Here is a 288,358-nt window from a genome sequence, read left to right as displayed (position 1 = left end):
ACCACAGTCCGTCGGTCATCCGGTGTTTCCTTAAAGAACCTCCAGACTTCTGAAAATCTAGCCCTCGCCGCAGGAGCCCTCGCCACGGGAGCTTCACTAGTTGACACATTTGGCGCTGATGCACCAGCTCTGGCCCTGCCTCTCCGTCTGGCCCCACCACTGCCTCTTCCAACCTGTTCTGGTCGAGGACTCTCCTCCGTCTCAGAAGCACTGTGTTCACCCGGCCTCTCAACCCAGCTTGGGTCTGTCACCTCATCATCCTCCGATCCCTCAGTCTGCTCCCCCCTCGGACTTCCTGCCCTGACAACAACTTCCCCACTGTCTGACAACCGTGTCTCCTCATCGTCGGACACCTCTTTACACACTTCTTCCACTACGTCAACAAGGTCATCATCACCCACAGACTGCGACTGGTGGAAAACCTGGGCATCAGAAAATTGCTCATCAGCAACCGGACAAGTGGTTTGTGACTGTGGGAAGGGTCCAGAAAACAGTTCCTCAGAGTATGCCGGTTCAAATGGCAAATTTTGCTGGGAGGGGGCAGACTGGGGGGGAGGAGGCTGAGGTGCAGGAGCTGGAGGAGTGCCGATTTCGGTGACATGGGTGGACTGCGTGGAAGACTGACTGGTGGACAAATTGCTCGAAGCATTGTCGGCAATCCACGACATCACCTGTTCGCACTGTTCTGGCCTCAACAGTGCTCTACCACGAGTCCCAGTAACTTCAGACATGAACCTAGGGAGTGTAGCTCTGCGGCGTTCCCCTGCTCCCTCCTAAGCAGGTGGTGTCTCACCCCGCCCAGGACCACGGCCTCTGACCCCTGCAGTAGTTGGACGCCCACGTCCCCGCCCTCGTCCTCTACCCTAGCCCTCGGGTTAAACATTTTGAAAATGAAAGTTATAACTTTAATTTTTTTTTAACTTTTTTTTGTTGTTTTGTGGGGTTTTTTTTTTTTTGTGTTTTTTAGTTTTTAAAACCAAACGATGCTATCCTATTGCTATGGCTATTTTCTAGCCAAGTATTACAGCACACTACTATGCCAGATGAGATGACGCTGAGTTATGAAAAAAATAAACGTAAAATAAAAAAGGAAATGGCAGACTGTGCCTAGTTGAAATACAACCCCGGGCCCTAATAAATTTTCCCACTTCGGTCTTTGCGATGGATATGTGCGTCACTAAAACACAGTGGTCGCAAGTCTGACTCCAAATTGCTCCCAATTTGATAGTAGATGCACTGCAGCAAGTACAGCCACCAGCAGATCAACCAGAAATCAAATATATATAACGCTACTGTAGGCGTAATTAAGACGTTTGTATTCTCCTATGGCTATTTTCTAGCCAAGTATTACAGCACACTACTATGCCAGATGAGATGACGCTGAGTTATGAAAAAAATAAACGTAAAATAAAAAAGGAAATGGCAGACTGTGCCTAGTTGAAATACAACCCCGGGCCCTAATAAATTTTCCCACTTCGGTCTTTGCGATGGATATGTGCGTCACTAAAACACAGTGGTCGCAAGTCTGACTCCAAATTGCTCCCAATTTGATAGTAGATGCACTGCAGCAAGTACAGCCACCAGCAGATCAACCAGAAATCAAATATATATAACACTACTGTAGGCGTAATTAAGACGTTTGTATTCTCCTATGGCTATTTTCTAGCCAAGTATTACAGCACACTACTATGCCAGATGAGATGACGCTGAGTTATGAAAAAAATAAACGTAAAATAAAAAGAAACTGGCAGACTGTGCCTAATTGAAATACAACCCCGGGCCCTAATAAAATTTCCCACTTCGGTCTTTGCGATGGATATGTGCGTCACTAAAACACAGTGGTCGCAAGTCTGACTCCAAATTGCTCCCAATTTGATAGTAGATGCACTGCAGCAAGTACAGCCACCAGCAGATCAACCAGAAATCAAATATATATAACGCTACTGCAGGCGTAATTAAGACGTTTGTATTCTCCTATGGCTATTTTCTAGCCAAGTATTACAGCACACTACTATGCCAGATGAGATGACGCTGAGTTATGAAAAAAATAAACGTAAAATAAAAAAGGAAATGGCAGACTGTGCCTAGTTGAAATACAACCCCGGGCCCTAATAAATTTTCCCACTTCGGTCTTTGCGATGGATATGTGCGTCACTAAAACACAGTGGTCGCAAGTCTGACTCCAAATTGCTCCCAATTTGATAGTAGATGCACTGCAGCAAGTACAGCCACCAGCAGATCAACCAGAAATCAAATATATATAACGCTACTGTAGGCGTAATTAAGACGTTTGTATTCTCCTATGGCTATTTTCTAGCCAAGTATTACAGCACACTACTATGCCAGATGAGATGACGCTGAGTTATGAAAAAAATAAACGTAAAATAAAAAGAAACTGGCAGACTGTGCCTAATTGAAATACAACCCCGGGCCCTAATAAAATTTCCCACTTCGGTCTTTGCGATGGATATGTGCGTCACTAAAACACAGTGGTCGCAAGTCTGACTCCAAATTGCTCCCAATTTGATAGTAGATGCACTGCAGCAAGTACAGCCACCAGCAGATCAACCAGAAATCAAATATATATAACGCTACTGCAGGCGTAATTAAGACGTTTGTATTCTCCTATGGCTATTTTCTAGCCAAGTATTACAGCACACTACTATGCCAGATGAGATGACGCTGAGTTATGAAAAAAATAAACGTAAAATAAAAAGAAACTGGCAGACTGTGCCTAATTCTACTCAAACCCCTAATAAATTTTCCCACTTTGGTGTTTGAGGTGGATATGTGTGTCACTAAGAGCTAAACACAACGGTAGCAAGTCCCCCTGCTAATTCCTCACAATATGGTACTAGCTGCAAATAAAAAAAAAAAAAAATTATAACGTTATTGTAGCCCTAAGAAGGGCTGTTGGGTTCTTTAAGAATCACTCCTGCCTAACAGTAAGCTAATAGAACACCCTAACGCTTTCCCTGAGCAGCAGCAGCTCTCTCCCTAGCGGCATCCAGACAGAGAATGATCCGAGCAGCGCGGGCAGCGGCTAGTCTATCCCAGGGTCACCTGATCTGGCCAGCCAACCACTGCTATCTACGTGTAAGGGTACCACGTCATGCTGGGTGGAGTGCAGAGTCTCCTGGCTTGTGATTGGCTCTGTTTCTGGCCGCCAAAAAGCAAAACGGCGGGAGCTGCCATTTTCTCGAGCGGGCGAAATACTCGTCCGAGCAACGAGCAGTTACGAGTACGCTAATGCTCGATCGAGCATCAAGCTCGGACGAGTATGTTCGCTCATCTCTAATAAATATGCCATCTTGGCTAGTAGTCCGGAATTTATGTTGTAAATTGAAAGGGTCCCTAGTGTAAGTGTAACCCCATCATGTGATGTGATGCTGCAATACAGTTGTACTGTGGTATATTGTATGGGAAATGAGACCCTGAAGTTCAAGCACTCTTTGGGGTCTAAAAATATTATTTATTAAGTAAAAAAAAAGTTAATATCACCCCATTTTCCTAAAAATAAACATCTTAGGTTTCTCTGGGTCCCAAAATGTATAATATATCAAATTATAAAAATTATCTTCCCCTGTAATAAACCCAGCAATGGAAAATAGTGATTAAAAGGTTGCATATTTCACAAAAAAATTACAGCTCAGTATATCAAAGTATAGAAAATATGAGTTTTAGAATGTGACAATACATACTGTATACCAGTGGTGGCAAACCTATGGCATGGGTGCCAGAGGCGGCACTCAAAGCCCTGTCTGTGGGCACCCGGGCCATCGCCCCAGAATGAAGTTCACCAGACAGGATTCAAAGAATGTTCCTACAATGATAGTCGAATTTGCCCTCCTCCTTTCACCTGTGTTGGTGTCCTTAGGAGGCTGAGCGATTGAAAGTCGCCAAAGAACTCAGGCTCTAGAAGGTTCGCCATCACTGCTGTATACTATATTCTTATGGCATGTGGAAGGAGAGAAGCAAAATACAAAAATGCTTGTAGTCTTTCTGCTACCCTCAATAATCCTTTCACCAATTTCTCTATAATCGTTCGGTTTGTGCATTTATTTTATCAACCCTAATTTTTCCAATAAATTTAATGCAGTTGTAAGTTTTCTCGAAGGATAATATATGGTTCATGCACTCTAGATAAATTGTGCATTTATTTTATCAACCCTATTTTTTCCAATAAATTTAATGCAGTTGTAAGTTTTCTCAAAGGATAATACATGGTTCATGCACTCAAGATAAATCTGCCAATCAACACTTTGTAATCAAATGCCCCTTTATCTATCCATTTCATAAAGATAGTGACATATCCTGTATATTGAGTTACTTACCACTTTACATACTTCCGGAGCGTTCCGGAGGCATCATTGTAGTTTACTGTCAATGGAAATTACATTTGAAGGCCATTTGGTTTTTAAAGCAAAAGATTGATTATGGTAATTGTGAAATAGTTCAGGTATATTCACAAATATCTTTCTAAATGAAATCAATATGGTCCTAGAAAAATTCCACCTTGAAGCAATTGTATGTTTTATGAAAGAGATTTATGTTTTCTGGGAAATTGTAAAATAGGATTTATTTTGTACAGACTGAAGAAAATAAAGATATCCCTGGCCCTATTGTTTTAGTCTCCTATTGCATGGGAACATTTAACAACTGTTTTAAAAATGTCACACAATTTTATAATAACAGATTTACTGCCATCTACTGTATATTTATGGTGGATGGTCATGGTTTCCAAGGCCTGTGCCATAGCATGTTTAGTGTTCAGGGATGACCCATTTCCAGGGACCCTGAGGAGAAGATTCTGCCTCTATTCATTCCAGTGGTCACATGATGAAGCACATGATCGCTGAGATGTTAGTGTTATTGGGCTCCATCCACACCTATGTAGACCCAGCACAGCCTAGACATGGTAGAACTGTGTAAGTTTTACCTGTAACTATAGCTGCAGATCAGAGCAGCCGAAGGTACAGTGAAAAGTAACATGAAACAAAAACGTAGGAAAAAATCTCCCCAGAGGTTTTTTCTGACCTCAAAGGAAGAAAAAATTAAAAATATGCCACAAAAACATAACTACATTAAATATAAAATACGTTAAAAATAACCTACCCCAAAAATTTGTGTTCACCACAAATTAATGATGTAACCCAGCATGACACCCAGTTACACTAAAACAGACATTTAAAATACCAAAACTTGTGGTATATCATATTAAACACAAATAAAATGTCTGAAAAAATAGCTAATTTTTTAAGAAAACATTTTTCACTTTTTATCAGCTTTATGAGCTTAAAAATAATTCAATAAAATGTTCTCTGTTTTTCTGAAAAAAATAAAACTGCAAAAATTACTTCACCAAAAAATTAAACAGGTTGAGTCATTAAATGAGCACAAGTGAAAATGGACTAATGGATGCAAGTCACTATTAAGCCTCCTGCACTTGTAATTTTTACAGCCGGAAAAAAATGTCTCTGTTGGCTGTTTTTTAGAACCGCATATCAACAATATTTCCTCGGTGCCTCTGCTGTGTGTCCACAAAGTAGGCACGTGTGTATTCTGTGTGTCATTTTTGTAGACCGTATAAAAAAAACGGGATGTTGGTACCTAGTAACCCACCGCAAATACAGGGTTTTTTTTCAAAGCTGCATTGAGTTCTATGGGAGGTTAGAGTTGCAAACATGACCATGAATATGACCTTCTCTGAGCTTTTTCTCTGGCGCATTAGGCTGATACATGGGGTGAAGAAGCTGAAACTGTGTATATGAGCCCATAGAACTATATGGGGCATTCAGACAGCCTCAACTGAGGAATCGCCTGCTCTAAACTAGTTAATGGAAATCTACCATTTTAAAAAAGTTAAAAACATCTACAAATACTTACCTATGCTCCTCTTCATCTTGATCTCAGCACTTGTCTTCGCTTGACACAACAGGATTGTCTAAAAAAGAGAGTTAGATAGATTTTGCTGGAAGCATTCCTCAGAGATTTTGGTCCATATTGACATGATGGCATCACACAGTTGCCGCAGATTTTGTCGGCTGCACATCCATGATGCGAATCTCCCATTCCACCACATCCCAAAGATGCTCTATTGGATTGAGATCTGGTGACTGTGGAGGCCATTTGAGTACAGTGAACTCATTGTCATGTTCAACAAACCAGTCTGAGATGATTCCAGCTTTATGACATGGCGCATTATCCTGCTGAAAGTAGCCATCAGATGTTGGGTACATTGTGGTCATAAAGGGATGGACATGGTCAGCAACAATACTCAGGTAGGCTGTGGCGTTGCAACGATGCTCAATTGGTACCAAGGGGCCCAAAGAGTGCCAAGAAAGTATTCCCCACACCATGACACCACCACCACCAGCCTGAACCGTTGATACAAGGCAGGATGGATCCGTGCTTTCATGTTGTTGACGCCAAATTCTGACCCTACCATCCGAATGTCGCAGCAGAAATCGAGACTCATCAGACCAGGCAACGTTTTTCCAATCTTCTACTGTCCAATTTCGATGAGCTTGTGCAAATTGTAGCCTCAGTTTCCTGTTCTTAGCTGAAGGAGTGGCACCCGGTGTGGTCTTCTGCTGCTGTAGCCCATTTGCCTCAAAGTTTGACGTACTGTGCGTTTAGAGATGCTCTTCTGCCTACCTTGGTTGTAACGGGTGGCGATTTGAGTCACTGTTGCCTTTCTATCAGCTCGAACCAGTCTGCCCATTCTCCTCTGGCATCAACAAGGCATTTCCGCCCACAGAACTACCGCTCACTGGATGTTTTTTCTTTTTCGGACCATTCCCTGTAAACCCTAGAGATGGTTGTGCGTGAAAATCCCAGTAGATCAGCAGTTTCTGAAATACTACAACCATGCCACGTTCAAAGGCACTCAAATCACCTTTCTTCCCCATACTGATGCTCGGTTTGAACTGCAGGAGATTGTCTTGACCATTTCTACATGCCTAGTTGCCGCCATGTGATTGGCTGATTAGAAATTAAGTGTTAACGAGAAGTTGGACAGGTGTACCTAATAAAGTGGCCGGTGAGTGTATAACTACTATGGGGGGCTGTGTATATATTACTAATATGGGGCTGTATCTCTCTCTCCCTCTCTCTCTATACATATATCACTATGGGGGATGTGTATATATTAATATATGGGGCAAAAAGTGACAAGTGAAGCAGCACTCCGTATGGATAAAGTGAAAAAATGTTTATTCCACCATTCCATGGCATTTTTTCACTTTATCCATATGGAGTGCTGCTTCACTTGTCACTTTTTGCTACGACTAACGGGGTTTGTCGGACCCCCGACGAAGACCTGCACCCTCCCAGCTTGCACGGTGCCGCTCCACACTCTTCTTTTTCCTTAATATATGGGGTATATATCCCATAATACTAAAACTCTGGAGGTTGTTTGTCATTAAACCATGGCAAGCTGTATAATAATTAAAATACAGGGGCTATTTCTACCTAAACAGTGGGGGGCTGTACATTAGCTGTGTATAATGGAACTGTATATACTTAAACTATGGGGACTGGATAGTAATTGTTGTCAGGCTTGCGGGATGTGGATCCGCTGGACCACTGCAGACGATGACTCAAGCCACTACCTGGGACCGGAGTCTAAGTGGTACCCGGTTTTCACCAGAGCCCGCCGCAAAGCGGGTTAGACAAGCTGCGGCGTGGTACCACCAGGTCGTTCCTTAGGCGTGACTTGTCTGCAGTGGCGGCCAAGGTTGAAGTACAGAAACAGCAGTCAAGCTCGGGGTCACAGTCCAGGCACAGGGTCAGGGCAGGCGGCAGAGATACAACGTCAGAATCCAAACCGAGGTCAGCAACAGGAGGTCCAAGCAGAAGGGTACGGGAACACAGAACTACGACAGCAATACGGAGAGACACTGGAACACGGGAACACAGAGGTAGTCAGGCAACGCAGGAACACAGAGGGAGTCAGGCACGCAGGAGACACTAGAACGCAGGAAACACTGGAACGCAGGCAAATCGCAACAGAGCTTTCTCTAAGGCTGTGGGGCACAAAGATCCGGCAGGGCTTGCAGGAAGAGGCAGGCTTAAATAGATCTGGGCAATGTGGCCAGCGCCAATAAATGGCGCGATGGCCCTTTAAATTTCCTAGAAGTGTCGCGCGCGCGCCCTGAGGCGCGGGACCGCGCGCACACGGAGCGAGGCCGGGACTCAGGAGCGGGGGAAGGTGAGAAGCGCTGACGCGGCGCCTGCGGGGGGCGAGAGGCACGGGTGAGCCCGCGACCCGCGATGTGGGTCGCGGGTCCACCCGTGACAGTACCCCCCCCCTTCGGCCTCCCTCTCTTCTTGGGTTGAAGAAATCTCTGCAGAAGATCACGGTCCAGAATATTGTCCTCCGGCTCCCAAGACCTCTCTTCTGGACCGAAACCCTTCCAGTCGACTAAGAAGAACCGCTTCCCCCTTACTGTCTTCATATCGAAGATGTCTTTTACCTCATAGGTGTCGGTGGAGTCAGCCACAGGGGTAGGAGGAGGTACTTGCCGGGAGAAGCGGTTCAGGATGACAGGTTTAAGCAGGGAGACATGGAAGGAGTTCGGGATGCGCATGGTGGGAGGAAGGCGCAACTTGTAGGATACAGGATTGATACGGGTCAGGACCTCGAAAGGACCCAAGAAACGAGGACCGAGCTTGTAACCAGGTATCTTCAGCCGGATGTACCTGGAAGATAACCAGACCTTGTCCCCGGGAGAGAAGACGGGAGGAGGTCTGCGTTTCTTGTCGGCCTGGATTTTAGTGCGAGCAGACGCCCGAAGTAGAGAAAGACGAGTCTGTCTCCATACGGAGCTGAGGTCCTGCACCAATTCTTCCACCGCTGGAACATCCGAGGGAACTGAGAGAGGGAGTGGAGGGCGTGGAATTCTTCCATAGACAACAAAGAATGGAGCAGCACCAGCAGACTCAGAATCCAGAGAGTTGTAGGAGAACTCTGCCCAGGGCAACAAAGTAGACAAATCGTCCTGACGAGCAGAGACAAAATGGCGCAGATAGCAGCCCAAACTCTGGTTGACTCTCTCCACTTGACCATTGGACTGAGGGTGGTAGGCTGAAGAAAAGTCCAACTTCACCTGCAATTGGCCGCAGAGTGAGCGCCAGAAGCGGGAGAAGAATAGAGACCAACGGGCTTGTCTAGGATTAAGACGTTGGGCAGTCTGGAGGTACGAAAGGTTCTTATGATCCGTATAAACACAGACTGGATAGCGAGCACCCTCCAAAAGATAACGCCATTCTTCCAGGGCAAGTTTGATTGCCAAAAGTTCCTTGTCACCAATAGAGTAGTTCTTCTCTGCAGGAGAAAAAGTTTTAGAAAAGAAACCGCACGTAAGAGTTCGGCCCCTGGGTCCTTTCTGGGTAAGGACAGCCCCTGCACCGACAGAAGATGCGTCCACCTCCAAGATAAAAGGCTTCTCAGTATCAGGTCTAGAAAGGATCGGAGCTTTAGCAAAGGCGGACTTTAACTTTGCAAAGGCCTCTTCAGCCGCTGGAGGCCAAAGGCATGGATTAGCGCCCTTCCTGGTGAGTGCCACGATGGGGGCAACAAGAGAAGAGAAATGAGGAATGAACTGACGATAGTAGTTTGCGAAGCCCAGGAATCTCTGAATGGCGCGAAGACCCTCTGGACGAGGCCACTGAAGAACGGCAGACAGCTTGGTAGGATCCATCTGGAGACCTCTGTCGGAAATGATGTAACCAAGAAAAGGTAGACTCCGTTGATGGAAGAGACATTTCTCGAGCTTAGCGTAGAGACAATTGGCTCGAAGGCGGCCTAGGACTTGCTGTACGTGAGATTGATGAGTCTTGAGATCTGGAGAGAACACCAAGATGTCATCCAGGTAGACCACTACACACGTATACAGAAGGTCCCTGAAGATGTCATTGACAAACTCTTGGAAGACAGCTGGAGCATTGCATAATCCAAAAGGCATCACAAGGTATTCGAAGTGGCCATCTCGGGTGTTAAATGCTGTCTTCCATTCATCGCCCTTGCGGATACGAATAAGGTTGTAGGCCCCGCGAAGATCCAACTTAGAGAAAATCTTGGAACCGCGCAGGCGATCAAACAGTTCAGTGATGAGTGGCAGAGGGTAGCGGTTTTTAACCGTGATCTTATTAAGTCCACGATAATCAATACAAGGATGCAAGGAGCCGTCCTTCTTAGTAACAAAGAAGAATCCTGCACCCGCAGGAGAGGAGGACTTCCGTATGAAACCTCTTTGCAAGTTCTCCTGGATATACTCTGACATAGCTGTGGTTTCAGGAACGGAAAGTGGATACACTCGACCTCTGGGAGGAGAAGTGCCTGGCAGTAACTCAATAGGGCAATCGTAGGGTCGATGCGGTGGCAAAGTCTCAGCCTGCTTTTTAGAGAAGACGTCAGAGAAGTCCTGGTAACACGTGGGTAAACCCTCCAAAGGCTTCTTAGACAGAGAGGAGGCCAATACAGGTACAGGCAGGGAAGCTCCCATACAGCGGGACCGGCACTCAGGACCCCAATGCAGTATCTCCCCAGTCATCCAATTGAGAACTGGAGCATGGAGCTGCAGCCACGGAAGACCCAACAGGATAGAGGACGTGGAGCGAGGTAGCACGTAAAAGGACAGTTTCTCTTTGTGTAACACTCCGACTTGCAAGGACAGAGGCTTGGTGCGGTACAAGACCGGGTCAGAGAGGATCTGGCCACTTACGGATGAGATGACCAACGGCTTCTCAAGGCGAACCACTGGGATGTGATGCCGGGAGACCAGAGCGGCATCCACGAAATTCCCTGCAGAGCCGGAGTCCAGGAATGCAGAGACTTGGATCTGGGGACTGGCGCCAACGCTGAGAAGCACCGGAATCAACAGACGTGGAGAAGCTTGGCAGACACCTAGGGACGCTTCTCCCAAGAACCCTAGGTGCTGGCGTTTCCCGGACGCTGAGGACGGATAGGACAGGACCCGATGAAGTGCTCCGGGCTAGCACAATAAAGACAAAGGTTACCCTGGCGCCTTCTGATGCGTTCCTGGGAGGAGAGTCTAGCTCTGTCCACCTCCATGGGCTCCTCTGCGGATGGTAAGACCTGAGGCTGGAGTGGTCTTTGGAAGACCGGGGCCAGGCGGGGAAGGCGTCGTGGACGGACTTGAGGTTGCTCGAAGCGTGATTCCTCCGCACGCTCTCTAAATCGCACGTCTATCCGAGTGGCCAAGGTGATGAGACCACTCAGAGTAGACGGAAGACCACGAGCGGCCAGAGCGTCTTTCACATGAGAGGCGAGACCCTTCTTGAAAGCGGCTGACAAGGCAGCATCATTCCAGGCAAGTTCAGACGCCAAAGTTCGGAACTGGACCGCATACTCTCCCACGGAGGAGTTCCCCTGGTGCAAGTTCAATAAGGCAGACTCGGCGGAGGAGGCCCGAGCTGGTTCCTCAAACACGGCCCTAAATTCGGACACAAAGGCTGAGAGAGAGGCCGTAACCGGGTCGCTTCTGTCCCACAGGGGTGTAGCCCAGGCCAGGGCTTTCCCGGAGAGAAGGCTGATTAAAAACGCCACCTTAGATCGTTCCGAAAAAAACTGGGACGGCATAAGTTCAATATGCAGGGAGCACTGAGTTAAAAAACTTCTTCACATCTTAGGATCTCCATCATATTTACTGGGCATAGACAAGCGCATCCTGGGTTCAACAGCAGGGAGAGGAGTCGTAGAAGTCGCTTGAGCAGCTTCCTGAACCTGTTGCGGTTGTTGGTTGGCCAATAGTTGCTGCAACATGGCAGTGACCTGCTCCAGCTGATCACGCTGCGCAGCAATCTGCCGGGATTGGTGGATCACAATAGTAGCGAGGTCAGGCTTGCTAGGAGACGGAACCTCGGCGGGATCCATGGCCGGATCTTACTGTCAGGCTTGCGGGATGTGGATCCGCTGGACCACTGCAGACAATGACTCAAGCCACTACCTGGGACCGGAGTCTAAGTGGTACCCGGTTTTCACCAGAGCCCGCCGCAAAGCGGGTTAGACAAGCTGCGGCGTGGTACCACCAGGTCGTTCCTCAGGCGTGACTTGTCTGCAGTGGCGGCCAAGGTTGAAGTACAGAAACAGCAGTATAGCTCGGGGTCACAGTCCAGGCACAGGGTCAGGGCAGGCGGCAGAGATGCAACGTCAGAATCCAAACCGAGGTCAGCAACAGGAGGTCCAAGCAGAAGGGTACGGGAACACAGAACTACGACAGCAATACGGAGAGACACTGGAACACGGGAACACGGAGGTAGTCAGGCAACGCAGGAACACAGAGGGAGTCAGGCACGCAGGAGACACTAGAACGCAGGAAACAATGGAACGCAGGCAAATCGCAACAGAGCTTTCTCTAAGGCTGTGGGGCACAAAGATCCGGCAGGGCTTGCAGGAAGAGGCAGGCTTAAATAGATTTGGGCAATGTGGCCAGCGCCAATAAATGGCGCGCTGGCCCTTTAAATTTCCTAGAAGTGTCGCGCGCGCGCCCTGAGGCGCGGGACCGCGCGCACACGGAGCGAGGCCGGGACTCGGGAGCGGGGGAAGGTGAGAAGCGCTGGCGCGGCTCCTGCGGGGGGCGAGAGGCACGGGTGAGCCCGCGACCCGCGATGTGGGTCGCGGGTCCACCCGTGACAATTGTATTGTGGGGGTTTTATACAGGGTACTGTATATCATTTTGGGGGAATATATTAATGTTGTTAAATAAATTAGGGGGAGCAATATATAAATAAATTAGAGGGGGCTGTATATATATATTAGGGGAACCGTATATAAAATATAAATATATTTATAAATGGTGTAAAATATTTAGAGGACACAAGGACACAATATATTGATGAGGCTGCTCACATGATGATAGTATACTGTAAATGTGTTATTTTTACAGGGGCAGTGAGGAGATGTTCTGATGGAGCTGAAGACATGGTCAGGAGAAGTGATAATGAAGTTCTCTTCCTGATAGAGCTGATCGTCACCTATAAGGTACTAGATGCCACTCATATCTGTGTCACTGACTGACTACTACTGTGGGAGATAGCATCAGCCTGTGTAGTATGAGCATGTTCTGATAAGTTTGTGGATGTTTTTCAGTCTAAATTCAGTGCGCTGAATATAGCAGGATATCAGGGCATAGAGCACTGGAGGGGGGCAGCAAAAAAGCTAGAATTGAACCTGTGTTCAGGATCCATGTCTATTTATGGGAAAAACCACTGAGCTGCTTGATTGACTGCTGAAACAGCCAACCCAGCAGCTTGCAGCCGCTTAGCTAACTGCAGGCCTGTGATTGGCCAGTCTGGACAGGTGACTCTGCAGTATAAGGTCACATGTCTAGACACCATTACATATAGGAAACATACTTCTCAAAGGGACTTCTCAAAAAACACTTACTGCCTTTTTTGCAGGTGTATAGAGGAACTGCTGTTATTTGGGCACTATAAAGATCTGCATTAGGTTCCTTATAGGCTTCTATAATGCAGGGATATTCTTACTGATTATAGAGGATTATTCATAAGTAGTTGCAAAGACCAGCCAGAAATATTAGAATCTCCTGCATCATCCTGCAAGATAATAATAATCTTTATTTATATAGAGCCAACATATTCTGTAGTGCTTTAAAAATCATCAAGAACATATACAAATAAAATAAAACTTGATGCAGCACAAACAGTCATATGGAAGAAAAGGAGTGAGGTCCCTGCTTGCAAGAGCTTACAGTCTATGAGGAAGAATGGGGCGACACAAGAGGTGAAAAGCTTAAATAATGGTCCAAGCATTCCTCAGAAGGGAATATAACAAAATATAATATATTAAACAGAGGTGCTGCTGCTTAAGCCACTCTACAACCGTCATCTTATAAACACCTCTACCTCACTCCTCTTCAAACTAGCAAAGCCTTTTTTTGCCACCAGTCCATAAAGCATGCCCAAAGCCTTAAAAATCTAAGCACTGCATGGATGACTAGGCATCTGCAAAGTAAACATGAGCTGCAGTGGTTGAAATACCAAAAAAAATGGAAAATGTTAGGCCTTCCCTGCTGCTTCATTTGCCCACTGTTCCATTGCCTCCCAGGTCACAGGGCCACCTGTCTACCCACAAAGCGAGGAGGTGATGCCACCACCGCTACCACCAAAGGTAGCACCACCATCTACAAACCTGTGGGTAACACCCAGAGCAGCTCATGGGAGTCACTGTTGCATGACCGAGGATAGCCTGTCCTTTCCTCTGGGCAGCCTAGCCCACATGAGCAACCATATGTTCCAGTGCACTGATGCTTAAGTTGTCCAAATACTCAACATACTGGGTGGTCACCCTGCTGGATCCACACTACAAGGATAGCGTAGCACGCTTTATTCCAATACTAGAGCATCAGACAATTAGATGACGATTAGAATGATCTCACTTTCTACCCTTAATGATCGGGAGTTATAACGTTCTCCCATTTCAAGTATGGACACTCATTTCCACGTTGCCATAATTCTAAACGCAATGAGAAGAAGGGTGTCTGGTTTTTGAATTGCCACTTAAATGCACAAGTTCTTGACTTCTAGGTCCAATAAGAGACTGGATGAAGGACAGGAAGGGGATTACAATTGGCACAAAAAAAATTGACATTACATTTGACCGAGGGAATCGTCCTGTAGCCACACCGAATAAACAGGTGGTCGTTCATTTATGCTACTGTCCATTTAACTCTATGGGAGAGACGAAAAATAGTGCAAACAGGCCTCACTATTTAGGTAACTCTTTTATGAGTTTCTATTTCAATCATACTCTGTATTTGTAGATTTGAGCAATTGCTGCTGGATTCAAAATGACCTCATTATGGAAAGTTTAATAAGCTGAAGTCCCTGTAGTTAGCAGAATGTCATTTGCCAAGAGGATAATTCTACATCTGACACCCAACTTATCCAAGTGACATTTGTTTAAAAGAAATAAGAGCCATTTCCTTGACATGGTAATTATGTCATGAGGTACCTACATGTCTGAGCTGTCATATGAGGTCATATGTTCAGATGCTACAAAGTACCTAATTACTGAAAACTTATAATTTTCTATTCAGACATGAAATTTTGCCAAAACTACAATGTTATGTATTGTCACTGCATAGCATAGTAGTGTTAAACTAAAAAAATAGAGGAGTGCAAAACTTTCTTCCTGTTTTCAACATCTAATATTATTAAAAAGATCAACTGAAGGTCACCACAATCTATTTTTCTAAACTAAATATTAATGAAAAAGAGATATTGTAGAAAGATAATGATCAGGTATTACTCGGATTGCCCAGATGTGGGATAATTCTGCTATGTGTTTTCTGTGTACTACTGTACAAAACAATATTCCATGAATGATCCTACCAGACATTTGTTTATGGGAGAAGTTGCCTAAAGTGGGCAAATTCCCAGGGCTCCCTGAGCTGCCTATGTAAAGGTGAGAGCCTACCTGTTCTCTGCTGCATTATGCATGCAGGGAGAAGCAGGAGCTGGTATCTGTCCTGCAGAAGAGTGATGTGTGCAAGTAACGCAGCCAGAGAAACAAGAGCAGAGGAGGGGAAGGCAGAAGTATGTCTCTTCCGCAGGAGTAAGGTCAGATCAGTTGACATAATTTCCATGATACATCTCCTTTATAGAGTATGTGGGGCTGCATGCTGGAGATCAGAAAGAACCTGAATGGTCAGGAATTGTGGGAGAGGTTGAAAGCTCTGAACCCAGCAGGTCACTAAGGTCAGAATAAAGTGCTGCCAGATGCCGCAGAGCAGGGTGCAGTTTATACTTTCTTCTTGCTGGTGCAGCACATTTCCACCCTTCATTGCCATCCTCTGTATACAGATGCTCAATAGTGACCTGAAATCCATAGTTTACGCACCCACTTCAGCCTAATAAAGGCCACCAACAGCGGCTGTGAGGTGCAGCTGTGAACATTACATCACCACTGAGTCTCTGTAGAGGAGCAGAGAGCTTGTGTCAGATAAAGGTGAGTGTAACCTGCCTGTTAATTTCATAACCTCCTCTGCTCTATTAGAAAATGTTTCCAGGCAACCCCTTTAATTGATAAGTTTTATGTAACACAAAAATTATGCAATCAAACACTACAATTTGTGCCACAAAAAACATGACCTTGTATAATGATATTGACTGAAATAAAATTTAAAAAATCGGGGTAAGCAATAACTAAAAGAATGATGAGGCAGGGCTAAGCCAGCCAGTCTCCAGCACCATGCGACCATAGAATAGCTGATTTATCAGTAGTGCAGTGAGCTCTATGGGCAGTCTCTCCTCTGAAGGCTGCGGCAGATTATTGTAGGTGCACTGCTTTTTTTTGGTGCACCTTTACCATAGACATTGGTGTCACAAATCGGACTAAGCATTAACAGCCTCAGTATGTGCACATTTTTCTGTCTTATCAGATACAGTACAGCCGCAGCACACAACTGGTGTAGACACTTTATAAATATATCCAAAGATGTGATAGCAAGCAGGTTATTCAGATAAAAATAACTCCACATTCAAGTGCCAGTGATAATGCATAATATAAATCCAACTCAATACAGGAGCTCAAATTGCCCAAAATCACGAACACTGACACAAAAAAGGCATGGTAATTGCTTACTGACTTGCCAGTGGGAGTAGTGTGGGACTGAAGTGCCCCACGCGTATCGCCACAACCGTGGCTTCCTCAGGGGTGCTGTGGTGTTGCAATTGTGAGTCATATATATAGGGCCAGTAATTAGCGATTAGTCCATAGCGTGTGATGTGCATACCTTGAGTTGTGTTCATTGCCAGGGCCGCCGCGAACCTCTCGCGATGTCGGCACGATCCCGCGCATGCGCAGACGCTCCCGAACCTCCACCTCCTCTTTGGGGGGGCCGCGCACGCGCAGGCCGTGCCTCCACCACGGGAGTTGTGCCGCGGCTGCCGCTCAACGAGCGACAGATAGTACCGGTACATAGGTTATGTATGCATAGTCTAGATAATTGTGGATGGCGCTGTGGGATCTGGATTGTCCTCTTGATTTAAAATGTCATGAGGGGTACATACTATTAAAAAGTCAATATATTAAGGATACTTAAGGGTATAACATAGTGGCTTGAATAATGCATTGTCATTAATATAATAATAAATTAAACATTAAAACATATAGATATACTATATTATTAAAGTGACTAGTGCTAGAAATTTGTGTTAAACATGCTGACTTCTTTGTTCTTCTATTTTGTTATGATGGTGATGTAAATACCGATGATCCTCTAGGAAAGAAAAGTGCCAATGTGCTGTGTTATCCACCAAGTGTTACGATGTCTGAAACAAAACAACAAAATATTCAAACCTGTTTTAGGAGGCAAAAATACACCCAAACCTAAGTAAATAAAATAGAGTGACATCTAACATGATGTGAATATGTTTTTATTAGTGTTAAGTTCCTTTATATATTTTATGCATATTAGTTAGCATATCAATGCATCATAAGCCAAAATGTGCTTAGTTATATGCAAGATGATACACTATGAGCCCCATTATCTATTTTTTGTAAAACCCTGCGAAAAGGAATTCTTCATTCAGACCGGCGGCGGCCGCGGCAATTAACACAACTCAAGGTATGCACGTCACACGCCATGGACTAATCGCTAATTACTGGCCCTATATATATGACTCACAATTGCAACACCACAGCACCCCTGAGGAAGCCACGGTTGTGGCGATACGCGTCCCACACTACTCCCACTGGCAAGTCAGTAAGCAATTACCATGCCTTTTTTGTGTCAGTGTTCATGATTTTGGGCAATTTGAGCTCCTGTATTGAGTTGGACTTATATTATGCATTTTCACTGGCATTTGAATATGGAGTTATTTCAATCTGAATAATCTGCTTGCTATCACATCTTGAATGGGGAGAGTGTGGAAGGGCTATATATTTTGGTTGTATTGTAACCATACCCTGATCCTACATGTTTATGTGTACGTGTTTTTAAGTGTTTTTATGGTGTTTTTGTCTAATAAAAATTGATTATTTACTATGACATGTAGTTTATTATATGAACCATGTTAAACACCACTCAGGTCTTTTTGATACATGTTGTATTTATGGTGTGGGTTCCATTTTATATGGATCAAATGATGGTACTTGCCATCCTGTAGACCCACCACACAATAGACATGCTGTGGATTCTAAATCTGTTCCAATGCCCTACTGATTAGTTATGCAGCATGAGGATGTGATGTGTATAAATCGCTGTACAGATTTTCGGCATTAGCATACTGTCTGTCTATAATACTATATATGTAAAAAAATGTCAAGATCTGCAAGGCAAATTTTTAATATTATGTATAAAGAAAAGATATGTAACACTCTTCCTTGTGACATCTTTCACACTTGCTATTTATTTTTGAGTTCAGTTTAGGGTCTTTATATTGTTTTGCTACCGGTATCTCAGCAGCAAACACTGTTGTCCTTTGAGGAGGCTTGATATTCATTTAGGCTGGACAAAGAAGAAATGGAACTGTAATCAAAGACATCACCTTTGCGGTGTTTTTTATTTAAAACCTTGGGGGTGGTATAAGAATATAAAATTGAGTATGTTTACCCTGTTGTGGCTTCCCATCTATGTGTTGTGGCTTCTTGGGCATGCTGGAAATCAGAAGGGTCCTCGAGCCACTGATTGGTGGCAGTGCCTGCTGATACTTCCAGCCCAGATGTGGGTGTTAATGAAATAAAGGATGCTACAGTGCTGGATTTGGGTACAGAGCAGGGTAAGTATACTGTTTTAAAGGGGTATTCCATTAATTTATTTAAACCCCAAGATTGTGCTGATACAGACCTAAGAAAGTAAATATTATGGGGCAGATTTTCTTACCCGGTCCATTCGCGATCCAGCGGTGCGTTCTCTGAGGTGGATTCGGGTCTTCCGGCGATTCACTAAGGCAGTTCTTCCGACGTCCACCAGGTGTCGCTGCTGCGCTGAAGTCCACCTAGGCCCGCCAGAGTCCACGATCCTATACTTGGTGAAGGTAATCGCGTGTCCCACGACACTTTTTTTTTTTAAATGCGGCGGTTTTTCCGAATCCATCGGGTTTTTGTTCGGCCACGCCCCCCGATTTCCATCGCCACAATCCAATTGCGTGTGCCAAAAACCCGGGGTAATTCAGGGAAAATCATCGCAAAGAAGAAATATTCGGGTAACGCGCCGGGAAAATGCGAATCGGGCCCTTAGTAAATGACCCCCTATGTCTTTTCTTTATCACAGTATCGCCGTGTCTGCACAGTGATGATTCTGTTTATTTCCTCTGTGAAACTGGTCACTGATCAACATGTGGTCAGTGTATTGTTATCATTACAGTATATTGTTTATGACTGGCTTGATGTACAGAATTTACATAATTTTAAAATGTAGGGCCCCCACTGGTAATTTTGCCCAGGGCCCCAACTTGTCTAAAACCATCCCTGCAGAGCATGGAACTTTAACACAATCTGAGAATGTATCATTAATGCCAACAAATTGCTTACTCAAATACATAAATTTCAATAGTCCCAGTCATCTTATTTTATGTACCAACCTATTAGATGGCACAGTGTCTTGGTAAAGTCAAGATGTTCAACATCCACTGGTTTTCCAAAGTCCAGAACTTACCTCCTAATAGGAGCTGATCAGATTAGTTTGACAATACCTTCTGTAAAATTTATATGGTGATATAGACTATGGTTTAAGTGAGATCACGTGACCCAACGGAAGAGAAAGATTTATGTAGAAAGGAATAACTGATGAACCCTTTCGTTCCCTGGCCCTTTTCCAGTTTTGTTTCCGATTTTTCCTCCCTTCTTTCCACAAGCCATTTTTTTTTCCAGTTACAGAGACATAGTAGGGATTATAATCTGCAGGACAAATTGTGCTTTCTAGTGGTGCAATTTTATATTTTCTTCAGTGTACAAGTAAGCTGGAGAAAATTCCAAATTCCAATGTAGAATTGCCAAAAAAAGTTGTGCCTTGTTCCTACATTTTTTTTTTTTACATCTTTTCCTCTGGCAGACTATAAGAAAAATATAGAGCTATAAAAGCCTCTGATGATTTCACGGGGAAGCCAACCTACAGTTAAAGATTGTGGCCCCCACTAATGGACTTGTTACATGCTGTGGTAAAGTTTGACCATGGCACCTAACAGGTTTACTGCCGCAAACTGATTAAGAACCAACCATGGCAGTTATCATCAGAGGTGTGAGTCCACTTCATACAGCCCTTACTGCTGTACAACTTATATAGTCATACATCATTAAGGAAGTGATTCATGTAATAAGGTTGAATAAATATATAAAGGTTACAATACAGACAAATATCGCAGTATTTCTACTTGGAAAAAGCCCTGTAACCCGTGGCATGAAAATCTAGCTGCAAATGAACATATATGAGAGGGCAGGTAATTGAGAATGTGTGACAAGGAGACTTTAAAAACTTTGACAGAACTTTGTTTAATGTGTTTCAGTGACATATTCAACCTGGACCTTTTCACCATGATTTTTGAACAGCTGAAGTAACATAATTTACAATAAATCTTTCTAAAACTTTGCTGCGCTTTTCCCAGAAATATATTTATAGATACACACTTTCATGCCTATTTGCCTATTTCAAAAATAGCTTTCTCCTTTTTCAGATTAGTTGACACTCTTCACATAAGCAATTCAAATAATAAATCTCAGACCATCAGAGGGTAATGGCCTTAAGGACCGGGCCCTTTCCAGTTTTTTCATGTCCATTTTTCACTCCCCACCTTCAAAAATCTATAACTTTTATATTTTTACACGTAAAGAGCTGTGTGATGGCTTGTTTTCTGCGTAACAAATTGCACTTCATAGTGATGGTATTAAATATTCCATGCCATGTACTCGGAGGCGGGAAAAAAATTCCAAATGCAGTGAAAATGGTGAAAAAACGCATTTGCGCCATTTTCTTGTGGGCTTGGATATTACGTCTTTCACTGAGCGCCACAAATGACATGTCTACTTTATTCTTTGGGTCGGTACGATTAAGGGGATACCAAATTTGTATAGGTTTTATAATGTTTTCATACATTTACAAAAATTAAAACCTCCTGTACAAAAATAATTTTTTTTATTTTGCCAACTTCTGGCGCTAATAACTTTTTTATACTTTGGTGTACGGAGCTGTTTGTGGTGTCATTTTTTGTGAAATTTGATAATATTTTCAATGATATCATTTTTAGGACTGTATGACTTTTTGATCACTTTTTATAGATTTTTTAATATTTTTCAAAATGGCAAAAAAGTGCAATTTTCGACTTTGGGCGCTATTTTCTGTTACGGGTTTAAACGCATTGAAAAACCGTAATCAAATTTTGATAGATCGGGCATTTTCGGACGCGTCGATACCTAATGTGTTTATGATTTTTACTGTTTATTTATATTTATGTCAGTTCTAGGGAAAGGGGGGTGATTTGAAATTTTAGTTTTTTTTATTATAATTTTTTTTTAAACTTTTTTTTATTTTTATTTTTACTATTTTTTCAGACTCCCTAGGGTACTTTAACCCTAGATTGCCTGATTGATCCTATCATATACTGCCATACTACAGTATGGCAGTATATGGGGATTTTCCTCCTCATTCATTACAATGTGCTATCAGCAGATTGTAATGAAGGGGTTAAAACGATGACGTCACGGGGAGCGGCGATCCCAGGTAAGATGATGCCGCTATCTTTTTGAGGCTGCCGGCAAGCCATCGCAGTGATAACACCCACGATCGGTGCTAGCACCGATTGTGGGTGTTACCGGTAAGCCTTTGCTGCAATATGCAGCAAAGACTTACTGGCTATAGAAAGGGCTGCAGCGTGAACTGGTTAAGGAATATGTTATAGGCTTCTTATGAAATACTGTATTTAGAAAATTGTAAGGGAGGAACACTAATAATTCTCACCAGAGAACTAAAGTCTTCTACCAAATGAAAATTCCCAAAAGCCATAGTTAACCCCTTAGTTAATCCTTGGCTGCAGGTATTCGGAGAATGCTCACTGGCTTGTGCACTGTGAGCTGTGAGGTTTTATGTAGACACGTGTGTGCCTTTTCTAATCAAGTTAAATTAAACATAGCTGTACTCCAATGAAGGAGTAGAACCATCTCAAGGGTGATCATAAGAGTTAAAGTGTGAGTTAAATATCACAGAAAAGGGTCTGAATTATGGCATTGTGATATTTCATTTTTTATTTATTTAGTAAATTAGCAAAAATATTTACAATGTTTTTTACTGTGATGGGAAAAAAACTATTTTGATCTAACCAATTGGTTTTAATGAAACAGAGTGAAAAATTTAAAGGGGTTTGAATATTTTGTATATGTGGGTATTATTCAGTATAACTTATCCCGTGGGAGTTTCTCTGTACACAGTGTTTGACATACAGTATATGTAGAGAAAATATAGAGAAAATTGTCAGCCATCAGTAGGACAAAAACCTAAGCACCAGATAACAAGAAGTAGCAGAAGAAGCAGTATGCCATTATATTTATCAACATAGAAAATTTTTATAAAAAGGGATCACAAGGTTGAACTGTCCCCAAAATAGTGCAAAATATGGTGCAAATGCATTGTTTTGCATCATTCCAGCTTCCCAGTACAAGGCATGGACTACTTAATAATGAGAGTAGGAAGTACAGTTTGTTATGGAGAAATCAAGCATGTACATAAAGTTATCAATTTTTGATTGTAGGGAGTGAAAATGGAGACACAAAAACTAAAAAAGGCTGTGACATTAAAGGGGTTTGACCATGAAACTATCAAATTTTAATCCCCTAGTGGTGTTTACACAATAAAACTAATTTTTTAACCCCCATACTTTACTATTTTACTGAGTTTTATTGATGTCTTAGCTCCTATAATTCAGTGATGATCATTGCGAAATTCTAGAATGTGGGAAGGAACTCTCTAAGCAGAAACTCCATGATCCCACTGTGCTAGGACATGCTGTGTGCTGACAATGTGCTTAGATTATCAGGGTGCAGGTTCATATATACTTTCATTGAGCTATCTGACACAAAGAAAAAGAGAGATGATACAGATCAGAGATGAGAGATTGAGATCCATGAAATGGATACAACACACAGTAACACACTTCAGCTGTGCTACATCTCAGCTATAACACACACAGAGTGCCTCTACCCACTTATCTTATCTGTAGCTTGTAAAGTATACTCTGCACACAGCTTGCTGACAGGAAGTGTCTGTGTGTGAGCTCATCTTGTAATGGAGAGGCTGAATGCAGAGAGCACATCAACGTGGAGACAAGAGAAGCTATTCATGAGAAGAATCTGCCATGCCCGACCATAGTCAGAAGATTTACGGTTGGATCCCGGGGCAACCATAATTGCATGTACCAGGACTGATAGAGACAGGTTGGGATTATATCTGTGGAATGCTGTATATTTGTTATTTAAAATAACATTGAATTGAAAACATTGAAAATTTGTTATTTTGCTATCCTGAGTATATTTAAGAATCTTGTTTTTGTGGGAATATCACTTTAAGGATACAATCAATTTCAGTATCTGATTTTTCCTGTGGTATAAATTCTGTTTGAAAACATGAAGCATTAGAAATTCTACAAGGGATGAAGGAGGTATGCTTGTCCTATCCTTCATTCCTGAAATCGTATCTTCAGATCTACTGTATAGAGTGGAATCTCCACCTTGATTTTGTACTATACACAGTCACACAGTAGAAGTATATTTGAAGTGTAGCGTACTTAGCAATCAACATGCCATATCATAAGCATTCAATTGCACTTTTTGGCTTGAATCTGTTTCAGCCGCATGTTTTTTTCTCATGGAATTGCTCAACTTACTATGAAATATAAGTGTTTGAGTCTCTCTGAATTAGACATTTAGCTGACTATACATCACAGAGATTGTGTAGATCAGTCACGAGCTGTCTAGATAACAGCAGGAACTCGAACTAGTGAAGATGGAAATATTTGCAAAGGTGAAAATAATGACAAGGAATAGTGAAGGCAGCATGAATTACCTGTAATAACTATGCAAAAAGCTGCCTGATGTAAAGTTACCAAAGCTCTGTTTACTTCAGCACAGAGAAATCTTAATGCTTTTCATTTTTCAGTCACTCCATGTCAATACATACCATTTATTTACCATCAGTTCTACATTTAAGGCTCTGTATAAATGTCATCACATTAGCACATTGATCAGGGCTGCCATGGAACATGGGGTTCATTAATGTGAGAATATATTTACCCCATACAAATATCCTCTGGTTTCTTGCCATTTTACCTCACAAGAAAAATTAAGCTAAAGAGGTGAAAGATTCATCCAATCAAGAAAATGGTACCATTATACTGAACCATATAATAATGAATATATTCATTGGGTTTACTGCATAGTAAATGTGAAGAAAACCCTTAAGAAAATAGCAACTCAGGCGCTTTCAAAGGGTTAATATGTAATTAATAATACAGTTATACCTCTCAAAAGGCCTCTCATACTTACATTCTTTAGAGATTTTGTTTACTGAAAAAAATGTGAAGGTCACAAATGTACAAGTGTTCCTTTTTGGCATCTATGGGTCTCATTTTCTGCTTTTAGTAATAGGTTTTCAAGGCACTACGTGTTTCAGCATCACAATTCTTGGCAGCTTCTGAGTAATATGCTTAAGAGTCCTGGCATATTTTAAACAAAGGAAAAAATCTTTGCTGACTTCTCAACCATATGTTACTTAATGGATGCCATTTAACCAAATAACCATCCATATAATCATTTAAATGCAAAGGTGTTCATAAATCATGGATAGAAATAATAATTACCATATTACAGGCGGTCCCTTACTTAAGAACACCTGACTTACATACGACCCCTAGTTACAAACGGACCTCTGGATTTTGGTAATTTACTGTACTTTAGTCCTAGACTACAATAAACAGCTATAACAGTTATCAATGGTGCCTGTAATTAAGATGTATTGTTTATCCCTGTTCTTATGACAATCCAACATTTTTAAAATCCAATTGTCACAGAGACCAAAAAAATTTTGACTGGGGTTACAATAATAAAGTATACGGTTCCGACTTACATACAAACTCAACTTAAGAACAAACCTACAGAACCTATCTTGTATGTAACCCGGGGACTGCCTGTATAAGATCATGTTATCGGGGCAGGTGCTGAGGTATTTGAGATCATTCTTAGTATTGTGGGTGATGGAGTGTTGTGAACATTTTTCAAATATACTGATTAAGAAATTCTGCTTTGCTTGAAACAGGCTGCAATACTTTCTCCCATAGAGTTCAGTATTCAAACCTGTGTAGTGTGTGTCTATGGGGCTGACTATGAGCTTAAATCTAATTTCCCTCTATTTGATTACATAGCTCTGAGCAGTGAGGATTAAACCCTTCACTTTCAAATTGACATTTGAAAATAGAGCTCATAGCATACTACAGCCAGGGAGAAATCTGAAAGGGTTAACATAAATGGTTAAACAAACAGGAGAAAAGAGAGAGACCTGACGTCAATCTGATAGACAGATTGCCCTTGACAACAGAGAAGTGAAGACGTTACTAAGGAGCACTTTGCATCCTGTTTCTTTACAAGCTAAGCAGAATTTCTCAATGGATAATATTGTAAAATTGTTCACAACATTCCCCCCTCACACAATATCTAAATTTACCTAAAATTGAAAATTAAAATGTTCCCATTCACTTCTATGAGGTCATGCACAAGGCCATGGATTCCACAATGCTGTGGAATGAGACAGCTGTCTGAGATACAAAAGACGAGGGGGTCCAATTTACGCTCTAGTCTGGGTAGACTTTGGCACGTGAGGATGCAAACAACGGCCAACCGATATGTGAGATAAGTTTACTTTCTATTTGTTAACTGGTTAAATGCGGATTTCCTAATAACATTATAGATACATGATTAATCCTGTGACTTCCAGTGTCAGGAATTGGATTGGGTTCAGGAATTGAGCCTTTTCATTGCTCATGCCTGCAATATCATAAAGCAGATACCTGCCACTAACATCCCTAGTAGGGATTGTTGACAGATAGGATTGGGAGCCTCTAGGAGGCTCTTGGCTGCTTTGGCCACTGATCACTCTCCTGATGACATCCATAGGACAGTTATCACAGAGGCCATAGCACCAATCACAGATACAGCAGCACCTTGACAGCTGGGAGCCCTTCAGATGCATAAAGCAAGCAACCTTCCCTAATACTAGGTATAACTATAACAGGACAGTATGATAGAATCAATATATTGCAAAAATAAAGTAGAGCAGTTTGTTGTGTAAGCTCTTGTGTTCAACCATTGTAGAACAAATTTCAAAATACATAGAAAGTGCTTATTAAAATATAAGAAAATATTATATATTATATACATACGGTGACGCTGTAATTAAAGAAAAGGCAAGAAATACTTAACATTAAAAATTTTTGAAAAGTATTTAAACATAGCAGTAGAACCATTTAATATGCTGTGCCATGTACTGGCAAGCTGAAAAAAAATTGAAATGTGGTAGAATTGGCAAAAAAACCCACAGTTGCTCCATATTCTGGGTTTTATTTTACAGCTTTCGATGTGAGGTCAGGATTACCTAAGGTCAGGATGATATCCCTTCTTTATTCTTTGGATCAGTACAATCACAGACATACCAAATTTATACAGTTTAGTTAGTTTAGCCATGATTGGTGACAACAACAACTACGGCAGTTACCGACAGATTTCATATGAAGGTGGGTCCCTGAGCCCTATCCATACCTCTATACATCCCTTCACAACCGGCAATGTATATTGATGTTGACTGGTCGTGAATAAGTTAAATATACTCTATTATTTAACTAACCAAAATCAAGCTATTTGTGGATATTGTGATATAATGACTTTATTTTATAATCCAATACTTTTATAGCTGTATTATTAATATTGATTTCACCTTATACTTGACTAATGGATGTATAATTACAATATTTTATGACTGTCGTGTAAATTACAACCTTGATATTAAACGCTTATTGCACCTATATTGAAGAAGCCTGGCTCATCATCTGTTAAATAGTTTATGACAATATAACTTCATCTCAACCTACAGATGCTCACCAAAGGCCTTTAGGATGACAGAGAATTTTAAGTCCATGATGCCTCTTCACAGTTTCCTGAATGACCAATGATTTGTGAAGAGTCTGTGGGAGATTTGTGTAGAATCCTGACCTTGCATTTGGCAAGTGCTTGCCTGCTGGAGTTTAATCCATTGCTGTATGTGAGATGCCCAGAACAAGTACACTCAGCTCCCCTGCCTCATAAAGCATAATGTGGAAATATATTAAGATGTCTTATGGTTTACTGCACTCTAGTGGTTGATGTCAAAAATCATCCAAGTTCTTCCCCAAAAGAAAAATAAGGCAGAAAAGGTTTTCATAAAAGCTGACACCTTCCTGGATGCCTGTCCTTACATTTATAGGTCTATTTCTGGAATAATTCAATCCATTTGTATTGTTTTTCGGCCACTTCTATCTAAACTGTGCTCAGTATAATGATTCTCTTCTACTTTTCTCAGCAACTTGTATTGTAGTCATTGTACACATTAAGCGATAAAATCTTCCAAGATTTATTGCAACAACATTTTATATTCTAGGTTATAATACACATATTTATAGACTTGCATATATTACTGTTTTTGTCAATGCTCAACAAGTTCAAGGAATGAATGAAAGAATGACTGCTGTCCGCATTTTAGAGTTAATAATTCTTGCTGAAAGTATACAGGAAGTCGCCAGGCTACGTACTGGATAAGTTCTGTTAAGTTCTGTTTGTTCTTAAGTTGAATTTGTATGTAAGTCGGAACTGTATACTTTATAATTGTAGCTCCAGACAAAAATGTTTTGGTCTCTGTTTCAATTGGATTTTAAAAATGTTGGATTGTCATAAGAACCAGGATTAATAAAAAAGCTTAATTGCAGACACCTTTAATAACTGTTATAGAGGTTTATTGTAGCCTAAGGATAAAGTACGGTAAATTACCAATTACCAGAGGTCCGTTTGTAACTAGGGGTCGTATGTAAGTCGGTTGTTCTTAAGTAGGGAACCGCCTGTAGAGGTTTGCTCATGATATATCAAAAGTCTGAAACACAGATGCGTCCTTCCTTACATGTCTTCTTGGCTGCACATGTCCAGCTATGTGTGACCCTATAACCAGATTTCCAAATCATCATAATTTTAAGCAATAAACAACAGGAAGGGAAAATCTCTTCACACGATCCAGCTTTCAAGGAGACACCAGGTAATAAAATCTTCAAGGCTTTATTTGTAGGTAAAAAAGACACATAGTAGCCACGAGATACACATGTCACAGCAAAGCAGTCTACGCGTTTCGGATATCACATATCCTTATTCATGACTAAGGATATGTGATATCCGAAAAACGAAGACGCGTAGATTAACAGCACTTAATGGTTACAATAAAATACACAAAGTATTGCCATCTCAATCAAAAACGGGAACAAGACCACATGATTAGGAAGGCACACAGCTTAGTGGTCATAGTTTCTTGAAGGCACACAGCTTAGTGGTCATAGTTTCTTGAAGGCACACAGCTTAGTGGTCATTGTTAGGGACGAGCAGGCCTTGACAAACATTGAAAAAAGATTTAATTCGGACACCTGAACCTGAACTGATTGCATGTAACCCTTTAAACAGTTGATTTAAATGCCCCCGGCATGTGTGAGCTAACATTTAAATGCCACTGGTCCATGCGGTGCCAGCACTAATAGGGAGTGAACATGAGCGCTGTACCTGAACTTCTGGCTGCAGTTCAGATCCTGGTGAGACAGAAAACTGGTGCAAACACTTTAATACATGTGTGATAATGGATCTTCCATAGAGAAAGCTTTCCAAGCTTTTTCTAACTGTTTATAAGGCTATCTTAACATTTACGTTGGAGGCAGCTATGCAGATTGTCCAAAAAAGGGATTACCCAGATTACCCAGAGATTTTTCATTTGGTAAAATATTGAACACTGTAACAGATTATCAGGGCAGTTTCTAGGTAATTTATTATACGGGGCAAAACTCAAAAAATCAACCCTGATTTTAGAATAAACAGCCCCCTACATAATAAAAATATTACAAACATGCATTTATGTATTGATTAGAGTGTATGCAGCACTATCCCACCAAAATAGGTTACACATTGCTAACCACCAATTAATTCTAATATATACAGTGTAATAGCAATTTACATATACATCTTAAAAGCACAAAGCTTAGTACATAAATACATAAATAAATTTACACCTTACCAGTACGAAGCTTAGTACATAAATACATAAATAAATAAGCACTATTACCTAAATTCGTACAGAGGCACAGCACCAGGGCCAATTCCCATTCTATTTTATGTATATGTAAGTAGATAGGTATCTCCAGCACCTGGCCCCAGTACATAGATAGGTGCTCCCAGCACACACCCCCAGTATATAGAAAGGCAGTCCCAGCACACGTCCGCAGTATGTAGATAAGTAGCCCCAGCACACGACCCAGTATATAGATAGGTAGCCCCAGTACATGCCCCCAGTATATAGAAAGGTAGTTCCAGCACGTACTCCCAGTATATAGATAGATAACCCCAGCACATTCCCCTAGTATATATATAAGTAACCCCAGCACATGCCCCAAATATATAGATAGGTAGCCCCAGTACATGCCTCCAGTATATAGAACGGTAGTCCTTAACAAACTCCCCTCCAATATACAGGTTGCCCCAGCACACTTCCATTAAAAAAATGAACTCATTACTCACCTACCAGGTGCTCCTCTTCTCCCCTCTTCTTTCGCAGCAGTGCTGGCAGAGCCAACTCTTTGCGTTCACTATGACGTCATGAGGTGGTGACCCACCCTATCACAGTGTGCGGCACCTCTGCAAAAGAAGAGGGTGGAAGAGGAACCACTGGGAGTGCCTGTAAGGTGGGTAATGAGTTTATTGTTTTTACATGCAATAAACCGCTAAATGGGGTCTTTTGAGGCCAATTGCTATCTATTATTAAAGGGGTTTCTGTTTTATTAAATGTAAGCAGGACAACTGACTGCCCAGTGCTTATCCTTAAAGAGAACCTGTCAGAATAACACCTTCCAGATCATGGTGGCTTCTTCCAGAAAATCAACTTTGAAGTGAGATGTAAATGGATTTCATAAAGTCAAGGAGACAGAGAGTTCAGCCCGGAAGTCAAGCTCTCCGGCCTCAGAATTACACCTGACTTCAAGATCACTGGTCAGTAATATCCCATGATGCAAGGCCATCAGTGACAGTTAAGGGGACATCCTGAGGTAGGGAGAGCTTGACTTCAGGGCTGAACTATCCAGCCACGGGGTGTTTATTCAATCATTTTAAGTCTTCTTACCGACGAGCCACAACTGGCTGATCCCTCTCCATAGCCAGTAAGTCTTTGGTGCATATTGCTAGCACCGATCGCAGGTGCTATGTCGTCGATCGACTCCGGCAACATGGTGACTTCATCGGGGAGCGGCGATCCATCGCCATGACAGCCTCAGGTCTTCTGAAGACTCGAGGCTGTCTCGTTTTAACCCTTTCATTACAGTGTGCTAACAGCACATTGTAATGAATGAGGAGGAAAATCCCCATATACTATCGTATGGCAGTATATGATAGGATCGATCAGACAACCTAGGGTTAAAGTACCTTAGGGAGGCAGAAAAATGGTAAAAATAAAAAAAAAATTATAATAAAAAAAACTAAAAATTAAAATCAACCCCCTTTCTTTCAAACTAAAATAAATATAAATAAACAGTAAAAATCCTAAGCACATTAGGTAGAGCTGCGTCTATCAAAATATAATAACAGTTTTTCACTGGGTTTAACCCCGTAACAGAAAATAGCGGCCAAAGTCGAATGCCACTTTTTTGCCATTCTAAAAATAATAAAAAATTGTATAAAAAGTGATCGAAAGGTCGTACAGTCCTAAAAATGGCAACATTGAAAACACCATCAAAAGGCGCAAAAAATGACACCAACATTTTTGTACAGGAGGTTTTAATTTTTGTAAATGTGTAAAACATTATAAAACCTATACAAATTTGGTATCCCCGTGATTGCACAACCCAAAGAATAAGGTTGACATGTCATTTGGGGTGCACAGTGAAAGCTGTAAAATCCAAGCCCATTTTCACCATTTTCACCGTATTTGGAATTTTTTTGCCGCTTCCCAGTACACGACATGGAAACTTAAATACCATCACTATGAAGTGCAATTTGTTACGCAGAAAACAAGCCATCACACAGCTCTTGGAAAAATTTAAAAGTTAGATTTTTGAAGCTGGGGAGTGAAAAATGGAAGTGAAAAAACTAAAAAGGGCCAGATCATTAAGGGGTTAAAAATTGAAGAAACATCTTCAACAAACCAGTAGTGATTTCTTTTCTTCAATTTATGCTTAAATTAATTGTTAATTTAACTTATCCTTAACTGCATAAAAAGATGAATCTTTTCTTTTATTGATTTAGAATTTCTTTTTATTTCTTTCCTATGTCTGCATCATTGTCATTTGTTTCAGTTTGACAACTATTATAAATATAGTTGATTTCAACCAACCTAAGCTTACAGTACATTCCTCTCTTACTAGTACATTGCTGTCACTTCAATTCATGATTAGCTGGTACCATTCTCATTCAGAACATTTGACAGCTCTCAGTTAAATTCAACCTCTATATAACATTTTTCTTCTAAAGTTTAGTGTGAAATTGCCTTATTGTAAAAATAACCTTTCTGTCTCAGTAACGGTTTTAAAATCAATATCTACCCACCAGTAAGCTCGCAAAAGTTGAATGTAAGAAAGGTTACATTTTTTTAGAAACTGAATCATTATATTTTCCGCTTATCCTTCCCTCCTATAGATATATGAATTATTAAATTTGATATTCCAATTATTTTTCAAGTATGTGCAGTGGTTTATGCTTCCTCTGGTGTTTACTATAGACAAATGAACTTACAATTACATATAATGCAATGATGAAGTTTACATCTTTCCTCTTATTCTCTATGTGAAAACTTTCATGCTTTTCTAGGTTTTGCTTACAGAGCTCTGTTTGGGTTTTTTGTGCTTCTCATCTTTAAAGTTATCATTCTCCTTTTTGCAATTACAGTAATCCTAGACACATTCAAAGATGTTGAAGTCAGCATAAGAATAATGTATACATTTTAGACTTAAAAGGTATTTTCACAGAGGTGCAGATTCCTTTATTTCTAATCCTCAGCAAAATCTTCACCATTGACTTTCTTACAAGTTGACTACTAAGCTTTCAGGCTCTAAGTCAGTGTTTTGTCCCTGTGCCATCTATTGGTTCATGCGATAGTATATGGATATATTCCTTTCTATGGGCTCATACACAGGACAATAGTTTCCACAACCCCTTGTGCGAGCCAACTGCACGAGCCACAAAGCTCAGAGCATGTCCTATACCTGGCCAAGTTTGCAGCTTAGGCAATCTTTTCTACTATCATCGCCTTGTGAACATACCTCACAGACCAATGGTATACAAGCTGCAAGCAACAAATCAAGGATCCTTACCCATGTAGGGTAGGGGTCAAAAGATTCACAAACAAGTCAGACTCTGATATCCAGAGCTCATTTTTTACATTGTACAATAAAAGATTCTTATTGAAGAACATGCAGGACATTGGGGCACATTTACTTACCCGTCCAATCTCGATCCCTGCCGTGCGTTGTCCGACGAGGATTTGGGTCTGCCGCGATTCACTAAGATCGTGCGTCCAATTTTCTGCATCTTTCGCTTCCCCCACTGAGGTACGCCAGAGTTCACCTTCTTCTTCCCGATGCATATAAGTGCTGATCTTGCGACACAATTTGCTTTTTAAATTCCGTGGTACGTCCGAATCAGTCAAGTTGTCCAACGTCCACGCCCCCCCATTGGTGTTGCATGTAAGCCGGCACCATCCAATTGCGTGCGACAAAAAACCTGGGGCAATTCAGCGCAAAACGGAAAAAATCACGAAAACTGACGAAAATTCAGTGTTCGGACCATTAGTAAATGTGCCCCATTGTCTTCATGAAAATCTATGCAAAAAATATGCTGCATTTATAGACCATGAGCAGATGCCCTAAGGCAGTGATGGTGAACCTTTTAGAGACTGAGTGCCCAAACTACGACCAAAAGTCACTCATTTATTGCAAGGTACCAACATTTTCAGCAATTTCGGCAGTAACTTCTTGCTCCCTCCGCTCTCATAGCTTTCAATCGTATCAGTATCCCAAGAGCACCAATATCGTAGAAAGAGAGTGTGACAAATTCAGGCTACCCTGAATAGGAATAATTTTCAGGCCTGGAGCTGAAGCTACTGTCGCTTTAAGATAGTACTGAGCGCAGAGAGTCCTGGGCTGTCAGGGAATCCATGAAGATAGATTGCATCCTCTTTGGTGATGGCCTGGGTGCCCACAGAGAGGGCTCTCAGTGCCACCTCTGGCACCCCTGCCATAGGTTCACCACCACTGGCCTATGGGTAAGGCCACACAGAAATATTTTTTTCTGCAGACTTTCACCTGACTTTTTTGTAAAGATTCCACATGGAATATAGGTCTTGTCCTTGCATTGACTTCATCAAATGAAAATATGTGAACAATCTATATGGTATATATGGTCAAGTTAAAATTGTGCAAGGCAATAAAAAACTGTTTTCAAGGCTAATTATTAGTGGATTATTTTTGGCTTGTCTTGTTAGTTGTTAAAATTTTTTATAAAAATTCATTCTTATATAATATGTGCATTACAAAGGTATCTTAAAGGGGTATTTCCAGTAAGACAAGATTCTTAAATATACTCAGGATAACAAAATAACACATTCTCTAATTCACTGTTATTAACAAAACTACTGCATTTCACAGATATAATTCCAACCTGTCTCTTTCCGTCCTGGTGTATACAATTTTTGGTTGCCAACCATAAATCAGAAGTCTAGGGTTGTACATGGGAGATTGTTCTCCTGTCTGACGCTGCACTCAGCTCCTCCCCCTGCACTCCAAGATGAGCTCACACACACAAACAGAGACTTCCGCCCGGCAAACAGCAGGTTTGTATCCAAGGGAGGGATAGGGGAGAGCAGGGCTGACAGTGTATGTTATGGCTGAGATGTAGCATAGCTGAGAATATCATTATTATTATTTACAGATACACTTACACATATAGTATACACACAACATATACATATAGGGGGATATTTATCATGTGCCGGTGTTTGTGCGGGGAGCTGATTGCGACGGGGTGCTGTGCAGACTTTATTTCTACGCCAGGCCCTGTCTGGCATAGAAATAAACGCCTCTGGCGACTTATCGCATGTGAAAAGTCGCCAGCTGCAGCGAGTGCACAGGCATGGGAAGAGTAAGTGGAGTGAAGTTGCCTGGGGAAAATTGTCGCAAGTGCTAGCAGTTATCTAGCATGTGCGATTATTTCAGGGCTTCTACGCCACTGACATAGCGCAGAGGCCCTGATAAATATCCCCATATAATGCATATATATATACGTATAACATATAAACACATAGATAAACTTTATAGACATAAACTTTTTTTTTTTTTTATTCCTTTATTGAAAGCCAAATAATGTACATACTTGAGATCAAAGCAAAGTTAGCATACAGTAAAGTATTCGCTTTATGCGAAAGTGGCTTGTATCTGTATAAGTAGAAGACGCAACATCTGTAGATAGGGTACATTTTAGCAGGTGTCGTCATAACAATAGCTCCAATCATATAACAAAACAAATATGAATGGAACAGAATCAAACTCAAATTCGGGTATGGGGAGGGTAAGAGGGGTGGGAAAAATGGGGAGGGAAGATTTGGGCCAAAGGGTCTTAATCTGCAAGTGTGGTATAGGTCGGGGAACGCATAAAGTCCATCCAGGGCCCCCATGTCTGAATATGAGTTTCTCCAGATCTGTGTAGTTCCGCAGATAGACATAAACTTTTATAACATATACACATACACACATATACTAACACATACAGTATATACAGCATACACACATATACAACATATGTACACACACATACAGTATGTGTGGTTGGATCACCATTATCACATACTGATAAACCCTATACATATAATAGGTGACCGGTATCAAAAAGTGATGAAAAAAACCTTTTTAATATTGTCTGACGTACATGTATGTAAGTATATATATATATATATATATATATATATATATATAATTTTTTTTTTTTAATTAAGAATGTTGTAGTTACCTTGACGATAAATTAGATGTTGTTATACCTTCTTCATAATTACATTTATTGCTATTGTCCTTTATATTTAGTGTTTAATTGTAAACCAAACAAACAGTCTCAGCAACATTTCAAAAAAACAGAAAGTGAACTAAAAATATATCTAGGCCTTATTACAATCTCAATTTTCATACTATTTTTTTTTTTGTTAGTAATTTTCTGTGGCATAATAGAACACTTAACGTGAAATATCGCTCCATAAAGCAGGAAAAATGAGACTTGAGCACCCCCTTGTGGCTAAACCAGTGATAAATAACAAATTAAGATACCGATGTTGATATAGGATCATTCCTGGAACACTCATCAGTCGTTTTCTCGCTGCTTTATTTTTTAATTAAATTAACAATTACTGATTTTGTTGTCTCTGAAGAAATATGCAAGACATGTGTTGTAAACTGTTAAGAAAATTACATTCATAATTAAACAACCTGCTCCAGAGAACCAGTGCGACTCATTTTCTATACTATAAATGCACATGCTAATGTAAGCCGTAATTACAGCCGCAGGCTATAAAAACTCAACTTTATATTTATATTTTTCCAAGTTTAACAAGTACTCTTACACCATGCATTGTCTTCAATATCGAGTGTAATCGCTATGCTAATATATGTAAAAGTGTGTAATCATGTTCCTTTTCGCTATTAAAAGCTGGCATTAACCCTTTGAGAACAAGCTGTAAGCTGCACAATCAATCTAGATTGCTAAAATCTGCTTTGCTGACCAAGATATTGCATTACAAAAGAGGTTAAGTTCCGCCAGTGGGGTTTTTTTCATTACTGTGCGGTATTATTAACATTCAGATTATAGCGCTGCCTCTAATTTATCATTTTTAAATAATTCTAAGGATCCCTTTAGGGTAATTTATTTCTAGCGCTTATTAATCACAGGATACACGGAGAGTAACCTTGCCCTGAGGTTCTAATGTATTTTCTCTGAAATAAAACAGGGGGTGCTGAGTGTCAGAGAAATGGAACATTAAACACAAGGCAGGAGTTTTACCATTATTCTTTATTAGTATATAAAAGTAATTTCAATGTGATAGATGATATAGAAGTATGCCAAACTTTAACCTGACACTGATAATTTGCTATTGAAGCCATTGTTAAGTTAATGTCCTGTGTCACAGTGTTGTAAACATGTTAAAGGTGTTGTCCAGAGGTTGGAAAAAAATGTCTGCTTTCTTCCAAAAACAGCGACACACCATGGTTTGTGCGGTTATTACTGCTCAGCTGTATAGAAATATTACACACTAGCCATGTCCAGGAAAGGCACAGTCTTTGGATGAAAGCAACTGTTTTTTATTCCCTCCAGACAACCCCTTTAAGTGTCAGTTAAAGGTGCTGTCCTACAATCAAAACGTATCCTGTATCCACTGGAATACATTGAATATGACTTGGGACCCCAATGATCAGAAGAATGGGAACTAAAAGCCTGCTTTTAAATACTAGTGCCCATGGATGTATAACACACCATTGGCAAATGTTATCAGTACATATCCTACTGTGACATAAAAGGAAGGGACGCTCTTTGAGGGATAGCCACTTTATACTACAACAGGATGCATTCAGATCTCACATACTGAGGTCTTGATGAACGAGCCACTGCTTGTCTTCGCACCCCCAAATTTGCTGTATGTCTACGGACAGTCACAATTCAGTGTATCCCCTGATTATTGCACCTCATTGGTAGGGATTCTTTTAGTATTTTTGTGATACATTCTGGTATATCTATCAGCTCTATCCTTAATATCCTCTCAGCTTCTCCTGAAGTGGGGGGCTTCCTAGTTGTGACATCAGCTAACGGCAGTGAGGCCAGCGTACTCTGGGCATTCACATGAACATGCACAATCAGGCCTGCCAATCAGGACACAGATACCAAATATGTGGTGTTTGTGTTTTAATATTTACTTTATTAGTTTATATTTGATTTTTAGAATGGATAGGCCATTTAGGGACTTTTATTTATTTTTTAAGTATTTTTTTATTTGTAAATTTATTTTCTTACTTTTTTCATATTTCTTTCTCTCTTCTGATCTTTAGTTCGGATTGCTAAGCTGCAATACTGATGTATTGCAAAAATAGACACTGCGGGGCTTATTAACTAAGGGTCGCAGATCACACTTTTGAAGGACTGTTTGCCATTTTCGGGATTTCCTCAGCTTTGACAGGTATTGAAAAGGGGTTTCTGCTGGGATTGTGTCACACGCGATTGGATTGTGGTGCAGCTGCTTTGGCTTTCATGTGACATAAATGGGGGGGCATGCCAACTGATTTGGTCTGAGTGAGGGATTTAACTATCAAATTGTGTTGCAAGACAATGCACTTACAAGCACTAGGAAGAAGAAGGTGAACTCCGGCAGACCTGAGAGAGGAAGCGACACATGCAGGATATCGGGCGCACAATCTTAGTGAATCGTGGCAGAGTGCATTATCATCGGACAATGAACTTTAGGATACACCAAGTTACTGATGACCATTCTGAGGAGGAATCATTTACCACAACTCAGACAGATTTCAATCTACCGTTTTTTTTTACTTTAAAACGCACTTTTTAGCAAGAAAAAATCCTACTAAAAAGTGCCTGTGTCTTATAGAGCGAAGGTCTGGAGGATCCAACACTGCCAGAGCCTCCTGACCGCTGCAATGGAGATCGGATGATGCCCTGATATAGAGCTGCACCTGATCTCCCAGATAGGAGAGCCTCCGCACTGCTCTCTCCCTCTGACTACAGATACAGGACCTGCAGTGATGTCAGAATCATGTGACTGATAACACATAACCACATGTTGCTGAGAATGGGGACATGCTGCGCTAGGACAGGGTAAGCAGAAGATGGGAAGGGGTTCTGAGCGTGTATAGTAGAGCTGTGTGTGTCTTTATGTGTATAGTAGGGCTGTGTGTGTCTTTATGTGTATAGTAGAGCTGTGTGTGTCTTCATGTATATAATAGAGCTGTGTGTGTCTTTATGTGTATAGTAGAGCTGTGTGTGCTTTCATGTGTATAGTAGAGCTGTGTGTGTCTTTATGTGTATAGTAGGGCTGTGTGTGTGTCTTTATGTGTATAGTAGGGCTGTGTGTGTCTTTATGTGTATAGTAGAGTGAGTGTGTCTTTATGTATATAATAGAGCTGTGTGTGTCTTTATGTGTATAGTAGGGCTGTGTGTGTCTTTATGTGTATAGTAGAGCTGAGTGTGTCTTTATGTGTAAAGTAGGGCTGTGTGTGTCTTTATGTGTATAGTAGAGCTGAGTGTGTCTTTATGTATATAATAGAGCTGTGTGTGTCTTTATGTGTATAGTAGTGCTGTGTGTGCTTTCATGTGTATAGTAGAGCTGTGTGTGTCTTTATGTGTATAGTAGAGCTGTGTGCCTTTATGTGTATAGTAGAGCTGTGTGTGTCTTCATGTGTATAGTAGAGCTGTGTGTGTTCTGTTCCATCACCATCATTAAAAAATACAGGCTGCGAATGGATGTCATCAGTTTTTTTTGCAGATCCATTGACCAATGTTATAGTCTGATCTGCAAACCTGAACAAAATAGGACTGGCAAAAATGGGGCAGATTTATCAAGCTGTCTGAAAGTCAGAATATTTCTAGTTGCCCACAGCTCCCCTTTAAAATATTCATGAGCAATGGTAAAATCAAAGCTGAGTTGTGATTGGTTGCCATGGGCAACTAGAAATATTCTGACTTTCAGACAGCTTGATAAATCTGCCCCAATGTGTTTAATAGGCCAATAATCACTTAAAAAGGTGAAAGATTCAGCACACCATCAGTAAATATAATAGATAGCATACTAAGAAAGAAAGCTACATAGACAGCTATTTATGATGTCCATATGCTATCCATTTTTTGCATACAACATATGAACCCATTGATTTCTATGGGTCTGTTCACTTGTCCGTGTTCTTTTCACAGATGTACGACTGTGAAAATAAAATTGCAGGATGCACAATTTTTTTTTCACATAAGGACAATGGATCTCCATAGAAGTTAATGGATCCACAAAAAAATTGGATGGCATATGGATGACATCTGTACGCGGTCTTTATTTTATTTTTTTTAATGTTGCTAGTCAACCAGCTGGGCAGGGCAGGAAGTAGATTAGATACGCATCCTTTTTGTTTTGCAGAAGTAAAAAAAAACAGATGATGAAATACAGCTGTGAAAATCGTATGAAGACCCAATGGGGGACATTTATTAATGGCTTTCCAGAAGTTTTTTGGCATTTATTTTTTCTTTCTGCATCTTGTGCTGGCGCCACAATATTGCTCCTTTTTTTCCGCCACTCACACCTTTTTTTGTTGGTAACTCAATTTAGGCGCGGCCTGGTAAAAGCAACACCTTTCTTGAACGTCTAGGTCCCATCACTTTTTGGGCAAATTTTTGGCACACACATAGAAAAGCTAAAAGTTATGGAAAGTTCTGAACTTTTTCAGTCATGCGCTGATTCATTAAGTCCTTGTGCCAAAATAAAAAAATCACAGTTTATGAGCCATAAAAACAGGCACTGATAAATTGATAAATGCCCAAAATGCAGACTGCACACACAAATCACGTGTCCACATTTTTTGCAGACAGGCAATAGATACTCCCGTATGATTGAGCCATCAGGCATATGTTGTTGGCCACAAGTATGGTAACTATCTGTAGTAATTATGTTTCACAAAAGAACATGAAAGGTTCTTATTTGTGCAGCTGAATAGGTATCATCTCATATAAGTAACCATTAATGTATCGAATACATGTCATTAAGCCCAGAATCATTTCACCATTCTAAAACCACAGATCAAATCAAATTAAGGGGCTTTGTCTTGCTGAATGACACGGCACACTCTACACGTTCATAGTGAAAGAACAATTAAAGAAACAATTGAAAAGTAATTAAGAATAATGATTACATTAATTGCAGAACTCTTTACATAGCACAGTCCAAATGAGCTTAGTAACATTGTAATGCACAGTCAGAGCCAGGCGCAGGCATTGAACAAAGCTGTTAGATGTGTTGCTAGAAATGAAGGCAGTTAGCAAACAACCACATAGTGCTCCTGATCTGCAGATCATTGTAGTGCAGAAAAGCCCTCACTGCTGATTTAATTATAATCTATCGATTTTATCAGCACTGTTACCTGCCAAGCTACTTCTGCCTACCGCAATAGCGCTTAAAGGGAACCTGTCACCAGTGACATTTTAGGCTGCATTCACTTGATACGGATGAGTTTTGAGTTGCGTTTTTTGTCATTTTTAAACGTAACGCAACCACATTGGCAGACAATTATTAATTTGTGCACAAGGTATGCTATTAATTTTCAGAGGGATATAAGTTTGTGGGGCAAGGGATTCGCACAAACAGAAAGATTAAGAACTTTCTCCCCATTTTTGAAGGTGAAATAGAACTCCCTAAACCAGTTTTTAGCTGCGCTATTTGGGTGCCCAAAATTGCCCTGCCAAACGAGTTGGAAAAAAAGAAGCGCCGGAAAAGTGTTGGATTCACAAGCAGTGCCATAATTTGGCACCGAAAAAAAGAAGTCATGAATGTCAGAAAAGCACCAATATTGTGGCGCTCACACTTCATAAATAAGGCACAAAGCACAGCAAGGGAAAAGAAAATGTCTGCCAGTTTCATGTTTGAAAGTCGATAATAAATGTTTGAACACAGCCTAAAGCCATGTTCACAAATTTCAAGTGAATTGCGCTTGGTAAGTAGCAATATGTGTTTTGCCATGTTAAAAAAACACTTGCTACCATTTACTAGAGGCAAACATTTGGAGAGGAGATACTCCAAATGCACATAAGGGGGTATTCCCATGAAGACAAGTTTCTTAAATATACTCAGGATAACAAAATAACACATTCTCTAAATCACTGTTATTAACAAAAATACAGCATTTCAGAGATCCAACCTGTCTCTATCAGTCCTGGTGTACACAATTTCAGTTGCCCCTCACTTTAGGTCCGGGAAGCCATCTTGCTCTCCTGTCTGATACCATAGAGCTGTTCCCTGCCTCTGGCCCCCACCCTTTCATTCCACAAAGAGCTCATAGACACTGATTTCCTGTGCCATCACAGCACAGAAAATCGTGAGGATATGAGAGCTGCAAGCTACAGGCAGATAAGTTCTTTATCCTGGGGAAGGGGAGGCAGATATGTAGCAGAGCTGAGTGCCATTGTGTCTAATATGCATGTCATGGATCTCATCATCTCATCTATGATTTGTCTCATCTCTCTTTTTATGTGTTAGATACTAGTGCATTGTTTAGAAGGTAAATAAAAGTGTATGTAAACCCTGGACCCTGATAATCTAACCATATTTTCAGCACACGGCCTACAGGGGTCATGAAGTTTCTTCTTAGATAGCCCACACACACACACACACTCTGGAATCTTACACTGACCATGACTGAATGATAGGAGCTAAAACAGCAATAAAACTGAGTACAATTGTAAAGTAAGGAATTAAAATAATGTTTATTGTGTAAACATCACTAGTGGGTTGAGATTTGAGAATTTTCTTTCATGGGGAAACCCCTTTAAAGTGCAAAATACCAAAGTTTCAAAATTCAAGCGTGTTGTGTGAACGTTTGTCCAGCCGCTGAAGTAAAATTTCTACTTTTTCACTATCCATAGGATATCTTATTTATCCTAGGGTCCCAGTGGGTGTACCCTAAAAAATAATGGTCACAGGGGCTCATTGCACACCCATTGTACCCCAAATGAACAGAGCAGTCAGTTGCACACAAGCCTAAACCCTAACTGACAGCCAAACTTTTCAGTTTTCACTGACCATGTATGCCGTTTCAAAGTGACTAAAACCATCTGTCAGCATGTTATCTGGATGAAGGTCAAAGGGGATACCATATTGGCCATAGCAAGAAAAGTTGGTCATTCCAAGTCTGTGATTTCTAGAATATTACATCTTTACAACATCAAACTCGTTCAACTCCTCCAAGAAGGCTGCTCATCCTTGAAAGATAAATGCAATAGAGGACTTGATAATGCAGATAATGCACCCCATGCTTATCTCATTTCTCATTTTTGAATGTAAAATGGAAATCATTTTCTTGAATTAAAGAAGATTACATCGCATTTGAGTGCCAAGTACTTAATTATTAAATACGATTAGGGATCATTCCCTAACTTGTGCACCAACTTGAACCATATACTACTAGGAGTGACTTGTATTCAACCACTATTTCATTTAGTAATGTGAATCTGAGCCACTGGATGTACACAGCAAACGGGACATAAGAGGAAGTACTGAAAGCGGCTGGCAACAGGTCACATGACCTACTGCTCCAGGAATGAGGGTAAAGTAAACCAGGTTACATATAATATGGGTGACCCTATTAGGGGATTCTACTTACCCTGCTAACATGTAACAGAGATGTGAACTGAGCCTAAAGTCACATGCACATGGATATGCAGTGTTTCACTTCAGTTGGTGAATAAATCCAATTCGCCAAAATAATTGTGCATACACTATGTTTTGCAGACCATGTACCACTGACAGATGAAAACTTCCCCTGTGCATGAGGCCTAAGTTGGTTAGAAATGACATTTTAATAATCCTGAAAAATGTAATGTAGTGAGAGAGGTTTGTGAGTGAGTTACCTATGCATTTTTACAGCTAAATACACACTGTTCTTATTTATTGCTAATTTATTCTTAAATTAATGTCTTCCATCACATTTCATTACACGTTCCAGGCTGATTTAATTCATTGGGTCAATTCATCGTAATAGGGGTCATTTATCTTTTCTCTGTGTTGTGTTGCTAGTTTTTGCCTGGCTTTTTCACCTCTGAGACTCATTTATTAATTTGTCTATTAGCTCGTGTTAAATTTAGTTAGGTTTTTTGCAACTTTTTTTTAGAACTGTCGCTAAAATGTTGCACAAAAGTCACTTCTTTCCATTGTCTAAGTTTTTTTTAGCTGGAGTTTTTTGAGCCAAAAAATGTCGACATTTAGCACATCTGGAATAGAAGATAAATGCTTCTTACTGACGATAAATTAATGTCCGGCGGACTTCAGTGCACATTTCAAAAAGTACCAAAAAATGGAAGAAAAAAGAGGTAAATGACCCCCATTGATACTCAATGGCATCTCTAAGCAGTTTCCTTTTCATAAACCATGTGAGATTCTAAATTGTATCGATTAAAGGTTGACTTCTTAAAATGATAAGATGAGATGAGAAATACTTCTGCACTCAGATCTGCTCTATTTTCACAAAGGCATTTAGTGCTTTAATGATTGGGCATTTTTAGCAAATTTGCATATGTGATGGTTTAACCACACACCACAAACCGACGTTATAGTACGTCTGCGTGTAGCAAGCGGTGTATGGAGAGGGCTTATGGGTTAAACCCTCTCTACACAGACAGAGAGTTTGCTGCATATGGCAACAAACACCTATTGTTAACACTATTACTGCTAGCACCAATCACAGGTGTTAACCCTTAGAGCCAGGGCCGGATTAAGGTCGGTGGGGGCCCCTGGGCGCAAAATCTGGTGGAGGCCCCCACTGATTGTAGCCTGCATACACGTCCTCCTGCTCACTTTCCACTATCCCAGCTGTAACACAGATACATACAACCTCCTCACTGCCAGTAATACAGCTACATACAGCCGCCTCATCCCCAGTAACACAGCTACATACAGCCGCCTCATCCCCAGTAACACAGCTACATACAGCCGCCTCTCCAGTAACACAGCTACATACAGCCGCCTCGCCCCCAGTAACACAGCTACATACAGCCGCCTCGCCCCCAGTAACACAGCTACATACAGCCGCCTCATCCCCAGTAACACAGCTACATACAGCCGCCTCACCCCCAGTAATACAGCTACATACAGCTGCCTCGACCCCTGTAACACAGCTACATACAACCGCCTTGCACCCAGTAATACAGCTACATACAGCCACCTCACTGCCAGTAATACAGCTACATACAGCCGCCTCTCCAGTAACACAGCTACATACAGCCGCCTCACTGCCAGTAATACAGCTACATACAGCCGCCTCTCCAGTAACACAGCTACATACAGCCACCTCACCCCCAGTAACACAGCTACATACAGCCGCCTCGCCCCCCAGTAACACAGCTACATACAGCCGCTTCATCCCCAGTAACACATCTTTATATTTACCTTCACCCCTACCAGATATGCAGTCCCATGTAACATACACCTCAGCCTGCACAGCCACACACACATTCACTGTATAGAGCATATACATACATACCATATACACAGCATATACAAAAACACACATCATATATATACATATATTTAAAGGTGCACATATATATGCTGATATACATTTATGCGGGTATAAATACAATATATGCATTGTATATATCCACAGCATATACATATATACACAGTAGATTTATAAATACACATATACACAGTATATATATATATATATATATATATATATATATATATATATATACACACATAAATACACAGTAGATGCATATATACACAGTATATACATATATATACATAAATACACAGTATATACACAGTAGATGCATAAAAACACATATATACATATATTTATACACAGTATATACACAGCAGATGCATAAAAACACATATATATACACAGTAGATTCATATATACACATAAATACACAGTATATATACAGTAGATGCATATATACACAGTATATACATATATACACATACATACACAGTATATACACAGTAGATGCATATATACACATATATACACAGTATATACACAGTAGATTCATATATACACATATAAATACAGTATATACACAGTAGATGCATATATACACATATATACAGAGTATATACATATTTAGGGCTCATTTACAAATTTGCGACCACATATATGTCCCCATAGAGGGCAATGGCGGCCGGCAGTGGTACGGTGCCGATCTGCACCATACAACGCAAAAAGATAGAGCATGCTGTATCTTTTTGCGAGTGTGTGGCCGTACGCCGCTGTTTCCTATGGAAGAAGGAGGGATCACCTCCTCCTCCTCTACAGCACACGGCGGTATGCCCGCATGTCCGGCATACCGCGTGTGAATGTACCCATACACAGTTTATGCACATATACACAATATATACACTTTAGATGCACATATACACAGTATATACACTGTAGATGCACATATACACAGTATATACACTGTAGATGCACATATACACAGTATATACACTGTAGATGCACATATACACAGTATATACACTGTAGATGCACATATACACAGTATATACACTGTAGATGCACATATACACAGTATATACACTGTAAATGCACATATACACAGTATATACACTGTAGATGCACATATACGCAGTATATACACTGTAGATGCACATATACGCAGTATATACACTGTAGATGCACATATACACAGTATATACACTGTAGATGCACATATACACAGTATATACACTGTAGATGCACATATACTAAGTATATATACACTGTAGATGGACATATACCCATTATATACACTGTAGATGCACATATACACAGTATATACACAGTATATACACAGTATATACACTGTAGATGCACATATTCACAGTATATACACTGTAGATTCACATATTCACAGTATATACACTGTAGATGCACATATACACAGTATATACACAGTATATACACAGCATATACACTGTAGATGCACATATACACAGTATATACACTGTAGATGCACATATACACAGTATATACACTGTAGATGCACGTATATACACAGTATATACACAGTATATACACTGTATATACACTGTATATACACTGTATATACACTGTAGATGCACATATCCACAGTATATACACTGTAGATGCACATATACACAGTATATACACTGTAGATGCACAAATACACAGTATATACACTGTAGATGCACATATACACAGTATATACACTGTAGATGCACATATACACAGTATATACACAGTATATACACAGTATATACACTGTAGATGCACATATTCACAGTATATACACTGTAGATGCACATATACACAGTATATACACAGTATATACACAGCATATACACTGTAGATGCACATATACACAGTATATACACTGTAGATGCACGTATATACACAGTATATACACTGTAGATGCACGTATATACACAGTATATACACAGTATATACACTGTATATACACTGTATATACACTGTAGATGCACATATCCACAGTATATACACTGTAGATGCACATATACACAGTATATACACTGTAGATGCACAAATACACAGTATATACACTGTAGATGCACATATACACAGTATATACACTGTAGATGCACATATACACAGTATATACACAGTATATACACAGTATATACACTGTAGATGCACATATACACAGTATATACACTGTAGATGCACATATACACAGTATATACACTGTAGATGCACATATACACAATATATACACTGTAGATGCACATATACACAGTATATACACTGTAGATGCACATATACACAGTATATACACTGTAGATGCACATATACATAGTATATACACTGTATATACACATATATACACACACAAATACATATTTATATACTTACATTTCATGGTGACCGGCCGTGGCATCAGGCGGGTGTTCGAGCGCTTGGGGGGTCTTGCAGGTGCTTGTGCGATCGAGGGGGGGGGGGCGACGGTCGGACTGTTGGTTGTTCGGCCGCGGGGGGGGGGGGGGGATCGCTTGTTTGGCGGGGGAGGAGGGGGGGGGACACCGTCAGCGTGTGTGTGCATTTTCCGGCGGGGGAGTTGTGGGGGCGGTGCTTTTTTGGGCAGGGGCGGCGGGAGTACGAGTGGGATTACTTGTTCAGCCGGGGGGCGGTGTTGAGCCGGGTGCTTTTTCCGGCAGGATGGGGGAGTTGCGGAGGGCGGGTGCTGATGGCTCGTCCATGCGGGGTGTGGGCGGCCGTGGAGGCGGTCAACTTTGCCGGGGGGCGTGTGGCTCGGCCTTGCATGAGAATAGGCGGAGGGCGGGCGCAGGGTGATAGGCTCCAGATGAGCGGGTGGGAAGGCTGTCACCTGTGTCGGTGGGCAGGCAGGTGGCAGTCTCGCGTGCGGGGGGGCGGCCGGGCTTCAGCGAGATGTCGGCTCAAGAGGGGAGCCGCGGGGGGTGCGATCTGTTGGGGGCCCCCTGGGGGTGCGATCTGGTGGGGGCCCCGGGCTCGAGCCCCGGGAGCCCCGCCTATAATCCGGCCCTGCTTAGAGCTACCATATCGCCCATACAAGACCCCTGGGGGGCATTTTCACAGGTTTTTGCATTCCATTTGCATTTAAAAGAGCCCCAGTTATTGGGGGAAATGAACCATTCTGGAGGCAGATGTCTGATCATGGCTGTGCTGGGCCTGATAAGACCCAGCATCTCTAGTTAACTGTTTCAGAACCAGCAATCAAGTTACATCCAGGTATATAGAGTTACCAGTCTCTATTTACTCCATAGTGCTAAACAGCTTCTACCTTCTCCCTATGGTCTCTGGATATCACTGACAGCCTGAAACCCATCCTGCTTCTGCAATCTGTGCAGGAGCAGGAGACCGTCTTATGTGACAATTGAATGAACATTCGGGGACAGGGCATAATAAACACAGTGATGTCACAGAATAGGCAAATCAACACAGTGATGTCAAAGAACAGTCATAAACGCATTGATGTCATGGTATAAAGGTAATAAATACGTCGATTCTAGGGATAATATACAAAGTGACGTCACACATTTCAATTCATTGTGAATTTATTTCAATAACTAGATGTAGATGCAATATTTCATTTCCTCTTTAGTAACATTTTCATTGTCAATTCAGTGAGACATTTGTGAAAAATAAGCAATGATATTCCATTTATTGTTTTTGACATTTGCGAAATGAACACCAATATTAATTTAGCTCCCTCTGTGTTCCCAACCTTTCAACAAACTGAATAAATCAGTTACACAGTATGTGGAAATGAGGAATAACACTATTTTTGTGATTTATATTATAAATGAATTTATGGCTGTTTTCTTCTCTGCAATCTATATCTGTAATTTGCTGCTAAAAGGGTGAAAACCTAGCTGCTATGACTCACCCCTCCCCTCTGAATAGACTTATATGTTATTTACCCAAAATACAAAATTGAAGTCTTATATATTCAGATTTTTTTTCCATTTGTGAGAACTATATTTTGAGAAGTCTTTAGCAACATCAAAGAACAGGGAAGAACTGTAGGAATATTTACGTACCATATATACTCGTGTATAAGCCTCGTTTTTCAGCACAAAAAATGTGCTGAAAACCCAAACTTGGCTTATACTCGAGTAAAAAAATATAGGTTTTACAAGGTTTTTGTGGTAAAAATAGGGACCACGGCTTATACTTGGGTCAGCTTATACTTGAGTATATACGGTAATTAAAATTGTAATAATGGAGTTTTCCTTTGCTTTTTTATACCACTTTATACAGGGCAGTGGTGCAATAATTCAGAATCTATTAATGTACGCAGTACACCTTCAGATTTGTATTCATTGTAAAGGGTATCATTACTGTTATGCAGTCTTTATCCTTTTACATTTTACATTATGTGTGTATTTTCGTGCATAATACATATGTCAAAATAATATAATAGTAACTTTAACATGAACCACAGCACATTTCCATATCTGAAAAAAGTGAACAGCAAGGAACATTGCATCAATCTTTAATGGCGTCTATTGCTGGGATGCATTACTCCCACTGACTCACTTTTTCCTACCTGCCTGAGGCTGATTATTAACCCATTCCTAGCTCTCAGCCTAAAATGTATACATTTGCTAAGACATAAGCCTTAGCTATTGAGGCAAAGTTTGCATTTATTATTTTTTTTTAAATAACTGTAGTTTTCCAGTGATATTTATTACAGACCTCAAATCAAGACATCTCTGCAGATTGTTCTGATATCAATACATATTTACTTTTGCACGAGAGATATTCTTTGTAGGAGGTTATAAAATATTGAAAAGTACCGATACATCCAAATACTCCCTTAATGCCACCAAATTTATTAAATGGGTCTCCATGGAATAACATTGGTGGCCAATCTGCAGGATCAGCTGTTTGGACTGATGTAAACACAGAACATGGTGCCAGAAGCAGATGTGTAAGTGTAAAGATGTGTAAGATGGAAGCGGTCACTGCAGCCGTAGCTCCCATTGAAAGTGAAAATTAAAGGAAAACTACCACTTGGGTAGTCATGATTCAACCTATATATATCATGGCTCGGACATTATTTCCCAATAATGGAAATAGTTTTCATTAGGCTTTAAATGCAGGAAACCCGGATAAAATCGATGTTTAAAAATATGCTAATTTGTGCCAGGCGCTCCTGTGCAAGTAACACGGGCTGCCTGGGGGCTTCTTCATCTCCTAATTATGCATTTAAACTTTCATATATAGGTTAAATCATGACTATCCAAGTGGTAGTTTTCCTGTAAACTGAACCATGCAGGTAATGCAAGAAGGACGTGGAGCCAACTAATTCCAGGGCATCTGAATAGCAAATCAATGTGCTGGTCAGATGTTGTGAACTCCCTTCCTATGTTGACCTATCATGTATATAGGTATCAATACCCTGTTTCCCCAAAAACAAGACCTACCACGAAAAGAAGGTCTACCATAATATTCAAGGATTTTAAGAGTAGACTTCAAATATAATACTTTCTTTAAAAATAAGACCTAGTTACAGTTCATTCAAAAAGAGTGTTCAGGTAGTCACTCTCAAAAGAATTGCATTCAAAAGACCCACACACAGTTCGGGCAGTCCCATCGGATCACTGCACTCTGAACCCGAGGTTTGCAAGTTCTTCACATCACCAGAGGAAGCCAACTGTTACACAGTGGAACACAGCTGGAATGGCACCGATCTGTACGAGAGGGCCCATCCACCATCCGCACTTGCAAACTCGAATTCTTTTGGGTTGATGAGTGTGCCTGCCTATCCTGGTGAATAGACATGATTATATTTGAATAAATCTGAATAAATGTTTTTTTTTGTTCAAGAATAAATATAGATTGTTGTTTATGGGGAAAAAAGACATCCCCAGATAATAACCGTTACCCATCTTTCAAAACATTAACATAAAACCCAGTCATATTTTGGAGGAGACATGGTAGTAATTCCTGGTAATCCCAATTACATTTTTACTATATTGTTAAGCTCAATATAGAACGTTTGGATGATGCCAAGGCTCATGTTTGCTGTGGGTGAAATTGCCAATGTGTAGGGCGATTGCTTCCATGATTCATTACCATAATGTTAGATAGTTCTAGGTGTAAGATGTTTATATACAAGCGCTGCGTGTGAACGTGGCCTCGTGGTTTCACAGAGAACATAGCCAGAAGAATGGCTCCCTTCCCTTTGTTCTGGACAAAGTGTGTTACTGCAGCATGGCAGCCATTCACGTGTGGTGGGAACTTTGAAAGGAGAATAATTGGCTAGAGACTTTAAAGGGGTGTTCCCATTTTGGAAAATTAATGTTATTGTTTGTATAATGAAAAATGATACAATTTTCCAATATACCTGCTATTCCTCATTGTTTTCTAGATCTCAGCTTGCTGTCATTCTATAGAAAGCTTCTATGATTACTTCCAGTGGACAGAAATCTGACCATGGTTACACATAGAGAGTAATCGGAGCTGTGTGTTATAACCATGTGTGACCATGGTCAGATTTCTGTCCACTGGAAATGAACAATGAAGCTTTCTATAGAATGACGGCAAGAAAAAATTCCGAAAACCATGAAGGAATTGATAGATAAGGTATATTGGAAGATTTTATAATTTTTCATCATACAAATAATAACATTAATTTGCCAAAACGGGAACACCCCTTTAAATATATATATTTATATTGCATAATTCATCAATCTGAGTTTCTACTCTGTGCATGTTATAATCAAAATGTTGCACTTTTCTTATACAACTTTATAAAAAAATAAAGAAAGGAAGGATGTGTATAAAAGACTTTTGCAATGGATAAATGCCCAAAGGACCTGAGAAGGTAATTCTTCATGTCAGCTTCCGGATCAAAGGAAAGTCAGACATTTTCACAACCGTGTCTGTGTAAATCACACGGACTCAGATGGAATAAGACATGAAGAAGTGTTATTTACTGCCTCATAAGTGTAACCCCCAGGTGGTCAGCCAGGTGCTGGAGGAGCAGTGAATAACTTTTAGTTAACCTAAAAACCGTAACATTTTAATGCTTAGAGCCTTCCTTAGAAAATGTAAAAGCAGCAGGATGCAAAGAATACATAAAAATTTTCATGCACCCTAAATAGCAGATATGAGAGAAGGTTTATGTATTTGCTTCTCCTGGAGCTCTGTCAATGTACACTCAATTGTGGGATAACATTTCATAGAGATTTTGAGTAGATGAGACCTTGATGTAGGAGAATACACCATTTAGTGTAAAGAGCGTTTCCACCTAAAGCCCGAGGAAGACCGGACATTCAGGCAAAAAATATAAATAGGCTATCCTAAGGCCTATTAATATTGAGGGGAGGAGCATTCATTAATTTTGGCACCCAATTTTAGAACTGTGTTTTGCACTGTGATTATATATTGTGCAACTAGAAAGCTCCCAAACAGCCACAGAGCCCCAGTAGACACATCACCCCTTAGTTGTCACACTGCTCTCCAGTAGTCATACTGCCCCCGTAGTGACAGTGCCCCCTTAGCAGTCAGTGCCCACAGTAGCCACTGCCCCTAAGTAGCCATAGGGCCCCCATTTTCCACATTGCCCCGCAGCAGCCACAGTGCCCCCCCAGCAGCCACAGTCCCCCCAGCAGGCACAGATCCTCCCAGCAGGCACAGTGCCCCCCAGTAGTCAATGCCCCCAGCAGTCACAGCGCCCCCCAGTAGCGACTGCCTCCCCAACAGTCACCATGCCCCCAGTAGCCACTGCCCGCCATCAGTCACAGTGTCCTCAATAGCCACACCACCCCTGAGTAATCACAGTGCACCCTGTAGCCATTGCCACTTCAGTCACAGTGCCTCCAGTAGCAAATGACCTTCACCAGCAGCCACAGTGCCCTTAGTAGCCACACTGCCCCCAATAGCCAATGCCCCATCAGTTACAGTGCCCCCAATAGCTAATGCCCCCTCAACAGTCACAGTGCCCTCAGTAGCCATAATACCAAACAGTTTTTAGCTCTGTTTTAGACAACTCCGCAAGTGCAGGCATTATCACAATTAATACCAACCAGGCTGCACGATAAGCTAAGGACCAAGGATCCCAAACAAACAGAAAGATCCAGCTCTCATGCTTCAAGAATGATTGGTCTTTATTTATATTGCATCAGGGAAATCACCCTCCGGTGTCCTTTATCATGGTTTGGGATTGTCATGTCTATGCAAGGAGGTTTGGTCCAGTGCTTCCAGTGACAACAAGTTTGGTGAGCTGGAACTACACTTTGAAGCTATTCATAAGGACAAAGTATGCCCATGCCACCACAGCACCCTGACTCGCATTTCGCCATCACTTCCTCAAGCCCCTCCCCAATGTATTTCAGTTATATATAAAAATGCAATTGGAACGCAAAGTGTGAACATGGCCTCAGGGTTCAACACATGATCAGGACATGTATGACATGTCCAGCATATATGTTGCATTTCAGTTGCATTTGGAAACTCAATTCAAAAGCAACAGGAGGGACATGGTCACAACGCAAATGTGTTTCCACTGAAACACTTGGCACCATCTTTGATCAGTTGTTCGCAGCAGATAACAATGGAGCAGGACAATTCGATACTCTGCATAATGGCTGAAGCGAGTTGCTGCAGCTTAACTCCCGCTCAGGAGAATGGGAACTAAACTGCAGTAACCTGGTCTGACTACTCCACAGAGAATGGAACTGTCTATTCCTGCTCTAATTTCAGTATTTGATGTGCTATCAAGAGCCGATCGTTGAAGGTGCACCCATATTTGGTGCTCATAGTAAGAGGCTAGGAGGCTTCAGGGGTTGAAACCCTGAGATCTGCCGGCTATTTCCCTCAATTCTTTGTACTTCTATGTATTCTTCTTGTTGTGACTTTGGTATGGATTTGGAAACTCTCTTAATATACAATCCTGGTACTTACTTCGGCTTCACCAATGCTCCCTCTTTATAGCAGTTGAACCTAGTGGCATTCTGGTGTGCATTCGCACCACGCACCACATTTATGTTGGCAAGTCCATCATAATTGTGTTGCACGTCTGTTAAACTAAGTGCACCAGAAAAAAACTGGTGCACTCAGTTTATGTGCACATGCCGGGTGAGCCAGGTTAATGAAGACTGTGCGCTGGTGTTCATTAATCTGACGCATACTACACATTAGTGAGGGAATCTGCACATAGTTCAGTTTGCCTTACTAATAATAAATGTGGGCCATTGTGGTCAACGACACCCCAGTGGTGAGTCCCCCAGCCATCAGTTATCATAAATCCTGTGTACATTTTTTAGCAAACAGTATTGCAATGCTAGAAAAGTTGGGTTTTCAAAGATACTTTCAAATATTACAGAATATACTTTATTCAAAAAAGGTAGTAGATTCCCTCACTGATTTCGCACATTCCCTGGCAAATAAAAATTTTGCGTTTTTTCATTGCTAGATTTTTTTTCACCAAATCAAGGCTGTGTGAACAAAGCCATATGGGAGAAATAGTAAGGAAAAAGAAATTGAGTTAAGAACCGTAGCAGGGTCTCTGTAAAAGTCATTCATTATTTCCTGAGAGAGAACACTGCTTGGTAAATCTCATTCGAGTAAATCTTCCAAAGGAAGAAGATAATTCAAAGAAAAAGAAAAAAAAAGCCTCCAATTACACTGGCAATAGAAATTCCTCTGATCTATCCTTACAATACTATAGTGTGTCCTGATAATAATCTGTTTGAGTCATTTCTATGACCTACTGAGAACAGACCAACCTATTTCTTGCTTGCAATGCTCCTGCCAGCAATCCTCGCCTGTGTTTTCTTACTCTTTGTGACAAGCCGATGAGAATGAGATCATGGTTACTGCTCTTGCGCTAATCCCCTTTTACCACAATACAGACACGAAAAGATTTACAGCGGCTACAGTAATATCCTTAACTTTATACACAATATGCAAGAATTTTACTGATCTCAAGAATGTTGTTAAATCCAAGCCTGAACAATCATATCAAGGAATGGCACCAATTTCACCTCCTAATGTGCTGTGCATGCTAAGAAGCTATCAGAAAATGCTTAAAGGGGTTGTCTGGTATAAAAAATACATTCCCAAATACCTATCAGTGATTCTGAGTTAATCTAATGCATAACTAATTCAAACCCTTATCTACTAGACATTAGAAAAAGCAGCTACACAAAGTCCTTGATAGGCACAGGTTTTCTGACAAATGTGCTGCAGTGGAAAAGAACATTAGCTCCTCTGGTCCCCGAGAGGAAACAGCTAATCGACATCAGGATACACTACGATCATAATAGTTCCAAGTGTAAAGGTACCCATTGATGGACTAAATAAATATATTCTATACATAGAGGTAGTTTTATTGTCCCAAAGAGCCCCGACAGAGTCCCACTGTATAAGGAATATTCCATTGTAACTGGGGCATCTATAATAGCAGATATCTTGGGTAGAGCAGTACTGGGTCTTATCAGATTATTTTCTGACCCGGTGGCACTGCAGTCTTGCCACTATGGGGGGCATTCATTATTTATCCTGCACCAGAAAATGACAGATTTGCACCCACCAAAAACTGTCTAAAATGGCTTTATGAAGGCTTTTAGACCATTTTTGTACCTTTTCCGACACATCCGACTATGGGGGTCGTGATTTCAGTGAAAGGGTGTTTGGTCATATTAAAATTAGTCCATGCACCAAAAAATTAAGGAGGGTACACCAAATTGCGGTGCACAGTATAGAGTGAAAAAATTAGAACCCGACAATCTTACATTGCCACAGATTCCTCATCACAAAGATGATGGTGGTGTGCAGTAGTGCACTGTCGGAGCCCGAGACACATTCATAAGTTCCCACCTATATACAGTATCTCTATTTAAGCGCTTTGTAGTGAGGAAAGGAGACAATAATATGCAGCTTCATACTTCTCTCCAGGGTCTCTGCCTGCTTTGACAGACAAGTTCCTGCTCCTGCTATCTGTGCAGAAACAGGAGAAACTGCAGCACTGAGGACTTGAGACCTGCACCACCCGACGTCCAGTCAGTGGGTGGTCAGGAAATATGTTATACAGGCGGTCCCCTACTTAAGGACACCCGACTTACAGATGACCCATAGTTAAAGATGGACCCCTCTGCCCACTGTGACCTCTGGTGAAGCTCTCTGGAAGCTTTACTTTAGTCCCAGGCTGCAATGATCAGCTGTAAGGTGTCTGTAATGAAGATTTATTGATAATCCTTGGTCTAATTACAGCAAACAATTTTGAAACCACAATTGACACTGTAGAAAAAAATAAATTTTGTCTGGATCTACAATTACAAAATATACAGTTTCAACTTAAAACAAACTCAACTCAAAATCAACTTAAGAACAAACCTATGGACCCTATTGTGTACATAACCCTGGGACTACCTGTATACACCTGAGGGGATATTTTTATTCTTATTATTCATCTTCTATGGTATAGAATTATCATTGTTTATTCACAATGTTTAATGTTCAATTATTTTCACAATAACTCCAGGAAACTTTTCTGCTTGTGTATCACTTTTTTATGTTCCCTTAAATGCTTGCAAACGCTCATTTAAGTTGAATAATAACCAGTCTGAAAGTGTTTTCTATCCACTTAGGAAAACCTGGAGAAGAGATCTGAAATGAGCTGTCAGGTCACATTCATATGCTGCGTTTTGCAATTCAGCGGCAGGGAGGATCATGTTCCGATCACCTTTATGTTTACAATGTTTACAACAGAAACATGGACCGCTTGTCTTGTATTATTTAAATGTAAAACATGTGGTCATCCATTCCCGTTCATCTATGGAAATCTCGGGTCTGAAAATTTTGTACATGCTTTAATATCGGGTCTGTGAAAGAAATGTGGATAGCCTCACTGAAAATAAATCATCAGTATACTATCCGTGAAAATCATAGATAGCATATGGTTGCATACGGTCTGCATGAGCCCTTACATTGTGCATTCAGTGGTAATGGTGCAAGACTGTGTAGGGACACGCCCTTTTGACATGGTGAATGACAAGTGCGGAATGGCAAATTTATAAGAAAGGCTTTTCCAAAATTGTTATTTTACATTGTAAAACAGACATATAAGAATTTAAATGACACATTTGGAATATAATAATATTTAGGTGGCTCAGTGGTTAGCACTACAGCCTTGAAGTGCTTGGGTCCTAGATTTAAGTCCCATCCAGGTCAACATCTGCAAAGAGTTTGTATGTTCTCTCTGTGTTTGCGTGGGTTTCCTCCAAACATACTGGAAGGTTGATGAGATTGTGAGCTTAATTGGAAACAGGGACCGATCTGTCAGGCTCTGTGCAGCGCTATGGAATCTGTGTGCGTTATATATAAATAAAGGATTTATTAATATTTAAAGGAAACCTACCACTTCCGATGGTGCTTCTAAGCAGCAAATGCCGTGCACCAGCTCAGGGTGAGCTGGTGCCAGCGCTTATCTTCGTTATGTTCTTAAGCGGTTTTAAAGCATTTAAACACTTTATTAATCTTTATATCCGAAGTAGCTTCACCGCACTGTGGTACGCGCTCGGTGTACCATGCGCGCGACCATGTGTGCGCTTGAATAGGAAGTGGTCGCGCGCATGGTGCGCCGTGCGCGGACCACGATGCGGTGAAACTACTTCGGATATAAAGATTCATAAAGTGTTTAAATGCTTTAAAACAGCTTAAGAACATAACGAAGATATAACGAATTTTGCTGCTTAGAAGCACCATCGGAAGTGGTAGGTTTCCTTTAAGGCAAATTAAATAATGTTAGGAATCTTGTTTTTTTCATTTCCATACGTGTGCCTATTTTGATTACCCACTCACCTTCTGCACTATATTGCAGATTCATGTGTGTGAGAGATAGTAACAAAGACTCCAGATTCCAGCAGGTTTATGTTTTTGTTCTCTGCACTTTTTATGTGCCTTGTTCTCCAGACTTGGCACAGCGAACATAACAGGTGTGAATGAAATGTAGATTACAGTACACAGCATTCACTTCTCCTGGATTTCCCCTGCTGTGAATTATTGTTCATTGAATTGATTTGATGAGTAGGATGTTAAAATCACATTTGAATTATGATTTTTAAGTATATTGGTTTTATTGCCTTTGACAAAATAGAGAAAAACTAGCATAGAGCACACTTACCTTCCAAATGTAATTCTCTGCTTGGATTTAGTATGGATGTGACAGGCACATAATGCTGTATATATTTTAAAGAAATCATCCATTTTCTGTTATGTCTCTAAGCCAATAGCATTATTCATATATAAGTGACTGATGAATGAGAAATTTGTTAGTGAATAAAGGAGGGATTTATCATGGCGTGAAAACCTTAATAGCAGTGCACAAGCCAGGAGATAAATGTCATTCCTGCCATAGAGCAGGGAATTGTGACAACATCCTCCTCCATGGAGGAAGGGGCAGTGCAAGGGCATGGAGTGGGCAGACACAGAGAGGGATGCCCTGCCCCTGCACACAAGTTATAGCCTGCATCGGGTACAAGCAGGATTTGCCACAGAACTGTGCAAGCACCCACTTTGTTCCAACCTATTCATATATCCGTGATGGCCGAGCGGCATGGCCAACATCAATCTCTTGCTCACAGCACTCGATAAATGTGCCCCATAGTAAAGTGGAGTAAACGCAGTTTTTTTTCAACTATAACAGCACATACAGCACTGACCATAGCAGTGTTATAACTCACCTTCCAGTGCTCTCGCACAGCTTCTCTTCTGCCAAGATTATTAGTAGTAGAGCGGGCAGAGCCAGATCAGTGCCTTCTGCCCGCACACACACTCGGGACACATTTACTAAGAACAGTGCAAACTGCACTACGTGGATTTCTGGCACAATTTCTGCAGGAAATGCAACACAATTCTGTGGGACTTTGCAAAGTTAATTGGCGCATGGTCCGGCTGAGCAACGGAACGCCACCTTCAGTGCAGAAATTTGTGTTACATGAAGCATAGTGTAGCTGCGCCACAAAATGGTCATGTGGCACACAAATGTGGGGCAAGCACTTCTTAAATACCCGTGCAAATAGTTTGCACCTAAAAGAATGTGCAAAGTCCGACAGAAAACTGGTACATGGCCCTTAGTAGATGTGCCCTACTATGACACAACAAGACATCATATTGTGTGTGTGGCCAGAGAGCACAGAGATAGCTCTGCTCATTCTACTTCTGATAAGAGAAGCCCACTCTACTATGGGCAGAAGGGGACGTGCATGGGAGCGCCAGAGGATTTGATTTTTTATGTTCTTGGGCAGATTGTGCTGGCTAACTAGCTACAGGAGGAGGGCAGTGTGTGCTGGGCTACCTGTGTACTAGGGGGGCAATTTGTAACAGCTACCTATCTACTTGGGGGGCAATGTGTGCTGGCTACCCATCTACTGATGGGCCAGTGAGTGCTGGCCTACCTATCTAATTTGGGGCAGTGTGTTCTGGCCTACCTATCCACTTAAGGACAGTGTGTACTGTGCTAAATATCTAGGGGGGGGCAGTGTGTGCCAACTACCTATCTACTCAAGGGGGGCAGTGTGTGCTGGGCTGCCTATCTACTGGGGGCCGTGTGCTGGATACGTATTTACTGGGAGGCAATGTGTGCTGGACTACCTATCTACTGGGGGGGAAGAGTGTGCCAACTACCGATCTACTTGAGGGGGCAGTGTGTGCTGCCTACCTATCTATCAGTAGGGCAGTGTGTGCTGGTCTACATATCTACTGGCGGACAGTGTGTGCTGGACTACCTACCCACTAAGGGGGGCATTGTGTGCTGAGATACCTATCTATTTGGGTGGCAGTGTGTGCTGGGCTATATATAGGAGATTACATTTATGAAGTATTGATATGCACCTTTGTATATAAGTATAACATGGGAAGTGTGGAGGGAGACCCGAAAAATTCCCAGTGGTGGCCGTGTCAATAGGGTGCAGTCCGATCAGACATGTATCAGACAGATAAATGCTGCAAGAAGGTAACAAATTTTTATTCTGGGACAACCCATTAAATGTTAACACAATGTTAGTATAGAGTAAACTGCTCTAAAATCAGGATTAGGATTTTTGCATTAAAGAGACTGCACCAACTTAGATTGCTATCTCCTATCCATAGTCTAGGAAATAACAATATGATCGGTTGGAGGCCGACAGCTGGAAACCTTAATGGTTTCAAAGCTAACAATAATGAGGGTCCCATTTTCAGTAAATAAAATGTCAGGTCAAGCATGCTTCTTGCCGCTCCATTCATTAATAATGTAGTGCTGCAAATTGCATAGCACAGCACGACTACCTCCAGCATCCCCATTTACTGTGCTTGACAATATCTGCCACTACCATAGTAGCAAGTTGGGCGGCAGGGTGCTTTCTTGACCAGCAGCTTCATTCAAATACCAAAAACGGGATTCTTGAACTAAGCTCTCAATATTACTAGTGGTCCCAGTAGGGGGATCACCACTGATTAGACTGTTATCCTCTGTCCTGTGGAGAAAAATTCTAAATAGGCATCAGTATGAGGAGAGACTGGTTTGTCTCAATCTCTAGTCAAGCCACAAGACTTCTTGAAAACTACTTTCCAAAAGGCTAAAGGAGCCATGATTTTCCTTGTTACATCAAAAGAAGTTTATTTCTTTCCCCAAAATTCTTAGTAAAGTATGTATTCCTTTAAAAATCTGCACACCTGCAACGGTGGCCTGTACATGCAGGAGACATACCCCCCCCCCTCCAGACTATAGAATTGCTGAATATAAAATGATAACGCAGGTGCATGGTAGTAACTGTAACATTCTCATAGTAATCACTTTATAATCCTCACTTCATCAATTTAAGCTTCTGAATTTTAGAGCTACTGTATATGTACTAAATTTAAATAAAAAGAGTCTGACTAGATTGCGAGTTTTAGAGACAAAACCACGACCACAAAACCCACAAGATGTTGTCAACCCCCTTCCAACAAATGAAACAATGGTTTCCAAACCTGAACTTTATATTGTTCAACCAAATTTAAACTAATTTCTGGAAACTAAGGAATAAAGGCTCTTTTTGGGTTACTGACACTACCACATGGCACTACCACATTACTGAAATTTTTATCAAAAATATATAAAAGGCTGGTTTCCACTGATTCTCTCTCACCTCTCCCATAGATCACAACATAGGAAAAAGAACTGGAGATCACTCTGTCTTCATCTGAAATTGGGCAAATACACAAGTCTTTATTTAATCTGCCTCTTCTAGCCAATAAAATCTTTTCCCCAAACTTTATGTCCCCTTACTTAGTTGGCCCCGCCCACCACTGCTTGGGCTACCTACCAGGGTGCGTTAAATGGTGCAGTTTTCCACACAGTGCTAACTGTTAAATACACCATGCAAGTGAGAGGGACAGAATTCTGGTAAGGACAGGAAGTGGACAGGGAAAGGACTTCCTATCTGCTTAGGTTGAGATTTGAAGAGACACTGGGGCAAATTTACTTACCCGGCCCATTCGCGATCCAGCGGCGCGTTCTCTGCTCTGGATTCGGGTCCGGCCGGGATTTAAGAAGGTAGTTCCTCCGCCGTCCACCAGGTGGCGCTGCTGCGCTGAAAGTCATCTCATCGCGCCGGAATGCACCACCTCGGACCAGGTGAAGGTAAGCGCTCCCCAAGCGACACTTTTTCGGTTTTTAAATGCGGCGGTTTTTCCGAATACGTCGGGTTTTCGTTCGGCCACGCCCCCCGATTTCTGTCGCGCGCATGCCGGCGCCGATGCGCCACAATCCGATCGCGTGCGCCACAATCCCGGGGCGATTCAGGTACAATCGGCGCAAATCGGAAATATTCGGGTAACACGTAGGGAAAACGCGAATCGGGCCCTTAGTAAATGACCCCCACTGAGTTGTCAGTCAAAAGAAATAGACATGGTTCACTGGCAGCCTGGAAAAAACATGACTCTTCTCTTCAGAGGCCGACTCATCTATACTCATTTACATATCAAAAAAGCTGTAATTACGGGACAGTGCCTCAGAGTCAGATACATGTAATTTCAGGTGATATGGGGAGGGCCTTTAACTTTTTACCAGCAGATCTTACTGGTATAAGAGGTAAAATTGGTAAGATTAGAACTTTTTGGGCTCATATAGGACAATTACTCCAGAAAATCTGTCCTGCACCCCACTGCAAACTTCGGCATATTCTCCACATCGGCCACATTTATTAAAACCCCTGCACCAATATTTTTCTCTTTCATTCAGTTCAAACTGCTGTCACATGTATTCATAAAGTGTCCGTAACTCTACTTGACACAAAATTCTGCACTGAAAGATGCAATCCAGTGCACAGTCAGACCATGCACCATATTTATCATGGCAGAATTGTGTTGCACGCCCCATTTAAAGGTGCACCAAAAAAAAAATTGGTGCACTCTGTCGGAGCAATGCAGAGAGCGCCAGATTCATGAAAAACAGGTGCCACAATTCATGAATCTGGCGCCCTCTGCACACTACACAGGCAAAATGCACATAGTGCAGCTTGCACTGTTTCTGGAAAATCAAAAGCCGAAAGGTTACTTTCATACGATCATTGCAGAGTCTCATCAGAATCGGATCAGGGTTTCCTTAGAGTTTGGTCAGTGAAAAACCGATAAGTTCCATCAGATTTCCATCAGTCTTGTTCAGTGTGTCAGGTATTCACGAAGAAGGGCGATACGTGAAAAACGCTTCTGTGAAAGGGGCTTCAAAAGTATTTTTTCATCATGCAAAGGCTACAAAATAATGGTGATGGAGGAGAGAGGCCACAATATGAGGGAGATGGAAGAGATGAGGCCACAATATGAGGGAGATGGAAGAGATGAGGCCACAATATGAGGGAGATAGAGGAGATGAGGCCACAATATGAGGCAGATGGAGGACATGAGGGGCCAATATGAGGGAGATGGAGGACAGGAAGCCACATATAAGGTTATATAAGTGTGAGAGGCCACAGAAAGGGGGATAAAATGAAGAGGGATGTTATATGGGTCCATAGCAAGGCTGGCCACAAAAACGGGGCATTATACTGTTATTATATGTGGAGAGCCACTAAGGTTAATAGTATACTATGCTGAATGGTGGGGCAATAGGCAAGGTGTGTGTTCTATGGCACAAACATTTTTTGTTGAAAGGTATGTCAAAGGGAGTCATAAAAAGTGTAATATACATACACACACTGTATTTGATTCAAGTGCTCCGCTTAGTCCAGCACTGGACAGGTTAAACTGGAGAGCACAGAACAGATATAGGGAACGTCCTGAGCGGGGTTCTGGTTAGTCCCTGAGCTAGGAAGCCGTCCAGCCTTTGAAACGCGTCTGTGGTACTTTGATCCTTCCCGGCTCCTGTCTCCAGTGACGTCACAGTAGGGGCATTGTCAGACACTAGCGGAGATACAGTAGTAGCAGAGCTCCAGCCACCAGCCGGGGCTGCCTCGGAGTTCTGTCCCGACCTATTCCGGACATTGTGCAGTGAATGAGGCGGGGAGACGGCGTCCTAGTGGCCGCATCACACTGTGCAGTGACGGGGAAAGTTTCCATTACTGCCGGCAACACTGCTCCAGCTCTACGAACATCAGCTGCTCCAGGTATCTAGTGCAGGAGATCACATCCCACATCAGCCGCTATCTGCACTACCGTCACCTGCTGGGTACACGGGGATCCCTGCATCCTCCGCATTCATCTCTTTCCCTGTATATACACATACAGAACCATTCATGCATCCATTTATTCATTTATTAATAATTGCATGTCTATACATTTCTAGTAATTTATTCATTTTATCCATTACTCAATTCCTACAGATCAATTATTTATTTTATGTATTCATTGATTTATAAATTGATACATTTGCTTTGTTGCTATAAATATCAGCACAGGTGTTACTTTTTTGAGCAGTGTCTTTTTGTCTAGTGGAAATCTGTCATTCCAGTAACACACATCTACCTTTATAAGTATCGGAGGTGTCAGTGATGCTTCAGAATTCGGATTATTCTCTTCTTGTACAGATGGATATATGATCTCATGTTCTCCTGGCTGGGGGTTACTTTCTCCCTGGGAGATCTCTATACACTACTATGACAGCATCTCTTATACCCTTCCCCCTGTACAAATGTGATGCAGGATAATGCACTTCATATATATTATCTATCTACACAGTATTATATAAGGAACCAGTATCTTTGCCCCTGGATCCCCCATGTCTCTTTTTGAAGGCCTATATAGGTTGTATCCATGCAAACCTTGGAGCATCCTTGGAGTAATGCTACATGCACATGAAGGTGTGCTACTCTAAGGCCAGGACCCGGGTGTAGCATACATTTAACTGGAGAGGCGGAAGCATGAGCGCTGCCTAACCCTCCCCTCTCTATAGTGACGCTTAGCCATACTAGCATGCTCTATCTTTATCCTGGCAATGGTGCGGTGGCACAGGTGTGTGCTCACCATACTGAGGCCGGGCGTCTTTGGGAATGTATATTTGTGGCTGGATATACATCCCTTGTGTGCAAAGGACTTTAGGCTCCATAAATCAGAAACTTGTTGAAATAGAGAATCAAACCTTCACTAAAACTAAGGAAAACAAAAAGAGAGAATCCTGCATGTACCACAAATATAGTTTCTTTCACACAAACTTTTTTTTTTGTCTGTGTGCTATCCAACTGATGACACATTTATTTCAATAAAGCCATGGCCTTTACCATGGCCGTGTTTTCAGCTTTTTTTCTTGAGCAAAATTTGGGTTTGTTCGAATATCAGGAAACATTTTGGTTCGGGACCAGGACTATGGCATGAACTTGAGCCTGAACATGAACCCTTGCTCAATTCCTCGACTCACCTTGGGCGTTCTAGAGCTGGAATTTAACAATTGCTTGCTGTTGCTCACACACCATTTCTAGCAGATGACAAAGTAGAATTCCACCTAGTTGGCACATCGCATATGAGAGGTAAGGGGTTCTCCGGCAGGTTCAGCAAATGCAGAGGGCAAGGGATGTGTGTTAAATTGGCACAGCTCAAAGCTGTCTCACAACATCTTCTTCTAAGGTTCAGCGGCAATAAACACTCATCCGTTTGTTCCTGGATCTCAGCTCAAAGTTTCTGGGCAGTGTATTTTTTTTTCACCCAGACAGATAAGTAACAGCACTGTCTGCTGCTGTTTCCCCATGGCTAGGCTGAAAATGGTGCTGAAGACAATACACTAACTGAATGAAGAAGCTGGAGAGGAGACATCCTACACCAGCTCCAGCACCATACCCACCTTAATCCATAGGACCTACAGTAATGTTTACGTATCAGTAGCTTTATGCAGTTCTTCATAGTGCCCTAAAAAGGGAAATTATTTTAGATTTCCACCTGTTTCCAATAACTCAGCATATTCTCTCCAAGTTTTATGAAAAGGGCAATTGGTATTTGAGGAGTATTAACGCTATAATGAACAGCAACCTCTTTCTAGATATCTAATACAGCAGAGTCTCACCTGGCCCACGGAGCACATGCCTAAGGTTCCATAGGGGCTGCAAGCTGGTTGATTAGCTGCTTAGCAGTCAATGAACCAGGTTGCTGCTTTTTTCTACAGACAAACACGAACAGCAGCTTCTGTTTAACTTCGGGGATCATTGGTGCCAAATCCATTAAATTCGGATTCAGCCTGTTCATCACTACTTAACATAGATGTGTATTGGAACATGAGAAACACAGCTGACACGCAAGTTGCAGATAAGTTGCTATTTAACACAGTCCTGTTACTCTTCCAGTGGACAGGGAAAGGTAGCAACATAATCTGGCAGCATTGGCCAGTCTGCAAAAAACCGATGGCAATATGGATGATTGACATATACAGCTGAGAAAAATATTACACACTGATGTCATAGGGACCACGAATCCATCATTTTGGTGCTGGAAATGGCAGGTAGCCTAAGTGTGATTGTGCAGTCGCTTAAGAAAATCCGCTTAGGATCAAAAGTGAATAGCTTGTATACATTACCTGATTTTGGTTTGTGAACTATAAGGCCTCTTGCACACTAGCGTTGCGTTTCACGTGCGGGTGCAATGCGTGAAAAACTGACGTTTTGGCTGCGTTTTTGTTCCATTTTTCCTTGGAGTAATTTGCGTTTTTGCGTTTTTCACGCGCGTGTTGTTAGCGTTGTTTTTGCGTTTTCGGCGCATTTTTGACGCGCGTTTCAATGGGAGACTCGAGCAGTTTTCAAAGGGACCATGATTTGGGATTAAAATGTGTTATTTAATTGAAAAATAATGTCTTCTGATAATTTGCAAACATCTGCGATCTATTCTTCACTGTTCCGCGCGTATATTATCTCCCGACAATTTAGCAGATGTGAAGAACAGTGAAGAATAGAATAAAACCAGTGAACACAGTGAACACAGTGACCACAGGATCATTTAAGATAAAAACACAGTGCAGAACACAGTGCAGAATAGATTACAGATGTTCGGCACATCTGCTTACTTGTCGGGAGATACGCGCGGAGCGGTGCGAACAAAATAGCATGTGAAGAACAATATATATGTGTGCAGAAGACATTGCAGATGTATGGAAACATCTGCAATGTGTTCTTTACACACATATATATTGTTCTTCACATGCTATTTTGTTCGCACCGCTCCGCGCGTATCTCCCGACAAGTTAAACTTTAATAGCAGCCTTAAACTTGTCTGCATTGTTGGATCTGGTGTTTCATCTTCCTCTTGACAATACCCCATATATTCTTTAAGGGTTAAGCTCGGGCAAGATGGCTGGCCAATTGAGCACAGTGGAACTGGGGTTATTAAACCAGGCATTGGTACTTTTGGCTGTGCGGACTGGTGCCAAGTCCTGCTGGAAAATGAAAATTCCATCTTAAAAAAAAAAAAATGTCCTGGTAGACGGTTGTGCTGATTTTGTTCTTGGTGAAACACGGTGGACCTACACCAGCAGAATAAACGGCTCCTCAAAACAGCTTGGATTGTGACTTCTCCAAACTTTCTCCAAACTCTGGGACCTTGATTTCCAAATGAAATGCAAAATTTACTTTTATCCGAAAACAACACCTTGGACCACTGAGCAAGTTCAAGTATTTTTCTCCTGGTAAGATGCTTCTGGCGTTCTGGAGGATTTAACAGATGTAATGAAACACTTGCAGCCAATGTCCTGTAAATGTCTGTGTGTGTTGTGGCTCTTAAAGCACTGACTCCGGCAGCAGTTCACTCCTTGTGAATCTCCCCCAAATTTTTGATTGGCCATTTAACAATCCTACCAAGGCTTTCCTTCCACAAACTTTTCATTAATATAGCATTAATGTGCTTTGATAAAGCTCTGTGATTAGCCAGCTTCTTGGCAGCAACATTTTGTGGCTTGCCCTCCTTGTGGAGTGAGTGCCTTCTGGACATCTGTCAGTCAGCAGTCTTCCCCATGATTGTGTCGCCTATTGAACTAGACTAAGGGACTTTAGGATGTCTTTGCAGGTGTTTGGGTTAATTGTTCTAATTTTGGGTTTTCCTTGGCTGTAAGCCATAATAATCAACATTAATATAAGTAAACATTTGAAAAAGTTCACTTTGTTTGTAATTAATCTATATAATATGAGTTTTTGATTTGTGTTATTGCAAAATAATAACTTTTTGCTGAAATTCGAATTTCCAAAGCTTTGATGCCAAAGTTAGCATGTATTCTGTTGATCCATAATAATTATACTATGCTGTAAAATTCCATGGCAGACAGTCTGCAGGAATCTAGCGGTCTGTATTCTGCAGGGAAGATACCATCTCCAGCCATTGTTATCACCATCCCACTGCTATAGTGGAAACATTTTTACTTTTTATGTTTATTATAGCAGGCAGCGCTGTGTTCCTACAAGTAGGAAGAGAAATTTCATTTTGGAAAATACATTTTTAAATTAAACACGTTAATAACACTATCATTTCTTACAATAGACAATGGGGGTCATTTACTAAGGGCCTGATTCGCGTTTTCTCTACGCGTTACCCGAATATTTCCGATTTGCGCCGATTGTACCTGAATTGCCCTGGGTTTTTGGCGCACGCGATCGAATTGTGGCGCATCGGCGCTGGCATGTGCGCGACAGAAATCGGGGGGCGTGGCCGAACGAAAACCCGACGTATTCGGAAAAACCGCCGCATTTAAAAAAAAAATTGTGTCGCGAAAATTTCACTCACCTTCATCCAGGATAGGCCGGTGTATTTCGAGGCATTCCAGCGGACTTCAGCGCAGCAGCGCCACCTGGTGGACGGCGGAGGAACTGCTTTGATGAATCCCGGCCGGACCCGAATCCACCACAGAGAACGCGCTGCTGGATCGCGAATGGACCGGGTAAGTAAATCTGCCCCAATGTGTTTCTTTTCTGAAAGACCTTTTATGAAAATGGGGAAGTGGCTGTGAGATGTGTAAAGTGTGATAGTTAGTTTTTGTTTTTTTACTTTCAGTTTGTCCAAAGAATATCAGACAAAGCTCAGAAATAACTAGTGTCACAACGGCACACTCCAAATCAACAAATGACATAGTGGCAAAGTAGAGTGGTAATGTGACTAAAAATACAGTGTACTATACCATAAACCTACACCAACCAACAAACACAATCTCTTTAAAAACTAATTTGGCATGTTAGGGATCCAATAACTAATTCCTGGTGCATGTTGTGTAAATAATGATGGGAATTATCGGAGTTGCCATGATTCAGGTGATGGTCCTGGCAAAGACCTTGTATCCAAGGTGGGCATTCTCTGGAACACCATCCTTCAATGTCCCCAAATTGGCTCAGATCCTTACAACTTATTGTAACGCCCACAGCTTCTTATTACTAACGCCCACACCTTCCTTGGTTCCCTGCATTTCATCAACTTTAAGAATGATCAGAGGCCTTCAGGCCACAGCACTACATTGGCAGTGATGTGCTAAGCAAGTTCTGGCAGCAGGACAAATCATTGAGCACCCTTGTTTGTGGGTAAAGGTGTTTAAATGGACCTGGGTCCTCCCCTTTACATGACGCAAACAGAAGTGGCGGTGCCACAGACTTGACGTTATTTGGTGGGCTTCGGCCACTATAGTGATGTTGCCTGCAGCCCTCTGGTGATTTCTAAAATGGATGAAACTCGCCAGGGAAGCATTAGCAACAAGGGACAGTCCTAGGACTACCCTTGTTAGGGCAGGAACCATTTTGGGAAATAGAGGGATAGTGTTCCAGGACATATCCTACCCTGGTGGATATATGGTCCCCGCCTTTGCCAGGATCATAACATCATAGTCATCTCTTGAATCGTGGCAAGACAAGCTCTCTGTGTACCCCAATTAGGTATTGGGTTCCTAACATATTAAAGAGTTCCTAAATGTTTTTAAAGAGTTTGGTGTAGGTTTATGGTAAAAACATGTATACACAGTATTTTTGGTGTTGTTTTTAATGTGGCTAAATAAAGAATTGGGGTTTTTGTCATGATACCAATCTACTTTGCGGATGTGCCAGATTGGCCAAAGTCTGAAATTAGCTTTTGTTGTCTTCTACTAATTCATTTGATTCCGAAATGGAACCTACATATTCCTCCTTGTCATGTGGGGCTAAGTCTCTCATTATCTCTTTCTATATTTTTCTATTACTTGATTTTAATAATGCTCAATGCCAGACATTTGATTTTTGGATGATCTTTAAATGTTGGAAATGATGTGGAAAAATATTGTCAGATTCTTTAATAATCGTTGCATCCTCCACATGACTGGCAAGGGTTTTGTATACTACAGAATCATTTGATACAGTATCAAACTAAATATTTAGTGAGACAGTTTCCCACAAAGATTTAATCTCTACTAGTGTTTTTCAATATTTCCTAAGGATTTCTTTCCTCTCTTTCCACTTATTTCCACCAGTTGTCGGAAAGCCCAAAAAAATTTTACCAGACAAAAAGACACTGCTTAAAAAAACATAAGTAGGACAATGGTCACATCAGGTTGGAACGTGAGTGGCATAGCAGGCTCTTCTCTGTTCCTCTGTGCCGATGCTGGCTGCTGAACTTGTCCTCCTCCATGATAAAGGCCAGGAGCTCACTATCTGCATTTTCATGTCAGTAAGTACTGCATCTGCATTACCCATTTGCTACATTGGGACCTGAACTGATCCTTGCTATCTTTAAAGGAAATAAACCATAGCAAAAACATAAAAGAATCTACAAATGCTCACCTCCGCTCCTCTTAATCTTGATCCTGGCGCTGTCCATCACTAATCTTGACACACCAGGATCACCTAGAGAACAAACTTATGATTATCAGGACGGAGCATGGGGGACAAGATGTCCAGTGTTCCCATTCTCGGAGAGAGAGGTGATGTCACCTGTTGCGTGACGTCACCTTGCTTTTCAAATGGGAGGTGTGGGGGCGTTCATAATTTGCAGGACGGAGCGCCGGACATCTTGTCTCCACGCTCTGTGCTGCTAATTATAAGTTTGTTTTCAAGGTGATCCAGGTGTTTCAAGACTAGCAACAGACAGTGCCAGGATCAAGATGAAGAGGAGCATAGGTGAGTATTTGTAGGTTCTTTTATTTTTTAGTAGTGGTTTTTGTAGTTTTTGTGGGTAATTTCCTTTACGTGTTACTGATTTTGGGGAATAGAGGGGAGGTAAAAAACCTTCAGATATTAACTATGTTCCGTGTCTGACCACTGACCACTATCACCATAGCAGACCCCTCCACTTTAAATGTTTGTGTTCACCTTCTTTGTTGCAGGAGTAAATTGACTGTTATCACATTTGCCATTGAGTCTTATGACTTAAAAGGGAATTATATTTGTTCTCCAAATAATGTATTAACTTTACTGGTGTATTGCTGGATGTAAGTGTACTTTGATCTCTTTTGATCTGTTTTCCTTCTTGCAGGAATAACCTGATTATTTTATTTGAGTTCATATTGAAAGGGAAGGAAAAGTGTGTGTAAAATAATTATTGATGCTGAGATGGATCCCAAAGCGGGACCATGCAAATCGGAATGCTTGACTCTAAACTCTAGACAAGTTGTGGATCCAACAATAGGCAGATAAGTGGGATATCCTGGTACACAGGAAAGAAATTGCTTTTCCCTACTTGTATAAGTTCTGTTGTTAAACCGAAGACAATTCAAGGATAAATGTACTCCTGTTTTAACAAAACACTTAAATGGAATGCCTAGTATAGATGTGGCATTGGGCAATGATTCTATGCAGGGAAATGTTTAAATCATGAACTATGAGCTGCTGCTGGTCTTGGGCCACTCTGCTCGACTGTGTCACGGGTGATTCCCCACTGGTTTTCTGTCTTCCAATCATTGGGTGATATTGGTGCTGAAATAGTTTTTTTGGGGAAATGAATAAGTGGTCAGCAAAAGTGGATGTCATGTGGGATACACTAAATGCATATATTAGAGTCATTCTGTTCAGAAGGATCTGTAGACAGAAAAAGAAATTTAGCTGGAGGGTGGATGAGTTAAGATGACAAGGCGCAAGGTTTTTTGAAAATAGTAAAGGGGGGGGCTTCCGGATCACATGTTACATGCTGGCATTGCACTAATTCCAAAGGAAAATAAGGATTTAAGGGAAGATGAGGTAGAACAGGCCAATTTCTGTAACCTGTGCAGGCTATATGTAATCATGCAGCAAGCTCGGGAGTGCGGGGGTTTCTTGCAGCATCCTGTCTTTGGATGCCACAACGGCATTTGACAGGGTAGAATGGGCCTTCCTTTGGTGGGTAATGGAACATATGGGCTTCAGCCTCAATTTCATTTGTTGTATAAAGTTTATGTATTTAACAACTGTGCTGATTTAACAACTGTGTCTACTGCAGTATTTGATCCCTGCAAAGTCGGGTGGTTTCATTCTGGAGCCCTGTGTTGAATGATATAAGGGGTTCGTCAGCTGCTGGGGGCAGTATCCAGGAGTTATACTTTCTCTTGCGGCCAGTAGAACTACTGTTTGTTTTTATTGCTGGATCTGAAACATTGAACTTGTAACTGAACTGGCATCCAGCCTGTGTCGATGCCTTGAACCCCAGTCTGAACCGGATCCTATATCCTGACTTCATCTGGAGCCCCTGCTTATTCCAGAACCCTGATGTGGAATCCTTTTTCCTGCCTGAACCAGTAACCTAGAACCCCAACCTAAACTGGAATCCCAAATCTGTGCCCTTTTCCTGGGCTTGTATGCGATCCTGTGCCTGTTCTCTGACACTCATATGTCAGCATATTTATCTGAAACCCTGACATTACAGAGTTTTTTAAGCTGTCCCATGCTATTAGGATGGAATGGCCCCTCCTTCCTCCTGTTCATTCTATTTATTAATCTCTTGTCTTTTGCTATTTGGATGAGCAATGAGATCAATGAGCTTAGATGAGGGAAGTGGGTGCCAAACATCTGCAATGTGCGGACAGCATTTTTTTGTTGGCTGACTCTAAGATCTTGTTACTCAAGGCAATGAAAGTGTTGGAGTTGGTTGGAAAGGTATCTGGTTTGGAAATCAACTGGAAAAATTCCACACTGGATTATACCTGGATAGGTCATTTAAAAAAAATGATAGGGGAAATAACTGTATTACACTCCAAATAGGGGTTTGAATATTTGGGGTGTAAAGTTGGAGCTGATGTTTGAAACTTCACAGAGTTAAATCTGAGGCCTTTGCTGACTGAAATATCAGCTAAAATTAGTGCTTGGTCTAGGCTTCTTTTATCGGAGGCTGACAGAATTACAATAGTAAATTAAGTGCTCCTCCCCTAGATCAGCTCTACATCTTCATCAATCCTGTCTGGAGAAATGGTAAGTTTTTCAGAGCATGGGAAGCTGTGACCAATCAGTGGATTTGGGGGAGGAAACAGGTAAGAATTAGGAAAACTTTCCTCTTCAGTCTTAGGTTGTCCTTGCTGTGCCTAATTTTTTTTGTATTTTATTTGAGGCAAAATTTTGTAAAACTGAGAATGTCAGCTTTAGCATCTTCCCACCTTTATGGAACAATCTTAACATTAGAGAATTCCATGGGTTTCAACATAAAGATCTTTGGATGAGATCTGTATGGTTTTTCACCTATGTCTGAACTACATCTCCAGTTGAAAGGGCTATTTTGGGTAGTACAATTGGGTACAATTAAGGATACAGTGGCACAGAGAAACCTTTATCCAACATGCTGTCCCAAGTATGCTAGAATTGGAAAACATGTTGGAACAGGTCAACTTGTATGAGAAAGGAGAACCAACTATTGATGAAATGGGATGCATCATTGAAGATATCAAAGTATGGGATTGAGAGATTGCTGGAAGTTGGGACAGTGGATTTTTTTTTCTAGGCCGTCCAGGGGTTGGGGTCTCGTGGCTTTAGAGTTGCTGTATATATTTTGCGTATGATGAGATTTTAAACATCTAATTTTTTTGTATAAAGTTTTATGGATTGTTTTTTTTTTCTTTTCTGTGAAAAATGTTAATAAAGAAAATTATATTAAAAGCCATAAGTAACAACTGTGCTGATATTTATAGCAGCAATACAAATGTATCCATAAGTAAATTTAATAAATTGATCTGTAGCAAAGTAAGGGACACCATTAATAAATAAATGATTATTCTAAATGTATAGTCAACCATTTGAATAAATGAATAGATAGATGAAGGGAATATGAACATATCTATAAGCTGACTTAAAAGAGCAAGCGGATGATGATGATAGTGGGAACTATGTGATCGATGTGATATCCTGTTACTTTCTAAACTAAATACCTGTAGCACCTGATAGAGATGATAGATCCTCTTATTCCACAAGGATTAAATAGTGAAAAATAGCTTTTTATACGTGCGTTTTACTTATGTTTTGATATAAACAAATGTGTCTCGAATAGGTTTTTCTGAATGAATTGTGCGTTTATTTATTTCTACTTACATGCACAATTTGTAGTTGTTACTTTCTTGGAGGTTTGTAAGATTATATAACTGCAACTCACACACACTTCTATATATTATTAGACCCTGATTTTTCAAGCATCAGCTTTCTATTATCCAGTATTAATTACTATACTTATTACTAGTATAACTACAAATAGCCCCACTGTATTTGACTCAAGGGCTCTGCTTCGTCCAGCACTGGACAGGTTAAACAGATATAGGGAACGTCCTGAGCGGGGCTCTGGTTAGTCCCTGAGCTAGGAAGCCGTCCAGCCTTTGAAACGCGTCTGTGGTACTTTGATCCTTCCCGGCTCCTGTCTCCAGTGACGTCACAGTAGGGGCATTGTCAGACACTAGCGGAGATACAGTAGTAGCAGAGCTCCAGCCACCAGCCGGGGCTGCCTCGGAGTTCTGTCCCGACCTATTCCGGACATTGTGCAGTGAATGAGGCGGGGAGACGGCGTCCTAGTGGCCGCATCACACTGTGCAGTGACGGGGAAAGTTTCCATTACTGCCGGCAACACTGCTCCAGCTCTGCGAACATCAGCTGCTCCAGGTATCTAGTGCAGGAGATCACATCCCACATCAGCCGCTATCTGCTCTACCGTCACCTGCTGGGTACACGGGGATCCCTGCATCCTCCGCATTCATCTCTCTATTCTATTGGTTGACTATAAACTTCTAATAATTTATTCATTTTTTCTATTACTCAATTCCCACAGATCAATGAATTTACTTATTGACTTGTATATGGATTCATTTGCATTGTTGCTATAGATATCAGCACAGGTGTTACTTTTTTTTTTTTTTTTTTTTTTTTATATATAATTTTTTATTTGTATCCAACAAAAAGAAAACATATATAAGGATCAATTCATGCAGAATTAGTCAGTACATTTCCATAGAAACATTTAGACTACAATGCGTTTTGTCTCTGATATACATGAAAAAAGAAAAAAGATTGGTGTTACACAGGTGTTACTTTTTTAAGCAGTGCCTTCTTGTCTAGAGGAGACGGGGCTTTTCTAGTTTTAGTTGGGCATCTGCTGAATAGTGGTCATCCACTGTGTTTTATTCATGTCTCTTACACACACACACACATATATTAATTATATAGGACATGGGCTAATTATGAAAGTATAATAAAGAATAATTGGGTGCTATTATTATTCTCATCTTTGAGTTTTTATTGGTTTTTACTACTCTTCCCCTCACATTTATCCTAGAAGCAGAACACAATCCCTCCTTCTTCAGCATGAGGCTGCATTCACACGTTTAAATGCATGCTGTTTCACCCCTCTTTTTCTTTGTTGGGTTTTTGTTTTGCGTTTTGAAAACACACTTTCACTTCTAATTGTGGCGCGCTGCGTTTTGGGATGGCTCTTTGCTTTGTGACACATGCGTCTTGCATGAAACAATTTGATGACTGCAGGGTGCAGGAGTGCGTTTTGGCCTGGTGGAAAACACAATTGCATTCAGATGATGTGGATTATAAAACTCATTCTGAACCCTTCAATATACATGTGTTTATTAATTCGTTTTAAATGCAGCAAAAAAATGCAATGTGTAACACGCATGGCTAACTCGCGCATTGCCCGGAGAGGCGAGAATTTCCTGTGCATGCTAGGTTCATAGCTGAGGATGCGCAAATGTTGAGTCGACAGCAACCACTTGCAGTGTGTTTGGTGAGTGCCCGAGAGGCGATGGGAGTTGTGGCCCTCTGGAGCCTAGAGTGGCAGCACAGAGCTATATACAGATGTGTGGGGATGCGCTGTACCATGATGAGGGCATTGTCATTGGCTCGCACTGAGATCCATCAATGTCTCGTTGGATATTTTTGCACATAACTGTGTTTTAGGTTCTCTTCAGTCTAGTTCTAGAACATGAACGATGAGTTCATGGTTGCCAAATGTATTGTATTGTATATTGCCATTTATCTGCCAGTTTGTGTACATTGAGCCTGATCTTCCTGCTTCATTAGGATTGGAGATAATGCAGAACTCCTATGATTCTAGTTTTTTACATATGGATATATGATCTCATGTTCTCCTGGCTGCGGGTCTCTTTCTCCCTGGGAGATCTCTGTACAGTACTATTTCAGTAGCTCTTATTCCCTTCCCCCTATAGAAATGGGTGTCAGGATCAAACGTTTCCCATATACATTTTTAGATCTGTATGTAATTTACATTGAATGTGTTCTTTGTGGAGGCTGTAGAAAACCAAGCATATGCCCTGTTCCTGTTTGTGTTTTGTGGCCTGTGACTTCCCCTAGAAGTCTATGGGAACAGGAAAAACGAAATGTTCGTGTGTCATTTTTAGAGATCATTTGCTATTTAACATAATCATGTGACGGATCAGATGGTCTGGACCAGCTTGTGATATCATTTGTCTAAGTGTGATCGTGTAGCCACTCCAAAAAATCTGCTCAGGTTCAGAAGTGAGTGTGAGAGTAAACAGCTTGTATACATCAGCAGATCTTGGTTTGTGAGCTATAAGAACCCTTACCTGTGGCAGGTTTTCAAATAAATAGATATTCTATAAAAGCAGATACATATGCAGAGTTATGAGTATCCTGGAACAGGCTCAGAATCTGGATACAAGCTCAGGAACAGGATCTAGGCTCGGAAACTGGGACCAGAGTCCATCTTTAGGGTTCTGAATCAGGCTGGATTCAGGGTAAGGGGTTCCAGATCAGGTATGTGATTTCAAAGTTCTGTGCATGAGCCCGAGATGCAAAAGATAGAGCAGGTTCTATACCTGATTGAATTGCTGCTCATGCGATCGGTGCATGAGTGGGTCTCATCGTGTCTGGCTCACAGGACACGAACAAACCCTGTAGGACCTTTTTTCCAGGATGAACCATCCAAATTGCTAGGCAGCTGTCCATTAACTCCCAGTCTATTTAGAGACCCTATACCAGTGATGGCTAACCTATGGCACCGGTGCCAGAGGTGGCACTCAGAGCCCTTTCTGTGGGCATTCAGGCCATCACCAGAGATGACTCCAGGTATCTTCCTGCAGTCCCAGACAGACCAGGACTTGCTCTGCACAGAGCTAAGTGACAGCTGTACCTGGGACTATTTTCTGCTTTATTGCTGTCCTCAGAGTGCTGGTATCAATGAAAGCTGTGACAGAGAAGGGAGTATAAATCACAAATTAAATTTCTGTGTTGGCACTTTGCGATAAATAAGTGGGTCTTTGTTGTAGTTTGGGCACTCGGTCTCTAAAAGGTTTGCCATCACTGCCCTATACCTTTGAACGATATATATGTGAATTTCCCCACGTGGGGCTAGTAAAGGATTATCTTATGTGATTATCTTATCTTCTATATACACTGTGCTACAATGTGGTGCCAGTGTTCAACCCGATTGCTAAGCTATTCCACGTATATGTCCTCAGAGGATATCATTGCGGAGGAATAAAAGATCCCGTGGAAGCTTCATCTATTTATCAGTTATTTACAGTACCAGTGTAGCATAGTAGATTTTCTCAATTTTGACCAATTGACCTTGGCTGTTCCTGACTTTCTCTGTGCTTAATATGTTTCTCTTAAAATTATGGCATAATAGCAATATGCTATCACGTTATAAGATGGGAATAACCTTTTATCCCTGATCTTTCTACTAATGCTTACAAAACATAGCCACATTCTGAGATATTTTTGCTTTGAGGCAAATTTGTATAACACCCTCCTTTTGAAGTCCATCTCGTTTGGCAAGAATCATCTGGAAGTTGGCACCTCTTAATGCCCAAGTCAACATGCACTCTGCTGCTCCATAATAATGATACTGTGCTGTAAGTTTCTATGGCAGGAATATATCCGCAGGAATATAGCGATCTGTATAGCGTTTTCACTTTGTGTATATTAGGGCATGTGGAGCTTTGTGCCTTTTTTGCTAATATGGAAGTGGCTATGAGATGTATAAGTAGTTAATTTCTCTTTGTTATATTAGATGTTCTGACATTTAATTATCCCAACAGGGCATATGTCGCGATATCAATTACAGGCAGTCCTTGGGTTACATACAAGATAGGGTCTGTAGGTTGGTTCTTAAGTCGAGTTTGTATGTAAGTCGGTACAGTATATTTTATCATTGTAATCCCAGCCAGAACTTTTTTGGTCTCTGTGACAAATGGATTTTAAAAATGTTGGGTTGTCATAAGAATCAGGATTAACACTAAAGCTTCATTACAGACACCTGTGATAACTGTTATAGCTGATCATTGTAGTCTAGGACTAAAGCACAATAAATTACCAATATCCAGAGGTAACTAGGGGTCGTATGCAAGTCTTAAGTGTTCTTAAGTAGGGGACCGCCTGTACATTGTACATGTGATGTCACACAGCTACTACCTGCACAATGAATGAATATGACATCATCACTTAAAGAAGACCTGTTACCTATACTAAAATAAGCCCATTTTTAGCAGTGATGGCTTTATCGGAACCCTCCGATAAATCTAGCAGACACTGCCGCTAAGTACAATAGGCTGCTCTCAAAGCAGTCCGCGTATTCATAAAGGGGTCCACGTATTCATAAGGGGGTGGTCCCAGGTGCTGCCTCTTCCCTGAACCTCCCTGTCCACTCCATAGGCCGGTGGTGAATGTTGAGCTTCATGCGGCAGTCGCCACCTCCTAGTCCCCCCCTGTTATTAATACTTTGGCTTTCCTATCGTCTGTCCGATAAAGAAAGCAGTTTATCACTGCTAAAAATGGGGTAGCGCTAGGAGCTACTTACTTTTAGTATAGGTAACAGTGATGTCATGTTTATTCATTGTTCAGGTAATAGCATTCCTGTGTGACATCACATGTACAATGCATATGACATCACGACATACACTCACCGGCCACTTTATTAGGTACACCTGTCCAACTGCTCGTTAACACTTAATTTCTAATCAGCCAATCACATGGCGGCAACTCAGTGCATTTAGACATGTAGACATTTTCAAGACAATCTCCTGCAGTTCAAACCGAGCATCAATATGGGGAAGAAAGGTGATTTGAGGCCTTTGAACGTGGCATGGTTGTTGGTGCCAGAAGGGCTGGTCTGAGTATTTCAGAAACTGCTGATCTACTGGGATTTTCACACACAATCATCTCTAGGGTTTACAGAGAATGGTCCGAAAAAGAAAAAACATCCAGTGAGCGGCAGTTCTGTGGGCGGAAATGCCTTGTTGATGCCAGAGGTCAGAGGAGAATGGGCAGACTGGTTCGAGCTGATAGAAAGGCAACAGTGACTCAAATTGCCACCCGTTACAACCAAGGTAGGCAGAAGAGCATCTCTGAACGCACAGTACGTCGAACTTTGAGGCAGATGGGCTGCAACAGCAGAAGACCACACCGGGTGCCACTCCTTTCAGCTAAGAACAGGAAACTGAGGCTACAATTTGCACAAGCTCATCGAAATTGGACAGTAGAAGATTGGAAAAACGTTGCCTGGTCTGATGAGTCTCGATTTCTGCTGCGACATTCGGATGGTAGGGTCCGAATTTGGCGTCAACAACATGAAAGCATGGATCCATCCTGCCTTGTATCAACGGTTCAGGCTGGTGGTGGTGGTGTCATGGTGTGGGGAATATTTTCTTGGCACTCTTTGGGCCGCTTGGTACCAATTGAGCATCGTTGCAACGCCACAGCCTACCTGAGTATTGTTGCTGACCATGTCCATCCCTTTATGACCACAGTGTACCCAACATCTCATGGCTACTTTCAGCAGGATAATGCGCCATGTCATAAAGCTGGAATCATCTCAGACTTGAACATGACAATGAGTTCACTGTACTCAAATGGCCTCCACAGTCACCAGATCTCAATCCAATAGAGCATCTTTGGGATGTGGTGGAACGGGAGATTTGCATCATGGATGTGCAGCCGACAAATCTGCGGCAACTGTGTGATGCCATCATGTCAATATGGACCAAAATCTCTGAGGAATGCTTCCAGCACCTTGTTGAATCTATGCCACGAAGAATTGAGGCAGTTCTGAAGGCAAAAGGAGGTCCAACCCGTTACTAGCATGGTGTACCTAATAAAGTGGCCGGTGAGTGTATGCCCTGATGGAATAATTAATTGTCAGAATATGCTTTTTTTTATGGGTGACGGGTCCTCTTTAACCACTTCTGCTCCTATGGGACTAAGGGTTGTGGGACCTGGTTGGGACAGGAATATGTATAAGTTTTTCTTTTTTTTGGGGGGGGGGGGGGTTTACATCTCATTAACAGTAGAACAGTATAATCTAATGCAGGCAGTTCTCTGTAAGCAGACAACGGAGAGAAAAAAAAAATGTAGGCCCCATGATCATTACAACCTCTGGGGATGTGTCCTATTACAAATTCATTATATAATTATATTACCCCTGAGGTTAGTCTTTGTAACGGAGTATTCACATTTATTGCAGACATTTCTGACTGAAAATTTGCTCAGTAATTGCTGTGAGCAAACTGCAATTATTACTATAGGTTTTGCATGTGGATTTTAACCTTTAAGTGGGGGTCAGGGGATAACCTACAGGATATCTAGGCCCCAAATAATAGACCTGTGCTCTGTTTGTGGCCTCTGTGTCATTGGCAATGACTGTACACAAGACTGATCAAGCCACAAACACTGAAAGAAATGGGAAATGCTCCAAAATTAGGACCGCAGTCAGTTGGCTGATGCACGAGGACGTGGAAACCGCAGCCGTGTTTATGAGCTTGGTGAAATACACTTTTGGTTGTTTTTTTGCTGCTGTATATTTTCCCTACTCCATTTTGCCCAGTCTGTGACTTTACTGTGTGGGTGAAGGTGGATTTTATAATGGACACCTTTGTTTTATCGGAAGTGTCTGATTGAAAAACTGTTTTGGTCTCTCATGGCAGCCAATCAGAGCTCAGCTTTAGTTTTCTCACAGCAGTTTTCAAAATTGAAGCTGAGCTCTGATAGGTTGCTATAAGCAACTAGAGCAATTTTGCTCTCGTCACTTGTCATAAATCTCCCGGCTCTGTACACATAGACGCTGCTTACTTTGGTTTTGATCACTGACCTGATAACAGGCTTTATAGATTACATCTCTATGACAACTAGTGTACGTTATAGTGCGGAGGAGAGGCATTTGCTGTGTACATGCTGCTTTTTATAGTTTCTCTTGTCCTACAGGGACATGTGTCCATCTATTTGGGTGTATTGAAGCGATTGGTAATGTGGATGAAAACCTACATTGTCTGCATCATCCACACAAGCCATGTACCATGCTGCATGCAGGTAGGACAACCTGCTCAACTCTAACTACTCTGTACCATGTTTCATGCAGATTGGACATCCTGCTCAGCTCCAACTTCTCTATAACATGCAGCATGCAGATAGCACAACCTGCTCAGCTCTAACTGCTCTGTACCGTGTTTCATGCAGATTGGACAACCTGCTCAGCTCCAACTTCTCTATAACATGCAGCATGCAGATAGCACAACCTGCTCAGCTCCCACTGCTCTATAACATGCAGCATGCAGATAGCACAACCTGCTCAGCTCCCACTGCTCTATAACATGCAGCATGCAGATAGCACAACCTGCTCAGCTCCCGCTGCTCTATAACATGCTGCCTGCAGGTAGAGCACTGTATACAATCTTATCTCATTCTGCTTTATTTCAAAAACTTTGTCTGAGCCAATTTAGAGAATGTCATCATACGACGGCTGGTGTTTTTTATTACCAGTAAACCTATTCATCAGCACGGTGGTGTGAAAGGAAATATTTAGTAGCAATATTCCTTCTACATTTGTGTTACTGAAATCCTTGTTATAAATTGAGATGCTGTGGGGTGAAAGAATTTTGTTTTGATATTTTGTAAGATCTGGCTGTACATAGCTGTGACCTTGTCAGGCTACAGCAGTGGTTTGATCATGGACCAGTGAATTGATGGTGGTCGTGATTGACGCTTGTAGGGTGGGCTATTATTTGATTGATGAGTATCTAATGTTTTGTTTCTTTTAGGCACATCCAGCTTTTATTGACCGTTGTTGTAAAAGCTCAGAAAACCACTTTACCACAATTGTAGTGTTATTAGAAATAATCCACTTGTTAGTGTTGAAGCCATAGGTTTGCGTGAATGTCTATTCAGCTATTGTCAGCCTTTTGTCCGATCGCTGGCTGCTGAGTGACTCATTGTCTTGTGATTGCTCATTTATTACAGTCATTTGCAGCATCATATACTGTAGTCATGACTTTGTAACTCTTTGATGTTTTGCTTGTCAGGTAGTAAATCAGCTTTGTCAAACACTTTAGGAATCCCTGAGTTTCTGAGCGTAGATTGGGTGCAGAAGGCATTTTGTGGATGTTTCCTATTGACATTTTATACTTCTACTGACACTGGTTACAATGCTAGACAGGGTACAGATGCACACTGTAGACACATACATGTACTGTAAGACGCTCCTTACATTTTTCCTTTTGGATGACTACCAGTCACACACAAGCACCTCACACATGGCTTCGATACAGCCATTCACTCACATGTGGCTCATCCACAACTATTTGCTCACAAATGGCTTAGATACACTTGAATACACTTATTCACTCAGCCACAACCATTTGCCCACTCGTGGCCCGGCCACAACCTTTCACAGACATGAACAAACTCTGTTCTGCTGCACAAACAGCCCTTTTTCCCTGGCCCCATGCACTGACACCATGAAAAGGGTTAAAAGACCTTGCTCAGAGCAGTACAGGGGCTCTGTTCTATCAGAGATAGAGGTGTGTAACACTTTGTCAGTGATTCATCTGATCTCCAGGACAATGGTCAGGATGGTCTAGGAAAATTGGATCCTCCTGACCCTTGGAATATAAGGGTATATAATGGACATGCTCCCATATTGTATTCACAGGGTTTGTCATTATTGTCTTAATATTGTCTTAACCCCTTACCGATGCGTGACGTAGAAGTACATCACGCATGGGCTGCGGGTGATTGGAGAGGGCTCATGGGCTGTAGTATGGCAGTATATGGTAGAATCAGTCAGACAAACTAAGGCAGTGATGGCGAACCTATGGCACGGGTGCCAGAGGTGGCACTCGGAGCCCTTTCTGTGGGCACCCAGGCTGTTGCCCCAGGACAAAGTTCACCAGACAGAGGACTTAAATCTTCCTGCAGTCCTAGACAACTGAGATGCAGCTCTTGGCACTCTTTTAAAGTGTCATATCCTTGACTGATTGGAACTGCAAGAAGAGTAAGAAGGTGTGAACAGGGACACAATATTTTTGGAGGTCCTACTACTGGCCCCACGATTCTTCCTGTACAGAGAGAGAAGCTACAATGATGTATGAATTTGCCTTCCTGCTTTCAACTGTATTGGTGTCCTCAGGGGGCTGATACGATTGACTGTTGTGGAACAAAAGCGAGCAATAAGTTACTGTTTAAATTGTCAAGTTGGCACTCGATGGTGAATAAGTAGGTTTTGGTTGAAATTTGGGCACCCGTTCTCTAAAAAGTTTGCCATCACTGAACTAAGGTTTAAAGTACCCTTGGGGGTCTGAAAAATACTAAAAAAAAACCCCTAAAAATTCTGATACCCCCCCCTTTCCCTAGAACTGATATAAATAAACAGTAAAAATCATAAACATGTTAGCTATCACTGCGTCCCAAATTGTCCGATCTATCAAAATTAAATGCGGAATATTCCCGGTGTTTAATCGCATAACGCAAAATAGAGGGCTCTGTTCACTGAAGTACGAAAAAGTTATTAGCGCCATTACATGATAAATTGAAGAGGTTTTCATTTTTGTATGCATGAAAACATTATAAAACCTTATATAAATTTGGTATACATGTGATCACACTGACCTAAAGAATAAAGTAGACATGTCATTTGGGGCGCTCAGTGAAAGCGGTTTAATCCAAGCCCACAAGAAAACCGTGCAAATGCATTTTTTTTCACCAATTTCACTACATCCACTACTAATTTTTTTTCTCGCTTCCCAGTACATGGCATGGAATATTTAATACCATCACTATGAAGTGCAGTTTGTTACGCAGAAAACAAGCCCCCATAGAGGTCCTTACATTGAAAAATAAAAAAGTTATGGATTTTTGAAGGTGGGGAGTGAAAAATGAAAATGAAAAAACCAAAAACACCTGGTTGTTAAGGGGTTAAATACTGATGAAACCTCCCGAACCCGGAATATATAGCCATTTAAAAGAAATCTAGCATCAAATTAAAGCATAATATACCAGGGACACTTACTCATAGATCCAGGCATTGTGGCTGTGGTATTCTCCTTATACTTGTTATCCATGGCCTCCTCCCTTCCTAAAAACATCAGTTATGCTGATGAGCCTTCAGGGCTTCTTTGGGTGTTTCCGGCAGGATAGATTGGACAGTTTTTCTAATTTTATTTGTTTATGTATTGAAGGAAAGGGGATTATTTTGACTTTTATTTATTTAGTAACATTTTTGGTACTATTATTGCAGGCCCTTGAGGGTGTTTGAACCCTAGGGGGACTGATCACTTCTGCAATATAATGCATTAAAAGTATAAAGCTAAGGTATACTTTCATTCCATTTTGTGATGCCATTTCCATCCTGCCATTATAGTGATAATAGTGGTAGGTCTGTGAAAAGCAGACCACGTGATGGTCGGAATTCACGGACCGACCATAGTACATCACAGTGTTATCATGTTCATGTATCAGTATGATACATGTATCACTATGGTTGGTCCAGGAAATCTGGCCAGCACACAGTCCCTTTTCACAGACCAACCACCGTCTTGTGCCAAGAGCCTAAAAGAGTGAAGTGTTTCCTATGTCTGCATCCATCTCTCATGGGCTCTCATACACAACAATTACATGATAAAAAGAATTGCATCCTAGCTTGCAGTTCTGGCCCCTGTATAACGTATACACCAGGAGGTTTTCCCTGTGTTTACATTTAACAAATTCCATAAGAAAAATGTGGATATATCCCATATCTGCAGCACTTGTTTCTACTGTCCTGGTTTCATTGACTTGATGATTTCCATTCACTGGCAGCCAAGGCAAATCTTGAAAATGGCTTAAAAATGCAGGACCTGTCTGTTTCCATTGATAGTAAATTACCTAAGATCAGAGAAGCCGTGTCTCTTTAAATATGGCTACACATTTGTAAATGCCATTTATTTTCTTTATTGAGCCATAATTGACAATGACTTCTGCAAATATGAAGTCAATTACTCAGTTACATTACAGCAAGTCAGGCATGGAGCAGCGATCGCTTTACCACATTAGTGATGCCTTGTGACTCTTAGAAAGTACCAGAAATCCCAACCAGTGGGGTGTGGAGCCTATTTTTTTTTTTATTTTATTTTTTTTTTTTTATTGTAATATACATGATTATTTTTTTGTTTGCTAGAGGTTTCTTTTCCAGTGTCCAGCACTGAACACTCCGTGTCATATTACAGTGCCAAATGCTAATGACTGCTAATATGAATCTTACTTCAATGAGCCAAGAACATGCTCCTCTACCCCCCAGCTTCATCTTCAATGAACTTCAAAAGTACATGGCGTATTTTTAGATAAAAGAACCCTGTATTATAAGACAGTGGCTCGTACTTGGTGATCTGTCTACATAAAAGGTGATTATAAATCATTAATAAGACATCAGTAATGCCTCGGTTCACCACATGTCAAGTCATTATATTGCTTTAAGAGCAACGTTATTAACATTTAGAAGCGGTTCTTAAAATATATTTTTAATCATACTTCTATCATTAGTCGGCTATTATTACAGGTGTCATAGTGAATTGGTTTAATGAGTTACCGTGATTGCCATGTAGTCTTTAAATGGAACCTGTCTCTGCATGAACCACCCCAAATCCAATAAACCGTATCTGGTGCTGCCATTTGGAAGTGTACATGAGGTCTTTTTTTAAAAAATATCTTTTCAATATTGCATTTCCAAATAAACTACTTTTTATTATTTCCTAAAATGCAGACATGGAGGTGGGGTGGCCCGACCAAACAGTCAAGTTAGCCCTTCCTCTTCTCACACCTGCCCCACTTCCAAATGGCAGGACAAGGTAGTGTTTGTGGGATTGGAACAGGTTAATGAGGTGACAGGTTACATTTAAAAGATTTTTGTATAATTGTTGTTTTAAAAATATAATCCGATCATTCCTCCCCGGGACATCATAATAATATACACAATGCTCTCCCAATTTAATTATAGCAATTGCAGCAGTCGTTCCAAAATTAAAAATAATAAAAACAGTGTTACCAATGATAAGCCATGCCTCCCCTGAATTAATTTACAGTGACCCCCTCCCTTAAATTAAAACATGTACGTGTCTTTTTAATTACAATTTAGTAGCTACCTTGAATTATTTAAATTCTACATCACCAGAACCAATCTTTGCAAAGTAGGTGATGCAAAGAATACTGCATCGTGCAGACAAGAGAAGCTACCGTATTCAGAAAAATCTGACCATAGCCAGACAATTTATGATCAGGTCCAGTGGGCAACAAAAATGGTAAACACCACGACTTAGAGACAGGTTGGAATTATATCTGTGACATGCTGCAATGTTGCTAATGAATTAGAGAATGTTATTTTGTTATCCTGATTATATTTAACCTGTTTTGGACTGCCCACTGGCGTCTTAAGCAGGTCCGGAGTCTGCAGCGGCGTTTATTACCGCTTCTCCCTCCTCCGCTCCTCGCAGCATCGCTTAAATAGTGTGATGCAGGGACTGCCGAAGGCTCTATAGACGTGTCCACCGGGGTCTAAAGAGTTAATCAGAACTGCTGGGTCTAATAAGACAGGTGGTGGTTTTCCTCTGTAGATGAGGCTCATATAGATGCCCCAGTTGCAGGGGAAAACTTGTAAAAGAAAAAGAATAAAGTAAAATTAGAAAAAAAGTTAAGGAATGTTTTTAGGCTTCTGTTAGGTGCTGTGCACATAAACTTCTACAGAAATAGTTACCGAGGTAATGAACAATTTGAGATCGCAGCGGCCGCACAAGTGGAGGTTGTCGGCATGAGCGTTCTGCAGCAAAGCCGAGTTTCCGAGAAACGCTGAATAGTCCTGGTAACATAACGTCACTTTGCATCTATTATACTTTTTCCAAACAGTTAAACTTTACACCTGCGATCCAAACCCTGCACTAACTTACAGGCCGTAACCTGCTTCTCACATCGATTCACACCTTCCGCCTGTAAAGTTATATTGCCCAGAACATTCTATTGAGCTTCTTCAAAATGTAGTAGAACCAAAAAAGGATCTGCCTTGCTAATTTTGGGGATATATCTTGTATTTTTGTTGATACTGTATATATCTTAAATGGTGTAGTTTATATTGAGCTCCACAAACCAGCAAATCTCCTGTAACTATGAGCGTCTTATAAACAGACAACATTCAGTTTTTTTAATTCTTTATTTGCAAGACCAGTGTGTTTCAGATTTGAGTGAGATTTTATTTACTTATGATGTTTTATGATACGTCTTCAAGGATGTGTGACTTGCAGGAAATAAAATTTTATAGTTGCAAATCAAACGACATAGGAAACCTGTCACACCTTATAAAATGTACTCTGAAATGCCTGACTCTAAGGGCGGCCGCATAGGAGCGTAGTCAGTCCAGACGCTTACCACCACAGTGCATCCATACATCATAGTGATATATCATACAGGAACACCCTGCTTACCAGCTGGACAACAGTGGTGGACTGTAATCATGATTACAGGGGGGGAAGAAAAGACTGCTTACTATATATATTATTTTGTGTGCATAGTCCTGTCCTCTGTTGTCAAGACGCTGAGCAGCTTCTGCATGATGATTTTTTCATGGTCCAGTGTGGTGGCATCATCCAGAAAATCAACTTTGAACTGAGATGTAAATAGGTTTTATGAAGTCAAGGAGACGGAGAGTTGAACACTGAAGTCAAACTTTCCTTGCCCTAGAACGCCACTTTACTGTAATTGATGGCCAGGGAAATCATTTATCTGCTCTACAGAAGTCCGGAGCATGAGGAGGTGTTCAGAGGCAGAGAGAGCTTGACTTCTGTGTTAAACTCTTCACAACCATAACTTTATACACATAACTTACATCTCACTTCAAAGTTAATTTTCTAGATGACACCATTACACTGAGGCATGAGAGAAACATGATCTAGAAGCTGTTCAACTGATTGACAATATACTGGTAGTGGTTTATTAGGCCAATTTCTTATGACAGGTTCCCTTTAAGTTTAAAGACCCAAGTGTATACAGATGATCCAAAAGTCTTGGTCAACCTTTGCCAAGCCTACCCCTAGTGTCTTGATTGATTTCACAGCCTGCACAAAATCTGATGCTGCTGAACTACTTTTGAGTGGGCTGGTACTTAAAGGGGGTTTCCGTTTGCACCGGACTACCCCTTGGGAAGATGGGGGGGCTGGCACATGGGGAGGTAAAATAGATAAAACATACCCCCAGGCGTATTGATTTCTTGGCTCACATAAGAGCAAATACTCTTGTATGGAAGTGACCTTGTCAATGGCATTTAAAGAGTTAACTGATCGCAGGCATTTACAAGCCATAGTAAATGTGCCTTAATAACTCTCATATTCTGCACTTCTTATACAGAATATTTTCTGTGGAAAAATAAAAATAAGGGATGGAAAAATAAGTGTTTTCCTTAAGTGTCACTATAACTAAAGTTAGAGATAAAATCCTTCATTCAGTGGAACCCACAACTGGGAATTTGCCTTTTTTCTGCCATATAAAACTGTGTGCAGGCTGCTGATGACGTGACAGGGGAGCCTCAGGGACTTTCCTACTTTATTATCAGAGTTGCCTCTAGTGAGAACATAAACTAGGAAATGACTATTAGTGGAGATCACTGGTACTCGAGAGCTGCACCCGTATTTTAACATTTTGCATCAACAAATCAAACTCCGAGCCTAATTCATTGAGCTTTTATAAAATATTATGGGCCTATAAGGAAATAATTTGGTTATGACAGAAACATAAAACTATTTTGGGCTTTAAATAGCTGATGGAAGGTGCACCCTGCCCCACCAATATCCCCCGTATGATGTAATGAAGGTGGACTTTTTGCTGCATTGTTGAATTCCTAATAGTGAGCCAAAAATATAAGCACAGTATAACAATGTCTACACCGCGCGAATGATAAGTAGAATGAATCTCGGCACATCTCTGCAGTACAGAGGTCACTTTTCCTTTTGCCCTGCTTCACTAACTGCATAATATCTTTTGTCTGATTTTACAAATCGACTCCAATGTAATGTAACCCGCATGGTACATTTACTTCTATGTGTAAACATATTTCAGCATATGACCTACTACATCTAAATTCACTAACTATGTAAATAGAGAGGTCTATTTATCCCTTGCCTTGCCAATGAAGTACACATGAAATTTGGCATACAGTAGTCGGTGACCATGCATCATTAGATCCACATTTTATTAAAGGGGTTGGCCACTCTTTTGCATAAGGTTTTTACATAAGGTTTCTATACAAAACTTTATCATATACAATTTCTCACAATTCCCTTTACATAAGATTCCCATGTTCCTTTCTTCCTTAATATTAATCCTTGAATTTTTATCAAGTGATTTGGTGTTCCTGATACTTAATTTTGTGCCCTCATTGATTCCTTGTTTACTTGTTGGAGCCTAGATGAATAGGATGGGCTACAGCAGCACAGATATGACCCATCCTCCTCCCTCCCCTCTTATAATAATAATAATCTTTATTTATATAGCGCCATCAAATTCCGTAGCACTTTACAAATCATAGGGGGCATATACAAATATAAAATTAATGGAACAATAGCAGTGAGGGCCCTGCTCACAAGAGCTTACAGACTATGAGGATGAAGGGGCTGACACAATAGATTGTAGAATGGTCCAGTCATTCTTTATAAGGGAACAATATAAAATAATTTAATAAATAACTTAATAAATCAAAATTCTGCTGCTTGAACCAAAAGCCACCATCTAATTTACAGGGACTGATGTGAAAAAGACTGCAGAGTAGTGAAAGAAGAAGTTGTGTATATATGCAGAGGGCCGCATGGTGAGAACAGGGAGAGTCTGAAGTTCTCAATGGAGGCAGAGGGACAGGTAAAAGAGATTTATTTAGAAATGTTCAACCCCTTTAATATGTGAGGGGTTGTTACTCTAGATATGTTGGCTATACTTTAAGGCCTAACATCCGAGTACCCCTTTTAAGGAATTTTACCCATAGTTTTTGACTATACAGTGTTGGGTAGCAGCACCAGAGATCTGTGTAAACATACCTGTATGTGTGTTGCTAGTAGCAGAAGCAATGGTAGATATGGTTATATATTCCAGGATTGTAGCTGGATTTGGTGATTGCTCTTCACTGGAAAAAACAGCACATCCCTTCCCTTATGAGTCAAAATAGAGTAGATGGGCAGTTTGAGAAGACTCCTCAAGTGCTCCAAGTTCAGCTACAATCCGAGAATATAAATAAATTTTTTACAGTGCTTCTGCTACTAACAACACACACAAAGCTGTGGTTACATATAGATCTCCAGGGCTGTAACATAACAATGTCTGCTGTCTGTTTTTTTTACCTATGTTAACATTTTTATTGCACTGTTAAAATTTGATGTCCTTTCCTTGTAGAACCTCAAAATGTCAACTGAAGGTCAAAGGGTGGATGATAGTCCAAGCACTAGTGGAGGGAGCTCTGACGGAGATCAGCGGGAAGGTGTTCAGAATGAGCAAGAACGGGAAAAGGTTCAACCTAAGAAAAAAGAAGGAAAGATATCAAGCAAAACGGCTGCCAAACTGTCCACGAGTGCCAAAAGGTACAAGATTCCTCAGCAATAATTCTCCTGTACTGTATTTCCCCACTATTCAGCACTATCAATCCTTGGAATTAAAAGGTTTCACAAGTATGAGCATGTTACTATGGTATAGAGCATTTTAACTCCTTCCTGCTGCGCACTGGGTTGAATGTATGGAGAGGGCTCATGGGCAGAGCCCTCTCCAAACAAGGTGGACGTTTGCTGTTTATTGCAAAAAAAAAAATCCAGCGATAACACCCCCCCATCAGTGCCTGTTAACTACTTAAATGCGTCTGGCAAAGATGTGTGGGTGTCACAATTGTGGATTTTCTGAAAGCACAATTGTGGATTTTATCCGTGACCACACGGCGGGTGGTGATCAGTTACCATGACAGCCTGGAGTCTCTGTTAGATTTCGGGATCTGTCATTTTGCCTGATCTCTAAGAGGCAGACGCTTAGACATCGGTAGTAAAACTTCCATGTACTACAATGCAGATGTATTGCAGTATATGGCAGAAGCAATACTCCCCCCCCCCCCCCAAGTACCCCAGGGTGGGGGCAAAAATAGTCTAGAAAAAAAAAGATAAAAGTTCAAATGACTCACCTTTCCCTAGAGCTATTATAAAAATAAACAAAATACTTTAAGTCAGAAACCTGTTCCCAATCGTGTCCCAAAAGTCTCAATCTGTTACCAAATACCATACTGATTATCCCCTGTGGTGAACAGTGTAGTGGAAAATAGCCCCCAAGTGATCAAAACATCTTACAGTCCCCAAATGGTAGAAATGAAAACGTCGTCATAAGGCACCACAAAAAATAACCTAACACTGGTCTGTACACCAAAGTATGAAAAACTTATCACTGACTGAATATGGCAAGTGTTTTTTTTGTACACAAGGTTTTAACTTTTTAAAACTTTTATAAATGTGGTTATCCCGTGATTTTACAGAACCAAAGAATAACGGTGAGCCGTCATTTCGAGTGCACATTAAAAGCCGTAAAAACACATCCCACATGAAATTTTTTTTCAGTTTTACTGAATTTTTTTCACCGATTCCTAGTACATGGCATGGAAAATAAAATAATCACACTAGGAAGTACAATTTGTTACGCAGGAAGCAATGCCCATTCAGTTCTGTACATTGGAAAAATACAAAAGTTGCAGATTTTTGAAGGTGAGCAAGAAATGGAAACGCCAAAACAAAAAAGGGTCAGTTCATTAAGGAGTTAAAGGCACATTGGTAGCATGTCCATATACCAGGTAGTCCCCGGGTTACGTACAAGATCTTAGGTTTGTCCTTAAGGGCACATTCACATGGCCATCTGCGGGGACGTACATGCGGCCGCATGTACGTCCCCATAGACGGCAATAGCGGCGCGGCGCAGATGCGGTGCCACACATGTCCGGCCCGCACACCGCAAAAAGATAGAGCATGCTCTATCTTTTGGCGTGTGTGCGGCCGTGCGCCGCTATTCTCTATGGAGGGAGGAGGGGCCGCCTCCTCCTCCTCTCCAGCACACGGCGGTATGTCCGCACGGCGGGCATACCGCTGTGTGAATGTACCCTAAGTTGTATTTGTATGTAAGTCGGAAATATATTTTTTATAATTGTATTCCCAGACAAAAATTTTTTGGACTCTTTCATAGTATATAAGACGCAAGTCCATCAAGTCCAACCTTTAAGAATTAAATAAATGTTTTATGCCCATAACCCGTGATATTTTTTTTCTCTCTTGAACATGTACATAGAGTCCGCCATAACAACCTCCTGCGGCAGAGAGTTCCACAGTCTCACTGCTCTTACAGTAAAGAACCTTTGTCTATGGTGATGGTAGAATCGCCTCTCCTCTAGGCGCAGAGGATGCCCCCTTGTCCTGGTCACAGGCCGAGGTATAAAAAGATCTTTGGAGAGATCCTTGTACTGTCCATTCAGGTATTTGTACATTTTAACAAGGTCTCCCCTCAGTCGTCTTTTTTCTAAACTGAATAATCCCAAATTTTGTAATCTCTCATTGTATACTAGTCCCCCCAATCCCCTAATTTTGACAATGGGTTTTAAAAATGTTGGATTGTCATTAGAACCAGGATTAACAATAAATCTTAATTACAGACACCTGTGATAACTGTTACAGCTGATCATTGTAGCCTAGGACTAAAGTACAGTAAATTACCAACATATAGAGGTCCGTTTGTAACTAGAGGTCGTCCGTAAGTCGGGTGTTCTTAAGTAGGGAACTGCCTGTACACAGGTTCCACCTCTGACTCAACAAGTCCTGCATTTATTGGAGTCCACCACATTCTCCTCCTGCAGACCATCTCACCCGGCAGGAGTGCTCTGTCCTGGAGGAAAGCATGACTGGAAGTATGGATGTGTGATAAATGTCACCCACCCAAAAGAATAACTGCTTGTAGATCATTTACTGACTGATCGAGGTGTGCCTTTTATATTGCTTTCCCTCTTTGTTATACCCACAAATCAGCTTTTAAAAATATACAAATGAATCTTAAGCACTTTGGGGGGGGGGGGGGGGGCGTGGGTGCAAATCAGACATTCCCTCTGCTTAATTAGGAGACTCTGCTGATACTGACATCAATCCTCTGCCTGACATGCAATCCTGTTCATCTCTCTCTGGCGGCTTCAGCGACGCAATGTGCTCCAACAGGAAGCCGGAGAGAGTGACTTTTAGCAGCTCCTCTGTGACAGATGTACTAAAAAAATCAATTCTTTAGCAATAAGTCGTAACAGCAATAACAGTGTTACGCTCCTTACTAAGTTCGTAACATTACTACTGATACTGGGTATCATTTTTTCCACTTGCCACTTGATTGAAACTTGATTGAAAAATACAGATCTGTTTTGGCTTCTTAAAGTGCTGATCTACTTTTCCTATACATGGGCATTTAGCCTGTCACTTTCCTCTTGTTACTCCTGAATGTTATAGGATAGAAAAGACCTGTCCACATCTCCAGTAAACCGCACATTGCAGTAATGGGCAGACTGTCATGTATATTTCTGCTTTGTCTGTATTTTAATGTCCAAAGTGACTTCTGCCTAAGAAACCTCTTGTGACGAGTGATTGGAACGTATTCAGATTCAGAGGCCTTTAGATTTATGCTCTAGATTATGTCTAATAGTCACACTAGGTTAATGTTCATGCTTTAGATCTCATGGGTGGCTGCTCCCAGCTCTGAAGTAAAAAAAAAATTAACATATGGGGCAACAATCTAATATGTGTGTGTCTCCTCTGATAGCTGATGTGTAGGAAGGAGGGGGGGGGGGGGTTAAAAAAGACTAAAGATTCAACTGCCCGATCCTTATGTTTTTGGGAGTCAATGTAGCTGAACTGTGCCCTACAAGTCTCAGTGCCCCACTAGCAGCTGCTGTGAACATCTATTAGTGGCATAGTCAGCATTGACATTGATCACCTGTATTAAAGGTTGTCTATGACCTCCCCAAGTTATATAATCTGTAAGCAGCAGCTTGTAGAGAAACCTCATTTTAATCCATATGCTAATGAGGCAGTTGGTAACCAAGATCTGGTCCTCAGCACCCAGTGTACTGCTATTCCTGTCGGGGCCACTACCTTCTCCATCTGATAAGCATGTGAGAAATTGTAATCTCATAGTGATGTTCCAATAATTTCTGGTTGTCCCCAATTCTCACTACTTTTACGCTGCATGCAAATTTTCACGGTGAGCTACACCCGGGCCCCATAGACTATTTGGTGCACGGAGTATGCACTGTGTGTCACTGCACTGTGAATGTGGCACTGTAATGCCAGGTGGGCGCACTGAGAAGAGCGTGTGTGGAGCAGGTCCTATTACTGCCCGGAATGTTGGCAGTCCTCCCCCCCCCGCCCGATGTTTACTGGCCAAAATGGGTTGCAGACTAGGCCTGTTTTGGTCAAGGTAGTGTGCAAGAAGGCTTAAACCGACTGACTTTAGACGTCACGGGGTGCGGGTCTTGAATCTGCAGCATTGTCATTCTTCTGCTTTCACAGACCTTAAGGAGAAGGGAAATTTCTTCTCCGATCCTCACCGCATTGTGCTGAAATAGCGCAATGCCGTGAGGAACAGAGCTGGCACTGCCACCGGTGCTACAGACCAGGCTGTCACGAGATTGTTTGGTTTCTAGTCAGTCTGATCAGACCCAGTCCAGCTCTGATCACACATTTGCCCCCACTGGGAGGTCGTTTCCCCCTGTAACTGGGGCTCCAACAGGTGCTTCAATTACAGGTGAAAACAGGTGAAAAACAAAAGTGAAAAAAAATTTGGAAATGTCCTCCAAGGGTCTTTTATGACCTCATGGGGGACATGAAAAAAACCGCACATCACATATTAATAAATTTTTAAAAATAAACATTAATATTCCCCAATAAAATTAAAATCCCATCTACAATATTAACAACATGGCCATAACCTTAACCCCCCCCCTCCAAAAAAAAAACTAAAAATGGAAACAAGGTCCTTTTAACTTTTTTTTTTTTTTTTTTTTACCTATCCTGTAGTTTACTAGCATTCAGTTGAATGACTTGGAGCTATGGAGGGGCTGTGTTGCTTTGGCTCATATTATGGCTTTCATATAGATTTTAAAGGAGGTCTGTACTTGGACATTAGTTGGACAGAAGGAGCCCCATAAGTCATCAGTATGATCTTTATTGCAGGGATTATACAGTTTGATTATGGAAAACCATTGGTTGCTATCGGTTACTGCTCTTCTGTACCTACAGTAGTAAATAATCCCCATGGTGTTGATTATAGGGAAGCACTATGCGAGCAGATGTTCTCAGGGAGTCTTCAGGGTTTGTGCTGGATAATTTGGATGTTTAGCAACTAGCTGGGAACACAGGGGATTTACTGTCTGCACTGACCTGCTACAATGTAACCATCATTGGCCTAATATATCTTGTCAAAGCAGCAAAAATGTTTTCCAAGTGTGATCTTGCACCATCCCTGGAATGAGGGTGTGCATGTGTCATGTAGCCAATGTTTATTTTCATTAACAGAGATTTTGTAAGATAAAAATGTGACAATAATCCTTAAAGCGGCATAAAAACTCGTTGCTGCAGTTTATGACTTTAACAGCAATTCCTGGGGATGAGAACTTTAATGTGATACATTTTTATTTTAGATATTTAAGACCTATCGGGTGCATTTATTTTAATCATTTCACCAGCCAAAATTATTTTATGGTGTTTATTTCTTTTAGTTAGTCATATAGCTTTACAAATTGAGTAAAACGTCTGTTTGAGCGATGGTGTCGCTCCATTGAGTGGATGAAGAAACCCTATAATATTTTCAATCTGCCGTATACACGTATACAAGTGTGGGGGGTCATGTTCTTGAGGTAGTAGTCACAAGTATTCCCTAAATGAGAATCCAAGTAATCCTAAATTTATCCCCGCATAGGGCTTACTCATCCAAACACACTTCATGGACTGAATAATACTTCTAGGAGTCCTCAGGAGTCCAAACCAACTGAGAACTTCCTAAGAATATGGCATGGTGGACCTGCAAGAACGCCTTGCATCATGAATATAATGTGTTTGGACTGTGAAATGCATCCACCATACAGCCTGTGTTTCATTGATGGTTTATATTTGTGTGAATATTCTCTAAAATAAGAGTTTGCAAATAAGATATGATTGGAAAGACTTAAGTTGGATCACTTGGATCAATTTTATGTTTCAGTTTCCCTCTCTTTACAACAAGGACACAATCATGAAGGTGGTGTAAGTTTTAAAGGAAACCTACCATGAGAAGTAGAGAGGTAGAGCTGATGGTAGATTCCTCCTACCTGCCTCTGCCCTAATCTGTAATGTAATAATCCTGGAACCTAACTTGTTATAAACTTTATTTTAGTTATATGTAAAGTAACTGCAGAGGCCACTAGTGTGTATACTAGCCTTAGCGCCCAGTGCCCTGTTAGGCCCCCCGTAACCTCTGCAGTTAATTAACAAAATAATGAAATTGAAGTTTTTTTTTTTTTTAACAATTTAAATTAGGTGCCAGTATTATTAAATTACAGATTAGGGCAGAGGCAGACAGGAGCAATCTACCATCAGGTCTCTTACAAAGGCTTCTGTTATACACACAGACATTTTATTATACTCAGGCTATACATTAGAGTAGTCACTATTGTGGCCTTGTTGTATCTGACATTCTTGTATAGGGATACATTTTGGATGGACTGAAGCCTAGAAACAGGAGAATTCTGGACAATACAATATACATAAATTGAATTAGTCTTGCTTGGAGATTTTCAATATCCTGAATTACCTTGGGACTAAAAGAAATCAAACATGTTAACCCTTTCCTGTGCGTACCATACATAGCCAATTTTATATAGGCATTACAATTTGAAGTGAAAAATATATAGGATATGTTTCATAAATTTTTTCACAGACAACAGATCAGTGAAAATACAAGCCAATGTGAAAACACCCATAGAAATCAATGGAAATCTTTGTGAGGCATCCGTGGAAATCACTGGCATGAAAGAGTCCTTAGAGCGAGGCTTCTGAAATTGCTGTAACTTCTCAATGGACGGAGTGGGAAGCCTACCCTTAAAGTAAATAAAAGCTGAGCACTACACATTGGATGGAGCCATTGGTGCTGTAAGCTGATCATTCCTATGGAAAGAGTCAGACTGTATATATAACTGGCAGATGTTATTCTATGTCATTTCTTTATGAATCCTGGGGTGCAAATCTAGGTCATTTCTTGGAAAAATGCATTTTTATTCCAGGATTGTAGCTGTATTTGGAGGACTGGTGCGAAGGGGCGTGAGATCTCTTAAAAATACTGTAAGACATCCATCCCCTGGCTGTACCAGCTTGTGTCTGAATACTAAAATAGTTACTGAGAGGTGGGGGCTGTGCAGCAGTACAGTAAAAACATCTTGCATACCAGAGTGTAAAAAATTCAGCTACAATTCTGGAATATAAACACATTTTTCACATTTTGGCTGCTACTAACAACACACTAAGGTATGGTTACCCAATACTGTCTACATCTTTGTGTGGTTAAACTGCTTACAGATCCCCTTTAAAACTATTCCCCAAAGCATCTGGAAATCTCATACAGATCATCCAGTCTCCACCTCTTTACTTGTATTCTCTATCAATGCATTAAGTGCCGTGATTGTTCAGTAGAGTTTCTACAGATTCCCAACTTGAAAACTGTCATAAAAAACTCGTAAAATCTGTCTCTGGTGACTTTTGTCATATCCATCAAACAGCTGCGGCGCCTATGAATCTTGTCTTTCCCCGCGTTGGCTTATTAGTCACAGCTGTAAGACATGTGAACGTCTAACAATAGGGTTTTATCATACAAAAGCTGGAGCAGATGTACGAGAGGTCGGAGCTTGTCTGCTTTATAGCGGCCTGTAGTATCGGAGACATTTATCAGGAGCCATGCGACATTTCATCTAGAACAGTGATTTTCAACCTGTGTGCCGCGGCACACTAGTGTGCCGCGACACAAGGTTGAGTGTGCCGCGGGGGAAAGTTGCCCGAACTAGGCTGCCCCGGTGTCGAGCTGCCGCCGCGCCCCCGTATTTCTGCCCCATACTTACCTCCAAGTCCCGCGTCGGCGATCTGCCTGTCTTCTGTAGCTCCTGTACCGCGCGGCCCATGTCACGTGACTGACGCGAAAGTCACGTGACCAGAGGCGCGCGGTGCAGGAGCTACAGAAGGTGAGCGGATCGCCATTAGGAGTGACGCTACGCGGAAGAAGACATCAAGGGTAAGTATATAAGGTTATTATTTGTATAAGGAAGGTAGCAAGGGTTTTTTTTTTTTATTAGTAAAGGTAGGCTGGGGCTTTTTATTTGTTAAGGGGGGCCTCTAGGGCCTTTTAATTAGTAAAGAGGGGCCTCTAGGGCCTTTTAATTAGTAAAGGGGGGCCTCTAGGGCCTTTTAATTAGTAAAGGGGGGCCTCTAGGGCCTTTTAATTAGTAAAGGGGGGCCTCTAGGGCCTTTTAATTAGTAAAGGGGGGCCTCTAGGGCCTTTTAATTAGTAAAGGGGGGCCTCTAGGGCCTTTTAATTAGTAAAGGGAGGCCTCTAGGGCCTTTTAATTAGTAAAGGGGGGCCTCTAGGGCCTTTTAATTAGTAAAGGGGGGCCTCTAGGGCCTTTTAATTAGTAAAGGGGGGCCTCTAGGGCCTTTTAATTAGTAAAGGGGGGCCTCTAGGGCCTTTTAATTAGTAAAGGGGGGCCTCTAGGGCCTTTTAATTAGTAAAGGGGGGCCTCTAGGGCCTTTTAATTAGTAAAGGGGGGCCTCTAGGGCCTTTTAATTAGTAAAGGGGGGCCTCTAGGGCCTTTTAATTAGTAAAGGGGGGGCTCTAGGGCCTTTTAATTAGTAAAGGGGGGGCTCTAGGGCCTTTTAATTAGTAAAGGGGGGGCTCTAGGGCCTTTTAATTAGTAAAGGGGGGCTCTAGGGCCTTTTAAATAGTAAATGGAGGCCTCTAGGGCCTATTAATTAGTAAAGAGAGGCCGCTACGGGCTCTTAATTTGTAAAGGGAGGCCGCTACGGGCTCTTAATTTGTAAAGGGAGGCCGCTACGGGCTCTTACTTTGTAATGGGAGACCGCTAGGGCCTTTTTATTAGTAAAGGGAGGCTGCTAGGGGCTCTTGATTAGTAAAGGGAGGCCGCCAGGGGCTTTTTATTAGTAAGGGGAGGCCGCCAGGGGCTTTTTATTAGTAAAGGGAGGCCGCCAGGGGCTTTTTATTAGTAAAGGGAGGCAGCTAGGGGCTTTTTATTAGTAAAGGGAGGCAGCTAGGGCCTTTTTATTAGTAAAGGGAGGCTGCTAGGGCCTTTTTATTAGTAAAGGGAGGCTGCTAGGGCCTTTTTATTAGTAAAGGGAGGCAGCTTGGGGCTTTTTATTAGTAAAGGGAGGCCGCCAGGGGCTTTTTATTAGTAAAGGGAGGCCGCCAGGGGCTTTTTATTAGTAAAGGGAGGCAGCTAGGGCCTTTTTATTAGTAAAGGGAGGCAGCTAGGGCCTTTTTATTAGTAAAGGGAGGCAGCTAGGGCCTTTTTATTAGTAAAGGGAGGCAGCTAGGGGCTTTTTATTAGTAAAGGGAGGCAGCTAGGGCCTTTTTATTAGTAAAGGGAGGCCGCTAGGGGCTTTTTATTAGTAAAGGGAGGCCGCCAGGGGCTTTTTATTAGTAAAGGGAGGCCGCTAGGGCCTTTTTATTAGTAAAGGGAGGCCGCCAGGGGCTTTTTATTAGTAAAGGGAGGCCGCTAGGGGCTTTTTATTAGTAAAGGGAGGCAGCTAGGGCCTTTTTATTAGTAAAGGGAGGCCGCCAGGGGCTTTTTATTAGTAAAGGGAGGCCGCCAGGGGCTTTTTATTAGTAAAGGGAGGCCGCCAGGGGCTTTTTATTAGTAAAGGGAGGCAGCTAGGGCCTTTTTATTAGTAAAGGGAGGCCGCCAGGGGCTTTTTATTAGTAAAGGGAGGCCGCTAGGGGCTTTTTATTAGTAAAGGGAGGCAGCTAGGGGCTTTTTATTAGTAAAGGGAGGCAGCTAGGGCCTTTTTATTAGTAAAGGGAGGCAGCTAGGGCCTTTTTATTAGTAAAGGGAGGCCGCCAGGGGCTTTTTATTAGTAAAGGGAGGCCGCTAGGGGCTTTTTATTAGTACAGGGAGGCATCTAGGGCCTTTTTATTAGTAAAGGGAGGCAGCCAGGGGCTTTTTATTAGTAAAGGGAAGCAGCTAGGGCCTTTTTATTAGTAAAGGGAGGCCGCCAGGGGCTTTTTATTAGTAAAGGGAGGCAGCCAGGGGGTTTTTATTAGTAAAGGGAGGCCGCCAGGGGCTTTTTTATTAGTAAAGGGAGGCCGCTAGGGCCTTTTTATTAGTAAAGGGAGGCATCTAGGGGCTTTTTATTAGTAAAGGGAGGCAGCTAGGGGCTTTTTATTAGTAAAGGGAGGCAGCTAGGGCGTTTTTATTAGTAAAGGGAGGCAGCTAGGGCCTTTTTATTAGTAAAGGGAGGCATCTAGGGCCTTTTTATTAGTAAAGGGAGGCAGCCAGGGGCTTTTTATTAGTAAAGGGAAGCAGCTAGGGCCTTTTTATTAGTAAAGGGAGGCCGCCAGGGGCTTTTTATTAGTAAAGGGAGGCAGCCAGGGGGTTTTTATTAGTAAAGGGAGGCCGCCAGGGGCTTTTTTATTAGTAAAGGGAGGCCGCCAGGGGCTTTTTTATTAGTAAAGGGAGGCCGCTAGGGCCTTTTTATTAGTAAAGGGAGGCATCTAGGGGCTTTTTATTAGTAAAGGGAGGCAGCCAGGGGCTTTTTATTAGTAAAGGGAGGCAGCTAGGGCCTTTTTATTAGTAAAGGGAGGCAGCTAGGGCCTTTTTATTAGTAAAGGGAGGCCTTTTATGACTGTTTTAGTGTCATTTTGTGCTATTTTGGTTGGTGGTGTGCCCCAGGATTTTCTAAGTATAAAAAGTGTGCCGCGGCTCAAAAAAGGTTGAAAATCACTGATCTAGAATAACAGATTGTACGTATTGGCAGAAGTCCTCGCTGTGGCATTAGTTATAGATCTGCCCTTTGTGATATTGCTGCATGGTTAGATGTCCAACAAAATATTTACTTAGAATTAGAAAAAATAAAATTGTGAATGAAAAAAAAAAAAGCCGACATTTATTAAATATTCCTGGAGTTGTTTGCTATTCCCAGTGTAGGAAGGATTCATGGCACTGGATGTGCTCATGCTAATCCATGCTCGCTGTTTGTAGCCTTCTCCCCGATGTGATGATGATGTGATTGATTAGAGAGAAAATTCTGAGGGCAACTCTGCACCAAGCAGCTGGAAGCATAAAGCGCTGCCTGCTGTGCCATTGTCTCTTCATTTATCATCCTTCATATGTTCTAGGATTCCTCCAGGCTGCCACATTCTACCTAGATTTATCATGTGCAGACTATAAATGGGATTTATGTGTTATCATGTGCGCTACTATCTGCCTGACCATCCATCTGAACATTACTATGAAAACATAAGTTCATTGTATTAACCCCATCCCATCAATGACCTTTTTCCACTTTGAATATCATTTTTTTTCTTCCCGCTTTTTAAAATCTGGAACTTTTTTCCATGTGCCGAGCTGTATGAGAGCTTGTTTACAGCAGAACAAATTGTATTTCCTACTGTCAGTATTTAATAGTCCATGCAATGTACTGGGAATCTGGAGAAAAATGTAATGTGGCTTTCACTGTGCCCTCCAAATGATGCCTCCCCTTTATACGTAGCAGTACTATCACAGGAATATCACATTTACATGGGTTTTATAATGTTTTAATATTTAAAAAGAAATAAGATTTTGTGCAAAAAAAAAGTGTCAGTTTCGCTATACTTAATACTTCAGTGTATGGACCTGTGAAAGGCGATTTAGACATCTTTTTCCTTTACAGTTCACCACATGGAACAATGTTTTGGGCATTTTGGGACAGAGCAATACCTAACAGGTTTATGATGATATTTATTTTTTCTTCAGTTACAGGGAAACGCGGCTGATTGGAACTTTTTGATTTTTATAGTTTTAAGTTGTTTTTTTTTAGGTCCCCTGGGGTACTCATATCATATACAACAATACTGTGTGACAGGCCAGGAATTCTCAGAAAGACTGTAATAGCCACGGATCCCTAAACTCCAATCCAATCCTATTTGGTGGCATTTAAATGGTTAACACCCCCGATTGGGGTGAGCTCTCTTCAAACAACACCAGGATATACTACAATGTGATGAAATATTAATCTTACCTGTGTACAATTGGTAAACTGGAGGGTAATTAGCATCTTGAAGTGTCCAGGCATCTATTAGGACATCCTGGTGTTTATACAGCTTGATAAACTCTGACCTGAAGATGGTTAGTGTAGACTTCAAAATACACACGGACATCTCTCCCCCCACTTACCCTTCCTCCACAGAGTCAAATAAAATTTCCTGGAGCCCCCCCCCCCCCCTTCATTAAAACTTTATCCAATTCTGAAAGACACTGTGGACTAATTAATCGATGGGGGATCCTGAAACCCCGACCAAATAATGTTACATGCAGATATACAATGTTCACATGATGGAGGAGGCTTAGTCTGTTGTATATTTCTCCCATCTCCAGAAAAATCATTTTATTTTGTAACGTTTTAACCTATTTGTGGAAGCACTGAGCACCTTTTTGTAGTAAAGCTTTTTACTTTAATTTTGGTCCCTGTTTGCTCTGCTAATCTATAGCCTTGTAAAGTGTGATTAGCTGTGTGACTGCTAGAGAGCTGAGTGTGCATGTCTAGTGGGGTAACAAGGTGACTGCATGTAGAGTGGGAAGCCTATTGATCCCCAGTTTTAACCCAATAGGTGGTGTCAGCATACTGTATATTCATAATTGTAGTGTGGGGACTGTCCGGGGGATGATTTATGTTCAATGTGTGTCCTGGGTGAAAGGTGAGTTCAAGATTGAGTGTGCAAAATAACTTACCCCCAGTCCAACCTCAATCCACGTGACAAATTACATCACGTAATGTTAAGGGGTTAAATATTGTAGACATGTTTTACTGACACCATGGGATAAGAAAGAAGAAACCATCACCAGCACACTCTGCTAGTGTCGGTTTAGTATCGGTTCTCACTTTACAATACCAATACTATACAAAACCAATGAATTCCGTATCCTCCAGGTAGAGATACATGTAATAGAAGCTGGTTATCTGCAGCCACCATGATCAAGATTGACCTATATAAAAGCTGCTACCAATTCTGCACATAACACTTGATTTTAACATGGATTTGGTTGTTCAATTGGCTCTATACAAACCGACTAGACCTAGATTCTAGTGAATAGAATCTGCAGCAGATAATTGGCGTATTACAATTTTTTACGGCTACATTTATATTCTTAATCCAAGGGCAGACCACTGCTGAGCCAAGCCCAGGCATCCGCAGCCTCCTCTGAGGTCACCACAAAACCCTGTGATTGGTTCAGCAGTGACCTGTGGTGTTTCAGTTGGACAATCCCTTTAAGGTTTCAGTGGAGCTCAGCGTCCAGTGTACAGAGCAATACACTGGCCACTGGATATCTATCAAATTCTTTAGTGGGTCGTACATTGACTAGCGAGGGAGCACTAGAGAGGTGACTTTCCATTGTGAAGAGGAACCTGTCCACAACACTCAGTAACGTTGCTTCTCCAGTCTTGATGTTTCCAACTGCTATAGAGACCACGATATTGGTGTTTTAATTGACGATCCTCTTTTATCTTCTAAAAGTGACTTATCTCAGCTCATTTGAATATGCTTTGAAGGATTTTTTTGATGGGTAAACCGATATTTAACATAATAGGGAGAATTGTACAAAGAATATTTCATCTCCTACCTGAGGGGCTGGTGGGTTTAAAAGTTTGTTCACTTTAAGTGGCAAAAGTTTAAGTTGTGACATTGTAGGGCGCCCCGAAATCTGAATTTTATAGGTTTTTGTGAGATTTTATACCTCAAGCATAGTTGTATGCTTAGACCATTACTGGACTCAATTACTTCCATCTGTTTCGCTTCTGCAGGATTTTTCTTTTTAAAACGGGAGGCGCGTTTGATCCGACTCCTTTCCATTATCCATTCTCTGTACACAATAGCATTTCCATTCATGTAAGTGAAGTAGTTAATGTAAGCACCACAGCATAAATATTACATGTGTACATGCAGGGAACACAGACACGGCTCATTTAACTTGCTAGTCAATATCTATAATGGATATGGATTATGTTTGAGGATGTTATAATGGATGTATATCACAAAGTTGCAGACACTTACTGTCACCACTAAGGATGTAGATACTGGTGCTGTACCCCATAAACTCTTCGGGCCAACCATCCTGCTATCAATCGTTCTAGGAGTCCCACATACTTGTAGCAGGTTACTTGCTGATGGGCTAAATGCTTAGCTTGGGTGGTCTCTCTTTCACAGACTTTCTGGGATAGATTCAGTAGATACAGCCTAAGACCATCTGCTTTTCTTATATATATATATTCATTTATATTCACTGGAACTAAAGAAAAGGAGGAAGCAAAAGTGATACCTTCCTTCAATACATAGATTTTTTTTTTTTTGTTGCTAGTGATTTTCTTGACTAGTTTTTGGATTGCAGCATGAGACTGATATAATGGTAGAGTTTTAGGTTAATTGTAATCTTGCACATGGACCTGCAGGATTTTGCTGGTCTTTCAGGTAAGTTGCATTTTTTTTCAGAAAGGTTGTGGTTATTGCAGTCAGTGTTTTGAGTACTTTTATTATTTTAACTTTTTTTTTTTTTTTTCATCCTCCGTTTTTTTTTTTTTTTTTTACAGTGAATGTACTTTAACTTATGTACCAGGTGCTTCCTTTAAATGTTCATTGTTGACGATTTAAGGCAGTGTTTGGTAGAAACTCTGTGTAATCTTGTCTCTTAGTATGTTGGTAGCATCAGCAGAACTATGCATAATGGATTTATATTCCAGGATAGTAGCTTGACTTGCTGCACTCTTAACTTTCTGCATTGAACAGCTCTACAGCCTCACTGTAGCCCACTGTAGTATTTAACCAGAAGTATGTCCAAAGCAGTCGGAAATGACATATAAATGCGGAGGTCCCACAGCACTGCATTGTGAGGACAGGCCCCGAGTTATGCAGGTCCAGCTACAATCCTGAGATAGAAATCAATTTTTCAGTCTTGGTTGGTAGAACTAAACAGATCTTTAAGGATGCTGCCTAACGCTCGCTGCAGTTTTCCATCAACACTGTTGCCTGATTCCCTTTAAATACCATCTGTACTTATTATTTCAGTGGGTTACAGTTTTGTATCTGTTTGAATAGAAATGTCTTATTTGAAATCCTAATTTTCCATTACATAACAATGTAGCCAATCTAGCCAAAGCTGACTAGATGTAGACCTATTTCCAACGATAATTAATTCTACCATTTCACTGAAACATGTTAGAATGTTTCTTTAAACTTTAGGAATATTATAAATTCTGTGTTTCTGTGTGTGTATATATTAATATTGCTATGTTCTTTACCTTTCTAATAAGGATTAGACTAAGAATCTCTTACAATGTCTTTAGGTACTTGTCTCAAACTTCTTTTTACCTTTAAAGTGTTGGTGCTCCTCGCTGTACTATTACTAAATAGTATCAATGAAAAATGCATCTCACCCCGCAAAAAATAAGTCCTTACATGACAAAATTAACGGAAAAAAGAAAATATTATACAGCTCACAGAAGTGCACCAATGAACCAACTAAAACCCACTAAATTCTATAGGGCAAAGCTGCCTATTGTTTGGCCATCCCTTCTGCGCCACGCCGTGCGCCCTTACAGCGAGTGAAATCCCACATGTGGGCTGTCTCAGTACTCAGGAGAAATTGCATTACACATTTAAAGATGGGTTTACTCTTTTTTTCTTTTGTGAATGGGTACATTTTAGGGCTAAACATATTACTGACAAATTTAGACCTTTCTAAATTTCACCTCTATTTAGTTTTCCCTTACGTCCCCATGACGGCCCACCTGGAGGATGACCCCTTGACCTCTGTAGGGACAGGAAGCAGAGAAGTTAAAAGGCCCCACCCCGGCATCCGTACTCCAGTGTCTTCCTGTCCCTACACAGGGCAGGGAGCAGAGATATATCTCTCCTCATGGGCCTCCTCCAGGGGGGCAGTGGGGGGAGCACAAGTCTGCAGGCACGGGCCGACCCTTACCCTGCCAGTTCCCGGACCTCGCTTCGGCGCATCGCGCGTCCTCCCTGGCTCTGTGGGGAACTGTTGTGCCGGCTCTACCCCCGACTCCGCGTAGTTCCAGGGTACCCGGATGTCGGAGCACGCGTGGTGGCTCCGGTCACGTGCTCCGACGCTTCATTGGTGAACTTCCGGTCGCACCGGAAGTGACGATTGGAGTCACTGATTGGCCGAGGCCGGATCACGTGCTGCGGCGCACGAATTACAGGACTTCCGGTCGCACCGGAAGTGACGTTTGGGGGCTCGGCGGCGCCAAAATTTAAAAGGTTTGGTCGCAGGTAGTCACTCTGACTCTGAGGTCTAGATCACCTACCACTACGCCGATAAGGTACTGTACACTAGACTGATGTGTTAATGTACTTGATTCTGCATATATTGTACTGCTGTATGTGAATAAGCCCCCCTTACCTATGATTATAGGACCCATGGAAGTATCTATCTTTTCTAGCGAGGTCCTGGCCATGGAATCTTCTGTATCAGATCCCCTGTCTACAGGCCTTGTGAGTGTCTTAAAGATTAATGGGGCAGGGGCTCTATTCATATATATGTTATATCCCCTGTAAATACTAAGCTGTCACTTATCTCTTGGCAGGAGCCTAAAGAGAAAGTGAGGAGCAAAGATCCCTCTAAAGATGGGAAGAAATCAGCCTGTCGTAAATGCAACATGTGCAATACAAGGCTTAATTCTAATTATAAAAAACCAGTATGCAAGGAATGTCTGGATAACCTTCTAAAAGAAGAGCGAACAGGCTTTAGGGAAGAGATACGTGCCTTCATTAAGGAAGAAGTCCATTCTTCTGTAGCCTCCTCCATAGCCTCACTTAGCCTCCCTGGGCCTCCACCCAAAAGGGCCTTAATATGTGCCTCAGAATCAGACCCTGACTCAGAGGATAATTCCTCCTTTAAGGATTCTCTAGAATTGGAGCCGTCCACTTCTCTATCCGCTTCAAAAATGGAATCCAGATATCTGTTTTCCTCTGACGACTTAGACCAATTGCTTAAAGCCATTCGTGATACTCTAAAAATTGAAGAAGTGGAAGAAGCTAGATCCATTCAGGATGAGCTGTTTGGCATCCTTAGATCCCAGAAAAAGAGGGTATTCCCCATTAATGATACTCTCAAACAACTCATTCAGGAAGAATGGAGAGATCCAGAAAAGAGGATTTCTGTGTCTAAGGAATTCAGGAATCGTCTATTATTTGACGAAAATGATACTAAATTCTGGAATTCACCTCCCAAGGTTGATGTCCAGGTAACAAAATTAACAAAGCGCACTGACCTGCCCTTTGAAGATTCTATCCAGCTAAAAGATCCTATGGATAGGAAAGCTGACTGTTTACTTAAAAAAGCTTGGGAGTCTGCTATGCTTAATCTAAAAGCGAATGTAGCCACTACCTCGGTTGCTCGTACGATGTACTTCTGGCTATCTGAGCTGGAAAATCACATTAGGGAAGGCACTCCCAGAGAGCTCCTGTTAGAGACTCTTCCAACTTTAAAGTCGGCTACTGCCTTTATTGCTGATGCATCTGGTGAATCCGTCAGGTTCTCTGCAAAAGAAGGAGCATTGTCCATTGCAACTAGAAGAGCGCTATGGCTAAGGCAATGGTGTGGGGATTTCAGGTCAAAGTCCAAACTTTGCAGCATTCCATTTGAGGGAGAATTTGTGTTTGGTCCTGAACTTGACTCTATTCTGGAGAAGGCGGCGGACAAAAAGAAGGGGTTTCCTGAGGTTAAAAAGCCACCCAGAAAACAGCCCTTTCAGGACTTTAGAGATCGAAAAAATTCATACAGAGGCAAAGGCAAGCAAGGGCGCTGGAGCCATCCGAAAGGAGGTAGAGGTAGAGGCTTCCTCCTCAGCTCCAGTAATTCAACCTCATTTGGGAGACAATGACGCCAGAGTGGGAGGAAGGTTACTAGGGTTCCTTGCACGATGGTCCCAGATCACATCCAACCCTTGGATTCTGGACATAATAAAGCAAGGGTACAAGCTAGAATTAACATCTCTTCCTCCCCAAAAGTTTATCCTGACCAGGCTGGGGTCTCAAAAGTTGACTGTTTTAATTTTTCAGGAAGTCCAGAAACTCATTCAGATGGATGTAATTACACCTGTTCCAGAAGAAAAGTGGAAGGGCGGTCACTTCTCCCCCTTGTTCCTCATCCAAAAGCCAAATGGATCCCACAGGATGATTTGCAACCTCAAAGGTTTGAACCAGCATCTCTTGTACAGGAAGTTCAAGATGGAGTCAATAAAGTCTGCAGTAACACTGATCCATCCAGGAGCCTACATGTGCACGATAGACCTGAAGGACGCATATTACCACGTCCCTATCTACCTTCCGTCTCAAAAGTTTTTGAGGTTTGCAATAGTCTCACCACAGGGGAAGAAACTATGCTTCCAATACAGGTCTCTACCTTTCGGGATAGCATCAGCGCCAAGAGTGTTTTCAAAAATCATCATAGAGGTCGTAGCCTTCTTAAGAACACATCAAGTCCTGGTCGTTCCATACCTGGACGACTTACTCATAATAGCGAAAAATCGAGAAGAACTTATTCTACACCGAGACTTTACAATCCAAACGCTACAGAATCTGGGATGGATTATAAACTGGGAGAAGTCTGCCTTGCATCCGGATACTCAGATCCTTTTCCTGGGAACCCTCCTGGACTCTGTGGACCAGAAATCTTATCTTCCCAGAGAAAAGTCAGAACGCCTGGTAGGTCAGATCAATGTTTTTCTCCATCGCCAGAGATGCTCGATAAGAGATGCTATGAAGCTCCTGGGGCAGTTAACATCTTGCATCCAGTGTGTCCAGTGGGCACAGAACCATACGAGAGTCCTGCAAGGTTGGATACTACAATCATGGGACAAAGATCCCCTACATCTGGACAACTGCATCAGCATTACTCCTGCGGTCAAACAGTCCTTAATGTGGTGGACCATTCCTACACACCTACAGAGGGGAGTTCCATGGCATCCTTGGCCCCTATCTATAGTCCAGACAGATGCAAGTCAAAAGGGCTGGGGTGCGAATATAGCAGGATCCTTCTTCCAGGGAAGTTGGCCTCCTCATATCCAAAGAATGTCATCCAACTATCGAGAACTGAGAGCAGTCCTGGAAACCCTGAAGACAGCCAGTCATCTTCTGGTGGGACAACACGTGAAAGTCCTGTCGGACAACTCAACAACAATAGCCTACCTACAGCATCAAGGGGGTACAAGATCTCCAGACCTTTCAGACCTCTCGAACGAAATATTCTCATGGGCAGAATTGAACATCAAGTCCTTATCGGCAGTTCATCTGAGAGGGAAGGACAACAAGGTGGCAGATTTTCTGAGCAGGAAAAAACTAGACCACAACGAATGGTGTCTGAACCAAAAAGTATTCCAGCTTCTAACCCAGATGTGGGGAATACCTGTAGTGGATCTGTTTGCCACCAGGGAAAATACGAAAGCGGAACTTTTCTACTCTCTCAGTTATTCAGAGACCACCTCGAAGTTAGATGCATTCAGCCACAAGTGGGATGCTCCTCTGGCATATGCCTTTCCTCCTCTGCCTATAATTGCAAGAGTTCTCCGGAAAATTCAAAGAGACGAATCCATGGTCATTCTCATTGTTCCCTTCTGGCCCAAAAAGAGCTGGTTTCCGCTCCTAAAGAAGATGGCTCTAGCAGAACCTCTAATGCTACCCATTCAGGAAGATCTCCTCCATCAAGGGCCGCTTTTTCATCCGAGGCCACAAGATCTCAAGCTCTCGGCCTGGATCCTGAAAGGAGCTTTTTGAGGGCAAAAGGCCTTTCGGACAAGGTAATCTCTACTCTACAATCCAGTAGAAAACCAGTTACCTCAGCTATATACCTGAAGATATGGAAGAAGTTTATTTCTTTCTGTGGTCCAGCAGTTCCCAATCAATCTTCTCCTAATATCTTACAGATCTTAGAATTCCTGCAAGCTGGGTTCGACATGGGCCTTAAGACTAGTACCCTTAAAGTCCAGATTGCAGCACTAAGTGTGTTCTTTGATTCATCCCTGGCGGATCATAGATGGATAAAGAGGTTTGTAAAAGCAACTGTCCGAATCAGGCCCTCAGTTAAACCTTCAGTAGCTCCCTGGGACTTATCCTTAGTGCTAAATTTTCTTACTGGACCTCAGTTTGAACCAATTGAATCTGTAAGCCTTAGAAACCTTACCTTGAAAACTGCCTTCTTAATTGCAATCACTACTGCAAGAAGGATTGGCGAGATTCAGGCTCTATCTATAAATGAACCTTATTGTTTAATTTCAGATGACAGGATCATTTTAACGCTTGACCCAAACTTTGTCCCCAAGGTTTGTACAGCTTTCCACCGAAACCAGGAAGTGGTCCTACCTTCGTTTTGCCAGAATCCAAGAGCCGCTAAGGAAATCAGCTGGCATTCCCTGGATGTAAGAAGAATAGTACTCAGGTACATGGAAGTCTCTAAGAGCTGGCGGAAGGACTCTAATATTCTTCTCCAATTCCAAGGGAAAAACAAAGGGAAGAAGGCCTCAAAATCGTCCTTATCCCGATGGATAAAAACCGTTATCAAAGAGGCTTATGAGGCTCTGGAAATGGCTGTCCCAGATACCATAAAAGCCCATTCCACAAGAGCGATGGCTACCTCCTGGGCTGAAAGAAGAGGAGCCACAATTGAGCAGATATGTAAAGCGGCTACCTGGTCGTCTTCTCTTACCTTCGCTAAACATTACAGATTGGACATTCCGAATAACATGGACCTTTCCTTTGGGAGAAAGATACTACAGGCCGTAGTCCCTCCCTAAAAAATAATTCATCTGGTATATCTCCAGGTGGGCCGTCATGGGGACGTAAGGGAAAAAGTGAATTAGTCTTACCGGTAATTCCATTTCCTTAGTCCACCATGACGGCCCATATATTTTTTCCCACCCTAGATATGTCATTTAATGTATTTATAAACCTGCTTGATTTAATTGTTTGTGCATATTAACAGGCAATAAATCGGGTTGCATCCAAGCCGGTGTAGTTATTTGGTAGACACTGGAGTACGGATGCCGGGGTGGGGCCTTTTAACTTCTCTGCTTCCTGTCCCTACAGAGGTCAAGGGGTCATCCTCCAGGTGGGCCGTCATGGTGGACTAAGGAAATGGAATTACCGGTAAGACTAATTCACTTTTTAATTACAATGAAGATAGTAGAAGAAACAATCTTACCAAAAGCTTTTTCTGATCGTTTGAGGGGTGCAGATTTGAAAATGGAGGGATATATAGGAGGTTTCTAATGTTATATAATTCAAATCTCATTATAAGCGATGATGATCCCCAAACAAGTCAATTCAGAAATCTTCTTGAAAATACGAAAACCGATGTTCAGTTTTTAAGATGCAGTTTCAGAAGCCAAAAGCAGGTGTGGATCATAATGGGTAAGAACATACTATTGAGAGAAGCTTCTCCTCCTCTTATTTCACTCCACTCCTGGTTTGGACAGCAAAAACTGCATCTGAAAAACTGAACGTATGAACACACTCTTAAGCTACAATGACATACAAGCTATTTGACTTATTGTTGTTATTATAATAATTTCTTTATTTATATAGCGCCTACAGATTATGCAGCTTGCCAGATCACTACCTGTCCCCAATGGGGCTCACAATCTAATCAACCTACCACTGTGTTTTTGGAGTGTAGGAGGAACCGGAGGAAACCCACAAACACAGAGACAGTATACAAACTCTTTTCAGATCTATAGGATATGCTATAGATAGATGACCGTTACTGACCGATAGATGATCGAAAGATGTCCATGACAAGCGGGCTGAATAGAGAGCGAGCCTTGCATGCTTTCCATTCTCTGTTTAACTCTATGGGAGCACTTACAAGAGCTGAGACTTTACATTCGGTGCTCCCATAGATCTGAATGGAGAATGGCTGTACGTGCACTGCACCTATCATCTATTTCTAATATATCCTATGGATACGCAATAAATAATTAAGATGGGAATATCCCCTTAACTAAATTTTGCACTCAATGCCATGCCATCTTGTTGAGCACAAACGAGAATATACTATATACCAAGCAAATGTGCCAGAATTCTGGTTGAAATTTATCCCTGAAAACCTTCTGCACATTTTATAGGGCATCTACCACCAGGCTGAAAGGTTTTATGCAAATGAGCCAGAGGGGCTCCAGGATCCATAGCCTAGAGCCCCTCAGGCTCATTGACTTAATGTCTTTCTTCCTGGTTTTAGATGTCCTTTAAGTTTTCTAAGCGGCTTTGTAACTTTTAACAAATTTTATGAAAAAGAGGCGTGCCTATGTGAGGAAAGAGGTGTGGCTGTGCTAGAAAGTGGGTGTTACCTTATCACCGTGTGGGTTTTAAGTTGGTAACCTTGTATCTTTATGATTTTTTTAAAATTAAGATCACATTAAAATTGTATTGAACAGAAAATATTTTAAAAAATTTTCTGAGGTTTATAATAATATGGAAATTATATTTGAAAAGACCCAAATTCCTTAATTGCAGGTGTTTTAGAATCCAGAGCATGTATTCCTACTAATAGCGGCTTCTGTGAATGAAGTGTGTAACTGAGAGGGAACATCCGGAACACAATATTTATCCGTCCTTACAGTATAAATACACATAATTTATGTGGAATAAATATTTGCACAGCTCCCGGTGACGGCTTTGTTGCCAGTACACTACAGCCGTCCGCCAGCTAAGCCGCTCAAAGTAGTACACAGAGTAATGTGCGAGAGTAATGGAATCCAGATGTTATACGTTATATAGAAATATCACACCACTGTGGCTGGGAAGAAAGTGAAAATAAATAGTTTTATTAAAACTACAATTAAAAGGACCATTTTTTATTTGTGATTTTTATTTAAATGAGCAGACCACAGACAAGAAGACTTATTAGCAGTAAGACTATGTGCACATCAGAGCCAGCTGTTGTTCTGCAGGACTTTTTCTTCTAAGATTTTTAATAGCATCTGTACTTGGTTCTTTCCCCGTAAAACTGTCTATCAATCCGCTCAGTTTCTCCTCTTATCTATTCTGTGAATAGGACTGCATGTGCCTGTGACAGGTTCCTTTATTGAAAAAAAAAAGTTTTTTTAATACAGGATAATGCAATGTAATTATGTACTTTTATAAAGCACAATTATGTGACATAATTTTCCCTTTTTATTATATATATAAAGAATTCAGAAAGAACTTGCAGAAATAACGCTGGATCCTCCGCCAAACTGCAGGTAAGGTACATTTTATTCATTGTTAAATTAAACTTCTGACATGATGGTGTTACCCGCGTATATGCCCAGACACATGGTGAACTCCAGGCTAATACTATGAATTAGGTTTTATGGTAATCTGCAAAATTTTCTTTACATTTTGTTTACACTTTTCTGTCTTTTGGCGAATGGATGATAATTTGAGATTTTATTATGTTTTCGATGCGTTAAAGTTGACGTTTTCTGTTGTTTGGATTTGTCCGTTTCCTACTTGCTCAGTTTATGTACAAATGTAATATGTGGGATAACACTACTTTGAAATTAATTTGAATTTTTATAACCTAAACATGACTCTAGCAAAAATAAAAACTTTTCAAATTATTATTCTCTTAGGTGACTTATTGCCATAACGTAGCTTGACCCCATTCATTGCAGTGGTCTAATCCACAAACATTAGCTAGTTATACCCAGTGTTCTGTGGAACAGACAACTTTACCTGGGGGGAGGTCTGACAGCACTCGGATGTAGTAAAATGATAATTATGCATCACAGTTTTAAGAAATACATCATTCTGTGTATAGTCGTTTGTTAAAGTATTTATTCCCCCCCCCTTCCCCCTTCCCATGTATTTTTTTATATTTTACAACCTGGAATTAAGCTGGATTTTTAAGTTGCTTTGAAGAAGTTTCTATGAATTTGCAACTTGTCATTGGGATTTTTAGCTATTCCTCATAGGAAAACTGCTCCGACCCTTGAAGTTAGATGGTTTCCGCTGGTTAACAAATATCTTCAAAGCGCATATTGATATGGATTCAATTGGATTAAGCTGGGCCTTTCCAGTACTTAAACTTTTCCCCCTAATCCATTTGATTATTGTTTTGGGTCATTGCTGGTTATAAGGTATAAACCCATCCCAGTCTCAAATCACTGACTGTGTGACATAAGGGATATTCTTGAATAAAACCTAACATCTTCCTTTCCCTCCACTCACACCAATTTCTCAGTTCCTGCTGCTGAAAAAAATCCTCATGATGCTGCCACCACCATATTTCACCCCTTCTATGTTCACCAAGAGGAAGACATGGCTGAGCAGAGTAGGGGTGTTATACATGGGTAGGAGGCGTGATTGAAGGAGGAAGCGGCTGTATTGCCTTAGCCGTCTGCTGTGAGATGGGCGTGGCTGAGCAGCAGGACTTGCTGTATCAGACTGAGCTTTCTGCTGTGAGATGGGCGTGGCTGAGCAGCAGGACTTGCTGCTTGTAGTTGAAGCTCACACTGTAGAGTTGACAATCTTGTGTAAGCTTACATGCAAACTGCCTGGTACAAAAACTAGGAGATTTTAATAAACCCTATTGGTAAAATTATTTTAGCCTCTTCACATATCCAAGTGGTAAACCAAAATAAAAAACTTGGCAAAAGTACATGGCCTTTAATAATGGCCTTTTACAATTAGGAACCAAGTAATCCTGGACAAGAGCCTTTATGTAGCCTAAATGTGTGACTGCTACTCAAATTGTTAGGCATTCAACACAAATTAATACAGTGGCCTATGTAGTTATGTCATGTACCCTCATATATTATTTTTTATGAAGATTGTAGAACCATCTTTAGACAGAGTATATTGCAAATATAATTTATATGTGTGTAAATCTCTAGGAGAACTTGTAATTTTTGTCCCTTTTGGAATACAGGCAGTCCCCGGGTTACATACAAGATAGGTTCTGTAATTTTGTTCTTAAGTTGAATTTGTACGTAAGTCGGAATCATATACTTTATAATTTTATCTCTAGACAATTTTTTTTTTATCTCTGTGACAATTGGATTTATTTAAAAAATTTTGGATTGTCATAAGAACAAGGATTAACACTAAAGCTTCATTACAGACATATTTGATAATTGTTATAGCTGTTTATTGTAGCCTAAGGCTAAAGTACAGTACATTAACAATTACCAGATGTCCGTTTGTAGCTAGGGGTCGTCTGTAAGTCGGGTGTTCTTAAGTAGGGGACCGTCTGTATAAGAATAAACCTTTTCTGTATTAATTTATTTTTATTTAATTTTATAAACCATAACATGCTATTTTAGAAGAGTTGGATGCTTTCCATGTCTGAAGGGATCGCTAGCTCCAGAGGAATATGCTTTCATGTGCTTCTCATTGTGTGTGGTTGGTAAGTAAAACTGTGACACTTCTTCCGAGCTCTAAATAGACAAGTTCCATACGGGAAGTGACCTTTTTAGTAATTGCCTTTGATTCATATTTCAGTCTGAGTGGGTAAACACTTGCTCTCTAGATAAATCCTCATTTGAAGAGCGCGTACATAGCGTGTCGGCTTACAGGCGAGCGGCAGCCCACATTCTTGTAACATCACTTTTTTTCTTCTAGAGGCCTAATTTGCACAACAATGTCCTAAAGATGTGGAAGGATCTACACAAGACAGACTCGCTAGAATACAATGCCACTTCTTTTTACATCAATAACAGTTTTAGTTGTGGGATAAAAGGTCACAAGAAATTGTTATTACATAGAAAACTGTCACTGGCAGCTTCTTTATTGTGTTGGATAAATCCACAGTTTTCCTGGAGTAAATATAGATATTAATTTGAAAATAGGAGAATTTAGATCAAGGTTATGTAAAATGACTTGGTTGTATTTACGGTGTCAGTTTCTTATTTTTTTAAATTTTTTTTTTCCATTGCTTAGTGAGATATGTCAGGTTGTTGTTTTTAGTAATATATGTAGAGGTAAATGCACTTAACTGTTTGGATGCCGCTGGTAAACACCCGAGATTGGTGGTGGCACCGATCATGGGTGTCCTGGTGGAGGATCCAGGGTCGGTACCCGAACCTGCACCTACATAGGCTTATAAAATCCAGGGTCAGCATGTAAGGTGCTACTGGACTCCTCTGGCACAGTTTTGGCTTCACAACAAATAATTGAACACACAGAAATATTTCAGCTCTGCCTATATATTATGAAATGTGGCAGGTCCCACTAAATTTGTCAGATTTTTCATTAATCTTATGTACTGCAGTAAACTAATTAAGGCATTATGCAAGTAGCTACTTCAAACCCAGGTAGGAATAGGCCCCTGAGATCTGCGTAACCATATTTTTGTGTGCGTTATAAGTAGCCGAAAGACTGTGAGAAATGCATTTATATTACATGATTGCAGCTGGACTTGGGGAATGCTGGTACATACGTGTGGGAAATCTCTTCAATGAACACTGCACATCCCCTACCCCTGAGAAACTGTCAAAGTATACAGTATGGCAGTATATGGGGATTTTCCTCCTCATTCATTACAATGTGCTATCAGCACATTATATTGAAGGGGTTAAAACGAAATAGCCTCGGGTCTTCGGAAGACCCGAGGCTATCATGGAGACGGATCGCCCCCGATGACGTCACGGGGAGCGGCGATCCCAGGTAAGATAGCGGCGCCCATGCGCCGCTATCTTTTTGAGGCTGCCGGCAGCTTTGCCGGTAGCCCACGCTGTGAAAACACCCGCGATCAGTGCTAGCACCCATTGCGGGTGTTACCGGTAAGCTTTTGCTGCAATATGCAGCAAAGACTTACTGGCTATGGAGAGGGCTCAGCCCGTGAGCCCTCTCCATGCAGCGCGACCCGACCGCCGCCGTGAATACACGGCGGGCGGGATTACCGGCGTATAAGACGGCCCTAGAGAAGACAGAAGATTTTTCTGTCTTCAAAAGTCGTCTTATACGCCGGAATATACGGTAAATGCTTCATTGAAACCTATGGTTAAAATGTTGCCCTTATCGCTAAACAGTTCCTTTCCATGGCTGCAATGTTAAAAAATAAATAAAATCCAACTCACTTGATGAGTCCAATGACACTACGTGAGTCCAATGAAGCCCTGCAGATTCATGGGTTACTGCCCTGCCTCCTTGTTCTTGATTGACAGGTCTTGGTGCTACAGAACATGCTTCCATTTAGAACATTGAGAGAGATCTCTGTTAAATTATTGTCATGTCATGTGACCGGGATGACGCTATCTAAGGTCCTGTTACATTTGCACAGTCTAACCCATGTATGTATCTGATCACATGAAATCACAGCATCCTCCATGGAGGATGTGGAGGAGTAGAAGTCCAAACGTAACTGGGTAAAGGACCTTAGATGACACTGGTCACATGACATGCTCAGAAAAGGCATGGGACGTGAGGAGGTTTTGGCCAAGCAGGACACGCTCCCTCTGATGCCATGTACTATAAGATAAAGTGGCTTTGTGTGGATTTGAAGGAAATAATTTTAGCTAAAAGAAGGGTGTCAGTTAATAGGGCTCTTTGGGAACCTGTAAATAGCTTCTTTTTTTTTTTTTTTTTTTAGAAAATGTGGTGACAGGTTCCCTTTAAATGTCTTTTTCTCTGCTTCTTTAACACCCATTCCCAAAACCACAATCCTGTTTCTAGCCTTTAAAATGATACCAGAATCATGTGTCTAGATGCTATAGAACTTCAGCAGCCATACCTACCTCCATTCCCCTGCTGGATCCCAGTGACGTCACACAGGAAACGTGCATAAAAATTATGTTTTAATTAAAAAAACGCCACTCTCGCCCTTGGGTGGTGTCAGGTATTGCAGCTTTTTTCACTTTTAGTGCCGGGGCAGTCATCTTTTCCTTCAAAATGTCATTTGAAAATACTGCAAAAACTCTTCTAATGCGTTCCAGCTGTATGTAGGTATAATTGAAGGCAAAATGACTAAACTGTCTGTAAGAAATCTATATATATACTTACAGCTGCCGAGCTGCAGATACATTGCTCTGACATCCGGCTTGTTGGCTCTGCAGTCAATTATGCATGGATTGTCTCTGTTCTGGTGCACACAATGCTGACGATTTAAACGTTATTTAAATGTAATGTTACCTCAGATGGCTCTGTGAGCCTGGCAGCGCGTCAGGGAGCTGTCACAGCGGGCACCATCACCTCTAGGTGAAAAGTGACAAGTCATCACTTGTCAAGCACTTTCCTCTGGTTAGCAATGTCAGACGAGCGAAGTTATGATGACATATCTTCCTGCATCCATAAGCTAGTCATCGCCATTTCATGTCTGCTGCAAAATGAAGTATAATTGAACTCCGTAATTGATTTTGATATGAGAAAATATATGCAGCGCTGAGAAATCCTGGCATCACTCCTGGAAGCTGTGTACATGCTAGAAAGATATTAAGGGCTTCTTGATGCGGACGTTTTGGGTTTTGTCTGTTAAAGACTTAAATCGTAAAAAAAAAAAAATTTAAAAATCAGTAGTATTTTATTATTCTACTACTACTATTCTGCAACTCCCCCTCCCCCCGGCCCAATCCTCCATGGAGGCTGCTGTGATTACATGTGATCTGATACATACATGGGGTACGTTTTGCAAATGTAAAGGGTATAGGACCGTAAATGGTATCATCATGGTCACATGACATGAATGTAACACAAGGCACTGTGTAAAAAAAAGGCACAATATTGCCTACAAGTAAATAGAGCTTTATATGTCTGTAGTTGAATATTGGCAGATAGTCCCTAAGTGCAAGCAGGCAGGGCAGTGATTTGAAGAGACACAGAGCTGTCAGTCACAATAAGGAGGAGATGATGGCTCACTGGTAGCCTGAGAGAAAACCCGAGTCATACCTTGTATAATAGTCAAGTATGCTAATTTGCATATCTGAATAATGGCTGTAATTAAGGTACAGTGCCTCACTGGCAGCTAATTTTAGGTGATATGGAGAACCATATGTAACCCTTTACCAGCTGGCATTGTTGGCTTGGAAGCCTAAATTAACAATTGGGTGGACTATATATTTCAGACACTGTTAAATTGCGCTGCCCTGCTTTGATAAGGGTAATGTTAAAAATTTTTGGAGTCCTAAAAAGAGAACATAGAGTTTTAAAAAACGTAAGGAGTATAAACATAAACATTTAAGGAGTATCTTGTAATGTGCATGTAATGTAGTGATTGTTAAAGAATCTCCTATAGAATGAGTTTGAAAATGTAGCTTAAATGCCAGCAACACAGATGCAAATTTGAAACCAGCCACTATGGAGTTAAATAAGGAAAGTTATTAATAACTAGAAAATCCGTTTAAAATAAGAGAGGGCAGAAAGGAAGGGTAAAAAGCGCTCATAGGGCATGGCATGGTGGGTAGTGTGCTCCCTGGATATGCTCATCCTCTAGCTGACAGCGCTGCTCTATAGTGACTTTACACAATATAAAATCTACTTGGCATTTAGTACTATATGTATTATATAATATGTACACTGTCCGTGTTTATGTAGACAGTGACAGGTAAATTCCTGAGCGTTCTCCGTGTACACTCATTCTTATCCTTGGTTACACACTACATTGTCCGGATGGAAAGATAAACCCTCTAAGTGTCACATTATTGAAGCGTAAGGATCATGCGTGGTAATATATATTCTCATACTCACTTTCTTGGCAGCCACAAGGCTCTAATAATGGCCTCTATCCAAGGCTCATGTTACCATCACATACAGAGCTACAATTGTATTGAGTACATTACAGGTCTGCATTTCAGAATTCTTTACACAACCTTGTCTGCCGTTGTGTACTGAAAACCTTAAAGGGAACCTGACACATTCACCATCAGGAAAAACTGCTTAGTTCTCCTGCTCTATAACATGCTTCTTGTACATAAGACGCTATGCACAACCTGCCCAGTGACTCCTGCTCTATAACATGATGCCTGTACACTATGTACAGTGTGCTCAGCTCTTCATGCTCTATAGCAGTGATGGCGAACCTATGGCACTGGTGCCAGAGGTGGCACTCAGAGCCCTTTCTGTGGGCACTCAGGCCATCAGCCCAGGAGTTCACCAAACAGGACCAAATCCATTAAATTTTCCCACAGTCACAGGCAACTTATAAGATGTTGCTCTCAGCACTATTTTACAGCGACACTTCATTGGCTGTTTGGAACTGCTTGAAAAGTGAGAAGGTGTTGACAGAACTGCATTATCTTTGGAGCTCATCCTGCTGGACCTAACATTCTTCCTGTACAGAGATACCCAGGAGGGAAGCTACAATGATAGTCTGAATTTGCCCTCCTTCTTTCAACTGTATTAAAGAAGTGGAAGAACAGGTAGAAATAAGTTACTGCTTAAAATGGCACGTTGGCACTTCACGGTAAATAACTGGACTTTGGTTGTAGTTTGGGCACTCTGTCTCTAAAAGGTTCGCCATCACTGCTCTATAGCATGCTACCAGTACATATTAGACTTTGTTTAACCTGATTGGCGACTCCTGCTCTATAACATTCTTCCTGTGTATATGACATTGTGTAAAACCTGCTTGGCGACTCCTGCTCTATAACATTCTTCCTGTGAATGTGACATTGCGTAACAGCGACTTGGTGACTCCTGCTCTATAACATTCTTCCTGTATATGTGACATTGTGTGTTTTTTTTTTTAAATAACATGCTCTTTTCTCATATAATACTATGTAGAATCTGTTCAACTTCTTTTGCTCTATAAAACACCACCTCCAGAAAGGACACTATGTACAGTGGCGTAACTACAGGGGTGGCAGCCATAGCAGGCACTATGGGGCCTGTAGTGTCAGGGGGGCCCAATCAAACACACTAAAGAATGGAGGATGTGCACCATAATATAAATATTATGCTGCACATTGTACACCATAATATGTATAACACTGACATCTGCCCTACAGTATGCTGTTTGGAGATAGAACACCATGTACAATGTCTTCCTCATGTTTTTTTTTGCTTTGACATTGTATTTCTGCACTGCTCCTCCTTTCCTATAATATGCCACCTTCATACAGGACACAGTGTACATCTGCACAGCTCCTCCTGCTATGTAACCGTCTTCCTGCACGTAGGGGACATTACAAGCTGCTGAGCTCCTCCTGCTATATAACATGCTGCCACATAAGACACAGTGCAATCTAATTTGCTTCTCCTGCTCTCTAATATCCTGGCTTCACACAGTTGACAATCTCCAGCGTTGATCTATTGCATGTAGGCAGCTTTAAAACATATCCAAAAGCTGCAGAACCGCCATAAATGTCAGGCATATAGACGTATCTATAATTATATTATCTGGAAATATTGTTTCTATGATAAATATGTCTGTCATTCTGCGGGATACAGAATGATTATGTGTTTGTAGTTTGCCATAAGAATGATCGCTCTCATATTTTACATCTGCAGCTATCAGTTTATTATGGTGTAATCCGAGAAATACGGAGGCTTATTTATGGCATCGCTTAGTAAAGTGAAATCGCTCCTTTCATTTAGGGTTTTTATATTGTAAACACTCTTTATCCTTGTGCTTTACATTCGACTTTGTAGAAGTCCGGGGATATATAGTTCAGTGTGTGCCGTCTCTTCTAAATGCCTTTCATGTGGTGAGTCCGTGTTTATTTGGGTTGTATATGGCATGTGCTCCATACTTATGCACTATGATAGCAGTGCGGGGCTGGCGGGGAATGTGCTCCGATCACTTTAGAGGTAATGTTTACATTCTGCCATTAGTGTCAGCTCCCTTCTACAATGCTAAGTGTAAAGTACAGACGGGAGCTGTACTAAGGTTTGGCCTGGTGCCACGGCCATTGGCTCAGATAAGAGCTGACTGAAAATGAATGGCAGTCGACAGGTGCCTGGCTGTAGTAGGAAGTTACAGCAGTGATATACCGGGTGATGATACATACCGGAACAAGTGATACATCTGTCTACCAAGGGACATTCACTATTATTATAAGATCAGTGTTATAAGATAAAAATCTTATCTACTGCAGCGGTTCTTGGAAAGCTGGGAGTAAGAAGTGTATGGGGCTCCCAGTAGGGTTAACTTATCAGGTTGCTGAATGGCAAATGCTACACAATTATAAATAGTTACTTCTCTGCTCCAAACTGATATCTTTAGCAAAAAAATACCCCAAAAAAGGAATATTAATTGTCACCCAGACGTTCCTGATCAAAGTTGGCCCAACTGAAAAGAAGCCCCCTTGTGTGTTATGTGTAACGGGGTAGCCCCATTGATGCTTCCATAGGCACCAGAAAGAAGGTGTAATTGGGTGTAAGATAAGAATGTGGCACATCAAGTTTGCCATCTCCACCAGTGCCATTGAGCTGAAAGTACGATTAACTGCTCTGTTCTTTGGGGATTATCTTGATCTGTGGAGGTCCCACCACTGGGACCAATCAGCAAGTTATGCCCCATAAATTGCATAGGGGAAAACTTGATGGGGAACCTAACATTGCTGAACAACCCTTTTAAGTTCCCAATCTCAGTGATGACCAACTAATTCTGTCTCATTCATACTAAAGTTAGATGGGAATCAAATTAAAGGAGTTGTTCAACTTCTTTTTTTCTTTTCTCTTAGTAAGAATTTGACTTCCATGCTGCCACTTCCCAAGGTGATCATGGGTCTAAGCTCACATGGCTCCAGCAACGATGCTTCACTATGGAAATGTGACTGTAACGAGTGCAGCAAATCATTAAAGGAACACTCCAGATAAAGCTGATTCATTAAAAGACCCCCTGTGCTGGGTATGAAGGGAGGAGCATGACTCTAGCAAGGTGCTAGGAATATACCGAAAGAGTCATGTTCCTCTTTTCAGGGTCTGCACCGTGCATTATGCAATGAATTAGCTCTGACTGGAGTGTTCCTTTCAAGGAAATCTAGCATCAAAATGAAACCTGATAAACCAGGGACCCTCACTCATACACCCAGGCACTGTGACTGTGGTCATCTTCTTATATTTGTTATCCATGGCCTCCTTCTTTTTAAATTCAACTCTTAAAATTATGCTAATGAGGCTGACGGGCTCTGAGGGGCAGTGTAACAGCCAGCGAGGTGCTCTGGTAACATCCCTTAGAGCCCCTCAGGCTCATTAGGATCATTTTAAAGGTACATTTTAGAAAGTAGGTGGTCATGGATCACAAATATAAGATTGCCACAGTCACACTTCCTGGATCTATGAGCAAGTGTCCCTGGTTTATTCTTGCTTGATTTTTATCATAGGTTTTCTTTACATGCAATTTGTTACATGTCCACGTTGAAACATTCACCTAAGAAACAGTGGAACGTTAGAGGGATATTGGTAAAATGAGTGTTAAAACTGAGTTCTAATGTTCTGGGGAGACATATTTAAAGGGGATATTAGATGCTTTAAAAAAAAAAAAAAACAAAGAAAAAAAAAAAAACTTTTACAAAACCTCCATCCTGAATGCTTATTTCACATACTGTGGATCCACATTCATCTTTTCCCATTCTTTCACCCTTGGTTTATCCTTTACCATCAGATTTATGACTAAGAGAAGACTAAACAGAATTTTTTATTTCTTGGCAGTGGAAATAAGTGAAGGCTATTATTAGAGGGAATCGCTCTTTAAAGTGGCTGCTCCTTGATATAACAGTTCACTCCGCAGCGCTGCTCGCTCTGATGCTACTTGCTTTGATGCATGAATGTTTACAGTGATCAAAGTGGAGAATATAATCTAAAGCTGCCGTCACCGTTGTCCTTTCAGCTGGAATGTGTCCATTAATCACATGGATGTAAAATGCTCTGGTATCTGAGCTGAGCTTATTTCTGTATCAAGCATTACAATGTACTTATTGCTTTCAATGACCCTTGAAATACATATGATCTGGAAGGCTACAGAGAGTCCCTCTAGTTGACCTCTTGTGTCACACACTTGTGTTAAATCAGCTAGGCCCTTTGAGGCAGCTTTTTCTCCAACGTTGCGTTCAGGTAGAGTTAATATTTTCCATACTTAAATTAAACCATGAGATTCCACCACTTCCCACAATGCAAATTACAGCACATTAAGCCAAGGAAATGATCAGAGATTTCAGCTCTGAAGCCAAGTAAATTCAGTTCTTGGCTGCAATTCCAACTGTAACTCTGGACAAGTAAAAGATAAAAAAGAATTATTAGCAAAATTAATTAATTTATATAAACATTCACATTCTCGAGACCCAAATACTATAAGAAATAATTGAGGACGTTGGCCACTATTGCTATTACCTCTTTTTGTGTATACGGCAGCCTAACATATGGCAGAAATTCCAGTATATAGAGTCCACGTGCTGATGCAGCTCAGATATGGGCATAAATGTGTTTTTTTTTTTTTCGTCTTGTTGAACATAGTCTTGGCAAAATTTGACCCAATCACTTTGTTGTAAGTCACTGCGGGAAAAGATGAGCTGCTTGTTGCATTAATAGACGCCAGAATTTGATAATATTTGGGGGGGGGGACCAGATTTTCATTGATGCCATCACATTTACTCCGTTAGGATCAGAAGCACATCATGTCCTAGACTGTGCTAACCTGAGGAACGTACACCTCCTCGTTTCATGATGAGAGAGGGGTCCTAGAGCTCCATTTGTTCCCTGTACATTATACTACAACATGAAAGCATAGGTTCATTCCTAGGCTTTCTGCGCTATTGTATGGACACAAAGAGAGGCTTAACTCCTCTCCACAGTTTGCCATCAGTGTGTCACGCCACTTTACAACCCTTTGTGCACTATTCGCAGCATGTCCTTTGTAGACCTGTACATTTCCATAAATTGCAAATTACAGGGAAATGAAGACACATGATCTCCCTGTTTAACATTTCATTCTTATTTAATATCTCTACAGGTCTTATTTAAAGGGAACCCGTTTCCACATTTTCAAAAATACAGCTAATGACAATTTCCCATAGAGCCCTATTAGCTAACTGATGTATGTATTTGATCACATGAAATCACACCAGCCTCCATGGGCTTCTATTCCTCCCCATCCTCCATGGAGACTTGCTGTGATTTCATGTGATCAGATAAATACATGAGGTACATTTTGCAGATGTAAAGGGTATAGACCTTGGAGGACGTCACCCTGGTCACATGACATTAATGTAACACAAGGCATCATGTAAAAAAAACATTGATACAATACTTCCTATAAGCAAATAGAGCTTTATATATTTGCAGTTAAATATTAGTAGACGTTCCCAAAGTACAAGGAGGCAATGCAGTGATTTAAGGAGACACAGAGCTGTCAGTCAAAATGAGGGGGTGGGTTCACTGGCAGCCTGGGAGAGTATCATATCTTGAATATGTGAGCTAATTTGCATATTGGATAAAAGGCTGTTATTGTGTTGCAGTGCCTCAATGGTAGCTAATTTTAGGTGATATGGGGAGGACTTGTAACCCTTTACCAGCAGGTGGTGTTCTGGCAGTAAAATTCTGTTGACAGGTCTTCTTTAACCCCTTTTTGCGTTTCCATTTTTATGCCACGGCTTCAAAAATCGTATTATTTTTTCCATGTAAAGAGCTGTGTGAGGACTTGTGTACAGCATGACAAATTGCACTTCATAGTGATGGTATTTAATAATCCATGCCGTGTAATGGGAAGCGGGAATGCATTTGTGATATATTCTTGTTGGCTAGGATTTTACGACTTTCACTGTGCACCCCAAATGACATGTCTACTTTATTCTTTGGGTCCGTGCAATCACGGGGATACCAAATCTGTATAGGTTTTATAATGTTTTCATATATTTACAAAATTGAAAACCACCTGTAAAAAAAAAAGAATTCTTAATTTTGCAATATTCTGGCATCAATTGCTTATTCATACTTCCGTGTATGGAGCTGTGTATGGTGTCATTTTTTGCGAGATGAGATGATGTGTTCAATGCTACCTTTTTGACGACTGAATGACCTTTTGATCACTTTTTATTACATTTTTTATATGTTGCAAAATGACGAAAAAGTGGAATTTTCAACGTTGGTTGCCATGTTGCGTAGATAGATAGACATAGATCGGACATTTTGGGATGCGGAAAGGAGGTTCTTTTAAAATGTATTTTTGCTATTTTTCAGACCCCCTAGGGTACTTTAACTCTAGGTTGTTTGTTTGATCCTAGCATATACTGCCTTACTCCAGTATGGCAGTATATGGGGATTTTCCATATCATTTATTACAATGACCCGAGGCTGTCATAGTAACAGATCTCCACTCCCCTACGACAGCACAGGGAGCTACAATCTAAGCCAATATGGCCGTGCCACCGGCGATGGGTGCTAGCACCGGTGTTACCTTTCGCCTTGTACGGAGAGGGCCTCAGTCTGTGAGCAGTCTCCATACACCCGCAGCCGACGTGACATACTTAGTCGATAAGGGGTTAATATCTCTACAGATTGCTTCATGGTGCTATTCATTAAGTGACCCCCTAGTTCTCTGAATTGCTGGGGGGCCTGGTCTTGTTCTGTGGGGGTGAGCACAATGTGTAAATCATTTTACACTGCAAATTTTCTGCACAGCATATGAATTTGTACAACTCCCATCCACTGTGCTGCTAAAGCAGATTCCTACCACCCCAATTCTGCTGCTACCAACCCACACTGATTCTCCAACATGGTTTCCAGATTCATAGATATATTTCTAACAGGAACAGAGGTGAATATTTATTATTGGGAAGTGTCACGTGGAAAAAAAGTAGCAAATTGTGTGCAGATCAGCAGATGCAACAATTGGGAGGCATTTTTTAAAAACTGACGTAACTGTAATGTTACATTCCTCATGATGTAATAAAGAAGTCCTACTTGCCTTAATAAACCCACCTAATGTCAGTGGTCACCAATAACTTAACTTTTTCAGTGATTTTTTTTTTTCGCTTGGTGAGATGGGGAACAGTACTGAAAGAGCCAGGGGGACCAGGTACTGGGAATGGATCAGTAGTCAATTTTTAAGGGGAGTTTTTGAATACTGGTCTGATGACCTATCCTGAGGTCATCACAGTAGAAAGATAAGGACCTGGAACCATTAAGTACATCCAGTCTATGTTTAGATAAAAATGTAAGCCACCTAGAAGAGTGCTAAGCGCAGCAGTGTGAGTATCCTGAAGAGACCAAGCACTCTCTCCACATAGAACACATTCCACATCTCCAACCACAAATAACCCCTGATATGTAACATAAAAGTGGAGGCAGCTCTTTGTGTAAGAATAAAATATGCTTTCTAAGAAATATTCATTAATGTCAGCTGGAGGGGCATATGTTGGACACACACAGGCAGGGGGGGCAAGGTTCACCGCTTCATGAGTAAATCATAGATCATGTGTCAGAGATCATTAAGCTGAATGTCTAATGTCTGCTTAAGACATTGTTACGATGCTTTTACATGCATTACCCTGAGCAGAGGTGATGCTATCCAGAAACCAGACTCTATGGCATCTGGGTTCATTCACTGCAATATATTCAATACACTTCAATCCCCAACCATGTATTAGGGGAAATATTACCATTATTAACATGTATAACACATAAGAACACGGCCACATTTGTAGTTATCACAATGTATCACAGGTTAAACAGGCCTTGTGAAGATTTATGAAATGGTCTCTCGCTTTGATGCCCCCAATAACCAATCACAGCTTTCATTTCTAATCACGCTCTTCAAAATGAAAGCTCGGAAGTGGTTGGCTGTTTCCCCCGCAACAAGGTTTATCTTTTTTTCAAGAAGTTATTTCATTTCTTAGTGTTAAAGGTCATCTGCGTCCAATAAAACAGGACTATAGGTGTTCTCTCCTTAGGACAGGATGTTGGCAAAAAGTGTGAATGTTATACTTTTCTACATAACATTACACTTTGATGTAAAGAAAGTAAGAGTTGGGTTGAGTTTTACTTTACACCAATTGATTTTGGGGAAAAAATATTTTGTTTGCCTTTTAAAAATTGCCTATTTTAAAAGGACTTATTTGTATTTGTCTGAAGTGTTACAGACTTAAAATTGGATGGTCTTCAGTGCGCCATCTATAGGAGCTGTAAGGGAGAGAAAGAGGAGGCCTTCATAAGGATCTCAATGATCTAGGTCAGTGGTGGCGAACCTATGGCACGGGTGCCAGAGGTGGCACTCAGAGCCATCTCTGTGGGCACCCAGGCCATCACCAGAGAGGACTCCAGGTATCTTACTGCTTTCCCAGAGTGTCCTGGGCTGTGCACAGAGCTATTTTAAAGTGACAGCTCTACCTGGGACTACTGAAGGGATTGGGAATGTGTGGACAGCTCTGGATTATCATTGTAGCTCCTGCTCTAGCCCTGACAATTCTTCCTGTTTAGGGGATCCTGGAGGGAAGTTACAATGAACATCCAAATTTCTCCTATTTTCTGCTTTATTGGTGTCCTCAGGGGGCTGATATGAATGAAAGCTGTGACACAGCAGGGAGCATAAATCACTTAATAAATTTCTTTGTGGGCACTTTGCGATAAATTAGTGGGTCTTAGTTGTAGTTTGGGCACTCGGCCCATAAAAGGTTCGCCATCACTGATCTAGGTCCTCAGCATCAGATAGATGAGGGTCTGACACTTGGGACCTCCACTAATTGGCTGATCCAGGCTGCGGGAATGATTATAGAGAACAAAGCCGGAAATCCAACTCCCAGAAATGGCTGCCCTCTTTTCCTCATAAGCTATAGTACACATTTTTTTTTCTCCTGAACTATTAAGTTTTATTTTAGTGTTAGTATCTAAGATTCTAAATGCTTTACGGGTTAAAAGATTAAGATTAAGAAGGCTGTAGGTTAAATCGTCATTTTTTTAATCTAGCCGTAGACCCTAATCTTGGCCTAGCATGCAAGTGTTCTAAATGGGTGGAATAGAGTCACCTCTGGAAAGACTAGTATATTCTCTCTGAAGGCAAAAGGATTGGACAGTTTGAGAAGTCAAGACACTGGTGTTCCCATTAGATGAATAGCCGTAACCCACAAAATTGGTAGGATAGGGTGAAATTATTGAAATATGAAGAGAAACATTACAGGGGTTTTCCCACAAAGCAAGTTGGGTCTTATCCACAGGATGGGGCCTCACTTTTTGATCGGTGTGGGTCCCCACCGATCACAAGAATGGGGTCTGTTGCACCCGCCTCATACCCCCCCTCATCTACCCAAAATGACTGGAGCATGCAAAAAACAGTGCTTTGTACTTGATATACAGTCCTTCGCACACTAGGTTTCTGTGCATCATATCATGAATGCAAGAAAATCTCATATACATGGTGAATTTGAGGGACTGTATTCAGTAGGTGAACAAGTTGCTATAATGTTCCTGGTTCTATCTTTCAAACCTTTCTTTAAAACCTAGACTTCGTATGGGTAAAAAAAAAAAAAATTTGGCTTGGAATTAGATTCCTGTTGAGTTTTTCAGAGGCTGCAATGTAAATTCTCATCATTTAGTAGCACAATGGTTAATGTGCCATCACACATAATGGTTTATGGGGTGATTTCAGTCTGGGTGATTATTAAGCATTTAGCAGCAGTGCATTTGTTTTGCTTGCCTTCTATTGAGATCTCATCTTGATTCCCATCCGAATCAGAAAGATATGTAACTTAATGTTTTATTTTATCGGAAATTACACATCTGTTTGTTTACTGAAGCTCTCTCAGCAGGTGCGAGGAATCGAGCGCTCCACAAATTACCGCTACATTCCTCCTTATCATATCGTGTTATGTTCTTACAGTGTCATTGTGTCTGATCACAGTCTTACATTCATAGCAATATCTCCTCCTGTTTATCATCCAACAATCTCAAAACTTTTGTTGTTTCGGTCAAAAACTCTATAAATGATATTGATTTTGTCTTATTTTCTTTGTATTCTAGTTTAAATAAAGAATTTTAAATATTTTACTGTTACTAAACCTTTGAAGCAATTTCTTTTTTTATTATTTCAGAACTAATTAGAGCAGGTGATGATAGTAAACTTTGTAATATACTTCATTAGCTTCATTTTTCTGCTTCTTTCTCCTGTAATGAGTAGTGTATCTGAAAGTCCTCCAAGATTGTATTTTATAAGGCTTACTATTATCTGCTCTATTCATTTTAAGTTTTTATATTTGACCTGGTCTTCTCCAAAAATCATATTTAACATTTTGGCATGAGTAAATTTCATAATTCGATGGATACAGTTCCTTGGTGAAAGTCCACACTGCACACTTAAGGATAATTCTGACAATTAATAAGGGGCATGAGAATAAGCAATGTGTGCAGTCCACCCTACAGATTTAGCCACATGGTATGTCTTAAGAATTACAAATAATACACATGAACTCTTTCAACAGACTCCAAAACCAATGTGGATTATACACTAGACCTCCTTAAAGGAAACCTACCATGAGTAATCTACCATCAGAAGTAGACCTGGTGGTAGATTCCTCCTGCCTTCCTCTGTCCTAATCTGTAATGTAATAATCCTTGAACCTAACCTAATTTGTTAAAACTGTACATTAACTACAGAGGCTACTGGTGCGTGGAGTAGTAGACTTACCAACTTTTTTGAATGGGAGATCTCCCCTTTTACTGAAAGTCTCCTAGAAGTTGTAGAGAAGGTGACAGATTTTTCTAGGAGATCCTGGTGCTTTGGAAAGTACCATGAACCCATCAACTTTTATGAAACTCAAAAGTACCAAATTGATGGCACAGTACATTCATACAGTACATTGTAAAGCATTGTGCCCGTCTTATTGTGCCCGTCTTATTGTGCCCGTCTTATTGTGCCCGTCTTATTGTGCCCGTCTTATTGTGCCCGTCTTATTGTGCTCAAGAATAATACAATCTTTGTGGATATTCTATTAAATCGTAATGTACAACCCGAAGGGGGAGGGGTCTGGTAGTTTTCCAGTAGCCACATATAAAAATAATGATGCCTTAAATTACGGTAGGATCTCTTCTTGACCTTCCAAGGCAGTTAAACATTACGCATGGATTGCTCTAGAAGACCATATGAAGTGGATTAAGATGAAAAGATACACCGCATGCGAGAACATAATGGGACAGATCCTTCCCCCATGTGAAATTGAAAGCCTTTAAATGTCAAGGAGGAATTTTGTGGTCTTATAAAAACTTGAAACCACAGGCTGGTTACATGCAGGCCACAGGGCTCCAAAGAGGGGGTAGGATTACAATATAAAACAGAATTTTTCTCATTGTACGGAACATGAGCAGGAGATTTTGGCAAGTGCCATAAATCAAGCTCCTAGTCATAAAATAGTTTAAAGGGGTTTTTAGACTGCAAATGTTTAGCTTATTTCCCGGGATACGAGCGTCTGATCACTAGAGATAAAAATGCTGAACCCACTAGGTTCATGAAAACATTTGTCCTGCATTTCACTTTTGTTGCTAAGGGTTTTGCATGCTTCAGCTCCAATCAAACTCTAGGGCAGTGGTGGCGAACCTATGGCACGGGTGCCATAGGTGGTACTCAGAGCCCTTTCTGTGGACACCCAGGCCTTCACCCGAACACAGAGTTTGCCAGACAGCACTCAGGGCTTCCTCCTTTGGTCCAATGCAGCTCAGGACATGCCATGCTCAGCTGCCAGGACTATGGGAGAAACGAGAAAGTGTGGACAGAGAAATTATTTTTGGAGCTCCTGGTCTGGGAACCCGGATTCTTCCTTTTCAGGGGACTCTGCAGGGAAGCTACAATCCAAATTTCTTCATCTGATAGATCCAGGCACCGCGACTGTGGTAATAGTATATTTGTCATCTGAGGCCTCCTTTCTTTTAAAAATAAAAATGTTAAATTATGCAAATGAGCCTGTAAGGCTCTCAGAGGAGTTACAAAAGCCCCTCAGTGCTGTTAGTATCTCCCCCTCCCCTTTGATTCCTCAATCAAACAGAGGAAGTTTTTTTAATAGCATTTTTCATACGGTTATGATGTCTAACGCTTTCTCCATCTAAAATTTATAAAAGGGGCACACATGAAAAACAAAACCCATAAAGCTAAATGAAGCTCCCAGTCTGCTCCATAGACACTGTGTTAGACTGTAGAGGAGCGTTCTCATTCACAGTCAGACGTGTATCAGGCACAATTATCATTACCCTGCCGCTGCCGACTTGGAGAAGATCTGGCTGCCAGCGCCTTGTCTGTTCCTTTGAAGGGAAGTTTTCAAAGATATTTAATATTCCTCTGTAGGACTTGGATCCAGCAGTGATAAAATACTCTTTTATTACATGGTCACAGCAGGTTGTTCTATTCCCTACTAAGCCGTGCAGTGCCTACATCTGCAGCCAGGGCTCTGTGCTTTGTTTCTTTGTGTCTGGTTCATTATAGACTATACAGAAAATTTTTAAATAATGTGAGTCTCCCTGGGGACCCTGTTCTCCTATAGGAAGCTATTTACATTGGGCATATTGCTTCCTAATAAGCCTCATTCAGACGGCCACCTGTGGGGCTCCATAGACGGCAATGGCTGCCCGGCGGCGGTACGGTGCCACATGGTGCGTACACGGGGAAAAGATAGAGCATAGAGTTTACAAAGTGGGATACGTCATCTGGTGACTCCTCCTTCCCCCGAATGCAGGGGAGGAGTCAACTGCCTGTGAGTGGCTGCTGCCGATGTACGGAGTGTTTATGGACTACTTTACAGGCAGTCCCCGGGTTACATAGAAGATCGGGTTTGTTTTTAAGTTGAACTTATATGTTGAATTTGTATGCAAGTCAGAACTGTATATTTTATCATTGTAATCCCAGACAGAACTTTTTTGGTCTCTGTGACAATTGGATTTCAAAAATGTTGGGTTGTCATAAGAGTCAATATTAACACATTATTGTAGCCTAGGACTAAAGTACAATAAATTACCAATATCCAGAGGTCCGTTTGTAACTAGGGGTCGTATGTAAGTCGAGTGTTCTTAAGTAGGGGACCGCATGTATTTGTTTTATGTTCTCACTCAACAGTAACTTGTCAAATTTTCTCTGCAATTTTTAATTTATGACTTCTTACCTGAAGTGCAACATGCAAAGAGTGTTGTTGTTCAACCCCTTTAATATCCAATACTTAACCCCTTCCCGACGCGCGCCGTACTACTACGGCGCGCGCCGGGTCCCGGTGCATGGAGAGGGCTCGCGGGCCGAGCCCTCTCCATAGCCGGTAAGTCTTTGCTGCATATTGCAGCAAAGGCTTACCGGTAACACCCGCGATCGGTGCTAGCACCGATCGCGGGTGTTTTCTCCGCGATCGCCGCCGGCAATGCTGCCGGCGGCTTCAAAGAGATGGCGCCGCAGGGGTGCCGCCATCTTGTCGTGGATCGCTGCTCCCCGATGACGTCACGGGGAGCGGCGATCCGTCGCCATGGTAACCTCGGGTGTTCCGAACACCCGAGGCTACTTCGTTTTAACCCATGCATTACAATGTGCCAATTGCACATTGTAATGCATGGGGAGTAAAATCCACATATACTGCCATACTGTAGTATGGCAGTATATGATAGGATCGATCAGACTACCTAGGGTTAGAGTACCCTAGGGAGTCTGAAAAATAGTAAAAGTAAAAATAAAAAAAAGTTTAAAAAAAAAAATTATAATAAAAAAACCTAAAAATTCAAATCACCCCCCTTTCCCTAGAACTGATATAAAAATAAATAAACAGTAAAAATCATAAACACATTAGGTATCGCCGCGTCCGAAAATGCCCGATCTATCAAAATATGATAATGTTTTTTCACTATGTTTAACCCCGTAACGGAAAATAGCGTCCAAAGTCGAAAATGGCATTTTTTTGCTATTTTGAAAAATATAAAAAAATTTATAAAAAGTGATCAAAAGGTCGCACAGTCCCAAAAATTATAGTAATGAAAACGGCATCAAAATTCGCAAAAAATGACACTATCCACAGGTACGTACACCAAAGTATGAAAAAGTTATTGGCCCCAGAAGATGGCAAAATAAAAAAAAATATTTTGTACACGAGGTTTTAATTTTTTTAAATGTATGAAAACATTGTAAAACCTATACAAATTTGGTATCCACGTGATCGTACCGACCCAAAGAATAAAGTAGACATGTCATTTGGGACGCAGAGTGAAAGCTGTAAAATCCAAGCCCACAAGAAAACATCACAAATGTGGTTTTTCACCATTTTCTCTGCATTTGGAATTTTTTTCCCGCTTCCCAGTACACACCATAGAATATTAAATACTATGAAGTGCAATTTGTTACACAGAAAATAAGCCATAACACAGCTCTTTATGTGGAAAAATAAAAAAGTTATAGATTTTTGAAGTTGGTGAGTGAAAAATGGAAGTGAAAAAACTAAAAAAGGTCAAGTCGTTAAGGGGTTAAAGATAGGTAAGATTATACGTAGATAGATATGACTATGTATGTATGTATCTATCTATCTATCTAAATCCGGAAATAGTGCTGCCTATTTCCGGATTTATGCATTGAGACCCCCAGCCAAGGGGTCCAGCTGTGCACCCATTCAGGTCTGTGTTGCTCTGAATTTTCCTTTTTTATCTATGTATCCATCTATCATCTATTCATATCTATCTATCTATCTAGCAAAGAAAACGGCAGCACTCCAAAATTGTGAAAAAACAAACTTGGTGTTTATTCCACCTCCCGCAACGTTTCGGCTGTATTCAGCCTTTGTCAAGCAATGAGTGTCTGATTGCATACAGGTATATATAGTCACATTGTGATGACATCATACAAATGGTAAACAAAGTAACATGCACTACCTCGTGCTTAATCAATACATATTACAGTGATCATGCAGCAATAAATTCAATGGTACATACATAAGGATTATACAAAGTTATAATCAATTAATAATGTGCTTCCGATTTCATTATACAATAGAAACCATGTGTATTCTCACCTGTGTGGGAGTCTCCTCTAGCAAAATCAAAACAGGCGCTCGTCGCGTCTAAACAATGCGACTGCGCATGTCCGTGACGCCTAGTGGGGAGCAGATCATGTGTGCGCATAAAAAATTAGTCACAGCGCCAAAAACTAAGAAAAGATATGGTCAGGTGATCTGTAACCCGGCGCATGCACAGAACACCTCTGAGTGTCCACGATCGCCATCTTGGGTGAGGGATAACTATAGCCACATCATCCTTTAAAAATGGACAAAAGCAGATAAGGTAAATAAATGAAGTAGTGCCCTTATGTGAATAAGGCACAATGGAGGTAACAAACCGACCCCAACATTTTGGGCTAATTGTGTAATTTCTAAAGAGAATCTGTCCCAATATGAGGTGGGTAATAGCATGGTTAGCAAAAACTGCGTAAGTAAAAGAGAATTGCACTATTCCCGCAGTGGAAATGAACCCATCTCCATAGCAGATAATGTGCAGTCTCACCCACTAGTGGACAATAAAGGAGATAAGCCCTAGAGGGCGGGATGTACCAAAGTAAGGAAGCGTATAGCTTCACGCATCAAGTAAGGAAGCGTATAGCTTCACGCATCAAGTAAGGAAGCGAATAGCTTCACGCATCAAGTAAGGAAGCGTATAGCTTCACGCATCAAGTAAGGAAGCGTATAGCTTCACGCATCAAGTAAGGAAGCGTATAGCTTCACGCATCAAGTAAGGAAGCGTATAGCTTCGCGCATCAAGTAAGGAAGCGTATAGCTTCACATTCCAGTATGTGAAAACAACATCATAATAAATGGTAAATAGACCATGAGAGAAGGCTATGGAAAATGATCTGCTACTCCACTAGTTATGTCACACAAAAATAAATACATAATAAGAAGAAAATAACCATTTTATTCATTATATCCAAAAACAACAGAAAAAATCGAAAAAATAAGAGGAGAAATCCACATGCGGTGTCCAGCATTTTGTGAAGACAGTGATGTGCAGTGAATTACGTGATCTAGAAAAAAAGAGAAACATTTTTAGTTAGAATCATATGGTAAAGACACCATAGCCTATACCGAGGATGTCAAAAAGCAGAAATGCAAGTTACATAATAAGGCAAGCCAGTCCCCTCAGAAAATTCCACTTGTCTTAAAATCAACATTAAGTCCGTTTTAATGTATTTAATCTGAAGATCCATTCTAACTCTCGCCTCTTCAACAATCTCATCCTATCCCCTCCTCTCCTCAGGGGTGGGATCCTGTCTATGAGGCGAAATCTGAGTTGTCCCTCTCTATGTTGACATTCATAGAAATGTTTGGGGACAGGGAGGTCCTTCCTACCGGCCCTAATCGTGTAGCGGTGCTGGTTGAATCGGGTTTTAAAATCAAGAGTGGTTTCCCCGATATACCACAGGTTGCAAGGGCACTGCAATAAATATATCACGTAGTCGGAGTCGCATGTGAGATAATGTTTAATTACGAATGTCGCATTAGTCACTGGATGTGTAATTTCCTATTATTCACTGGGACTGTGCTGCTGTTTTTCCATTTTTTTTATCTATCTATCTGTCTATCCATCTATCTATCTATCTATCACCTGTCATCTATCTATCACCTGTCATCTATCTATCTATCACCTGTCATCTATCTATCTATCACCTGTCATCTATCTATCTATCACCTGTCATCTATCCTATCTATCTATCTATCTATCTATCTATCTATCTATCTATCTATCTATCTATCTATCTATCACCTATCTATCACCTATCTATCTATCTATCACCTATCTATCACCTATCTATCTATCACCTATCTATCTATCTCCTATCTATCTATCTATCTATCTATGATCTCACATTTATAAATGATATCTATCTGTGTATCTTTTATGTGCAGTGATAACATGTTTTACATTTCATTTTGTTTTGTTCTGGAGGTGTTTGTGCCCTTCTATATTATTATGGGAAGGATGAATGGCTAAATGATGTGAGCTGGAGAAGAGATGCCGCGTCTCATGCCTGTAATGGCAGGCTGCCAAGCTCCCTTTAGTTGTGAAGCAGAATATTTACCTAGTGATAAAGCAGCATTCAATTAAGGAACCTACTGTGATAGTTTTATAAATAGGGCTTGGAAAACCCAGTGTTCTCATTGGTAATGAATAATAAGATCATTATTTGTACCACACCATATGCTTCTTCCTAATAATATACTCTCAATTGTGAAATTTGTATATGGATTTGCTCACTGTATGGAAAATAATATGTGACCTATATAATTCATTTTTTTTCTGTTATGGGAGACAAACTAAAAAGTCATTTAAATTGGAAAAATAGATATGGGAAATATGTAGTTTCTGTAGACATGTGGGAGGCACACTAATATACCTTATTGCAAGAGCTGATCCACTTGTGATGACCACAGTTATGGAGGACATCATACAAATTCCTGACCTGTATAAATGAAGCGCTTGAACTGATATAGAAAACTTACTATAAGCAGCAGTGTCTGTTTTTTTTTTCCACAATGATCTTTTCTTTCCTCCTCGTCCATACATATTTATAGACAACTGTAATCTGATATTTCATTGAGTTGCCGTCCTTTTGGAGATCAAGATGGATTCTGCAGATATTTCAGAATAAATGAACAGTTTAGAAGGGAAAGGCATCAAGTGGAGGCATTTTTCTTTGATCCACATACATTATATTTCTTTTCAGTTACTGCCACTATCGATTTGTACAAACTGTGCAGAAAAGTTTAAAGGGAGCTGAGTAACCATATGTGTGTGTTTTCAGTAGCTGAAGAACTGTAAAAATTCATATTCCAGGATTGTAACTGGACCTTGTGCAATGCTGTGTGTGATCTCTTTACTTACTCTGCTCTGAGTAAGAAAAGTAAACAACATCTGGTTAGATATAACAGCAGAGAGGAGGGGCAAGAGATCAGTTTGAATGCAGACATCCATGTCCAGCTGCAAAATTGGAATATAAATGCACACATACGTGTTCCCTCCCCAAGGGCCCTAAGCTAGGCATAACGAAAGTATTTGTTTTTTATGTGCTCTATTAAAGCACATAAATTCTCAAATTTCTATCCCCCAGAGATGTTTACTCAATAAAGACCATTTTTAAACTCCCTTACTTTAAAATTTTTCTTAGGAGCTAAAATAGCAATAAAACTATCACCCCATAGGCTGGTCAGTGTTAGATTGTGTGGACAGGGACTCTCTAAGCAGACACTTCATCATCCATCTAGTTCTGTGTGTTAACAGGGTACAGGTTTATTTACATTTTCATTTGGTTTCTGAACATTGTACTAGTATCTCACACATAGAAAAACAGATGAGACAAATCATAGATGAGATGATGAGATGCATATTACATTTGCTATTTCAGCATTACATCCTGTCAGTTATGCCTCCCTCCATCTCCCCTGGATAAAGATCTTAAAGGGAACCTGTCACCAGGAGACCCATTTTTAGCACTCCCCCAGTCCCCACAGAGCATAGTACATACACTGCCAAAGTGTTTTTGTATTAAAAATTGGTTTTACAGAAAAATAGATATGTTATATGGTACCTTTCATTAGCATCTGCTGTATGAATAGGCAGTTGCCTATTGGGAGGGGCTGGAGAGGAGCTCCTTTCCAGCCCCTCCCAATAGGCAACTGCCTAGTCACACAGCAGATGCTAATGAAAGGTACAATATAACATATCTTATTTTCTGTAAAACCAATTTTTAATACAAAAACACTTTGGCAGTGTATGTACTATGCTCTGTGGGGACTGGGGGAGTGCTAAAAATGGGTCTCCTGGTGACAGGTTCCCTTTAAGTGTCTGTAGCTTGTAGATTTGCTTTCCTCAAGATGTTGCTGTTGTTTGCCGGCAAGAAGTCAGTGTGTGTCTGTGTGGGCTCGTCCTGGAATGAAAGGGTTGGGGCTAGAGGCAGAGAGAAGCTCACTGCAGCATCAGACAGAAGAACAATATGTCTGCCGACCCTTACGTCAGAAGATCCAGGGTCGGGTTCAGGAGCAACCAAAATTGTGTACAGCGGGACTGATATACACAGGTTTTAATCTGTGAAATGCTTGGTTTATCTTAATAACAGTGAATTATAGAATGTGTTATTTGGTTATCCTGAGTACATACATGAATCTTGTGTTCAAGGGAATACCCCTTTTATTTACCTCTGTTATTTAAACTCCCCAGTGTGCTAATAATGTTATGAATGTTATTCATGACACATTATCAGCCATGTGAAACTTTTTTATGACCACTTTATGTCAAATACATCTGTGTTATAATATTACATTTATATTACCCAAGCTGTTTCCGAATCCAGATCTGAATAGACGACATCTCTATAATATGAAATGACGGGAGACAATACAAGTTTCTTTTTTATTAATGTCTTGGAGCAATGTGAGTTACGCTGATATAAATTCTTCATTATTCTAAATCTGCACAATGCTTGCCAAATATCTGTTTCTGTTAGTAATGAACTTTTAATTTTGCAAATGCCAGGAAGTTGAGCATGCAAGAATGATACGGAGACTATTACTATTCTGACATCTAGATATGAGATGGGTTTATACAATGAATTCTGGGAAACTTATAAATTAAGTCGTTTTTTTAATGTATAATAATATACCGAGGCCCCTAATTTTACCACCAAAAACTGGGAAAACCTATTAATTTGAGTATAAGCCGAGGGTGGGAAATGCATTGGTCAAAGCCCCCCCAGTATGTAGAGAGCCAGCCCCCTGTAGTATGCAGCCAGCCAGCCCCCTGTAGTATACTGCCAGCCAGCCCCCTGTAGTATACTGCCAGCCAGCCCCCTGTAGTATACTGCCAGCCAGCCCCCTGTAGTATACTGCCAGCCTGCCCCCTGTAGTATACTGCCAGCCTGCCCCCTGTAGTATACTGCCTACCCACCCAGCACTTATATAAACTTATATACTTACCCTCTGGCGGCCCCGATGCTCAGCGCGGCTCCTCTTCTTTCTTCGTTCTTCTGTAACAGCCAGCATGGAAGCGAGCATTTTATCTCCAGGCTGGCACATACTATGATGCGGCTACTGGTGAATTCATAGTATTAAAAGACATTAATAGACATTAAAAGTTTCAATTCCTGGCACATATGACCTGCAGCAGGTTAAAGTGCAATGTAGAACCTGGCATAGAATATACCGAGAGGCAAGATGTGGCAAATGATAAATTCCCTCTTGTGTATATTGTAAACCTGACAAACTTATACTGTAAAAATTGGGGACATCACTATTTGTAAAGAAATCACTTTTCATGTCCTATTTCATTCTCAAGAAAACTGGGGAATCCATAGTTTTAGATTTAGACAAAATATTGTTACTGCTAAGGAAAGGTCCACTTAAAAAGTACCTTGCCTTTGGCTGTTATCCTCCCGTGCCAACATGACCTGACCCTACCTGTATTGTGTCATGGAGACTGGATACAAGCTGCCTGCCAAGGGCTTTACTGTAGTAAATCTGTTAGCAAATTGCTGAAACCTATTGTGATTAAGTCTGTTATAGTAAAAACTGCTAAGGATGATAGTACTGATGTAGTAGTGTAGAAATTGTAAATTAAAAGGGGTTATTTTTTACATAATTTACATAACTTTATAACTGTATTTGGGAGTGTGCTTCAGTACTCCTCTCTTATGAGCACCAGCTGATGTCACATTCATGCCAGATGACCACTGCTGTAAATCACAGGCCGCACAGATGGCATAAGCTGAATGTTACTTACTGTGACCTGTGAGCTACACTGTAAAATTGTAATGTGAGGGGGATATACAATTAAATATGTGATGTATAATGTTCATATTAATATGAACACTTACATGATGGTGTGTGTTCCCTCAGTCAGGATCTGGTCGTCTTAGTTTCTTGTGTCCTCGTTTCTACAAAAAGTTTGTAGCTTTTAAAATCCTGCAAATTAGCCTCAGGGGCTTCGTGTGCATGGCCAGAGCACCTCTAGTTTCTATCCTCTGTTAATTATGTACACCTACTTACAGGTTTTTTTCCTATATCCTCCTTTCCCTCCTAAGCCATAGAGCCGGTGACACCACCCAACTCTAGTCAATTCCTGCGCATGCTCTGTCCTCCACGCAGTGTGCAGGTAGCTGCTCCTTCCGAGTAAATTTGAACAGCCTGAGTTGACAATGCGTGTATGGGAATTGCCAAGGGCCGTGTGATATCACCAGATCACTGGCTGGGGAGGGTAAGGAGGAGGCGGACTGGAAGCCTGCAAGGAGGTGTACAAAATGAACACTGAACCCTATAGAGGCTCTGGTGGTGCCCCTCAGGCTCATTTGCTTAATAATTTTAAAAGCCTTTTTTTTTTTTATGGACACAAGAAACTAAAAGATCTTATTCTCACTTTTGGGCCACAAACCAAAAGGTAAATGTGCTCGGTTTACAATACCTTATTTTGGTGGTAGATTTCCTTAAATAATAAGAAAAAATGTCTGGGTATGTTGGTTGTAACATTAACATAGTCGACTATTGAAGCCAATCACTGAACTCAACACTCATTTCTGAATAAACATCTATAAAATGCTTAACGAAGCATCCCACATTAGGAACCCCTTTACATACAGATCCATTAAAGCGTACCTGTAAAGTTTGACAAAAATTCCAACGTTAACTCTATTATGCTGCTGGGATCTTCCTACCCTGAGAGATAATGATTAATGAATATATGAGGCCATCCCTATATATGAATCCACTCAGCTTACCTGAAGTGGGCGGGACTTCCTGGTTGTGACATCAGTACTCAGGGAATTCATATGAATCAAGACAGCATGTTTGTAACTCAACGACTTTAAGTATGTGAAGAGTCATATGCTTGTGACGTCACTCAAGGAAGGTCCTTTGCCAGTACACTAAGCCTTTCACATGAATCAGGACAGCTTTTTTGTAATTGGACGACCTGAAGCATGTGATGAGTCACATGCTTATTACATTACTACAGGTCTTATAGCCACTCCCAACAAGCCTTTTCTTGTCTCCAAGCTGTTCTATATGGTTTCCCATGGTTACCAGAAAAAATGGCAAATGGAGAGTACCCTGAGGGGACATGGTAAAACCTCTCCTAGCTGTTAATTAGAGTCAATTAGAGAATTACTGATTTTTGCTTTGTGCAGAGTTAGCCAAAAGTGGTTATACTTTACAGTTGTACTTTAAATATATGGATTTTTAGTTCCCTTGTTTGGAATCGGCCATGGATCTAATTTGTTTGTGGAGCACACGTGTGAGACTGTGGTTTGTGGTTGGAAACCTTTGTGTCCGGAGGATGTACTTTTTATATAAAGGTATTATACACCTGCTACCTCTACACCACTGATCTCTTGCAAATAGTCCCAAATCTAGAAACACTGTGCAATGCTTCCTCTTACAGCCTACTTCAGCTTGGTATGTCTTGTTATCCACATATTTGCATTAAGGTAGTGATTGATGGTACAGGAGGGGTGCAGTGCTAATATCACAGTAGATCTCTAAGCCAAGGGATTAAAGCCTTTTTCCAGGTTATTAGCCTTGATCATTAAATGAAAACCCACCCAGCATCAAACTATATTAGAAGTCAATTCAAGACTATTAGTTTAAATTTTTTAGCAATATTAGATTTCATATTTAATATTTCTGAGGAAGGGGACACCTATTGCATTCCGCACACATAATAGTGGTAAACATTTTCTCATGATAAAAAAATATCTCACAAAGCCACGAATATGTAATAAAATGTTGTCATCCTGCAGTTGCCACAAGGGGAGCTCACTGCATGTTTAAAAATGAAGCTAACCAGATAAAGCATCCTAGGGCAAGATCCCATCACCATTATCATTCTATTTTAGTAGTTTAACACCATAAAGTAAATGCTAATGCTAAACGGCAGACCTTCTATAGTATCAGATACAACTTGCATGCAGGGCTGTACTTTGGGTACTTACTGTACTTTGGGTCATATTTCTGTTATTTAAAGGAAATCTACAATCAAAATCCATCATGATAAAGCAGGGACTTCTAAATTAACTTTTAAAATTATGCTAATGACAGAAGGGCTTTAGGCAGGGTTACCAGGTAGCTTCACAGACTGTTACACATATACTGTTAGACTGTGTAGGAGCACATCCCCCTCCAGCTCCCCCTGCTGGGGGGGGGGGCTGTACTATTTTTTTTAGACTATATATTTTTTAGTATGCTTAATTAAATCTTTCCTGTGTCCTCCCCCTTCTTTTCTTCCTTCCTTATATAAGCAGTTTGCATAAAACTGCTTTCTGTCCTATACTCTACTGAGGAACCTGATAAAGTGTGCAATAACTCTTTACAGTCACTGGATAGTCTAATCTCATATGGGAGCTGAAGGAAAGAGTTAATCATTATCCTCCTTATCTGTCTGCTTTACTTAATGAAGTATATTATTACTTTACTTATGAAGTTTACTATTATCAGCTGCACTATTAATTTCTGAAATAAAAAAGGACCTTTGCTGCAAAAACATAGTTACGCTTCAAAATGGAAAAAGAAATAAGGCAGCCGCTTATTTTTTACAGTTATAAGAAGTGAAAGCTCCCCTTTTGCATTAGCACTTACTTCCCATTGTTCTTGACCCTAGAAAAAGAGAATAACAGAAAGTAATAACAGTGATGTGACCGTAACCTTACTCGTACCAATACCAATTACCGTACCAATTATCTGGATTTTTCATATCATTTCACCACAAGTGACACCTATTTCCTGAACATAGTGGCCTCCATGACTTCACGTAGTGAACAAAATATAAAAACAGTCTATTGTAAGATCCTGGTTATGCTCAACAAGATCAACTTTTCAAGACTGCTGCTGGTGACAAAACCTGATCAGACAGCACCTCCATTTAGGCAAGAATCCATATCCCAGAAGATGCTTGCTTAAGACTGGTCCCCCTTATTAATAGTCGTAGCCATCCATAGTCTGTGGTGGGGAAGGCGCGCTGTTAGCCATAGTCTGGAGTGGGGGAGGGTCACCATTAGCCTTAGTCTGGTCTGAGGTGGGGAGGGGTGCTGTCAGCCATAGTGTGGTCTGGGGTGGGAAAGGGGCGCTATGAACCATAGTGTGGTCTGGGGTGGGGGGAGGGGCGCTGTCAGCCAGTGTATACGGCGGGGAAGGGTGCCGCCAACTATAGTGTGATCTGGGGTGGGGAAGGGCGGGCGTCAGCCATAGTCGGGTGTGCGGTGTGGTATGGGCGCAGCCTGTCATAGCCAGGTCTGGGGCAGGAGGGGGGGTTGATGGATGTCAGCCAAAGTCAGGTCTTCGACAGTATCAGCTCATACTCTGGTCTGAGGTGAATGCAACCTAATGCATGATATAAGATTACTATAATTGCCTCAATTGACTATTTGACCACGGAAAAAACTGGCTGTAATAAATCGCTGAAGTATACACTTAGACATTATTTATTAATATCCCTAAAAATGTCATACTCCTCCATGGCAAAATATACTTCTCAAAATTGGTAAGAGGAGTATTATTACCCTTCTGGAAGAATGTTAGTGCAACCTCTGCCCTGATGATAGAACCTGAGCAGACGGCCCCACCATTTAGTATGAATGAGACCCCATTTCAGATGGTTGACTTTCATTTCTTACATGTGACAAAAGCAAGTTTATCCGGGAACAGGGTATAACAATGCTCTGAAGGGGATACCAGAAGATAACAATGCATTTCTGATTTCTGATGAACATTATGATCACACTCACATCTTTCTCTTTGGGTTACTAACACAATTTCCTAGGACTAAAGCCGTGTTTTTGTTCCACCTGGCTTGGTGCACCAGATTTGCTTATTTATGTGTCTGCTCCATTGCCACAGACGCATCTGTGTCCCAACAGCTGAGACCTCTGTAAACTATTCTCCAAGAGGACATTAGAGGAGGCAGATGAAAGCTCAGCGTCTTCTCAGAGTGACCTTATCTTGTTTATTGCTAATTATAAGGCTATAGATTTCACACCAGTAAGTGCTATTGGATTCACAGCTGAGCACTGCTTGTATTTCATAACCCAGACCGCAGGCAAGATCATATTTTCTCACCCTGCTCTATTAATCACAAGTTTTTTAACAATTATTTAGCGTGGACCCGACCTGAGAATATATATGGCATTTATGTGAAATAATCGGTATCAACAACAGTTATCCTTAACATGCAGTAAATGATCTAATCTAATACGTGTAGCCCTCGGCTGTCATCAAGAACAGGCACAATAGACCTTATTCAACTGTTGGAAAGTGCAGTGCAGGCACCACAGCTTAAATCTGCCTCCTCCTGCCAGTAAAATTGTTCCCCAAACTTTGTCTGCCTTTGTCTATGTTGGCTCCGCCCATCGCAGGGTGTGTGAAATGGTGAGAAGATCTGCAGTTTTCACACTATTAAATACAACATGCATGTGAGAGGGACAGGAAGTGGACAAGGAAGAGGACTTCCTGCCTGCTCAGGCTGAGATGTGAAGAGACACTGAGCTATCAGTTAAAAAGTAGGAGACTGGGTTCAGTGGCAGCCTGGTGAAAACATGACTCTTCTATTTGGAAACTGACTCTTATCTACTCATTTGCATATCAGAAAAACACCTGTATTTAAGTTACAGAGACTCAGTGACGGATTGTTTTGGCGATATGGGTGGACTTCAATGAAGCCATGTCCAACAATGAAGCTTTATTTTAACCCTTGCTTCCATGACAAAATATGATTGTCGCTCAAAAATTTTGGTTAAAATGACACATACACAATATACGGTACCTTTTCTGCCTTGCTAGCAACAAATTATGTCTGTGATTGGTGATCACACGTGCTCAGTCCTGCTAGCCTTTTCACCTTCTGTGTGGACAGCAGAGTGATTTTGTGATGCACAGATTAGGTCCAGTTCATAGCTGGGTCAGGGGTTTCTGTTATACTATATGTTATAGAAGAGCTTAACAGAAACTAAATCCGCAAAGTAAATGAATGCTCTTCTGTTCACCTTCTGCAGGCTGTTGCGCTACTTAGCTACTTAGAAATAATGGAAGCTGCGAAACACACGTGTGACACACGAGCACAAAAGGCAACATATTGCATGGGTGAAAGCATTGTGAAGGCACAAATATTTATTAAAAGTGAAAGTTGTTATGCTTATGCAACACCTAACAGAACTTTATTTGGTGATAATTTAATGTTTGACTGCACAGTTCTTTAACAAAAATTTTATAAAAGTTATATTTTAAATCTCACTCTCGCCCTGGTGGATAGAAAAGGGTTTTTTTTGGTCGCAAGCTGGGCGACTTTTTGCAAATATATAATTTAATGTTTATGGGGAGTTCTTTTTCCTCTTATTATGCGGAAAAAATTCCCTCAAAAAGTGCAGGAAAAGTAGAATAGCAGGAGAAGTGTCAAGATTCAAAAGCTGTGCCCAAGTTGAGTAACAGAAAAAAATGGTTCATGTGAAGAATAAGAAGGGATTCCGCCATCAGAAAAGACACTTACATCACAAGAAAACGGCTAAAACGTTTTCTTTCTTACATCTTTTAGCCAAGGTGAAAGTCTTTCTCATTATCAGTATTGTTGGGCTGCACTAGGGATCACCATCCTGTGCTCTGTCTCTTGATAACGGCTCCATGGAGGAGCCAGAACGCTGTGTCTTTTATATAGATGCGATATTTCTGCTTTATAGGTAATAGAAGAAATAGCGGCACTCCGACTTCCTAATCCAGGATATATTTATTCACATGTGGAAAACAAAGCCACGTTTCGGCTAGCTCAATGTGGCCATTTTCAAGCAGTGAAGACAAGTGCTACATGGCGGGTTTAAATCCCCCGCAGGATGTGACGTCATCAGTGACGTTAACAAGGAAGAAATACATAATATATACAATCAATACATCAAGTGAATGCACATCAAAATATACATCAGGTCAATTATGACAAAGTGACATAATGTGCAAAAAGGTGAGGAAAACACTCATTAAATGAAGCCGGTATCTCCGGTTCGTGATTATACGGTATGCGCATGTCTACACGTTGCGTGGCAACACCTAAACAGAACGTGTGGGTGGGAACCGGGGGTCCCCCATATGTTACACTCAGTCATGTTATCAAGAGAGGGCCATAGGTTTTTTTATGTCATTGTAATACAAGATTTCAAGTTCTTACATTCAATGCTACATTCACACTGCCATTGCGTGCTGTACCGTAGTACGGTGGGCACGCGCCAGTTCCGGGGAGAGGAGGAGTCTGAGAGCTCCGCTCACCCTCGCCCCTCTCCATAGGTATATATGGCGACGGCGCCGCACTCTGTCGAAAGATAGGACATGTGCGGCACCGTACCGCACCGTGAGGCCATAGAAGTGTATGGGGAACATATATACACCGTCAATACGTCCCCCATACGTTTGTGTGAATGTAGTCTATAAGTCTTGCTGTTTTTATTTTGGCCACATAGTCTTACCATAGGCAAAAACGTTCTCTCTTGTAGCAAATTACTGGCACTATTGCAATAACATAGCACCTATATACTATAGATAACATAGAATAATACAATTAATTAGCTAACATAAAGATACAAAGCACAGAGCGGTTCTCCCTAGTGTAGTTCAATAATATCCATAATAGAAAGGAAGGGGAATGATACACCTGATGTAGTTGTGAAGGACCATCTCACCACCCACTTCCATTGGCTGCTGCTCCAGTCACTCAGTATGTTTCTACATTTACTACAGTTTGTGTACTTCCAGAATTAGTGGACAGTCTAGAATACTGTAGGATCGTGAAAAGTATTTATTAATATTTTCACAATATTTTTTGCACATACTTCTCAATGTTGGTAAAAACAGGTCTGGCAAAATGCTTGCTTTCTTAATGGCATCGAGAAAATAATTAAATAAGAAATCTTAAAATGGAAAAAGGGCAAATATCTCTTTATTAGTTGTAAGCAGCTCATCTTGTTTAGCAGACCATGGGATACATGTATTGCACATGACTATACAGCTTGATGGACAGCTGGCCATTCAGTCACAGAAACACACACTCCCCCATCTAGAGGCCAACAATTACTTTTTATGCTTTACATTATTTTAACAGTGTTCTGCAAGTCACCATTCATAATGTATTTAATTAGAATTTTTTTGTTATTTTTAATTCAAACCCTTTCTCAATGTTCTGCTACAAACAAAGCCGCCTGGCTGACAAAGCTATACTAATACTTTGACCATATCAAGCATGCTTCCCTAATAATGTCTGACATTATCAGATTGATTAGCCCAGCATGGGGCCTTAATCACATTCACTGGATGCAAGCAGCTGCACACAACCAGAATAGGCAACTACAGATCTGATACTCGCAAGGTATTTTAGATGGCCTTTGTTAAGTGAATTATCATTTCTTCAAATACAATCGTTACAGGGAATTCATTACGGCCTGGAAGCCGCTCCATTCCCTTTAAGTGTAGTAATGACTGCAGGAAAAATATTGCCGAATACCGTAATTGCAGTTTAGACCGCGCTTCATATTTCCTTTAATGACATGGCTTCCTCTTTTGTCTCTTTCTGTGATCATTTTTATTGCATTTTACAGTTATTGAACATTTAGAACCTAACATGTGAGATGCTTACTGAAGGGGGTATGCTCATTTGGGTATTCACATTTAATTAAATTAATTTGCCATTTATAAACATTTCTTAAATTGCATGTTATTTAAAAAAACAATTCCTGTGTGAAAATAATTTCCCATAAATGTATCAATGAGATAGCTGTCCATGGATATGACCACCCCTGCATCCTGGAAGCAGTAGCAAGACATGTGCCATTAAGCCCTGTTGGACCACCTGGATTCAGCGTTCATTACCACAGGACGGCTGTGGAATATGCAGTAACTTTAGGCCATTTCATATGCAAAAACTTTATTTCTGTGTGTGAGCACTTCAGTGGTCGTATCCAAGGGCAGTTTTTACTTTGTTTCTACATTTATGGGAAATTATCTTCACACAGGGACATTTTCTTTAATAGCATCCCATTGAAGAAATGTATTTAAATGACAGACAAATTAAATGTGAATGCTCAGATGGGAATATCCCTTTAAGATTTAAGGTGTTTTGGTTATCAAATGCCTTAATATAACCATTATCATGTATGTTTCTTTAAAGCAATATGTCTTGATTTCTTTTTATTCAGGATTAGTTTTTTGCAGAATGGAAACCAATATCCAAACACATAGCACCATTTACCTCCGCTAAATGTTAACTGAAGCCAAAATTCCTGAAATTCATTATTCTTAGAGATCTCTAAAACACATGATCTCTTGTCAATCAATACTTTTGGAAACTATGGCTCAATACTAATTTTTGTGAGGGTTCAAGCAAAATGATGCATTCTAGGTGTCACCTAGTTAGGACAGACTTTTTATCGTATCTAAAGTTTCTAATTTTTGCATCTTCTGAGGGTCTGATCACATGCAGCACTTGCATTGCATATTTGCATATTTGGTGGTCTTCCCCATACATTTTAAAATTTTGGACTGAAACTTTATGGTGAATCAGCAGGGATACTGGACCAAAAAACCATACAATAAAAAGAATATTTGTTTCACAGATCAGAAAAGAAAACATTACTGTATTATTGATAAAACCCTTATTCTTGGGATAGGCGAGCGTATAAGCTTTGAGAATTGGAAATTTGAAGCAATTTGGATAAAAGGGTTTATCACAAATAACCATCTTGATGATGTATGGGCATGCTGGCCTGGGTATACACCTATCCAACATGCGTTGACAACCAAAAAAACCCATAAGTACAAGTACAGGCGGTCCCCTACTTAAGGACACCCGACTTACAGACAACCCATAGTTACAGACAGACCCCTCTGACTTCTGGGGAAGCTTTCTGAATGCTTTACTATATTCCCAGACTGCAATAATCAGCTGTAAGGTGTCTGTAATGAAGCTTTATTGATAATCCTTGGTCCCATTGCAGCAAAAAATGTTTAAACTCCAATTGTCACTGGGCCCAAAAACATTTTTGTCTGGATCTACAATTATAAAGTATACAGTTTCGACTTACATACAAATTCAACTTAAGAACAAACCTCCAGACCCTATCTTGTACGTAACCCGGGGACTGCCTGTATAAGTACAGTACCATAATGAAAACGGCAAGGAATTATTTTCTTTTTTTTTCTTTCTCTTTTTATTAGATATTTTAGCTTTCTTTTTTTAAAATAATCATATACAGATAAGATTATGACATTAGTTCTATTTACTATATCACCTAAGTTGATATTTGTCTTTATTTGTATAAATTTGTGATATTGTGTTGAAAATTAAACAAAATATAAATACGGTAAGTAATTAAATAAATAATTGCTCAGATGAGAACCAGGAAGGCTACATGCACATGGCCAATGTTTTTTTTCCTTGTTGTGAGGAACCCCCACCCTCAAGTTACATCATGGGGTGCACCTACGCTAGGGGCCACAAATCGATCCAAAAGATAGACAAATTCATTTCTATGGACTGTCTTTTCTTCTGTCATTGGCATTTTGGATGATTTCTCGTGGCCGAAAACAGACCACAGCGGGCTGGACTTCACTAGTCTCTTAACATTTTCCATCATGCAGAACTAAATATTGATTAGGCCCCCGGTTTATCCAGAAGGGCCTACCAAAGTTTTCATATTGATACACAAAGAGACTGTCCCTCAGCCAAGGTCAGGTTTCTGCCGGAGATCATTGTGTATTCAGTGTGGATGGCGCTTTCACTTCCAGTAACTGAGATCCAGATATATTTGTACAAACACTTTCTTGAGTTTGTGTATTTACCTGCAAACTAAATACCCAGTAATGTGTTTAAATTAGTAACAGAAGTGTCGATCCTTGACCAGACTATTTACATCCGCAAACTAAAACTACTCGACTTTGGTCTACATACAAAGCGTGCAGTAACTTTATACTCTCGGGTTACAACTCCTCAAACCAGAATCTCATTATGGTGTAGTCATGGTAATTATTCTACACATATTAAGTATAGGGAAACTTTATGCTTTATCATTTTAACCCCTTTTTATGCAAATGTATCTTTTTAGCTTGTGTGAAGTATTCTGTGTACGGTGGAGTTTAATAAGATATACAAGATGAAAACGAAATTTACTTAAGAGCACTTATCTGTAATAGACCTCAATTGTTGTGTTAGGCTGTTCACTCCACAGTAATGACCCATTAGTCTTATTTCATTTAACAGCGCATTGATGTAAGTGAGACGCCAAGTTAAACACTTCTGCCTTTTATTATTTTTTTTTTTGTCGGTTTTCTGCTCTGATTGCTGCTAAGATGTAATCCCAGCTCCTTCACCTCTGGGGTTATATATTAGTACTGATATGTAGTTTTAGAATGTGTTTATTAGATTTGCCTAAAACTAGAGACCTATGAGTTTGTTATTTTTGTTTTTATTTGCTGAAAAGTTCACAACAGCAACTTGTACCATAGGAAAGATAAATTGCAGACTTCTCTAATAGTTTTGTGGGCATGCTTTGTAAAGAGGTCATAGTGCAGGGAGGGTGGGGGGGAGAACAGCTTTTAGAGTGGTATATTGTCAATAGTGTATAACTCTAGTAGTTGTTTCCAGCCTTCTTATTGGTGTTTTACATTTCATTGCACTCTTATATGCGGTAGATGCTAGTAAGTGATCTCTATATAACAGGAAGTGCTGATGTGAAGTTTAAAAACTTCAAATATTTCAGGATTTGTATTAGATATATGGAAAATTTGTAAAACAAACTGAAAGAAAAAAGATTTATACAGATTTAAAATTTCAACAAAGACAGTTCAAACTGTGCAAATGAATTGTCTTTTATGTATGTAGAAAAAACAGAATTTTGACTTCCATTTCTTAAACCTTGAAGCTTTGTTATGAATGGATTACTGTTAGACAATTGGGTAAATAAGGCTTGTTATGTGTAGAGCGTTATATTTTCCCAAGCTGAGTGACATAAAAAAGGAAAATAAAAATAAAAAAAACTGTGAAAATATGACCCATGTGGAAATCCAGCCTAAGGCCTCAATTAGACTGCTGTATTGTACCCACATAAAAGTATATGGGTAGGTGGCGGCTATAGAAAAAATCCAAATATGCTGGAATGTGTAATTTTTTTTTTTCAGTTGTACTACATTTACATCCATATTGGAACTCCAAGCATTGCTCTGTAACCTGTGGGGGTTTGGCCCAGTAGAGACCGTGGTAGCGGGGTGCTGTGATGCAGTTCAAGACAGTGACACCAAGGTACAGTCCAAAACAGGTCTCGCCTGCGTTTATTGCAGCAAAAAGCAAAATAAAACAGCCTTTACACTCAGGCATCCAAACAAAATAATATCCTACCCGTCAGGGTGCTAACTAAACATAGGATCACTAACTCACAATATCCAAAGTACACGTGGCTGCTCCAGGGACAGAGGTCAGGGCTGTGTGCTCTCCAGCCTCCTTCCACAGAGAGAGACCTCATTCTGGGCTCTGCTGAGTCGATTTATGCAGGCTAATTAGTCTGCACCCATCACCTGTGTCCAAGGTGCTGGACAAACCCACCTCAGCACTAAGGCCTTGCATAGAAGGAAAACCTAGGGGAAACATACCGCCCATCCACAGTTAACCCCTTCAGTGTCTCACATACCCTCCCCCTCTGTTTGACCCTGTGGGGACGAACATTTTTGGCCATCAGACAGTGGGTACGGGATAGGGCATCGGCATTCCCATGCAGCTTTCCTGCTCGATGTTCCACCGTGAACTTGAAACCCTGCAGCATCAGGAACCACCTTGTGACCCTGGCGTTCCTCTCTTTGGCCTGACTCATCCAGGTGAGGGGAGAGTGATCGGTCACTAGTGTGAACTGTCGCCCTATCAAGTAGTATCTCAGGGATTCCAGAGCCCATTTTATCGCCAAGCACTCCCTCTCAACTATGCTATAGTTCTTTTCAGGAGGTGTGAGCTTGCGGCTCAGGAATGTCACAGGATGTTCTTCACCCTCCACTACTTGGGACAGGACAGCCCCTAAGCCTACGTCCAAAGCGTCAGTCTGCACGATAAAGGTCTTGGTGAAGTTAGGGGTGATCAGTACAGGTCCCTCGCACAAAACCGTCTTAAGTCGCTGAAACGCCCCCTCAGCCTCTTCACTCCACTTTACCATCACCGTCCTGCTACCCTTGGTCAGGTCAGTCAGGGGTGCCGCTATTGTCGCAAAATCGGGGATAAATCGGCGATAATAGCCCACTATGCCCAGGAAGGCCCTCACTTGCTTTTTGGTCAAAGGTCGTGGCCACTGCTGGATCGCCTCTACTTTATTTACTTGGGGTTTGATGACCCCTCGCCCAATACGGTACCCCAGGTAACGGGCCTCTTCCAGACCCAGTGCACATTTTTGGGGGTTCGCTGTCAGCCCTGCTGCCCTCAGGGAGTCTACCACTGCTTGCACCTTGGCTAGATGACTCTCCCAGTCGTTACTATAGACTATGATGTCATCCAAGTAGGCCGAGGCATAACTCCGGTGAGGTTTTAGCACGAGATCCATTAACCTCTGGAATGTGGCGGGAGCCCCATGTAGCCCGAAGGGAAGTACCACGTACTGAAAAAGCCCATCAGGGGTAACAAAAGCGGTCTTCTCTTTAGCCCTGTCAGTCAGGGGTACCTGCCAATACCCTTTTGTCAGGTCAAGGGTGGAGAAGAACCTAGCCTGTCCAAGTCGCTCTATCAACTCGTCAACCCTGGGCATGGGATAAGAATCAAATTTGGACACCTCGTTTAACTTCCTAAAGTCATTGCAGAACCGTAGGGAACCATCAGGTTTGGGAATCAACACAATAGGACTTGACCAGTCACTTTTAGACTCCTCGATTACCCCCAGGTCTAACATCTGCCTGACTTCTTCGGATATGGCAAGCCGGCGCGCTTCAGGGACCCGGTAGGGTTTTTGGTGTACCCGGATGTGGGGTTCGGTTATGATGTCATGCTTGATGACTGAAGTACGCCCCGGTAACTTAGAGAACACATCCACATTTCGGAGCACAAACTCCTTCGCTTCCTGAATCTGGGCCCTGGAGAGGGACTCCGAGATCCGTACTTCAGGCACCTTGGCATCGGGTACACCTACCTCCAGTGTCCCCTTCTTGGGGACAGACGCCTTTTCTACTCCCACGGCCATCAGGGACTCTCTTTCCCTCCATGGCTTTAGGAGGTTCACGTGGTATACCTGTTCGGGTTTCCTCCTCCCCGGCTGAGATACCTTGTAGGTTACCTCCCCCACTTTCTCCATGACCTCATATGGTCCTTATACTTGAAGGAGGGAGCCACAGCACCAAAGATGAAGTTCAAGAAGATTTATTTACATGTGCAACCCAACATGTTCAGCGCGACGTTTCGATTCGCAATGAATCTTTATCAAGCATCTTTATCATGCTTGATAAAGATTCATTGCGAATCGAAACGTCGCGCTGAACATGTTGGGTTGCACATGTAAATAAATCTTCTTGAACTTCATCTTTGGTGCTGTGGCTCCCTCCTTCAAGTATACTGACTCCTGGTTTCCGGCATCAGAAACTTCGGCCGCGGGCACCACCTTAAACTGCTTCTCACTGGAGACGGATTGCTGTCCTACCCTTCCATTTGTTTGGACTCATATGGTCCTTGCCACTTTGCCAAGAACTTGCTCTCAACGGTGGGCACCAGAACTAGCACTCTATCGCCTGGGTTAAAGGTCCTGAGTCTGGCTGACCTATTGTAGACTCTAGACTGGGCCTCTTGTGCCCTTGTCATGTGCTCCTTTACAAGGGGCATTACCGCCGCTATGCGGTCCTGCATAAGGGAGACGTGTTCAATCACACTCCGGTGGGGGGTCCTCTCCTGTTCCCAGGTCTCCTTGGGGAGGCCTGTGCGTGAGAATACCTGGAACAGCTCCCTAGCAATATTTTTGGAGGAGGTGTTCCTTAATGGAATCGCCTCGGGATACCGCGTAGCGTAGTCCAGGATAACCAGGATGTATTGGTGCCCCCTTGAGGATTTGACTATGGGGCCAACCAGATCCATTGCAATCCGTTCAAATGGCACCTCTATGATTGGTAGCGGGACCAGAGGACTCCTGAAGTGGGACACCGGGGCAGTAAGTTGACACTCAGGGCAGGAGCTACAATACCGGTTTACCTCCTCCCACACCCCGGGCCAGAAAAATCTCTGCAGGATCCTCTCTCGGGTCTTCTCTGCACCTAAGTGCCCTCCCAGCACATGTTTGTGTGCCAACTCTAGCACCAGCCTACGGTGAGATTGGGGTACTACAAGTTGCTCAACCTCCTCACCCCGTATCTGGTCGACCCTGTACAACAGTTCCCCAACAATCACCATTCGGGGGTATATTTTGTCAGCCCCTGGTATTTGGAGTACCCCATTTATCACCTTAACATTCTCCCGTGCTTTAAACAAGGTAGGGTCCTGTAGCTGTGCAGCCCCAAAATTTTCACGGGAAATCTCAAGGTCCGGCATGTCGGCCACCTCCTCGTGGCCCTCGACCTCACCAGCTAGGACCTCTAGGGGAGAGAATTCATCACATGGGGTCACCCCTACTGCTGGTGTGGGTACACTGGCCTCAAAGGGTTCAGGGGCCAAGGCCGGACACACCTGATGTCCATTATCTGCAACAGCACCTGAGGTGGACCTTCGTCTCCAGAGGTCCCAAAACACCGGTAAGTCTCTGCCGATAATAGCCTCATGAAACAGGGTCCCCACCACCCCCACTTCATGGGTGACAGTACCACAAGGTGTATGTAGGTTGATGACGGCAGTGGGATATTCGCGAGTGTCCCCATGTATACATAGCACTCCCACTTTCCGCCCACTGTACAGTCCAGGATCAACCAAAGTTCCCCGCACCAGGGTGACCAGACTGCCTGAGTCTAGCAAGGCTTCCACCGTGTGACCACCGATTGTGACCATACACACTTGGGGTTCTGCATCCGTGACTGACTCGGCTGCCAGAACCGGCCGGGCAAACAGTGACACTCGCCGGGTCTGGTTGCAGTCCATTGGCTCCACTGACAGTGGACAGTTGGCAGCAATCTGGCCCATTTCATGGCATCGCCAGCACTGGATACGGCTATGACCTCGGTCACGAGCCTCACTGGGTTTCTGGGTATCCACGCCCCCCAATGAACCCCCTCCCAACCTGACATGTCTCCCCTTTTCCGCAGTAGTAGTCTTACCAGACGGTTTGGTGACCCTGTCACTGGCACTGCTTCGTGTGGGAGAGGTAAGTAGAAAGTCCTCCGTAGCCCGATATCTCTCTACTAGGGACACGAGTTCCTCAGCTTTTGTGGGACCGGCCTGTTCAACCCACCGCTGGAGCCGAGAGGGCAGAGAACGGGTGAATTTGTCGAGAACCACTCTCTCCACCATCTGTGCTGGGGTGCAGTCCTCTGGTTGTAGCCACTTCCGGACAAGATGGATCAGGTCATGCATTTGGGAGCGTGGGGGTAGTTTTTCTGAGTAAGCCCACTGGTGGACCCGGCTGGAACGAACTTGAACGGTGACCCCAAGACGAGCCAGAATCTCCGCCTTTAGCTGGGGGTACTCACGGGCCTCCGTTTCACTCAGGTCGTAGTAGGCCTTCTGCGATTCGCCTGTCAGGAACGGCGCCAGGACATCTGCCCACTGCTCAGCTGGCAACTCCTCTCGCTCAGCTACTCGCTTGAACACAGTGAGATAAGCCTCCACGTCGTCGGTCGCGTCATCTTTTGTAAGGCCTTCTGCACTGCAGCCCGTGCGGAATGCTGGACAACCGGATACCCTTGCAAACCAGTATGGGACCCCTCAGTAGTCATCGCTTGCGGTGCTGCCATAACGCCAGAAAACTTTTCCATCATCAGCTGGAACATGGCTCGGGACTCTTCCTGCTGCTGGCGGGACCTCTCCTCCTGCAGCTGGAACATGGCTTGCTGCTGGCGGGACCTCTCCTCCTGCTGCTGGCGGGACCTCTCCTCCTGCTGCTGGCGGGACCTCTCCTCCTGCTGCTGGCGGGACCTCTCCTCCTGCAGCTGGAACATGGCTCGGGACTCTTCCTGCTGTTGCTGGAGCATGGCTTGCTGCTGTCGGGACCTCTCCTCCTGCTGCTGGAGCATGGCTTGCTGCAGCTGTCGATTAGCCTGGGACTCTTCCTGCTGCTGCAGCCGAGTAGCTCTGGCCTCCTCTTGCAGGTATTTAATAAAGTCCTCCATCTTGGCTTTATCCTGCAATTTGCCTGCTGCTTTCACCCAGGCCATGCAATGTTGCAGGACGTAGCAAGCCTTTCAGGTGTGTGTCTTTCGAACTGCCCGCAATCCGAAGCACCATATGTGGGGGTTTGGCCCAGTAGAGACCGTGGTAGCGGGGTGCTGTGATGCAGTTCAAGACAGTGACACCAAGGTACAGTCCAAAACAGGTCTCGCCTGCGTTTATTGCAGCAAAAAGCAAAATAAAACAGCCTTTACACTCAGGCATCCAAACAAAATAATATCCTACCCGTCAGGGTGCTAACTAAACATAGGATCACTAACTCACAATATCCAAAGTACACGTGGCTGCTCCAGGCACAGAGGTCAGGGCTGTGTGCTCTCCAGCCTCCTTCCACAGAGAGAGACCTCATTCTGGGCTCTGCTGAGTCGATTTATGCAGGCTAATTAGTCTGCACCCATCACCTGTGTCCAAGGTGCTGGACAAACCCACCTCAGCACTAAGGCCTTGCATAGAAGGAAAACCTAGGGGAAACATACCGCCCATCCACAGTTAACCCCTTCAGTGTCTCACAAACCTTAAAGGGGTTTGTCCATGAAAGTTCTCACATTTTAATCCTCTAGTGATGTTTACGCAATAAAGATTGTTTTTACCCCCTAACTTTACAATTTTATTCAGTTTTATTGCTGTTTTAGCTCCTATAACTATATAGTATTGGTCAGTGTAAAATTTCAGAGCATGGGCAGGGACTCTCTAAGCAGACACATGCTATGAGATGATGTGTGCTGACAATGTGGTTAGAGTAGCAGAGTACAGATTTAGCTACACTTTCATTTAACTTCTGAACATTGTACTAGTATAAAATACAAATAGAACAGAAGAATCCAGCTCCGAGGTGACAGTCCCATAAAAATTCAAAATTTATTCAAAAATCATTAAAAACTCATTAAAATAGTCCTATCTAGGACTGATTACATGGAACACAAAAAGTAGCGGCCTGCAGGCAAAGCCTATGTGTTTCAATAGAATATCTTACTCATGGCTTAGCCATGTCCTAGTATCTGACACATAGAAAAAGAGAGATGAGAGATGATGAGATCCATGGGATGGAAATAACACACAATGACACTCTCCAGCTCTTCGACATCTTAGCTATAACAGAGTCAGCTCTGCTAAACCTCCTTTCCCTACTATAAAGACCTTATCTTATGTGTAGCTTGTAGAGGCTTGTCACAATGCTGCTTGTTTGCTGAAAGTGTCTGTGTGTGAGCTCATCTTGTAATGCAGGTGGTGAAGGGCAGAGATCACACTGCATTCTGCAGACAGGAGAAGCTATTCATGAGAAGAATATGCCCTGCCCAACCATAGTTAGCAGATTTATGGTCACATCCCGGTGCAACCAAAATTGTATACATCATGACTGAGAGATACAGGTTGGGAATTATATCTGTGAAATGCTGTATTTTTGTTAATAACAGTGAATTGGAGAATGTGTTCATTTTCTATCCTCAGTATATTTAAGAATCTTCTCTTCATGGGAATACTCCTTTAAGGAACCAAAATTTCTGTCAAATTTTAGTCTCACTTTTTGGCAGCAGTCTCACCCTTTCATCTTCTAATATGTGGCATCCACAGTTTTCCTTCCTCTGTAAATGAATGCCTTTGACTCAGGGTTTGCATGAATATGTTGACCTGCTCTATGAAACCATTGCCTGTAAATTTCCATTACACCGGGAAGTGATACATAAGGGATCAATGGGCAGAAAGTAATTTTATTTACTAAACAGAATACATTGCTTTGGCCAGTGTAATGTCTTATTTGACACCTGACATATTACATGTGTTGTTTTCAACACTGAGCTTCAGTTCCTAGACAGGTGATTAATTTCCAACCTGCAAGACATTCGCGTAAATGATGTCTGCTCGGCTTTAACTGCTAAATAATTTGTTGGAGCTTTGGTGCCTTCCGCACCTTGCCCAAGGCTTATATCGGCTGAAATTAAGTATCATATTACTCTTGTTACGTGATCATTTACACTTGTCGAGACAGCTAGTCAATGTAGGCTTAGAAATCCTTTAAGAGAGCGTGAACTGGTTGTGTCTACAATGTTAATAATTTACTCTTTATTTCATTTAGTTGTTTTTATTACTCGCTAACAGGTCTCCCTAATGACATCAACCCTAAAGGTGGTCTTGTACATTAGACTTTAACATGTATGTATGTTCAGATAACATTTGTTATGTTTGTTTCCGGTTATTGTACATGGTTTATAGGTGTACTGTGTCCTGTTCAGGGTTGTACAATGCAGCGCAACCTCGATACATGTGCAATACTTCTATACTCAGAAAGATTCAATACTGGGATTTTTGGTACCGAATGACTTCTCCTGTTGTACAGACTCCTAGTAGCTATCAGCAAGGAAATCCTCAGAGGAGACATCGGGCAGGGAATCATTTGTATAGACCTGACGATGGGGAAATATTTTAGCGGCGGAAATTCAACAGTATTTATGAAATTCATGTTGTATATGTGTAGCTGTGATTTCGGGGAATTTTTATAGATGGAGATGTCATGCGGATTGGACAGGAGCGGTGTGATATCTGGCAATAAATAGATATGAATTTTCTTCTCGGAGTCTCTTCTCTTAGGGTGCTGCTGAACGTAACGCTTTGACTTGGTTTAGAAACTGAATCACAGATCACACGAGTGACCCGCCGGGCCGATCGCATATGTGTTTTATGGAAACGCATGCGATCTGCAACCAGCAGCCAGTGTCTTGTATATAGAAAAATAAGACACCAGGTGCTGGTTCAGGGCCGGCTCCAGGTTTTGGTGGGCCCTCGGGCGACATGGCCTCAGTGGGCCCCTTTACAGTAAACTTGCGTAGTGGCATTGATTCTTTATAAACAGCCTCATCACCCAAAACATTAAATAATTAAATGAATTATATGCAGCCCCCCTCCCCCATATGGATTATATCATCCCCCTCACCGCCCATTACATGCAGCCCCCTTACTCACCCCACATACATTATATGCAGCTTCCTTCTCTCCCTCCAAACATTATATGCAGCCCCCGCCTCACCCCATACATTATATGCAGCCCCCGCCTCACCACATACATTATATGCAGCCTCTGCCTCACCACATACATTATATGCAGCCCCCGCCTCACCACATACATTATATGCAGCCTCTGCCTCAGCTCCCATTCAATATATGCACCCCCTCCTCAAACCCCATTCATTTAATACAAGCCCCCTCCTCATCCCCCACATTCAATATATACATCCATCTAGAACATATAGAACACCATGAGTTGTTGCGCGGACAAAGCAGTGTAGAGAGCTGAGGGGCGATAAATATCTGGGCAACATAGGATCATGGGAGCACTGAGAGATATATTAGAGGGGGCAGCAAAGAGCTTGGACCTGGAGCTAAAGGGGTTTTCGGAGTTTATTAAAAATCTAGAGGTGGCCTGGGTGGGGAGGCTGTAAACCAAAAAGCCCTGTCATGCCCACCCGTCCCCTGTCCTAGCTTTAGCTTCAATGTCTATCAGACGCTGGCATAAGGGATGAGATGACATACCAGGTGGACAGAAGTTGTCATAGTCAAACATGCCTGCCCCTGTAAACAAATAGGGGCACATCACTGACAGACTGTGGCCGGGACACCAGGAGCCCCACAGATTTTTATTTTTTTTTTAATAAACTCTGACAACCCCTTTAACATGATGCAACATTGAGAAATGGAGAGACTAAATATGAGAGAGGAAAACCTAGAAAATGGGAGCATATTTAGACAATCGAGATCAAATTTGAGAATTGACCATGTTTCTGGCTGCTAGAGAATGAAGGAAAGCATGATGTTTGCTTACATCTGTCAAGCAGTTTAGGATAAACATCTCTAAGGTCCAGGGCTATCATTTATCTTCAGCACACATAGCGCTTTGTGCAAAATATGTGTTGTCCTACAACAATAAAAAGCTGTAATGTCCCTTTTAGCGCTGATTGTGACATTTGGATGTATTTTTGGAGGTAATTTTTGTGAGAACAGCCCAAATTGTATTTATACTTAATTGTAGAGTTCGGGCTGGGAATTTGTACTTTGTGTAGTAATGGTCTCTAACACTTGAATTTATTGTTTCAAAAAAGCTACAGAAATGTAGTTTATGACCCACAAATGATAAGACAATTACCGTTAAGCGGAAACACAAATATGCTGTCATTAAACGTTGGTTTTATCCATCCGGGAGCCGTGATCATTTTCATCTGGTGATATTGTTTCAAGAACTATTATTGTGCTTTTGGGCAGAAGCTAATGTGTTAATCCAATTACAGTCCCATATCTCGCCGCTGTAATCTAACCAAGCTCCATGCTAAATCCTGTTAAATCACCCCGTAACATATCAGCCATGTTTACTGGATATTATGGAATTATTTAGTAATTTGTGATCGTGACGTATGTAACATAAACATTTTACCGCTACTTAATACTTAATATTTTTATTTACTCTTGTCACTAGATTTTCTCCTTAAACTGCTAGCACCTACAGGTAGAGTATGAAATGTCCTTTCAATAAGTCCATCTTTTTTGTGAAAACTCACCTGCTTACCCATAAAAATATGTCCTCCAAAATCATGGGAAATAGTCAAATTTGTCTGAGATAAGTCCAGTTTATAGGCTGCATGCGGGTGTCATTTTAGATGCTCCTATCTTCAGATAAGAATCTTACTTTCAGATCCTTTGAGGCTGGAAATGGGTTTTTATCTACAGCTCACATTTCTAACTACGTCTTTACTGCCTGTATCTTGTCACCCTCTTCATCTGGATTACGCTGGTGGTCTTCGCTAATCTTGACACGCCGGGAACAGCTTCAAAAGGGGTGATAAAAAACAGGCAGGAGCACAAGGACGAGATGTCCGGCTCTCTGAGCTGCTAATTAAGCATGTCCTCACCACCTCCCTCTTCCCGTCACGCAGGCGGCGTTCATATATAGCAGCCTAAAGTGCCGGATATCTTGTCGCCACACTGTGTGTATGTGTTTCTTACTTTGGTAAAATGGTAGATTTCAATTAACATGACAACATAAGCATGTATAAAATGTATAGAGGAAGTAGTCCAGCTCACCTCCCTCCAGTCCTGGTGCAAGAAAGCAAAAACTCCGAGAACCTCCAGCCAAACGAATCTTTAGCAATGCTTCAGCACTCAAGGATCCAATCAAAAAAGTAGCTTTATTCCATTACAATCCAAATTGGTATAAACATGCAGAGGTAACAGTCATAAAGTCGGCACAGATCATCGACCTACACGTTTCGCTGTAGAAGCTTAATCGTGGTCTGAACAAACAGTAGCCTCGTTACCATTTGAATCCTCGCGGCAAAAATCAGGGTGACGTCACTCTCACACCTGAGAAATTCACGTGATTCCCACGGAATAGGAGTCTAACTAGGTAAGTATATTACAATATTAAAAACATGTCTATGTTAAAACATAGTCGCATAGTCTAAATATACTCTACGTGTGCGGGAAAAGAGAACATAAATTAGATTCTGACATACATCAACTTCTTGTAGTACCGCTTAACATAGAACAGTTGGTGCAAAGACTAAAAGGAAACAAGAGTTTATATTTATCTTAGGGCACATTCACATGGCCGTCTGCGGGGACGTACATGCGGCCGTATGTACGTCCCCATAGACGGTAATAGCGGCGCAGAACGAACTCACATCTCCTCGGTGAACCTTTTCGAAAGTGCCTGGATACTGCTGACATATTAGATAGATTATTGTTTTTTACATCAGAAAGATGCTTACGTATACGTGTCTTAACCGAATTTGAGGTGCAGCCTACATATTGTTTCTGACATGTTGTGCAGGTAATCAAGTAAACTTCAAATGTAGTATTACAGTTTATGTATGTGGTTATGTCATATGTACGGTTGGTAGAACAAGAGGAGAATGTATTCGTGGTACGGATGTACCCACAAACTAAACAAATTTTATGTCCACATTTGTGTGTGCCCGGATACTGTAACCATGTATATTTCTGCTGGTGCAGCTTGAAGTCACTATTAAACGTACTAGGACAGTGATGGCGAACCTTTTGTAGACAGAGTGCCCAAAGTACAACCAAGAGCCACTTATATGTTGCAAAGTGCCAACATGACAATGTAAGCAGTAACTTATTGATACCTGTTGTATCACAGGTTATAATCGTATTGGTGTCCAGAGTTCACCAATGCAATAAAAAGATGGAGACCTTGGATTCAGGGTCTCCTGAATAGGAACAATCAGGGTTCCCAGAGCAGACGCTCCAACAATAATCTCTGTCCTCACTTTCTTCCTGTAGCACTGGCAGCCAAAATGGCGCTTTAAAATGGAGCTGAGCCTGGCACCTCCTGGGCTGTATTGGACCGCAGCAGGAAGCCCTGAGTCCTGTTTGTCAAACTGTGTGCTGGGGTGGTGGCCTGGGTGCCCACAGAAAGGGCTCCGAGTGCCACCTCTGGCACCCGTGCCATAGGTTCGCCACCACTGTACTAGGAGATACCATAGATCCTATGGTTGGGGCTGTTTTTGATACTATGTTAACCCCATCCCTCAGGCATTTTTTTAAACCTGGGTATTGTTCTAAGATAGGCAAAAATTTCTTGATAATCTTTTTAATCCTATAAAACTGTTTGCTATATGTTGTAGAGTCTATTCATGGAACAATTTGAATGCAATATAGTACTCTATTTATTCTTATGGTTCGCTACTATGTCTTGTATTCGTGTATCTGTTTGGAGTAAGATGAATATAAACTCTTGTTTCCTTTTAGTCTTTGCACCAACTGTTCTATGTTAAGCGGTACTACAAGAAGTTGATGTATGTCAGAATCTAATTTATGTTCTCTTTTCCTGCACACACAGAGTATATTTAGACAATGCGGTTTTTAATATTGTAATATACTTACCTAGTTATACTCCTATTCCGTGGGAATCACGTGAATTTCTCAGGTGTGAGAGTGACGTCACCCTGATTTTTGCCGCGAGGATTCAAATGGTAACGAGGCTACTGTTTGTTCAGACCACGATTAAGCTTCTTTAGCGAAACGCGTAGGTTGATTATCTGTGCCGACTTTATGACTGTTACCTCTGCATGTTTATACCAATTTGGATTTTAATGGCATAAAGCTACTTTTTTGATTGGATCCTTGAGTGCTGAAGCATTGCTAAACATAAGCATGTATATAAACAAAGATAATGGCGGGAGTGATGCTCCCCCTGCAGCCTCTAAACTTAACTCACCCCTAGGAAATCTAACTCTGCTACACATTTTCAAAATGTTTTGAATGAGATTTATTATAGGTAAACAGGCAGTGAATGAAATGTCATTCCTAAAATTCACCCTTTCTGATCAAGATAGTAATGGGGTAAGGTCTGGTCTGGTTCTTCTTAAGGAAGTTTTTGTTTTATTTTTACAAGAATTTTATATACAAGGAAACTTCGTATATCTTTTCTATGGTGTAGGCCTGTTTAGTAGGGTTTAGTGGACCCAAACACACAATGTCCGTGACAAACATTGAGGGTCCCTAAACCCAAACTTCAGCCAGTTCAGCATTTGTACCACCAGTAACTCCACCAATCGCAGATGCTAACCCCTTAACTGCTGTTGGCGCATGTGCATCACCATTTTTCGTAGGATTGTGGCTCTCTTTGACGTCATCATGGAGCAACAATCCTAGGAAAAATGGTTCCCCACATGCATCATTTATAGGATAACACCCATGACCGGTGGTGTTAGCGGTGGGCGTTCAGGTACCCAAACTGAACATTCAGGGTTGGGTTTTGTCAAACTTGGCAAAAACACTCCTCCCCTATTAGTCTTGTATAGAATGTAGAGGAGGTTCATGTCAGTTTATTCGTTGTAAGATGTTTTTCAGGCTATGGACCAGGTGTTTTTTTTTTTTTTTATTTACAAATCAGGGATTTCTGGATAACAACCATTTAAAGGGATTTTTTTTTCTACTAACACACATTAAGTCTATATAGCTCTTTAGGACTGATACCTAACATTTTATTGAAGTTTTTATTGCTTTTTTTAAAAAAAGATATTTACCATAGTCTTTCCTTTAATCTGAAAATAAAACTTTTTTTTTTTTGTACTTTCTTTCCACTGTTATTATGGATTTAAAATTTGAGAAATCAGTGGATTTAATGTAAGCAGTTGCATACCAAGGAGGGAAGATGATACTCTTGTATCGAAATATCTTCTGACTGGGCAAGCGGATCATCTATTCTTCCATTTTTGAAACGATGATGAGTTCATAAATAGAAAAGTTTGTCATGATTTTCTTTCGATTTTGAATGACTTGCGTCCGATAGTTGAGTCCCGCCAAGAAACAACAGTTGGAAAATCTTATCTCCATTGCCTGTAATAATGCCCGTGATGCCGAGTGGTTTCATCTAATCTGATAAATTCGGGAAATGTTCTCCTGCAGTTTCCTTATATGCTTTGAAACTGAATCAACAGGTACCATTTTGCTTTAAAGATCGACATCGTCTTCTGCCAGCCAGTCTTGGAAGCTGACTAGAAGAAAATTATCTTTATCTTTGTTGCAATTCTTTTGAAGCTGTTACTGAATAATAGTTTTATATTCTATATAATATATTATGTTATATTATGTATCATCTTTATTATGAGGAACAGATAAAGATTTACATTTGTATCCATAGTATTTTACAGATTTTGGCTGTGATTCTTGTTGCATGAACAAAGATGGCTGTGTTGCCACCTGGATGCTAATGTTATGTTAACACAGTGCTTCATTTTTAATTTTTTTTTTTTTGCATCTGCTATCCGACTCCATGCACTTAAAGGACACCTACCATCAAAATCAAGCATGATAAACCAGAGTCACTGGTTGGTTCATGATGTGGCAGTGGGTATATATAGTGAACACGCCTCATACATATTTGGGTGTTTGCTGCATGATGCATCTAAACCCCAGCGGGTGTTATACATTTAAATGCCCCCGGCAAAGCCGCCGGGGTTATTCCAATGTGGGCGCCGCCATCTTGGGCCAGATTCTTGCCATCCGTGACGTCATTGACGCTGTGACAGGCAGGAGTATATGTGAGACTCTGTATTTTCTCAATGATCTAGAACTGTTATAGATTGTGCTGAATGATAAACAATTTCATTGAGAAAATACTTTTAGATGTCGTAGTATTGTATCTTATGTTTAGAATCCGTTAATCCACCTTGGGTTCAAGTATCCAATGGGGTCTAAACACTAAACATTTTTCTATACAGTAGGGAAAAAACTCTCCTTCATGTTAAAATATTTAATCTTTTAAAAATCTACTAAAACATAATACTTATATAAATTGGGTATCTCCGTGATTGTATGGACCCAAAGAATAAAGGAAAGGTGACATTTGGAGCGCACAGTGAAAGCTGTAAAAACAGGACACAAAGGAATGACACAAATTTATGTTTGTTTGGGGTTTTTTTGTGTCAATTTCACCACATTTTGATTGTTTTTCCAGCTTCCCCAGCAAGTATACCGTAATTTGTAACTTAGAAGCCCTGTACATGGAAATATAAAGAGTTATGGAATTTTGAAAGTGGGGAATAAGGATTTTTTTTTACCCTTTTCATAAAGTTATATTGGCAAATTTTAAGTGTTTAACTTTGCACTTTCCACCTTTACAGAGCTTCATCCTGCATCAGACTGGTCAAAGTGTCTAATGCTGAATGAAAAATCTAGCATGGTTAAAAGAGAACCTGTCATCAGAAACTGGCCTTATAAACTATTACCAGTATGTTGTCAACCAGCTGAACAGCTTCTCAATCATGTTTCATGGCCCAGATTGGTGGCATCATCAAAATGATCGACTGTGAAGTTCGATGTTAAGTGGTTGTGTAAAGTCAGGGAGGCGGAGAGTTTAACACGGAAGTAAAGCCCCCCCCCTCCTCCACCTCTTAACACCTCCTGACATCATGCACTGGACTTTAGGAGATCTGGTCAATGATGTCCCTGGATGTGAGGAGGCGTTCTAAGGCAGGGGAAGATTCAAAGTTCAAAGTTGATTTTCTGGATAATGGCACTACACCAGGCTCTGACCCCTAAGGCCTGCCGGGGACTGCAGCGCTGACCCCTAAGGCCTGCCGGGGACTGCAGCGCTGACCCCTAAGGCCTGCCGGGGACTGCAGCGCTGACCCCTAAGGCCTGCCGGGGACTGCAGCGCTGACCCCTAAGGCCTGCCGGGGACTGCAGCGCTGACCCCTAAGGCCTGCCGGGGACTGCAGCGCTGACCCCTAAGGCCTGCCGGGGACTGCAGCGCTGACCCCTAAGGCCTGCCGGGGACTGCAGCGCTGACCCCTAAGGCCTGCCGGGGACTGCAGCGCTGACCCCTAAGGCCTGCCGGGGACTGCAGCGCTGACCCCTAAGGCCTGCCGGGGACTGCAGCGCTGACCCCTAAGGCCTGCCGGGGACTGCAGCGTTCTGCAGCTCTTGGTATTCAGATGTTCTACGCACATGTTGTAAACTAGAAACAACATATAGTCGTCATTGTGCGGTTTGTAATCTATGCCCAATTTTCATTGAATTCCCCATGGCTGATAATGCGGACACAGCTTTCTAACAGAAGAAAGCAAATCTCCTCTCCCAGGCTCATCCCATGATGTTACAGCAAGCTAAAGTCTCAAAGGCCCTTACATTGTCTAGTGCCGAAGTCTGCAATCTCAACTTCCCTTGTGTCTCTGCCCCAAAATTAAAATGATGGTTGCAGACAAAAGGCAAATTAAAAACCAGGGGAACACTTTCTTCTGAGTGAGGTGAAATGGTTTCAGCAAACTGATTCACATTTGTTTTTGTCCTTTGGCATTGAACCTTTTACTTTTTGGCCGCAGTAGCTGGAAGCTATTTGTGAAAATGTGCTGGTTTTTCTCACCGTGTGGTCAATTATACTGTTGGCAGACCGCTTCCCATGTTACCGAATTTGCATAAATGTGCCAAATCCAAGATTTATGATTTAACTGTGAATTTCTATCTTTAAGGTTAAACAGGTTGTCTGGGATATTAATATTGACCTCTCAATATGATAGTTCATCAATATCTGATCAGTGGGAGTGCCAGAAACTATCACATGAGGGAACCAGAAGTTTACCTTTACTTCGCACAATTTCTTGGTCTGTGTGCTATTTGTTTTTAATTTTTTTTAGCGGATGGCACATTTACACATCCATTTTTCAATGATCCGGTATGGGTCTAAGGAAAACTCAAAGCAGGTACTTTTCCAGCCTGTGTTTGTGACCCATATCTTCCCATAGAAGGCTGTAGGAATGTAAAAAAAAAATACTGATGCTACCCAAATAACATATTGTACAGGTGTAGTCTGCAAGCATCGGTTGCTATTTACCACATGATGTGACCCTTTAAGGGACAGAAAAGTTACATCTTTTGCCAACCTGCCCTATTTTTTGTCGATGACTTTTTTACTGGGGACATGGCCCCCTTTTTTACTGGGGACATGGCCCCCTTTTTTACTGGGGACATGGCCCCCTTTTTTACTGGGGACATGGCCCCCTTTTTTACTGGGGACATGGCCCCCTTTTTTACTGGGAACATGGCCCTTTTTTTTTTTACTGGGGACATGGCCCCCTTTTTTTTTTTACTGGGGACATGGCCCCCTTTTTTTTTTTACTGGGGACATGGCCCCCTTTTTTTTTTACTGGGGACATGGCCCCCTTTTTTTTTTTTTATTATTGGGGACATGGCCCCCTTTTTTTTTTACTGGGGACATGGCCCCCTTTTTTTTTTTTTTACTGGGGACATGGCCCCCTTTTTTTTTTTACTGGGGACATGGCCCCCTTTTTTTTTACTGGGGACATGGCCCCCTTTTTTTTTTTTACTGGGGACATGGCCCCCTTTTTTTTTTTACTGGGGACATGGCCCCCTTTTTTTTTTTTACTGGGGACATGGCCCCCTTTTTTTTTTTTACTGGGGACATGGCCCCCTTTTTTTTTTTTACTGGAGACATGGCCCCCTTTTTTTTTTACTGGGGACATGGCCCCCTTTTTTTTTTACTGGGGACATGGCCCCCTTTTTTTTTTACTGGGGACATGGCCCCCTTTTTTTTTTACTGGGGACATGGCCCCCTTTTTTTTTTTTACTGGAGACATGGCCCCCTTTTTTTTTTACTGGGGACATGGCCCCCTTTTTTTTTTACTGGGGACATGGCCCCCTTTTTTTTTTACTGGGGACATGGCCCCCTTTTTTTTTTACTGGGGACATGGCCCCCTTTTTTTTTTACTGGGGACATGGCCCCTTTTTTTTTTTACTGGGGACATGGCCCATTTTGAAAGTAGCCTAAATAAAATCTTCAGGGCATTTCAGGTGCAAATTACTCCAGTTTTCTGGCGTGGACACATTGGGGGTCATTTACTAAGGGCCCGATTCGCGGTTTCCCGACGTGTTACCCGAATATTTCCGATTTGCGGCGATTTTCCCTGAATTGCCCCGGGATTTTGGCGGCCGTGATCGGATTGTGGCGCATCGGCGCTGGCATACACGCAACGGAAATCGGGGGCCGTGGCCGAATGAAAACCCGACGGATTGGGAAAAACCGGCGCATTTTTTTCAAAAAAACGGATTGCGGGACTCACGCTTACCTTCATTCGGTCCAGCTCGGTGAAGATCAGTGCATTCCGGGGAAGTTCAGCGCAGCAGAGCCACCTGGTGGACGTCGGTGGAACTGCCTTAGTGAATCCCGGCCGGACCCGAATCCACCGCAGAGAACGTGCCACTGGATCGCGAATGGACCGGCTAAGTAAATCTGCTCCATTGATGCAGCATTTTTATGCAGCATTTTCTGTCACCTGATCCGAAACAACCCCTAGTATGTATGCACAGGATGTACTGGAAGGTGCAGGTGCTTGTCTCTACATGGGCTGCGTGTTTTCAATATATATTGATACAGTTGAATGACTTCTTATGAATTTGAGCAGATTCCCGTATTCCAGGTATGAGGAAAACTGGGATTATCTCCAGTAATAACGCCGTCCTGCAGTGACAGTGTAATCTGACATTCCACCAGTCATGCCCACGTCCTGTGAATGGTTTTATTACAGGGCATTATCCAGAGAAATGGATGGCACACCTGAAGCTCTCGGATAATCTGCCGGCATATAACGCTTCAGTGACCATGACTGATGGCGCGCGCTCACTAACATCTTGTGCCGTTATGAGACTCTGAAATGGTGTCACTTAATCTGTGCTGGATTATTAAAGGGAGAGCATAGGAGCGGCGGCGCAGTTCTAATTGGTATTTAATGCAGAATTGTGCTGAGCAACATTTATTGTATCTCTCAGCTGTCTGCAGTCAATGTGGTTAAGGAGATAAAGCGTGCATTTAGCCTGGTGGTAGCCTCGCTATTAGAGGCAGATCTAGTGTCATTTTCCTCTCTGTTACTGACAAGATATGACAATTAGAATATTGTCTGCCATTATTTCCTCATAAAGTGCGTATGTTCTGCAGAATCGCGTCCTGCGCTGTCTGGGGAAAGTATCGGAGTAATATCATATGTTGCAATTATTTGACCTTAAGCCTTGTTTTCTTTTCTCCAATGCAGAGGAATTTTCTACAGATTGTGACGAGTGACATTAAAGACATATTTGTGTTTGGTTTGTGTCACCTTGAATAAGCCATCACATTCAGCGGAGTGTATAGAAACCCGTATCTATCATAGCGCTGTCGTTTTCTACATAAAAGCTCTGCATTCCTTCTATGTGATATGTTTCCTTACATTATTATCCTTCTGCCTTTGTTGTTAATGTTATTTTGGTACTTTGTGTGTATACATTGTGTAGACATTTTGTATACAATGCTGTAGAATTGGATCATTTCTTGCTTTGTAGAGGTCTCCTCTATGGATTTAGCACCATGCGCTCAGTGTAGTCTGAGCTTCACTATTTATGAAGGCTGATGCCTCCTACCTTACTTTGTGGTTTTGTAGGTATATTAGTGTGGTTTTTGTTTGATTACTATTTATGAAAGGTTCATCCAGTTGGATCATATTTTTGTGTTATCGTCATCATTATCATTATGTTACTGATTGTCTACCAGAATACAAACATTTGTAATCCTGCCTATTTCTTGGTGGGTGAAATGGAGCCAAAGGGATCAGGAATTGCCGTCTGCTTCGCTTTCACTTGGGATCAGGAATTGCATCTTCACATTGGCTTATTTTTCTTCGTGATCCATTGTCTGTAGGAAAAAATGATGAAACCTGTCCTATCGCTGAAGCCCATAGAAGGCTGTGGGTGCGCAAAAAAGGTGTTATGTTTTTAATGCAATGTTAAACCTTCTGTTTTTTTTCTTTGCGGTCGCGGAGTTAAAATGTAAGCAAAACGGAGACACAACTGAGACGAAACAAAACTGATGCATAACAGATTCAGAGCACACACACGCCAATGTGAAACCACCCTAAGGATAGTGTCCCGTTGGTGCTGTTGCGCTTTGTTCCCCTTGGGTCTCTGTTTGGCAAAAAACACCTGGTTTCCCAGCCTGATCAGTGAAAAAAAAATTACCTGTTATCTTTTTTTTTTTTTTTTAATTTATTTTTTTTAGGACGTTTCATATTTTTTTTCCGCGGACAATCAGTGAAAAACAACGCCAATGTGAAAGAGCCCTTAAGCTAAGTTTATACCCATGGGAGATTCTATTATGTCCTTCCATTATATATAGCGGTAAAATAGTGCAGCAACCTGCGTTATTTTTCGATTATAAATAACAGAATCCTGACACAAGCTACCCTTCTGTACATTGAATTCCACGGGGTACAGAAAGCATTTAGTTCACCTTCAGTCTTTTGTTTTTCTTTACGTTCTTTAAGAACTTAAAGGGGTATTCTCGTCTGGGCATTCACATTCAGTTTCATTAATCTTCCATATATAAACATAGCCATGTTCTCCCTTAGAAACGAGATGGCTTCCTCGGTTACGACCACCCTACACTCTGGCAGTGGTGGCCAGACATGCGCTATTGAGTCCTACCTGGCCTCCTGGATTCAGTGATCATTACCACAGGACGGCTGTGGGACATGTAGTAACTCCTGGACATTTCATATACAAAAACTTTTTGTTTCTTTGTGCAATCCCTCCAGCAGAGGTGGCCGTATCCGAGGAAGCTATCTTATTTCTAAGGGACCATATGACTACATTTATGGGAAATTATGTTTACACAGGAACATTTTTTTTTAATAACATCTAATTGAAGAAATGTATGTGTATGTATATATATATATGTATATATATGTATGTATATGTATGTATATATATATATATGTATATATATATATATATATATATATATATATATATATATATATATATAGCAGATTTATCAAACTGAATGTGAATGCCCAGACGAGAATACCCCTTTAAAACATAAGAGATTCCCATAACAACGATACAATGATATTATCTGTGTCTTAGGCCTCATGCTTAGATGTGTCATGGGGCTGTGTGCGAACTGTTTTTTCTGTGGCTAACACAAGCCCCTGTTACCTTCTACAGTCTGTGCCGCAAGTTACAAAGCACTATTCCTATTCTATTCCTAAAAATCCTTTGATTGTCTCAGAAATCAAAGGTGCGCATTATAATCCGGTGCGCCTTATATATGAACCTTGACCTTTTAGCAGGCATTTATTGATGGTGCCCCTTATAATCCGGTGCGCCTTATAGTCCGAAAAATACGATACTTTGTTTACTTTGATTTTATGATAAAATTGGAGTATAGTTACGGATATTGTTACCTATTAAGGACATCTACCACCAGGATGAAGGATTGTAACCCAAGCACACTTACATGCTGATGTGTGCCCCTTCTGTCAGGATCTGCTCTTCTTTTAGCTTCTTAAGCCCTTGTTTTTACGGGAAAAAAGGTTTTAAAAATGATGCAAATGAGTCTGAGCGGCTCCAGGATCCATAGATGTCAATGGAGCCTGGAGACCCTCGGGTTAATTTGCATCCTGGAGAGAAGCTGCAATGATGGTATGAATTTATCCTCCTTTCAACTGCGTTTGTGACCTTAGGAGGCTGATACGATTGAAAGTTGTAGAAGAACTTGGAGCAATAATTTATTGCTTAATTGTTGTGTTTGCACTTTGCAATAAATAAGTGGCTTTTGGGAGAAGTTTGGGCACTCGGTCTCTAAAAGGTTTGTCATGACTGGTCTAGTAGCTAGGGGCAGCATGTAGCATTTATGTTGGGTCCCATCGTAAGATAAAATGCCTCTGAACTGAGCCTGGAAAAGAAGACTCGCCACCTACAAGACTTCCTCACCTACAAGGCTATTTTTGTAACACTAAATATAACCGGAGAACATCCTTAAGAATGTTAGCATTTTTATTTTTATTACATTACCAAGATATGTTTTCCTCTATACCTTGTGTATACATCAAAGCACGAATTTTATCCGTTTTCAAGGTAAAAGGTCAAGGTTGAGAAGAGGAAACATTCCCTCCCCCTCTCTCCTGACTTGAGATTTAGGCAGGAGCCCTGAGCCTGTCAGCCCACATATTTTCTAAATCGAGATAGTGAGTGAAAAATACTTCAGATGAGTTCAAAGACCCCGGGAAGCCGGCGGAGGTGGTGAGATGTAATTGTGTAAGCTACCTGTAAACACAGCAGAAATATTCCAGTGTTTGTTCTAAAATCGGAACTGTGAGCCAGACGGCTTGTACAATCCCCTGGCAATGGAAGTGATGGCAGATATCGTACAGAAGAAGGGAACATTTTTTTAATATTTATGTAAAGGGAACCTATCATTTGTCCTGACATATCTATTCCGATAAAGCTTTCTAAAGTAGTATAATTTAAGAAATGTTATGTTATCTTAAATCTATGCCTCTTGCTGCTTCCTAGAAATGTATACACCCAGTTGTCATTTTATTTGGAGAAAAGATGACAGATAAGGCATTTTTGGAGAGGTATAGGGCTGGGCTCACACCACATTATTGCTCTCCATTGATCCTTGGCTGGGAGCTTTCCTGATGTTTACATAAATCTTAATCTGAATGTACCCTAAGAGAATATTTTATTGGAATATACAGGCAGTCCCCAGGTTACATAAAAGATAGGGTCTGTAGGTTTGTCCTTAAGTTGAGTTTGTATGTAAGTCGGAACTGTATATTTTATCATTGTAATCCCAGACAGAACTTTTTTGGTCTCTGTGACAAATGGGTTTTAAAAATGTTGGGTTGTCATTAGAATCAGGATTAACACTAAAGCTTCATTACAGACACCTGTGATAACTGTTATAGCTGATTATTGTAGCCTAGGACTAAAGTACAATAAATTACCAATATCCAGAGGTCCGTTTGTAACTATGGGTCGTATGTAAGTCGAGTGTTCTTAAGTAGGGGACCGCCTGTAATTATTTTCTATTAAGGACACATCAGGAAATAATAATTTATAGCGCTCACAGATTCCGCCACGCTGTGCAGAGCTTGCCAAATCAGTCCCTGTCCCCATCAAACTACCAGCATGTTTTGGAGTGTGGGAAGAAACAGGAGGACCTGGAGGAAACCCACGCAAACACGGAGAGAACATAGAAACTATTTGCAGATGTTTACATGGATGGGACTTGAAGCCAGGACCCCACCGCTGCAAAGCCTTAGAGCTTAACCACTGAAGCACTGTGCTGCCCATAAGATAACCGCTTTTTAACCACATTTTAAAGGACGTCTACCGCCAGGATGAAGGATTGTGAACCATGTACACTGACATAGTGGAGTGTATCCCCCTTGGCAGGATCTATTCTTCTTTTAGCATCTTAAGCCCTTGTTTTTACAAAAAAAAGTTGTTAAAATTATGCAAATGAGACTGAGGGGCTCCATGCTCCATTGACATCTATGGCATAATTTTCACAATCTTTATGTTAGTGTGCTTGATTTACGATCCTTCATCCTAGTTGTAGAAGTGGACATGACATATAAAAATTTATTTATATGGCTCCATCATCAGCGCTTCACAGATAATTAATTACATATACATAGATCTTCATATGTATGCTGAGAAGGAGCATCTAGGCACGGGGCAGTCAGGCTAATTTCACCTATACAGTATACTGCAGTGGTTTGTAGATAATTTTTTCTATATTTCTCAGAATTTGGCTTTAGGCTTGTGATTTCTTTGTCCAGTAACTTGTCACCCCAAACACAGTTTGGTTTCTAATAAAAACTAAATGGCCCCTTCACTTATAATTGTGAATTAAAATTGCTTTTCAGTCTCGGTTTGCACAGGTTCGCACAAATGTGCCAGGTTGTCAGCCCTGTTTGACCCCTTTGAAATTCACCTCTTCTCTGTAGCGATGTCTGTTGTGTGGTATCGCCCTCATTTACTGATGACTCCAGTGAAAGTGAATGGATGTGACAGCTCTAGGAAGGAGCTGTGGGGGCACTATCTCATCACACTCCCTTCTGAAGATATATAGTGGAGGAGATTTCATGCCATTTACTCCATTACAAAGCAAACCTTTCACCTGTCTCACTTTATATTTTTGATTAATTCAAACTTTCAGTTATATTCTATATATTTCTCACCACGGTGTGAAATCTACCACCAGGGTGAAGAATTGTAAACCAAGCGCACTTACATGCTGGTGTGCACCCCCTCTGGCAGGATCTGCTCTTCTTTTAGCTTCTTATGCTCTTGTTTTTTCTTACGCTCTCCATAGCTATTAATTAAGGCCGGAGGCACTAAAGCTCTTTTGCATAATGTAATAATAATATATATTTTTTAAAAACAAGAACATAAGAAGCTAAAAGAATAGATCCTGCCAACAGGGACACACACCTGCATGTAATTGTGCTGGGTTTACAATCCTTGATCCTGAAGGTAGATTTCTTTTAAATGGAGAAATTCAAGAGGAAACCTAGGCCATGTGTATATATGTTCTTGCGTTGAATTTGTATGCAATCCAGAACAGGTATATTTTGCAAGTGTAACTACAGGTACTTTTTTTGTTTTCATGGTAACAAAGATTAACAAAAAAGCATCATTGCAGACACCTTTGATAATTCTTGGGTCTAATGGCAAGAATTGTACACTACAGGAGTTTTTGCATATGTTGAGATATGATGCAAGGACTTCCCATCTACTATCTGGACTTCACTGTAAGAGTACAGTAATACAGTCCCTGCACTAACGTCTGGCCGGCAGACAGGAAGTCTTTGCACAAGATTTTGGTTTGATGCAAGGACTCACATCCTGTGCAAGGTGTGTTACACCACCTAAAATCATACGAATATGTGAAGATGGGAAGAATACAGCGTCTAAGATCTTTAATACTGAGCATTTGGAAGAAGACCCTGTATCCAGTTTTCTTGTTCAGTGGAATTAATTGTTTAAAGGGAACCTGTCAGCAGAAATTGACCTAATAAACTACCACCAGTATGTTGTCAAGCAGCCGAACACCTTTCACATCAGGTTTCTTTCATGACCCAGTATGGTGGAATCATCGAAAAAAAATCTACTTTGAAATTGTATAAAATCAAGTAGGCGGAGATTTTAACACTAAAGTCAAGCTCTCTTACTCAGAATGCCAACTTCACTGTATCACTTCATTAGGAGACATCACTAACCAGATCTCCTGAAGTCCAATGCATGATGTCAATCACAGAGGAGTTCATGTTCAGAGCTCCCACCTTCACTTCAGTGTTAAACTCTACTTCTCCTTGACTTTACACAACCAATTTACACATCACTTCAAAGTTTATTTTCTGGCTGATGCCACCACACAGGACCATAAAAGAAACCATACCTAGAAGGTGTTACACTGCTGACAATATTCTGGTAGTGGATTATTAGGTCATTACTGATGACAGGCTCCCTTTAAATTATCTGAAAGAGAGGCAAAGGTGTGGTGGGACTCGGAGACTTTGAGTTCTTACATAGAGAAAGACATGATCCCAAGAGGATTATAAATCAAAAGGTTACTTGCCACACAATACTCCGCAGAGTTCATGGACAATTGGTATCAGGTACGAAGTGATTGTTTATTCAAATTGATGCAACTCGAACAGGAACAACAATTGTTAATGGACACTAGAAAAGAGATTTAAGGAGAATTGCAAACAACCGTTCCACCTACAACGTATGAGAAACAAATGTCAGGTTTGGCTGAGAAAATGAAAATGTTTGAGAATGGAATTACAGAAACCAAGAGTAACAAATGATTTTATAATTGATTATAAAAATAAATGAGTTTATTTGTTGGAATGGAAAGATAAGTGAACCTGGAGTAATAAATCCACACCAATATCAACTCCCATTCCATTTTAAAGAAGAAAAAGCGTGGCAAAAAAACGTGATAATAGTCAGCTTTTTAGGGATGGGTGAATCGGTTGATAGACTGTCCACCTCACAGTCATCTATTAATACTACTCCGCTGTGCAGGTCAGAGTGGATCTGCTTCTGAGGGGTTGACCATCTAATCATCAGCCAAAAAAACGGAGATTACTAGAGTCTGCTAATTTAATTCTTGTTAACGAGCCTTTCTGAGGACGGTTTGGAAACTACATTTGTAATTAATGAGCGGAAAGCCTTAAAAACTGTAGACAAAATGATTTGTACTCGTTTAATCAAATGAGCCGTCGCGACCTTTCACTGGTGAATTATTATAGCTATTGTGTCCACTGCTGGGGGATTTTCTTTGCTTTATTGGTCCTCATCTCGGGGACACAAGACCACTTGCCCCTTGCTGTACACAGACTGCTTGTATCATTGTGTCACGTTGTGTTTCTGAAATCCATTCTCAATTGCTATTTTTTTTTTTTTACAAAAACAGTAATAAGAGCTTCTGGGTGGAAAGACATAGTTTTCCATTCACTGTACAAAACAGCTGCTTTAGAGAAAATGGACACTTGGTATATAAGTATATATTAGGTTTTATTAAAAAGACTGTGGCTGGGTTTTCCACCTTGTGTGATCCATACTTTAAGCTATTTCTGTGCCCTTTTCATGAAGAAGTTTCCTTGCATGTTAACCTATTGTGATCGTGATAAAGAGTCTGCGCAAGGTACACTATATACTGTAGTCAGACAGGTAGACATAAAAGCCTTCTTGTCTTCTTAGTAACACGTTTCTTTCCATGAAAGAGGTCAGATGGATTTAGTGTTTTCAAGTGTAGAATTAAAGTCAAGAGACCAAACCTACGATTGAGCTTAACCTTCTTCTTTTTATACCTCTAACCTACAAAAGCTTTTAGCAGGCTTTTCTCGACTAGGGTTACATGTTTTATTTTTGGCCTGTTGACCGCTTGCTAAACTATAAGAAATTCCTCTGATACTGGAATTCCATTTACAGAACCATGGCTGGTAACTGAAGGCATCAGAGCAGCAAGAAGTTCCTATGGTCATTGCTTAAAATGTTTGATTATAAAAACATGGAGTTAAGTGATGCACTTAGAGACATTTAAGAGGATGTAGATTATCTCCTTGTGCACACTTATGTATCAAGTAGGATTCATTTAGATGGATGGCAGAATTAAGTGTCTAAGAGCTATAATTCAATAATGTCATTAAGCATAACTAATAAACTACAGTGGTGGACAGTCAGTAATGATTCCTAATACATCCCTATACAGTGTACAATCTGTAATCTCCTGATGAAAATAATTCTGTTGATCTAAATCTGTCTAAAAATATAAGACAAACGTCAGCTGCATGCAGACCTGGCAGACTTTTATCTGTGTGTAGAGTATACCGATTCTTCCTAATCATCACACGGAAGGATTGCACTTGTTGAGTTTCAACATTGCTGAAGTTTGAATCTTGTTGATTTTAGTCCACGCGCCTGCAAGATTTCTTGGACTGAACCTAGAATGACTGAACTCAACTGACATACTGAGTTACTGGGAATTCCCACAAATGCATGGAGCCATTGGACAACCTTGCTCGTGAGAAACATAAATAAATGGAACCTCCTACTGCTTGAGCACAGGATGAAATAAGAGGACCTGGGGGGGCATCGGAAGGTGAGTATTGAGTATAATGGGGTCTGGCTGACTAGCTCTATACTGGGCAAGGAGATGCAAGGTACGGGCTATATAATGACAGCAGGTGGCTGGTTAGCCATAACTGGGGGCAGGGGGCTGGCTAGCTTTTATACTGGGGGCAGGGAGCTGGCTAGCTTTTATACCGGGGACAGGGAGTTTGGCTAGCTTTTATACTGGGGGCAGGGAGCTGGCTAGCTTTTATAATGGGGGCAGGGGGCTGGCTAGCTTTTATAATGGGGGCAGGGGGCTGGCTAGCTTTTATAATGGGGGCAGGGGACTGGCTAGGTTTATAATGGGGGCAGGGGGCTGGCTAGCTTTTATAATGGGGGCGGGGGGCTGGCTAGCTTTTATACTGGGGGCGGGGGCTGGCTAGCTTTTATACTGGGGGCGGGGGCTGGCTAGCTTTTATACTGGGGGCAGGGGGCTGGCTAGCTTTTATACTGGGGGCAGGGGGCTGGCTAGCTTTTATACTGGGGTCAGGGGGCTGGCTAGCTTTTATACTGGGGGCAGGGGGCTGGCTAGCTTTTATACTGGGGGCAGGGGGCTGGCTAGCTTTTATACTGGGGGCAGGGGGCTGGCTAGCTTTTATACTGGGGGCAGGGGGCTGGCTAGCTTTTATACTGGGGGCAGGGGGCTGGCTAGCTTTTATACTGGGGGCTGGTTAGCCTATATACTATGGGGGCAGGGTGCTGGCTAGCTTATATACTGGGGCCGGCTAGCTATATACTGGGGGCAGGGGGCCAGCTAGCTATATACTGGAGGCTGGCTAGCTATATACTGGGGGCAGGGGGCTGCCTGTAAACAGGGATGCAGGGTGCTGGATAGCTGGCTATATTCCAGGTTGCAGGGGGCTGGCTGGCTATATACTGGCAGCAGGTGGCTGGTTAGCCATAACTGGGGGTAGGGGGCTGGCTAGCTTTTATACTGGGGACAGGGAGCTGGCTAGCTTTTATACTGGGGACAGGGAGCTGGCTAGCTTTTATACTGGGGGCAGGGGGCTGGCTAGCTTTTATACTGGGGGCAGGGGGCTGGCTAGCTTTTATACTGGGGTCAGGGGGCTGGCTAGCTTTTATACTGGGGGCTGGTTAGCCTATATACTATGGGGGCAGGGTGCTGGCTAGCTTATATACTGGGGGCAGGGGGCCAGCTAGCTATATACTGGAGGCTGGCTAGCTATATACTGGGGGCAGGGGGCTGCGTGTAAACAGGGATGCAGGGGGCTGGATAGCAAGCTATATTCCAGGTTGCAGGGGGCTGGCTGGCTATATACTGGCAGCAGGTGGCTGGTTAGCCATAACTGGGGGTAGGGGGCTGGCTAGCTTTTATACTGGGGACAGGGAGCTGGCTAGCTTTTATACTGGGGACAGGGAGCTGGCTAGCTTTTATACTGGGGACAGGGAGCTGGCTAGCTTTTATACTGGGGACAGGGAGCTGGCTAGCTTTTATACTGGGGACAGGGAGCTGGCTAGCTTTTATACTGGGGACAGGGAGCTGGCTAGCTTTTATACTGGGGACAGGGAGCTGGCTAGCTTTTATACTGGGGACAGGGAGCTGGCTAGCTTTTATACTGGGGACAGGGAGCTGGCTAGCTTTTATACTGGGGACAGGGAGCTGGCTAGCTTTTATACTGGGGACAGGGAGCTGGCTAGCTTTTATACTGGGGACAGGGAGCTGGCTAGCTTTTATACTGGGGACAGGGAGCTGGCTAGCTTTTATACTGGGGACAGGGAGCTGGCTAGCTTTTATACTGGGGACAGGGAGCTGGCTAGCTTTTATACTGGGGACAGGGAGCTGGCTAGCTTTTATACTGGGGACAGGGAGCTGGCTAGCTTTTATACTGGGGACAGGGAGCTGGCTAGCTTTTATACTGGGGACAGGGAGCTGGCTAGCTTTTATACTGGGGACAGGGAGCTGGCTAGCTTTTATACTGGGGACAGGGAGCTGGCTAGCTTTTATACTGGGGACAGGGAGCTGGCTAGCTTTTATACTGGGGACAGGGAGCTGGCTAGCTTTTATACTGGGGACAGGGAGCTGGCTAGCTTTTATACTGGGGACAGGGAGCTGGCTAGCTTTTATACTGGGGACAGGGAGCTGGCTAGCTTTTATACTGGGGACAGGGAGCTGGCTAGCTTTTATACTGGGGACAGGGAGCTGGCTAGCTTTTATACTGGGGGCAGGGGGCTGCCTAGCTTTTATACTGGGGGCAGGGGGCTGCCTAGCTTTTATACTGGGGGCAGGGGGCTGCCTAGCTTATATACTGGGGGCTGCCTAGCTTATATACTGGGGGCTGCCTAGCTTATATACTGGGGGCTGGCGGCTGCCTAGCTTATATACTGGGGGCAGGGGGCTGGCTAGCTTATATACTGGGGGCAGGGGGCTGCCTAGCTTATATACTGGGGGCTGCCTAGCTTATATACTGGGGGCTGCCTAGCTTATATACTGGGGGCTGGCTAGCTTATTTACTGGGGGCTGGCTAGCTTATATACGGGGGGCAGGGGGCTGGCTAGCTTATATACGGGGGGCAGGGGGCTGGCTAGCTATATACTTGGGGGCTGGCTAGCTATATACTTGGGGGCTGGCTAGCTATATATTGGGGGGCTGGGGGCTGACTAGCCATATACTGGGGGGCTGGGGGCTGACTAGCCATATACTGGGGGGCTGGGGGCTGACTAGCCATATACTGAGTGGAGAGTGTAGCCATGTTGTCCTTTATAAACAAGATGGCTGTCCTCTGATACCCCCACCATGGCAACAGTGCCCACACATGCACTAATGAGCCCTGTCTGACCGCCTGTATTCAACGTTCATTATCATAGGATAGCTGTACCTCTGACATTTCATATGCAAAAACAAAAATCACTTCAGCAAATGGTGCTCGTATCCAAGGACAGCTGTCCTTAGTTTCTAAGGAACAACATGGCTACATTTATGGGAAATTTATTTTTACACTGGTACAATTTATTTAATAACATCCAATTGAGGAAATGTATGTATATGGCAGGTGAATAAATTAAATATCAATTCCTCGATGAGAATACCCCTTTAATGGTCTCTTACTATTGGCTGAAATCCATCTGTTTGTTACATTGAAAACTACCCCCATGCACTCTTAGAGATAATGTCTGTATTATTTAGCTTTCTTCTTCACACAAATTTTTTTTCTCCACCCTAAACAAGTAAAAGAAAATAACATTTTTATGTTTTATGGTTATGGAATTTTATACATGTGAAGCAAAAAAAATTATAATTTATGACAACAGGAACAGATGCTTTTGTCTTGCTGTACATATTTTATAAGTATCTAACAAGAGGATGCAATTGTGTTGCCCTAAAATTAATTTTTGTCACAAAATGCTGATTTAAATCATACCACTACAATGGAGTCTGTCATGCGTCTGAGAAGTGCTATATCATATTAAACACTGTAAGGCCCAGTTCACACTTTGTTTTAGGAGAGAATAACGGAAACTAAAATTGGAAGGTTTGGTTTAACTCTTCAGCTTCATTGTAAGGAAGATTTCCTCTATTTACAATTGAAAAGCAGATTTACAAAAAGGTGAAGGAACCTGACAAAGGCAGGTGTGAACTAAGCTTAACAGAATTTATGCATGTACTGACTGTCCTGTCTTCTTTTACACATTAGTTTGTTAAAATGTAATGCAGTCTTACGGAAATTAATTTTTGTACATATTAAAGCATACTGCACATTTTAATTTTGAGCCAGTAGGAATTGTCCCACTAAAGTGCATTATTGCCTTGATACAGGACCCTCCAGCACTTCTGTTGTGTCGTTGCAAATCATCTGAAAGCAGGGCACTTGGTGGTACATTCGCTGTTATTAACAAAAATACAACATTTCACAGATATAAGTCCAACCTGTCTCTATCAGTCCTGCTGTACACAATTTCAGTTGCCCCTAGACACGACCCTGTGACTTCTGACTTGGGGTCGGGTGTCCGCCATCTTGGATTTGTGTGTGACGGCTGTGCTGCTGAGATTTCTGTGTCTCTGCTCTGAGCCTGTATCCATGCCCTCTGGCAGCCCTAGCACGGACCTCACACTGATACACAGACACTCCCTTCCTGCCAGCAAACCCATCTTGAAGAGAGAGAAGATTCAAACTACAAGGAAATAATTGATCCTGGGGAAGGGGGACGCAGGCACATGTCGGTGACATGTAGCAGTGCTGGCAGTGTAAAAGTCTGTCAGACTCTGTGTAATAGGCATCATGCATCTCCTCATCTCTGATCTGTCTCATCTGTCTCTCTATGGGGGAGATTTATCACTGGGCAGGATTTTGAGCAGTTGTCTGTGTTAGACTGGCAGGTTTCCAACAGTTGGAATTATAGTCTGGTGTATGTGCAGTGTTAAATGCTGATGTGTTCAGCTGTGTGTGAATAGACTGCACCAGTCACACTTATGTTTAACATCTGCTCAATTTCTGCCTTTTTGTGTTGTTTTTGCACAGGAAATCCTCAGATACCTAAAACATAAAATTGAGCAAAAACTTCCCCCTGTTGTAGCAATGGATCCACATACACCACATCCTATGTGGTGTAGTTTTGCGATTAAATTTACGTTCCTTTAAAAAAAATTCTCAGTTGATAAATGTGGTGTTGCACACTCTGTGGTGTATTTTTTTTTCGTCCTTTGCGTGACTTTAGAGTTGCAGTATTTTCGGTAAATAAACTGCAAAAAAAATGTTTGCGCAAAAATTTGCGACAATTATATGCCCAGAAGCTATATAGCACTAATGATAAATCTCCCCCTTTGTGTCAGTGTGTTTGTACAATGTCAGAAGCCAGATGAAAGTGTATATAGACCTGTACGCTGATATTGTAACCACGTAGCCACCCCACAGAACCAGAGGGATCATAATGTGTCTGCTAAGAGAGTCTCCGCCCACACTCTGGGATTTACACTGCCCAACCTAGGGAGTGATAGGAGCTAAAACAGAAATAACTGAGTAACATTGTAAAGTAAGGGGGTAAAATGATCTTTAATGTGTTGACATCATTAAGGGATTTTATGTGAGAATTTTCCTTCATGGGAAAACCCCTTTAAGATGCCCACTTGTCTCGTTTCTTACCTGCATTGAGTACATTGTGTATAAAGCACATGTATTACCAGGACAATATCTTCTACCTGTCAGTGACATCTATTCCCAGGATCTCTGAGATATTTTGACAGATCTGAAGATTTGTTATAAAAGGTTTTCTTATTGTCACCGTCTTGACGGTGTGTGTGATATTTATCGATCACGAGCTGCACAAACAAGCGCTTTGCAATGGAATCCTTGTCGTAAAATAATCATGAGCGCAATCATATAACTGTCTCTTAAGGAGAATAACCACTGGCAGGCACATCCCTAGAACGGCCGTATGGTGTAATGCCTTTCCAGTCAGAATTAAATATGCTGATGAAAGTGCCCAGGCAAGCAGTACAGCGGCTGCAAGACAATGAGATCATTCTGACAAGTGCCATTACCTCAATACCCAGCTTACTTTCCACAGCACTTAAATAACATTCATTATCTCCAATGAAAACACATATCCAGTCACCTTTTGAGGTAAAGTCAAACAACCAATTATAGCTCTTAAGCGCTATGACTGATGGCGCAGCGGGATCGTCTTGCAATGTGTACACCGAAAGACTCCTGTCTGTGTCAGTCACGATGAATTCACCCAGAAAACCATAATAGCTATTATAGGGACTGCTATTGCTTCCTGCCATCTATAATATGGTCTGGGTAGGGGAGGACCACACATAAGAATGAAGAAAAGTGACAAAATAAAAAAATTTGTAAATAAAGTGCCTGTCACAGCTCCACTGCCACCAGCTTTGACTTTCATCAAGGAAATCGAGCATCTGATTCATAACTAATGTCACCTTAGTGTCACTGACTAAATCTACTTTACACCCTGATCTGGCCTTGGTATTCGTTTTTATGGTCTCCTTTTACTAAAAAAATGTGTGCGCTCTGGGAAGGGTGTAATTGCTTGTGCAAAAGAAGTGGCTCTGGTGACGCCCCCGGGAGCACTTACAGCTCATTATCAGATTTTTAAAACATTTTGAAGCAAAAGGAGGCCATAAAAAGCATTACAAGGCCGGGTCATGCACCAGAGTGCAACTGGGTTCAGTCAGTGGCGCTGCTTTTTAAAGTATTTTAAGGTATTTAGTGGTATTAAATTTATAAAGTACATATTTAAGCAGTAAGGCTATAGGCTGAATGGATGCCGAATTTACCAAAGGGTAAATTTTCTTGTCCAGGATTAATTCAGTACAAGGATCCGGAGCGGATAATTAACATGCTGTAAATCGTACAACTATAGATTTTTTTGTTTTAGATAAATCCCATAAACTGCTCCTCTATTATGCTGTGGAATTTCTGTACGTAATATATGGTACATTGGCCCTCCTTTATCAAAAACTATGCAGTGTGCACCAGGTTCATGAATTGTGGGGCACGGTCATAATCTGGCAAGTGTACACCAATTTTTTTTTGGTGCACTTTGTTCATGCTGCAGAATTGTGGCGCATGGTCCAACTAAGGACTAACACTCCCCTGTAGGTGTCTTGTCAAACACAGTGCTGGCCCAGAAACTTTATAAATACACGTGTAAGCACTTTGCATGTTCTTTCTAGTGCAAAGTCAGACAACTGGTGCGCACACTTTAGTAAATATGGGCCATTGTGTTCACTTCTTTTGAAAGAAGTGAAAAATAACACTTCCTTTTGAATGACAGCAAGCAGAGATCTAGTAAAATGTGAGGAATACTGTATTTTTCGGCTAATTAGGCGCACCGGCGTATAGGGCGCATTGAGAATAAAGGGCACTTAAGACGTGTTGGTGCATACATAAAGCGCACCGGATTATAAGGCGCAGGCGGCCGCTTGAGATAGAAGAGGGTCCGGGGGCGTGGTTTGGATGCCGAGCAGAGAGGCATAGAGGTGCCCAGCAGCGCCACAGCAGTGGCGGTTATTGTCAGAATGCCTATGATGGGGGGACATGACGAAGATTGTACGCCCCAGGCCCCCGCAAACCCCAGAACTTGGCGCCAATTGCGCCAGAAGAGAGCAACCAGGAGAAGTGAGCGACCCCCACGAATAGCCGCAGCAAAGACACAGGGAGCAGAGGTAAGCGGGTTAGGCGGCAGATGAAGAAGCGCTGTGGCTATTCGGCCCAGAGCTCTTCCCGATTCATATATTAGGCGCATCGGACTATAAGGCGCACTTTTGAATCATAGGTTTTTTAGTGCACCTTATAGTCCGAAAAATACGGTAGATACAGGAAGTAAATTGGAAAATTTTATAACATTTTATTATACAAGCAATAACCGTTATTTGTTAAAAATGGACAACCCCTTTAAGAGAAATGGAGAAATTACTTGGGACGAGGTGGCCCAGTCGTATTAGGGGCTTGCAATTTTCAGTGAAATTCACTGATTCCAGATGTTCTAGAAATGATACTAGGCTGGTAGGTGCTGGGTCATGTGCCAGTCTGTTAGCATTGGCGTAAGAAAGAATAACATATACGGTAGATAAAAACATTGTGATTATCCTCTTGGTATGATATAAATAATCAAATCTGGAAAAGATGAAGAGAAATTAATTGAAAAATATCATGCAGATCTTAAAAGATTGTACATGGATCCCTAGGAGTGAATTGTGTGTAGGTTTGAGAATTCTAGTTATTTCCTGTCCAGTTAATGGAAGAAGACAGGAGCAGGGTCCGTAACGAGAGATACTGATCATGACTTGCATCACAGAGTCAGTCGGCCCAGAACATGACAGAGCAGCAACAGTGCTACAAGAGAGATGGTCCTATTATCTTCAAGGTATGAAAGCAAAATTGCCTTCCTAGCAAAGGTTCTTCTGCAGTAATTGCTCACTGTAGCTACCTCCTTGTTGCTCTCCGCATGTGGTAGGCAATCTCACAGTGCTCTGGACAGCAAATCTTTGCAAGAACGTATGGACTTGTCTGAAATAGGATCTTGTAGTCTTAACTTTATTATTTAACCTGAAATATTACTAAAGCATTCTTTCTACTTTTTACTAGCGGTGGTTTATTGCTTAAAGGTAAATTGAACTATCTATATACAGAATTTTCTAGGTAAAAATAGCTGTTCTTTTAAGATATTATTTTTTGTAGCAACCTAAGCTGTTATTTATGAATGAATAGGTGTGGGTGTGACAGATGAAGGTGAAGGGGTCTGGCCTGACAACAGGGTACTCTGTGTTGTCAGGTCCACCTAGTGGAAGTACATATAATTATGAAAACAAATGCTTAAATAAGGGTCGTGTGGGCAAAAAAATAATTGTTCAAAATTATGGAATGGATATTTGAATGTAGAAAGTTTGGCATGTAATAATGTGGATGTCACCATGTATGGCCAGCAGCAGCTTCAGTGAGGCATTGCTCAGGGCAAATTCTTTAGAATATGGCTTATTTTGCTAAAGTTATTAAAATAGTTTTTTATTGTTGCATGTAGTACTAGATGTTTTGAGTATTGGCTTACAATTGGGTGCATTAAGTAGAATGTGTTATTAACTCGAGTTACAAAGCAATTGGACAAAAGATAATTTCTGATTAATTATAATATTGCAAAGATTACAAAAATATTACAATTTGGTTAAGATAGTAGGATTAAAGAATCCACTAGGTATAATGTTAGTTATAAAAGCAACATTGTCAAGGTGTTTAACCTTTTTCTTGTGAAGGTTGGATTCCCATGCTGAATATACATCTTGTTAACATGTTGCAGAACGGTTCCCACTCCAGGTTTTTATTGCAGCATGAGAATATGACTTTTAAAAATCCAATCCCCTATGCTGCTAATGTAGATCACTGTAATTTAGCCACAAACGTTCCTGCTGCGGGTAACCGGCAGCCAACCTGCCCTTAAAGGAGATTGCCTATGAAGGAAAGTTCTTACATTTAAATCTCCTAGTGTTGTGTACAATAAAGATCATTTTAACCCCTAATTTACAATTTAACTCGGTTTTATTGCTGTTTTCGCTCCTATAACTCATTGATGGTCAGAGTAAAATTCTGTTAATGTGTGCATTCCCACAGACATATATGTTCTACAAGTCCTGTGAAGCTCTTACTACAAGCAACACAAATGTAATTCATTGTATTGTGCTAGTGGTCAAATGCACTTCTACATATTGCCACGTCCATAACTACCTGACATGTTAAGTTACTATATAACGTCACTTGCATTGCAAATGCTGTAAAAATGATCTAAAAATCAACTAAAAAAAATTACTGAAGAATCATTTGCATCCCAAAATTACATAAATTAAAAAAAATTCTAATTCTTCATGATCATTTATTCTAATGTTTCAGCTTTTCTATTTCCCAATACAGGCAGTCCCCGGGTTACATACAAGATAGGGTCTGGAGGTTTGTTCTTAAGTTGAATTTGTATGTAAGTCGAAACTGTATATTTTATAATGGAAGTTCTAGACAATTTTTTTTCTTTTGCCCCAGTGACAATTGGAGTTTCAAAATTTTTGGTGTAATTGGACCAAGAATTATCAATAGAGCTTCAGTACAGACACCTTACAGCTGATCATTGCAGTCTGGGACTATAGTAAAGCATCCAGAGAGCTTCACCAGAGGTCACAGTGGGCAGAGGGGTCCGTCTGTAACTATGGGTTGTCTGTAAGTCGGGCGTCCTTAAGTAGGGGACCGCCTGTAATGAGAATCTGAACCTATATTTGGAATTGTGGAGATTATGGTTATGTCGGTTATGGGTGGGAGTCTCTTCTGCCCACCGCTCATCATTACTATTCTCTGTCTGGAGCCACCTGCAGATGATGTGCTTATGGACAGCATCAGCTGCAGCTATAGAAATAATGTGCAAAATTGGGAACAAATATCTTTTCATCTGTCTTCATGCATCTAGTAAACATTACCCACGGGGGCCTTGCTACCAGGTGGGAGCTGATGTGCAGCAGGATGGAAGCAACCCCCCCCCCCCTGTTCTTAGCTTGTGTCTGCAGGTGGTTTGATGGTGGAGACCAGGTCAGAATTTATTCAAAGCTGGGATTCTTAACAGGAAAAATTATATGTATTCTAACTTATTCTTAATTAGTAAATATTTGAAGCAAATTGTCTTATTTCATTATAGAGCGGCTGAAATAGTAAACTTTTTAATACACTTATTAAGAAAATTGGGTTCACTGTGCCTTTTTCTGCTTTTCTTTGTCTTGTAGTGAGCAGTATCTGAAGTCCAGTACACAGTACTCATTCAATTCCTAGATAATATTTACCCTGTTCTCTCTGTGTTTGCATGGGTTTCTCCAGGTCCTCCGGTTTCCTCTCACACTTTAACCCCTTAAGGACGCATCCATTTTACAGCTTAAGGCTCAGTCCCATTTTTTAGATTCTGACCTGCGTCTCTTTATATGGTTATAACTTTTGAACACTTTTACCTATCAAAGTGATTCTGAGATTGTTTTTCCCCACATGTTGTACTTCATTTTAGTGGTAAATTTTGGCTGATAAGTTTTGCGTTTATTTACTAAAAAAATTAAAAAAATGATGAATTTTTAGAAAAATTTGCCATTTTCGAAATTCAAAATCACCGCGTTTTCAGGCAGATCGATTTACCACCTAAATAACTTGCAGAATAACATTTCCCATTTGTCTACTTTACATTTTCATAATTTTTGAAATGTTTGGATAATTTATTTTGACGTCACGCGGCCTACAAATCGAATAGCGATTTTCAGTATTTTCAGAATTGACTATTTTGGGGATAAATACTGTTTGAAATCAAATTTTTACGTATTTAGCAACAAAAACCCCCTATATAACCAACCCATTTTCAAATCTGCACCCCTCAAACTATCAGAAACAGCATTTACAAAGATTGTTAACCCCTTGAGATCTTCATAGTAATTGAATCAAAATGGCGGTGAAATTTAGAATGATCAAATTTTGTCGGTTATACGTTCATTTAGCCCTAAAATTTACACATTTCCAAAAGATAAAAAGAGAAAACTCACCATAAAATTTGTTCTACAATTTCTCCTGAGTGTAGCGACCCCCCACACGTGGCCGTTACTTGTGTTATGGGGGCACAGCGAGGCGCAGAAGGGAAGGAGGGACCTGCAGCTGCCAGGATTTTAGTTTTCTCGTTGCCCCCTTTTGAAGGCTATAAAATTTTCGCTTTTCCATTATTTGGGCCATGTGACGGCATTTTTTTTTTTTGCGGGACGAGATGCTTTTTCCAGTGTTACCATTTTGGGGTTGGTATCACCTATTGTTGAAAATTTTGGAACTTTTTTTGAGGTCATGAGTAGAAAAGCATCAATTCTGTACTGGATTTTTTACTTTTTTTTTTTCGAGTTCACCGTATAGCCTAATAATCATGTTATCTTTATTCTATGGGTCGATACGATTACGGGGATACCAGACATGAATATTTTTTCTTATGTTTTACTAAATTTGCCAAATAAAATCCTAATGTGGGGAAAAATCTATCATTTTTGCATCGCCGTCTTCCAAGTGGCATAACATTGTTACGTTTTTGGCTACAGAGCTGGTTGATGGCTTGTTTTTTGCGGGACATGTTGTTCTTTGCAATGGTATCATTCTGGAGTACATATGTTTTGTTGATCACTTTTTATTGCATTTTTAGTGGGATATAATAGGTAAAAATCATAATTTTTGGCGGGTTTTTAACGTTTTTTTTTTATGGCGTTCATCATATGGGTTTAATAGTTATGTTATGATTTAGACTTTTTTGAGCGTTATATGTCTCTTTATATGTTTTGGGGCTTATGGGCATTTTTAGTGATTTATAAAGTAATTTTTTATTGAAAATTTTTTTTTTTTTACATGATCCACCATGGGATATGAACAAGCAATCATCTGATTGCTTGTTCTTGATAATACTCTGCAATACTAATGTATTGCAGGGTATTAGCAGTGCCAGCCTATGCAGGTGCGATCGTGGGGTAAAGACCCCCAGAAGGCATGTTAAATGCCGCGGTCGCGTTGACCGCGGCATTTAACGGGTTAAACACCCGCGATCGGAGCCCACTCCGACCGCGGGTGTTAGCCGGGGATGTCAACGGTAGATTACCGTTGAAATCCCGCGGCTAACGATGCCGGTTCGCTGCGCTATGCAGCGCTGAACCGGCATAGTCCCTGTGCAGTAGCTGTACTGCGCTGAGCGCTATTCGCGGGATTCAGCGCAGTACAGCTACGGCGCAGAGCGCTAAGGGGTTAAATCATACTGGTAGCTTAAATATATTGTGAGCCCCATTGGAGACAGGGACCAATTTGACTGTGCAGTGCTGCGTAATCTGTCTGCGCTATATAAATAAAGGAAATATTATTATTATTATTATTATTATTATTATTCTTATCTTGATGCTTCAGCTCTCGGAGTAGATTAGACTATCTAGGGTCTGTAAAGTGTTAAGTCATTAGGATAATTATCAGGTTCCTTTATCTGTCAGCTGTCAGTGTTGTACAGGAAAGAAATGTGATTTAAATAAGGAAAAAATGACATATGAACATATTCCTATAAATATAGTATATCACAAAGTCTACTATTATTGTCTGCACTATTCATTTATATAATTTTGTTAAACATTTTGTTACACTTTAGGTTTTAGTGGCTCGTCAGAATAGGTATACTGCTGAAAAAACAAGATGGACTAGCATAGTCTATAGACTACAAGGTAAACAAATAATAATCTTTATGTAGTCATATTCCATAGCGCTTTACAAATGATAGGGGACATATACAAATAAAATAAGACATAACAGAGTTAACGGTCATAAGGAACAATAGAATATCTATGGAAAGCGGCATGTTGATGGTTTCTTTGCAGGAATAGGATATGTTTTCAAAATGGCAAAGAGTTAAAATAAATTTAGGCTTTCTTCAAAATAGTCTACACGTAAGAAAAGCTTACAGAATTAGTGCAGACTATTATGACTTATTGAAGGTGAATGCAGCACAAGGCTGACAGGGCTATCTGTTATGTGACTTGTGTGACTTTTCTATAGTCGTAGGCTCCTCTGTGCTCCAGTCTTTTACTACATTGGGTAATTGCAGAACAAGGCTGTCAGGACCCGCCAGCGCTGAATGGTGTAAACCATCTCTCCAGCAAATACTGACATCTCTGTTATATTTGGAGGAGCTCCAGGGCTTTGTGCAGTTTTCTATTTATTGAGATATCCTTGGGTTCCTTGGTAACTGCATTCATAGACATTTGGAAGCGGCTCGCTGGCATCATTCACCAGCCTTAAAATGCATGGAGATGGTGTTTTATAGGCCATGTCTCTACACTTAACACATTTTCTCTCCGTTTTCCTATACAAAATAACATACCTTATATACTCGAGTATAAGCCTAGTTTTTCAGCACAAAAAATTGTGCTGAAAACCCAAACTCGGCTTATACTCGAGTAAAAAATATATAGGTTTTACCAGGTTTTTGTGGTAAAATTAGGGGCCTCGGCTTATACTTGGGTCGGCTTATACTAGAGTATATACGGTAATTAGGCAGAAAAAAAAAGTTTTACATCTTGACTGGTGTGTTTGCTATTTGCTATGTGTGTGTTTTTATTTTTCTAAAAATTGTTCAGGGTAGAGCAGTGCACTCTGTACAAGAGTTTGCTTTACCGGGAATATTGGTTCAGCAGAGGTATTTTTCATCCCTTCCATGCCTTTCTTAGATGATCTACACCATAGGATTCATCAATAATGGAAGCAGAATATCCAGCCAAAAATGTGAGACTTAAAAAGTGCAATGTGTAGAGTAGATGATGCATAATTCAATATAAAATCATAAACCGGGTATAATGGACCCCTCCTCTGAGTTCAGACTAATGTATGCACAAAGAATGGAATTTTAGGTATATCATAGGAAGTTTTATCACATATGGCAGGCAGTGATGATCCATTCATGTGACTTGGAGTGGCTATCCTATAACATGTTACATGAAGTGGTCATCAAATGTGACATGAAGTGGTCACCCTATCACATTCTACAGGAAATGGTCATTCCAAGTATGCCATCGCCTTTAGATACAGAATAAATTGCTGGCACTGGAACACACATTTAACACTTTACTCTTTAGGTAGTTACAGTAATTATTGTTTAGTAAAACCATGTAATTGTCTATATTATTATTTCCCAAACTAACATAATTTGTTTTAAAGCCAAAAATCTATATATATAAAAAGTTGATCAGCACAGCCACCCAATTATAGTAAAGTAAATTGAAAGAGAGAGCAGATATTGCTTATGTTTTATTTAAAGGGAACCTGACACTAAGAACCAAATTTTACGTAAAGAAAGGTTGCAAAATCCCATAACAGCTGCATTGTAAATATACCTTTCTGCTTTCTTTATGCATTTGAATTGCAATATAATTGCGTGTTATAACTAACCTTGCACCCTGACAGAATCCTCTGTGTAGTTCTAGGGGTTGGGCTTTGGTTTGGATGCATTTCAAAAAACATGTTACCTGTCTGTGCTGCAGACTGCTCAGCTCTCATCCCCCACCGTTGTGCTCCTGTACAGCTCCTCCTTCCTACTTCTTCACAGAGCTCACAGGCTGGTGAGCTGACATCAGTGGGAGAGGGAGGAGCTGTACAGGAGCACAAAGATGGTGGCTGAGAGCTGAGGCGTCTGCAGCACAGACAAGTCACATGTTGTTTTTGAAATGCATCCAAACCAAAGCCCAACCCCTGGGACTACACAGAGGATTCTGTCAGGGTGCAAGGTATTATAACACAATTATATGGTAATGCAAATGCTTAGAGGAAGCAGAAAGGCATATTAGCAATGCAGCTGTATTGGCCTTCTGCAACCTGTCTTTAGTGAAAATAAAAGCAAATATGTGTATATATAAATATATAAAGTTCACAATAAAAACATATTGAAAACTGTTTTTATAGTTTTATTATGAATTATTCTGGCAAATTTTTTGGGATCTTTTTTGAGCACCAGTATTTGAAATGTCGCCACTCCAGCCACTTACTTGCTTTAGCAATCATTAAAAACAAAGACTGGGAAGTTTGGGGGGAAAGTGAAAAATATTGGATCTCGGTCAACCCTTTTAAGTCAAAAAGTTACACATTTCTGCATTATCATATTGAAGGTACGATCAAGTTATCGCACCTTCTATTCCCCTCCATGCACAAAATAAAAAAAACATCTAAAAAAATGAGTCCCACTTATTTAATTAAACTATTTAATAATAAAAAATAAAATTCCCTTTTCTGTAAATATAATCTATTATTTAATCTACCATAAAAATCACACAAACACCTTAATTAGCTACATTGAGGGTAATGATTTTTTTGAATAGTGTTTCAATGTATAACACTTGCAAAGCAAAACATATATACATATAATATATGTACACATATTTTATATACTCGAGTATAAGCCGACCCGACTATAAGCTGATACCCCAAATTTTAACACAAAAAACAGGGAAAAACCTATTGACTCGGGTATAAGCAGACGGTGGGAAATGCATTGGTCACAGCCTCCCAGTATATAGCCAGCCACTGTAGTATACAGCCTGCCCAGCCCCCTGTAGTATACAGCCTGTCCAGCCCCCTGTAGTATACAGCCTGTCCAGCCCCCTCGTAGTATACAGCCTGTCCAGCCCCCTCGTAGTATACAGCCTGTCCAGCCCCCTCGTAGTATACAGCCTGCCCAGCTCCTCCGTAGCATACAGCCTGCCCAGCTCCCCTGTAGCATACAGCCTGCCCAGCTCCCCCGTAGCATACAGCCTGCCCAGCTCCCCCGTAGCATACAGCCTGCCCAGCTCCCCCGTAGCATACAGCCTGCCCAGCTCCCCCGTAGCATACAGCCTGCCCAGCTCCCCCGTAGTATACAGCCTGCCCAGCTCCCCCGTAGTATACAGCCTGCCCAGCTCCCCCGTAGTATACAGCCTGCCCAGCTCCCCCGTAGTATACAGCCTGCCCAGCTCCCCCGTAGTATACAGCCTGCCCAGCTCCCCCGTAGTATACAGCCTGCCCAGCTCCCCCGTAGTATACAGCCTGCCCAGCTCCCCCGTAGTATACAGCCTGCCCAGCCCCTGTGTAATTCCTGTAGATAAAAAAACAAAGACCTGCCAAGGGGGGGGGGCATCTGAATCGAAAACACAGAATAAAGATAACTTGTTATTTAAGCAAAAATTTGTGGTGTTTTTTTTCCATCTCCTCTCCAGACTTAAAATAAAATGCAGTCAATAAATTATAGTCATTCCAAATGTACACCGCCAAAAAGTTGAATTCTTTTCACAAAGAAAGCCCTTAACCAGCAACATACATGGAGGGTGTATGACTTTTAGAATTTGATATTTAAAAATGGTAAAAAGTGTTTGCATCCATTAGAAGGTCAAAAAGTGAAACCTGTAAGGGTTAAAGCCACAGTATATTATTCTTGTAGATGTTAACATAGCCAATTATCAAAAGGTTGTTTATTAGATTTGCTGTGTTTTTTTTTAATTTATTTATTTTTTTTATTACACTTGCAGTTTGTGCTTCCATAAAACTGTTGGCTGTCGTCCAGCATTGAAGGAGCAGTTACACCGCTAAGCAGGGTATGTCCCTCAGGGCATCTGGCAATAATGGCCGCCACGTGTCTTACAATGTGAGATAAAGAAACAATAGCATGGAAATTTAGCATACTTTTGTGCTGGCTAGGATTTTTCCACATCCTTTGATTTTATAGAAGATTATTATTTCCATATTGCTGATTCGCCAGGCTATTGAGTAAATTGTAATCACTCAAGTGAATCTACACTCGGATATTAGGGAGATGCACATACGGCAAATCCCAAATATATTATCATCCAAATAGCTTCCTGTGCAATTGGGAGCAATGCAGTAATAAGCTTGTGGGGCAACACCAATATAAAACAATCAGCTCATTGGTCTGAAGTGCAGATAGGAAATTTTAAATCTATTAAAACAAGTTCTAAAATGATTGGATTATTTGGCTAAGCACACAGGAATTAATCAGGGTTAATCTGACATTGTTGGTCTCATAGCAAGAACCTTTGCCTAGACCAGTGATGGCGAACCTTTTAGAGACCGAGTGCCCAAACTCCAAACCAAAGTCCATGTAATCATCGCAAAGTGCCAACACGTCTATTTAGCCTAAAATCACACCATACCACTCTATAAGGGACATATAATACTGCTACATGATGACCATTACAGTACAACAAGATAAATACCACCATACTGATAATAAACAGACCACAGAAAGTCCAACATCACCAATTATATCACAAAGCAGGAGCAAATACAGCAGGGAATATTACCCCCATCCAGTGAGGAACACTACCCCCATCCAGTGAGGAACACTACCCACATCCAGTGAGAAACACTACCCACATCCACTGAGGATCACTACCCCCATCCAGTGAGGGACACTACCCCCATCCAGTGAGGATCACTACCCCCATCCACTGAGGATCACTACCCCCATCCAGTGAGGGACACTACCCCCATCCAGTGAGGATCACTACCCCCATCCACTGAGGATCACTATCCCCATCCAGTGAGGATCACTACCCCCATCCAGTGAGGATCACTACCCCCATCCAGTGAGGAACACTACCCCCATCCAGTGAGGAACACTACCCCCATCCAGTGAGGAACACTACCTCCATCCAGTGAGGATCACTACCCCCATCCAGTGAGGATCACTACCCCCATCCAGTGAGGATCACTACCCCCATCCAGTGAGGATCACTACCCCCATCCAGTGAGGAACACTACCCCCATCCAGTGAGGAACACTACCCCCATCCAGGGGCAATATGAAGGATGGTTGAATTCGGCAGGGGGTGTGTAGGGTAATGTGTATGTTGTGTGGTGGAGGGTGGGTGCACTGAACAGCAAATCTACATGGAACCAGGCAGGTGAATTTACCATCAAATCACCACATGACACATGTCTGTGGCCACACACACACACACATAAATATACTGCCTTTAGTCCAGAGCTCTGGGCACCTGTGCCATGCTGTCAGTGAGGGCAGTGTAGTGCACCCCAGGGTCACTGGCAGCATGGCACAGTGACAGGAGAACTGGACCAGGCGCAGTATACATGTGGCCACAGACATGTGTCATACAGGGCAGTTTGGGACACTAAACAATAAGCACCTACAGTTGTTCAGTGTCCCAAAGCTGCCTGACTGCTGCCTGTGCCATATACACACAGAGCAGCTCCTGCCCTCCTGCTGCACTTCTGTACTCACTGTGCACAGGCTGCTGCGTGCTCCCGCTGTTCTCTCTCTCTCTTCATGTTCCCGGGCTGAAGGGGGAGGGGGTGGAGGGGCGGGCACAGACCTGCTGCTGTGTCTCTAGGCAGCATTAATGAGCACAGAGCAGGTCAGGCGCAGCCGTCAGTGAAAGAGATCAATTGGAGCTCTCGGCGATCAGCAGCTTTTCCTGCCTGCCGGGAGTCCTAATGATTAATATATAGACAGCAGGGGAGATGGCCTGCGTGCCCACAGAGAGGGCTCGGCGTGCCCTCTCTGGCACGCGTGCCATAGGTTCGCCACCCCTGGCCTAGACCCTTTCATTATTCGTATAGGCATTACCCAAGTGTAATACCAGCAAAGACATCACTGGGCTTTCTCTGCTTCCCATGATGTCCTGGAGTTCAGCGGAGCTTACCACAATATTTTATTTGGTACCATGCCTATGAAATTAACAACATAAAACTTTGTATCAAAGGGAACTTGTCACTGGCTCCCCCATGTCCCCATAGAGAATAGTTTGCACATGTCAAAGTGTTTTTATAATAAAACTGTCTTTTTCTGATAAAAGAAAAGTTAGATAAAAGTTTACTTTTCTCTCTACAGAGCAGTGTCCCATGGGAGAGGCCAGTGAGAAGTAGTCCCCCTCCCCCACCCAACCTTAAGAAACCACTCTGTCATGTGTCTATTGGGTCGGGGGGACCGCTTCTCATTAACCACTCCCACGGGACACTGTTCTGCAGAAAATAAGGTAAACTTTCATCTAACTTTTCTTTTTATCAGAAAAAGTCAGTTTTATGATAAAAAAAAACACTTTACTGTGCACACTATTCTCTATGGAGATGTGAGGGAGCCAGAAAAATGACTCCTGATGACAGGTTCCCTTCAAGGTACAGTATGGATGTACATTTATTACTGTTGACAGACCCATATGTACAGCTCTTGCTGCCGCAGCTGTGATGCTGTGGATAACATCATTATAGTGTTGGAACCAGTCTGACCAGGGAGAAGAAGAAAAAAAAATCTGCTCCTGAGGACACCCCCCTGTACAGCTGGAAGGCCTAGGCCAGTGATGGCGAACCTTTGAGAGACCGAGTGACCCACTTATTTATCGCAAAGTGCTAACACAGAAATTTAATTTGTGATTTATACTTCATTCTCAGTCACAGCTTTCATTGATACCGGCACCTGAGGACACCAATAAATAAAGCAGAAAATAGGAGAAATTTGGATGATCATTGTAACTTCCCTCCAGGATCCCCTAAATAGGAATAATTCTCAGGGCCGGAGCAGGAGCTACAATGATAATCCAGATCTGTCCACACCTTCCAATTCCTCCAGTAGTCCCAAGTAGCACTGACACTTTAAAATAGCTCTGTGCACAGCAAGTCCTGGGCTGTCTGGGACTGCAGGAAGATAACGGAGTCATCTCTGGTGATGGCCTGAGTGCCCACAAAAAGGGCCCGGTGCCATAGGTTAGCCACCACTGGCCTAGGCAAAGGACGTCAAATGCCTCATTCCAAATATTGCAATAAAAACTACTGTTTTGTCATTTGCACAAGTGCTTAATTCAATTTTTAGAAGTTTTATGCATTTTTACATGTGTGTAAAATATTGCCTACAAAGGGAAATTTGTTCATGCTTAGCCACACATTACCTTCATTAGACATGGAAATCCTCATTAAAGGGATTGTCCATTGTTTTTTTGTAATGTGTGTTTAAGTCTGAGGATGAGATTTGAGGTAATTTAATAATATACATTTATTACAAATTTTGCATCACTTTTTTGAAATGTAAAGTAAAGCCCCTCATTTAGAAATGTGTTCTACCTCATGAGCTGCCATTCCTATCCCATAAAATAACCAGAGATTGTGGGTCATGTGATCTACCTTCCAGGACCTTATGATAGTATTCAAATAGTCAATTCTGAATACGGGGCTTTGGCACAAGAAAGTGGTGAAGAACTTTTAACAAACGTATATTGACCCTGTCACCATCTAAAAATGACATTCCTTGTGACAGGTTCCCTTTTATTAAGGGCATGTTTGCTTACAAATAATAATAGAAATGTTATTTCCATAAACCTTTGACAGTCATTTTACTAGAATAAAACATGAACTAAACAGTTCAGCCAGAAAAAGGACGGGACGGCCGTGACTGTGTGTGTGTTAATGTAGGTTCAAGCCATAAGCTGAAAATTATACAGAATGTCTCCATAATTGTTGGCAGGTTTAGCAGCACAAGGGTGTTTAAGAATATTCAACCTTTTGTGGTGTTCTTGTCAAAGTCACAGGAACACATGAAAGACTTGAGGCAAGTTTAAAGGATTTTAGGAATCAACATTAAATGATCGCTGAACTTTTAACAAAGTTTGCATAAAATCAATTGTACATAGTGTCCCCAAGGTGACATTACGCCATGTGTCCTGATCTTTACCACTTCTCTCCTCTATTTTCTGCTGTAGAAAATTGTAGTTTTTATGCAGCCAATATGTTTAATTGTGTGGTCGATCTATAATGCTACTTATGTCACTTATCTAATACATTAGATCCAGCGAAAATATATGGCTAATTATATTTTATTATATTGTGGTTGTCATTTTCTTACTTTTCCTAGGGTCGGTGTGTTCACACTTTTTGTACTCCATTCACCATCATCTGTTCTTTTTCTTCTATTTTTTTTTAATTAAAGTGTGAATTTATATTTCCTTCAAGTAAGTGACTTTTATTAAAGGGAACCTGTCACCTCATTTTCACTAATAGGTTACAAATGCCCATTTCAGCTGCATTGCAATTATATTTATAACCACATAGATAACAAGGAGATGCATCAAACGACCAAACATGAATATAAACAAAATTATTTATATCAAACAAGACACACACCAAGTATAAAAAACACTTAAAAAAGACATAAACCAATAAGCCCACAGATGGGTAATGTATACCATCAGCCTTATAGGACAAAATATTGCACAGACCCCAAAACTGTTAATGAATTAAATCCACTATACAAATGAAGAAATAGTAATCCCAATCAACAGAATTGAAACCTAAAGCAATGGCAAAACATAGTAGATATTAGAGCTGCATCAGGCGAATGGTAAAAAGCAGGGTGGGGGGAGACAGACCTCCGGGGTGGTCTTCTTATTTTGTAAATCTTCTAATATTTGTTATCCATGGTCTCCTTTCATACATTTATGCTAATTAAGCTGTAGGGCTCCAGGGGGTGTTATCAGAGCCCCTCTGTTGCAGCTTCACGGACTGTTATACTGTCTTACCCTCTCCACTCAGCTTTTCCCATCCCTCTGCCTGATGTAATCTCACTGTAGTAGAGGAAGTTTTAGCTCACAGTGGGAAGTGCTAATGGTTAGTGACTAATTTCTATCCTTGCCCTCTTCATAGCCCAATATAAATGTGGTTGCACTTGTGCTCAAGCTTCATCTGTAAGTCTATAGGAGTCGGGGTTGTTACACATGACTGCGTTCAGTCTTATGAAACACAGTTGATGTGCTGGATTTATTTCCAAGACCTAAATGCATGTTCTGTGCAGATAAGAGATGTAGAAAAGTTGTAAGATCATTTTTTCCAGTAGGGATCAAAGTGTCCTTTTTTATTGTGAAGCCTAGTGGCCAGAGTGAAAATTGCAGGATGTTGTACTTTTATATATTTTATATATATTTTTACACTTTTTTTTTATTTAGCTGATGATGGTGACATGAAAATGCTTTTTTCCTAAACCACAAACGCCAGCAGACATACTAAACCCATTGCAACAGTGTGTATATAATAAACAATGTGATTTAAAAAAAACTGCTGGAGTGGGTAGTTTTTCTTATCATAAATGTATAACTCATTTATGTTGCGATAGTTGTGAGGTAAGGAAAATAGTGTGGTTCCATTTACATTTATAAGCCACTGTTAGTCCTCAGTGGCAGTTTTATTCACAAACTGTGCCATTTATGTAGTCGGATGTCACTTTTTCAGCTATAACATGTATACAACCCACTACAGCCCTGTATATCAGCACCGATACCCCCTGAGGACGCCATTATTTGGCAAAACATGTCGGGGTGGATGTAATATTGTCAACTCTTTTAATTGCAGAAATTTGTAGTAGAGTGTTAGAATAGCGATATGTATCGTGTAAAGCAAATCAGAAAATATGTTAGCAATTAGTGCTGTAGGGATCTAGAATGTGTGGATCATACATAAGATGTGGTTCAGAGTAGTCTTTAATGTGTTGACCAGTTGCAATACAATTAATGAGAAATGCAACATAATTAATACATTTTTAGCAGTTTTTTTAAATCACATTGTTTATTATATACACACTGTTGCAATTTGTTGGGGTATTTGTTACACCTTTTTAACAATATTTACTAATAAAAGGTACATTTTAACTCTTCACCATTGGGTTTAGTATGCCTGCTAGCGTTTGGGTTTTTCTAATAGCTTAAACCACAGTCAAACAACTTGGATATGTGGGGCAATCTCTCTAATTTTCAATTTTTTTCCTAAACACATCATAACTGTTCAACCTGCTTTGATGTGCAATGAAGCAGCATATGTTACATATAATGAATTCCAGTACCTCCTCCCTGCTCTATTTCCTTATTATTAAAAAAAAATTATGTTTTTTAAAAATCAAAGATTCCTAAAATATTCTCAACAATAATACCTGATCAAAAGGGTGACTTTCTGATAGCACTTCCCTTTATAAGAGGCACAAGCTTAGCCTAACCCTCTAAGAACTGAATGGGAAATGCAACAGTCAGAATCCGCTCTATAAATAGTGGATTATCTATAATGGATATACCTTGAACAAGAGATAGTTGGATCTTAAGTTTTTTTTCTTTGTTGCTACAACCCTCCAGCTCCCAGCGTATGAATGGAATGATACATTTCCACATATGAATTGGAGATGATTCTAATTTTACAAAGGAAGGATAGATTTTTGATAAGCGTGCAGAACATTTTGTATAATCCATCACTGATCATTCTCGCTATGGAGTGATAGGAATTATTAACAGATGCAATTTTGAGGATGTGAGCGATAATCGCTTTGAGTAACTAGGTCTTTAGCTTCTTGTCACAGGAAAATCAGGCCTGTAAACCTCCAGGCAAAACAATCAATTTCCCACCGAGAGGTTGGGAATTGCAGAGTAAATCTGTAGAAGAAATGTCACTCCTGAAGCGTTTAATCACTTCTGACCTTGAAATCTACATGGCTGGTTAACCGTTCACGTCTGATGATGAATCCGTATTGTTGTAAGTTCACGTGGGCCGGTTTCTTTGTCAGGTTATATATCATTTTTTAGTCTGTTATTGTATTATAAGAAAGTTTGTGTTAATATTATCACATCAAAATCTCCACTCATCCTCTATATGTAAAATGCCACAATCTTCCATTTTTTTTTAATAACTTAACATTTTCCATGTCGTCTCATTTCCTCGATTAATTGAAATGTCACCATTGGCATCAGGCTCTTGTCTTAGTGTTGTGTATGTCATCAAAGCATCTTTAATTAATACTATGTCTCTACATGTAGCAGATAGTGTGATGTGTTTAATGGGAGCTTGACTAGACCCCCTAATCCAACACCTGAAGACAATATAGTGATACAGTATACCCTCACTTATTCAATGTGTGACCCTTTCCCTGAGCAGTATTGGAAACCAGCAGTGCCAGATCCATTGTACAATAGCATCTGATGTGCCACACATAAACATACCTGAAAGGTTGTCCATTTTGCATTCCTGTTCTGCTGTGATTACCCGCACTTATCCCGACTAGTAACTTCTGATTCTCCCCCCCTTCCCCTCAGTACATAGCCTGCCATGTAGGCCTGGCTACACCCATCCTTTTTAACCATCAAAGTGAATAGTTCAGTGAAAACAACAGATCACACATGGGCTCAGTATCTCCAATATTCATGTGAGGAAAATGAAGGTGAGCTGTATTATAAGATATTTTCTTATCATATTTGATCTTTTTTTTTTTTTTTTTTTTAATAAAAAAGGTTCCTAAACATAAAAATGTAAAAATATATTTTTTTTTAAATTTGATTGTACGGTTGGTGCTGTTTCTCCACAATGAAAGGATCTGTGGTCTCTAATTACTAAAAATTGCGGACGTGTCACTGTGCATACAACTCCAATTTTCTATTACAATTGATAGCAAGGCATTTATATAATGTATCATGGAGCAATTTCATATGTAAAGGAGGGTTACTAGGTGAAACCATCTCTTTGACTGTTGCATAAAATCATTAGTAAATCATCATGTTAATCTCTTGCTCTTTTCACTACCATCATTAATCATGGGCACTTCCCATATACTACTCACAACAGTGCACTAAATCATTATTCATGATGATATTAGTGATAAATAACTCAGCAGACCCTATTATGCAATAAGTTTACTTGGAGGCCAAGATAATGTTAGTATCATCCACAAAGAATAATCAATCATATACAGTTAATTTGTGTTTAATCTTTTCATCATTTAAAGTTGTTACAGAGGTCAGTCTGTAACTAGGGGTGTTCTCAAGTCATGGACTGCTTGTAAATGTATCTTCTACCCCCCCCCCCCTTTAGTCGTTTCCTCATGATCTAAATAAATGATCTAAATAAATAAAATAAATGGAAACATCAGAAGAGCATTCATTGCTGATAAAGAGTGTTTGATTGGATTACATTTTTTTAGTAGATACATAAATATGAGTAAATGTTTGGGGGTTTCATGCGTAACTGTCATTTGCTATAATTTTTATATTGTATGTGGGGTGGGGGGGGGATGTTGTGGAGAACAATTTTCTAATATACCATATATACTCGAGTTTAAGCCCGAGACCCCTAAATTTACAAAAAACTGGGAAAACCTATTGACTCGAGTATAAGCCAAGGGTGGGAATGCATTGGTTACAGCCTCCCCAGTATATAGCCAGCAAGCCCCCTGTAGTGTATATCCTGCCATCCCCCAGTGGTATATAGCCTGCCATCCCCCAGTGGTATATAGCCTGCCATCCCCCAGTGGTATATAGCCCACCAGCCCCCATTAGTATATAGCCCGCCAGCCCGCAGTAGCGTATAGCCCGCCAGCCCCCTGTAGCGTATAGCCCGCCAGCCCCCTGTAGCGTATAGCCCGCCAGCCCCCTGTAGCGTATAGCCCGCCAGCCCCCTGTAGCGTATAGCCCGCCAGCCCCCTGTAGCGTATAGCCCGCCAGCCCCCTGTAGCGTATAGCCCGCCAGCCCCCTGTAGCGTATAGCCCGCCAGCCCCCTGTAGCGTATAGCCCGCCAGCCCCCTGTAGCGTATAGCCCGCCAGCCCCCTGTAGCGTATAGCCCGCCAGCCCCCTGTAGCGTATAGCCCGCCAGCCCCCTGTAGCGTATAGCCCGCCAGCCCCCTGTAGCGTATAGCCCGCCAGCCCCCTGTAGCGTATAGCCCGCCAGCCCCCTGTAGCGTATAGCCCGCCAGCCCCCTGTAGCGTATAGCCCGCCAGCCCCCTGTAGCGTATAGCCCGCCAGCCCCCTGTAGCGTATAGCCCGCCAGCCCCCTGTAGCGTATAGCCCGCCAGCCCCCTGTAGCGTATAGCCCGCCAGCCCCCTGTAGCGTATAGCCCGCCAGCCCCCTGTAGCGTATAGCCCGCCAGCCCCCTGTAGCGTATAGCCCGCCAGCCCCCTGTAGCGTATAGCCCGCCAGCCCCCTGTAGCGTATAGCCCGCCAGCCCCCTGTAGCGTATAGCCCGCCAGCCCCCTGTAGCGTATAGCCCGCCAGCCCCCTGTAGCGTATAGCCCGCCAGCCCCCTGTAGCGTATAGCCCGCCAGCCCCCTGTAGCGTATAGCCCGCCAGCCCCCTGTAGCGTATAGCCCGCCAGCCCCCTGTAGCGTATAGCCCGCCAGCCCCCTGTAGCGTATAGCCCGCCAGCCCCCTGTAGCGTATAGCCCGCCAGCCCCCTGTAGCGTATAGCCCGCCAGCCCCCTGTAGCGTATAGCCCGCCAGCCCCCTGTAGCGTATAGCCCGCCAGCCCCCTGTAGCGTATAGCCTTCCAGACCCCTGTAGCGTATAGCCCTCCAGACCCTTGTAGCGTATAGCCCGCCAGACCCCTGTAGCGTATAGCCCGCCAGACCCTTGTAGCGTATAGCCCGCCAGACCCTTGTAGCGTATAGCCCGCCAGCCCCCTGTAGCGTATAGCCTTCCAGACCCTTGTAGCGTATAGCCCGCCAGCCCCCTGTAGCGTATAGCCCGCCAGCCCCCTGTAATTTATAGCCTTCCTGACCCTTGTAGCGTATAGCTTGCCCGTTAAAAAAATAAACTGAGTACTCACCATTCCGATGGCCCGGGCAGCTCTGCAACAGCTCGGAGGGCAGCGCCTCTTCTTCCTTCATGCCGGCAGCATGGCCCCATCTGTGATTTCAGCTCAAAAATTGTGCCGGAAAACTCGGCTTATTCTCAAGTATATACGGTACTTCATTAAAATAATTCTGCTTAGTTTGTAAAAAAAAGAAAATTAAGCTACTACCTGCCATAGAAATGTGTATTCCAGCCTTTATACTGTGTGTCTATATGTTTGGCTAAACCCTTCTGGCAGTGAGGATTAACCATTTACCTTCAGCTTGATTTTTGAAAATAGTTCATAGCATACTACAGCCTGAAAGAGAGCAGGAAAGGTTAACACTCACCTACAGCTGTGTAACAAACAGGGGAGGGGAGAGAGACCTGTCTTCAATCCTGTAGACAGATTTGCCCTTGTAACATAGAAGTAACATTGTAACCAAGGGGCACATTGTAGCCTGTTTCTTTACATAACTAAGGAGAATTTCTTAATGATGTATATTAGAAACATGTTCACAACACTCCCCCCTCCTACCATATCAAAAATCATCTGAAATTATGGTTACTCTTTAATTAAGGAGGAAGGATCAGTTATGTTGATAACTATGAAGAGAATATAATAAACGCTGATGGCCCCTCTATGTGTCTACTACGCGCTCCGCTCCAGCACGCTTCCCTCATTTCTGTGTTCCACTACATTGTCTCTCATATTGGATAGCTGGAGAAGCAGTAAAGCGATCCAATGCCCATTATTTAAAAAGCACTTTGGGGATTTGACTCTTAAAGCTGGATTTGGTCCTTGATTGTCATAGCTTTTAATGCTGATCAAGCTACAATGTGTGATGCTCTTCTCCCCGCGCCTCGGGAGACCTGTCATTAGCTGTGGAATATGAATTGAAATAACATCAGCAGTTTAGACCAGATTTGTCTTTGTGAGCTTTATATAAGACCTGGACATGATCGGGTCGGTTTCCAGCTAAATTAGTTCCCAAGGAAGCAACTTTGCATGGGTGTCTTCATTTGCTGGAGCTGACTGCAGAATTTTCTTGAGCTGCAGGGAGATGTTTGACCTATTCTATTATATAAGATTGAGGACTACAAAAAAGAATTTGCTTAGGTATATTTTTTTAAAACTCGCTTTTGCACCCCCCCCCCCCCCCCCCCCCACTATACCAATATCCCCTGCCATCTCATTCTGTCTTTACTGAGACCCATTGCCATTGTTTTGTTTTAATTAACCTTTTATAAGTTTTATATTTTGCATCATTATATCATGTTTTTTGTGGGACACCTTGTAGCTGTTAATGATGCAATTTAGGGGCACATATTTTGCTTATTAACATATATCAACTATTAAAAATATGGGGAATATTCAAAAAGATACACCAAATTCATCATTTTTAATAAACTTTATTACTATTATGTAACTTTTGCTGTGACAGCCGACGGCAAATACCACATCATAGAGACTAAAACTACCACATATAGCTGAAATCTCCCAGCCCCTGCAGGCAATGAGACAGATCCCTTGATCAATATACTACATCCATACCAGCAGCCCTGTATGTTGTGACAATAAAGGAAAGGCGCACATACTTTTTGCCATCCTCAAATTCTATGGGAGCATTTTCCATAATGTTACTATTTAGACATTAAAGTTTTATTTACAGACTTCCAGATGAGATGGCTTCTCCATTACTGAAAGCACTGACCTCGTGCTCTCCAAATTAAAGATAGGCTATCTGTTTTAAAAAGTTGGATAACCCCCTTTAAGTGATGCCTGCAGCCATGGTTACACTTACTGCAGACTGTGAAATCAGTAATATCACAGTAAGCGCCATCTAGTGGTGGCTGCATTCTGGTAGAAAAACATGATTAGCAGGGACATCCACTTTAAAGGGCTGAGCCTGAAATTAGTAATGAGGACCTATCTGCAGGACACCCAGTCCCATATCAGCTCCTGTATATAAGCAGTTGGCTCTATATTCTGAGTAGTATCCAGAAGCTGATATGGCTCCCATTATTTTTCATGTTAATTCCTGACCGACTCCTGGAAGCATGTACTTCTGTTTTCTTTTTCAAGAATGATTTGTTATACAACATTATAAATTAATGATCTATCAATACGGAACTTCCTTATATATTTCTCTTCTGTATACACATCAAAAGAATGAGAAAAACATGACTGTATGAACAAGGCCTTAACCAGGGCAGCATTTAGATGACATAGCGGTATGGTGTAAATCATCAAATATTTCTACCATGGTCTTCCTTCTGATAAATGTTATCTGCTGATACAAATGTGACAGATGTGATGACAGTTTTATTCCTTTTTTCATCACAGAAGTTTATCCCTCTTAACCCGCGCATCGTGTCAATGTGACATTCAATTGCTGTTGACAATAAAATGTCTGCTATCTGTAGCGCTATATCAGCGTTGTCGCGGCGGTGACGACCATACATTATGACTATTACTTAGATGTTATGGGGAGAGACAGTGAAGGGTATGCAGCCTCGTTTTAATCTTGCTCTGCGGAAAGCTGAGGGGACTGTCAGAGTCAGCGTATGTCTTGCTATATATCAGTGTCACTCTGTCGGCAGCATCAAAAAGCAGATGACATTATATTAGCATGGTAGGAATAGGCTATTGGAGCTGTCACTTCATTGCTTCTAACCCACCCGTCCAATTGTCCTTCATAGACTGATTTTAATTTAACAGAGTGAAGACCATTTAGCATTCATCTCCTTCAGTCAGTCCTTCTCTCTTATAGCTGGACTTCATTTATTGTAGACCTGATTGAAACAGTCTGCTGCTTCCCATAGTGAATAGCCAATACATCTATTGCCTAGTCCATTTCTCTCTGTACTAAGAAATGTCCTACTAACCTAATCCTGTACACATCTCCCCTATCTCAGATTAGGATTGTATTTGAGATGGGTACATGACAGAATTAAATAAGTTCCTCCTAGGATTAGATATCAAAACACCAGTCACAATAATCTTTCTTTAAAAGAAAAACAAGTTTTACAACCTTCTCTAAACAGAAAAGAAAATTAAAGCGTAGATAAACATTTGAAACTCTTTTATTGCAGAATGAATCAAGCAGGGGATAATAGTAAACTTTATAATATACTTCATTAAGTAAAGCAGTTTCTCGGTGCCTGTTTTCTGCTCTTTTTCCTGTAGTGAGCAGTGAATCTAAAGTCAGTCATACACATACCTGCAGAGTATATCCCTTCATGATTCAGCGCTCTAAGGAGATTAGACTATCCACTGGCTGTTCCTAATGACATGATGTGGTATAATCACCAAGCTATTATAGTATGCCTATTGCATAAGGAACAGACTTCCAGCTGGGGACAGTGCTGTTTTGATATTATGGCATCTCATAAGCGCAATGTAGGGAACGGATTTGGCAAGGTGAGAGGTCATTAATGCAGGTCAATGAGTTAAGTCATTAGACACTTGATTGGGTTCATTTATCTCTAAGTTGTCAGTGGATACAGGATTATACAAGGATTGTATTGTATTTGATGCTGTATTTGCTTTTTAAGATAAGGTTAAACATCCTTTGATTTTGGAGTGTTGGTTGTAAGTTTTATTCATTATTTAGGTAGAAAACAACACTACATCTATACTACTGTGCAAAGCTGTAATAAGCCACTGTGTAAACACAATGCTAAACATACACAGTAGAAAATAGAGCCAACATGAGGCTAGACATTATATCAGTACTTGCACTAAGGAAAACTGTTGTAATCTACAACTTAAAATGATTACATTCTGTAGGTGTATTTTTATTTCTCCATCTTAACTAAGGCTTCCTGTCATTTTATTTATTCAGCTCCTCTGCAGGCCTATTCATCGCAATCCCCTTTTGGACACAGTTTTGATCTTCAAGGACATCTACCAAAAGGACGGTATGCAAATGAGCCTGTGGTGCTCCAGGCACCAATAACAGCTATGGAGCCTGGGGCCTATCATGTTCATTTGCATACAGTCCTTTATCCTGGTGGTAGATGCCCTTTAAGGACCCAGTTTTAATCTTAAGCCCCCCTTCACAAGTGCTTGGTGTGTGGAAACTGACCCGTGTGCAGTGCTACACGGACCAAGCACAAGGAGGCATTGAAGAGAAGATGATTTGTACCATTTAACTTGTACCCCCTCGGGACTCATCACACACTGCTGGCAGGGAGCCAAGCAATGTTAAAGAAACACTTTTCTTCACAACAAAAGTATTTTTTAAATAAACATCCCAGAGGCTTCAGGAACCTGTCAAAATGTAAAACTGATCTACCTGATCACAGGTTCCCTTTAAGCTACTAGACTAATGATCCCTGATAAAATACTGTGCAGTACTTTCTCTGACCCATTGGTAAAGGCCAAACCACAAATAACCCCTTAGATGTTGCTGTCGCTATGGATGGCACCAAACGTTTGGTACCTTTGATCTGTGTTGTACTTGTTGAGCAATAAGCAGCTGTGGTTACAAACCTTTGTAGTCATTTCTTGGCATAAAGAAAATTAGCTTGAAGTCCATGTTTATACCATTAACATTTATAAAGTAGAACCTTTAGATTCAAAATGTGTAGTTGATATGATTGTATAGTTTGGATTATGTATAGTTGGTTCATCTCTTCCTTTAAAGTATTTATTTTTATGTTTTGTACTCTTGTTTTTCTCATTAAACTGTAAAGCTGTGTTCTATATTCAGGTCATCCTTCTGCTGATCATAATAAACCATCTGATTAATCAATAATCATTTGATTCATTAGCTGGAGTACGGCTCATTAGGCAGTTTACTAGGAAGCGGTTCTGTCAGAGGTCCTATGGCTTAGAATAGAGCAGAATTACACTGTGGAGGTATCCTACTGACTACAGGTTTCATTTCAGACTGAAAAACAATTCTGCTGCCAAGACCTTGTTTTTGTGCAATTCCAACTTGGACCTGAGAAGGCTAGATTTTGTATTTCACAGTATATTTACACATACGGGTAGTATGCCTCACGGTAAAAAATAAAAATGCTTGGCAAGGCTGTAATTTTTGCTTTAAATTTACCTTGCATTCACGCAGCATGGTCTCTACAGGAAATAAAATTTGGCAGCCAAAAATTTTAAATTGATTGGGTTTTTTTTGTTACTATGGAGAATTCATTTTGTAGAGCAATTGTTAAAGGGGTTATCCGGGTATACAAATTTACTGAGGGCCGGGCTTGGGCAAGCTATTTAAAAATAACAAACGTGTACTTACCTCCTCTGGCGCTGGCGATGTCCCGCGCCGCGGCCCGTTTGATCTGCGCCCCTGTTTGTTTACAGGGGCACAGAAGCCGCGCACAGGGAACTTCCGGTCCGCAATGTGGCCGGCTCCTCCCATCCGTCCCTATCTCTCAGCGTTGTAAGCGCAGGGAGATGGTATCGGATGGGAGCTTCTGGTTGGCCGTGTGCTCCTCTGTATACAAACCGGCGCACAGAGGAGACTGACCGCGGCGCGGGACGAGGTAAGTACACGTTTATTATTTTTAAATAGCCCGCCCCAGCCCGGCCATAATTAAATTTGTATACCCGGATAACCCCTTTAACATGGCAGAACACTTTTCATTATGATTACCGTTGTGAAGATTTGCCAACAATAAATAGAATACAGTGGCGTTAGAGTGGATGTGATTTTACCAGATCTCTACATCTTTGCAACACTACATTATAAAACCTATATAACTTTGTTATCCCCGTGATCGCACCAACCCAAAGAATAAAGTAGACATGTCATTTTGGGCGCACAGTGAAAGCCGTAAAATCCAAGCCCACAAGAAAACGGTGCAAATGTGTTTTTCACCATTTTCACTGTATTTGGATTTTTTTTTCCTGCTTCCCAGTACACGACATGGAAAATTAAATACCATCACTATGAAGTGCAGTTTGTCACTCAGGAAATAAGCCATCACAGAGCTCTTTACATGGAAAAATTAAAAAGTTATAGATTTTTGAAGGTGGGGAGTGAAAAATGAAAAATCTAAAAAGGGCCAGGTCGTAAAGGGGTTAATACAATAGGAGCATTGAAAAATTGATGAGCACAGCGCTCTGCAATTGCTAACCCCCCCATAGTTTTGAATGGAGCAGTAGAACGCATACTCAACCTACGGCTATCAGTTATTGATAAAGGTCGTCTAAGGGCCTAAATAGTACATCCTAACAGTTAAATATAGTGTAAAGCTCCACTTTTAGCCATTTCATTTTATTTTTTTAATTGTATGAAATGCCTATTTTTTATATTTCTTTCTTTTTTGGTGCACAAAGTTATTTAGTTTTTTCTTTTTCCAATCTTGTGCCCTTTCACGTTTCTCTCGCTAGGTAAATAAGTTATATTGCCAGAGTTGTATTTTCAACTCCGCAGAACAGAGTACAGGAAATATTATCATGTCAAAGTGAGAATTCCCAGAAGAGTCAGCCTTGCAGGAGAAATGTGCTGACACCAATACAGTCTCAGAGACGTCTGCGCTGCATTCAGCAGTTTATACTTGTGTAATATATTTACCAATGATAAGGGAACGATGGAGTAAATGCTTCCGAATATTTACTCTGAGTACAGGCGCTTATGTGTGTGTGCATTCACATAGCACGTGCCTCCTGAGCAACTGGAAAGCTTCCAAGTGTGGCAATTTGTAGGCTTCATGGAATAACAAAAAAGCCCAAAAAAATGAATTCTGTTGAAAATCCCACACCTGGGAATCCATACACACGACCAAGCTAATAGTAGAAACATTCCTCTGAGTATATCAGAAGAACATTTTACACTTGTTCATAAAGAAATATTTACCCCCCTCCCCCCAATTATAAATCATTTATATTACATGGTTTATATAGCACAACAGACCAAATTATCAGCACAAAACACGGAAAAGTCACTTGTCCTAAACAAATCCTTATTATTTGGACCCACTCCATTGACAATTCAGAACATCATGAGGGGCTTTGTTCAGTGGGAGTGCTTTACTAGTTTTATTGATTTCTTCTGTAGTTATGGGTTCGTTTAGTTGCGCTAATTGTGTTTCTGTTATTTTGGGAAGATGAAGTTTGTCTAAGAAGCCTGATATCAGATCCGCTGTGGGGGATTGTAACAAGTTATTGTCCGCCATATTATAGAGTTCAGAGTAGTATTCCATAAAGCCATTCGCTATGTCTCTAGTTGACATTACCTTCATTCCTGTGTTATGATGGAATATGTGTGGAATTTTGGCTTTCTGGGTGCGTTGTTTTATACGGCGGGCCAATAAAGCACCTGCCTTCTGGTCGTGGGCATAATATTTTATTTTAAGCTTCTCTAAGGATTTTTCATATTTATCTAAGAGGAGATTACACAGGTTGGTTCTAGCTATGATTAAGGATTCATTAAGAGAAATACAAGGTAGGGTTTTGTTTTGTCTTTCTAGACATTCAATATAATAACAATTAATAATTCTTTATTTATGTAGCGCACAGATTACTCAACACTGCACAAAGCATGTCAAATTGGTCCCTGTCCCCATGGGGCTCACAATCTAAACAACCTACCAGTATGTTTTGGAGTGTGGGAGGAAACCGAAAACCCCACGGAGCGAACATACAAACTCTTTGCAGATGTTGACCTGGGTGGGAATCGAACCCAGGACCTCAGCGCTACTCACTCAGCCACCGTGCCACCCTATGGAGCATTTGGGATGCAATTTTTTCTATTTCTTTTTCTACATAATCTGCTAACAAGTTTTATCAAATCAACTTTTATACCGTGTTTTTCGGACTATAAGGCGCACAAGAAATCCTTTGATTTTCTCAGAAATCAAAGGTGCGCCTTATAGTCCAGTGCGCCTTATATATGAACCGTACTTGGACAACAGCTGCCTTGAACTGTGCAGAGGTCTGCCACCTGCTGGTCATTTATCCTTATAATCCGTTGCGCCTTATATATGAACCTAGACGTTTTAGCAGGCATTTATTGATGGTGCACCTTATAGTCCGAAAAATACGGTATACATTTTGTGTGTTTACCACAGAGAAAAGGGATCAAATCATTGTCATTAAAGGAGAGAAATTCCCTTAAACTGGTTTCTATTGTAGCAGAGTTTTCTGTATTGGCAAGATCTGAAATATTAATTTTCCATATAAAATCTGTGTGACATGGGAGTGTGTCTTTTGAATGTGACTTCTACTGGTGCGTGATCGGACCATTGTATATTGCCAATATGAGTAGGAATCTGTCTGTAATGACCATATCGATGCGTTAGTAGGTTCTGTGTCTTGGGGAATAATGGGTGAAATCTTTTTCTGTAGTATGGTGAATTCTCCGTACCTCAAACAAGTTGTTGTCCCATAGTACCGGGTTCAAGGTGACATTTCTATGGAGGGATTTATAGTGTTAAAATCACCACATAGAAGAAGTGCACCCTTTTTGACTTGTTTGTATGTGTTGCCTTGCCTAAACATACCATACAAGCATGTACAAAAACCTCTCCAGAGCAGATTCCAACAAATAACAGCAAGAAAAGATGGACTTAATCCAAAACTACTCTAACATGATCTGGAGATGATATGTGTATGTAAATAATATAATATGCTTCTGTGTATATGTACAATTATAAAAATCAATAAAAATGATTTTAAAAAAAACATCACTAGAGACAAATCAGTGTACACACCGGTTTTCACTTATACGTCTCTAGTGAGGTTTTGAATAGTTTACATAGTGTATACGGTTAAAAAAAAGTCACATGTCCATCAACCAAGGAAGGGAAGGGATTTAAGGGAAATAAGTCTGTATAATATAAAAGTCAATGTCATTTAGATGTAAAAAGACATCTAGACCCTTCTTGAAGCTCTCTGCTGTCCCTACTGTGACCAGTGCCTGAGGCAGGCTATTCCACAGATTGACAGTTCTCATAATAAAAAAGCCCTTTCGCCTCTGGTGATTAACCCCTTAAGGATGCAGCCATTTTATAGCTTAAAGGGATATTCCCATTTCCGCATATAACAGTTAAAACATACTGTTAGGTTGTTTAGATTGTGAGCCCCATGGGGACAGGGACTAATTTGTCATGCTTTGTGTAGCGCTGCTTAATCTTTGTGCGCTATATAAATAATTATTATTATTGTTTGAATAATAAAAAGTTATACAATTTTCCAATATGCTTTCTGTATCAATTCCTAGATCTCTGCTTGCTGTCCTTCTATATAAAGCTTCTATGATTACTTCCAGTGGACAGAAATCTGGCCATGATCACACAGGTGCACGGCTCGTTATAACACACAGCTGTGATTCCTCTCTGTGATATAGCGAGCTGTGCACCTGTGTGACCATGGTCAGATTTCCTCATAGCTTATAATTTTTGTGGCTCTTTGTCTGCCCAGAACTAAACAGCTAAACAACTAAACATCTATGATCTACTAGAACACCCAGATTCTTCTTACAAAAGTAATTTCTGCATTAGAATCCTCTGTCCATTATTATTATTATAGAACAGTGATGACAGAGAACTTTTTCCATAACATCTGCCAAATTTTTTGTGAAACTGATTTCTGTTGGCTCCAAAGCTTTTTCTTACCCTTAACATATGGCTTCTTTTTGTTATCTGAAGAGATTTGATTAAGATGCACCTTCACCTTTCAGGGTACTTTTTCGAATACCAGAACATTTTGGTAAAGAGTATTTTCAAGCATCTGTTTTCCATTTTCTGAAAGTACTGTCCCTGAGCATGTTCATAGAGACTAGCTTCTATCATATCTGCCATACAGTGCACATGGAAAAAAAACAGTAAATTGGGCGCAACAAAACATTCAACAAAACTGCATAAATGAAGGAGAATAAGATTATAGTTCTCTTTTGGAATATACTTTATATATATATTGACAAAATATGTCCCTTTTCCACTTTCTTCCTTATTTAAAGCAGTTTGTGTAAATCAACTACTCCAATACTGTTATTTGAACAGTATTGGAGAGCTATTTGAGAAAAACTGTGAAGAAGGGCAAACTAAAACAAAATCTATCTATGTTGATCTCTTGGCATGTCTTGAATCAAATACAATAAATACTGGACTAAAAACCTTTAGCAATTAGTGTATCAATTAGATTATTGTAATGTTTCCAACATTTATCTGTCTTAATACTATATTCTTTGACTTTTTTGCAGTGCTGGTCCCAAAGGAGATAACATATATGAATGGAGATCTACTATACTAGGTCCTCCTGGTTCTGTTTATGAAGGAGGTGTTTTCTTCTTAGATATCACATTCTCCCCTGACTACCCATTCAAACCACCAAAGGTAGGTAATTCTTCTTCTAGTCACCAATTATTGTGTATTATCAGTGACATGCTGTAACTGCGACATCCTCCCACCAATGCCTGACCTAATGGCTTAGGGGCGGGGCTTACTGGATTTTTCTAGTACCTGAGTGGCTGACTTAGCACGGCCTTGCGATAGACTTGTCACGATCCATGTCCAGTGAGGGGATTGCAAAAAGATGGAAGGTTCTCCCTACAGCACTACAAGTGTGTGTGCTGTAGGAGTCCCCGAGTAAAGGGGAGGCCCGTGATGTTAGTGGCAGCCACGGGTCACACGTGGAGACAAGATGTAAAACATCAAACTTACACTATCTTTATTCCAAGACTTCAATGCAGCAAACGGTAACACGCTGAGGTCCTATCTGCCAATGTCTGAGGTAGATGGTTGGATGCAGTCTGGTAGTGGAAGCTCACAGCCCAGATTCACAACCTGGGGCCGGAGAAGGTAGAGGCTACTTTGGCAGCATGGTCAGAGCAGAAATAAGAGCTGCAGCAGGCCGGAAGGAGTGAGATTATCATCAGGTAGTAGACAGCATAAGCAGGGAAAAGCTAAGATTTTTCTGCAACTTCCAGCCAGAGGGAATATAAGTTAAACTTCCGATCTGGGCGGAGCTCCAGGCATCCACCAATTAGGAACCACTGGGCATAACAGGATTGACATAAGTAAAAACAGTTGTAATTGGTCAACAAACAGATCCACCTCTTCCAGGCAATAACATGCACAGCTGCATTGCTAGTTACGGTCAGTAGATGACATCAAAACCAAGAAAAAATTATAGAAAAATATCTAATTAAAGGTACTTTAAATAGAATCACGTAGACTATAGGATATAGTCAGTCGTATTTCACCTACATATCTAAAGCTACCTGAAAGGACACCTGTCATCAGGTCTGTGTCACTAGTCCTGTCACTACTACCTGTTGGAGAAGCTCACAAGGATCCATCCCAGCCTTTATCTAGTTATTTCATACATTATTCATTGTAAAATCATCTATTTTTTATCATGTAAATGAGGCTGGTCACATGGTCAGAGGCAGTGATGTCACCCCTGTTCCCCCTCCCCTCCCCTCTCCTCCCCCTGCTCATGTCTGTGTGTAATGCATAGTAAAGCATGGCTAGTGTGTGCTGCATCTGCTGACATGCTGCATCCTCCTAATAGGTGAGAGACACAGACATCAGCTACACATGAATCTGACATGTTCTGCTGTAACATGGCTGCCTGGAGCTGCTGTACCTGTCCTATACACACACACATTCACACACAGGCTGCAGGGGGCGTGGCCACCAGCACCAGGAAACACATCATTATACAGCCTCACATCATTATACAGGCTGTCAGTCAAGCACTGGGGGCGTGGCTGTGCCTCCCACTCATGAATAGAGTGGACAGCTTGAATATGCTAATGCTTCATTGGACATTTCACAGGTCATTTGCATACAGCTTTAGGACCTCATTGCTTAGGTTTACAGGCATGTAGAGGGACAATGAAGGGATAGAGGCAATGCTCTCTAATGGCAGTTTATGAAAATATATTTAGTTTAGGGGGGTTATTTTGCATGACGGGTTCTCTTGAAGTATGAAGGTTCATAAGGGACCCGTCAGTTGGCCATTACATAACCCCTGAACAACATGCACAACAATAGCATGGCAACAAGTTGTTATGGTTGTATGAATAAGGCCCACGAGCTGGGGTTGTCTATTATACGACAGACACCCGCCATTAACCGCTTTTAGCTTGTTAAGTCCTGCAGTACATTAACCTCTACAAGCTCCAACATTTTTTTTAATCTTCTGTCACTTTAGCTGTTTGTGGTCTTGTTTTTCTTGGGATAAAATGTGGATTTTGGGTTCCATTTGTACTACTGATGAACTTTTAATAACTATTTACAGTAGATTTAAAAAAGAACACAAATCTGACATTGTTTTCTAACAAAAGTTTTCTGGATTTATCCTGCAACCTAATTAACCGACCTTTTTCTGGGTCAATAAACATACAGATATACCAAATATACCTTTTTTTTCCCCTTAATTAGTTTCTTGTACAATAATTTTTTTTATCTGACAAGATAAATACTATTGTAATTTTGTAGCAAATTTAGTTATTTTGTTGGTACAGGTGTGGAAGTATCAAATGTGTCTTTTTCAATCTGGATGTTAATGCCGATGCTGTGATTACACGGCCCAGCACTGATATCCTGCAATCTTCTGATGCAGTACCGTAGAAATTTGTCGCCTCAATACCATCCGCAATAGAAGGGGTGAATAAGGAGTTCTGTATCCGACAATTTTCACAACAACCTCTAAGTCTAATAAAAGGAGACATTAGCCATTTGCTAATTCTGTGTAGGGTTTTAAACACAACTGACCACCAGTGGTGTAACAAGACTGTAATGGGCCCCAGTGCAAACTTTGTGTCGGGGCCCCATATACAAAAAGCCTTATCAATGTCCACATCTAACACATTAAACTTGAGAATATGCATATATACACATACATAGACATAAATATATAACTGTGGTGAATACAAATATACCAGAAATGAATGTACTGCATACATAAATATATACCATCATATAATACATAGTGGCAATAAATCTACTGTACAATAAGGCTGAGACCAGAGATAGACATCACTTACGGATTAAATGAGTAACAGTTGCTTCCTTCTCCCTCTGTGTTGGCCTGGCCCATGCTTGTCCGTATCCCATGGGCTCTTCACAGGTGACAATCAGCTACACAACCTCACAATGACTTCTCCCAGCCATCTCTGCAGGATTTGCCAGCCAGTCAGCTCCTTGCCACACTGTGCCACTAAAATATATCACAGTTAGTAAATGTGTCCCACTATACTCTATTAAGAACAGAGCAGTGTGTACTATGTGCAGTGTCCGGTGTAGTGTGCAGGGGGCGCCAAATTCAGGATTTGTGGCCCATGTTCTTCATGAATCCGGCTTTTTATTTTGGTGCACCTTTTACATGGAGCATGCACCATAATTGAGGTTGTTGCACACCCCGCCTGAGCATTGGAACGCCCCCTTCAGTGCAGAAATTTGTGTGGTGCAAACACTTCTTAAATACCTGTGCAAGCAGTTTACACTAGAAATAAAATGCAAAGTCCAACAAAAAAACTTCTGCAGGGGGGCTTTAGTAAATGTGCCCGTGTCTCCCTATGTCCCATGCTGCTAAGTAACACTCCATACAACTGAACACGCTGCCACCTATAGAAATTAAATAATACACAGGGACCCCAGTGATATATCATTAATAACAGCAGCCACCCTGCCATATAAAATTAACAGGGCTCCCCCAGTCATATAAAATACATAACAGCAGTCCCCATAATATAAGATTCATAAACGCCCCGGCCACCCCACCCATCATGTAAAATTCAGCAGCCCTCTGTATCCTATAAAATTCATAACCCCAACCCCGTGTCATATAAACTTGACAACGGCCCCTAATAATAAATGTATAACAGCCCCCCCTCATAATAAATGTATAACAGCCCCCCCTCATAATAAATGTATAACAGCCCCCCCTCATAATACATTTATAACAGCCCCCCCCCTCATACCCAGCTTCTTCCTCTTCTCTTCCCACCGCTCCTCTTCTGCCCAGTATACATGGGCCTCTTTCTGACCCATACGTACGTGATGCCGCCATCACGCACTGTATCAATGCTCTTGGGTCATAGAGAGAGACTCAGCAGAGGTCCGCATGGAGTCTTTTGTGAGGGGGCCGATGCGGTGCCAGTGACGGCGCCCACATCAGCATTACTGCCTCCGTAATTGCTGGGGAGGACTCATACCTATCTCAGGCAGACGCAGGCCCTCCCCAGCACCGGGCCAGTCAGGGTCGCACGCCCTGCGACCGCGATCATTATACCCCTGACCACCACCACTTTTAATAGTTGATGCTACAGCTTATTAACTCTCCTCACTACATAAAGTATACCTAGAAATTTCACCAGGACTGCTATAAAACCTATAAAAGGAGGTCAGGAAAGATATTAGAATTTGTTTTTTATGTGGTTTTTAACCCCCTCGGGACACTGTCTGTTTACTATTTGTATAACTGTTTTAATTTGTAGAGTTTGCTTTTTTTGTTGGACAAGTTATGTTTGTTGTTGTGGAGCATAGCACTTTTTAGTTACTTAATAACCCTTTCTTTTGGAGAATGTTGAAAAACCACAGCAATACTGCACTTGGTTTCTTGTGTTTTTAAATTTTGAGGAATTTTCTGTGTGACATAAATAAAGTATCGCTTTTACATTTCCAGTGATACAAAATATGCTTAGCTTTCTCCATGTGTAGCAGCTTATTTTTTTGGTGTACCTATATCTTGTTTCCAGTAGCACGTTCATAAAGAACATGGAGGTTGTTTTTTTTTTTTTTTTTTTTTTGGATGGAAAAAAGTTTCATTATTAGTAAAATTTTAATTAAAGGTTGAAGTTGCTAGGCCCTTTTTACACAAATATTTATGGTGGCCATAAGCTATCCATACAGATGGAAGCTACCATACAGCTGCCATATATGTGCATGTGTTACCGCATCGTGCCGCAGCCAGAAAAAGAAATTGAGCATTCTCTCTTTTGCCGTACATACGGTGCAGCTGCATGGCTCCGCTCCTTCCAGGACCCTCCAGCCAGAAGTCGGGCAAGTATATGTTCATGTGATTGGGTTCCAGAAGGTGAAGATGCTTCTTTCTTCTAACTGCTCAGTTGCAACTTTCAGGACTGAGAGCAACATTTGTTTTACTGGTGTTATAGACAAGTTGGAAGTCGGGAGAAGCTGATACATAGGGGAATATGTTCAGGGTCTGGCTTATTCTGCTGCTATTGTGGTTTGTCTTGGCTCCGGATGTATATAGGCTGGTTTTATAGTTGTTACTTATCTGCAGTCCCATTTTTTTCTAGGTTTTATGCTGTACATTATATCTCATTTGTTGGACAATGGGCACTTATTTTTATCATGGAGACTTGTTGGACACCCTATAAGTTGCTGTTTGACCCTTTATGGCTGTAAAGAAGCATTGCTTTGCCTATACAACTTTTTAAGGTTTTTTTTTTTTTTTTTGTTAAGTGGAAGACTGATAAGAAATATACAAAGCTGGTATACAGTCCACTGTGTGAGTAAAAAATGGATATATTGGGTTATAAAGTGATACTATATATAAAGTGATATATAGTATAAGTGAAGAGTCCAGCATCCAAGCAAGGTATGAAAATAAAATCCACTTTATTAGAAAAACTTAAAATCACACAGGGACGTCTCTGTAACATGTTCCTGGCGCGTTTCGAACCAACAGAGTCCTTAGTCATAGTCTAAGATAATGCAATAGCACAGAGTATTTAAAGGGAACCTGTCACCAGGAGACCCATTTTTAGCACACCCCCAGTCCCCACAGAGCATAGTACATACACTGCCAAAGTGTTTTTGTATTAAAAATTGGGTTTTACAGAAAAAAAAGAAAAAAAGATATGTTATTTTGTTCCTTTCATTAGCATGTGCTGTGTGACTAGGCATTTGCCTATTGGGAGGGGCTGGAAAGGAGCATCCCCCCCTCACCCTTGTAAAACCATTTTTTTTTTATACAAAAACACTTTGACAGTGTATGTACTATGCTCTGTGGGGACTGGGAGAGTGCTAAAAATGGGTCTCCTGCTGACAGGTTCCCTTTAAGCACTTGGTCACCTGACTGGAAGCGAAATCTGACATTAACACATGATTGAATGAACAAATAAAAAAAGAAAGAGGAGAATAACAAATACATGAATGTTTAGTATACACTGTTTTAGAGCAGGAAGAGCTGAGCCGAGTGTGTATAGTGTCACACCTTCAGGCAGCATGTTATACAGCAGAACAATCTGAGGAGATTGATTTATAGTTTTGTAGGAAAATATTCAGCGTGCATTTTTTTTATTTGTATCTCTGTTATAAATAAAAGATGCAGTATTACCAGTGCTTGACAATTATTCCGTCATAAATTGAGGTCTGTTAGTCAGTGATAGGCGCCCATGTAAACTACGTTATGTACAATCTGCTCAGCTCCTCCTGCTCAATAACATGCCGGCAGCAGATAGGACCTTATGTGAAGTTTGCTCAGCTTTGCCTGCTTTATTACATGCTGCCTGCAGTTAGGACCTTTATGTACAATATGTTCAGGTCATCCTGCTATATAACATGCTGCCTGCAGATATGACCTTATGTAAAATATTCTCAGGTCCTCCTGCTATACAACAAGTTAGGACCTTATGTACAATATGCTCTGGTCCTCCTGCTATATAACATGCTGCCTGCAGGTAGAATCTTGTGTACAATATGCTCTGGTCCTCTTGCTATATAACATGCTGCATGCAGATAGGACCTTATGTAAAATATGCTCAGGTCTACTATGTACATACTGTTCAGCTCCTCCTGCTGTATAACATGCTTCCTGCAGATGGGACACTATTTACAAACTGCTCAGCTCCTCCTGCTATATAACACACAGCCTGCAAATTTGACAGGTTCCCTTTAATTGCACAGTTCTCCTTCTAAATCAATAAAATTGCCTTCATACGTTTTTCACATATTGGGGCCAAGCCTTTCTTTGCAGCCAGACCATATTTTAGAAATGAGCCGCTTTACTTGGATGCTGCAGAGGATATTCCCTTTGATTATTTTAGTCACATTATCATATGTTATATTTTGGCAGTGTGTGCACTACAAAGGCGGCTGTATTTGGGAATGCTGTGGTTTAGTATGTGTTACAGTGTTTATGACCAGCACATTTTACACATATGCCTCCAGTTTAAGTGTTGTTTGACCACATTACAAATAAAAATGTTAAATATCTTATTCCAGTGATGACATGCGGACAAGGCTAAAATCCCAACATGTTCACCATTCTGACCTAGATTTTATTACCTGCCAAAATGCCAATGGACCCTTCACATGGCCTGGAGGTGGAATAGTTGCAAAAGTAATCAGCTATTTTATATTATGGTCAGAGTCTGGAAGTACATAGCTCTGTCCTTGGTGTATTGGCGGCACTGCAGATTTAGCGGTCATTCAACGGAGTAAGACATGCGCCTACATTGACTATTGGCAGGGCTGGCGAAAGAGGGCGGCAAAGTGGGCATTTGCGCAGGGCCCCCTGTCCTAAAGGGGCTCCCTGCATTTAGACTTTTGTGGGCAGAGGATGCATTTCTCCTTTAATACCCCTTGGTTGAATGCCTGGTTGAAGATAATCATCTATCGTCTATCTCTCAAGTTATCTATCTCCTGTAATTTGTCTATTTTCTATCTATATATCTGCCTGTCTAACCATTCATCTATCTTCCTTTTTTTATTTTCTATCAATCCATGTATCTATTGATCAATCTTATATCTATCTATCTATCTATCTATCTATCTTCTATCATCTATCTAGTGATCTATATAATCTACTTTATATTTGTGCATCTATAAATCTTTTCATATTTATCAATCTACCTATCATTCTATCTATCCATCTATCATTCATCTCTGATAAAATTATCCTTCATTACCATATTACATATTACAGTCACATACGGTTGTGTATAAACAACAAAGTGTTATTTTTGTGCAGGGCCAATTACTTCTTAGTGACTGTTCATAAAATAGTTTTATTTTAGGGCCCCACTTTTTGCTTTGCCCAGGGCCCCACTTTGTCTAAACCGGCCCTGACCATCAGTGATTAAGGACATAGTCTAAGTGCTGATCCGCAGGGGTGATGGAATCCCCTCCAATGACTTATTACTGACCTCGCTGCAGGCAGCTGCTGTTACATGGATATATGAATGTCTATCTACTGAAGACGAGCGAATGATAAGAAGAGGGTCTAATATAATGCTGTATTCTGGTTGTCATGTCTACTTTTTAATGTATGTTTATTTTTATAATCTCCCCTAAAATTGTTTGTACCATTTGATGCACCACATGAAAAAGAAAACTTTGTCAACTCTAACACAAGCCCTCAATTCTAAGGAAAATAAAACGCCTAGTTACTTCCACACTTTGCCTTAGACATTGCAGTATGAATTTATTATTGGAGATCAAGTTCAGTGATTTACACAGCAGATATTTTAATTACAAACATAATAACGAAGTTGCATGTAATGAAAGATGCTTCAGCGCCTCCGCTATGTAAATGTAATTATTTTTACATCATGTAGTTAATGTATAGGCTTCTTGGCCTGCTATTACTTCATTTCATATTCATTGTGTTCTCCTCCAGCTATTTAGCATTGATGGTTTAAATATATGTTCCTCATTTAGAGAGAGGAAATTAATGTATATTAAAATCACTTGGTAGGCAAAGATTGGCCAAGTATGACAAGCTCCCAGCAGATATTGTATATGTACGTGTGCGGATGATAAGATCTATCTATATATAGTAATATGGAAAGTAATACTGACTTCCTGTTACCGCCATGGCTTCTGTTTTACTATTTTACCCGGTTTTAGTAGTTTAATCAAGTAGACAACATGTGACTACTACAACCAGACCTCAGTGTTGTATACTGTAAGCCTATATGTATAAACATGACTCCCAATCCCTGGGATTTACTGTAAGTACTTTGAATGAAGTTCTTCTACCAGTGTCATTGTTCTACAAAATGGAAACTGTGACCTGTAAATTGGTTGTTTTTTATTTTTGTCATACCTTCACGTTCCTATACCATTACTGTCACTCTAGCCTCTGGGATTTGTATACCTGTCGGTGACCAGAATATCAGCTCTGGGATGAGATGTACGCCGTATCCAAAATTCCTTTTCTCCTATCTGCCTCCAGCGGTGACCTCCTCCACTCCCTCTCCATAGACTTGGATGATCTACAGCTCTTTTGTTTACAGATGAGAGCAGGGAAGTGTTAGAGGGAGGCAAATAAGTTGGGAAGTTTAGTTCTAATCAGAGATCGCATTAGCCCCTCCACAAGCGTCATAGACGCTTCCAAATGCAGTATTACTCTTTGAAAAGCCCCCCATGCGTCTAAACACGCACTGACTTTTCCCTGTGACTGGGGAGACTAAGGAGCTGAGCAGCAGCAGTTGTGCTGTGTCCTGACAGCTCGGCCCCCGCACAGCTGCAGCTGTGGAGTTATTATGGAGGTGCAGGGGACCTGTTCCGTGTGTGACCCCGAGCAGTGTAGCAGCGGGACACAGCCCCTCCCTGACCTGATGCTGTTTCTCTGTAGCCGGGTCACAATGGGCGGAGCTACCGGAAGCCACGCCCACTCCCATGCCGATGTCTCTGTGTGATAGTTGTGGCAGATATGAAAGGCTGGGGCTGTACCAGAGGACAAGGTGACAACAGATCAACCAGGGACCTGGGGCTGACTCCATAGTGCAGTGATGGCTAACCTATGGCACGGGTGCCAGAGGTGGCACTCAGAGCACTTTCTGTGGGCACTCAAGCCATCACCAGAGAGGACTCCTGATATCTTCCTGCAGTCCCAGACAGCCCAGGACTTGCTATGCACAGAGTTATTTTAAAGTGACAGCTGTAACTGGGACTATTTTCTGCTTTATTGGTTTCCTCAGGTGCTGGTATCAATGAAAACTGTGACAGAGAAGGGAGTATAAATCACAAATTAAATTTCTGTGTTGGCACTTTGGGATAAATAAGTGGGTCTTTGTTGTAGTTTGGGCATTCGGTCTCTAAAAGGTTTGCCATCAGTGCCATAGTGAGTAATCACATCAGTGTAACACCTGCAGCAGCCTGATGCCCAGGCAGGGTTATACATGGAGGGGCATATATCATGTATACAATGTGTAAAAGCAGCCTTACATTTTAGGTAATAGTGGCCTTCTACTTTCAGTAAGTTTCTGAGACCATAATGATTTTTGGTGGATATGGCCATCCCCCGGCCATCCCACAGTCACAGCTAGTTGCCAGGAGCTTCAATTTGCCGCATTGTTGCTGGGCTGTTTGGGTCCAGGACTCGCGGTAGAACCAGAACGCGGACATCGTGACTGCTCATCTCTAGCAGCCAGCATTGTCCACAATCAGGTATGCATGACCAGCATCACCACCCATGCGTGGTCAGGGGTGGCCTGGGGCGTCATCCATAGTCTGGAAGGGGTTGCTGGGGGTCATCTATGGTCTGGACATAGGGAGTCTTGGGCATCAGCCATGGTCTGGATGGGGGTGAGGGGTCTGGGGTGTCAGCCATGGTCTGGACAGGGGTGAGGGAGGTCTACGGTGTGAGCCAAGGTCTGGACAGGGGGCTGGGGTGTCAGCTGAGGTGTAGACATGGGGGATCTGGGGTGTCAGATGAGGTCTGGATAGGGGGGGGGGGGATCTTTTGCCCTATTATTTAATGCATGATTTGAAATTAATACAATTGTCTATTTAAGCACACAAAACACTGGCTGCAATCATATGCATGCATAAATGAATGATTGCAGGCAGAATTTATTTATATGCATTACTGAAAATTTCATACTCCTCCTCGCCTAAAAATACTCCTCAAAAATGGTGAGAGGAGTATTATTACCCTTCTGGAAAAATGTTAGTGCGACCTCTGGTTCTAATATTTTAAATGGATCGTGTAGGATGCATGTGCACCACTTAAACACCTGCAGGCTCTTATACCTGGCTCCATCCGCCAGACCTTGGACGCATGATAAACACCAAAAATAAGGTGGATCACAAACAGTGCACGTCATGATCATATATTGCAAAAAATAGACTTTATTAATGATCGCCCACAACACCCTTCTGTCGAGTACTACATGAGGCGCATGGTCCGACTTTAGTGCCCCTTTCAGTACAGAATATTGGCCCACATTTATCAAAAATAGAGTAAACTGCAATAGGTGTCGTTTTCCTGTGTAGTGTGCAGTTTCATGAATTGCAGAATTTTGTGTAGTTTTAGGCATAGTGCATCTGTCGTGGGCACTTCTTAAATACATGTGCAAGCAGCTTGCACATTCTTTCCCGTGCAAAGGCTTAAATAAATGTGGGCCTTTGTGTAGAGTATAGTGTAGCCACAACACAAATGTGTCATGGACGGTTTAAAAAGAATGTGCCAAGTCAGACAGAAAACTGGCGCAGGGGCTTTAATAAATGTTGGTGCATTCTGTCGGAGCAGTGCAGGGGGCGCCAAATTCATGAGAACGAGCACCACAATTCATGAATCTGGCGCCCCCTGCACCTAGTGCAGTTTTTACTGATTTTGATAAACGTGGGCCAGTGATTACAGACTGTAAAACTTTGGATACCTGTAAGAAATGTATTCTCAATAAAGAGTCTCACGTGATGGCGGTTCCTTGCAACCCTGACTGTGTGTCTACTATATGGTGGTGTAGACCACGGACCCATGCACAGTGAAGCGGAGGTGTACTGCCTGGGCTTCAAAGGAGAACATTGGACATGTCACTTCTCATCTGTTCTTGTGTATTAGGGATTTCTGCGTGTGTGTGAACACAGGCACAACTGGCTCAATACGTGTGTGTGTGTGTGTGTATATATACAGGCGGTCCCCTACTTAAGAACACCTGACTAACATACGACCCCTAGTTACAAACGGACCTCTGGATGGTGGCAATTTACTGTACTTTAGCCTTGGGCTACAATAAACAGCTATAACAGTTATCAGAGGTGTCTGTAATTAAGCTTTATTGATAATCCTGGTTCTAATGACAATCCAACATTTTTAAAATTCAATTGTCACAGAGACCAAAAAAAATTTGGCTGGGGGTTGCAATGATGAAGTATACAGTTCTAACTTACATACAAATTCAACTTAAGAACAAACCAACAGACCCTATCTTGTATGTAACCCGGGGACTGCCTGCCTGTATGTATGTATGTATATGTGTATGTGTGTGTGTATGTATGTGTGATATATATATATACACATACACATACATACACACACACACTCACACACTCACACTCACTCACCGGCCACTTTATTAGGTACACCTGTCCAACTGCTCGTTAACACTTAATTTCTAATCAGCCAATCACATGGCGGCAACTCAGTGCATTTAGGCATGTAGACATGGTCAAGACAATCTCCTGCAGTTTAAACCGTGCATCAGTATGGGGAAGAAAGGTGATTTGAGTGCCTTTGAACGTGGCATGGTTGTTGGTGCCAGAAGGGCTGGTCTGAGTATTTCAGAAACTGCTGATCTACTGGGATTTTCACCCACAACCATCTCTAGGGTTTACAGAGAATGGTCCGAAAAAGAAAAAACATCCAGTCAGCGACAGTTCTGTGGGCGGAAATGCCTTGTTGATGCCAGAGGTCAGAGGAGAATGGGCAGACTGGTTCGAGCTGATAGAAAGGCAACAGTGACTCAAATCGCCACCTGTTACAACCAAGGTAGGCAGAAGAGCATCTCTGAACGCACAGTACGTCGAACTTTGAGGCAGATGGGCTACAGCAGCAGAAGACCACACCGGGTGCCACTCCTTTCAGCTAAGAAGAGGAAACTGAGGCTACAATTTGCACAAGCTCATCGAAATTGGACAGTAGAAGATTGGAAAAACGTTGCCTGGTCTGATGAGTCTCGATTTGTGCTGCGACATTCGGATGGTAGGGTCAGAATTTGGCGTCAACAACATGAAAGCATGGATCCATCCTGCCTTGTATCAACGGTTCAGGCTGGTGGTGGTGGTGTCATCATGGTGTGGGGAATATTTTCTTGGCACTCTTTGGGCCCCTTGGTACCAATTGAGCATCGTTGCAACGCCACAGCCTACCTGAGTATTGTTACTGACCATGTCCATCCCTTTATGACCACAATGTACCCAACATCTGATGGCTACTTTCAGCAGTATAATGCTCCATGTCATAAAGCTGGGATCATCTCAGACTGGTTTCTTGAACATGACAATGAGTTCACTGTGCTCAAATGGCCTCCACAGTCAACAGATCTCAATCCAATAGAGCATCTTTGGGATGTGGTGGAACGGGAGATTCGCATCATGGATGTGCAGCCGCCAAATCTGCGGCAGCTGTGTGATGCCATCATGTCAATATGGACCAAAATCTCTGAGGAATGCTTCCAGCACCTTGTTGAATCTATGCCACGAAGAATTGAGGCAGTTCTGAAGGCAAAAGGGGGTCCAACCCGTTACTATCATGGTGTACCTAATAAAGTGGCCGGTGAGTGTATATAATATATGCAGTCCCCGGGTTACGTACATGGTCGGTTCTGTAGGTTTGTTCTTAAATTGAATTTGTATGTAAATCGGAACTATATATTTTATCATTGTATTCCCAGGCAGAATTACTTTTTGTCTCTGTGACAATTGGATTTTAAAAATGTTGGGTTGTCTTAAGAACTAGGATTATCAATAAAGCTTAATTACAGACACCTCAGGCTACAATTACCAGATATAACAGTTATGAAAGGCTAAAGTACAGTAAAATACCAAAATCCACAGGTCTGTTTGTAACTAGGGGTCGTCTGTAAGTTGGGTGTTCTTAAGTAGCGGACCGCCTGTATATATATATAATGGATAAATGGTCGCACGACAGCTTCCTTTTTTTAAAAAAAGAAAGGTTAAAAAGAAGTCATATATGAGACATATTAATGACTACCCCATATCAAATGTCACTACTACTCTTCTTTTACAAATGTATGTTATTGTATCACCTTATCCTGACTCCATTAAGAACGTTTAAAAAAAAGATAATAGCAACCTTGATTTTCGGGGAAATTCTGTCACTCTGCAGTGGTCATTTTCGTCCTATAAATTGTGCTTTCCCTTAAACTACCCCCGATGTGTTGGAGAGACAGGCATCTCCTTATCTTATCTCAGTGATGCCTGAAGATATTATTTTCTTTTCTCATCACTGGAATACTTGTGGCAGCAGTTTGTGGTTGCTGTAGGCAATCTAACCCTTGAGTATTATTACTTCAGGTCTCTCTTAGTGGAGAACATGGTTGTTTTCTGCTCTTGGGCGAGTCATGGTTAATATCAGTGGGAGTTGGAGAGATGGCTGATCCTGCTCTCTTACTGATGTGAAGTGCGCTGGTTTCTCCTGTTGAGAATATCAGATAACACTCTATCATGACTTTTATATCAAGTGCCTGACATTGAAATGATGATAAAGCTTTACATATAGAATATAACACCTTTGAAATGCCCATTACTTAAAGGGAAATGCCAGTTTGAAGGTTATACATTAGTCTGCATACCGAGCTATAAAATTATTATGTTAATATTTTTTTTTTGTCCCGGTCACAATTGGATTTTTACATTTTTTTGCTGTAATGGGAACAAGGATTACCAATACAACTTAATTACAGACCCTAACCCTAACCCGTACAGCTGATCATTGCAGCCTGAGACTGAAGTAAAGCATCCAGAGATCTTCACCAGAGGTCACAGTGGCTACAGGGGTCCGTCTGTAAGTCGAGTGTCCTTAACAAGGGGGCTGCCTGTATTCACCTAATGTCAAATTGGGTGAATAAAGGACACTCCTTAACTTGTGCCAAACAAACTGAATGTCCATTCCTCATTTAGTTTTTTTTATTTCAGATTTCTGTCAATTCTTTTCTATTTTTGGCTCTAAAAGAACATTCGATATTATGTATTCTCCACCATTTTTCCATTAGTACAATATAGCCACTATTTATATAGGCCTAATTGGTGCCGTCAGTCCCTTTCGGTCCTAAACTACTAATATGCAAGTTTCGGTCTCTGGCAGCAGTAGATGATGTATTACAGTGAATTGAGCATGTGTTATATTTCTGATGGGTTATCATATCACCGTTATTCTTGCAAATTTTTAATACACATAAGCGCAGTGTTGGCCAAACTTCTGGCAGGACTAAATTTTAATGGGCCTTTTCAAATTATCCCTATGTAAGGGAAAGACTTTTAGAGCATTAGTGGATTATAGTATAGATAATATAGGAGGATTAGGCAGTAACCTGGGGCTCATGGCCACCCAAACCAAATTTTATACTGATAAGAGCTTCCACTCATGGAATCCTTGTACATCTGTTCCTGATCATACTACGGATACACACAAGAGCCATTTCAGGACCTTTTAAGGTCCTCTGAGGGTCCTGATAACGCAGATTGAAAGCAGGCAGAAAGGACACATCCTTCATTCTCCAAGAAGCTGATTTTGGTACTATATGTAGGAAATGATTCCAGACTTGTAGGGGCTATAATATTCATACAGCCCAGGGCCCATGGTGGTCTTAATTTGCTCCTGGTTTAGAGTATGTTGTGCTTCAATGGAAATTACTCACTGGAACAGCTATAAATCTTCAGTATCTGCACCTGCACATATGGCTGAATGACTGCAGAAATTACTCAGCAGTATTTCTGCAAGCAATAGAACCCAGCTGAAACTTGTATTTCTCAGCTCAAATCCCACATCGGGATCCACAGGAGATGAATGACAATTCTGATGCAGGTTTTTGTCCACAGTTTGTGAGAGGGATTAGGTTAAATCACATATACCGTATATACTCGTGTATAAGCTGAGTTTTTCAGCACAAAAAATGTGCTGAAAAACGTCCCCTCGGCTTATACACGAGTCTATAACAAAAAAAATTACTCACTTAAAAAAAAAATAAACTTAAATACTCACCCTCCGATGTCAGCGCGACTTACCGATGTCCCCGATGTCAGCGCGTCCCGTCTTCTTTCTTCTCCGCGGTTCCTCTTCCCTCTTCTATCTTCCGGCATGGAGGCGGCCATGGTTTCTTAGTGGCCGCGCATACTATGACGTCAGCAGCGGCCGCGTCATAGTATGCGCATGCTAGAAGAAAACATGGCCGCGTCCATGCCGGAAGAGAGAAGAGGAGCCGCGGAGAAGAAAGAAGACGGGACGCGCTGACATCGGGAACATCGGTAAGTCGCGCCGACATCGGGGAGCTGCGTATATAAGTTTATTTTTTTAAGGGCCGTGGGAGCAGGCTGGCTGTATACTACTAGGGGCTTGCTGTATACTACTAGGGGCTTGCTGTATACTACTAGGGGCTTGCTGTATACTACTAGGGGCTTGCTGTATACTACTAGGGGCTTGCTGTATACTACTAGGGGCTTGCTGTATACTACTAGGGGCTTGCTGTATACTACTAGGGGCTTGCTGTATACTACTAGGGGCTTGCTGTATACTACTAGGAGCTTGCTGTATACTACTAGGAGCTTGCTGTATACTACTAGGGGCTTGCTGTATACTACTAGGGGCTTGCTGTATACTACTAGGGGCTTGCTGTATACTACTAGGGGGCTGCTGTATACTACTAGGGGGCTGCTGTATACTACTAGGGGGCTGCTAAATACTACATGGGGGCTGGCAGGCTGTATACTACTGGGGGGGTTTGACCAATGCATTTCCCACCCTCGGCTTATACTCGAGTCAGTAGTTTTTCCCAGTTTTTGGGAGTAAAATTAGGGGTCTCGGCTTGTACTCGGGTCAGCTTATACTCGAGTATATACGGTACTACACTGCTACTGTATTACATTGCCGATTTTCCACAAGGAAATTCCATAACAATACAGATTGTTTGTTGGTGCCCAGAAAGTGTTGACACAGTAGAAGACAAAGCCACCGTCTTGTAGGATCGGTGGATTATTGGTTTGATGGGGCTGGCTGCTTTGTGTTTAGCAGTATTTATATTGTATGCTTTAGCAAACATTGCAAGTGAAACTGACATTTCTTTACATTTTATTAGGTGACATTTCGGACAAGAATCTACCACTGCAACATTAACAGCCAAGGAGTCATCTGCCTGGATATCCTAAAAGACAACTGGAGCCCGGCACTAACCATTTCTAAAGTTCTCCTCTCCATCTGCTCGCTGCTCACAGACTGTAACCCTGGTAAGATTTTTTTTTGTTAGCTTATGTGTAGCCTCCTTTTCTAATTGATTTTACTATTAAGTCACTGAAACAGCGGAAGTTATTCTGAATATAATGTTTGATGGTGGCCATTCAGTCTGGTAGATAGCAGCTTTCTGTTTTTCAAATGCAGAATTTACCCTTGGAGGTTTCCATATAAAATACAGAGGCTACACAACAGAAAGTTCCATCACATTTAAAGGGTTTGTCTGATTTTGATGTTGATCTTTAAAAGGTCTTTTTGGGAAATTTACGAAACTCCCTAATAATTGAGAATACAGATCAGGAATCAGAGAAATGATGCTGACTACTAGTCTCCATCCATAAATGCTGAATTTAGGAGAGAATGGTTCCCTGCAGCAAAGCTTCTGCAAGCAGATTTTTATCTAGCAACATTTTTTAAGATTATTATCACCACTCCAAACCACTGTTCTATGATAAAACATGTGACCTGATGGAGTACATTTTACAAAGAGGATAACAATCTGATCAGTGTGGTCCGACTGATGGGAGCCCCCCAAAACACTCTTGTCAGTTATTGAATGGAATGATAGGTTGAGCATGTGTCCTGCTATGGTTGTGCAAGAAATTGATAAACGCTGTGCTTGGCAATTTGCTACGCTCCAATAGTATTGAAGGGTAGGAAAGGCGCATGCAAGGCGTGCTGCTTTGTTCGATTAGTGAAAACTGTACCCCCGTTCTCATGAACAGTGGTGGTCTGTTCTCGTGATAACGGGTGTCCCAGCAGATCATCACTTATCACTTTTCTATCCCCTATACGGTGGATACGGGATAACAAACAACGTCGTTACAACCCCTTTCATTTTTTCAAACTTTGCTGGTAAACCATTCTTTGTGGTTTGTGGTAATGTTCTGCGGTAGCTCCTTCTGTAAGATGGCTGTCAGACGATAGCACTGTGAAACGGAATGAAAGTGCATCGGGGGTGAGCCCACGGTCAATCACATATTCATTTCTATGTAAATGCATGCGATAGGCAGTCAGCACCCGGTGTCTTGCATTTAGACAATACAAGACACTGGGTGCTGGTTGCCGATCACGTGTGTTGCATAGAAACGCGGATGAGATGGGCCATCGTCTGACAGCACCCTTAGAGGCTTAGCATTTGAAGATCTCCCCCTTTCTTGTTGAAGAGTTGGTCTCCATTTCTCTGTGTAAGACGGGCATGCAGTGTTATACAGAGGACAGCTGGGTGCGCCTGGAAATGTCATGTTCACTCTCACTAACCACTTTACCATCAAATCAAAAAGATGCAAAGCTCTTGGATTGGCACCCCCACAGCTTTGCACCTTGCTTGACATTATATTAATGACTCCCAGAGGCCGAAATATGAAACTTTAGACTCCATAGATTTACAGGGGCTATAATAATGAATTCACCATTGCAATGTTGACAGTCCTTGTCCTAATTTGGCCAATTATCTGCCCCTGTGAAGAGCCAACTAATGATCAAATACACATTTGTCAGCTGATCGCTACTACCCTGTTTTTCTTCAAATAGGACAGTGTCTTATATTAATTTTTACTCCTAACGAGGCACTAGGTCTTATTTTCAGGGGATGTCAAATTTTTCCATGAACAAAAAATCACATTTATTGTTGAACAACAAAATCAACATTTATTAATATACTGTAGTCATGTCATTAGATACATCGACGTAACCTTATGTATTCCATCAAGAATTTTCATGAACAACAAATTATGGTACATTTAATATCTATTAGAATCATTGGCCCCAATCTCTAATGTATAGCATTAGTACTTTCCTTCAATGACCCCTTCTTGTATTGCATTTGTCACAACCTCCTCCAGCATCGAAATCATCTACTGATACTACTGTATGGCACGGGAAGGGGGGGGGGGGGGGGGTAGTTGTAGCTATGACTGACTCTAGGTCTTATTTTCAGGGTAGCTCTTATATTTGGAAGTCTTATTTTCAGGGGTGTCTTATTTTCGGGGGAAACTGGTATTATGCAATCCTAAAATTAATTTCTTTCAGCAAGACATCTCATTTAGACAAAAGAAGGGATGAAAAGTAATGAACAGTTTAATGGGAATGAGCAATTACATTTATGATTTTCCCCAATACAGATTTACCTTATATACTCGAGTATAAGCCTAGTTTTTCAGCACAAAATTTTTGCTCAAAAACCCTAACTCGGCTTATACTCGAGTCAACTAAAAACATAAAGACAAAACTCACCTTTCTGACGTCACCCATAGGTCCTCTTCTGTCTGAGACAGTCTGAGACAGAAGAGGACCTATGGGGGATGTCGGAAAGATGAGTACAGTGTTATTTTTTTTCCTACTACAGGGGCTGGGCAGGCTGTATGCTACAGGGGTTGGGCAGGCTGTATGCTACAGGGGCTGGCAGACTATATACTGGGAGGCTGTAACCAATGCATTTCCCACCCTCGGCTTATACTCGAGTCAATAGGTTTTCCCAGTTTTTTGTGTTGAAATTAGGGGTCTCGGCTTATACTCGGGTCGGCTTATACTCGAGTATATACGGTATATCAGACTTTGCTAAAGGTTGACTAGTTTTATTGTAAACAGCGCTCCATCCTGCCCAAAATCAGCAGTATATATGGACTTAGCTCTGTACACACAGTGAGAGCATGAAATCTTGAGGCACAGAAGTAGATTATTGAATGAGCTTGTTTCCCATGACAGGTCGTCTTTAAAATTGTGAATATTACAGCAAAATGCTGGGATAATCCAGACAGATAATCTCCCTGTGAGAACAAGGACCTCCTGAACAATAATTAAAATAAGAGCGCTCTATTGTAATAGCTCTGCGAGGAGAGCTGGACATCATAAGATTATAGCACGCAGGCTTGTCTCCTTGGATATGAACATGTACCTGTATAATTATATTCAGCTCCAGTAATATGATAAAAGACTCACGGGAGATATATTATTATGTTTACATTTTTATCTCGGAGAAGCCGTAGCCCTGGATAGGAGACATTTCTACATCTCAATTCACTCCAGAGGTCGGCTTTTACGTGACTATCCTAAATTCATTTTATGTTTATTTGCCTCGTGCCCTTGAATTGTAACACAAAACCAATGACATGAGGTTGAGACATCAGATCGGAGCACAGATAAAACACAAGCGTTGACCCTTTACAGATTGTGGAGCTGTGGGACATTGTAGTACGGCCATTACCATATGAATGGGCCCTGCTTTATCTCATCTAATTGCTTTCTTTCAGTAGCTTTTACATGGGCCTCCAAGTGAAGCCGCAGCTTTTGTTTTTGCTTCACAGAGAAGTTACTGCTTTAAAGTTTTCCTCTAACAAGTGAAAAAGTCAATTAAGTGATTTTTGTTCATCTTGGCAAAGTTTATTTTGCCGTTGAACAAACAATTGGAGACGTGTGAAAACTCAAATCTACAAAGGAAAATGGTAACAACCAATTTCTAGACTTCATTATTTCTGCTGCCGGTTCCATATTTCAACGATATTGCAACGATCTATGGTCAACACAACGTAACATTATTCTCCACAGTCACGTAACAAAGTAAATCTACTGAGCTTTACAGATCATGGTAACAATGGGAAGAGGACACTTTCAAATAGAAATTCGGTCTGAGCTCAACTTCTTCCAATAGAATATCCTTTTTACCGTGAATAAAGTCCGTACTTAATCCAGAAGGTCTTTCTATTTCACAAAACCAATAGGAAATTATGAGGATCGAATCACTCTATGTTCACACTCCTGCGTTTTTCGTCCTTCTCCAAACGTGCTTTCAATGATTATCAAATTTTGGATAATGCCCCATCCGAAAATCGATGTTTTATTACACTGGAAAGATTTGAGCGGACATAGTACAGGTAACTCCGGCCTCGGGCTGACATACTTGACGTGGTTTCCGGACTTTTAATACTGAATGCAAACTTTTAATATGTTTGTGAATATATTTTTAATAAAATATGTCATAACTAAGTCATTTCTTACCGGAGTTACCTGCGCTATGTCCGCTCAAATCTTTCCAGTGTCATAAAACATCGGTGCTCAGGGTTGGGAGTTATCTAATCATCGAAAGCATAAAGAAGTGGTGAAGTATGAAAAACGCAGGAGTGTGAACATAGAGTGATTTCATCCTCACTATTTCCTATTGGTTTCGTGAAATAGAAAGAACTTCTGGATTAAAGGAAACCTACCACTTACAAGTGGTAGGTTTAGACACATATACATGGCACCTGCTCAGGGTGAGCTGGTGCCAGAGCATATTTTTGTTAGGGGAACAAAGCCCCTATCGCCGTTTTATAAGTTATATTAACTTGTAACTCGGCACACCGCACTTGGGCACGGCGCACCATGCGTGTGCCCGTGCGTGCGCCGGATTCTAACAGGGAAACAGGCCGTGCTAAGTTGCGCAGGCGCGCGTGTGCCGGAGAGATCGGTGACGTTACCGGCTCTCCAGCACTTTAGAATCCGGCGCACGCACGGGCACGCGCATGGTGCGCCATGCCCAAGTGCGGTGCGCCGAGTTATAAGTTAATATAACTTATAAAACGGCTATAGGGGCTTTGTTCCCCTAACAAAAATATGCTCTGGCACCAGCTCACCCTGAGCTGGTGCCATGTATATGTGTCTAAACCTACCACTTGTAAGTGGTAGGTTTCCTTTAAGTACTGACTTTATTCACGGTAAAAAGGATATTCTATTGGAAGAAGTTGAGCTCAGACCGAATTTCTATTTTAAAGTACTTGTTTGGCGAAGAGTGGGACTCTCGCTATTTTGTGGGTCGGGAGCTCCTTCATCTTAGGTCAGCTGTGTGTTCCTACCTTGATTTTACTGTACAGAAAGAGGACCCTGCTCACAAGAGCTTACAATCTTTAAGATTCTCTTTTCTTCAAATTTTTCTGTCCTAAGCTTTCAGTCATGCTTATTACACCTACTAAAACCATTAATTCTAACTACAGCACTCCTCCGCCATTGCACCACAATTTATCCATAAATTTATTGAACAGAGGGAAAACACAACATAGAATTTTAAGAAAAGAAAATCTTAAAGATGGTAAGCGCTAGCGAGCAGGGTCCTCTAACTATTGTTATTACTATGTAACAAAACTTCCTGTCAAATTTTTCCTGCATTTGTATACCATGTATACCAGTGATGGGCAACCTTTTGAGCTTGGTGTGTCAAAATTCGCCAAAAAACCGAGCATAATTCGTGTGGTGTGTCACCTTGACAAAAAAAAACATATTTTTGTGATATTTATAGTTTAAATAACAAATATGTATACTATTTAACTAGGGTACTTTAACCGTGGATTGTCTGATTGATCCTACCATGTACTGCCATACAATCAGACAGGTGTGAAATTGCTTAGTAACCTGCAAACTTTCAGTCATGAAAGTTCACAGGTTATAGCGAGGGCGCAGGCACCGCTGTCCGCATTTCCTTCATGCCCTCTTGGCATGGAGAAGGTGTGCGGAGCAAAATAATCGCAATGTCCGGTGATTTGCAAGGCGTTGCGATTATTTCAGGGCTTGTACGTCACAAAACTGACACACAAGCCCTGATGACGGTCTTCTATCATACAGTGCACTGACCTTACTCACTGTATGATGGGAGTGGTTGTCCTCCCTCATCCCTGCTCTGGAGCTAGTCAGTGTAGAGGTGGCAGCTGCTGGGACATCACACAAGGCAGCAGCAATGTGGCATCTGACTGTGTTGCCATCCTACCCCCACCACAACTATCAGGAGCTGCAGAGGAGCCTCCTGGGTGTATGGCCCGGTCACCTCTCCTGCTGTGCCCTGTGCTGACTGGAGACACTAGGCACAGCTCACACATGGGGAGTGGCCGGCCCAGGGGAGGAGGAGGAGGGGGGAGTGCTGGAAGCTCAGTGCAATCTCTCAGCCTCCCGGCTACTGCACCTGATCATGTAGAATGAAACTTAACTCTCAGGCAGCCACGTGTCAGTGAAAATGGCTAGGTGTGTCAGCACTGACACGCGTGTCATAGGTTAGCCATCACTGATGTATACCATGTTCTTTAAAGCGCTGCAGATTAATTTATGTGTGTAATGGCGCACATCCTCCATTCTTTGGTGTGACAGGTCGGGTGGCCAGACCCTCTGACACTCTGGGCCCTGTAGCTGCTGCTATGGCTTCTACTCCTGTAGTTAAGCCCCTAAATAGAGATGATTTAATGTAAATCAATGGCTTTAGTAGGATAGGTCATCAATATCAGCTAAGTAGTGAGCTCCATACCCTATTTAGTGGCTTTACTTGGCTATTGCAATACAGCTTCTATACATTTGACCCGAATCGTAGCTGCAATAACCTTGCATAACCACTATGCAGCGCATGGAGCTTGCTCTCTGCAGTGTGTATTGTGAGCTCAGTGCCAGGTGAGCCCCTTCTTTACAAAATCTAGTCTCTAAGTTCTATAAACCCCAGTTAAACTGCATACAGTTTTCAGCTGATCATATAAATATTAATATTATAGAATCTGACATTGTATCTGGTAGATGTCTGCTGTGACTACTGGGGGAATAGGTGGAACCATGACACCGTTTCTAACTATTTGAGAAGAGATGTCAAATAGGGCCCTTTCAAAGGGGCCTTTGTAAATTTAAGGCCTCTTGCACACAACTGTGTGTGCATAACAGATTGCAAACAGTGAAAAGTGACCCTCCCGTTTTCGCCCTCTTGCGGCAGACAAGCGCCTGCTCTACAGTTTATGAAAACGTTTCGGTGAAACCTGGTGCATGTACCATGCCTCGACGCACCTTGACCGCACACAATAGAAGTCAATGGGGACCGCAAATTAGCTGCCATTTTTCAGTTCAGGGCCTGGTGGTGGGCCTTGTGTTTTACATCTGTGTAATAGAGGGTCAAAATCTCAACAAATATTTAAGGCTAGACTCCAGGGCTGAGGGGGTTTTATGAATTAACATTAAACATTACTAATATGACACTCAAAGTTGTGGTTTTCTTTTTACAGTACCTCCAGTTATTGCATATGTCATTTTATTTCATAGGAAAACTTTAGAAATTGCACAATAATCACTATATACGAGGTGGTGGGTGTCAGAAGAGATCCTAATGTGGTAATTATCAGATAAAAACCCATCCAGTTTAATACAATTATGGAAATCTATTTAATAATTAGCATAAGAGGCTTTCACCCTGCAATCTCAGGCACTTTCCTGAGACCTGGCAAACATGGAACAGCCAAGCGCAGCTCTTAAAGAGTTTTTAAGTATTTGCTGTAAGTAAATTGTGCCTAAGGGTAAAATACACATTAACAAGTTGACTTGATTAAATATTAATTGATTTTATGCAATATCTTCAAACCTCACTGCAGCTTAGGTTTAGATATTCACTGACTTGTCCACATGGCTGGCAGTCTGGTAGTCACGGTTCAGTCCTAGTGCTGGTCTATGGGAAATGCCCTTTTAATTGTTAAATTATGAGATAAAGAGCAATATTAATGGTATACTGTATTTTGCTTAGTGCCTGTAGGACCTGTAGGGGCCTTTTCTCTATGCAATCTCTGAGGTTGTCCCAGTTCAGGCCCTGCATGTGCTATAACATGGAGCGTTCCATGCAGTGCCAGCATAATTGATGAGATTTCACCACATCTCACCCACATGTTGCGAGACCCAATGTGCAAATGAATGCAAATGTTTATACACGCACAGCAGCATGGTGGCTCATTGGGTAGCACTACAGCCTTGCAGCGCTGCACCCTGGGATTAAGTCCCATCCAGGTCAACATCTGCAAAGAGTTTGTATGTTCTTTCTGTGGTTGTATGGGTTTCTTCCCACACTCCAAAACATACTGGTGGGTTGATTAGATTGTGAGCCCCATGGGGACAGGGACTGATTTGACAAGTTCTGTGCAGCGCTGCATAATCTGTGTGCACTATATAAATAATAAAGGAATACAATACAAATATTGAGGGAATGAATGATACATTACTTTTAATATAGATTTGCATGAAAGCAAATATTATAGAACAGGAAAGTGGGTATTTGTTTATCCAGATTGATAACCCCTTCCAGACGATGTCCTTTTTAATTTTTTGCATTTCTGTTTTTTGCTCCCCTTCTTCAAAATTCCTTTTTTTTTTTTACTGTTCCGTGAAGGTAGCTTTATAAGGACTTGTTTTCTGCGTCATAAATTGTACTTCCTATTGGCAGTATTTAAAGGGGTATTCCAGGAATCAGCATAATTCATATACAAATCGGTACTCAAAATATAAGCTCATGTGTAATTAGTTGTTATTTTAAAATTTTGTTCCCCTTAGCAGAAAATACGGGTGACATAGACTGTAATGAAGAATTAAAATGCTACCGGCCCTTTAATCAGTCCGTTAATTTCCTGCGCGCGGTCCGTCGCAGAAAAGAAGATGGCCGCTGGTCACATGTCCACATCACATGTCCTGTACCTGCCTGGGGAGGTCATGTGATCACCACTACGTTTGGCTGTAGTCGGTTGGTTGCAGTGCATCCAGTATGACCAGTGTTGTGGTGATGGCAGTTACACATCATTACTATGGTAACAGAGCAAGAAAACCTGTTACATCATCACTGTTAGCAGAGCATAAGTGGTAGGAGGAGTTACTGAGAATTAAAGGATCATGGAACTTGTAGTTTCCAGTGGCGGCCATCTTAGTGATAACTCCACCTACTTTAGAGAGGCCATAAATTTTGTAAATCATAAATTCATATTATTTTAGCTCCGTTTTGTGACTAATAACATTGACTATTGTTGTATTCATTTATTTATATCATCATGGGTTTTTGTGTCAGACGTTCATATTCCCGGAATACCCCTTTAACTTTCCATGCTCTTTACTGGGATACGGAAAAAATAATTCCAAATGAAGTGACCTTGATGACAAAATGCTTTTGCGCCATTTACCTATTGGCTCTGTTTTTACAGCTTTCACTTTACAGCGCTCCAAATGACGCCTCCCCTTTTGTCCTTTGGGTTGGTGCAATAACCGGGATACTACATTTATAACAGTTTTATCAGGATTTAAATAATATAAAAGCTTTTGTACAAAAAAATGTTCTGGTGCTAATAATTTTTTCATTTTTTTTTCATTTCATCTCCACTTTGGTTGTATGGAGCTGCGTAAAGCATCATTTTTTGCAGGATGTGATGTCGTTTATAGTGTTACCACACCACAGTACGACTCTTCGATTACCTTTTATTTCAAATTTTATGAGTTTCTGACATTTGGGCGCTATGTTCTGTTACAGAAATCGCCAGGAACAACCATTTTTATAGTGATACCTAATATGTTTATGATTTTTATTGTTTATTCTATTTTACTTTTTTAAATTTAATTTCTTTTTACCCTGGGAGGCTGATCGATCCTACCATATAATGCCATACTACAGTATAGCTGTATATGGCACTTTCGCAGCGGCATATTGTAACAGATCTAATAAAATTGTAACATATCCTGTGCAGACTCCAGACTGGAGCAATGATCACAACCAAGATGGCGGATTCAATGCTCTGCCGGCTGATACATACCTGCGGGTGTTAATGGTGGGTGTTTGCTGCAATATGCAGTAAACACCTGGTTTGTATGGAGAGGGCTCACTGGGAGTCTTGCATTCTTCGGTGCAGAGACGTTAACTGTTATCAACTTTCCTCCACAATTGAGTGTCCTCTTAGTTTCAGCATATTTAGTAAGCATATAAAATAAAAGCATTTTCATTAATCATACAGCAATATTTCACACTGGCGACCCTGGCGCTTGGTATATCAATTCCCTCCTGTGGGGCTACACCAGCCGACATTTCATGGCCATTGCTGACTATTTTCCCTCATTTGACTTGCACTTCATTATGATTATATGCAGTAGGTGCTGTCCCTGGTACCATGTGCTGCTCAGATATGTGGAAACCTTGAAGGACACTCATTAACTGCTCTGTTACACATCTAATGATGGCTCAGGAAACCCAAGGTGATTACAGAATACTGAATTGGAAATGTTGTGTTACCTCTGTGATGCTATTATTTCCTTCTGATACATCAGCTGCTGCCTTTACGGATGTAAATATTTGACAACTACTGCTCCGCAATAAAACACATGTAAAATGATGACAGTATTGATCTGAGGATTGATAGATTTGACCTAACCGAAGAGTGATTATTCTCTTACTAGTTGGAGGGGGGGGGTGCATTGTAGGGCAATGATAAAGCGGCTAATATGTGCCATTTAAAAGTTGGTTTCTCGCCGTTGAAGTCACTTCTTACATAGCAGATTTCTCTTGTTCCGCTTCACTTATATGTTGTTAAGAAGGTGGAAGTCTAATACTGAATAGCAAAGTCTACGTCGTACGCTGACTACTCCACAACATATGATTACGATTTATGTGCTTTAATTATATATAAGTAAGGAGAAGAAATCACAGCACCAGGGGCTCACATGGAGTAGTGCAGTTTAAATACCTTGTATCAAATTGGGTGGAAGTGATGAGGTGTCTCCTTGCTCCACATTAGTAACTATTATTGCTACTGTGTAGATCATTAGAAAATTAACTTTAAGTGCTACAGGAGGCATCACCAGAGCCTCTCTGGGCTCCATGGGCTCTGGCTATTACACCTCCTCACCCCCCAAAGCACTTATCCCCCTTCCTCCCTGTTCCTTCTGCCAGATATCTAGCAGCTTGCGCAGAGTATTAGCACTCCAACAGAGGGAAGGGGAACACGGCCAAAACAAGAATGTCCTCGCAGGCGGCAACAATGGGAGAACCACACAGACTTGGTTTCAAGTGAAACTTTGGAGGATAAGAGTTTGAATTTGTAGTCGCCCCCACAAAAACGCACTACAGGCTGATCCAACTTTGATGTAATGTAAAACAAGCTACAATGAGGCTCAGTAGTGTGTGTTGTGTGTGGCCTCCACATGCCTGCATGACCTCCCTACAACGCCTTGGAAAACTGCGCAAGGGGCTCAGGTAGTGCAGCTCATCCAGGATGGCAGTGGCCAAAAGGTTTGCTGTGTCTGTTAGCGTAGTGTCCAGAGGCTGAAGACACTACCAGGATGCAGGCCAGTACACCAGGAGATGTGGAAGGGGGCATAGGAGGGCAATAACTAATCAGCATGACCACTACTTCTGCCTTTGTGCAAGGAGGAACAGGAGGAGCACTGCCCGAGCCCTGCAAAATGACCTCCAGCAGCCACAAATGTGCATATGTCTGCACAAATGGTTAAAATCCAACTCCATGAGGATGGTATTAGGGCCCAACATCCTCAAATAAGGCCTGTTCCACACTTGCGAGTGTGATGCGATGAACTTGCATCACACTTGCAACGCATGCTGCCGGGATCGCAGCTGTGAACTCGCATCACACTCGCAACGCATGCTGTCGGGATCGCCGGGCCCGAACGCTGCACACCGGGAGTGAACTCAGCATGTCCGTTCATTCCCGGTGTGCAGCGTTTGGGCCCGGCGATCCCGTCAGCATGCGTTGCGAGTGTGATGCGAGTTCATCGCATCACACTCGCAAGTGTGGAATGGGCCTGAGGCTTGTGTTCACAGCCCAACACAGTGCAGGATGCTTGACATCTGCCAGAGGACATCAGGATTGGCAACATCATGTCTTACACCATTCACCAATGTCATATTGCACCACAGACTGTCCAGGAGTTGGGGGGTGCTTTAGTCCAGGTCTGGGAGGAGAACCTTAAGAAGTCCATCTGCAACCTCATCAGGAGCATGCCGGGGCATTGTAGGGAGGTCATACAGGCACAATGAGGCCTCACGCAATACTGAGCCTCATTTTGATTTCCATTGATAATTTTTTTGTAAAGAACAAAGTATTTAATGAGAATATTTCATTCATTCAGATCTAGGATGTGTTATTTGAGTGTTTCCTTTATATTTTAAGCAATGTAAATACACATATATTCACACACACACATAAAAAGCTGTTAAATAGAAGGCCACAATTGCCACCCTGTTCATAACACAAAAGGGGAACCATTTAAAAAAAAAAATTGCTAGTTTAAATTAAAAAAATGTATACATGGAAAAAAATCCCATATGGAAAAAAGTCTTCTGATCTGTCGTCTCTACTCTTTATCCAGAATTAAAAGAAAAATAGCGCAAGCGGCACAATTATTTCTGTATAAGGCCATCTTGCAACCAATTGCCGAAACGTGTCTTATGGTCATTACAGATGTATTTAGTACCAATTCCCACCTATGTTAGATTTGTTTTAGTAATTGAATGGAATAGTTTAGGAATGGAAGTAATGGCTCCCATCCAATTTTCCGCTCCAATAACAGAAGAGGTGCAAACGGACACTAACGGAAGCCACTAAAAGTACATTGAAATACATGGACTTTTAACAAATGTGTTATACTTCTGTTATTATCGTTTTAGTGATGAATCTTATAAGGTGAGAACTGGGCCTTACTTGTAACCAGTAACCTGGAGATGCCACGTAGTAAATGAGTTTATTTCTAGATCTATTACTCGTAATACCCTGCAAAAGAGGTTCAACCCTCAAGAATGAAAGATGAGATAATGAATTCATATAAAAAAAAAATCAAACTTTATTGAACACATATCTAAAATACACATGCAATACACATTTTTATATGTGTTCAATAAAGTTTGATTTTTTTTTATATGAATTTATTATCTCATCTTTCATTCTTGAAGGTTGAACCTCTTTTGTAGTGTATTATTGTTTGTTTTGTAGGTTTGGTCCCAGTTTCTTCTTTTTTCGTATATATCAACAAGTGTTGTTTTATTTGATCATACTATTACTCGTAATGTCTATTACATCAATACTTTCCTTCTCTCTTGCAGCTGATCCTCTTGTGGGAAGTATCGCCACTCAGTACATGACCAACAGAGCCGAGCATGACAGAATGGCCAGACAGTGGACCAAGAGATACGCCACATAGGATTTGTTACAGTGGACCTGAGCAAGCACATTCACTAAGTGCATCAATAGCTCCTTTGTTTTGTTAGGTTTTTTTTTTCAATTTTTTTTTTACATTTTGTGACAAAATACTGTATGCCCTTTTTATCAAGACTTTGTTAACTTGAATTGCCCTCAAAATATATGGGGATTTTAGTTTCTGTGTAAGAATTGTTGAATATGTGATAGTATAGAGCTTTGTTTGAAAGCCTTGTATCGATATTTGTGTTTTTATTTTCAATTGTTTTTATTAGAAAGATGGGGAACTATAATTTAAATTTCAGTTACCTCCTCTCTATATTTGCTTAATGTTAGACTTGATTTAAATTTTTTTTTGTATTTTTTTTTTACCTAAAGTCTTTCATGGAGGGTGCATGCTCTGGGCAGAGTGTTTTATATTATTGCCATTTGACAGAAAGAATCACTGTGCATAAATATGCTGTGTTTACCCACTAAGGACTTTCTATATGAACAAAAAGGGGTATTTTGGGCTATTTAAAATTGCTTGTAAATTACTTGAGCAGGATGTGAAGCGGTCGATGTACACTTGTTTTATGAAACACTCAATAAAAACACTGCAAAATATGCATATTTCCTGGAAAAGCCACGTTGTACTCAACTTACAGTGAAACTGGAGGCCTGCAAGCAGAGGTCTTAAATGGAAACTTTAGGAAATAAAAGGTGTTTTTGTTTCTGTAATATTTTTTTCATTGTCATACAACCCAGTAAGAATAAAAATGACAGATGTATTTGTTTTATGAAAGGTCATTCAGTCATCTTATGATCTTCCAGGAGATTTATTTTTATTCTTATTGAACAGTTGTAATAAATTGATCTAATACAGCTATTAACCAAACACATTTTCCAATTTTAGAAGTAAAATATGTTTATTTTTTTTAATTTATATTCTGTGAAGTTTACAATTGTGAACTCCTATACCAAAAATGGCTACCGCAGTCTCCCAAAAAGTCTATGGTAGGTCATTGTCTTAGGCTGCAGGTAATGGCAGAAGATATTAAATTTCCTGGTGTCCTATGTCCTAAGGAGTAACTTATTTTTACAAAGCTAGCAAGCAGTTAACTGATTTAACAGTTTACTGATGGTAGATGTGTCCTAGTAAGAAGTTCCTCAGGACTTTTTATTATAACTCAATATCCCACAATTGCGGAAATATAGAGTTTTAAAAGTTATGTTAATAACTCTGGACTGCTCAGGCTATGTCACTGGAGCACCTCAGGGAGCCTAGTATTTTAAAGTATGCACACCCCATGTAGCGCTACCAGCCCCTCCCATTACCTATCCATGCGCTCTCGGGGGAGGGGGCGGAGCCGCTAGCGCTACAGGCGAGTGCATACATTAAAATACTAGGCTCCCTGAGGCTCTTGGGTGACATATTCTGAGCACCCCAGGCTAATTTGTACAACTTTTATAACTCTGTTCTCTGGGATATAGAGTTATAATAAGAGAAGTTCTGAGAAACTCTGTTCCTAGGAAACTGATGGTAGATGTCCTTTGAGTACATGTAGTTCTGTGTTGCAGAAAGAAATGCCTTTATAGACCGTCACTTTCTCTGGCCACAGCCAGTATTCCATATGAGAGGAAAAAGGCTTGGCACGGCTCACCCATCCCACGTATGTTTCATCCCACGTATGTTTCATCCCACGTATGTTTCACAGACTTCCCTATTCTTCAGAAGAGGCATGATTGGATTACATGGAAGCAATTCCACTGAAAAGAGAAAGGATTTTCCGGCAGTGAGGTCACCAAGACTAAGGGAAAAGTAACGCCTGAAACCGCAGTTTTCTTCTGAGTGGTTGGATATGTCTTTTTATACTTATATTCAATAAAACTACAAAATTTTAACCACAGTACCAGGAAATCCTTTGTCTTTTCAGTGGAATTCCACTTGTGCCCAGCACTTGGGATCAGATGTCATTTGTTTATTGCTATGCTGACCTGGTGTTTTAGACATTGTAAACTTACAACTAGGCCGTTTTACATTGCAGATTTATCACAGAGTCTTATGCTGGATGGTAAATAGGGCACATTGCGAAAATTTGCGGTTGGCTTTGTCTGTGACAATTTTTGGAGCAGCTGAAACCCACCCCATTTCAGCAGGCCAAACCCTTTAAAGCTGCCTTCAGTTTCTAAAATAATTAGACAAAATGGCTTCATCATTCTGGTACAATTTAAAGTTAGGAAATTAGATAAAATTAAAAAAATTGCAATACAAATTACATACTACAGCAGATTTGTCTATTCCATTCTAGCAACAACTCTGGTATCCCTCCCCAATCTTTCTCTTGTTCTGCAGCCTGCCATGCACATATAGGAGGGAATTTAAGCATATCAGGCATATGATTAAGGCCATGTCCCCCGTGTCCCGGCTGAAACATCAACAGGCCTAGTCCATCCGCCAGGCGGCTAAACTGATGGGCAAGACTATGCCAGAAAATCTTGTGTAGAAGGACTGATAAATTACCCCCATAATCACTGTATTCGGTCCCCTGTATGCCGGTGATTGGCTGTAGTAGTCCCCTGTGCATGGACTAAGGGAAGGGCTAGAAGGTTGGAGAAGTGTTTAAACTAGAGACCCGGGGGGAGGGCAACTACACTTGTGCAGGGCAAATAGACAGTGTAGATAGAGAGCTAGGAAGAGTCATAGTCCATGGGGGAGGAAGGGGGGCTGGAATGAGATTGGGGAATAAGGACAAAAGGAATACGGACAGGGAAAACCATATAAAGTGTATGTACACAAATGCCAGAAGCCTCACAAACAAAATGGAGGAACTGGAACTCTTGATGTTGGAGCGGAAATATGATATAGTGGGTATCAGCGAGACATGGCTGGACAGTAGCTATGACTGGGCTGTTACTATAGATGGTTATAGTCTTTTTAGAAAGGATCGTATAAATAAAAAAGGGGGAGGGGTTTGTTTATATGTGAATTCTTGCCTCAAGCCTGGCTTACGAGATCACATTTGCATTTGCGTTACTGATGTCGAGTCCCTATGGGTGGAGATAAGGGGAGGGAAAAAGAATAATAAAATATTACTAGGGGTTTTGACTGATATTGACTGGGGGGCAGAAACATGCAGGTCCTTCAAAGGTAGCAGGTTCTTGTCAACAACAAAAGACAATTACCTGTCGCAAATAGTCCTGGAGCCAACAAGAGGGGGGGCACTGCTGGACCTTATCCTAACCAACAGACCTGATAGGGTATCAAAACTACAGGTTGAGGGGAACCTGGGGAATAGTGATCATAATATCATTGATTTTGTACTACGGTTTACTAAGAACGTTAGGGAAGGGGCAACCAACACTCTAAACTTCAGGAGGGCAAATTTTCAGCAACTAAGGGAAAACCTTAAAGGCATAGACTGGGATAATGTTCTCAAAGACAAAAGACCCCCCCCCCCCCCCCCCCAAAAAAAAAAATGGGAATTTTTCTCATATATTCTGAAAAAGTCATGTGAGAAACACATACCTTATGGGAAAAAGCATAAGAGGAACAAGAAACAGCCAATGTGGCTAACTAGTCTTGTAAGGAAAGCAATAAGCGAGAAAGATAAGGCGTTTAAGGTGCTGAAACGTGAAGGTAGCGATGAGGCATTACAGGATTATAGAGAGAAAAATAAATCCTGTAAAAGGCAGATAAAGGCCGCAAAAATAGAGACTGAGAGAAATATTGCCAGGGAGAGCAAAAATAATCCGAAATTATTTTTCAAGTATATAAATGATAAGAAACGAAAAACAGAGAGTGTGGGTCCCCTTAGAAATAACATGGGGGTCCTGGTGGAAGGAGATGAGGAAAGGGCCAATCTACTGAATGTCGCCTTCTCAACTGTCTTTACCCAGGAAAATCCCCTGGTGGAAGACACAATGAGGAATAATGTAAATTATTTTTGGAATGTCAACAGTTTAACCCAGGAAGAGGTACGGCGCCGCCTCGCAAGCACTAAGATAGATAAATCACCGGGGCCAGATGGCATACACCCCCGGGTTCTGCATGAACTATGTACCGTGATAGACAGACCGTTATTTTTAATATTTGAAGATTCACTGAGGACTGGTTATGTTCCACAGGACTGGTGCATAGCAAATGTGGTACCAATATACAAAAAAGGATCAAATAGCGATCCTGGAAACTACGGACCCGTGAGTCTAACTGCTGTGGTGGGGAAAATATTTGAGGGGTTTGTTAGAGATGCTATCCTGGAGTATCTCACTGTGCACAACCTTATAACCCAGCATCAGCATGGGTTTATGAGAGATCGGTCCTGTCAGACTAATCTGATTGGTTTCTACAAGGAGGTAAGTTCAAGACTGGATCTGGGGGACGCTGTGGATGTTGTATATCTGGACTTTTCAAAGGCATTTGACATCGTGCCACATAAAAGGTTGGTATATAAAATGAGACTGCTGGGAATAGGAGAAAATCTGTGTATTTGGGTAAGTAATTGGCTTAGTGATAGAAAACAGAGAGTCGTCATTAATGGCACATTCTCAGATTGGGTTGAGGTTACTAGTGGAGTGCCACAGGGGTCAGTATTGGGGCCACTTCTTTTTAATATTTTTTATTAATGACCTTGTAGTGGGTTTACACAGTCAAGTTTCAATATTTGCAGATGATACTAAGCTGTGTAAAGTAATAAATACTGAGGTCGATAGTTTAGCATTACAGAGGGATTTGTGGAAGCTTGAGGAGTGGGCAGAGAAATGGTTGATGAGATTTAATGTAGATAAATGTAAAGTTATGCACTTGGGCCATGGAAACAAAAAGTATAATTATGTTCTAAACGGTCAATTCCTTGATAAAACTGGAGCTGAAAAGGACTTGGGGGTATTGGTGGATGGTAAACTTAATTTTAGTGACCAGAGCCAGGCGGCTGCTGCCAAAGCAAATAAAATTATTGGATGTATCAAGAGAGGAATAGATTCTCATGATAAAGACATAGTTTTGCCCTTATACAAATCGCTGGTCAGACCACACATGGAATATTGTGTACAGTTTATAAAAGGATATAGTAGAGCTGGAACGGGTGCAGAGGAGAGCAACCAGGATTATTAGGGGAATGGAGGGATTAGAATACAATGACAGATTACAAAATTTGGGATTATTGAGTTTAGAAAAAAGACGACTGAGGGGAGACCTCATTACAATGTACAAATACCTGAACGGACAGTACAAGGATCTCTCCAAAGATCTTTTTATACCTAGGCCTGTGACCAGGACAAGGCGGCATCCTCTACGCCTACAAATACCTGACCGGACAGTACAAGGATCTCTCCAAAGATCTTTTTATACCTAGGCCTGTGACCAGGACAAGGGGGCATCCTCTACGCCTAGAGGATAGGCGATTTTACCATCACCATAGACAAAGGTTCTTTACTGTAAGAGCAGTGAGACTATGGAACTCTCTGCCGCAGGAGGTTGTTATGGCGGACTCTATGTACAAATTCAAGAGAGGCCTGGATACCTTTCTGGAGAGAAAAAATATCACAGGTTATGGGGATAAAACATTTATTTAATTCTTAAAGGTTGGACGCGATGGACTTGCGTCTTTTTCCAGCCTTATATACTATGATACTATGAAGGGGGATACCGCCACAGGAGAATGACAACTAAGTGCTGGGTGTTATTGCAATATGTCATAACATTCTCCTACATTTTTCTAAATCCTGGACAGCCTAACCCTATAATAAAACCTCAAGTAACTCACACATTCTGAAGACATTTATTAAAGGCTGGAAAAGACTAAGCTTCAGAAATATTTAATTAGCATTTTTCTTCCTAGGCTTCCAGAAACATATGTAAATATAATTCCAAGCTCTCAGCATAGACTCGTGCTGATCCATAGCTCATCATCATTATGAATACATAATACATTTGTGCCACTTAGGATTGCTTCATTAATGGGATTATTATGATGATGATTATTTTGTCTTTTGTTATTTTTTATTTATGAGGTAGCAGCATATTATTAAAGGAGAACAACCATCTATCGCATTAAAGCTGCTTGTTGTATAAAGTTATGTAAATTCTTGCCATTAGCTTTTAGAGGTGGAAATGAAAGACATTTTTGGGTATAATGAATTGTCTCACACACAACAAGTGCAATCTATCTAGCGGAGCTGCTGAGGATAGCCAGGTAAGCCACGTGTACATATCACAGTGGGAATTTGCATTTGAAAGACCGATGGAGAAGAATTATTCTCCCTTTTTCCACTAATTTCACTATAGACATTTTTAATTTCCATGGCTCATATTTTGATTTAGATGCCTGAAAGGGATTGGTCAGTTTATAAAAACATTTCAAAGCACTCGGAAAATTAGCTAAAACAAAAAGAATACATCCCCTTGTGTTCACCTGATGGCCCAGCACATTGCCTCTATTGGTCCTGTGTAACAGTCATGTGTCAGATTATTAATGTTGGGGTCCATCACAAAGCTTGGTTGCCAGTAATATGGCAAGTGACTACTGTGGCCATCGAGGGCCTACGACAGTCACTTGCATGGCAGAGAGATCAGAGCACTGCTAAAAGATGGTGCTGGATCCTCAGGGTAATGAACCCGAATTTATAAAATCTGTCCGGGTTCAGTTACCAAACCCAGACTCCAAACAGTAGCAAAACGTACACAAACATGATAAGAAAAAAAGTGCTTCTTCTCCAAACCATAGCACCTGCGAATGGTGGGGGACCGGTCGTGGGTGTTAAAATGCTACTGTCAGTATTTTGGTGAGGGTCGTCGCACCCGGTAAAGTCATCAGGGAGAGATGATCCTCCCCAAAATGGCAGGTGTTTAAGGAGTTGCCACCAGCAGAGATTGTGGGTGTTAACGACGAGGGGTAGATGGGTGAGTCAGGTCTTGGAAAACCAAACACACAAAGTCTGCTACAAACCCAAACTTTGCGGTTCGGGCGAGCTCAACACTCGTGACTATACATTTGTAAACTGGACACCCCCATAAGGAGATCCCAATGTAGCGAGAGACACAACCATCTAGTGTATGTTTATATAAATCTTGGTTGTACAGCTTATACACATTTATTCTATGTGATAATAGCTTACTTTGGCATTTGCTTCATCCGCCTCTATCTTTTCTGCTCCTTTTTTTTCCTGGAACCTATTGTTCTTCCTTTCAGAAAAAGGAAGGAAGAATCCAACAAAATTGCACAAATTTACACAAAACAGGTAGTGACAAAAATATATAAATTCTTTATTGTAGTTAACTGACAAATACTGGTTAAAAATGATCCTGCCCCAGAGTGGACACAAGACAATGTTGCATGCCAGACAACAGATCAGAGTAATGAAAATGTGTTTACCACATCTAAATATAGGTAAGGGCACCAGTGTATCCATCTGTGTAGTACTAATGGGAAGCATTAACAAACGGTAATACATCAGAGAATGGTAGTCAGAAGTGAAAGAAATATAGCTTACCCATGTTGAACTGATCATTGCTTGGAATCACAAAAGCCCCGACGCGCATTTCGGCTGGTTTGCAGCCTTCGTCACCCCCATTAGTACTACACAAATGGATATGGCCACTGGTGCCCTTACATATATTCAGATGTTGTAAACACTTTTTCATTACTCTGATCTGTTGTCTGGCATGCAACATTGTCTTGTGTCCACTCTGGGGCAGGATAAATTTTTAACCAGTATTTGTCATTTAACTACAATAAAGAATTTATATATTTTTGTCACTACCTGTTTTGTGTACATTTGAGCAATTTTGTTGGATTCCTTTCTTTTTCTTAAAGGAAGAACAATAGGTTCCATTTATAAATTACCAACAAGCCATATGATACTAAATCACATAGGGATGAACACAGGTTATAGTACACCAATACGGTACAACATGTACAGTATATCATCATCTTTTTCCCTATTTTGGTTTGTTCAATTTCATTAATCCTTCTTTTTCCTGTAGTGAGCAGTGTTTCTGTAAGCCTCCTAAAGTCCATACACAAAAGGAGACTATCCACTCAGTAAAGAGTTGAATAATTCTGAACCTCTTCTTCCATGAATGGAGCCTTTGTATGAGATGCCACTAGCTCCCATATCACATAGCACAAGTAAGGCACAGCATTTTGTAGGGCTCTTTATAAGATATATTTCAAGATCTACCTTTTATGTTTCCCTGAAAATTGTCATTTTCTTTTGTAAATTTTCATCTTTATGGAAATTATTTCTTATTGCATTATGGGCATATCAAGTCATATCTAATGGTGTTACAATTTTCTCGCTTATTTACTTGCAAAAAGAAAAAATAATAACCTCCAATGAAAACGGCTGAGAAGAGTCATGTTTTTCTTTTGCCTGAAATGAGTCACTTTTAAATGCCAAAGATGGTCAGTTATAGAGATGAGCGAACATGCTCGTCCGAGCTTGATGCTCGTTCGAGTATTAAGGTACTCGAGACGGCTCGTTGCTCGGACGAGTATTTCCCCTGCTCGAGATCGAGCATTTAATTAAAAAAACACAGTGAAGAACAATGAAGAATAGAATAAAAACAGTGAACACAGTGAACACAGGATCATTTAAGTGAAAAACACAGTGAAGAACACAGTGAAGAATAGATTACAGATGTTCGGCACATCTGCTTACTTGTCGGAAGATACGCGCGGAACGGTGCGAACAAAATAGCATGTGAAGAACAATATATATGTGTGAAGAACACATTGAAGAACACGGGGAGCAGGACAGAGACAACGGGGAGCAGCACAGAGACACCGGGGAGCAGCACGGAGACATCGGGCAGCGGCAGCACAGAGACATGGGGCAGCGGCAGCACAGAGACATGGGGCACGGAGAGCAGCGGGACACGGAGACATGGGGCACGGAGACATGGGCACGGAGAGCAGCGGGGCACGGAGAGCAGCGGGGCACGGAGACATGGGGCACGGAGACATGGGGCACGGAGACATGGACACGGAGAGCAGCGGGGCACGGAGACATGGGCACGGAGAGCAGCGGGGCACGGAGAGCAGCGGGGCACGGAGAGCAGCGGGGCACGGAGACATGGGGCACGGAGAGCAGCGGGGCACGGAGACATGGGGCACGGAGACATGGGCACGGAGAGCAGCGGGGCACGGAGACATGGGGCACGGAGAGCAGCGGGGCACGGAGACATGGGGCACGGAGACATGGGGCACGGAGAGCAGCGGGGCACGGAGAGCAGCGGGGCACGGAGAGCAGCGGGGCACGGAGACATGGGGCACGGAGACATGGGCACGGAGAGCAGCGGGGCACGGAGAGCAGCGGGGCACGGGACAGCGTATCTCCCGACAAGTAAGCAGATGTGCAGAACATCTGTAATCTATTCTTCACTGTGTTTTTCACTTAAATGATCCTGTGTTCACTGTTTTTATTCTATTCTTCACTGTTCTTCACATCTGCTAACTTGTCGGGAGATAATATACGCGCGGAGCAGTGAAGAATAGACTGCAGATGTTTGCATACATCTGATCACTTATCAGAAGACATTCTTTTTCAATTAATTAACACATTTTATTCCCGAACCATGGTCCCTTTGAAAAATGCTCGAGTCTCCCATTGACTTCAATGGGGCTCGTTATTCGAGACGAGCACTCGAGCATCTGGAAAAGTTCGTCTCGAATAACGAGCACTCGAGCATTTTAGTGCTCGCTCATCTCTAGTCAGTTACCTTATACATCCTTAAAGAGGACCTGGAGTAAGGAGCTCCTGGCACTACCTCAGATGTAGCAGTGTTAAACTGCTAGCTTTATCAGAACACTCGGATAACGCTAGCAGACACTGCAACACCATAGTCACTGCCGGGCTAAGGTGTTGGTTGGGAGGTCCGGGAAAGAAGCAGTACCTCGGACCACCCTTTCACAAATTCGTGACGGCAGTATCTACTAGCTTTATCGGAGGGTTCCAAAAAAGCTAGCAGTTTAACATTGCTAAAAATGGGGAAGCACTAGGGGTTGCTTACTTTAGTAAGCAGCTCAAAGTGCATTTTTTTTTGGGGGTGACCGGTTCTCTTTAAGCTGTAGAACTGGAAATAGACACAGTTAAAGGCATTGGAATTGGAAATGCAAGGTACAACAAAGGTTCCTGTTCCCACCTATTTTTCCAGTTCTGTTACTCACAGATCCACATATAATCCAAATTATTCCATTCTTCTCTTTAACATTATGCCAAAAGCATGTTTCTAGGTCATATAGGGGTGTCCGTAGTGACGCTCCCCCTCAAACCTCTAAAGGCGACTCATCTCAGGCGATGCATGACTCTTTCATTTTTATGAAACTTTGGAGTGGATTTTTTTTTATAGGTAAACAGACAAGATTTCACATGAAAGCCAGTAAGCATATTTCATAACCTGCGGGAAAATCTGATGACATAGTCCCTTTTTATGTGTGAATCCCCTAATTATTTCTCACTTTCGGTTTATATGACAGGTATAGCATTATATGACCCAACTTTACCAGCTGCGGTATGATTCTTCACAGAATTCAATAGAAAATGTGCCTTTTAATCATTTCTTTGTATCCTTTTTTTTATGTTTTTCCTTTCATCAGATATCAAAAATGACACATTGTAACTTCCTATAAAATGACTGTCCATATAAAAAAGCATTACATCCTTTGGAGAAGCATTTGTATGGAGGCAAAGCCTTTGCTGAGACATCCCCCCGAGCTGAATATGTCTTGACAGTGTTTCTGAATACTGGAGCTATAAATAGCTAGAACTTCCTGGAAGGTATATAACCGAGAATACTCCCTGGTCAGCGCCATTACATACACATCATCAGCTCCTCACACTGGCTTGTGTAAAGGTCTTTTCCTGGGAGAACATTGCTGTTTGCTTTACAGATTACATTACAGTCATTAAAAAGTGTTGGCTGACGGCCAGCGTATCGGAGCTCGCATTAATGTGAATACAGTTATGTAAGACTGGGTAATCCATGAAATATGTGCACACCACAGAGATGCTTTCCCCTTCCTGCAAATGTTCCCCATTATTGCATTTATAGCGTTCATATTTTTAAGGCAATATTATGATTGAAATATGTCAGGGAAACATCAGTCTTCTAACTTGTTTTAAAGGGAATCTATCACTGCACCATTACTCCAAATAGTTCCTGTTTCTGCACTTTAATATTATCCGGCTACGGCTCTTTTCTTTGTATACATTGCACCATTCTTCTAAGAATCAATGTTATTCTCCCTTTTCCTTCCCTTCCTATAGCTTACAACTGAGTTTGATGTGTGCAACTTGCCTCAAACTCTCATTGTTTGTTGAAAGGTTGGCCAAAATTCTCATAAACCGGATCTGCGCTGACATGCTGAGCTCATTTCCAGGTGCAGGAAGTTTGGGTCTGACGTTTTAGCAAGCACACGAATAATGCGAGTTGCACTCATCGAACTTGCTTTATGGGCAAAAGGCCTAAGGACAGCGGCACACGTGGCGTTTTGAACCTGTTTTTAAGCAGTCCGTTAAAAAAACGCATGTGTTTTTGAAAACATCAGTTTTTGACTGGTTTTATCAATTATTAAAACGGGTCAAAAACGGATGCGTTTTTTAATGGACTGCTTAAAATGGCCCAAAAACGGGCTCAAAAAGCCACGTGTGCCGCCGGCTTAAGGGTGATGCCACACGTGGCGTTTTTGGTCCGTTTTAGAGCATGCGTTTTGCTGCTTAGAACCTGTTTATTAAGATAATCAGGAAGAACGGTCAAAAACGGATGCGTTTTTAAACGGACTTTAAATGCATGCTTTAAAACGGACCAAAACTGCAAAGTGTGGCATTAACCTTAGATAAAGATTTGTCAGAGAGGGAGCTCAACCATGTAGTCAAGCTACCACTGCAAAGCTTAAAAAGTTGAGCAGAAATTGGCCACTATTACAGTACAGAACAAAGAACTATCTGCGTTTTGAGGGACATAGGTAAGGTGACATGTTCCCTTTAAGGAATGTTTGTGTTTTTTTTTTCTACACAACTAAATAAAAATGGGAAATATTAAAACAAACATTTTTGTAAATGAACATTGATAATCCTAAACTGTTCTGCCACCCCCCTCCCCCCTAAAATCCCTAGCCCCCAGCCCCACTCATGTCCTCATATTATTTTAGCACAATCATATGCCAGCCAGATTCACGTGACAACAGAAGCAATTCCATAGCTGGACAAGGCCAGTTAGGTATTCAATTATTACCTTCAAATCTTACCATTATACCTTATCTAACTGCAGTTATTATGTGCCAAAACCAGATGGGGAAACTAAAGCATAGAACTGAAGACATGACAGAGATGTGAAATGGCTTTAGAGATGTTCTTCAGGATGCACTTCAATCACAAGGACTCGTTGCTGGACCCGTTTTACACGCACTTTGGAAAAGACACCGCAGCTATATACCCCTCTTCATTGTCATCTATTTACTATGGCATGTTATGGACGTGGCCTGTTTGAGCCTTAAGGCTTCCCCTTAAAACCAAACTTAACTTTTTTTTCCCCAATGGAATTTTTATCGTGCAAAAAATCTGAACAAATATAAGATTACCACAATCATGGTGCCTGGATCTATGAGTAAGTGTCCCTGGCTCATCAAACTTGATTTTATTGATCTATCCCCTTTCAGCCTGGCTAGGTCCCTCACCAATGAATAAGCTTATAGCAGAATAGGGCACCCCTTTTATACCCATGTTCTGGTTAACTACACTATTACAAAGGAATTATATAACTTATGAGTTTCAGGTTTGTAAAGGATCCTTTATAACTTCATAGGAATGGCCAATGTAGGTGCTCTATAACACATTATGGTGCCCACACACCATGCCTCCTTGTGGTGAACACATGAATTGTACAGGCTGTACCTGTAATTATTATTGGTAAATGGAATCTACCTCCTGGTGTTATAATTTTCTTGCCGCATGTTGTAGAGACAACTGTAGAGTAATTTAGCTCAGCCACTCCCTTCTCCTACAGGTGTCACCCTGTGTTTTTCAGACATCTGATGGAGAGTTCTGAGCAGGAATAGCAGTGCTGAGGACATGCTTGGGAGCACCATCTGCCTCATTAGCATATGGATTAAAATGGGAATATCTTCCAAACAACATAAGAGGCAGAAAAAGTAAAGGTATGTTGGAGATCACAGTGCATTTCTCCACAAATTCACTCCAACTTGTTGTCGGTGGTTTTTTAGCAACTATTACACGTCCCCATTTCTTTCCATGGGCTCATGCCCACAACCCTGGAATGCTCACCCCGTTCATGGGCTGCCTAGCTCGAACTAAAGAGACGGAGCAGGTTCTATTCCTGCTTGAGTTTGCAGCCTGGGTAATCTTTTTCCACATACAGGCTGTACACAAGGAATCATGTTCGTGTGTATCTGGGCTTACATTGCAAGGATGTTAATTTGTCTTTGATGTTCATTCTTAATTCCTTTGTGTCCTTTGTCATACAAGTGGAGTTACAGACTGATAGAATTGTGATAAAAAAAGGAACTTTGACTATTAACAGATCTACTGCCTGAGCAGAGAACATCTCTCTTCTCTGTACAGTTGTCAATCCAGGTAACTGCATTCTGGAAGACAATCCCTATTTAAGTCATTAGTAACCTTTTTTTAAGTTCTACCATTAGATTTATCACCACAAAACCTAATTATCCACAACTTTGACAAAATTTTAACAAAAGCTTGAGCTGTCTTTCATTTGATATCACCCGGAATGTACCTGCAGAAAATGTCTCAAAATCCAGGAAAACTTTTACTCCACACAAGCAATTGCTTACCATGATTTTCCTGTATTATGGTCTGTTCTATCCCCATTACCACTCCGCTCCAGGAAAATCAATATCTGCAGTTCCTAGTTCTTTTTATTAACAATATTGTTCAAGTACAAGCGGTCCCTATACCCTTTTAAAATGTTATTGCTTTGCATCAAAGTATGGAAAATGGATGATCATCTCTATGAACTTCCAGACTGTGTTTGGTTTTTTAATGCAGAAAATTTTATTTTGCTTCAAAAAATATTTGGGGAATTTGTGAAAAGAAAACAACAGGAACTGCAAAACGGGTCTATCTATTAACAGTTATTATATAAGGTTACGTTCCTACCTCCATATGTGCTAGAGGTTGAGAACTTTTAGTCGTCTTGAGCTGGAATGCAAATACAGGTAGTAAATTAAGAGCTCATAATATTGGTGCAGCCTTTACTAATGATCCATGACTGTAATTCTTCAGAGTAAACTCCACCTTTTGGAGATTATTCCTTCATGAGGCAGCAAAGACAAGGAGGGGAATTTAATATGGTTTACTGACCGGATTCTGAGTCTAAACAACAACAATCCCGACCTTCCTTCCCATTTGTTATCTCTGTGCGCCACAGATAAATAATTATAAATTACATCTGTATACTACATTACTGTATTACAGTGTGGAAGCACACAGCTAGTCGGAACACAACAGTTGCATCCTATGACACGGGTAGTAAATCCCCCTCGAGGTATCCTCTGAGAAGTCTTCTATCTGCAGCATGTGCAGAGAGTCGATCAAAGGTCATATGTCAAAAGCAAACTTTATTGAAGATGAAACTATCTTTATTGCCATGGAATTTGGTTGTCTCTTCTATACGCACAGACATTATACACCTCTGTATGAGTGAGTGAGTCCATGGCATACTCCATAGTGGTGGGATAGCTCTTGGATCCACACCTTAGGATAAAAAAGTGGTTTCTGACCCACCTGTTGAGGCAGAGAATGAATGGAGAGTTTACTGTAGGGAGCTGCCTTACAGGGTAGCTAAAAGAGGTGTGGTTTTCCTTGTCCCACCCTAGAAAACTTTTCATATTTTCCCACAAACCCCCTAGTGGAGCATCCATGGCTATAAGACTCCACACGCCTACATGGTGGCCTTAAGGAGAACTCTTACTTCCCGACCCCATGTGTTATTCTGCATCCTAAGGGCAAGTTCACATCTCTGTTATGGCTTCAGTTATTTGCATTAGTTATTATGAGTGATTACCAGGTGAGGCTTCTAGTAAGGTATGATGGTAAGATTTGCACCTGTTATGTGTGTTTGCCCACACTTGGTTTTGGATCACCATAACTGAACAACCAGAGCCATAATAGAGATGTGAACTGGTGCAAGACCCAGTTCATACCTGCATCTGAGCTTTCCGTTACACTGTATGTTTAAGGTAAACGTAACAGAAATCAAATATAGACCGTGAACTGTGAGTGTTGTACGTTCACCTTCTGTTTTCCATAGACTTCAATGGACCCTCCTATTGTGGAAATAAGAAGTGGCTGCTCTGCTATTTTTTTCACTATTAATATGGAATAAGTAAAGGAACCTGCTGAAAGATGGTGTGAACTTAGCCTGTCAATATTTATGTATTTATGTATAGTTATTATAGAAGATCCAAAACCATCCCACTGTATTTCTTTCTTCTCATGGATGACCACGGGAGATAAGATCTTCTAGATGTTCCTGAAAAGGTCTGATAGGAATCCAGGCTCCCCAATATGTTACCCAAAGTTGTTGCCATAAATTATGGGTAATGACATTGAATGAAGACCTGAATAAATTTCTTGAAAATAATATTATTATAAGGTATAGTATTTATATTAAAGGAAATCTACCACTATTTGTTAGTAAAATTAAACTACACATACTTACCTATAGTTGTCGGTAAGTTTGTTGTGAAAAAAAGTTATAAAAAGAAGCTACAGAGTGCCGGGAAAGTCGATATCCGCTCTCCGGAAAGTTAAATATTCAAGCATGTGTGATGTCCCCTCACTCTCCCATGCGAGAGGTGTAATTAAGGCTCCATGCCTGAGGCTCTGTAGATGCTTTTTATAATTTTTTTTTTTTTTTACAGTGATTCCGGTGTGTCAACAGCATAGAATACAGCTATAGGTAAGTATGTGTAGTTTAATTTTACTAAAAAATAGTGGGAGATTTCCTTGTGGAAATGATCCGCTGGTCCAGAACCTGAACATTCAAGGAAGGCAATGAATCTTCAAGTAGGTCTCTGCCATCAGCATTTATGAGGAAAATGTAATACCGATTAGAAAATCTACAAGAATTCTACAAAGAAATCGAACCAATTAAGATCTTTATCGTAAGCGATACAAACATAGGAGAAGACACTGGTTATGGGGCCACATCAAAGCCACCAGGTTGGCAAGACATCCACATGTGTTTCTGAAACTGAACAGCATTCTGAATATTTACTTGCATTGTGGGTAAAGGAGTGAGCAAATAGTCAGCTCAAGAAGATATAGGGTTCATGATGTAACCTCCCTTGATTTAAGCGCTATTTGCTTTGCATGCCAGAAGCACTTAACTTGAGGAGGCTAATTTTTATGTTCATGTCAGCAAATCCCCCTATTGTTTGAGATAAAGTAGATTTGTAATGACACAGAATGAAAAAGAGCTGCCATTAAGGGCATAATGAATCATGTGTTAAACCCAATTCATGTAACAGTTTAGTTTCTTCCTTTTATGAAAAATCAGTAAGAAATGATACAAAAACACTTGTGTGGCTTTCCATCATAATAAAAAGCGAAAAGTGGAATAATTTCATGGTTGCAGGTAGCACAGTAGACTGCAGCCAGAAGAATAATGTAATTAGTTATATAAAATTACATAACACGGCTGCTTTCTTCCAGACTACTGCCAATTTTGCCTAGAACTGGTATAACAGCACTTGAATACTAAACACAACCCATTGGGAAGATGAAGAAATTCCTTTAGAAAAATTTGTTAAAAAGTTACCACTAAGGTGAACTATGAGATTGTGTATTTCAGAACTTTTAGCCTTATATTTATTTAATAATTTAGTATTAACACCTTGTCCCTCACTGCTCATGTACTACTGGAAATGATGCAATCTGCGCTTAGCCAATCATCGACCTAAGTGGATCGTGATGGCAGCAAGCAGTAGGCACTTCCTCTAATATTAAGGGAACAGGAAGTGGAGCACAATCAGGACTGGGGCAACATGGGAACAACTAATCCATTTTATTTATTTATCCCATTGGCAGCAAAAGTTTTAATGGCTAGAATATCATTTTAAGAGCCAACAATACAATGGGTACAGAAAGTATTCAGATCCCATTACATTTTTCACTCTTTGCAGCCAATTGGTAAGATAAAAAAGTTATTTTATTTGCTCCTTAATGTACACTCTGCACCCCATCCTGGCAGAATAAAGGGATATTTTTGCTAATTTATTGAACAAGAAAAACTGAAATATCACATGATCATTAGTATTCAGCCCCTTTGCTCAGTATAGAGTAGAAGCAGCTTTTGAGCTAGTACAACCATGAGTCTTCTTGGGAATAATGCAACAAGTTTTCACACCTGGGTCTGGAGACCCTCTGCCATTCTTCCTTGCAGATCCTCTCCAGTTCCCTCAGGTTTGATGGCAATTGTTGGTGGGCAGCTATTTTCAAGTCTCTACAGAGATGCTGAATTGGGTTTAGGTCTTGGTTCTGGCTGGGCAAGTCAAGAATGGTCACAGAAATTTTCCAAAGCCGCTGCTTAAGGTCATTGTTTTTGGCCCAGTCTGAGGTCCAGAAGACTCTTGTAGAGGTTTCCATCCAGGATATCTCTGTAGTTGGCTGCATCCATCTTTCCAGTTGCAACCTGTCCTGTCCCTGCAGCTGAAAACATAGTTGTGGAACTTTCTTCCATCTTCCTACTGCATTTCTGGAGCTCAGTCACAGTGATCTTGGGGTTCTCCATTAACTCTGTCACCAAGGCTTTTATATCACAATTGCTTATTTTTTCTCTTAGGAACCTTCAGTGCTGCAGAAGAAATTTTGTAACCTTGGCCATATCTGTGCCTTGCCACAATTTTGTCTCTGAGCTCCTTGGGGCAGTTCCATAGACCTCATGATTGTTACGCACTGTAAGCTGTGGGGTCTTATATAGAGAGGTGTGTGCCTTTCCTAATCAAGTCCAATCAGTTTAATTAAACACAGCTGGACTTCATTTAATTAATGAAGGAGTAGAACCATCTCAATTAGGATCAGAAGGAAATAAACATCATGTGATTTAAATATGAGTGTCACAGCAAATGGTCTTAATACTTATGACCAGTAACTTTTTTGATCCTACCAATTGGCTGCAAAAGTGAAAAATTTAAAGGGGCCTGAATACTTTCTGTACCTGCTGTATTTTATTTACAGTATACAGTTTAGAGATTTTTTTTAGTTAGTTGGATAGTGGACATTGAAGAGTTTTACATGTTTGATCAGGGGTCAGGCTGCCCCTTTAAGAAGGAAGGTTTTTTGGTGATCAGTTAAGTATAGGATGCATAAAGACTAGAGATGAGCGAGCACTAAAATGCTCGGGTACTCGTTATTCGAGACGAACTTTTCCCGATGCTCGAGTGCTCGTCTCGAATAACGAACCCCATTGAAGTCAATGGGAGACTCGAGCATTTTTCAAGGGGACCAAGGCTCTGCACAGGGAAGCTTGGCCAAACACCTGGGAACCTCAGAAAAGGATGGAAACACCACGGAAATGGACAGGAAACAGCAGGGGCAGCATGCATGGATGCCTCTGAGGCTGCATAATCGCACCATTATGCCAAAATTATGGGCAACAGCATGGCCATGACAGAGTGACAGAATGAAGCTAGATAGCATCTAAAACATCCAATAATTGACCCTGACACTATAGGGGACGGCATGCAGAGGCAGCAGCGGCAGGCTAGAGAGTGTCATGGCGACATACCCTAAATGGACTCAGGCTTCAAACCAATGGGTGGCAGAGAGGAACCAAAGGAGGTGAGCAAGAAGCGCTCAAATAATATCGGTACATGATAAAAGTTTGCCAGTATATTTTGTGGATTACACAGCAGGGTGGCGACAAAGTTAACATGGAAGCCATGAAAACAACCCAAAATTCTGCCTGACACAGCTCGTTTGATAAGGGGACCATGTATGGAGGCAGTGAACTAGTAGTAGATTAAAGGTGCTGCAGTTAAAACTATGTTAGTTGGATCTTGGCATGGAGCTGGCGCTCCGCTGCCAGGCGAGCTTTCGCCAATCCAAGCCCCTGTCTCTAGGCTACTCCCCAAACAGCACTTCTAAGAACCTTTTGTATAAGATCAAGTGTAGTAGCGTTCTTATAAGTTTAGGATATGGCGGGTGAGGGGAATGTAAACATATGCGCAAGAAGCGCTGAAATAATATCGGTAAATGATAAAAGTTTGCCAGTATTTTTTGTGGATTACACAGCAGGGTGGCGACAAAGTTAACAAGTTTGTTGTGGAAGCCATGAAAACAACCCAAAATTCTGCCTGACACAGCTCGTTTGATAAGGGGACCATGTATGCTTACAGTTCATGCCAGTAGCTGCACTGGCTGCCAGTCTCCTTTCGAATAGTTTAAAATAATAACCCTCATCCATAAAACTCTGTATAATGCTGCACCCCCCTACCTCTCCTCTCTTATCTCAGTCTATCGCCCAACCCGTGCTCTTAGATCCGCCAGTGATCTTAGATTAACCTCTACCCTAGTGCGGACCTCCCACTCGCGTCTCCAAGACTTCTCTAGAGCTGCACCAATTCTATGGAATGCTCTGCCCTGGACTATCAGACTAATACCTAACCTCCAAAGTTTCAAACGTGCTCTTAAAACCCATTTCTTTAGGCAAGCCTATAACACTCATTAACTGCATGAAGTTTTAACTCTTCTACTAACCCGTCCTGTGTCGTCCTCCCATCTGTTATCCAGCAACCAACAGGCACCAGACTTCTCTACAGTCCCATTCACCCTGGACCTGGTATATAAGATGACGTCTGAGTGGTTCAAGTGACAGCAATTCCATTTATTATATTTTGTTCTATTCCCTAAGAAGAATGGCTTGACCATTAAATATTCTTTTACCTCGTGTTACCCCATCATCTTCATAAACCGTAAGCTCTGGCGAGCAGGGACCTCACTCCTGTTGTTCCATACAAATGTTGTGCTCTGTTACATTACATTTGTATTTGTTTCCTATGATTTGTAAAGCGCTACGGAATATGATGGCGCTATATAAATAAAGATTATTATTATTATTATGGAGGCAGTGAACTAGTAGTAGATTAAAGGTGCTGCAGTTAAAACTATGTTAGTTGGATCTTGGGATGGAGCTGGCGCTCCGCAGCCAGGCGAGCTTTTGCCAATCCAAGCCCCTGTCTCTAGGCTACTCTCCAAACAGCACTTCTAAGAACCTTTTGTATAAGATCAAGTGTAGTAGCGTTCTTATAAGTTTGGGATATGGCGGGTGAGGGGAATGTAAACAGATGCGCAAGAAGCGCTGAAATAATATTGGTAAATGATAAAAGTTTATTAGTATATTTTGTGGATAACACAGCTGGGTGGCGACAAAGTTAACAACTTTGATGTGGAATCCATGAAAACAACCCAAATTTCTGCCTGACACACCTCGTTTGATAAAGGGACGATGTATGGAGGCAGCTATATGGACGACTTTTGGAGGTAGCAATGGAGACAACGTGTGGAGGCTGCTATGGAGACAATTTAATTTGGATAGTGCCTGTATGTGGCAGTCCCAAAAATTTTTCAAACCAGAGGAGCAGGTAGGTGGCCCTCCAGAAAAATAGAATAGATTGAGTGCCCTGTATGTGGCAGTCCCAAAAAGTTTTCAAACCAGAGGAGCAGGTAGGTGGCCCTCCAGAAAAATAGAATAGATTGAGTGCCTGTATGTGGCAGTCCCAAAAAGTTTTCAAACCAGAGGAGCAGGTAGGTGGCCCTCCAGAAAAATTGAATCGATTGAGTGCCTGTATGTGGCAGTCCCAAAAAGTTTTCAAACCAGAGGAGCAGGTAGGTGGCCCTCCAGAAAAATGGAATCGATTGAGTGCCTGTATGTGGCAGTCCCAAAAAGTTTTCAAACCAGAGGAGCAGGTAGGTGGCCCTCCAGAAAAATGGAATCGATTGAGTGCCTGTATGTGGCAGTCCCAAAAAGTTTTCAAACCAGAGGAGCAGGTAGGTGGCCCTCCAGAAAAATAGAATAGATTGAGTGCCTGTATGTGGCAGTCCCAAAAAGTTTTCAAACCAGAGGAGCGGGTAGGTGGCCCTCCAGAAAAATAGAATAGATTGAGTGCCTGTATGTGGCAGTCCCAAAAAGTTTTCAAACCAGAGGAGCAGGTAGGTGGCCCTCCAGAAAAATTGAATCGATTGAGTGCCTGTATGTGGCAGTCCCAAAAAGTTTTCAAACCAGAGGAGCAGGTAGGTGGCCCTCCAGAAAAATTGAATAGATTGAGTGCCTGTATGTGGCACTCCCAAAAATTGTTTAAAACAGAGGACCGGGTCGGTGGCCCTCCAGAAAAATTAAATGCATAAAGTACTATAGCTAGAGCCAGTGGGCCCTGTCAAAAAATAGCCAGTTTCCTCTGCTTTACTGTACAAAGAGGAGGAGAAGGAGGAAAATGAGGAGGAGGAGGAATGGATCAATTATTCAGGTTGAGCTTCCTTCACCTGGTGGAGATTGGAAATTATGAGAAATCCAGGCTTTATTCATCTTAATAAGCGTCAGCCTGTCAGCGCTGTCAGTCGACAGGCGTGTACGCTTATCGGTGATGATGCCACCAGCTGCACTGAAAACCCGCTCGGACAAGACGCTAGCGGCAGGGCAGGCAAGAACCTCCAAGGCGTACAGCGCCAGTTCGTGCCACATGTCCAGCTTTGAAACCCAGTAGTTGTAGGGAGCTGTGTGATCATTTAGGACGATGGTATGGTCAGCTACGTACTCCCTCACCATCTTTCTGTAAAGATCAGCCCTACTCTGCCGAGACTGGGGACAGGTGACAGTGTCTTGCTGGGGTGACATAAAGCTGGCAAAAGCCTTGTAAAGCGTACCCTTGCCAGTGCTGGACAAGCTGCCTGCTCGCCTACTCTCCCTCGCTACTTGTCCCGCAGAACTACGCACTCTGCCGCTAGCGCTGTCAGAAGGGAAATACTGTTTCAGCTTGTGAACCAGGGCCTGCTGGTATTCATGCATTCTCACACTCCTTTCCTCTGCAGGGATGAGAGTGGAAAGATTTTGCTTGTACCGTGGGTCCAGGAGAGTGAACACCCAGTAATCGGTGCTGGAATAAATTCTTTGAACGCGAGGGTCACGGGATAGGCAGCCTAGCATGAAATCTGCCATATGCGCCAGAGTACCAACGCGTAAGAATTCACTCCCCTCACTGGCCTGACTGTCCATTTCCTCCTCCTCCAACTCCTCCAACTCCTCTTCTTCTGCCCATACACGCTGAACAGTGAAGGACTCAACAATGGTCCCCTCTTGTGTCTCGCCAACATTCTCCTCCTCTTCCTCCTCATCCTCCTCCACCTCCACCTCCTCCGATATGCGCTGAGAAACAGACCTAAGGGTGCTTTGGCTATCAACAAGGGAATCTTCTTCCCCCGTCTCTTGTGACGAGCGCAAAGCTTCCGACTTCATGCTGATCAGAGAGTTTTTCAACAGGCCAAGCAGCGGGATGGTGAGGCTGATGATGGCGGCATCGCCACTGACCATCTGTGTTGACTCCTCAAAGTTACTCAGCACCTGACAGATATCAGACATCCACGTCCACTCCTCATTGTAGACTTGAGGAAGCTGACTGACCTGACTACCAGTTCTGGTGGAAGTTGACATCTGGCAGTCTACAATGGCTCGGCGCTGCTGGTAAACTCTGGATAACATGGTCAGTGTTGAATTCCACCTCGTGGGCACGTTGCACAACAGTCGGTGAGCGGGCAGTTGGAGGCGGCGCTGCGCTGCCCTGAGAGTGGCAGCATCTGTGCTGGACTTCCTGAAATGCGCACAGATGCGGCGCACCTTCGTGAGCAAATCTGACAGATTGGGGTATGTCTTGAGGAAACGCTGAACTATCAGATTTAACACATGGGCCAGGCATGGCACATGTGTCAGTCTGCCGAGTTGCAGAGCCGCCACCAGGTTACGGCCGTTGTCACACACAACCATGCCTGGCTTCAGGTTCAGCGGTGCCAGCCACAGATCAGTCTGCGCCGTGATGCCCTGTAATAGCTCATGGGCATTGTGCCTTTTATCGCCTAGGCTCAGCAGTTTGCGCACCGCCTGCTGTCGCTTAGCAACGGCACTGCTGCTGTGCCTAGAGCTACCGACTGATGGCGCCGTGCCCACGGATGGTAGTTCGGAGGAGGAGGTGGAGGAGGGGTGGGAGGAGGAGGAGGTATAGTAGGCCTGAAACACCTGGACCGAGGTAGGCCCCGCAATCCTCGGCGTCGGCAGTATATGACCAGCCCCAGGGTCAGACTCGGTCCCAGCCTCCACCAAGTTAACCCAATGTGCCGTCAGCGATATATAGTGGCCCTGCCCGGCAGCACTCGTCCACGTGTCCGTGGTCAGGTGGACCTTGTCAGAAACGGCGTTGGTCAGGGCATGGGTGATGTTGTCTGACACGTGCTGGTGCAGGGCTGGGACGGCACATCGGGAAAAGTAGTGGCGGCTGGGGACCGAATACTAGCCTATAGGGCAGCATCTCCAGGCTAAGCAATCTGGAGATGTACACATTAAGGGCTTGGGCGTGCGGGTGGGTTGCACTATATTTGCGTTTCCGCTCCAGCGTCTGGGGTATGGAGAGCTGAACGCTGGTGGATGCTGTGGAGGATCGTGGAGGCGACGATGGGGTTTTTGTGGCAGGGTCCTGGGCAGGGGGCTGACTATCAGCTGACACAGGGGAAGGAGCAGTGGTGTGCACGGCCGGAGGTGAACGGGCTTGTTGCCACTGAGTGGGGTGTTTAGCATTCATATGCCTGCACATACTGGTGGTAGTTAAGCTAGTAGTGGTGGAACCCCTGCTGAGCCTGGTTTGGCAAATGTTGCACACCACAGTCCGTCGGTCATCCGGTGTTTCCTTAAAGAACCTCCAGACTTCTGAAGATCTAGCCCTCGCCGCAAGAGCCCTCGCCACGGGAGCTTCACTAGTTGACACATTTGGCGCTGATGCACCAGCTCTGGCCCTGCCTCTCCGTCTGGCCCCACCACTGCCTCTTCCAACCTGTTCTGGTCGAGGACTCTCCTCCGTCTCAGAAGCACTGTGTTCACCCGGCCTCTCAACCCAGCTTGGGTCTGTCACCTCATCATCCTCCGATCCCTCAGTCTGCTCCCCCCTCGGACTTCCTGCCCTGACAACAACTTCCCCACTGTCTGACAACCGTGTCTCCTCATCGTCGGACACCTCTTTACACACTTCCACTACGTCAAGAAGGTCATCATCACCCACAGACTGTGACTGGTGGAAAACCTGGGCATCGGAAAATTGCTCAGCAGCAACCGGACAAGTGGTTTGTGACTGTGGGAAGGGTCCAGAAAACAGTTCCTCAGAGTATGCCGGTTCAAATGCCAAATTTTCCTGGGAGGGGGCAGACTGGGGGGGGAGGAGGCTGAGGTGCAGGAGCTGGAGGAGTGGCGATTTCGGTGACATGGGTGGACTGCGTGGAAGACTGACTGGTGGACAAATTGCTCGAAGCATTGTCAGCAATCCACGACATCACCTGTTCGCACTGTTCTGGCCTCAACAGTGCTCTACCACGAGTCCCAGTAACTTCAGACATGAACCTAGGGAGTGTAGCTCTGCGGCGTTCCCCTGCTCCCTCATAAGCAGGTGGTGTCTCACCCCGGCCAGGACCACGGCCTCTGACCCCTGCAGTAGTTGGACGCCCACGTCCCCGCCCTCGTCCTCTACCCCTAGCCCTCGGGTTAAACATTTTTAAAATGAGAGTTATAGCTTTAATTTTTTTTTAACTTTTTTTTGTGTTTTTTTTTTTTTTTTGTGTGTTTTTGAGTTTTTAAAACCAAACAATGCTATCCTATTGCTATGGCTATTTTCTAGCCAAGTATGAAAGCACACTACTATGCCAGATGAGATGATACTGAGTTATTAAACAAAATAAACGTAAAATAAAAAAGGACAAATGGCAGACTGTGCCTAATTGAAATCCAACCCCTACTAAATTTTCCCACTGCGGTCTTTGCAATGGATATGTGCGTCACTAAGCGCAAAACACAGCGGTCGCAAGTCTCACTACAAATTGCTCACAATTGGCTAGTAGATGCACTGCAGCAAGTACAGCCACCAGCAGATCAACCAGAAATCAAATATATAACGCTACTGTAGGCGTAAGCCATTTGGATTCTCCTATGGCTATTTTCTAGCCAAGTATGAAAGCACACTACTATGCCAGATGAGATGACGCTGAGTTATTAAACAAAATAAACGTAAAATAAAAAAGGACAAATGGCAGACTGTGCCTAATTGAAATCCAACCCCTACTAAATTTTCCCACTTCGGTCTTTGCAATGGATATGTGCGTCACTAAGCGCAAAACACAGCGGTCGCAAGTCTCACTACAAATTGCTCACAATTGGCTAGTAGATGCACTGCAGCAAGTACAGCCACCAGCAGATCAACCAGAAATCAAATATACAACGCTACTGTAGGCGTAAGCCGTTTGGATTCTCCTATGGCTATTTTCTAGCCAAGTATGAAAGCACACTACTATGCCAGATGAGATGACGCTGAGTTATTAAACAAAATAAACGTAAAATAAAAAAGGAAAAATGGCAGACTGTGCCTAATTGAAATCCAACCCCTACTAAATTTTCCCACTTTGGTGTTTGAGGTGGATATGTGTGCCACTAAGAGCTAAACACAACGGTAGCAAGTCCCCCTGCTAATTCCTCACAAAATGGTACTAGATGCAAATAAAAAAAAAAAAAAGTATAACGTTATTGTAGCCCTAAGAAGGGCTGTTGGGTTCTTGGAGAATCACTCCTGCCTAACAGTAAGCTAATAGAACACCCTAACGCTTTCCCTGACCAGCAGCAGCTCTCTCCCTAGCGGCATCCAGACACAGAATGATCCGAGCAGCGCGGCCAGCGGCTAGTCTATCCCAGGGTCACCTGATCTGGCCAGCCAACCACTGCTATCGACGTGTAAGGGTACCACGTCATGCTGGGTGGAGTGCAGAGTCTCCTGGCTTGTGATTGGCTCTGTTTCTGGCCGCCAAAAAGCAAAACGGCGGGAGCTGCCATTTTCTCGAGCGGGCGAAGTATTCGTCCGAGCAACGAGCAGTTTCGAGTACGCTAATGCTCGAACGAGCATCAAGCTCGGACGAGCATGTTCGCTCATCTCTAATAAAGACACATAAAATGACATGATAATAATTTACACTGCAGCAAATGAACATTTTAAAACCCACTATGAAAATGTTCAGAGTTTGAAGAGCATTAAAGGATTAATTGTATTAATCAAATGACAGTGTTAACTAATAAACCTCTATTATTTCTTACCAGGAAAGCTCTTCTAGATCTCATTGAATTTAAACCTTGATCCGGAAATCATGTAATCCTTATTATCAGTCTGAACAAATTCCTAGAATAATAATAATAATCCCAATTAGATTTATAATTATATGCATTGCTAACCCTGATTCGTCATCGAGGGAGATGATAATAAAGTTATTATTCCACTGCTTATTTAAAATGTAATGTGACCATAAGGGTTAAACACTGCAAAAGGAAATGTGATTGGTGTTTATCCTAGGAATGTGGGACAGCCATAAATACAGGTAGTAGTGTCTTGGCTGACCTAAAGTTTAAAGCAGAGGGCAAGAGGCTGTGTAGTCTGAACTCCCAAGATCAGGGCATAGACATAAATAAATACTGTCAACATTTTTATCTCTACCAACCTAAAAAAATGCATAATTAAAGGGGCATTCTATGATTTCTTTATTGAGCAGCATTCCTTTATTTTAGAATGGCGCGTGAAGGGACTGCAATGGACGGTGCTGTGCCTCTTATATGATGTGCCACTTAGAGCACATTACATTGTGACTGTTCTTTTTTCACTTGAACGGGACTAAACTACTGGCAGAACATGTCAGCCTATGAATCCAACATAAAAGTTTATAATAAAGCTATCACTATATTATATGTTTTTACCCAATGTAATTTTCTAAAGCAGATTTTAGAATAAATGTGTGAATTAATCTGTCAAATGCAAAAATATTTATGCAAAAATGAGTAATTCTTACATTTTTCTCATTACTTAATGTGCTTTCATCTGATGTCAAATGTAGGTTGATGCAATTGGTATGTTATAAAAGTGCAAAGAAAAAAAATATACATTAAAAAACTTATTTGTTGGTATCCCAGTCTGAAAAGCTCACATATCAGTGTTTGGAGGAGCGTGCGGATGTCCTTGGCGTACCCCTGCAACAACTGATATGGTGGTCATCACTGTTATAGAGTAATGACTGCACAACCCCTTCCATTCCCCAGAAGTCAGTAGGACACGGACATCACAGGAAATCAGCACGCTGGATGTATGACCCATCGCTACTGCAGACTACAAGCAACTTTTCCAAGGTAAGTACACAAATGGGAAGAGGTGTCAGGGAGAGCTTGACTCCCTGATTTTATACATCTAACTTCAAAGTTGATTCTCTGGATGATGCCACCAAGCTGGGTGCCTGTTCCCGACCCCCTGCCCGGACTTACCTCTCCTGGCTGTCCTTCAGGTCCTGGCGTGTAGGCCCCACGCTCCTGCTGCTAAGGCGCGTGCCCCGACTTCTCAGGACTTAAAGGGCTAGCGTCCTCCTGATTGGAGTTCAATAATCCAGCCTCGCCCTTATAATCCGGCACCTCCCTTCACTCCCTGACGGATCTTCCCTCCTAGGATCTCCTATGGTTTCCATAGCAGGCTTCGCTATACCGTTCCGGTGGAAGAGAAAGCCTATTAGCGTTCCCAGACGCTTTCCAGTGTTTCTGTCTCCAGCGTTCCCAGACGCCTCCGTGTTCCTGTGTGTCTCCAGCATTCCCAGACGCCTGTGTTCCTGTATGTCTCCAGCGTTCCCAGACGCCTTTATGTTCCTGTCTCTAGCGTTACCAGTGTACCTCCATGTGCTCCTGCCATCCTGTGTCAAGTTTTCAGTTTGCCTCCGTGATTCCTGCTGTGCCTTCCAGGGTTCCAGTCCAGCGGTGTCTCCAGTCCGTGCCAGCGTTACCAGTGTTCCTCCGTGTTCCTGCTGTCATCCCAGGCTCAGACTGTTTCCTGCATATCCTTTACCTTTGCTGCCTCCCGCAGTGGTCCAGAGGGTCCACTGGTCCACAAACTCTCCCCTCTGGACTCTTTCCATAGAGACTTTCAGTTCTGTTGTCTGTGTGTCCGTTACACTGGGTCTTCATAGAAACATGCTCTATAAGCTGTTCAACTGATTGACAACATACTGCTAGTGGTTTATTAGGTCAATTTCTGATGAAAGGTTCCCTTTAACACCAACTAATGATGATGGCTATTATTAATGAAGATGTACCATTGAACCAATGTATGGCTATAATGCTGAGATAAATACTCTACCTACAGTGATACATTGTTAAAAATATATACTGTTATTAACTTTCTACATTGGCACTATATGAACACACACCTCTAAGATTATAGTAATCTAGCAGTTTTATTGTCCTCAGATTATATATCACTGATATAGGTACTATATTAGGTGTCTTAAATGACATATCTAAATTAATAAAAGAGAGATGATGGGGACATATGTGGGTAACCCTGAGATTTTAGACTTTTGAATAGGACTTTTGCACAGTTTATTGGTTTTATATGAACGTAGATCAGATTAAAATAGGGCATAATCTACAATCATTACACAAACAGATGAGTAGAAAATGTGTCTTTTATTTTCAAATTGTAGTCTTCATCCCCCTCCATAGACATAATGTATAATGCCAACTGTACGTCAGCCCTTTACTTTATAACTACAGATGCTTCATACATTAGAAAACACAGATGTATTGTTAACCTCATTACTTATGTCCTCTATAACATGAGTAATTTTTCTAAGGTCTATTTCCATCAAAGGATTATGAGATAACATGACGGTATTGAGTGCATATCTGTATGTGAGGCTCCCTGAATATACAGACAACGTCTTGATTTATTATTTGTGTATAGCTGAGGACTTGTTCTTTGTGGTTCCTGTACTCCCCGACCTCCCAAAGCGGCTTGCTAAATGGCGAAATTGATGAATAGTCATCTTTGAAATACATTAGGGACTCAGATTATGTTATTGTATTTGCGCTTAAAACAGTAGCTGCATATTAGTTTTCTGGATGAAGGACGTGCCTGGGTGTAAATAAAGAATAAATAATTCGTTGTAAATAGAAAAGTGAATTTGTAATCTGTAACATACTGTTTGTGATATGAAATTCACTGCAATATAAGATTCAGGAATTAATAGAAAAGGAGAGGGCAGGAGAATAAGACTAATTTTACAGTTCTGTGGAGACCTGGGGCTACAGGAGAGATTACTACCATCTTCTTGTACAGATTATGTTTTTAGAGACTTCCCATGATAATCTATGGGACTGATTGAGTATATGCCAAATTTTCTGGTAAATGGTTTAATGGTTTAAGTATCCTTGGAGGTCTAAGAAATTACAAAGTCTTAAGGATGTAGCATCAAGAAATTCCATTTTATTTGGTGCCCTTATTAATTTTGTGTTATTGTAAAATCACATTTTTAAAACATTGGAATAAGCAATACTAACTTTTGCCCACAATGTTTTTAACTTAAAATTGCATAGTTCCTATCCCCAGAAAATGAACTTCTTAAGCCTCCTAGTAGCCTGCCAGAAGGAGTACCAAGTCACAAAAGATGTGTTATTCATGTTGGTCAGTATGTAGCTTATGTCGACTGACATCTTCCTCAATCCCCCTCTCTTGGGCAGTGCAGAGGATGGTATCCGCCAATGGGAGGGGGATGAGGGAGATGCCAGAGATATGAGCTGTGAGACACACTTCCCTTCATGAACAACCTAAGCCCCTTGTGACTGGCTGCTCCTTGTGGCATGTTCCCAGATTGGCTTACAAAGTTCATCTTCTTGGGATAGGAGTTAAAAAAAAAAACCTGTCATTAGGTTTATTAGGTTCATTTTAACCTTGCAGTTGTTCAGGAAGAACAAAGATACAATCGGTGCCCCCTCAGCCGTATACCACGGTCAGAGGATGACGCGACATGGGTTTTACACTGATTCTCACTATGATCTGTCTGAGGACTTCCTAGGTAATCCATCAGCTCATAATAAAAACAGACAGTGAAATCTTGTACTATTACAGTACCTTATATTAGCCAATGTAATTTGAGCACATTTAAATTCACACGTGTAATTCACACATGTACACTTCTAATGTAAAGGAAAAGACAAAATAAAAAAATATACAAAATTTTCTTCTATATTACAGCAGTTATATAGCATGTTGTTGGTATATAAATCATACTGTGAAGTGACAGCCAGAGCTGCTAATACCATTCCAAAGATTAAACTGCCAGCGTGTTATACCAGTATTACTAACAGGACATAGAAATGATTACTTCTATTTTCCATAGAATGTCAAACAAAATACTGACAGTGAGACAATACAATGACAATTCACATCATCTTATTGTTACCCATACTATCCATGTCTATCCCTACACTCCTCTGCAATAGGGGGGTTAAAATTAATAAAAAATATTGTAAAATAAATGAATATATTTTAACAAAATAGACCCTTCCCAACAAAAAAATAATTTTAACACACTTCCAGGGGTGTAACCAGAAGAGGCAGGGCCCCATAGCCAACTTCTGAAAAAAACATCCTTTAAAAATATACATATTTGTATACTCACACATGTGAGTTACAATCACACACATGTATGCACTCACATATACATACATATAGCATATAAACGCCAATTAAAAACATACAGCATAAGCATACAAACAGTAGCTACACATTACATAAAGCATAAATTCATGACATACACACTTACATATAATATAATATACTCACACGCAGCATATCCACATCACATATGCACACACATACATACAATACCATATACAAACATACAGCATTTACACACCAATACACAGGCAATACCCCAGATCCTGGGCCCTATAGCAGCTTCTATGGTTGCTACCCCTGTAGTAACCCCCCTGCACAATTTCATTCAAACAGCAATTCTTTCAAATATACATAGTTATATATTTACACGTAACATGTAATACTACACCCATACAAAGTGCCTATTCTATACATTCAAAAGAAATGGACTGATAATTTGCAAATGATCAACACCAGTCTGGTCATTTGCCTATTTTCTTCTTTTAGGACTTTGTTGTTTGTATTATGTTGTATATTCTGTGTTGTAGCCATATAAGGGGGCTCGTGGCCCCCTAAACCACCCACCAAATTTTATACTGAGAAGGACCTCTACCCATGAAATCCTTGTACATCTGTTCCTGCTCATAATACATATGTACAGAAGAGCCATTTCAGATCATTTGAAGGGACCTCCAAGGGTCCTGAAGCCAGAGATTGAAAGCAAACAGAAGGGGCACATCCTCCAATCGCCAAGAAGCTTCCATCTAGTAATATGTAGGAAGTGATTCCAGGGGCTATAATATTCATACAGCCCAGGGTCCTTGGCAGTCCTTATTCTTCATGCCTTCATTCTTATATGTTTGTGTATATTTTACTTTTAGCAGGAGCACAGACGATACAACATACTATACCTGTAACGTAGAGCGCCTCTAAATTGTAACTCTCTAGAAAATCACGATAATCTATTAGGGTCTTCCATCAGAAGTAATAAACTGTAATTTAGAAGTGTACGCCCTATTATATTATTGTTCTAAATATATTGTGCAAATGCATGATTTCCAATTGTCACATCCAGTCTTGTCCTGTAGTCTATTCCAAATATATCTCACTAGTTTAATAACAATAATTGTCATCATTGCCCTTTAATCGATGCCCGATGTCCGTGACTCCCCCCGACAAGGGTCAAGCTTTGTGGTTTTCCTTACAATATTTCCCTGCATAACATTATTCCTAGACTTCTGCTATGTAGGAAGGAACACCCCATAGTAGTGCGGCTCCCTGCTAGGAATATCCTAGCAATATAATGGGAATGCCCCTTTAATTGATACTAGGAAATCACGATACGCTAATTAAATTGAAGACAGGGATATGTAAATTGGAGACGAGCTTCTGGCATCCCAGATTATTTGCAGTCAGTGCGTCTCCTTCTCTCGTCCTTTTAATGACCAGCGCCTGACATCCATCATCGTCCTCCTTAAGTCTTTTGTGTTGTACGGCAAGGTTGTACATTCATCCTATTAGGACATGGTGTTTGCTAGGAGAGTATTCCCATTAGAGGTATGCTCTTTGCATATGCTCCCGCTGTGCATCCTCCTTTGCTGTAGCTCGGTCCTGACTAATAGATGCATTTGTGCCTAATACCTAATCACACAGAATAATTACCTCTTCTGGAGAATTATTCCTTTAACATGCCCACAAGTCACAGTCAAAAAATAAAAACCCATCCACGCTGCTTATTATACGAGGTATCTGTCATAGTGATCCTCACACATTTGACATGTACATAAACAGACTATATCAGGAAATAATATGGTTTTAGCTGAGATGCGGTAACTCTCCGCGCCACAGATAGAGGTTTTCACATCCCTGCTGTGTTCTCTTTCCTGTTATGCATATAATTCTTACTAGCTGTTGCTAACGTCTCATGTCTATAAAAATAGCACAGTCCCGGGCTCTGGGAATATGATTCAGTAGTGACCCATTATACTGAATAGTACATAAGGGAATATGAGTAGTCATGTCATATGCTATGATCCAGACTGCATGATTGGATGTTATTGCAACCCAAAGCCAAAATATTGCATCACAACCATCATATAAACCTGGGAGGATTTTGCATCATGTAATAGAAGCTGCCACTTAACCATGAAAACAAAGTCAAGCTATTTAAGCTTTCTTACCCGCTTAAAAACACCCGGTTAAAAAAAACAAGACCATCCTACATGAAGAACACTTATTAAATACAATTTTGTTTGATTGTCTCACATAGAATATGGTCGGTAAGCATTATATAGATAGATCATCTGTTACAAGAAATCTGCTATGGATGAGGGGTGATCCTGGAAAAGATGGGGGTCGGATGCACAAGTCCAGTGTGTTTGTGTGTATAGAAAGAGAGAGATATTTATAGCACCAAATAAGGTACAAAATATAGCACCAGACATATGCTCTGTACAGAAATAAAGCAACAGAACTGAGCTGGGTACAAAAATCCCACACAAAAACCAAACTCAATATAAAATGACTAGAAATGGTCTAGGCACACAAATAAAGCATCAGAACTAAGACCAAAACAGAAAAAATCTGAATGAAAAATACAGCACCAGGACCAATACATATACCTGTAAATATATCAAATATATTTATAGTGTTCCAAATAAATTTTTGATATACAGTGCTCACAATTAAATTACATGCATATATTTTATAAGAAGGAGATACAGGAGGAATTAAAGCTTGTGCAATGGTGCAGCCAATCTTTATATATATTTAGAAAAAAATCCTTAATTTTATTTTATTAATGTGGATGAGCAGGATGTCAGGCAGTCTTAGTCTTTTAGGTGGGCCTCATACACAAGAAATTTTTGGGGCCATGTGCTTGGGAATTCAGAAAGCTTCATCAGAGGTCAGAGGGGTCTGTCTGTAACTATGGGTTGTCTGTAAGTCGGGTGTCCTTAAGTAGGGAACCGCCTGTATATTATATTTCAATACAAAGGTTTGTAGTACAGTATTTTAAATAATCTGATGTAATGTAAAAACCAAGCTGACTGATTATATATGTTTCATATTGGAAAATATCGCAATGGGTATATCCTAACAACAGGAAACCAAATTGGGCTTATTCCCTCAGACCTGATTACATTGTAGAAATACAGGAAAGCTGAGATCTTACAGATTATTTTATTCTGTTGCTTTTTTACACTTCAGTCTGTAACTATGAGACAGGGTGTCCCCTACCACTAGAGGTAAAAGTGTTTTATAGAGGGTTATGCCTGCAGCGACACTTACGGTATTAATTACTAGAACATGATTCCCTTATACCTGGGGAATACAACAGTCTACATGAATCCCTATACTCAATGGTTGGGGATCCCACAGATAAGACACTTATACCCTGTTCAGTTGTTTCAGTTAGGGAGATTTATCATATGGCGGCGCCCCTGCCACTGGACAAAACTATGCCAGGTCTGGCCGCCACCCCCTCTCTACGCCCCCTTTACGCTGGTGGTGTATCTGCTGTAAGAATCGCAAATTTTCGTCACTGATTCTAAGCCAAAAAATGCGTAAAAGCAGCGATAAATCTTCCCCCATAAGAGTTTGGGAACAACAACTAAACATAAATGAGCAGTTTTACCACAATCTCTCATATAATAATAGTAGATACTTTCACAGTAGCTGCTGGTCTTCTTCATTTTCCTTTTCTCATGCTTTAGTAATTTTCATTCCCCTCCTACTTCCTCCCACAGTTTGCTATTCAGCTTTTCATCCTCAGCCTTGAGTGACTCAGAGTTAAATCACAAGAACTCCCCAGTCAGCTCCAGCGTTCCTGTCCCAGTATCTCCCCACACAAACCGCTATGCAATGTGCAGCTTCACTTTGACACCTACTAAAACACAACTGCTGATATTCCATGCCATGTTCTGGCCCACAGGTGAATCCCCCCAATGGACCCCCGGGCTGTGTGTGGCCCCAGCTACCTCCATGATTGAACCCTCTGTACTTCATACAGATATTCAACATACAGAAACCTCAATATATTTGTGTATATTAATATGGTCCACATAGCTAAAAGGGCCTAAATCCAAGACAAGAGCCAGTCAGCTGATTAATGACTGGGCTCACAGGACCATAACAGACCAAAGCAAGGGCTAGGAAGCAGCTACTATTGAAAGAAATTTGCAAATGGGTGTCAAATATTTTGACTAGACAGTGGTGGGTCCCACAAACTGGATTTTACTTGGAAGCTCTAAGTAACATTATTGTCATCATCCTATCGTCCTTGTACAATCTAGTTTCTAGGACCTTATTACAGAATTTATCAATACAAACGTGAGGTCACATGACCCTCCATCTGCAGCCATTTTATGGACGGGAACGGCAGCTAATGAGGTAAAACACATTTCTGAGCCTGGAGGCGTCATTTTACGTTTCAATAGAAGGGTTAGGCGGACAACCCCTTTAAGGTGTCCAGTGCTGAAATGCAGTGTACTGTATAATTGATATTAGGTGAGCAACGATCACTCTCACTCTACTTGCAGATTAGAAAAAATGCTGAGTTCCTAAAATACCACAGGAAGCATGTGGTAAGCGTTCACATAACTAGCAGTGACATCAGAATCTTTGTTTCTAGCGGAAATATAGTAGGGGCCTCTCTGTGAGCAAATGTATTTTACACAATGTAGTTTGCTTCAGAGTTTTGCATTGATTGCTTCATAACACTTGGGTTTTCCAACCAGAAAGTGTCGGCATATGGATAAGATCCTCTTGACCCTTGACCTTTATCTGGGCTTGGTGCTGAAAAGCTCATGGGTATGGATAATTCACATTCCAAAAATGGTGGATTTTATATCATTTTCGACATGCATTGTGTGCTATTAATCTACATTATTTGAAAACAAATCATCTCTACACCTTTGGAGTACATTTAATTGATGCTCTATCAATTCAAAGGGGCTCTATACTAAGGACAAACATTCCTTTATATAAAGTTGGATTCTTGATTATTGCCCTGTTATTTTCTATATATTCTTGGTGTCATAGCCCTTGCAGCTCTCTTATTTGATATTGGCCAGAGTCTATATATATATACCCCTTTAGACCCCCCCAAATTTAGAAGGTTCAGCCAACTATCTTATCAGTATTGACCCAGATATTAGGGGAAAAACAATCAATTAAATTTGAATTAAAATTCTCAATTCTTTTTGGGGAGGTAAGCCTGTGTATGGGAACCTTAACACTACCTTGGCTCCCCTTTAGGATGATGTCTCACACAGTTCACACAACATTCCCGAGGACTGACTTCTCCCAATTCTGACACTAATCTCATCATATACTGTATCATTGGCGGTCCACAAAGAATTCCTTTCTCAGAGAACTCCACTATTACACGGTAATAATTACACAGTTCACCCTCTGTTCCTTGCTAGACAATACCATCATAGCACCTCTCACCTATAGATCACCTAAATGCACCTTATCTACATTGCATCTCCTAACTTTTTGACCTGGCCATCTGCCCTCTGAGGCTTCCATTTTGATTAATCCTTATCTGCACATCTAGCCCCTCTCACTCTCAAAACTGACAAGTCTGTGGCCCCAGGCTCCACCAATATTCACACAATGGACAATTCCAGGCATAATAGTTACATAAACCAAAAACTGGTTCTTCAAGCACCTCACATGATCTAACCACATCTCCTTACATTCCATTCCACTTACTATGACATAGACACACTTCTATTATAATGTCCTTGCATTTGTTCCTTACACAGCAGTTCTCACAGTTGTCTTTCTGCGCTACAGCTTCTCATTTCCTCAGGCCCATCTCTCTGAAGTTGAGTTGGAGTCCAAAGCACCTACTTCATTATTAGGTGGTCTTTCTGCAGCTGCCTCCGTTGAGACTCCCACTTTGCCATACTTTTCTGGATACTTCTTTATGAAATCAGGGACAGGATACCTTTGCTTGACATAAAGCTTCAGTTACACTGCTTCACTTCTTGCTATCGGCACATGATATCAGCTGCCTTGTTTCTCCAGTGGCAGGTACAAATGGCACACTGTCACAAGGTCAGCACCCCACCACCTCTTCCTCACACTGTCCCCCTCCATACAGCCAACACTTCTGGTCCAACTCCACACAGTGAGTTCTCCAGGTCACCCTCCTCCTCACACAGCCAGCTGCACATTTGTGGTTTCCTCCTAAGTGGCAGGACCTGCAATGATGTCATTACAGGTCCTGGAGGATATTGCAGTATATTTCAATATTTCCCCGCAGGAGGGTGCCTCCTTCTTGCCAATGCCCTACTTGCTCCATCAATGTTTACTGTCACCCTCCATCGGTCATAGTATGCTATTTTTATATGCATTGATTCTATGACATAGTAGATGACTCGTTTTTTCCATAGTGTCATTATGTGAGTGGGCAGCTGAGTAATTCTATAAATGACTGTTATATAAAATGTCCGCATTGTGGTGCTGCTTTTTCAGGAAGATCATTCCATTAAAAGATTAGCCCTACTTATTTGCTTTTGTGTGTCTAGCAGGCCGCAGCAAACAAGCATTCACATTCCTGCACTGTCAGTCACTGGGACAACAATTACCATGCAATAATAAAACAGCCATTATTTATTTTAAAAGCAGCGACTTATCAGCCACTATGACAGATCCTTTCAAAACTAGCACAGCAACAGCAGATGGATAGATAATTAAAGAGAACAGAATCACACAATGCTATGTGCTGTCCTGTACATGTTGTGTCACCACATAGGCCAATGTTGTAGGACCTCATTTATATCAACCCGTGGCATGACTTGCTACAGTGGGGAGAAAAAATCAGATAACATTTGAGGCTGCATGTACTGTCACACTGTGCTTCCAATTTTAACATCAGGCACAAAATACCAATCTTGTCTATCTTTGGCATAATGTACCAATAATTGTTAAATGTACAAAATAAAATGTGGTAAAAAAACGTATTAACAAAAATGTACATAACTATATCAAATAATGTAAAAATATTTCAGCTATAATGACAGATTGAGAGACACATGCCATCTAGTCTTATAGTAACATTGGATAAACATTACTCCTAGATTTAAAGTGGTAGTAGTACAACGTGAGCTTAAAGTGTGTGCCAGGTTCCCCTATGGTTTATAGAACTAGTCTTCTCATAGGGGAAAGTGACACCTTATGGGCTTCCGAAGCCTCTTGGGCCTGGTTGGAACCACACTATCTGCACCCCCTCAAGTTACATGTGAGTAAAACTATCTGCTTTGATTGAAAGAAACAGCATGTGCATTGGTTGTAGCTAAAGTTCCTGCAGAGCCAATGGTAGATTATGACTGAAACTGACCCTAGGCTCTATGAAACCTCTGGGCTCACTTGAAATCTAATAATGTTTTTAATGGTTTGATATTTACTATTTATATATGGCACGAGAAGCATGTTTTTTTGGAAAGAAGGGGGATCTCTATTGTCGATTTCAGTTCTGCAGTCTCAGAACCTTTGGAGGACTTTAAAAGATCCAAGAAGGTTTTTTGTATACATGTAGATCGAGAGCTGGTATACCTGCATGAGGATTTTAGAGGAGGAGGCACCTCTCTCTTTATTATGTCTTCAGGGCAATTTCAAACTTAGTGGGGCACATTTACTTACAAGGTCGCTAGAGTTCCCTAAAAGTGTATTGTCTGTCTATAATGAAGCGTGCAACGATTCACCAAGGTTGTGTGCCAGTAATCACGAATGTATCGCTTCCCCGCAATGGTCTGACAGAGTTCACAATCTTTTTTGTGTTGCACCTTTAACATAGGGCGTGCAACACAATTTAAAGTTAAAGGGGTATTCCCCACTTACCTACTACAGTTAATTTAATCCCTTACCCGCCCCCAAAATCATTTCTTCAATGCATTGTTATTTTAAAAAATTACCTTTATTCCCATAACAGTGTAAATAGGGCTTACCTGCCCCCTAGTAACGGCCCTCTGTTATCACTATATGCGGCCACCACAGCTCTTCAGCAGCGGGAGTGTGTGAAAGCGCATAGCCAGCGCATGCTAGCTCACTCGCTAGATCAGGACAGCTGCCGGGCATGCACAGTGGCTTCACAGAGTCCTGGTCGATCAAGCCTTACTGCGGGACAGCTGTGTACTGCAGATAGCCAGCACTACTAGATGAAGAGAACTTACTAGTGCTGGCTTGCTGCAGTTCACAGCTGTCCCGCAGTAAGGCTTGATCGACCAGGACTCTGAAGCTACTGTGCATGCCTGGCAGCTGTCCTGATCGAGTAAGGTATATGTGAACTGCGCATGCGCCAACTATGCATGTTCTCACACTCCTGGCGGATTCAAAGAAGCCTCATTCTAAGCGCCTGCTGAAGAGCGGCGGTGGCCGCATCTAGTGATAACAGAGGGCCATTAGTAGCGGGCAGGTAAGCCCCATTTATACTGTTATGGGAATAAAGGTAATTTTTTTTTAAATAATGCATTCAAGAAATGTTTTTTTTTTGGGGGGGGGGGAGGGTAAAATGAACTATAGTAGCTGACACAATCTCAGCGCAGATGCTTCTTAAATACCTGTGCAAGCCGTTTTAGCCATGAAGAATGTGCACAGTCCGACTAAAAAGCCCTTAGTAAATGTGCCCCAGTGTGTTGTCTGTTTCTGGAAACCTCAGGCCCTGGGCTGCTGTCTCTTGTCCGTTCTATAATCTGCTTCTTAGCAAAGCTCCATAATGGTGAATGGGAGTGAGATTTAATAATATACAAAGTTAAAGGTGAGACTTTTTCTGTGTCTGGAGAAAAGAAATAAAGCAGAGCATTTTTGTTTTCACAGAATCTTATAAGCCTTGTAAATAATTAACGAGAAATGAATTAGGTTATGTATACCAGGGGCATCTCAAATTCTGGTATGATGATCTGGGTAATCATCGCATGCGATATTTTGTCAAGTATTTAGCGATACAAAGGGCAATATGATTAGCTACTTATGCAGGACATTCTATGACTACACATGTGTTTCTTCTCATTGAAGGGCTTCCCACTTGGCATCTTAGCAGATAATGCCTAACCACACACACTAAGAGTTCCCTAGGAATTTCTCCACCACATTTCTTGCTTACTTTTCATGGCCACTCTACAGATTTATTGCCATTTGAGCATTTATGCCGCCAACTGGAATGGCAAATTTTGCAACTAATTAGCATTTAGGATCTTCAGGACCAGCTACAACATCTGCAACATCCCCCACCGGGGCCTAGCCTTTTCTTGTGGCCTGGAGGCAGTCTGGGCCAAAAATACTGCAGTGGCTGGCTAGTGTGGCCTTGGGCATGCTGTGGTCACAGTGCTTGGTATGGGTACCGGAGGGCTGACCTACAGCCTGGCAGGTCTCCAGCAGGTGGTGTGTGCAAGAAATATGGAGGGAAAGGCTGATGTACTGGTTTCTCTTTGGGGCAACCCCTGAGGTGTCTGTAGGATGAGTCCCTGGGTGATGGATGGGAAAGCCATGGTGGTAAGCAGCCTTATCCAGAGATTAGACGGAGGCAACATTGTACAAATCAACTTACAGTTCTTTATTCAACAGCAGGCAACGGCCAAACGATAACAGTAGATTCAGCAATCTGGTGAGCTGGTGGATGATAGCTGGTCCGCAGGAAGGTTACTCTCAGCCTGTTAGTAACTTCAAGCTGGGCTGATGCAGTATAGATGGGGACCTCTGCTCTGGGGCATAAGTCTCCTGACTTGCCATAAGGTATCAGGCAGCGGCCTGAAGTACCTCTTCTTGCTTGTAGTAGTGAGTCTGGGGAGCAGCACTGCAGGGAGCTGCACACTAGACCTGCTTTTCTATCTACTGACTGGACCACTGACCATGAGCTCCCGCCCACCAGGGGTTTATATACTCCCTTGGTCAGGAGGTAGCACTTCAGGCTAGAGGCTGCCCAAACAGGGTACTAGAGCCTTTCATCTATTGTAAGGTATTCCCCAACAAATCTATTTTTGTTGTTTTAACATTGTAATGATATATAGATATACATAGATGTGAAGTCCTTTTTATGAACTTGTATGTACCTATATTCAATACACACGTACCTACCCACACATCAATATTACTGATCATATTGCTTCTATCTCAAGGCTACATTCACCATCATGGGGATGCACATGCCGCCACATATATGTCCTCAAAGACAGCAATAGGCTCCTGGCACAGTACTGCACCGTACACGGGGAAAAGAGGGAACGTGTTCTATCTTTCCCCATGTGCATGGCCATGTGTCGTGCATCCCTATGTAAAGGGAAGATTTGCGTGGCTCTCAAACCTCCTATCCAGCGTGCGTCCGTTATGTAGCCGGGTGGGCAAACGTTTGTGTGCATGTAGGCCTAGATGGGGGGTACTACTCCTCTTACTGTGGGTGACATTTTTATTGCTCAATGCAGTGTTTGACTATCACGATCTAAATCTATTAGGGATAACCTATATGTCTGACATCTGAGCTCAGCTGGGGTTTCTTGTTCCTCTGGGTTCTACCGATGGCATTTCTAATCAACACCTAGTGGCAGGGAACAATGTCAGAAGACGGCCGCCCTGTTCTCTAAAAATGACAAAAATGTCTAAGAATGACTGGTAGTTTAATGTCTAAGAAGCTCTCCAGGGCCATTCCAAAGAATGTCATGTTTTAGGCTATGATAAAGGTAACCACAATCCTTATATACAATAAAAGAATATAAAAGACTGAAGAACTGGATTGAGTATTTAACACTGTAATTACTCTGTTTATGGCAGAAGAAGATTTTAGGTCTTAGTCACACAGTGCAAATTTACGATACAAGACGATGCAACTTTATTGATCCCCGGGGGGGGGGGGGGGGGGATTTATTTGTGCATAGGGCTCAGGTCTATTGTTACATACAGTTAGGGATAGGTTATATGCAGACTACTATATGGTTACATGCAATTACAGTCATTGTACTGGGACTTACATCTCAGGTGCTGTGTGATACCAGGTTCCGGTGCTCTATCGCACCTGATTACTGCTCTGGTGTTGCTCGGTGTCATCCAGGATGCTTGCTGTCCATTTCTCCATATGTTGTCTATATGGGCCCACCCCAGACTTTATTTGTGCATACGGCTCAGGTCTATTGTTACATACAGTTAGGGATAGGTTATATGCAGACTACTATATGGTTACATGCAATTACAGTCATTGTACTGGGACTTACATCTCAGGTGCTGTGTGATACCAGGTTCCGGTGCTCTATCGCACCTGATTACTGCTCTGGTGTTGCTCGGTGTCATCCAGGATGCTTGTTGTCCATTTCTCCATATGTTGTCTATATGGGCCCACCCCAGACTCCCTGGGGCATGTTTCAAGGAGTCAGGAGACGGTTTTCCGCTGTGGTCGAGATGGTGCCTTCTGATACCCTCCTGGTCTGTTGGTCTGGCGCTCTAGTCTGGCTGCATGTCTCTCGGGTATGTCCTGCACTGCTTGTCTCACAGGCCTCCTTATTTCTGGATGTGACTTCTGGAGCTCTGTGCGGTGAGTTGGGCACGGGGCAGCAAGCTGCTGTGAAAAAATAGTAAATCAGAGGGAGGAAAGGGATTGGAGAGAGGAAAGGACAAGAAAGCCGGAGCACGATACACAGGCAGCTGCCTACCACGGTGCCATCTTGGTATCTATGTCCAATTTGGTTAGTACTATACACAAAACAAAAATGGAAATATAATGAAAGTTTATTTCTGCACCTAAAACTTGGCTTCAAAATACTGATGCAAAATAATACCTAAATCTACAATGTGTGAATAAGGCCTTGTCATTTAATTAACCCATAAAGCTAACTTTTTTAGATGCTAAGTTTTACACATGTATACATGGAGCGTAATGTCTGCTATTATTTGTTATGTGAAAGATTTTATACGCAGCTCATTTCAGTTTA

General features: G+C 41.5%; 1 protein-coding gene across 4 annotated transcripts; it reads left to right on the top strand.

Moving 5' to 3' along the window:
* The first annotated feature begins 62,866 nt into the window (after window positions 1-62,866).
* Window positions 62,867-246,324, top strand: LOC140133441 (ubiquitin-conjugating enzyme E2 E2). Of its 4 annotated transcripts, XM_072153632.1 has the most exons (7): window positions 73,699-73,952; window positions 89,357-89,471; window positions 90,000-90,184; window positions 113,090-113,140; window positions 215,811-215,943; window positions 232,629-232,776; window positions 245,625-246,324. In XM_072153632.1, exons 2-7 carry the CDS (start codon window positions 89,454-89,456, stop codon window positions 245,720-245,722), a joined length of 633 nt encoding a protein of 210 aa, XP_072009733.1. In that variant the 5' UTR covers window positions 73,699-73,952; window positions 89,357-89,453; the 3' UTR covers window positions 245,723-246,324. The 4 variants fall into 4 exon arrangements, with proteins under 4 accessions (XP_072009736.1, XP_072009737.1, XP_072009733.1 ...); XM_072153635.1 differs by lacking the exons at window positions 73,699-73,952; window positions 89,357-89,471 and adding an exon at window positions 62,867-63,101; XM_072153636.1 differs by lacking the exon at window positions 113,090-113,140 and having other exon boundaries at window positions 73,696-73,952.
* Window positions 246,325-288,358: the final 42,034 nt, after the last annotated feature.

The sequence above is a fragment of the Engystomops pustulosus genome, chromosome 5, assembly GCF_040894005.1.
Source record: "Engystomops pustulosus chromosome 5, aEngPut4.maternal, whole genome shotgun sequence".
NCBI lineage: Eukaryota > Metazoa > Chordata > Amphibia > Anura > Leptodactylidae > Engystomops > Engystomops pustulosus.
The sequence above is the reverse complement of the archived record's forward strand: the minus strand, read 5'-3'. Positions and strand labels throughout refer to the sequence as shown.

Coding starts and splice junctions, on each gene's coding strand:
- LOC140133441 (XM_072153632.1), top strand. Junction 90,185..113,089: donor CTGTCCACGAGTGCCAAAAG/GTACAAGATTCC, acceptor ATATATATAAAG/AATTCAGAAAGAACTTGCAG. Junction 232,777..245,624: donor GCTCACAGACTGTAACCCTG/GTAAGATTTTTT, acceptor TCTCTCTTGCAG/CTGATCCTCTTGTGGGAAGT.